General features: G+C 41.7%; 2 protein-coding genes across 9 annotated transcripts in view; both read left to right on the top strand.

The window, feature by feature from the left end:
• The first annotated feature begins 80,999 nt into the window (after positions 1 to 80,999).
• myom1b (myomesin 1b) lies at positions 81,000 to 246,031 on the top strand. Of its 6 annotated transcripts, none has more exons than XM_043688207.2 (40): positions 81,012 to 81,403; positions 82,229 to 82,414; positions 105,100 to 105,237; positions 112,101 to 112,296; positions 114,674 to 114,831; positions 118,424 to 118,516; positions 122,202 to 122,290; positions 122,395 to 122,454; positions 125,077 to 125,241; positions 130,987 to 131,148; positions 133,591 to 133,732; positions 136,324 to 136,523; positions 137,662 to 137,718; positions 138,630 to 138,754; positions 139,559 to 139,742; positions 140,523 to 140,697; positions 143,567 to 143,688; positions 148,603 to 148,641; positions 153,109 to 153,305; positions 154,629 to 154,755; positions 156,314 to 156,498; positions 157,083 to 157,197; positions 164,927 to 165,083; positions 166,702 to 166,808; positions 168,718 to 168,762; positions 168,892 to 169,028; positions 182,085 to 182,229; positions 184,656 to 184,715; positions 185,535 to 185,602; positions 192,960 to 193,073; positions 195,959 to 196,046; positions 207,138 to 207,176; positions 207,275 to 207,380; positions 207,656 to 207,819; positions 209,316 to 209,352; positions 211,790 to 211,812; positions 212,615 to 212,670; positions 213,084 to 213,299; positions 239,363 to 239,498; positions 241,834 to 246,031. In XM_043688207.2, the coding sequence occupies exons 2-40, from the start codon at positions 82,278 to 82,280 to the stop codon at positions 242,052 to 242,054; spliced, it is 4,785 nt and encodes a 1,594-aa protein (XP_043544142.2). In that variant the 5' UTR covers positions 81,012 to 81,403; positions 82,229 to 82,277; the 3' UTR covers positions 242,055 to 246,031. The 6 variants fall into 6 exon arrangements, with proteins under 6 accessions (XP_087842607.1, XP_043544142.2, XP_043544144.2 ...); XM_043688209.2 differs by having other exon boundaries at positions 81,015 to 81,403; positions 148,603 to 148,620; XM_043688211.2 differs by lacking the exon at positions 148,603 to 148,641 and having other exon boundaries at positions 81,018 to 81,403.
• A 25,276-nt stretch (positions 246,032 to 271,307) lies between these two features.
• Positions 271,308 to 288,358, top strand: part of lpin2 (lipin 2) — a 126,889-nt gene continuing 109,838 nt past the window's right edge. Inside the window, exon 1 of one of the 3 annotated variants that reach the window (XM_087986478.1) lies at positions 271,308 to 271,460. Coding sequence is in view for 2 of the 3 variants with exons in the window: in XM_087986480.1 (XP_087842606.1) it covers positions 287,359 to 287,445 (87 nt within the window). In the remaining variant the exon portion in view is untranslated. Of the gene's footprint in view, positions 271,461 to 286,998; positions 287,446 to 288,358 lie in introns of those variants that run through there. The other 2 variants (XM_087986480.1, XM_087986477.1) reach the window with 2 other exon arrangements.

Raw genomic sequence — 288,358 nt, 5'->3', positions numbered from 1 at the left:
TATGGGTTCGGCCAACATTATTAAACTGCTCAAAACAGAGCGGTGAAGAATGGTACAATCATTTCAAGTGGTGTGATTGAATGTCTCGGAAGTGTTGCGGCTCAGAAGGAGAGAAAAAACAGAAATTGCTGGAGAAGCTCAGCAGGGTCTGGCAGCATCTGTGGAGAGAAATCAGAGTTAATGTTCTGAGGGAAGATTACTTGACCCGAAACGTTAACTGATTTCACTCCGCAAATGCTGCCAGAGAGGAATATGGGCCAAGTGCTGGGAAATGGAACTACATTAGGTTGGGATATCTGGTTAGTATGGAGAAAGTGAGGACTGGAGATCAGAGTCCAGAGGGTAGTGCTGGAAAAGCACCGCAGGTCATGCAGCATCCAAGGAGCAGGAAAAATCGACATTTCGGGTAAGAGCCCTTCATTAGGAATGCATGGACAAGTTGCACCAAAGGGTCTGTTTCTGTGCTGTACATCTCTATGACTATGATCTGCTGAGGTTTTTCCAGCATTTTTTGTTTTTGACTTACAGCATTTGCAGGTCTTTTGGTTTTAATTTAGGAGACAATTTGGTTCTACCCATCTGTCCAAGCTCCCCACACAAGCATTGCAATTGAGTGCCAATTCTCTTACATCACCTGCCTCACATCCTCACGTAATAATCATCCAATGCCTCAAATGAACCTTCCTTCACTTCCACATAATGTATTCCAGACCCTGGCCATTCCTTTCCATACATCTGCCTTTTAAAATCTGTGCCCTTTCATTCTAGATCCTTTTATGAGTTTTCCTTATCTTTTAGTGTCATAAGGTTATACTGCACAGAAACAGACCCTTCAGTCCAACAGTGGGTCCAACACTACACATATTAAAATGTAGTGGGTGAAGCTAGAGCGGATTTGGCAACTAACTGACCTTAATTATTCAAGTGACAAATATCTCTGAGCCTTTCTCACATGCTGAGGATCAAAGAGTTGATGAAGGGAGTGGGTGGATGGGGTTTGTCACCTAAAAGAGAATTTGGAATTTTCTTTATTCCTCAAAGAGCCCTACGTTAGTAGAAGGACTTGACAGCATTTTTATGCAAAATGTTGTTCAGCAGATTTGATGGTGAATGATCATCTACTGGTGAGCTCATATCTGGAACTGTCAGCCTCTCATGAGGTGGAGATTGGTCAGAACTGCTATTACATTACTGGAAATCCAAAGGCCAAGGCTTTTGAAGAAGAGTCATACTGGGCTCAAAAATGTTAACTGTGTTCCTGTTGGTACAGATGCTGCCAAATGTGCTGAGTTTTTCCAGCAATCTGTTTGCTCACGCCTCAAGAAGGTTTAAATCCAGTCACAAAAACTGATGAAATTTAAAGTCAGTTAATAATTCTGGAATATAAAACTCTGTAAAGATGACCATAAAGCTATTATTGATTGTTGTAAAAAACCATTTGGTTCACCAAGTCCAATTAAGGGAGAAAATTTGTCAGTCTTACTCAGTCTGGTCAACACGTAACTCCAGATGTGCAGCTATGTGATTGATCCTAGCAACCCATTCAATTCAAGGGAAATTCAGGAGCAGGAACAAATTCTGGCCTTACCAGTGTTGCCCACATCCCAAAATATTGCTGCAGCAAGGGGAGAAAGTAATTACTATATGGCTTCATTAATGATGTTCAGTACAAACTTGCTCAAAGCAAATTTGGGATCACTAACTTGACTGAGTAATTTGACGAGTTTACAGAGAAGATTAATAAGAGTAGAGTGGTTGATGAGTACATAGACTTGTGCCCAAAACATTGATTCTCCTGCTCCTCAGATGCTGCCCAACTGGCTGTGCTTTTCCAGCACCAAACTCTCACTATCACCTTGGTCATACTGATTTCCTTGCACTCCTTCATGTTTTAAAGAGTGCTACAGCTAGTCATCTGCTTTCTGATCCTGCTGCTCCACTGCATTCTCATTGTTTTTTGATCTGGAAACTGTACAATAAACAATTTTAAAAACATTTCTTTATAATCCTATGCAACCTATTTGGTTCTAAGAATGCTTAAAGAGAGTTAATGTCAATTGTAATTTTATTGAATAATAAGAAAGACTGGTTCATGTGAATTGGTGACCTCAAACTGGAAGCAGTATGACAGGAAGGAAGTTAAGACTTTTAAAAAAACCATGCAGCTAGATATATGGAAGACAGAGATAAGAAGCTACTACTATGAACAAGATAGGAAAAGAGGGAAAAAGTGATCAGTACACAGATGCAGACTCAAAAAGAAAACAGACAAAATAGAAATTGGAGCACATTGAATTCTTGAGAAGAAGCAAATCTTTCTCAGGAAAAAGTCAGTCAAGCTGTTTGGCAGAAAAAAAGAGACATGATTTCTTGGAGGCTATCTGAAATGGTTTGAAACATGAAAAACAACTGTATGATAAATTCAAGAGATGCTAAAGAGCCGGCTATTTTCCTCAAAGCCAAACAATAAATTGAGGTAATATTGATTGGTCAAATGAAAAATCTTAGCATAAAAACCAAAGAAGATAGGCTTCATAGAAATATAGTCAAGATTAGAGTGGCGCTGGAAAAGCATAGCAGGTCAGGAAGCATCCGAGGAACAGGAAAATCGTCATTTTGGGCAGGAGCTTTTCATGATTTTCCTGCTCCTCGGATGCTGCCTGACCTGCTGTGCTTTTCCAGCACCACTAATCTTGACTCTGATCTCCAGCATCTGCACTCCTCACTTTTGCCTTCATAGAAACATACCTTGCTGATGATAATACCTTGGATGAGCAAAGAAAAGGACTATATAGTGCCACAAGTCTGTCAGACATGATGTAGGGACTTGGAGCTGCTTGAAGTATATCTTTGTTGTATCAGCTACTTAAAATGAAATTTACCTTTCTATTTAAAGTATCTCTTGCCTGTTAATTAGTTTGGTCTGAATCATGTTAAGTCACCTCTTAACCTTCTTCTTGCTAATGAAAACAGCCCCAAATCCCTCAGCCTTTCCTCAGAAGACCTTCCCTCCAAACCAGGAAACATGCTGGTAAATCTCCTCTGCACCCTTTCCAACGCTTCCGCATCCTTCCTATAATGCGGCAACCAGAACTGTACGCAATAATCCAAGTGTGGCCATACCAGAGTTTTGTACAGTTGCAACATGACCTCATCCCTCACTGCAAGAGGGAACTTCAATACAGCCAACTCTAGCTCTCTAGCTCCTAACTAAGTGGATAGATTTCTTATGTAAACTCTCACAGTGATTTCGTGTTATTTTACCATCTGTGGAGAGATATTACATTCCAGATGAATTTGATTCCACTGTCACCTGATGCTGACCTATACACATTTTTCAGAAGGAACACAAATTGGAACAGGAACCCAATATGATTTTGTCCCTATCCAGCACAGAGGCAAGGAGTCCAAATGCAGCACTATGTATGCCATCTAAAGTGAATTGAGCAAACTCAACATAGAATATGAATGGAATCTGAGACATTTTTGATTGCATAGTTGTACAGTCATCTCAAGTGCTCCAAGGTTCCAAGCTTGGTACTTTTTTACTTCACTTTTACAGGCTGTCATCCATATATAATGTAAATGACAGTCAACTGCACAACTATATCAACAAATTTAACTCCAGAAATGGCCTGCTTAGCTAATCTCAAGTTGTGATTAAATCAGAATGTTGTCACAACTTCTATAAGTCCTTTACTGTGAGAATGACACTATTAATAAGTGTCAAAGCAAAGTAATGTTCTAAACTAAGTAACTTAAACTGCAAATATCAGATCATGCTGATGGGAAATTCATTTCTATCTGCTGCCCTGCAATGTGGAATGCTTTTAGCGAATTGTTAAATATTATCATGGCTATTAGATTGCCTAACTATGTCTGAGTTTTAGAAGATTTGTTTGATTTAATTATATAAAATGTTAAAAGCTTTAAATTTTAATTTTGCTAAAAGTTGTAATTTGTTCTTATTTATCATTGCAATAATTTTTAATAATAGAAAATAAAAATAAAAATAAACCAGCAGTCCTCTGTCCATCCAATTTGTGTTGTTTTTGTTCGAACCCTCCACTGAATGCTGTGTAAGTAAACAAAGTGATCCTACAGAAATTGCCCCTTTTTAGAGTGGCACAACCAATTAAAACAAAAGTTGATTTAAAAAATTTCAAAGTAAACATTGTAGTTGAAATAATTTTATCTCCACCCATGTTGACCACACACTCCAATTCCGAAGGTGGTCAGTGACTGTGGAAGATCCCTGATGTACCAACAGACACACGGTGCTCCTTCAGAGCCATTCTGACATAAATGAAGCTGCAGACATCATGTGATGACCCACAAGGCCCCCACCCCATCCTGGAACTCTGAATGACCACCTTGGCCATACCCATGGCAGACTCGTGATGCACTACCTAGCTGTGTCCCCTTTGCTTCAAAGAGGTGGTCAATGACTAAGAGCATGGGACCTTCAAATATTGAGAAGCCTTCAAGTAGTGAAACAGGGCCACACCTTCACATTTCTTGTAGACATGTAAGACTGATTCATTCAAGGAAGAAAACAAAGTTGGTACTGCTCCTTGCAACACACCGCCTTCAATTTTCAAAAGAACAGGGGAAAAGTACAATGTACAATTCTCTTTGTTAGGGAAGGTTGCAGATGGTTACAGCATGCCAGAACTAATTTGTTATGACTTGCAACTACACAGAAACATTCTTGTCAGGGGTGTGACTTTGAAGAATGCACCAATAGTATGGCCAAAATAATTCTTCCATTAACATATTGCAAAGTTCTCATTGGAAGGCTCTGCCTAATGGCTCAATAAGTTTACTCAATGGCTTATTGTGCTGTTCAATTCTGCACTCAGTGCACTTAATCATAAATGGAAAAGTGTCTTCAAATCTTGCTTCTGATTGCTATCCTGCACCCTCTGCTGGAAGTTAGATGTGGACAGGATTCTGTTCAGCTGCTGTGGTCCCTGTCGCTGCCTCTCAATGTCAAGCCCATTTGTGCACAATGAGGTACCAGCAAACAGAAGGGCCATTGTTGAGTCAAATTCTTATGAAAACGTAAACTCATTGCATTTAGATATCATATTACAAGATTACAAGTGACCAGTTAAAATACAAACTTACTGGTTGTCTAGTAAAATGGTTGTTGATTCTGTTCTGCTCTGAACGTTACACGAACAAGTCAGATCCCAGCGTGAAATCTGGCTTGATAGATCATATTTTGTTTTTGTTTTAAATGATTGTCATTTACAGAAATATAAGCACTCAATTTTGCAGATTCAGTTTTAACAATAAAACGGAAGCTTATTATATAAAAGAAATAACAAAAAAAGACCTAAGTATCTAAATATACCACAGTTTGAAAGATTGCAAAACATATGGCAAAATAAAATTCAATTTATTCTCCAACATTATCATTTTACAGTTACTATTCAAAACCAAAAACAGGCTAATGCCTTTCAGTTTTTTTCTTTCTCCTGTCTTAAACTATCACAATATAAACCAAGTTCTGGCAACACTCCAGGAGGCACATATATGTTTAAAATCATGAAAAAGCACTGGCCTAATTTTTGAACTGCTTCACAAAAATAGATAAAAACATATATACCATTACTTTAAAATTCAAACTGCTAAAAAAATGTATTAATGCGTATAACTTACAAACTTCTGATCACATTTCTCTGAATTTAAAAGCATTTCAAAGAAAAAAATAAAAGTAACTGATATAATCATTCACTTTTACTTTGCGAATATTTAATTTTGAAGCACTGGAATAAACATGACACATTGTGGATGTTTTTATGAAGCTTTAGTTGTCTTTGCTTGCTGGATACATATATTCAGAGTTTTGGTACAGAGATGAGTAAGCCCCATAGGATATTTCCCATCCATTAATATTGATTTATGTTTTTAAAAAGTATAGTTTCGAAGTAGAACTGAGTATGCAAATTTTACCTCATCTCCAGGTCTTTGTGTACTTCCATATGCACATTTGAGAACAACTGACTCAGCTTGCTCTAGGTCAGCAAAGAACATGTCATCTGTAATCCACCTATATTGCAGCAATGAGAGTAATTGTCAATGGTTGCAAATTCACCACTGCTGTTAACTATTATACTTGTGGGTCAATTTCAGCAAGCACACTGATGTCATTTTGATATCTTTATCAAATCAACAACTGACATCAGTTAACCTATCTCATTCTTTCATTTGTTCACTGAACTGCCTGATCCAACTTTCCAATACAATTTTTAAAAAATTCATTCATGCAGTGTGAGCTTTACTGGCTAGGTTAACAGTTATATTCCAGAGGACAGTGAAGAGTCAATTTGTTGTGGGTCAGAAATCACATATTGGTCAGATCAGGTAATGGTTATTCTTAGGGCTAACACTTAATTCCAGATTTTTGTTGAATCAAAATTTCACCATCTGCCATGGTGGCATTTAAACCCATGTCCCTAGCACTTTAGCCCAAGGTTCTATATTAATAGTACAATGGCATTACCATTAGGTCTGGCAGCATCTATTGAAGGAGAAATAAAGTTAATGTTTTGAGTGCAATAGGACTTTTCTTCAGAGCATCTTTGGTGTTTTCCAAAGAAGAAACATATTGGACTTGAAATGGCAGTTAACTCTGTCTCTCTCTCTCCACAGATGCTACCAGACTTGCTGAGTTTCTCCAACACTTATTGTTTTTATTTCAGATCTTCACTTTTGCAGTATTTTGGTTTTATGACAGTGCCACTACATCAAAGTGCATTTCCCAGTTTTCAGGGAAAGGATTGCTGTTTGCCTAACCTGAAATCTAAACCAAAAGTAAATGAGCACAATTGTGTTACAGTGATTTGATAAACGAATGTCTTGGACAATAAATGCACGGCAAGGCTTTCAAGTCGCAGTTGGAATGAGTGTATTGCTAAAGTATGTGTATGCATGACCTGCAATGCAAAAACTGCAATGTATTGTGAGGTCTAGGCAGAAGCAACTGACTGGAGCTGACTGACAGGCACATTTGTGGCATGTAATCTTGGGCTACTCATCTGAGGTGGCAAACAGAGGCAGATCATCTGACACTCTATGCAGTAACACCTGTACTTACCATCTCTTAGTAAGGGGAATTAATATTATACTGCTCCTCTACATGTCTATGAACTTTGTTTTGTGCATCAGCATTGGATGTGATTTCTCTTGATCGTAGACTGCCGTTTCTATCCCTGCATTTGGCCCAGTAGAGGGCCTGACAAACATTTAAAGGCAATTTTCAGTTTTCTAACTGCGAAAAAAAAATTCCTTCCAATGACCATTGATGAGAAAATTAAAGTTTTAAGGCCAGTGAAGGATATTTCTGCTAATTATATTTATTATCATTATCTTCCATATTTCAGCATTAAATTCTGTTACATATTCACCTCCCCTGTTTCTCAGTAGGGCTCCTTCAATGATATCTGATCCTTATGTCTTCTGTCAACATGAACAGTACTTGTGGCAACTTGTTCAAGGTTATTAGTGAAGCTTTTGAACAGCAGGGGTCCCTGCTACGCAGATGATTGCTATTTAGAGAAATATGAAGCACTGTGAGGTGATACTATTTGTGTTGCGTGCATGTGAACTACCTTGTAACCAGGAAAATTCATGAATCAAGCTGTCAGTCCCCCTGCTGATGGACATAGTGCCACAAATAGCTGCATGCATTGTTCTTCCTGATTTAATTTTGGCAATGCCTAAGTATAAACAGAGGCTGTTCACCAGTTGCTATGAGGTATTACGTTACCACACTCAAGGTGAGATTTCTCAATTTATTCCAGTCGGGATACCCCAAACCATTAAGCTCCGAGGTGAGGAGGGATGAGCTGGCTCACCTTCTTCATTCGTGCAACCATCCAATTGCAAAAAAGTTAATTTAGGAAGGATCACCTCTGTTGTGAATATGTTTCTCCCAGATCAACTGAATTTCTGCTTTAAAAAGGTGCCAAACTAGCCAAATGTTCTTGAATTAACAAAGGCTGAGTTTAATAATTACTAAATGTCGGAAGAATTAGAAACACAACACCCATGCATATTAGAAATAAGAGGTGCATCCAAAAGATTAAAATTTTCAAAAATATACTGATCAATCTCTGAATTGTTCACAGATATTAGATATTTGAATGTTGTAGCTGTTACACTGGAAGTTTATGTTAGTGGGTGAACATCATTCATCAGCTCGAACTTAGTTTGTCAACAACCTTATTAGTCTGTTCTTCATTTCCTTTTCCAGGTCAATCAGAAGGCTCAGAATACCAATGCCAGATAGGCAGTTAGTGGGGAGAGTTTGAAACAGCCAAAGAATCATATTAAGATTTGGTCAAAATTAGTTAAATTAATAATAACTGCAAACAATTATTGCTGGCAGAACTATGTCAGATTAAATCCATTTTGATAAGGAGAGAAGGTCACACTGAAGAAAGATGGGGAATGTATTGCACTCTTTTAAAAAACTCTTCACTGGATGTGGACATCTCTGGCTGATTAGCATTTATTACCCATTCCTACTTGCTCATGAGAAGATGCTGTTGAATTGCTGCAGTCCATTTGGTGTAGCTAGACTCATGTGCTGTTCGGGAAGAAGTTCCAAGATTTTAAACTAGCAACACTGAAGGAACAGTGATATATTTCCAAGTTAGGATGGTGTGCGGCTTGGAGGGGAATTTTCAGGTGGTGACATTCCCACATTGCCCTTGTCCTTCTGCATTATAGTGGTTGTTGGTTTCAAGGTGCTGTCTCAGGAGCCTTGGAGAATACCTGCAGTGCATCTTGAAGATAATATACACTGCTGCTAAAGAATGTTAGTAATGGAGCGACTGAATGTTTGTAGTTTTAATTCCAACCAAGTAGGTTGCTTTGTCCTGGATGGTGTCAATCTTCTTGAGTATAGTTGAAGCTGCAGTCATCCAGGCAAGTGGGAAGTATTCCATCACACTCCTGACTTTTGCTTTGTAAATGGTAGCCAGGCTTTGGGGAGTCAGGAGGGACTAAGCCCTAATAATAGCAGATTAACTAGTGTTGTGTCTGATAATAGTCAGTGATAATATGCTCCGTAATTACCATATTCTGTCTTTGTAAAGCAACATCAACAATCAACAAATACTGTGTCATGTTATCAATCAGTAGAATACCAGATGAGTGTTCTCATCCCTCCATCATGGCAAGGTCATGCAGAGCCATACATTGCAGATATGTTGCTCATAATAACCTATCCATTGACTTAGAAATAAATCACAGGTATTGGGGCTGCAATTCCTCAAGATGGCAAAATGAAAACAAAATTAAGAGCAGGAAAGAAAGAGTATGTGAAGAGACTGGCAGCAAACATAAAAGGGAATCTAAAACTCTTCAGTAGGCATATTAGCAGTGAAAGCGTGGTGAAAGGAGGAGTGGGGTTGATTATTAATTAAATTAGAGATTTACACACGGGGCAGAGAACATAACTGAAGTACTTCATGAGTACTTTGTGTTTATCAGAAAAGGATGCTGAACTATAAGGTAATTAAGACACTGGATGGGCAAAAATTGAAAAAGGGGAGTGGAAGAAATAGTAGCTGTCCTTAACGTTATCAATTCGACAGGACAGAATAAGATGCATCCAAGGATACTAATGGAAGTAAGGGTGGAAATGTGGAGGCCCTGGCCATAATCTTCTGATGCTCACCGAGTGATGCCAGATGACTGAAGAATTGCAAATGTCATACATATCGTGATAGCCTTCAAGAAAACAGAGACAGATGGTGGATTTGTGGCTATGGTGGCAGGTGAAATTTAATGCCAAGAGTATGACTTTGGCTTAACTGAAGTATTGTGCCAAATTCTGGCTCTGAACTTTATGAAGGACATGAATGCATTAGCGATGGTACAGGAAAGATTCACAAAAATGGTTCCATAGATGAGGGCCTTCATCAAAGGACAGGAGAAACTGGGACTGTTAGACCATAAGACTATAAGACATAGGAGCAGAAATTAGGCCATTCAGCCCATTGAGTCTGCTCTGCCATTAAATCATGGCTGATAAGTTTCTCAACCCCATTCTCCTGCTTTCTCCCCATAACCCTTGATCCCCTTGACAAACATGAACCTATCTATCTCAGTCTTAAATATACTTAATGACCTGGCCTCTACAGTCTTCTGTGGCAGTGAATTCCATAGATTAACCACTCTCTGGCTGCAGAAGTTTCTCCTTATCGCCATTCTAAAAGGTGTTCCCTTTAATCTAAGGCTGTGCCTTCAGGTCCTGGTGTCTCCCACCAATGGAAACATCTTCCCAACATCCACTCTGTCCAGGCCATTCAGTATTCTGAAAGTTTCAATTAGATCCCAGTTCATCCTTCTGAACTCCATTGAATATAAACCCAGAGTCCTCAAATATTCTTCATATGTCAAGCCTTTCATTCCTGGGAATATTCTCATAGAGTCATAGAGTCATAGAGGTGTACAGCATGGAAACAGACCCTTCGGTCCAACCCGTCCATGCCGACCAGATTTGCCAACCCAATCTAGTCCCACCTGCCAGCACCCGGCCCATATCCCTCCAAACCCTTCCTATTCATACACCCATCCAAATGCCTCTTAAATGTTGCAATTGTACCAGCCTCCACCACATCCTCTGTCAGCTCATGAACCTCTCTGAACACGCTCCAGGGCCAGTACAACCTTCTTGAGATATGGAGCCTAAACATGCACACAATATTCCAAATGTGGCCTGACCAGAGCCTGATAGAACCTCAGAAGTACATCCCTGTTCTTATGTTCTAGTCCTCTTGAGATAAATGACAACATTGCATTTGCCTTCGTAACTACTGTAAGTTTATCTTGAGAGAATCTTGGACTCGGACTCCCAAGTCTCTTTGCACTTCAAACTTGTGAATTTTCTCCTCATTTAGCAAATACTCCATGCCTCTATTCATCCTACCAAAGTGCTTGACCTCAATCATTCCCACGTTATACTCCATCTCCCACCTCTTTGCCCACTCTCCTAACCTGTCCAAATACTTCTGCAGCCTCTCTGCCTCCTCAATGCCATCTGCCCCTCCACCTATCTTTGTATTGTCTGCAAACTTAGCCAGAATGCCCTCAGTTCTTTCATTAATATTGTTAATGTATAACATGAAAAATTGTAGTCCTAACACTGACCCTTGCAGAACACCAATTGTCATCAGCTGCAATCCTGAGAAGGCCCTTATTATTCCCAACCTCTGCTTTCTGCCAGACAGCCAAGCTTCTATTCATGCTAGTGCCTTACTCTTGACATCATATGCCCTTATCTTACGCATTGGCCTCCTGTGCAGCACCTTATCAAAGGCCTTCTTTAAGTCCAGGTAGGTGGCTCTCCTTGGTCTAAACTGCTTGTTACTTCCTCAAAAAAGTCTAATAGATTTGTCAGGCATGACCTCCCTTTGATGAAACCATGCTGACTTTACCCTATTTTACCATACACTTCACAGTATTCAGAAATATCATCCTACAGATTGGAGTCCAAGATCTTACCCACAATCGAGGTGAGGCTAAATGGTCTGTAATTTTCCATCTACTGCCTTACTCCCTTTTTAAATAGGGGTGTCACAATTTTACAGTCCTTTGGAACCCTGCCTGATTCTAGCAATTCCTAAAAGATCACCATTAACGCCTTCACTATCTCTTCAGCCATTTCCCATAGAACTCTGGGATATTGTTCATCTAGTTCAGGTGATTTATCCATCTTCAAGCCATTAAAGTTATCTAGCACCTTCTCCTTGGTGATGGCCACCAGAGTCAGCTCTACCCTCTCACTCTCTTGGATCTTTGGGATATTACCACTGTTCCACAGTGAAGGCTGATGCGAAGTAATTATTCAGTTCCTCAGCTATTTTCTTGTCCCCAATACTATCTCTCCAGCATCATTTCCCACATGTCCAATGTTCACTTTTGCCTCTCTTCTGCCCTTTATATATCTAAAGAAACTTTTACAGCCTTCCTTTATATTACTAAAGGAAATATGAGCTTGCCCTCATATTTAATCTTCTCCATCCATATTTCCTTTTTTGTTGCCCTCAGTTGGTCTTTGTAAGCTTCCCAATCCTTTGGTTTCCCATTGCCCTTAAACTAGTTATGTGCTTTCTCTTTTGCTTTTATGTTATCCCTGAATTCCCTAGTCAGCCACGGTTGCCTCATCCTCCCTGTACCATGCTTTTTTCTCCTCACTATGAATCTCTGCTGTGTCTCCTGAATTACTCCCAGAAACTCCTGCCATTGCTGTCCCACTGTCTTTCCTGCCAGGCTCCTCTCCTAGTCAACTCTACCCTACTCCTCCCTCATGCCTCTGTAGTTCCCTTTTTTCAGCTGTAATACTCTTACTTCTGATTCTATTTTCACTCTCTCAAACTGCAGAGTACATTCAATCATGTTTTGATCATTGCCTCCGAAAGGTTTCTCCACCTTAAGCTCTCTTATCAAACCTGCCTCATTGCACAACACTAAATCCAATATTACCTGTTCCCGAGTGGGCTCCACCCCAAGCTGCTCCAAAAAGCCATCACGTAGACATTCTGCAAATTCCTTTTCTTGTGATCCACTACCAATCTGAGCTTCCTAGTCCACCTGCATATTGAAACCCCTCATTATTACTGTAACTTGGCCTTCCCTAAACATCCTTTTTATCTTCTGGTGTATCTTATGCCCCAGCTCCTGACTACTGTTTGGAGGCCATATACATAACTCCAACTATGGTTTCTTCACCTCAATTCTACCCACACTGATTCAACACCATCCGATCCTATTTCAATTCTTACTACTGATTTAATTTCATTTCTTACTAATAAGGCAACCCCACGTCCTCTGCCCACCTGCCTTAGGATGTATAACCTCGAATATTCAGCTCCTAATCTTGATCTCCTTGCAGGCACCTCTCCATAATGTCCACCACGTCATACCTGCCAACTTAGATCTGTGCCACAAGCTCACTTACCTTATTCCTTGTACTGCGTGATTTGAGATATAACTCCTTCAGTCCTGTATTAACCGTCCCTCTTCTTATTGCCATTAGTTTGTCCAAAGTGCTTGAAGTTTGATTGCTAACCCTCTGTCCTATTTATGTCTGTGCTGGAGATTTTATTAACCTCTCCTGAGGTTTTTAATGACCTCTCCTCTTACCTCCTCTTTTAATTCGGGTTTTCTAATCTCTCCTATAACTGAACTCCCTACCCTGTTCTCCTTAGATAAGAGAATGTGATGGAGGCAGATCCAATCAAAGTTAAAAATCACAAAGCACCAGGTTATAGTGCAACAGGTCCAACACTCTGAAAGCTAGTGTGCTTCCAATTAAACCTGTTGGACTATAACCTGGTGTTGTGTGATTTTTAACTTTGTACACCCCAGTCCAACACCGGCATCTCCAAATCAAATCCAATCAAGTCTTTCAAAAGAGGATAATAGCTCGAGAAAGAAAATAGGGCTACAAGGAACGAGTGCCAATGTGGAACAAGTTGAGTTATTCTTGCAGAGAACTGGCATGGACTCAAGGAACTGAATGTCCTCCTGTGCTGTAACCAACCTATGCGAATTATATACTTTAAAAACGTACAAGTATAATGCTGAGGCTGAACAATGTTCTGTTAGGCCACAGTCTGTATAATAGGTAAAAACAATGACTGCAGATGCTGGAAACCAGATTCTGGATTAGTGGTTCTGGAAAAGCACAGCAGTTCAGGCAGCATCCGAGGAGCAGTAAACTTCGGATGCTGCCTGAACTGCTGTACTTTTCCAGCACCACTAATCCAGAACACAGTCTGTATAATGGGTGAGCTGCAGGATGAGGATCTGAGAGCTACCTAGACAGTCACTGGCACTAAGTAACCGGTTGCTGCAATGGGAAAGAGATCCTGTTCCAGATTCCTGCAACTGCCAATAACACCCTGCCATCAAAATGTAAGGCTCCCAAGGCTTTTGCGCTCACAGGGTGTACAGAGCTAACCCTCTGACTGCAGAGTCTGTCTGGATTTTTTCATCCTTCTTCCATTCCTGCTGTTGTTAATATGAGGTGAGGAGGGGAGAATTGTCACCCCTCTTTTCAATCACCTTGATTAGCTGTAATAAAGATTTTATGCTCTTATTAGCGTAAGACTATACGTCCCGCTAATAAAAATGGATTTACCTGATTTCTATTGTGTCAGTTGGGAGCCAATTACAAAGTTTTCTTGAATTCAGGAAAGAACTGTTTTATGATCTGCTAACCCCAAGAAAAATGATAATGACGTGGGGCTGAAACTGGCGAGAAATCAGCCAAGGGTCTCTGTTGACAAGTTTCATAGAGGGTGTTCCTGCAATGTCAAGTGCCCTTTGATGTTGTAATTGTACCAGTTTCCACAACTTCCTCTGGCAGTACATTCCATATATGCATCACCCTCTGTGTGAAAATTGCCCCTTAGATCATTTTAAACTTGTCCCCTCTCACCCTAAACCTATGCCCTCTAGATCTGGACTCTCCCACCCCAGGAAAAAGGCCCTGTCTATTTATCCTATCCATGCACCTCATGATTTTGCAGAGCTCTATAAGGCCACCACTCAGTCCCAACTCTCCAGAGAAAACAGCCCCAGCCTATTCAGCCTCTCCCTATAGCTCAAATCCTCCAATTCTGGCAACATCTTTGTAAATCTTTTCTGAACACTTTCAAGTTTTACAACATCCTTCCAATAGGAGGGTGATCAGAATTGCACTCAGTATTCCAAAACTGGCCTAATCAATGTCCTGTACAGCTGCAACATGACCTCCCAACTCTTATGCTCAACGCAGTGACCAATAAAGGAAAGCAAATGCCTTCTTCACTATCCTGTCAACCTGTGACCCCACTTTCAAGGAACTATGAACCTGCACTCCAAGGTCTCTTTGTTCAGCAAAACTCCCCAGTATCTTATAATTACGTGTATAAGTCCTGCTTTGACTTGCCTTTCCAAAATGCAGGCACCTCACATTTATCTAAATTAAACTCCATCTGCTACTCCTCGGCCCATTGGTCCATCTGATCAAAATCCCATTGTACCTGAGGTAACTTTCTTCACTGTCACTACACCTCCAATTTTGGTGTCATCTGCAAACTTACTAATGATTCCTCTGATGTTCACATCCAAATCATTTATATAAATGATGAAAAGCAGTGGACCCAGCACCGATCCTTATGGCACACCATTAGTCACATGCCTTCTGTGACTAAAAAAGCAACCCTCCGTCACCACCCTCTGTCTTCAACCTTTGATGTGAAAGGGCTGGTGTTTGATTGGTGTCAACAAAGTTAAAAATCACACAATGCCAGGTTATAGTCGAACAGGTTTATTTGGAAGCACTAGCTGTGGGACTGCTGCTCCTTCATCAGGAGGTTGTAGAGAATAAGATCATAAGACACAGAATTTATAGTAAAAGATTACAGTGTCATGCAACTGAAATTATATTTAAACAAACCTGGATTGTTGTAAAGTCTTTCATCTTTTAGAGTGTTTGGTTCATTAATATGTAAATCTCAGAACTTCTTATAAGTCACCTTCTCAAGATAACTTAAGGTTTTATATCAATAGGTGAAATCTCAGTTCAGACAATGCATTAGAAATATAAGGTTAGAGTCTGGCTGTATCCCAACGTTGAGTCAGAGTGGTTCTATTTCCAAGGTGGAATTTACAAAATATTACATAAAATGACTGCCTGCATTGCCAGCATTGTCTATCTCATACGCTGCAGGCAAGGATGCCTCAAGGCATGATACGAGACCAAGCAGACACTATGACAATGGATGAATTGACACCACGCAATAATCACCAGACCGGGGTGTTCTTTCCCAGTTAGGGAAAGCTTCAGGGAAATTTGGCCTCAGATCTTTAGGTGACCATCCTCTAAGATGGACTTTGGGACAGGCAACAATGCAAAGTGGCCAAGCAGAGGCTGATAGCCAAGTTCGGTACCCATGAGGATGGTCTCAACCAGGACCTTGGGTTCATATCACAATACAGATGACCCCACTACACACACAAACACACATACCCTTACACACTCTTACATTTTCACACACTCATGCAGATCCTCTCTCATACACATGCTCTCTTCATACACACACACACACATACACACCCCACACTCACACTCATGCACCCATCCTCTCAGAGGCTTATACTCTGTCACCCCGACACACACACTTCACTGAGCTTTCACACACACAAACACACAGTCTCTCATTTGCACTCACACTCACATATGCACACTCACTTTCTCTCTCTGTCATGCATGCACACACACATATAAGACTATAGAATGAATTTGTATTTGCAGATGCATTCTATTTTGCTTGAAAAAAATGCACGATCTGTAGGCAGTCAATGCAGGCAGTCAATCTATGTGATATTTTATAAATTCCACTTTGGAAATAGAATCAGTCTGACTCAAAATTGGGATAGAGCCTGACTCTAACCTTACAGCTTTAATGTATTGTCTGAGCTGAAATGTCACCATTCGCTATCAAACATTGTTATCACGAGAAGGTGACTTAAAAGAAGTTCTGGGATTTACATATTAATGAATCAAAACATTCTAAAAGATGAAAGACTTAACAACAATCCACGTTTGTTCAATATAACGTTTTAGTTGCATGACACTGTAATCTTTTACTATAAATTCTGTATCTTATGGTCATATTCTCCACAATCCCCTGATGAAGGAACAGCGCTCCGAAAGCTAGTGCTTCCAAATAAACCTGTTGGACTATAACCGGGTGTTATGTGATTTTTAACTTTGGGGTCAAGACTGGAGTGGTGCTGAAAAAGCACAGCAGGTCAGGCAGCATCTGAGGAGCAGGAAAATCGACATTTCGGGCAAAAGCCCTTCAATCAACTTCATGAGACATGATTTCCCAAACACAAAGCCATGCTGACAATCCCGAATCAGTCCTTGCCTTTCCAAAAATGTGTAAATCCTGTCACTCAGGATTCCCTTTGACAACTTGGCCACCAATGACGAGGGGCTCACTGATCTATAGTTCCCTGGCTTTTCCTCACGACCAGCTTTCTTAAACAGTGGCACCACGTTAGCCAACCTCCAGTCTTCCAGCACCTCATCTGTGACTATTGATGACACAAATATCTTAGCAAGGGGCCCAGCAATCACTTCCCTAGCTTCCCACAGAGTTCTAGGGTACACCTGATCAGGTCCTGGGGATTTATCCACTTTTATACATTTCAAGACATCCAGCACTTCCTCCTTTGTAATATGGATATTTTTTAAGATCTCACCATCTACTACCCCATATTTTATATATTAAATGTCCTTCTCCACAGAAAACACTGATTCAAAATGCTTGTTTAGTATCTCCCCCATCTCCTGTGGTTCTACAACAAACTTGTAAGGAGATCTCAGCTATTTGTAAGAATAATAGGGTGGTTATGGTAGGGGATTTTTACTTTCCAAACATAGACTGGGACTGCCATAGTGTTAAGGGTTTGGATGGACAGGAATTTGTTAAGTGTTTACAAGGCAATTTTCTGATTCAGTATGTGGATGTACCTACTAGAGAAGGTGCAAAACTTGATCTACTCTTGGGAAATAAGGCAGGACAAGTGACTGAGGTGTCAGTGGGGGAGCAGTTTGGGGCCAGCGATCTTAATTCCATTAGATTTAAAATAGTGATGGGAAAGGATAGACCAGATCTAAAAGTTGAAGTTCTAAATTGGAGAAAGGCCAATTTTGATGGTATTAGGCAAGAACTTTCAAAAGCTGACAGGGGGCAAATGTTCACAGGTAAAGGGATGGCTAGAAATTGGGAAGTCTTCAGGAATGAGATAACGAGAATCCAGAGAAAGTATATTTCTGTCAGGGTGAAAGGAAAGGCTGGTAGGTAGAGGGAATACTGGATGACGAAAGAAATTGAAGGTTTGGTTAAGAAAAAGAAGGAAGCATATGTAAGGTACAGACAGGATAGATTGAGTGAATCCTTAGAAGAATATAAAGGCAGCAGGAGTATACTTAAGAGGGAAATCAGGAGGGCAAAAAGAGGACATGAGATAGCTTTGGCAATAGAATTAAGGAGAATCCAAAGGGTTTTTACAAATACACTAAGGACAGAAGGGTAACTAGGCAGAGAAAAGCACCCCTCAAAGATCAGCAAGGCGGCCTTTGTATTCAAGCTGCAGAAAATGGGGGAGATACTATATGAGTATTTTGCATCAGTATTTACTGTGGAAAAGGATATGGATGATATGGACTGTAGGGAAATAGATGGTGACACCTTGCAAAATGTCCATATTACAGAGGAGGAAGTGCTGGAAGTCTTGAAATGCATAAAGGTGGATAAATCCCCAGGACCTGATCAGGTGTACCCTAGAACTCTGTGGGAAGCTAGAGAAGTGATTACTGGGCCTCTTGCTGAGATATTTGTATCATCGATAGTCACAGGTGAGGTGCTGGAAGACTGCAGGTTGGCTAACGTGGTGCCACTGTTTAAGAAAGGTGGTAAGGACAAGCGAGTGAACTATAGACTAGTGAGCCTGATGTCGGTGGTGGGCAATTTGTTGGAGGCAATCCTGAGGGACAGGATGTACATGTATTTGGAAAGGCAAGGACTGATTAGGGATAGTCAACATGGCTTTGTGCGTGGGAAATCATTTCTCACAAACTTGATTGAGTTCTTTGAAGAAGTAACAAAGAAGATTGATGAGGGCAGAGCGGTAAATGTGATCTACATGGACTTCAGTAAGGCATTCGACAAGGTTCCCCATGGGAGACTGGTTAGCAAGGTTAGATCTCACGGAATACAGGGAGAACTAGCCATTTGGATACAGAACTGGCTCAAAGGTAAAAGAAAGAGGGTGGTGGTGAAGGGTTGTTTTTCAGACTGGAGGCCTGTGACCAGTGGAGTGCTACAAGGATCGGTGCTGGGTCCACTACTTTTTGTCATTTATATAAATGATTTGGATGTGAGCATAAGAGGTACAGTTAGTAAGTTTGCAGATGACACCAAAATTGGAGGTGTCGTGGACAGCGAAGGAGGTTACCTCAGATTACAACGGGATCTTGATCAGATGGGCCAATAGGCTGAGAAGTGGCAGATGGAGTTTAATTCAGATAAATGTGAGGTGCTGCATTTTGGGAAAGCAAATCTTAGCAGGACTTATACACCTAATGGTAAGGTCTTAGGGAGTTTTGCTGAACAAAGAGACCTTGGAGTGCAGGTTCATAGCTCCTTGAAAGTGGAGTTGCAGGTGGATAGGATAGTGAAGAAGGCGTTTGGTATGCTTTCCTTTATTGGTCAGTGTATTGAGTACAGGACATCGGTTAGGCCACTGTTGGAATATTGTGTGCAATTCTGGTCTCCTTCCTATTGGAAAGATATTGTGAAATTAAAAGGGTTCAGACAAGATTTACAAGGATGCTGCCAGGGTTGGAGGATTTAAGCGATAGGGAGAGGCTGAATAGGCTGGGGCTGTTTTCCCTGGAGCATTGGAGGTTGAAAGGTGATCTTATAGACGTTTACAAAATCATGAGGGGCATGGATAGGATAAATTGACGAAGTCTTTTCACTGGGGTCGGGGTGTCCAGAACTGGAGGGCATAGGTTTAGGATGAGAGGGCAAAGATATAAAAGAGACCTAAGAGGCAACTTTTTCACACAGAGGGTAGTACGTTTATGGAATGAGCTGCCAGAGGAAGTGGTGGAGGCTGGTACAATTGCAACATTTAAAAGGCTTTTGGATGGCTATATGAATAAGAAGGGTTTGGAGGGATATGGGCCGGGTGCTGGCAGGTGTGACTAGATTGGGTTGGGATATCTGGTTGGCATAGACGGGTTGGACAGAAGTGTTTGTTTCCATGCTGTACATCTCTATGACTCTATGACATAGGCTGCCTTGCTGATCTCCTTAGTTAGGTAAAAACAATGACTGCAGATGCTGGAAACCAGATTCTGGATCAGTGGTGCTGGAAGAGCACAGCAATTCAGGCAGCATCCGAGGACAGGCAAAATCGACGTTTCGGGCAAAAGCCCTCCTGATGAAGGGCTTTTGCCCGAAACGTCGATTTTGCCTGTCCTCGGATGCTGCCTGAATTGCTGTGCTCTTCCAGCACCACTGATCCAGGATCTCCTTAGTTACCCTTCTGTCCTTAATGTATTTATAAATTTCCTTTGGATTCTCCTTAACTCTATTTGCCAAAGCTATCTCATGTCCTCTTTTCGCCCTCCTGATTTCTCTCCTAAGTATTCTCTTACTGCTTTTATACTCTTCTAAGGATTCACTCAATCTCTGCTGTCTGTACCTGACATATGCTTCCTTCTTTTTCTTAACTAACACCTCAATTTGTCTAGCCATCCAGCATTCCCTACAGCCACCAACATTTCCTTTCACACTAACAGGAATATACTTTCTCTGGACTCTTGCTATCTCATTTCTGAAGGCTTCCCATTTTCCAGCCATCCCTTTATCTGTGAACATCGGACCTCAATCAGCTTTTAAAGTTCTTGCCTAATACCGTCAAAATTAGCCTTCCTCCAATTTAAAACTTCAACTTTTAGATCCGGTCTATCCTTTTCCATCAATATTTTAAAACAAATAGAATTATGGTCACTGGCCCCAAAGTGCTCCCCCATTGACACCTCAGTCACCTTATTTCCCAAGAGTAGGTCAGGTTTTGCACCTTCTCTAGTAGGTACATTCACATAATGAATCAGAAATGTTTCTTGTACACACTTAACAAATTCCTGTCCATCCAAACCCTTAACACTATAGCAGTCTCAGTCTATGTTTGGAAATTTAAAATCCCCTACCATAACCATCCTATTATTCTTACAGATAACTGAAATCTCCTTAGAAATTTGTTTCTCAATTTCCCACTGACTATTGCAGGGTCTATAATACAGTCCTAATAAGGTGATCATCCCTTTCTAGTTTCTCAGTTCCACCCAAATAACTTCCCTGGATGTATTCCCAGGAATATCCTCCCTAAGTACAGCAGTAATTTTATCCTTTATCAAAAACGCCACACCCTCTCCTCTCTTGCCCCCCCTTTCCATCCTTCCAATAGCATTTATATCTTGGAACATTAAACTGCCAGTCCTGTCAATCCCTGAGCCACATCTCTGCAATTTCTATGATATCCCAGTCCCATGTTCCTAACCATGCCCTGAGTTCATCTGCCTTCCCTGTTAGGCTCATTGCATTGAAGTAAATGCAGTTTAATTTATCAGTCTTCTGCTTTGTTCTCTGCTTTGTTCCTGCCTGCCCTGAGCTGTACCAGTCTCAGCTTGATCTCTTTCCTCGCTATTTCGCTGGGTCCCCCCCCCAGCCCCCCAATCTTACTCGTTTAAATCCTCCCGAGCAGCTCGAGCAAATCTCCCTGCCAGTATATTAGTCACCTTCCAATTCAGGTGCAAACCATCTTTCTTGTTCACGTCACTTCTACTCCAGAAGAGGTTCCAATGATCCAAAAATGTGAATCCTTCTCCCATACACCAGCTCCTCAGCCATGCATTCATCTGCTCTATCCTTTTTCTTGGGATTTCTACTGCATCCCTATCTAAAGGACAGACAGGTGGGACTAGCTTAGCTTGAGGTTATGGTTGACATGGACTGAAGGGTCTGTTTCTGTGCTGTGTGACTCTATGATTCAGTAATGTGGTGAAAAAACCCTAGAAATTCAGTGGACCTTTCCTTTCATTATCTGCTTTTACTTTGAGAGTATACTTGTATGAAGCAAAAGATGTCCAACGTGATGCCCAGTGCCCTCAATGACTCAGACGTCAACAGCGACCTGGTGGGCATCGATGGTCTTGGAGATGTATCGTCAGGGAAGAAGTTCAATTGATCAGGGTAGGTGTTGATCTTTTGGGAAAGGTTGGGGGTGGGCTGGGAGATGTGGAGGGTGGGTTAGACTGGGTGAGTGTGGGAAGGGATGGGGTGGGTGTGTGCATCATCAGATTGCGAGGAGGGAGTGTGTGGTAGGAGACATTGGCTGGTTGGGAAAGGAACAATGGGGGCACATTTCACGATAAGAAGTCTCCAATTTGAAGTGAAGATGATTATGAATTTCTTTCTCCAAGGATCTTTTATATATATATATATATATATATATATACACATCCCTGGATGTATTCCCAGGAATATGCTCCCTAAGTACAACAGTAATTTTATCCTTTATCAAAAACGCCACACCCTCTCCTTTCTTGCCCCCCTTTCCATCCTTCCAATAGCATTTATATCCTGGAACATTAAACTGCCAATCCTGTCCATCCCTGAGCCACATCTCTGCAATTTCTATGATATCCCAGTCCTGGGATACTTACATAATTTATAATATATATATTCCTTACCTTTGAGTAAAGGAGTTGGGGAGCCATGTTGATGTTGTACAGAACATTGGTGAAGCCTCTTCTGGAATACTTTGTCCAGCTCTGGTGTCCCTGTTACAGGAATGATATTATTAAACTGGAGAGGGTTCAGAAGAGATTTACCAGAATGTTGCCTGGAATGGAGGATTTGAGTTATAAGGAGAGGCTGGATAGGTTGAGGCTTTTTTCCCTGGAGCATCAGGAGGTGACCTGATAGAGGTTTATAAAATCATGAGATATGGTGAATGTCAGGTGTCTTTTCCCGGGGATGAGGAATTTCAAGACTAGGGGGCATATTTTTAAGGTGAGAAGAGAGAGATTTCAACAGGACATGGGAGGGGGAGCAATTTTGTTACACAGAGATTAGCCTCTGTGTGGAATGAACTTCCAAGAGAAGTGATGGATGCAGGTACAGTTACAATGTTTTAAAGACATTTGGATAAGTTCATGAATAAGAAATGTTTGGAGGGATACAGGCCAAATGTGGGTAGGTGGGATTAGTTTAGTTTGGGAACATGGTCAGCATGAACTGGCTAGACCGAAGGATCTGTTCCTATGCTGTATGCCTCTGTGACTCTGTGACAATTTTAAATGTTGCTGGTGAATGGAAAACATTAGACATTTTACTCACTCGTTACTGTACTTCAAGCTTCCAGAGATCAGTTGTGCTACCAATCAGATGAGATACAGGGGAACTCCACCCACAATGTCTTCATAACCTTCCAAAATACCAATCGCAGGTCATCATCCTTTAATGCAACATTGTGACCTCAACTATTTGAATCTTTAATTCTTTCCAATGGAAAATAAATCTGGTAAATTTAAAGGTGGCATTTTGCCATGTGTGGGCACACAATTGAATTTGAGTTGGCGTCACTTCAAAATAATTGCATTACACCCTTAAAAGTCAATGACCTAGTAAAACCTGAAAAGATACATTAAAAAAACCATTGCTTCCTAGTAATTGGATTGAGAAGCTTTCTGCTATTTAGATTGCCAGCAGTGTTTTGAGTTTCCAGGCTCTTCTTTCTCTTGTCTTTTTGCCTTATGTAGTCTCAGTAAATTTCATCTTTTTATCATAAATGCTGTTAATGTTAGTCAAATTAAAGTAAATTAATGCAGTAATGAAACAAAAATCTGAGCAGTTGCTGAAAATCTGAAACAAAATGGAAATTGCTGGAGAAACTCAGCAGGTCTGGCAGCCTCTATGGAGAGATAAACAGAGTTAACATTTCGAGTCTGGTGTGGCTCTTCTTTCGATTGAAAGGGGTGGGAAAATGTGGATGAATTTAGAACATAGCAGCAGTGAAACCAAATGCAGAATGGGTGACTGGTTTACAGAGCACCTCTGTCCTATACGTAGTAATGACCAGACTTTCCAGTTGCTTGCCAATTCAATAAACCATTTTGTTCTCGTGCTAGCATTTCTTTCGTGTGCCTGCTGCAATATTCATAAACTCCCTTTAGGGCAGATAGAAGCTATTCAGCCCACCAAGTCTGCACTGACCCTCTGAAGAGCATCCTACACTATCTCCATAATCCCACATTTATCATGGCTAATCCACATAGCCTGCACATCCCTGGACACTATGAGCAATTTAACATGGCCTAACATGCACATAGAGTTATAGAATTATACAACATTGAAATAGACCCTTTGATCCAATTCGTCCTAAAATGATCTAGTCCCATTTGCTAGCATTTGGCCCATATCCCTCGAAACCTTTCCTATTTATGTACCCATCCTGAGAGTTGCCGTGCCCCAGGTGAGGGGTGAGATTAAGAAAGTGGGACCTTCTTGGCAATCTCTGAGCCAATTTGGAAATTACCACACTATTGGCATCAGTCTGCATTGCAAACCAGCCATCCAGTTAACTAAGCCAACTGAACTCCTATATACCCTATCTTGCTGTGACAGGAAGTCTTTTTTCCCATATTAGAGTTACTTAATTTGCACATTGTTTTAAACTTATGCCTTCTCATTATTTTTTCTTTAATGAGTGGGAACAGCTTCACCCTATCTAATCTCTGCAGGCCGTTCATGATTTTGAAACCCTCTCAATCTGTCAGCTTTATTCTCTTCAAGGAAAATCAGCTCTAACATCTTCAATCTATCCTCATAACTGATATTCCTCATTCGTGGAACCATTCTTACAAATCACTTCTACACACTGTTGCAATACCTTTACATCATTCTTATAAATGTGGTGCCACATCTGTAACAAAATTCCAACTGAGGTCCAATAAGTGTCTTGTATAAGTTCAATATCACCTCCCTGGGCCTGCACAGCATCCTCTTCTTTCATAAGTCAAATGCGTTCATTTAACACTTCAGCTATACCCTCTGCCTCCATGTATAAGTCGCCTTTTTGGTGTCTGATTGGTTCTACTCCTCCTTTCATCTCCCTTTTACCGTTTTAATGACTATATAACTTGGGAATTTCCTTTTGTTATCTTTGACATTTTCGAAAAGCAAATCAGGGTAGGACTTACACACTCAATGGTAAGGTCCTGGAGAGTGTTGCTGAACAAAGAGATTGTGGAGTGCAGGTTCATAATTCCTTGAAACTGGAGCTGCAGGTAGATTGGATAGTGAAGAAGGTGTTTGGTATGCTTACCTTTATTGGTCAGTGCAAGTAAGAGTTTGGAGGTCATGTTGAGGCTGTACAGGACAATGGTTGGGCCACTGATGGAATATTGCGTGCAATTCTGGTCTCCCTGCTATAGGAAGGATATTATGAAACTTGAAAGGGTTCAGAAAAGATTTATAAGGATATTGCCAGGGTTGGAGGGTTTGAGTCATAGGGAGAGGCTGATTAGACTGGGGCTGTTTTCCCTGGAGCATCGGAGACTGAGGGGTGACCTTATAGATGCTTAAAAAATCATGAGGGTCCTGGATAAAGTAAATAGACAAGGATTTTCCCCAGTGTAGGGGAGTCCAGAACGAGAATGCATAGGTTTATGGTGAGAGGGAAAGATTTAAAAGGGACCTAAGGGGCAACCTATTCATGCAGAGGATGGTGTGTGTATGGAATGAGCTGCCAGAGGAAATGGTGGAAGGCTAGTACAATTACAACATTTAAAAGGCACCTGGATGAATAGGAAAGGTTTAGAGGAAATTGGGTCAAATGGCACTAGATTATTTAGTATATCCAGTCAGCATGGACTGAAAGGTCTGTTTCTGTGCTTTATATCTCTATGACTGTGGGAGGAAACCAGAGCACCTGACAAAGAAATCCATACAGACACAAAGAAAACATGCAAATTCCACTCAGCCAGTCATCCAAGTCGAGAATTGATCCCAGGTCCTTGGTGCTGTGAGGCAAATGTGCTAACCATTGAGCCACTCTGTCAAATGGGCTGTGATTGTGCTAGGAGTAACATCTCATGATCCTCTTAGAAACTTTACAGCCAATATTCCAGAGATTCGGAGTCTGAGTGTATTACTTTTGCTCTTTATTTTTCTTACATTCTTACATTTTCTTACATTCTCTCTATTCTCCTCCTCAGCACTCCAACACAGTCTTGACTTATTTGTGTCTTGTTTACCTTGCTGTCAGCAAGGATGACCCATTCTCTCCCTATCTCAACTTAATCGACACCCATTCTCCATTCTTTTTCTCTTCCTCAACCACTCTCAACTTACCTGTCTTTTACCTCGGGGTCTCTAAACTATATCCACCCACTTCTGCCTGAGTTAAAAGTACAACTGAATTCATTTTCCCACCACATTCAGTTTTGAAGAAGGGTCCTATTGAATTTAAAATGTTAACTCTGTCTCTCTATAGATTCTGTCAGACTTGCTGCATTTCTTCAGCATTTTCTGTGGCAGTTAATGCTAAGTTTCATTTGGATGGAGGCTAATTTGGAAAAACATGAGTAACAGCAGCTGCTCCTATTCAAAAGGTGAGGGAGATGCTTCTAAGAGATAGTACTCAGATCACAGTGTGTACACACTCCAACAACACTTTCTCGGGTTTAAGAGAAAAGCAGTGCATTAGTAGTCTGTGCTTCGCATGCAGGCTATTGTGATAGGACTTGCTGGGTTTGGGTGGGTGTTGGACTTAAGATTTTCGAGTGATTGTTACAACCCTTGACTGATCCTTTTCAGTCTGCGACAAGACTACATTTCTTAGTCTGCAGTTCACAGCTTACATTACGCAGGTTGCTGACATTCTGTCAAGGCTGTTGAGTACATTACCTTTCTCATTGCTTCCAACGTGAAATGGTTCAGGGATTTGCAAATGTTCAGCTTCTCTTATGTCAAGTATGATAGACTGCACATATGTTCCTATCAATCCCCCAGAAGACCAGTCAGCAATATTCCTCACTAAGAAAGGTTGCCATTTCATTATTGTCTAGGCATTGTCTGATTACAGAAACAGGATACGTTTTAAATTTCTATCCAGATAACTGTTACAATTCTGTGCAAGTCCACCATCCAAACCCCAAAGTTTAGGCTTTTTAGGAAATTTGAAAATGACTGCTGGGCCAAAGGCTAAGCAATATTCCTTACACCCCGTTTACGTGACTTTGGTCCATATCCCTTCATAACTTTGCTCAATAAAAAAATTATCAACGCAGATTTAAAATTAACAACTGATCAGCATTCAAAGCCATTTGTGGAAGAGAGTTCCAAATGTCTACCACGTTTTGTGTAGAGAAACACCTCTCCTGAACGGTCTGGTCCTAATTCCCAGACTAAGCATATCACGTCTCAAGGATAGTGGTGAAGAATCAGGACTAGTGACTTCCTAAAAGATGACAGCATGGACAGCTCCCATTGTGGAATTGCCATTCCTATGGGTTAGGGGCTCACAATTTCCACTTACCTGTGGGTGAGAAATTGCAAAAGATGGGTGGGTTCTTGACATTTCTTAACCTGTCGATCCATCAAAATCTCCAAGTTTGACACCTCTCTCTACATGGTGCATGTCTGCTTCTCAGAGGGGTATCAACAATTTGAGTCTAGAATTAGCATGGCAACCATTTGTATTTCCAACAAAGCTACAAAGGTGAGTGACCCTGAGCTGCTTTAAGAGAGCCTCCCTGCAGAATTCCTGAAACTGACCACAGTGAGCAGGTGAGACTACCACGTCTCCCCCCCACAGTTAACCATTGCCTTGCCAGGCCTTCCAATATCTTATCCAAGTGCATGTCTGTTAAAAGCAGTTTGGTTTCATCTATACTTCTGTATGCTTGATGCTGCCAGCATGTTTCGAGCACACTAATTATCTCTTGTTTTTCTGGGCTCTGGGTGCGTGCACATACACTATTTGAAACTGCTCCCTTTTTATTAGATTGCCACTATTCTTGGGTTACAGCATTCCGAAGTCATCCTTCTCCCAAAGTAAAGCTCTTTCACTCTCTCCAGTACCGTAACACTATTTATTTACACATGCACAATTATATAGGTTACTAAATATACCTTTCTACTGCGGTGTCTAATTTCTGCTCCTTTATAGGTTTCTCCATGATCTGCAATTAATAATATCATTAATTACTTCATCCTTGTCTGCACACTTATTCAATTCCATTATAGTTTTCTTTGACTGGACCTTGCATTCAAGATATAGAAAAGAAACTGAATTGAAATGTTGAGTACTGATTGATGGAGATTGTTAATAGGTGGATTATTCAGGTGTACTAAAGCTATAATGATAGCCCTATTATCCTGTGATAGAATCTGCTGTTTGAAGATTGATCTCACTCAACTTGAAAACTCATGTCAGGCTGTTAAACTTAGTTCAATGTTTGGAGTTCTATAACTTGCAATGGTTTCTTCTGATTTTTCCTCCTTCATGAATGAAATAGATGTGTTTCTGATGAAAAGTGGGATAAAGGGCTATGAGGAGCAGAAGGAAAGTGAAGTTGAGACCAGAATAACATCAGCTATGATCATGTTAAATGATGGAGCAGGCTTGAAGAGCTGAATTGTCTACTCCCGCTCCTAATTCCTATGTTCCTATGTTCGGGGGAATTGGCCATGAACTCCATGGTCATGGAGTTACAGGGATAGGGTAGGGGTCTGGGTCTGGGTCTGGGTTTTTGGAGGGTCAATGTGGACTCAGTGGGTTGAATGGCATGCTTCCATGATTCTATGATTCTGTAAGGCAATTGTCTCCAAACTCAAGGGCCTCCTACCACTCCTGAAAAGGAAAATGGTCCATCCTTCACTTCACACGTGGGACAATGTCTAATGCATCCCCTTCCAAGTAGCCCATTCCATTAACTCCACAGGCTTTACACTTCCCAAGTTTCACACTCAAACCATCCAACTGTTCATACTCCTGCTTATTTTTCATACCCAGCCTCAAGCATATGAGGTGGCCATGTAGTTGTTTGCTGACACCCCCCACCCCACACCAACTTGGACCCAGGAGCTCCAGACCTTGGACAACCCCCTCTCCTGAATGACAATTTTCCGATCTATGTTTTGTGGTATCCCCTCCTTGTAAATGCTGCTGTCCCCTCTTCACAGTTGTACTCTGCCCTTGCCCAGAACCTACTGCCCCCAGTCGCAAAGACTAACCCATTAATGGTTCAGGCCCAGGGCGATTGCCTCCCTTGCCTCATCCACTGATCCTTCCCCCACAGGCCTCTTAATTTCTGTGGCAGGTCTGGCGGATGACCATAGGCCACCCCCAGATGTAAGATGACCGGACAATCCCAAGCAAGATGTGCCCAGACCACTGAGTGGTGCCTACACTTCTCCAATACTGCATGATCTCAAATTCTCATATTTGTTGCAGTGGAGCAAATGGACTGACTGTGGCTCACTCCCCAGTATGCAAAGGCACAGACCCCCAACTGGAAGCATAACGTGGACAATTCCTTCGATGAGTATGGGCGACTGCCCTCAACCTATTGTGCCAGGACCCCCTGACTGACTGGTGCCTCCATGGACTTCCACGTGGACTACTCCTTGAGGAGTAGTCCACATTGCCGCCTCCTTGCTGCACATGGAATGTGTTTGCCAGTAGATAGGCCAGGCCTGCATTCTCTGGAGTTTATAATCAGTGATGAACTTAATTAAAACATGTAATATCCTGGGGGATTTGAAAAGGTGAATGCACAAAGAAAGCTTCCTCTTAGAACATAGAACATTACAATGCAGAACAGGTCCTTCGGCCCTTGATGTTGCACCGACCTGAGGATCAACCTGAAGCCCATCTAACTTACACAATTCCTTTCTCATCCAATGACCATTTAAATGCTTGTAAAGTCGACGAGTCTACGAGTGTTGCAGGCAGTGTGTTCCACGCCCCTACTACTCTCTGAGGAAATAAACTACCGCTGACATCTGTCCTATATCCATCACCTTTCAATTTAATACCATGTCCCCTCGTGCTAGCCATCGCCATCTGAGGAAAAATGCTCTCACTGCCCAACCTATCTAACCCTCTGATTATCTTCTATGTCGCAATTAAGTCACCTCTCAACCTTCTTCTCTAACAAAAACAGCCCCAAGTCCCTCAGCCTTTCCTCGTAAGACCTTCCCTCCATATCAGGCAACATCCAAGTAATTCTCCTCTGAACCCTATCCAAAACTTTCAGATCCTTCCTATAATGCGGTGACCAGAACTGTACGCAACACTCCAAATGTGGCCACACCAGAGTTTTGTACAGCTACAGCATGATCTCATGGTTCCAAAACTCAATCTCTCTATCAATAAAAGCCAGCATACCATTTGCCTTCTTAACAACCCAATCAACCTGGGTGGCAACTGTCAAACATCTACGTACCTGGACACCGAGATCTCTGCTCAGCCACACTACCAAGGATCTTACCATTAGCTCAGTACTCTGTGTTCCTGTTACTCCTTCCATAGTGAATCACCTCACAATTTTCTGCATTAGACTCCGTTTGCCCCATCTCAGCCCAGCTCTGCAGCTTATCTACGTCTCTCCATAACTTATAACATCTTTCATCATGATCCACAACTCTACCGACCTTAGTGTCATCCTCACAGTTACAAACCCATCCTTCTATGCCCTCATCCAGATCATTTATCAAAATGACAAACAAAAGTGGACCCAAGTCAGATCCTTGCAGTACACCATACTAACTGAAGTCCAGGATGAATATTTCCCACCAACCACCAACCTGTCTTCTTTCAGCTAGCCAATTACTGATCCAAACCGCTAAATCACCCTCAATCCCATGCCTCCGTATTTTGTGCAATAGCCTATCATGTTGAACCTTATCAAATCCCTTACTGAAATCCATATACACCACATCAACCACTTTACACTCATTCACCTGTTTGGTCACCTTCTCAAAGAACTCAATAAAGTTTGTGAGGCAGATCTACCCTTCACAAAACCATCCCAAGTCAACTTATTCATCCCTACATGATTATAAATCCTACATCTTATAACCCTTTCCAACACTTTACCCACAATCGAAGTAAAGCTCACAGGTCTATAATTTCCAGGATTGTGTCTACTCTCCTTTTTGAACAAGGGAACAACATTTGCTATTCTCCAGTCTTCTGGCACTACTCCTGTAGAGAATAACAACATAAAGTTTAAAGCCAAAGGCTTGGCAATCTCCTCCCTGGCTTCCCAGAGAATCCTAGGGTAAATCCCATCCAGCACAGCCCAAGGGACTTAGCTATTGTGAACACCTCCTCCTTATGCACCTCAATCCCATCTAGTCTGATCGCCTGTATCTCAGAATTCTCCTCTACCACATTGTCTTTTTCTGGTGTGAATACTGATGAAAAGTATTCATTTAGCGCTTTCCCTACCTCATCTGACTCCACATACAACTTCCTACTACTATGCTTGATTGGCCCTAATCTTACTCTAGTCATTCTTTTATTCCTGATATAGCTATAGAAAGCCTTAAGGTTTCCTTGATCCTATTCGCCAATGACTTCTCATGTCCCCTCCTGGCTCTTCTTAGCTCTCTCTTTAGGTCTTTCCTCGCTAACTTGTAACTCACAAGCGCCCTAACTGAGCCATCACATGTCATCCTAACATAAGCCTTCTCCTTCCTCTTGACAAAGGATTCAACTTCCTTAGTAAACCATGGCTCCCCACACTCGACAACTTCTTCCCTGCCTGACCAGTACATACTTATCAAGGATCCGCAGTAGCTGGTCCTTGAATAAGCTCTACATTTCAATTGTGCCCATTCCCTACAGTTTCCCCAGAGAAGGTGGATGCACAAAGAAAGCTTCCTCTTGTGGGAAAATCTAGAGTCATAGAGATGTACAGCACGGAAACAGACCCTTCAATGCAACTCACCCATGCCAACCAGATATCCTAACCTAATCTAGTCTCATTTGCCAGCACTTGGCCCATATCCTGCTAAACCCTTCCTTTCATATACCCATCCAGATGCCTTTTAAATTTTGTAACTAGAGATCATAGTTTAAAAATAACGTGTTTCCATTTAAGACAAATATAAAGCAAAATAATTCTGTCAGAGGGTTGTGAGCCTTTGGAATTTTTTTTGTCAAAAGGCAGTGGACACAGAATCATTAAATATTTTTAAAACAGGGGTAGATTGATTCTTGATAACCAAGGGGATGAAAGATCATTGCGAGTGTGCAGGAATGTAGAGTTGAGATTAAAATCAGTTCAGCAATTATCTTATTGAATGGGAGCAGGCTGGAGTGGCCTACTCTGGTCCCTTTGTAAATTGCTGCAACATGATTCAGGTGTACGTTTGATGTAGCACACTGCTATGCAGCAAGATGTGTGCTAGCTACACTGGGGATAGTTTAGCAGCAAGGCGAGCTGCTTGTTTTGTGATTGCACTAATTGGCATAGCAAGCAAAGCAGAGCACGGATACTATAAGCACGCAAGTAAGCACAGTGAGGAAGTACTTAGAGGGCAAGTAAGAGGCCCTAAGTTCCAGCCTAGTCCAGCCAGCAAGCTGTGCCTGTCCCTGTGCAGAAAGAGTCCCCGCTGTAGCATTTCAATATTAGTTGCTGGCGTGTCCTGCTATGCAAATCTGTGCTGCCAGGGTGAACTACCAGTGCATGATGATTGTGATTGGTTGGCATATGCTGGGTGCCAAGGTTCAGGGTGTGTTTGTCTGATTACCATTCGTTGTAACCTGGGTTGCAGTTTCATTGCAGGCCCCATGGAGATCATTTGGAGCATGCAATGAACTAAATAGGTGAGGTACATGTTTGAGTTTCCTTGTCAGGTTTTCCCAACATTAGGCTTCTTTGACAAGTTTGGTAAAATAGGAGGCTTAATATTAATGAGTTGAATTAAAAAGGTGCTTAACCAGTGTCAATCCATCAATTGTCATCTTGCCAATTGCCTTGCGTGAATCTCACCATGCTGCATGTGAAAACCATAAAAGATGGAACACGATCATTTCAATGTCAGAACTTTTGTCCAATTTTGTTACATCTCTCGCTAAAGCTAAGATCCCTCAGATCCTGTAAGATTCCACTCAATTTTCACCTTTTGATAACCAATCACAGGTACAAATGTCAATTCAGTGAGACAGAAAATTATCTCCTTCCATGCTGCAGTGTTACAGATGTTTCTGAGAGATAGATTTGTTCAGACAATTTTATTACCTTTTTCTTCTTAAATGTAAGTAAAGATATTACCAAACTTAACAATGTGATTAACCAGAAATTAACTTGGACCTCTTGGCTGCCACACTCTCTGCACATAAAGACATTTGAGACAGAGGCTGCTATCTGCATCTCGTTCTGTGCAAAAGTACTCTCTATCAGCCAGAGCCTTCTTCCTGAGAAAATTACTTGTGAGAGAACAAGTGTTGTTTGAACTTGCTCAATGACAAGTAACCTGATCTTCTGGAACTGATGCGTTGCCATTGCCTACTTCTGTGGAAGAAAGGCTGAGAGACACATAGTTCCCAGTGACCATAGAGGCATCTGCTGCAGTTGTAGAGCTTCTGTCTAATCTAAAGAGGTGGAAGATTATTGGCATATCTGTGAACTTACCTGCATTTGAGGCAAAAGACCTAACTCGACGGGGACCCACTTTGTTTTAACTGCTGAGAGTTTGGAGCGTTGAGCTTCTTGACTGAGGTGAAGTTAGTCAGGAGGTGGCGTTTAATTGCTTTGTACTGAATGAGATAGAAATATATGCAAATAGGTTTCCTGATGGCAAGTATTTGAACTCTGAATCTAAGGAGCGAGGACTTAGTTGTGACAGTTTTACTGAGAATCTGATTTTTGGACACGCGTCTGGTTAAAATAATCATGCCCATAATTATTGTCAACACCTTCAGGACAGGAAAATGAAGGCATATTTGTCCATACTTTTCTACCATGAAAATAAATTCTCTGAAGCTTCGAGTGCTTGGCATATGGTCAAGGCTGGCGTGCTGAATGTGTACAGCATTTCTCTGGCTTGTTCAACACCAAGAGCTGGAACATAACTGGAACATAGCATCATGGAGCTACTGAGCTCCACGATGAAGGTCAACTAACATTAAGAGTAATGATCCACAAAGAGAGATATTTCATAAAATTTGCAATGTGTTAAAGAGTAACATTTTCTTGTATGTATAGGCATTTCAAAAGAACTGGAAATACTTTGTCAAAAAACCATTTTGTCCAGCTGTCATTGGGATCACTGGGTCATTTATGTGATGAGCAGCTCTTCCTGCTTTTATTATTTCATTTTTATTAACAGTATAATATTAAACAGGTCTTCACACAGAGCAAGTAAACCATGATCGCTGCACATTCTCACTTTATGCTGGACTCACAAAAGCAAAAGGAGCCAATAACAGTGTTTCCACTGCTCGAGATTGATATAGGCCAGAGTCTGAATCTGATGATTCAAGCCACCCTAGTTAATAGTCATAGAGATGTACAGCATGGAAACAAACCCTTCAGTCCAACTCATCCATGTCAACCAAATATCCTGAATTAATCTAGTCTAATTTGCCAGCATTGGCCCATATCCCTCTGAATCCTTCCTATTCATGTACCCAGCTAGATGCCTTTTAAATTGTATATCGTACCAGCCTCCACCACTTCCTCTGGCAGCTAATTCCATGCATGCACCACCCTCCATGTGAAAACATTGCCCCTCAGATTCCTTATAGATCTTTCTCTTCTCATTTTAAACCTATGGCCTCTAATTTTGGACTCCCCTCTCCTGGGTGAAAGGCCTTTGCTATTCACCCTATCCTGCCCTTCATGATTTTATAAACCCCGGCCTCTGGGGCTCCAGAGAAAATAGCCCTGGCCTATTGCTCTCTCTCTAGCTCAAACTCTCAAACCCTGGCATCATCCATGTAAATCTTGTCCGAATCCTTTCAAGCTGAACAACATCTTTTCTAAAGCAAGGGCAATGGAATTTCTTCCCCTGAAATATAAAGTTACTGATCTCAATTACAGATATAACTGTACGGAGAGTCTATGGTGTAGGATGCAGGGTCAGAAAATCAGCTTCTATTATTACTGAATTTAATGGGCTGAATTTTCTGGGCCCTTTGTCATGGGTTAGGAAAAAGCCAAGAAAAAACATCAGGAGGGAAGATCCATATTATCTGTCATCATGCCATGTTGTCATCAGTAGTGGACAGGAATAGTGTCCAAGACTGTTAAAATGAATATGCAATGCAGGGAATGCAACATTACCTTAAGAGGTTCATTTCTGCTTTAAATAGATCTCATTGCACCTGTTAAAACTTACATGCATGAAGTGGACAGGCAGTTGGAGTCCTGACATGATCAGGTTAACAGCTTGACAATCAGATTACAATGAGGCCTCAGTGTTAAAATTGTCTTTCCCTCGTTACATTATCGGGACAATCTGCTTGAGTACCATTCCCCCCACTCATTTAATGTTGCCCAAGTTGAAATTGGGCATTGTTGTAGTATTTAAAAGTAAATGATTCATCATCATCATCATTTCTATTGCAGAAGACAATGTTCAAAGCAGAAAGAATAGTTGGCAAACCTGCAGGAGAACAGAGACATCCCAGAATCATAGATAAAGCAGAGACAAATTGCCCCCTCTACATCGATTGAGAGTGACTAGCACAACATACAGAGTTTTGAACCTGATGACTTGAATTGGGCTCAGTTTGCTAGCTCCTATAGGGATGGTCTGGAAAAAAGAAAAGACTTTGGAAGATGAATCCAATACCCGTCCACTATTATAATCTTGGAAAGCTGAAGCTCTGGGAAGCCAATTGGGTCATATATGTGACCAATTAAGGACAAATTCCTATCTTTGAAAGCATTTCTGGATAGCTGGGGTCCAAGTGCTGATCCCTGCAGTACTTCACTAGTAATTGCCTACCTCTCAGAAAATGACCTGTTTATTCTTCCTTTTTATTCTTGTCTGCCAGTACCCCAATCCCATGTGCTTTAATTTTACATGCTAATCTCTTATGTAGAATCTTATCCAAAGTCTTCTTAAAGTAAACCACATCCAATGCTCCCGCTTAACAACTCCATTAGTTACAGCCTTTTAAAATTCCAGTAGATTTGTCAAGTGTTGAGTTCCCTTTTGTAAATTTATGCTGATTCCGTCTAATCCTATCATTGTTTGCCAAGTGCTCTACCATTAAATCTTCTTTTGGCATTGAGACTCGAGCATTTTCCCCACAAACGATGTCAGGCTAACCGGTTTATAATTGCCTGGTTTCTCCTAACTTAATTTTTTCAATAGTTTGGTTACATGGGTGGCATGGTGGCTCAGTGGTTAGCACTGTTGCCTCACAGCACGAAGGACCCATTTTCAATTCCTGCCTCGGGTGGCTGTCTGTGTGGAGTTTGCACATTCTCCCTGTGTCTGTGTGGGTTTCCTCCGGGTGCTCCGGTTTCCTCCCACAATCCAAAAATGTGCAGTTCAGGTGAGTTGGCCATGCTAAATTGCCCGTAGTGTTAGGTGCATTAGTCAGATGGAAATGGGTCTGGGTGGGTACTCTTCGGAGGGTCGGTGTGGATTTGTTGGGCCAAAGGGCCTGTTTCCACACTGTAGGGAATCTAATCTAATCTAATTGTAGGGAATCTACATTAGATATCCTCCAATTTAGTTACTGTTCCACAGACTACAGAATCTTGAAAAATGATCATCAATGCATCCATCATTTCTCAGGATGCTTCCTTAAGAACTCTGTGGGATGAAAAATTGAGGTGATCGTATTATTCAGTTGGCTGGATAGTTAGGTTGTGATGCAGAATGATGCCAACAGCATCACTTCAATTCCCATACCAATTGAAGACATCATGAAAAAATTCTCCTTCTCAACCTCTCCCCACCCCTGAGGTGTGATGACCTCAGGTTAAACCACTACCAGTCATCCATCTCTAAATGGGTGAGCAATCGTACGGTGTGATAAGACTGGTGACTTTTATCTTTAATGGGTCCTGCATACTTATAGGTCTTTAATCCCATCAATTTCCCCAACACCATTTCCCTACAAATACTAATTTCCTTCAATTGTTCCCTTTCACTAGACCTGCATTCCTCAACATTTTTGGATATTGGTGTCTTCCTTTGCAAAGACAGAACCAGAATATGCATTTAATTGTTCCACCATCTCTTTGTTCCCCATTATAACTCCCCTGTTTTTGACTGTAAGGGACGTCCATATGTCTTTACTAATCTTTTGTCTCTTCACATATCTATAGAAGCTTTTATACTCTCATACTCTATTTTCCCCTTCTTAATCAATCCTTTCTCATCCTTTATTGGCCAATTTATTCTGCTCTTTCCTTGGATCTTAGACTATTCCTTGTTTGCCATGGTGGAGCTACCTTTCCCATTTTAGGTTTTTACCAGAATGACCTGCTACCAGGTGGGAGAGACCACTCTGTGAAACCTGGTTGTTTCCAGTTGGGTTCTGGTAGAAGAGCAGCCCTCCATGGCCTATGTATGGGCCCTTAGCAACAACCGCCAAACTTCCAGGAACAGCACCACCAAAATGTCATGACCTTCTCCCCACCCAAATTGCAGAACCTAGCCACAGCTTCCCCAACTTTACCAACTCTCTGTGAGGACATCTGATTGTTGAGGTTCACTCTCCCATGGGTTGCAGCATCAGCAATGGATACCCTCAATGATGGTGATGCTGAGGTTGCTAAGCTTTTGTAGACAGTCTCCTGTCATGGTTGGAAACTCAGGTAGTGGCCTGATAATTATTTGCTGCTCGAAACCTATCTCCTCCTCCTCACCAATTTTTGGCACCAGCAGCAAAATGATTGGTGAAATTCAACTTAGATTTTTGCCCTAAACCTTTGAAGGAACATCTAGAGGCATGATTTTTGCACACAGTTAGTTCATGGAAATGTGATAATTGCAATAGAATTGTTAAAAACTAATAATGTGTTCTCAAAATGTCTTGCATGAGAATGACTCCATTATTAAAATATCTTGAAATTTAATTAAAAAATGAAATGACTGAATTCCAATAGAAATTATGGACTTGCTGGAGGAAAACAGTAATCAATGTAAGTTTTGTTCAGAGTGCATGGAGATCATGTGGCACCAACTCTATATCTAAACCAGTTTGAAATATCCCAGTGATTTATCTGAGTACCTGTCTCAAATCTATCTAATGAGTACTCTTGTTTAATGAATCGCTATCTTAAAATAGCTCAGAACATTTCAGCCGGGACACAGTATGCTTTGTAGCTCATTGGATAAAGTATGCAAAATGATTTTCAGGGCAGATTCTTCATGATAATTTTATATGTTGTTCTCCCTCACAATTTCCCCATCCACTTTCAAAAGGTGTCATTTTCTTGCCATCATACTGTTCACCCAATGCTGTGTTGCCTTTAATTACTTTCTCCAATGATCATTCTTTATTCTTTAATAGAAGAGGGAATGTTGATTGAAAATGTAATGATTGGAGATCACACCCAATGCTGACCCCACAATGCATGTATATCAATGTTTTCTTTTCCTGCTTGCCTTATGGGTTTTGAGGACAGTCAACTCCTTTGACTGAGGTCAGCTGAATAAGTATAGACCAGGGATCATACAGAGGATCTCCCTACCCTATGTACTCAGGTTCTCATTAGCTAATCTTGCTGGTCCATTATTGGCCCATAATGGAAAGCCTCCTCATTATTTTAGGCAAAACCTTAAAAAAAAATTCAGTTCCAAGCACAATGTATTGATTTTAGATTGGGAGAAAAAAACAATGTGTAGAACACTTTCAGACTTCTGAAATGATCAGAAGATCTTCATTTTAAATATCTCAGCATTGTTATAACGTAATATATAATGCTATTACTCGTGTGTGCTGCTGCTTTATAAAGCAGTGTCAACACTGTTATGGTGCATTCTAATCATGAACAAAGCTGCCTTTCTTTATTGGAAATTCTGTTCGTATATTCAAAACAAATTTCTTAGAATTCAAGTGATAATTTAATTTCTTCCTCCGAGGATGGCTGCAAAATTTTTTTGATTGAAATAACTAAATCCATCAATAACACGGTGGCTCAATGTTTAGAACTGTTTAGATTCCAACCTTGGGTGACTGCATGGGTTTCTTCTGGGTGTTCCAGTTTCCTCCCACAGTCCAAAGATGTGTAGGTTAGGTGGATTGGCAATGCTAAATTTCCCATAGTGTTCAGGGCAGTGCAGGCTAGGTAGATTAGCCAATACGAAATGCAAAGTTACAGGAATAGCATGGGTCTGGGTAGAATGCTATTTGGAGGGGCTGTGTGCACTCGATGGACTGAATGTCCTGCTTCCACATTATAGGGATTCTATTAATTTTCTTACCTCCTTTGTTCATGTAGTGACATGTGAATATAATTCTTTTGAAAATGATTCACAAATTCCTCACAACATGCCCTCCTACCTAGCTTTGCATCTTTGACAAATTAGGGTACGTTCAACTATCCTCCTCCTCCAAATCATTAAAATAGATAGTAAATAATTGAAGCCCTAGAACTGGTGTTGTGGCAATCCAATCATATGTCTTTCTAACTTGAAAAAGACTCATAATCTGACGCATATTATATGTCAACCAATCCTCAATCAATGTTAATGTATAACTGCCAATTCTGTGTATGTCTATCTTGTGCAATGTATATTATGCATTTATGCAATTGTTCATTTTTAAATGAAACATTATTGAATATCTTCAAAAATCCAAATGCTCTACATCTATTAGTTTCCCCTTATTAACTGTACTTGGTGCATCCCGAAAGAACTCTAGCAAATTTGTCATACATGTTTTCCCTTTCACCAATGTTTGATTGCGTTAAGCTTTTCTAAATACCCTGCTATTTCTTCCTTTAAAATGGACTTGAGCATTTTCCCAACACAGATGTCAGGTTAAGTCCTCTATATTTTCCTGTTGACTGTCTCCCTCTCTCCTTGAAAAGATGCATCACATTAATGCTTATCCAATCTGCTGGAACGTTCCAGGAATCTAGTGAGTTCTGAAATATTTCAACAGAGGTTTCTGCTATTTCTGTGGCTACTTCCATTTTCACTCTTGAATGCAAAGCAGCAGATCCTAATGTCTTGTCTTCCTTCAGTCCCATTCATTTGTCAAATACTTTGTACCTTGTGATAGGAATTGCTGCAGAATCTTTCTTCCTATTAGTACCTTGCTTAGCTGTTACCTTTGGGGCATTTAATGTGTTTTCCATGTGAAGATCAATGTATAATATTGGTTTCAATTATCCATCATTTTCATGTTCCTCATCATTAAATTTCCCAATTGCATCCTTTAAGGATCCCACACCTCCCTTATGTACTCATTTTCTTTTATAGGAGCTCTTGCTGATTGCTTATACATTCCTTTTATATTTAATTCTATCATCACGTTTCTCATTCTATATTAGATTTCTCGTCATCTGCTGCTGGTTCCTAAAAATTCCTAAGCTGTTAATTTTTGCCACCTCCCATTCCTTAGTGTTGATTGAATACTTACCTTGACCGCCTTTGTCTTTCTTGACATCATTCTCACAGTTTTCACAGATATGTTGTCATATACATTTCTGGGGCATTCAATACTCAATAGAATCCCACTTGAGAGACCATTTATCGTAGGTGAGCATAGGTAGATTGTCTACTCATGGAAGATAACCCAGATAAATACAGTTCCAATTTTGTTTGATCTCCCTACTTTATAAGGTTTACTATATGGGTCACTGTGCAATGATCAGGATTGCAGCATATCTCCGCCTCTTTATTTCAAAGCTGTTCTATATTCTATTCAGAGTTCCACTAAGCATTTGCCATTTATCTGACAAAGATAAGCTTTATCAGCAAATATTAGAAACCAATTTGTCTAACTTCTAATTATTTCTGTCTTATTCCAATACCAGCCAATCCACTTGACAATTCAGCCCATGCCAAATTGAGATTGCACACAGTTTTGTGCTGATTGAATAAAGTACCTGTTTTCGTTCCCAGTTTAAAAATTAACTAAATGCTGTATTCATAGAAATTGCACACATGTTAACATTGATAAACATACAACAAGTCAATATCTGTCATCCTTATTTGAAATTTGTCTTTAATACTACACTGGTCAAATTGACATGTTCAAAGATTTATCAATGAAGACAGTCGAGATTACAACCTACAAAATTAGCACAAAGTTGTGACAGTGTAGATCAAACTTTTCATATGGGGCCCACATAAACTGATCCCTCACTCAGATGACAGAAGAGCAATTTCAAAAGGTAAAGTTTGCCAGAAGAATGTACTGGGTGGAGGCTGGCAGTGTTAGGGGAAGGGTGATGGTGCAGGGGGACGTGTTAGAAAATAGAGACTACTCCAAAGCAATAAGTTGAATAAATGACTTAAATGTACAGTAAAGCAGTTGAGGTTATCTTGTTGAATGTTTTTAACACAAGGATAGATAGATTTTTGAACAGTGAAGTAATTAAGGGTTATGGTGAGTGGGTGGGTAGGTTGAAAGTTGAGTCCATGAAATGATCAGCCATGATCTTATTGAATGGTGGAGCAGACTTGATGGGCCACATGGCTACTCCTGCTCCTAGCTCTTATGTTCTTCTGAAAAAATAATAAAAATGACCATTCAAAAATCCCAAGCAGCAGAAAGATGAAGAAAATATTTTATCCCCTTCTCTCTTCTGGAGAGAGAAAAACGATTAGACCCAAGTTTTGATCACCAAGGAAAGAGGTAGAGACTGAGGCCAAGCAAAAGGGTTGCACTTTCCTCACACTGGATCCTTAATTCATGTCTGGTGGGGCATAATCTGAGCGGGCATTGTTGGAATTCACATGGAAAGTGGAGGTCAAAAGTGGGTTGCCTTTCAGCCTTGGTTTTCTATGTTTCGCAGTCTGCTTTGCGAAGGGGGGAAAGGGGAAGGGGGGGAGGGGGGAAGGGGGGGAGAAGGGGGGGGGGGAAGGGGGGGAAGGGGGGGGAAGGGGGGGGAGAAGAGGGGGAGAAGAGGGGGAGAAGAGGGGGAGAAGAGGGGGGAAGGGGGGGGGAAGGGGGGGGAAGGGGGGGAGGGGGGGGAGGGGGGGGAAGGGTGGAAGGGGGGGGAAGGGGGGGAAGGGGGGGGGGAAGGGGGGGAGGGGGGAAGGGGGGAAGGGGGGAAGGGGGGGAGGGGGGGGGAAGGGGGGGGGAAGGGGGGGGAAGGGGGGGGGGAAGGTGGGAGGGGGGGGAGAAGAGGGAAAGGGGGGAGGGGGGGAAGGGGGGGAGGGGGAGGGGGGGAAGGGGGGAGGGGGGGGAGGGGGAAGGGGGGGGGGGGGGAGGGGGAAGGGGGGGAGGGGGGGAGGGGGAAGGGGGGGAGGGGGGGAAGGGGGGGAGGGCGGAAGGGGGAAGGGGGGGAGGGCGGAAGGGGTGAAGGGGGAGAGGGGAAGGGGGAAGGGGGGAGAGGGGGGGGAGAGGGGAAGGGGGGGAGAGGGGAAGGGGGGGGAGAGGGAAGGGGGGGAGAGGGGAAAGTGGGGAGAGGGGGAGAGGGGGGAGAGGGGGGAGAGGGGGAGAGGGGGGGAGAGGGGGGAGAGGGGGAGAGGGGGGAGAGGGGGAGAGGGGGGAGAGGGGGAGAGGGGGAGAGGGGGGAGGGGGGGGAGGGGGAGAGGGGGAGAGGGGGGGATGGGGAGAGGGGGGGAGGGGAAGAGGGGGGGAGGGGAAGAGGGGGGGAGGGGAGAGGGGGGGAGGGGAAGAGGGGGGGAGGGGAAGAGGGGAAGAGGGGGGAGGGGAAGAGGGGGGGAGGGGAAGAGGGGGGGAGGGGGAGAGGGGGGGAGGGGGGGAGAATGGGAGGGGGGGGAGAGGGAGAGGGGGGGAGGGGAGAGGGGGGGAGGGGGAGAGGGGGGGAGGGGGAGGGGGGGGGAGAGGGGGGGGAGGGGGGAGAGGGGGGGGAGGGGGAGGGGCGGGGGAGGGGGGGAGAGGGGGGAGGGGGGAGAGGGGGAGAGGGAGAGGGGGGAGGGGGAGAGGGGGGGAGGGGGAGAGGGGGGGGAGGGGGAGAGGGGGGGAGGGGGAGAGGGGGGGAGGGGGAGAGGGGGGAGGGGAAGAGGGGGGGAGGGGAAGAGGGGGGAGGGGAAGAGGGGGAAGGGGAAGAGGGGGGGAGGGAAGAGGGGAAGAGGGGGGAGGGGAAGAGGGGGGAGGGGAAGAGGGGGGAGGGGAAGAGGGGGGGAGGGGGGGAGAGGGGGAGGGGGGGGGAGAGGGAGAGGGGGGGAGGGGGAGAGGGGGGGGAGGGGGAGAGGGGGGGAGGGGGAGAGGGGGGGAGGGGGAGGGGGGGGAGGGGGAGAGGGGGGGGAGGGGGAGAGGGGGGGGAGGGGGAGGGGGGGAGGGGGGAGAGGGGGGGAGGGGGGAGAGGGGGAGAGGGGGAGAGGGGGAGGGGGGGGAGGGGGGGAGGGGGGGGAGGGGGGGAGGGAGGGAGGGGAGGGGAGGGGGGGAGGGGGGGAGGAGAGTGGAGAGGGGAGAGTGGAGGGGGGGAGAGGGGAGGGGGGAGGGGGGAGAGGGGAGAGGGGAGAGGGGAGAGGGAGAAGGGGGGGGGTAGGGGGGTAGGGGGAAGGGGGGAAGGGGGGGTAGGGGGGAAGGGGGGTAGGGGGGAAGGGGGTGTAGGGGGTGTAGGGGGGAGGGGGGAGAGGGGGGAGGGGGGAGAGGGGGAGAGGGGAGGGGGGAGAGGGGAGGGGTGAGAGGGGAGGGGGGAGAGGGGAGGGGGGAGAGGGGAGGGGGGAGAGGGGAGGGGGGAGAGGGGAGGGGGAGAGGGGAGGGGGGAGGGGGGAGGGGAGGGGGGGAGGGGAGGGGGGGAGGGGAGGGGGGAGGGGGGGAGGGGAGGGGGGAGGGGGGAGGGGGGGGAGGGGGGAGGGGGGGAGGGGAGGGGGGAGGAGGGGAGGGGAGGGGGGAGGGGGGGAGGGGAGGAGGTGGGGAGGGGGGAGGGGGGAGGGGGGAGGGGGTTAGAGGGGAGGGGGAGGGGGGTGGGTGGGGAGGGGAGGAGGGGAGGAGAGGAAGGGAGGAGGGAGTGGAGGGGGAGAGGTGGAGGAGGGGAGGGGAGAGGGGGGGAGGGGAGTAGGGGAGGGGGAGGAGGGGAGGAGGGGAGGGGGGGAGGGGGGGAGGAGGGGAGGAGGGGAGGAGGGGAGGAGGGGGAGAGGGGGAGGGGGAGAGGGGGGAGGGGAGAGGGGAGAGGGGAGAGGGGAGATGGGAGAGGGGAGAGGGGAGAGGGGAGAGGGGAGAGGGGGGAGGGGGGGAGGGGAGGGGGGGAGGGGGGGAGGGGAGGGGGGAGGGAACGGGGGAGGGAAGGGGGGAGGGAACGGGGGGAGGGGAGGGGGGGAGGGGAGAGGGGGAGAGGGGGAGAGGGGGGGAGGGGAGGGGGGAGGGGATTGGGAGGGGGGGAGAGGGGGAGGGGGGGAGAGGGGAGGGGGGAGAGGGGAGAGGGGAGAAGGGAGGGGGGGGAGGGGGGAGGGGGGGAGCGGGGGGAGGGGGGAAGGGGGGAGGGGGGGGAGAGGGGGGAGAGGGGAGGGGGGAGAGGGGAGGGGAGAGGGGAGGGGGGAGGGGGAGAGGGGTGGGAGGAAGGGGGGAGGTGGGGAGGGGAGGGGGGGAGGGGATGGGGGAGGGGAGGAGGGGAGGAGGGGAGGAGGGGAGGGGAGGGGGGGAGGGGAGGGGGGAGGGGAGGGGGGAGGGGAGGGGGGAGGGGGGGAGGGGAGGGGGGAGGGGAGGGGGGGAGGGGAGGGGGGAGGGGAGGGGGAGAGGAGGGGGGAGAGGAGGGGGAGAGGTGGAGGAGGGGAGGGGAGAGGGGGGAGGGGAGGAGGGGAGGAGGGGAGGAGGGGAGGAGGGGAGGAGGGGGGGGGGGGAGGGGGGGGAGGGGAGAGGGGGGGAGGGGAGAGGGGGGGGAGGGGAGAGGGGGGAGGGGAGGGGGGGGGGAGGGGAGAGGGGAGAGGGGAGAGGGGAGAGGGAGGAGGGGGAGAGGGGAGAGGGGAGAGGGGAGAGGGGGAGAGGGGAGAGGGGAGAGGGGAGAGGGGAGAGGGGGAGAGGGGAGAGGGGAAAGGGGGGAGGGGAGAGGGGGGGAGGGGGGGAGGGGGGAGGGAAGGGTGGGGAGGGAAGGGGGGGAGGGGGGAGGTGGGGGGGAGGGGGGAGAGAGGGGGAGAGAGGGGGGGAGAGAGAGGGGGGAGAGAGAGGGGGGAGAGAGAGAGGGGGGAGAGAGAGGGGGTGGGGGGGGAAAGGGAGAAGGAGGGGGGAAGGCAGAAGGGGGGGAAAGGAGAAGGGGGTAACAGAAGCAGAAGGAAGTGAGAGCTTTTGAGTTTGGGGCCTACTTTTGCTGCTGACCTGGGGCCCACTCCCACTACTGGTCTCTGGGACCCCACCCAGACCGGCCTCAGCGATTGCTGCTTGGGGCCTGCCTCACTGCTGCTGCCTGGGACTTGCCTTGGGGGGGGCCTGGCACAAACCTGGGGGGGGCCTGGCACTAACCTGGGGGGGGCCTGGCACTAACCTGGGGGGGGCCTGGCACTAACCTGGGGGGGCCAACCACTGCCCCCACCTCCTGCAGCGACCGTGTCTTTGGACCCCAGAGAGGGAACTAGACCCCTGCCCCACCGTCACCTCACCCACTATCACTGATAAACCAGGGGCAGGCAGGAAGTGACATGGCTGACCCTCCCTACCCTGGCCATGCCCTCTGTCTTCCCCCAGCCAATTGTATTCTGGGAAAGGCTGGGGGGAGGGACCTTGGGCGCCATGACCACTAAAGCGGGCGGGGAGGGGAAGGCCCATAAATTCCCCCCTGCTTCTCTGGGGAAGAGGTGCTGGACCTTGATGGGGAGAGATATTCCAGCAGTGCGCTGCAGCGCTGTCCCTCTCCGGGGGACGAGCCAATGGTGCCTCTCGACTGTCCCACACTGCGGCCCGACCTACCCAAACCCCCAGGGGCTACAGCAGGGCCTCCTGCTGCCTCAACTCCTCCAGCCCCTGGGGAGGTCTTTAATAACCACACGGGCCGTGGTGCGGGTGACAACGGATGACCCTCTGCTGAGTCATTGAACGGCAGAGGGGAGGAAGGTGTTATCCTTGCTCCTCCCTCCCAGACTGTTTTTCCGGAGGCCCTGGCCCTGGGGGAGGACCTTTTCCCCGAGGAGCCTGGTGTCGGGAGAGGAGCGGGGCCCCGAGCCTCTGCCGCTCGACGACCCGAAGTCGGGGCATTCTGGGAGGGGGTGTGCTGAGGAAGGTACTGCCGGTGACCCTGGGGGTGGGGTCACCGGGGGTTTGAGGCCAGTTGGCAGCGCCAGACCAGCTCCCATCCTCTCGGTGGGGGAGGGGTCGGTGACCAAGGGCGACCTCCCGGAGGAGGGTTCGGGATTGGTGGCGGACACCGGGGCCGACGCAGACTCTGTCTGCAGTGACATTTTCAAGTCCCAGGTGCCCCCCACCCATTTGGGAGTTTGCCGAGGAAACTCGGAGTCGCCAGGATAGAGCCCAACTAGCGCTCGACCGCTGGAGCTCCTTTGAAAGAGTCTACTGGTCGGCCCACGCTGCCCGCCAGGCGCCTGGGCTCGATGTGAACGAGCGAAAATGAGTCAGGAACTTCCTGGGGACACTCCTGGTGAGGGCGAGGGACTTCTGTGCCCCTCCCTCGTCCTCCCAGTAAATGTATATATCAGTTTTTAACTGTATTGGTGGTGGTTGCACAACGCTTCTGACGTGGAGACAACTATAGCCAGCCTCAACATCAACGGCAGCAGGGAGTCACAGCGCAGATTCCAGATCCTCCCGGTCCTTTGGGACGGGAGGTACGCGGTGTGCTTCCTGCAAGAAACCCAAACTACCCCAGGAGACAAAGCCATCTGGCTCCTGGAGTGGCGAGGGGTGTCTACATGAGTCGCCTCACCCGCAGATCTGGCGGGGTGGCTATCCTGTTGGCCGGAGATCTTGGGGGTCAGGGAGCCCGTGCCAGGCCGTTTGCTTCACCTGACGGTTCGGCTGGGGGGCACGGTGCTTCACTTGGTGAACATCCACGCTCCCCTGGCCGGGCCGAGGCAAGCGAGCTTCTTTGGAGAAGTGTCCGCTCATCTCGCCTCCATCGACGAGAACCTCGGGGGTGATTTTAACTGCGTCCTCGAGGGCAGGGACCACGGTGGTGCCTGCACGGGTTGGGCGTCGGGGAGAAGGTTGGGGGACTTGGTCAAGTCCTTCGACCTGGTGGACGTCTGGCGGAATCTCCAACCCGACTCCATCGCCTTCACCTTCGTGAGGCCTGGGGTCAGAGCGTCCAGAATCAACTGCCTGTACATTTCGCGGGCGTACGCCTCCTGTTTTCCGAGGGCATCCACGCAGCAGATGTCGTGCACGGACCATCACCTGGTGTGGGCAGAACTCCTTCCGTTCGGCGCCAGGCTCGGCTCCGCGTGCTGGCACTTTAAAAACCTGCTGCTGGAGGATGAGCGGTTCTGGGACTCGTTTCATCATTTCTGGGCCGGCTGGAGAAGGAAGCAGGGAAGCTTCCCCTCCCTGAGGCTATGGTGGGACGTGGGCTATGCTCACGTCCGCATCTTCTGTCGGGAGTACGCGAGGGGGTCGACGAAGAGGCGGAAATCCAGGATCGGGGAGTTGGAGAGGGAGATGCTCGACCTGGAGTCACGCCTCGGTCAGCCCGACATGGACCCGACCCTGTGCGGGGCGTATGAAGAGAAGAAGGCCATGCTCCGGGACCTGCAGCTCGTCGGGGCTCGGGCGCGTACGTGAGGTCGCAGATCCAGCTCCTCCAGGATCTGGACCGCGGCTCCCCCTTCTTCTACTCGCTGGAAAAAAGGCGTGGCACCCATCAGCAGCTCCTTGTGCTGCTGGCCGACAACGGGTCCCTCATCTCTGATCCGGAGGGGATCAGGGCCCACGTCCGAAACTATTACATGGCTCTGTTATCTCTGGATTTGTCCAGCGAGGGTGCTCGCAGAGTTCTGTGTGAGGACCTGCCGCAGCTCGGCCCGGAGGACGCCTGAAGGCTCGATGCTCCCGTCACTTTAGAGGAGCTGACCGGCGCCCTCGACCGGCTCTTGAGGGGCAAAACCCCGGGGCTGGACGGGCTGACTGTGGAGTTCTTCAGGGTGTTCTGGGACGTCCTGGGGAGCGACTACGCACAGGTCCTGGGGAGTGTCTAAATGCCGAAGAGCTGCCCCTTTCCTGGCGCAGGATGGTCATCATCCTGCTGGCAAAGAAGGGGGACCTTCGTTCTTTGAAGAACTGGCGTCCGGTCTCCCTCCTCAGCACGGACTACAAAGTCTTCACCAGGGTGTTGTCTTCTCGCCTGGCCTCCGTGCCGGCCCACATGATTCACCCGGACCAGTCCTACACGGTCCCGGGCCAGAGGATACACGACAACGTCTACCTGGTCCGGGACCTGATCCACTTCTGTCGACGGGCTGGTCTGCTGAGCGCCTTCCTGTCTCTCGACCAGGAGAAGGCGTTCGACAGGGTCGATCATGAGTACCTGCTCGGGACTCTGCGGGCATTCGGGTTCGGGACGCAGTTCGTTGCACGGATCCGACTTTTGTACGCCGCCGCAGAGTGTCTGGTTAAAGTTAACGGGTCCCTGACTGCGCCCCTTCGCTTTGGGAGAGGAGTGCGTCAAGGCTGCTCCCTATCCGGCCAGCTGTATTCCCTGTGCGTGGAGCCTTTCCTGCGCCTCTTGTGGAGGAGGTTGTCGGGGCTGATTCTGCGCGGCGTGGGCACGGGGATGGTCCTCTCGGCCTACGCCGACGACATGCTCCTCGCTTTCACCGACCCGGCTGATGTGGGGAGGATGCGCGAGTGCCAGGCCGTGTACTTGGCAGCATCTTCCGCCAGGATCAATTGGGCCAAATGTTCCGGACTACTGGTCGGTCCGTGGCGGGTGGACTCTCTGCCGGAGGAGTTACAGGGGTTCAGCTGGAGTACCACCCATCTCCTCTACCTGGGGGTCTACCTTAGCCTGGCTGAGGAATCCTGGCCGGCCAACTGGCAGGAGCTGGAGGCCAAAGTCTCGGCTCACCTAGGCCGCTGGACAGGACTGCTCCGAGTGCTACCTTACAGGAGTCGAGTGCTAGTCATAAACCAGCTGGTGGCCGCCATGCTGTGGTACCAGCTGGTCACTTTGGTCCCTCCTCCTCCTGGCTTTGTCGCTGACATCCAGAGAACGTTGGTCGACTTCGTTTGGGACAAAAAGATGCACTGGGTCGCTGCGCAGGTTCGGAGTCTCCCGATTGAGGAGGGCGGTCAGTCGCTGGTGTGCATCCGCAACCAGGTCGCGACGTTCCACCTTCAGACCTTGCGGCGATACCTTTTACATCGAGCCTCCTCCCTAGGTGGTGCGCCCTGGTGCCATAATTTTTCTGCCAGGTGTGTAGCCTCAACTACGAGACGCAGCTCCTGTTCATGAACTGTGACAGTTTGAAGGTTGCCCTCAAGACGCTGCCTGTCTTTTACCAGGACCTGATCACTGTTTGGAACATGGTCGAATCGCGCCGCGCCTACCCTCTGGCAGGCGTAGTGGCTGTCGTCAGGGAGCCGTTGCTCAGGAATCCGCACCTCCGTACTCGTGGGTTCGAGTGGCTGTCGGAGGGGAGGGCCGCGGCGGCGAGGGTGACCAGGGTCGGGGACGTGCTGGGTGCCATTGGTCTGGGCTGGACGCTGCCGCAGGACATAGCGAGCAGTGCAGCGGTAGACGTCCGGTACGTGACCACCGCCATCCGATGCCTTAAAACGGCGGTGCTCGGACCCGACGTGCACCAGTTGGAGGACGCTCAGGTGTGCGGTGGGATCCCATCCGCGCTCACCCCAGCCCGGACAGAATTTCACATTGGCCCCAAAGTCCCGTACTTCCCGCGGGAGCCTGTGCCCCACAACCTGAGCCGCCTCCAGAATTTTAATTTTGTTCCCTTCCAGGGGGTAAAAAGGCGGGCCCTGTATAGACTGCTGCTGCAAACCATCCACCTCTTCTCCCTTATCCCCCCCGTCCAGACATGCCTTGGCGTGCCCATTTGCCACCGGGCGGTGAGGATCCCCAGTGGAAGGTTCTCTACGTGGGAGTCCTCCCCCTTTCTCTCGGGGATCTGGGGTGGAGGGTGCTGCACGCAGCAGTCCCCTGCAACCGCAGATTGCGGTGGTTCACGGACTCCCAGCCCAACTGCTTGTTCTGTGGCGCTGTGGAGTCCGTGGACCATGTATATATTGGGTGTGGGCATTTGCACTCCCTTTTTGATTTTCTTAAAAACCTCCTCCTCTGCTTTTGGTTGCACTTCAGTCCCACGCTCCTGATCTTTGGGCACCTGGTACGGAGGAGGGAGGGCAGGTCTGAAGATCTCCTCGTGGGTCTGCTCCTGGGCCTGGCCAAACTGGCCATCAACAGGTCCAGGCAGCGGGCCATGGAGGGGGTCGTTAGGGCCGACTCCCTGCCCCTCTTCCGGGGTTACGTTAGAGCCCGGGTGCCCTTGGAGAAGGAGCACGTGGTGTCCACCAACACCCTGGAGTTGTTCAGGGAGAGGTGGGCACTGCAGGGAGTGGAGTGCATTATTTCCCCCTCCAACTCTATTTTGATTTAGTCCCTACCCTCCCCTTCACTGTTTTGATCACACAGCATTGCCCTTTGATGTGAAGGGCAGTCCTTGTCACTGGCCACCCGGGTGTTTTCCTATCTTCCTGGTGGTGGAAATTGAATAAAGATTTGTGCACTTTGTGTCTTTCACTGCGTCTCACACCTGCACACACGCACCATGGGTGCTGGGGGGAAAAAAATAAGCACTACCGCAGTTAGGTGGTAGTGTGGGGGTTAATATAAAAAGAAAAAAAATAAACAGGGAAAGAAAAGAAAAAATATAAACTGGACTGTTGATCACACAGCATTGCCTTTTTTAAAAAAACAGATGGTTAAGGGCACTGCTTGACACTGGCCACTTGGGTGTTTCCTTTCTTCATGGTAGTGGAAATTTGAATGAAGATTCGTGCACCTTGTGTCTTTCACTGTGTCTCACACCTGCGTGCGCACACACACAAAAAAATATATATAACCAGGTGGTTACCAGGGCGGGCTGTCCCAGAAGTGGTCGAAAGGTGTGTCAGGGCGGACCGAGAACTGGAAGGGGCATGGGGTGGATCGAGAGCCGGAAGGTGCGTAGGGGCGGGCTGCCTTAGAGTGGCTGGAAGGTGGGAGGGATGGGGGCTTGCTGGGTCTGTATTGTCTGCACTCTTTTTATGTATCTGGATTAGTTTTTTATGTACAAATGTCATTGTCGCTGTCTTTTATATGTGAAACTGAGATTTGAGGTTTGTCCTCCTCTCTGTAAACTGGTTGAACGGTAGGGTTTGGGGTCTGGCTTTGCTGCTCCTCTCTCTTGTAAAATTGCTGTTGTATACAGCTGTAAATATTAACTGTTTTTTGTAAACTGTTTTGTAATTTGTTTAATTAAATATTATAACCAGGTGGTTCAGAACCTCCTCATGTCAGGGGACTGACTGAGTTAGCTCGCCACAGCCAATGTATTGTTCACATGTAAATAAAAAGGTGATTTGTTTCTGGCCTCTGTGCAGTTATTTCAGGAGCTTACTACCTGAAAGGATGGTAAAGGCAGGAACTCACAGATATTTACATCTGTTTGGATGTACCCTTGAAATGCCATAACATGCAATAGCTATAGGCTAAGTGCTGTAAAGACTCAATGATTCTAGCTAATTTACCAGCACTCAATCATGTAAATTCTGAATCCCATGATTTGCTTTTAATATATTCTTTTGCTCCCATTTTAATCTTTGTGTGTAAATAGAAATTAAAGTAAGTACAAATCAGATGCCTTTTTTTCTATTTTTGCTTTGAACAGGAGTTAGAGCCTCAGCTACAACAAACAATGTACACACTGATATTTGCTGTTATTTTCATTCTGATGTTATTCTTGTGCATTATATCAATCCAGACATAACAGTTCCTGAAAAATGTAATGTTTTCCATGTGAAACCACTTTCTTATCATAGTTGGCAGGCTGGCATTTTCAAGAGAAATAAAAATAGTATTTTATTACTTGTGATGTTCAGAGCTTGGCAAGCAGCAATCAAAGCTGAACCTCTCTGTCTGTTTATAAATAGAAATGACAGACTTAATATACAATGTAGCTGTGTGGTATTCCAGACTGTCCTGATGTACCACTTCGATCACCAAATTGTTCTCTGCTCCCATGAAAAACAACTTTTACCTCTCAAATTACCCTGGTTTGTCTTTATTCTGCAACTAAACTGTTTCAAAGAAACATTATCAAATAGGAGGTGCCAGCAAGTGACATCATTAGGACAGGAAATCAAAGAGTGCTAAGGAGTGTTCTAAAGGAAGTAAAACCTAGTCAGAACAGAAATGTTTAGCAAGAGAACGCCCTTTTCACCACCTGTAAGTAATACAGCAGTCCAAATGAGTAATTAGTTCATTGTTGATGACTGTTTATCTGCAATAACTCTCGGGATAACATTTAGAATTATGTAACAATTCAAATTAAATTTCTTCTCCGTAAAATGCTTTGATCCCCGAGAATAAAATTCCTGAGCATTTGGTTGGTAAATCCCTATTGAGTCATAAGAGTGGCGTAGGTCCAAAACATGACAATGTTTGTATTTTTATTGCCCTCTGGTACATTGATATATTGGGAAACAAGATTGGGAGCATTACCTCAGTTTGTCTTCCTGCTTCCCTTGTCTCCTTACACCAACCTGAATGAGAGAATTACAGGCACAAGGATAACTCTCTCAGGGTCTTCTGTGTTCCAATCAAGTCACCTCTTTATATTATAAATTTTATGTTATAAACTCCAGCAGATACAAGTCTGGGCTGTCCAACCTCCCATCATGAGACCATCCATCTTCCAGGTATGAACCCGATGCAACAAAATCAGAAATTGCTGATGAGGCTAAACAGGTTTGGCAACATCTGTGAGAAGAAAGCAGAGTTAATGTTTTGAGTGCAAGGACCCTTCATTTGAACTGTTAGATCTATAAAAATCTTGTATTTCTGATGAAGATGAAGTTGGGAGATGTGGTTGGAAGGACGGAGCTGAACAGATTGAAGATAGAGCCCAGAGAAAGAGAGATATCGATGGGTATAGGTGAGCAGGGAGATTTGATTTGTTTTCTGTCATGTGTATCTTGTTAGAAAATACAGTGAAATGTGTTGTACAGTGTCAACACTCTCCATCGTCATCTTAAAAGACAGAAAATTAAACCAAAACATAAAATATAAAGGCAGAAAAATTATGAAATCAAGAAAAAGTGTCTACCTTTACAATCCATCTTGCTAAGTGGACTTGATGGTCAAGCATGAGTCCCTTTGCCATGTCACCACCACTGGAGTGAAAGTTGCCACACTTTAGCTCCATCTTGCTTCCACCGACGCCCTCACCACTATGAATCCTCACTGGACCTCACAAATGCAGATGCCACCGATGCTGCCAGGTAACACACTGGCCCAAACTCGACTCCACTGCCACTTTGGGCCTACCTTGCCAACACAGCCACTGCTGATTCCACTAGGCCCAAACTCATCTCCGTCGCCACCTCCATGGATCTCCACTGGACACTGACTCTGTCGGTAACCCAAACCCACCTGTGCCACAGAAGCCGTGATTCAGTACTCAGACAGCCTCAACACTGCAGAAGCTGCTAGGAACCCAATCTTGCTTTTGACGCCATTACTATGAGTCCGCACTGCTGGGCCTACTCACTGCTGCCGTGACCCAGCTCTTTACCAAAAGGTGTGTAAAACAAAATAAAAGAGAAAAACAAATGAGAGAAAAGAAAAATAAGGAAAGAAACGTGGATGAGCCCCAGGCTCAGAAATCCTACTCCGCTACCATCTTATCAAATGGCATGCCAAGTCAGAAGTAAAGTCAAATCAATGATAATAAAAGCTAGGGGTAGGGTGAACTCTACTGAGAGTGATACCTTGTGATATGTAATGAAAGACCTGGGAATAGGTGGGAATGGGTGATTATATTAAAAGCATCCCATGTCATAACAGGACCAGGTGTATAAAAAAAATGGAAAGGTGGAATCAAGCTCTGAAGTATTATGTCTGTCAGAACAGATGTGATGGAGATGGAGAAACTGAGAGAATGGAATCGAGTCCAGGCCATTCAGTATTCAGTAAGTTTCAATTAGATTCCTCCTCATCCTTCTAAACTCCATCAAGTATAGACCCAGAGTCACCAAACGTTCCTCATATGTTAAGCTTTTCATTCCTGGGACCAGTCTCATGAACTTCTCCTGAGATAGGGGGCTCAAAACTGCCTATAATACTTCAAATGTGGCCTGACCAGAACCTTATAGAGCCTCACAAGTACATCCCTGGTTTTATGTTCAAGTCCTCTCAAAATAAATGCCATCATTGCATTTGCCTTCCTATGTGCTACTGACTCAACCTGCAAGTTTACCTTGAGAGAATCCTGGACTAGAACTCCAAAGTCTCTTTGCACTTCAGACTTCTGAATTTTCTCCCTATTTAGAAAATAGTCCATGCTTCAATACTTCTTTCCAACATGCATGACCTCACACTTTCCCACTTTGTACCCCATCTGCCATTTCTTTGCCCACTCTCAGTCCAAGTCCTTTTGTTGGGCAGAAACAATGGGTTTGCATTGGGTCCATGTTTGTGAATTTTAGGGAGAAAGTAAAAGCGGACTGTAGATGGTTGGGGGGGGGGGGAGGGTCTATGAGCTGTGAGGCTATCAGGGAGATCACCAGCTGAGATGCGGTTGGTGACAGTCGTGGTCTGATGCACACACAATGGCCTGATGATTGATGGTGGCGTCCGGGGGAGATAGGAGGAGATATCTGAGAGCTGGCACTCAGCCTCCACAATACAGAGGTCCAGACGCCAGACATCATCAACACCACCCTTGGTGGCAGGTATATGACAAAATCAGGGTTGGATCCGAGAGCGCGGAATGCAGTAAGTTCAGAGGGAGAAGGGTTGAATGATAATGGGAATGGGATAGAGAAATTGGGCAAACAATTTAATGGTGACAGTTCTCGATGAACACGTCAAGTGCAGGTAAAATGCCAGAGGGAGAGGTCCAGGTGGAGGAAGAGTGTCATAGCTGGGTGAAGGGATCTATGGAACCAGGAAAGGACTCCAGTCCAAAGATATGGGCACACTGGGGAAGACGGCAGGCGAAGAGTTCAACATCATGTTATGCTCGAAATTCATTACGGTGCGGGTGCAGAGGGATAAGACTCGGACCTTTGCTGAGTACAGAGCACTCAGCATCAGAGAGCGAAAGGTCAGTGGGAATAACCAATACATGACAAGAGGTGGGGTACAGAGAAAAGATGGAGTTAGAGGGGAGGGGATGGGAGAGTGTTTTGGAGGGGTGTTCGTATCTCGCAGCTTGCATTCCTAAATGCCTGAAAGAAAAAGAAATTTTTTTTGTTAGAATGTCGAATGAACCACAGGATGAAGTAGAACTAGGGAGGTGGGAGTGTGCAGAGCAACTCTGAGCCAGTGTGAGGCAGTGTTGATGGAGGGAGAGGTCAAGAGAGTGTAAATGGTGATGCATGGCACTGACTGTGAACCTCAGAAAGGGGCAAGAGCAGTTTTCTGAGGAATGTTGTACATCGCAGAGATACATGTGATCCTGGAAGAGCACAGCAGTTCAGGCAGCATCCGAGGAGCTTTGAAATCGACGTTTCGACAAAAGCCCTTCATCAGGAATAAAGGCAGAGAGCCTGAAGGGTGGAGAGATAAGCTAGAGGAGGGTGGGGGTGGGGAGAAAGTAGCATAGAGTACAGTAGGTGAGTGGGGGAGAGGATGAAAGTGATAGGTCAGGGAGGAGGGTGGAGTGGATAGGTGGAAAAGAAGATAGGCAGGTAGGACAAGTCATGGGGACAGTGCTGAGCTGGAAGTTTGGAACTAGGGTGAGGTGGGGGAAGGGGAAACGAGGAAACTGTTGAAGTCCACATTGATGCCTTGGGGTTGAAGTGTTCCGAGGCGGAAGATGAGGCGTTCTTCCTCCAGGCGTCGGGTGGTGAGGGAGCGGCGGTGAAGGAGGCCCAGGACCTCCATGTCCTTGGCAGAGTGGGAGGGGGAGTTGAAATGTTGGGCCACAGGGCGGTGGGGTTGATTGATGCGGGTGTCCCAGAGATGTTCCCTAAAGCGCTCTGCTAGGAGGCATCCAGTCTCCCCAATATAGAGGAGACCGCATCGGGAGCAAAGGATACAATAAATGACATTAGTGGATGAGCAGGTAAAACTTTGATGGATTAGGAAGGCTCCTTTAGGGCCTTGGATGGAGATGAAGGAGGAGGTGTGGGCGCAGGTTTTGCAATTCCTGCGGAGGCAGGGGAAGGTGCCAGGATGGGAGGGTGGGTTGTAGGGGGGCGTGGACCTGACCAGGTAGTCACGGAGGGAACGGTCTTTGCGGAAGGCGGAAAGGGGTGGGGAGGGAAATATATCCCTGGTGGTGGGCTCTTTTTGGAGGTGGCGGAAATGTCAGCGGATGATTTGGTTTATGCGAAGGTTGGTAGGGCCGTTTTGTCCTTGTTACGGTTGGAGGGGTGGGGTCTGAGGGCGGAGGTTAGGGATGTGGACGAGATGCGTTGGAGGGCATCTTTAACCACGTGGGAAGGGAAATTGTGGTCTCTAAAGAAGGAGGCCATCTGGTGTGTTCTGTGGTGGAACTGGTCCTCCTGGGAGCAGATACGGCGGAGGCGGAGGAATTGGGAATACGGGATGGCATTTTTGCAAGAGGTAGGGTGGGAAGAGGTGTTATCCAGATAGCTGTGGGAGTCGGTGGGTTTGTAAAAAATGTCAGTGTCAAGTCAGTCGTCATTAATGGAGATGGAGAGGTCCAGGAAGGGGAGGGAGGTGTCAGAGATGGTCCAGGTAAATTTAAGGTCAGGGTGGAATATGTTGGTGAAGTTGATGAATTGCTCAACCTCCTCGCAGGAGCACGAGGTGGCGCCAATGCAGTCATGAATGTAGCGGAGGAAGAGGTGGGGGAGTGGTGCTGGTGTAATTACGGAAGATCGACTGTTCTACATAGCCAACAAAGACACAGGCATAGCTGGGGCCCATACGTGTGCCCATGGCTACCCCTTTGGTCTGGAGGAAGTGGGAGGATTCGAAGGAGAAATTGTTAAGTGTGAGGGCCAGTTCGGCCAAACGAATGAGAGTGTCAGTGGAAGGGTACTGTTGGGGACGTTGGGAGAGGAAAAAACAGAGGGCTTGGAGGCCCTGGTCATGGTGGATGGAGGTGTAGAGGGATTAGATATCCATGGTGAAGATGAGGCATTGGGGGCTGGGGAAACGGAAGTCTTGGAGGAGGTGAAGGTCGTGGGTGGTGTCTCGAACGTATGTGGGGAGTTCCTGGACTAGGGGGGATAGGACAGTGTCGAGGTAGGTAGAAATGAGTTCAGTGGGGCAGGAGCATGCTGAGACATTGGGTCGGCCAGAGTGGTCAGGCTTGTGGATCTTGGGAAGGAGGTAGAACTGGGCAGTGCGGGGTTCCCGGACTATGAAGTTGGAAGCTGTGTGTGATGAGGTTCTGTATGGTCTGGGAGATGATGGTTTGGTGATGGGGGGTGGGGTCATGGTCGATGGGGTGGTAGGAAGAGGTGTCCTCGAGTTGGCGTTTGGCTTCACTGGTGTAGAGGTCAGTGTGTCTCTGCTTCAATCCCGACCTCACCATTAAGCCAGCGGATAAAGGGGGCGCAGTGGTACTCTGGCGCACTGACCTCTACACCGCTGAAGCCAAACGCCAACTCGATGACACCTCTTCCTACCCCCCACCTCGACCATGACCCCACCCCCCATCACCAAACCATGATCTCCCAGACCATACAGAACCTCATCACCTCAGGAGATCTCCCACCCACAGCTTCCAACCTCATAGTCCGGGAACCCCGCACTGCCTGGTTCTACATCCTTCCCAAGATCCACAAGCCTGACCACCCTGGCCAACCCATTGTCCCAGCATGCCCCTGCCCCACTGAACTCATCTCTACCTACCTCGACACTGTCCTATCCCCCCTAGTCCAGGAACTCCCCACATACATTCGAGACACCACCCACGACCTTCACCTCCTCCAAGACTTCCGTTTTCCTGGCCCCCAAAGCCTCATCTTCACCATGGATATCCAATCCCTCTATACCTCCATCCGCCATGACCAGGGCCTCCAAGCCCTCTGTTTTTTCCTCTCCCGACGTCCCCAACAGTACCCTTCCACTGACACTCTCATTCGTTTAGCCGAACTGGCCCTTAATAATTTCTCCTTCGAATCCTCCCACTTCCTCCACACCAAAGGGGTAGCCATGGGCACACGTATGGGCCCCAGCTATGCCTGTGTCTTTGTTGGCTATGTAGAACAGTCGATCTTCCGTAATTACACCAGCACCACTCCCTACCTCTTCCTCCGCTACATTCATGACTGCATTGGCGCCACCTCGTGCTCCTGCGAGGAGGTTGAGCAATTCATCAACTTCACCAACATATTCCACCCTGACCTTAAATTTACCTGGACCATCTCTGACACCTCCCTCCCCTTCCTGGACCTCTCCATCTCCATTAATGACGACTGACTTGACACTGACATTTTTTACAAACCCACCGACTCCCACAGCTACCTGGATAACACCTCTTCCCACCCTACCTCTTGCAAAAATGCCATCCCGTATTCTCAATTCCTCTGCCTCCGCCGTTTCTGCTCCCAGGAGGACCAGTTCCACCACAGAACACACCAGATGGCCTCCTTCTTTAGAGACCACAATTTCCCTTCCCACATGGTTAAAGAGGCCCTTCAACGCATCTCGTCCACATCCCGCACCTCCGCCCTCAGACCCCACCCCTCCAACTGTAACAAGGACAGAACGGCCCTGGTGCTCACCTTCTACCCTACCAACCTTCGCATAAACCAAATCATCCGCCGACATTTCCACCACCTCCAAAAAGAGCCCACCACCAGGGATATATTTCCCTCCCCACCCCTTTCCGCCTTCCGCAAAGACCGTTCCCTCCGTAACTACCTGGTCAGGTCCTCGCGCCCCTACAACCCACCCTCCCATCCTGGCACCTTCCCTTGTCACTGCAGGAATTGCAAAACCTGCGCCCACACCTCCTCCCTCATCTCCATCCAAGGCCCTAAAGGAGCCTTCCACATCCATCAAAGTTTTACCTGCACATCCACCAATATCATTTATTGTATCCGTTGCTCCCGATGCGGACTCCTCTACATTGGGGAGACTGGACGCCTCCTAGCAGAGCGCTTTAGGGAACATCTCTGGGACACCCGCATCAATCAACCCCACCGCCCTGTGGCCCAACATTTCAATTCCCCCTCCCACTCTGCTGAGGACATGGAGGTCCTGGGCCTCCTTCACCGCCGCTCCCTCGCCACCCGACGCCTGGAGGAAGAACGCCTCATCTTCCGCCTCGGAACACTTCAACCCCAGGGCATCACTGTGGACTTCAACAGTTTCCTCGTTTCCCCTTCCCCCACCTCACCCTAGTTCCAAACTTCCAGCTCAGCACTGTCCCCATATACTTGTCCTACCTGCCTATCTTCTTTTCCACCTATCCACTCCACCCTCCTCCCTGACCTATCACCTTCATCCCCTCCCCCACTCACCTACTGTACTCTATGCTACTTTCTCCCCACCCCCACCCTCCTCTAGCTTATCTCTCCACCTTTCAGGGTCTCTGCCTTTATTCCTGATGAAGGGCTTTTGCCCAAAACGTCGATTTCAAAGCTCCTCGGATGCTGCCTGAACTAATCCAGAATCTGGTTTCCAGCATCTGCAGTCATTGTTTTTACCCACATGTGATCCTGGATGGATTTGAAACACAAGGACTGAAATTTCAGTCAGAATCCATGTGGGGTAAGTCAGTCAAAGGCAGTCACTGAGGACTGAGATATGGCTGCGGAAACGAGCTTTGGCAAAGACTTGTCAAATACTGGGAGAGAAAATGAAAGTAATGATGGAGATCAAGAAGAAAGATTCGAATGGAAATCCTATCGGAGAGAGGAGCAGAATTTCTTCAAGGTGGAAATACCTGGGAGAGAGGTGGCAGTAAATTAAAGAGTAAAATAAAACAATGAACTGCAGATGCTAATGAAACTCTACAGGTTTAGATCAGATTAGATTAGATTAGATTACTTTACAGTGTGGAAACAGGCCCTTCGGCCCAACAAGTCCACACCGACTCGCCAAAGCGCAACCCACCCATACCCCTACATTTACCCCTTACCTAACACTACGGACAATTTAGCATGGCCAATTCATCTGACCTGCACATCTTTGGACTGTGGTCTGGCAGCATCTGTGGGAAGAAAGCAGCCTTTAATGTTTTGAGTCCTGTGGCTTATCAGAACAGTTAGCGACTTGGAAAAACAGGTATTTATATGAAAGAGGAGATGGGAGGGAAGGGGGAGAGGTGCAAGGTGGAGGAAGAGGTGAGCGCATAGGTGAAGATTGAGCCCAGAGAGAGATATATAAAAGGGGTTGGGTAAACAATGAGGTTATGCATAGCAGACCAGAACAGACGAAAAGCTGAACATGTGATAATAAGAGCTAAGATTAGGAGAGAATAGGTGAGCTACACTGAAAGCAATGCATATAATGTGATAATAGGCATCGGTGAAAATGGATGACTGTATCAAAACCATAGTCATAGTAGGACTGGCTGTGGGGTGTGCAGTGGACTAGATTAAATGAAGTACAGTTAAACCACTTCTTCACCTGGAACATATGTCCGGGGCCTTGTATGGTGAAGAGGGATTACTAAGATGAAGTTTCTCTGAGCTACTTCCAAAGCATTTACACCCTTCCTTCAATAAGGAGACCATACTGTACACAGTACTCCAGATGTAGTCTCGCCAAAGTCCTATACAACAATACCCTGAAGCATATCCTTCTTAGTCGAGACTGTGTTGCTGGAAAAGCCCAGCAGGTCAGGTAGCACCTGAAGAGCAGGAGAATCAAGATGAAGGGCTTATGCTCAAAATATCGACGATCCTGCTCCTCGGATGCTGCCTGACCTGCTGTGCTTTTCCAGCACCACACTCTCGACTCTGATTTCCAGCATCTGCAGTCCTCACTTTCTCCTAGCATATCCTTCTAATTTCTTTATTCAATTCCCCTTGCAGTAACATTCTATTAGCTCTCCTAGTTACTTGCTGTACTGCATTTTGGTGATTCATCCCCATGCATCTCAAAGCCCTGTAATCTCTCACTATTTAGACAATCTACTTATTTTAAATTCTTCCTGCAAAAATGGACAATTTCGCATCTCCCCACATAATTCTCCATTTGCCAGATCTTTGTCTATTTATGTAATTTATATTTCTTTATAGATTGTCAAAAACAGACCAATGACTACAGCAGATGACATGATGCTGGCCAGAAATAGAAGCAAACCACATATAAGTGTAAAAATAATGACAAAAATAGATTTTGAACGGGACGTAATGGTAAATATTGAATCTCAATAACTGTTCACGAGTTCTCCATAGTTTCTGTGGGAAACGTTTGTTTGCTTGGCAATGCTTCAAGCTGGAGAAAGACAGTGACACCAGCTGATATCTGCTCATCTACCTGGTTCCTTCATCAACATCATTGGAGAAATTCACGGGGCTGTTCAAGTTATAGCCTAATGGCACTGTCTGTTCTCGATTGTTATAGGACACTTAATACTACTAGAAGTGGAGTTATGCAAATAACCTTTTCTCCTAGTTCATTATTGTGAGCCTTGGATTTAATTTTAAACAAATTTTTAAAGTGTCTTCTTATAGTTATCACATCCTGAAGAATGTCTCAAACTACTTTGCTGTCAATTAGTTACTTTTGAAATGTTGGCCCCAAACAATAACGATACGCTATTCCTCCTCTATATTCTCAACATAATTCTGGACTCGATTTTAGGACCAGTAACAAAATAGATACTGAACAAATAAGTCAAAAAGAATTAATGTAAATCTCAGAGTGTTGCTAACATTTTAAAAAGGATGTACTCTATCTGAAGTTGGAAGTAAAAGTTACAGTGATCCATGTTATTTCAGTGGCTCAAGACATTGTGAACAGCATTAAATTGAATGCAGTGAGCACAAGGAAAGGCCTTGTGCAAAATTAGACATAGAAGCCAGATAACATGCCCATGACAAGAAGGGAATTATAGGATTAAAATACATTTCAAGAATATTTACCTACTATTGTAGATTATTGTACCATGTAGTAGAATGCAACCATTAGAAGGGAAAAATATAAAAGGGACCTAAGGGGCAACTTTTTCACACAGAGAGTGATGCGTCAATGGAATGAGCTGCCAGAGGAAATGGTGGAGACTGGTACAATTATAGCATTTAAAAGGCATCTGGATGGGTATATGAATAGGAAGGGCTTGGAGGGATTTGGGCTGGGTGCTGGCAGGTGGGACGAGATTGGGTTGGAATATCTGGTCGGCATGGACGAGTTGGACTGAAGGGTCTGTTTCCGTGCTGTACATCTCTACAACTCTATGACTCTATTAGTTCACTACTTTAATCACGATGATCTAAATGCATGTTGGGAATAAGGTTGTTTTGAGCATGACACATTTTTGGCTTGTTGTAAGGTGTCTGGAGATGAATAAACCCAAACATTTTAATCTGTTTGTAAGAATCTCAATGACCTTGGAGCTTATTTTAGGAAATGAAAGAGGAAGAGAGAGAGGGAGAGGGAGAGAAAGACAAGAGGAATAAAATCATGTATTTGCATTTTCTCTTGTCGTTTATTTATTATTGCCACCTCAATCCTTGATTTTGGATCATTTTCTTGTGCTGAAATAGTCACAGAATCTGACATTTAAAATGACTGTTAGACTCTGGAGCAATTATACAGTGCGTTTACTTTATAAAATATTCTGCTCCCTGATGGTTCACTCAATTTATTCTGTGCATCCAAGGGAAATCCAGTTTCAGTCCCTAGTTCCTGCTGAGTTAGGTAACCTTGGCAGAACATTTGTGAGCATGCTGCAAAACTCACAGCACCTTTTGTCAAGGATGGAAAAGTAAACAAACGTTTCCTCTCCTGATCACTAGTCAGCAGCTAATACTGAAGTGAAGGAAAGGTTGGCCTCACTATTTAATGTTGGATTAAATGCTGCATTATTCCCCTGGGACCGTCCCATCAGCTATTCAGAAAGCGGTTTTCCAAAAACATTGCCAAATGAAGGTAATCTCTACAAATCCTGCTTTGAAGGTAAGTGGTGCCCAAGATATGGAATGCATCGCCACAAATAACTTTTAAATACATTGTGATGTAAGTAAGCATCTATTGTTGGGAAAATGCTCATCAGGGAGCAATAAAAACCATTTTTTGAAGTATGTCTTTCCGAGACATTGAGTGTTAAAGCTGGCGCTCCAGTGGGCCATAGCTTGATATTTCTCTGGCATTTGGACAAGAAGCGGTGGAGGGTAGATGACTACTGTTGTGCTCTCACATCATAATACTTTAGCAGCAGAAGTAGGCCATTCAGCCCATTGAGTCTGTTCCTCCATTCAACAGGACTAGAGCTACCTGATTGCTCTCAACACCACTTCCCTGCCTTAAACTGATTGAATCCCTGCCCCTGCAATCTTCTCCCATTGAAGGTATAAACCTTGATGCAGTTGGTATAGCAGTGTTCCTTTGTGGATGTGATGATGGTTTTACATCTGAGAGTTTGTAAATGTTTGGGTTCTACAGGCACACTTCAGCTCCTTATGGCTCCACAGGAACTTTTCAGACTATTTTTAAAATAATCATTTGGTTTAAGGTGCCTTCCTTGCATTGGCTGGAAGATATTAGCTTTTGAAATCTTCATTGGCCTTACTTTGCCATTGCTGTTATCAGTGAGGCTCAGATCAATGAACTGCCAGTGGAGATTCAACAGACACCAATAACCAAATAATGGCAGGGAAGTGCGGCTAAATCTTAAATTAGCCTTGTGTCCTCTGGTTGGGGTATGTGATCTGTATATAATGTTTATTTGTGACAAGATATTGGATTAAAAAGAATACCCACCTTATTGCACTTTCGTGCTGAAATTTGGATGCTGTTTCTTACCCGAAAGTAGAACCTGGGGGAAATTAAGGCAAAAGCCATTGAATAAACACAGGGTTTCCATATTCGGAAATGGATGTGAACATGGATTGTAAAATTTGAACAAATTGCTTCAAGGAGTCAAAGTTGATTTTTAAAATCTTATATTATTTTTGAAGAGAGATGTGTGATTAGCAGTTAAAATAAATAAAACATAATTCTGTTAAGACATTGAAAATCAGAAATATATATGTCTTCTTTTAAGAACAGCATCTGAAGTTAAGAAGTTCTTTTCTTGCAATTTTAGAAGTACCAAACCAGTATTTACTGGACTGCAACATCTCTGCCAGTGCTTAAGACACAGCATCTTTGTAGTGCTCTGTGATCCAAGAAACCCATTAGCCATTCTCCTTGCCTGAATCACCAGCTCCTGTTCAATCTCTACCAGTACATACTCGCTGCTTCCTCTAGGCTGAAAGATGAGCTAGAAGTTGACTATATCAATAATGGGTCGACAGTGTGGTGCTGGAAAAGCACAGCAGGTCAGGCAGCATCCGAGGGGACAACTGTAAATCCAATCAGAGAAAATGAAAGATAAGTGGTGATGAAAGAAAATGCAAGAGAACTAAGAACTGGATACAGAATATGGCCAAATTATAATGAGAAAAGTATGAAACCAAATGGGAAGAGGGGTTCAGAACTAATTACTAGTGGAAGAGCAATGGAAAAGCACAAGTCAGAATTTTATAGTCACACTAGGAATGGAATAACAGGATATGGGACCATAAAACTGCAGCGTGGCATCATCACCATCCCCGACATCTACACACGTCCACTTTGCCCACATTGCAATTGGCATGTGGACTGCAGCAGTTCAAGAAGGCAGCTCACCACCACCTTCTCAAAGGCAGCTATTGACAAGCAATAAATGCTGGCCCAGCCTGCTACCCCCATGTCCCACTAGTGAATGAAAAGAAAATTGACCTGTAGCAGAGGAAATTTAGGCAGTTATTATAAACACTTGAAAAAGGAGCAGAAGTTGGTTAGCTCTTGAGTCAGCTCTGCCAATCACAGCTGATTGGTTTGTGTTTTGAATTCCACATTCCATTCTACCCCCTGCAATATTAGCCACCTAACAAGAATCTATCCAACTCTGTCTTAAAGCTATTTAATGACCCCACCTCCACCACCTTCTGAGAACTCCAAAGTCACACAACTCTGAGAGAAAATAAAATCTCCTCAGCTCTGTCCTGAAAAGGTGCCCCCCAGTTTTAAAACAGTGGTCCCTAATTGTAGGCTGATCTGCAAGAGGATGTATTCTTCCTACATCCACCTTGTCAAGATCATTCAGGGTCTTGTACATTTCAATCAAGTCACCCCTCAATCTTCTAGACTCCAGTGAAAGCAAGTCCAGTCTGTCCAACTTTTATCCTCATCAGTCAACCCACTAGCATCAATTAGGAAACCTCCTAAGACCACACCTCCGATTCATTTACATGTTTTCTTAAATAAGGAGACCAAAATTGCGCACAGTATTTGAGATGTGATCCTACCAATGTCCTGTATAACTGAAATATAACCTCCTTCAGATTCTTGAGTAGCCAATTAATGGTCCTGTTAGGATTTTATCCAGGATGCGAGAGACAGGCACTAAGTGTCCAGCCTGTCAGGTGAAACAAGGAAAAGTGGGAGGTCTACTTTTCAGGCACCATGTATCTATCATTACCATTCACTAACTCAAGGTATGCTCCATATCATGTTTCTCTCATGCCCTGTCCACCCCAATTACCCGCTCCTCACTTGTGTCTCCCACTCTAGCCCTGATGAAACCCTGCAGTTGTTTTCTTCTAAACTCCACACAACACATCTCCACTCTGGACTACCTGTAGTCTCATTAGTGGCCGCTGCTCTTAGTGCTGCTACTGAGACTAGAGAGATGCTAGCCTCTTGACTGACATAGACCAATCAACATCTTGGTAGCCATCAAATGGCTGCAGGGTGAGAAGGTCAAGTGGAAGAAAGAGTCTTGATGAAGAGTCCCAATCCGAAAGGTTGACTTTTCTGCTCCTCTGATGCTGCCTGAGCTGCAATACCTTGCCGGCTCCACTTTTTATTGACTCTGACTACCAGCATCTGCAGTCCTCACTATCTTCGCGTGGAAGGAAACTCCACTCCTAACCTTTACACCAATTGTGGGCTTATGAGGAAGGGGGGACGGTGTGTGGCAAGGTGGCTGTGGTAGGTTCCTGCTCCAATGCTACGCGCAGCAAAGTTAATTGAAAATAAGTTTAAATTACTTTGCATCACTGAGAAACTGCATAAGATATCAACTAGTCAATTCAAAAGAAATACATCATATATGTATATTGACTAATATTCAATATTTCCCAAAATATTTGTTCTGGAAGCCTATAATTTTAAAAATTTGAACAAATTTCAGCAGAAAGGCAGATTTTGGGTAAACTAATATACTAGATTTGTCTGATTGCCTCGAAATTAACTTTTTGTACTTGTTACCTAAGTAATCTTGCAATGCAGATTTTTTTGTTGAGTATTTTGAAGCATCAGTCAATGTCTTCTGAATTAGATGACCTGGAAAAAAGCGAAGAAATCTGTGTTTAAATGAATGAGTATACCACCTCTCATCCTGTTGGTGACAACTGCACTTTAAACAAGTTGTAGATACTAATCTGAACAGATATAATTCTGAATAATTAATGGAAAAATAAAGCAATCCTGTAGCAATCTGGATCTCAGAAATAATGTGTAGTCCTGAGCTATGGATTAGATTAGTTTAGAGATATAATTTTAAGTAGGTGCAGAGATGTTGATCATATTTCAGCAGTTTTCTCTCAGAGAATAGGGGTGCTGCCAAATCTCTCGTACTAAAGCAACACTAATTCTAAGATCAGATGGGAGAAGTTTCAAATGAACACTGGTGAGTACTTATGTATATGATCTCCCACTAGATATAAGCACTGTTTATTCATTACCCTAACCTACTGTTACTGAGAACTAATTTATTTTCCATCTTTCATCCCTTTCTTCACTATCTTTCCATCTCTCACAATTTTCTCTTTGAACTTCTTTGTGTAAGAATACGAATTAGCAGTGCTCTGAAAGCTCGTGCTTCCAAATCAACCTGTTGGACTATAACCTGGTGTTGTGTGATGTTTAAATCAGTTGTGCAGGTTGTGCTTTCAAGATTGTGACATCTATCAAGATTAAAAGAAAGAACAGAAATTAGGCTTTGTAACATTTTTGATTTCATGGGATGTGAGCATCACTGGGAGGTCAGCATTTATTGCCAATCCTGAATTGCTCTTGAGAGGGGCTGGCCATGGTACACACAACCTTCATGCTGTTAGGAAGGGATTTCCAGGAGTTTATGCAGCAACAGTGAAAAAATAATGGTTCCAAGTCAGGGATGGGTTTGTAGGTGGTGGTGCTGTCAGCTTATGAGTACACCTTTGAATTTACCACATTGGTGATAAGCTAACAGATAGCCATTACAGTACTTGTCTAATTTGAATTACATTAAAATTTTAACAATCTATCAAGTCCAATTCAGCAGCTTCTGAGATAACAATGACAGTACTTTCCAGGTGTTCCTCAGTTCTGGCACTCCACTACAGAGTGGGGAGTTGACATCTACCGGTTCCCCTTTGCCCCCCTCCTCTCATTACATCCTTAAAAAATCCTAATGAACTTATCAAACAGAATTTCACTTTCATGAAAGTATTATAAGGTTCTGGATTCAGAATGGAGACCTAAGACAGGCAGTCAAATATCTGTAAGGAAGGTATGCAATCTGTAAGTAGCTCATTGGTCCTGGAAGAACAAATAAGCTTTTAGTACAGTGTGTGTTCTGGACATCTGATGATGGTAGCATTCTGTTCTTGGGATGAGGTACTGGAAATTCTTCACTCAGTCTTCCTCCATCCTCACGGGTCCATTTTCTGTATCTTTCCATGTGGCTGACTGATGGAGTACAAAGAAAGGAATGAAACTGGATTGACCACTTGGCATTGACCTAGGCATAGGAAATGACAAGTCAAACACAGTCCTGTTGGCCCTACAACTCCTTCTTACCAACATCTGGGATCTTGTGCCAACATTGGGAATGCTGTCTCGCAGGCTTGTCAAGCAACAGACTGACATTCTCATGGAATCATAGCTTACCGACGGTGCCACAAGTGACACCACCACATTCGCTGAGTGTGTCATGTCTCAGCAATGGGACTGATCCACCAGAGGTGGCAGCACAGTGGTATATAGTTGGAAATCAGCTGAACTGGAAGTCCTCAAAATTGAATCCATATATTTTAAAGTGGCATGACATCAGGTCAAACATGGGCAAAAATCCTCCTGCTGATTACCACATTTTGAGGTCTCAGCCCTCTTCTATGTTGAATAGCACCTGGAAAAAGCATTGTGTGTCAAGAGCACAGAATGTAAATTTAATAGCGGACATCAATGTCTATCACTAAGATTGTTATGGCAAGACAACCACTGACGAAGCTCATCAAATCTGAAAGGACATCGCTGCTATTGGGTCGGTAGTAGGTGGTGAAGGAACCAACAAAAGGAAAAATGCATTTAAGTTCCCTCTCACCTGTCTAACTGCCTCAAATGCATCTGTCTTTGACAGTGTTGATAGGAGTGACCACTGCACTGCGCTTGTAAAGTCAAGGTCCCACTTTCACATTGAGGATGCCCTCCATTGTGTTGTGTGGCAATACCATCATGATAAATAGAACACACTTTATAAACAAATCTGGCAACTCAGAACTGGGCATCTAAGAGGTGCTGTGTGGCATCAGTGGCAGCAGAATTGTATTAACCACAATCTGTAATCTCATGACATATCCCCACTCCATCTTTATCATCAGGCTTGGGGATCAACCCTCGTTCAGTGGAGAGTGCAAGAGGGTATGCCAGGAGCTCCAGCATGAAAATGAGATGTGATAGACAATGTCCCACAACCAACAGGGGCGGCACGGTGGTTAGCACTGCTGCCTCACAGCGCTAGAGACCCGGGTTCAATTCCCGCCTCAGGCGACTGACTGTGTGGAGTTTGCATGTTCTCCCCGTGTCTGCGTGGGTTTCCTCCGGGTGCTCCGGTTTCCTCCCACAGTCCAAAGATGTGCAGGGTCAGGTGAATTGGCCATACTAAATTGCCCGTAGTATTAGGTAAGGGGTAAATGTAGGAGTATGGGTGGGTTTCGCTTCGGTGGGTTGGTGTGGACTTGTTGGGCCGAAGGGCTTGTTTCCACACTGTAATGTAATGTAATCTAATCTAATCTAAACAGATCTGATCTAAACTCTGCAGTCAATGGGAGGAGTTAGAACAGTCATGGGACTAGTAATCCATTGTTCTGGGTCAATGAGTTTGAACCTCACCATGATAGATAGTGAAATTTGAATTCAATAAAATTCTGAAATTAGAAGCTGATCTAATGGCCACCATGTATACACTGCCATAAAAAACACCCACTCGAGGTTGCTATCTGCTATCCTTACCTGGTCTGGCCTGCATTTGCCTCTAGGCTGTAGCAATGGGGTTGATTCTTAATAGCCTCTAGCTGTTTAGGAATGGAGAATAAATGCTGACCTAGTCAGAGATGTCCATATCCCACAAGGAAATTGAAAAACAAATTCCTGCCATTCATGATTAGTGGTGGACAATTAAAGTAGGAGTGCCACAAAAATCTTCAGCCTCAATGACAAATGAGCCAAACACATAACTTAAAAAAAGGTTTGAAGTATTTACATCCATAATCTAGCCAGATTGGCTGAGTGGATGATCCAACTTGCTATTCTCCTGAGATCCCCAGAATCCCAGAAACCAGTCTACAACCAGTTTGATTCACTCCCTACAATAATAAGTAACAACTGAAGACATTGGATATTGTGAAGACTATGGGCCCTGCCAACATTCCAGCAATGCTGCTCCTTTAACAAGATTATGTTGCCCTTGGTTTTTTGCAAAAGGGGTTGAAAAAAGGCAGACGTTCTGATTTGTCTGGGTTAGGCCACTTTTAATTATGACTAACTGTCATAATCAAAAGGCAACAATCCTAAGGCAACAATCAGGGAAAGGGGCTTTTAGAGGTTTTTTGGAAAGAACATTTGTACAATGAAAAGAGAATGGCCAGTTCTCCCTGTTCAGAGATTTTTCTCGTTTGGTTTAGCTTTAGCTGGAGACCCTGAGACACTGCTGGGAATAAGGAGATTCCATGTTTCAGCCAATGATCCCTGGCTAATTCTCTCTGCAATCTCTATCTCCTGTAAGAACCTGTATTTGAATTTGCCTTTTTGCCAAGGGGTGTGTTTATGGGGATGCTGCAGGAAATCGGAACAGCTCTTTGTTAAGTTGCGGGGGATATTGTGCCGGTCAGGTTTTCAAGTAGTTGTTATTCTAAAGTCTGTTTTCTTTTGCTTAGGTCTCATTCAGTAGTCTGTAAATAAATTCTGTTTTGTTTAAAACTGAGTGGTTTGACTAGCTGCATCACCCCTGGAATATCCACTAACATCTACTTAAAATAACTAGAAAATTTAGGGTCTGGATGAGCTTCTGGAAATGCTTTGAGGGGGTCTGGCCCGGTCCATAATGTACTGAAGACTTATGCTCCAGATCTAGTTGTGCCTCTGACCAAGATATTCCATTACAACTATAAAACTTGTATCTGCCAAACAATGTGCAAAATTGTCCAGGTATGTCCTGTACACACAAAAAAAAGACAAATTCAATCCAGCCAATTGCCGCTCTATCAGGCTGCGTTGGATCATCAGTAAAATAATGGAATGATTGTCAACAGTGCTTTCAAGTGGCATTTGCAAGGGAATAACCATCTCACTGATGCTAAATTTGGTATCTGCAACTTTCTTCTGACCATGTTAAACTTTCATTCAAACATAGACAAAAGGACTGAACGCCAGAGGTGGGTGAGAATGACTGTCATTGCCATCAAGGCAGCAGTCAACCAAGAATAGCATCAAGGAGCGCTGCAACACGTAGAATAATTGGGAATAAAGAAGCAAACCATCTGCTGGTTATAATTGACCTGGCACAAATGAAGATGATTATTATTGTTAGAGGTCAGTCATCTCAGTTCCAGGACATTTCTGCAGGACTTCCTCAGGATAGTGCCCTCGACCCAACCATCCTCAGCTGCTTCATCAATGATATTCCCTCTATAATAAGACCCAACCTGGGACTGTGCATTGATGATTGCACAATATTCAGCACCATTCATGACTCCTCAGATACTGAAGCAGCCCACATTCATATATAGCAAGACGTGGACAATATATAGACTTGGGCGGATAAGTGGTAAAGAATTTTTGAAATAACACAATTGCCATACCAAATGTGAGAGAATCTCTATCACTCTTTGATGGCATTAATATAACTAAATCTTGCACTATTAATATCCTGCGAGTTTCCATTGACCAAAAGCTGAACTGGGCGAGCCATGTAGCCATATGCCCTGCCATACCATGGCTGCAAGAGCAATACAGACGTTAGGAATTCTTTGGTTAGTAACTCACTTGCTGTCTCTCCAATTCTGTCCATATGGCACAAATCAGGAACATGATGGAATAGACTCCATTTGCCCTGATGCACTCTTAACAATATTCAAGAAGCTTGACACCATCCAGTGTATAGCAATCTGCCTGATTAACAACTCTTCCCCACCTTCAACATTCATTCCCTTCACCAGCAATGCATGCTGGCAGCAGTGTTTATCATCTCCAAAATATTGCAGTAATTCAACAAGGCTCCTTTGACAGCACCTTCAAACCCATTACCCAATTGGCTATAAGATCAAGGGAACATCAGCACCAGCAAGTTTACCCCCCCTCCCCCCTCCACCCCCCCCCCCCCCCCCCCCCCCCCCTCGCCCATTCTGCCTTGGAACTGCATTGCTGTTCCTTTATACTTGCTGCGGCAATATTCTGGAATTGACTTCAATAACATCATTGTAGATATTTCTTTACACCAAAGACTACAGCAGATCGCGAAAGCCACTCACCACCACCTTTTCCAGGGCAATTAGGAACAGGCAATAAATGTTGGCTAGAGACTCTCACATCCCATGAACAATTTTTTAAATTGTAGAAGATCTTACAATCTCTTTACTATTCTAGGCTACATTGATCTCATTCTATTTTTGTTTATTTTATAAACTTTTTCATTGATTTCTAAAACATTCCCAATTCTTGGATTTACAACTGTTCTTTGAAGTTTTTTAAACCTTTTCTTTTCACCTGATGCTGTCCTTAACTTACTTAGTAAGGTACGGATATCTATTTCTGGGCAGATTTTTTATTTTCAATGGAATGTATTTGGTTGAATAATTTGAATTATTGCTTTGAGTGTTCCCCCTGTTTATCTACGGCAATACCTTTAAGCCTACTTTCCAATAAATCAGATCCAGCTCTCTCTTCATAATTTATCTAATTTAAGTTTAAGACTATTGTTTGTAAGTGAAGATTTTCAAACTTAATGTAAGTTATGCAAAGATTTAAATTTTTCGGTAGATCTTTTACTTCAGCGTTAATAATTAATCCTGTCTCATTGCACAATTCTAGAGTGAAAATAGCTTTATCCCTAATTGATTCCACTACACATTTCTCCAGGTTTTTTGTCCCAAATACATTCTACCAGCTCCTTTCACAAATCACTTTCTAACCAATTTGAAGATTATGAAGATTAAAGCCCCCCCCACAACTATTTCACTGCCTTTGTCACCAACTCCAAAAAATTCAAAAAGGGGCAGTACGGTTAGCACAGCCTCACAGAGCCAGGGACCTGGGTTCAATTCCCGCCTCGGGCAGCTGTCTGTATGGAGTTTGCACATTCTCCCAGTGTCTGCGTGGGTTTCCTCCGGGTGCTCCGGTTTCCTCCACAGTCCAAAGATGTGCATGTTAGGTGAATTGGCCATGCTAAATTGCCCTTAGTGTTAGGTGCATTAGTCAGGGGTGAATGTAGGGGAATGGGTCTGGGTGGGTTGCTCTTCGGAGGGTCGCTGTGGACTTGTTGGGTCGAAGGGCCTGTTTCCACACTGTAGGGAATCTAATCTAATCTAATCTAATGCTCTGTCCAATGGTCTAACTGTTGGTTGGGGGTTTCTAAACTAAGAGGAGAAAGTGAGGTCTGCAGATGCTGGAGATCAGAACTGAAAATGTGTTGCTGGAAAAGCGCAGGTCAGGCAGCATCCAGGGAACAGGAGAATCGACGTTTCGGGTATAAGCCCTTCTTCAGGAATGAGGAAAGTTTGTCCAGCAGGCTAAGATAAAAGGTAGGGAGGAGGGACTTGGGGGAGGGGCGTCGGAAATGTGATAGGTGGAAAGAGGTCAAGGTGAGGGTGATAGGTCAGACTGGGGTGGGGGCGGAGAGGTCGGGAAGAAGATTGCAGGTTAGGAAGGCGGTGCTGAATTTGATGGATTAGACTGAGACAAGGTGGGGGGAGGGGAAATGAGGAAACTGGTGAAATCCGAGTTCATCCCTTGTGGTTGGAGGGTTCCTAGGCGGAAGATGAGGCGCTCTTCCTCCAATCGTCGTTTTGTTGTGGTCTGGCGATGGAGGAGTCCAAAGACCTGCATATCCTTGGTGGAGTGGGAGGGGGAATTGAAATGTTGAGCCACAGGGTGGTTGGGTTGGTTGGTCCGGGTGTCCCAGAGGTGTTCTCTGAAACGCTCCGCAAGTAGCCGGCCTGTCTCCCCAATATAGAGGAAGCCTCATCTTCCGCCTAGGAACCCTCCAACCACAAGGGATGAACTCGGATTTCACCAGTTTCCTCATTTCCCCTCCCCCCACCTTGTCTCAGTCTAATCCATCGAACACCTCCCTCCAAGGCCCCAAAGGAAACTTCCATATCCACCACAGATTCACCTGCACCTCCACACACATCATCTATTGCATCCTCTGCACCCGATGTGGCCTCCTCTATATTGGGGAGACAGGCCGGCTACTTGCGGAGCGTTTCAGAGAACACCTCTGGGACACCCGGATCAACCAACCCAACCACCCTGTGGCTCAACATTTCAATTCCCCCTCCCACTCCACCAAGGATATGCAGGTCTTTGGACTCCTCCATCGCCAGACCACAACAAAACGACGGTTGGAGGAAGAGCGCCTATCTTCCGCCTAGGAACCCTCCAACCACAAGGGATGAACTCGGATTTCACCAGTTTCCTCATTTCCCCTCCCCCCACCTTGTCTCAGTCTAATCCATCAAATTCAGCACCGCCTTCCTAACCTGCAATCTTCTTCCCGACCTCTCCGCCCCCACCCCAGTCTGACCTATCACCCTCACCTTGACCTCTTTCCACCTATCACATTTCCGACGCCCCTCCCCCAAGTCCCTCCTCCCTACCTTTTATCTTAGCCTGCTGGACAAACTTTCCTCATTCCTGAAGAAGGGCTTATGCCCGAAACGTCGATTCTCCTGTTCCCTGGATGCTGCCTGACCTGCTGCGCTTTTCCAGCAACACATTTTCGGCTTCTAAACTAATCCCACCAAATTCTTCCCTAATCTTCAGCTATTGTGATTCTATTTCCTGATTTTCTGAGACAGATCCTTTCTCATTGAATGTTCTTTTATCATCCAATGTTATTAGGGCTATCCCTCCTCCTTATCCATTCTGATTGTCCTCAAAAACATGTACCCTAGAATAATTATTTCCCAATCTGTTGCCTTTTAACCATATCTCTATAACACTGATTACATATTATTTATTTCTATCTCTGACACTCGTTCATCATTCTTATTGATCCATGTATTCAGATGAAGTAACTTCAGTTCTTCTTTACTTCTATTCCAAGCATTTACCTTACTGTCTGATGCCTATTACCTTTAAAGTCTCTGTCTCATTTGATACTAACTTTGCAGCTCACCTGTTTTATTGCACTCTAATTTCCATTATCCATTTCATTACCCTTCACGATTCCTGTCTTCATTTTAAATTTCCAAATCCCTCCTCAAGGGAATCCTTCCCTCTTCCAATGTACTAGTTTAAAACTCTCTCTACAGCAGTGAAAATTATAGAAGAAAGAATGGGATAAAAAATTACCCCACGGTGCATTTCTCTGGAGATTAGAGGAGTCAGAGGTGATGTAACTGAAACATAGAAGATACTGAGGGGACTGGACCAAAAGTTTGTCGAAATAATGTTTTCTCCTGTGGGACAATCTAGAACTAGGGGTCATAGTTTAGAAACAAGAGGATGCCCATTGAAGACAGAGATGAGGATTTTTTTTTCTCTCAGAGGGTCATGAGTCTTTAGAATTCTCTTTTTCAAAAGGCAGTTGATGTAGAATATTTTTAAGGCAGGGCTAGATCAATTCTTGATTACCAAGAGGATGAATGATTATCCTGGATATGCAGAAATGTAGAATTGAGGTTAAAATCAGATCAGTGGCCTACTCTTTTTCCTTTTACATATCTTCATATTCTTTTCCTGCATAGGATGCATACATATAAAAACACCCTCAATTACTATGATGTTCAAGAAAACCTTGCAAAACCCTGTAGGAAGTAAATGACTTGCTTGTGGTCCCATCTGGTCATGTGGTTGTGAAACAGAGCAGAATTTGGAACAATGTTTGTATAATCTAATTTCCTCTTAAATAGAGAACATTGTAACATTTCTGCCATATAGGTAAATACACAGCCAATGCTGGTAAAAAGAAATTGCATTGCCTTTTCCTTAGGATGTCCAAAAGTGGACAGTGTTGTGAAAAAACAAGATGAAGCATATTAACACACAACAATGCCTGTATGGTAGGATTTGCCTTTTTTTAAGTATGTAAGTTAGCTCGCTGAGCTTGAAGGTTTCTTTTCAGACATTTTGTCACCATACCAGATAACATCATCAGTGAGAATCTCTGGTGAAGTGCTGGTGGTATGTCCCGCCTCTCTATTTATAGGTCATAGAGTCATAGAGATGTACAGTATGGAAACAGACCCTTCGGTCCAACCCGTCCATGCCAACCAGATATCCCAACCCAATCTAGTCCCACCTGCCAGCACCCGGCCCATATCCCTCCAAACCCTTCCTATTCATATATCCATCCAAATGCCTCTTAAATGTTGCAATTGTACCAGCCTCCACCACATCCTCTGTCAGCTCATTCCATACACGTACCACCCTCTGCGTGAAAAAGTTGCCTCTTAGGTCTCTTTTATATCTTTCCCCTCTCACCCCAAACCTATGCCCTCCAGTTCTGGACTTCCCCACCCCAGGGAAAATACTTTGTCTATTTATCCTATCCATGCCCCTCATAATTTTGTAGTTTCTGAAGGTGGGTGATATCATTTCCAGTTTTTTTTTCAAGGGAAGGTGGATAGCATCTAAATCAATGTATTTATTGAAGGAGTTCTGGTTGGAGTGCCATGCCTCTAAGAATTTTCGTGCATGTCTTTGTTTTGCCTGTCCTAGGATGTGTGTGTTATCCAAATCAAACTGGTGTCCTTCTTTGTCTGTATGTATATTTGCCTTTTATATTTAAAATGTACAAGAAAGTTTCACATCATATTTTAAGAAATGATTGTGACAGGCTTAAAATGAAGACTTCTAATTTCTGAAGAGTTTTAAAGTGGACTTTCTGAAGTATTCAGGAGTCTAATCTATAATTAAGATATCGACCTCCCAACTGCCTCCTGCTAATAATACTTGAATGAATTCCTTGCATCCTCCAGTTGTCACTTCTCATTTCTATTTGCACCACTGCCATCCTTTGTGTCTGCAAATAAACATTCCAAAGTTAAAACATGCTCTCACTATGCAAAAATATTAAAAAGATTAATAGATGAATGGAGCTTACAAGTTCATACCATTGTACAGTCAACTGGCTGGGTATGAATTGCAGATGTTGATACCTGTAAACTATGCACACAAACATAGATATGATGAAATAACTCCAATTTTGCAAAAATGAAAGAAAAAAGATTTAGTGTGATTTATATTCGCCAATGAAAATACAAAACACAGCTTCCACATCACTTCAAACATTTTGATTCATCCAAACTATTTGAACATTAAAATCCCTGACACTTGTTACTTTGCAAAATAAAAACTAAAAGAACTGCAGATGCTATAAAACAGAAACAAAAATAGAAATTGTTGGAAAGCTCAGCAGGTCTGGCAGCATCTGTAAAGACATAACAGAGTTAATGTTTCAGGTCCGCTGACCTTTCCTCAGAACTAGTTCTGTAACAATTGCTGGAAAAGCTCAGCAGGTCTGGAGCATCCTTTTTTTTAGATTAGATTACTTACAGTGTGGAAACAGGCCCTTCGGCTCAACAAGTCCTCACTGACCCTTGAAGAGAAAACAGAGTTAATGTTTCAGACTTGCTGACCCTTCCTCAGAACTAGTTCTGTAACAATTGTTGGGAAAGCTCAGTACATCTGGCAGCATCTGTGAAGATAAATCAGAATTAATATTTCTGTGGATTTATCTTCACAGATGCTGGCATACCTACTGAGTTTTTCCAGCAATTGTCACAATGCCTTGGTTACAATTTGTCCAATGGCATAACTGAGGGCTCTTGTGGCACCGTGATGGTGTCATTATTACTAGGCCTGAAGTTCCAGGTTCAAGTCTCATCTGCCCAGAGACATGCCAAAACATCTCTGGTCAAGTTGATCAAAGTATCTACAATTACTATCAGGGATTAGTAAATAACTGTGACATTTGTTATTTCCAATCACTACTCATTCTTATGCTACTTGGTGATTTTCTGAACTAACATCTTTTCTCCTTATGTCATTCTTTGTTATCAAGGTTTTAACAATTCAAAGAATCCAATCAATGTAAAACTCCTTTTGTCATACTGATCATATGCCATTTGGAAAATATCATGTAAATATTTGACTACAAGCCAAATTAAATTGTCATTAAAGTACAGAATTTAAGTATTGTTGGCAAAAAAGACATACTTAATTGAAACTTTTTGGTTTGCACTCATCACGAAAATTCACAAGAATATCAGAAAAGTGAAAAACCAGGAAATCCTTTCCATTATGAAAGGACAATGGGATCTTGATCAGATGGGCCAATGGGCTGAGAAGTGGCACATGGAGCTTAATTTAGATATATCTGAGGTGCTTTTGGAAAGGCAAGTCAGAGAAAGACTTATACACTTAATGGTCAGGTCCTGGGGAGTGTTGCTAAATAAATAGACCTTGGAGTGCAGGTTCATAGTTCCTTGAAAATGGAGTCACAGGTTAGTGAAGAAGGTGTTTCCTTTATTGGTCAGAGTATTGAGTACAGGAACTGGGAGGTCATGTTGTGGCAATGTACAGAGCATTGGTTAGGCTACTTTTGTAATATTGCGTGCAATTCTGGTCTCCCTCTTACTGGAAGGATGTTGTGAAACATGAAATAGTTCAGAAAAGATTTACAAGGATGTTGCCAGGGTTGGAGCATTTGAGCTATAGGGAGAGGCTGAATAGGCTGGGGCTGTTTTCTCTGGAGCGTCGGAGGCTGTGGGGTGACCTTATAGAAGTTTATAAAATCATGAGGGGTATGGATAAGATAAATAGATAAGTTCTTTTCCCTGGGGTCGGGGAGTCCAGAACTAGAGGGCATAGTTTTAGAGTGAGAGGGGAAAGATTTAAAAGCGACCTAAGAGGCAACTTTTTCATGCAGAGGGTGGTGCGTGTATGGAATTAGTTGCCAGAGGAAGTGATGGAGGCTGGGACAATTACAACATTTAAACGGCATCTGGATGGGTATTTGAATAGGAAAGGTTTAGAGGGATATGGGCCAAGTGCTGGCAAATGGCACTAGATTAGGTTGGGATATCTGATCGTCATGGACAAGTTGGACCAAAGGCTCTGTTTCCATGCTGTACATCTCTATGAATCTATGACTCTATGAAAGTTTTCATTGGTTGGCAAATGAAATCTGTTTGTTCATAGCGTTGCTCTAGAGAATACAGAATTGAGGATGGCTGACATTTACTAGCCAGCTTTTGTTTAAATATTAATTCAGTTTGACCCTGATTGATTAGGACATTCTCCTGAGAAATGAGCTGAAGAAAGGCTGTCACCTGTTTGTTGAGTTGAAACAAGACACCATGTGTGCACATGTTCATTCTATTTGCATGAACAGGGCCCTGTGCATTAATATATGGAGTTTCCAGTACACACAAATGTACCAAATTAAGCCTGACTGATAATCCTAAATTGGTTGTCAGCATTATTCTTCACACACTCAAGGATTACTTAGCAATGAACACTGTATTGTAAGCATGGGCTAGATTGGTGCAGTCAGAACTTTACTTGTGATGAACAGCTGACAGTGTATTCTGTTTGATAATTTCACTAATGTTTGGACACATAGCCAATACATTTGGCATCGCACCAGCACTGAAATCCATATAGCAAGTTATTGATTTGTGTGATAGGTAGGACAGATTTTTGACTTTACAGCAGGATCTTGTGAACACCACCCATGTGGTTCCTTCTAGGCTAATGTAATTTAGATAGCGTACTTTTTAGGACTAACAATCTTAAAATGTTCTATGAATTTACATGATATAAAGTGAGAAGTGATTTGATCATTGTAGCTATTATTCTGCAGGATAACTTTAATCCTCCTTATTTCAACATCAAACGTGCATAGTGAAGAAATGGCTTTAGTTATACTTGTAAGATCGCTAATATTTCCAAACATATTGAGTGTTGAACTGTAGGAATGCCAACTTCTTTACTTGGCTTCGGAGACTGGGAAACTACCAGTCTTCATTATCTAGATTGGTTAGCCACTCTCAGAAATGTGTTAACATCATTTGGACATCTACAGTAAATGAGGACTTCAAACACTTATCAGAAATTTATTCCAGACATTGCCGTCTTTTGCAAAAAGCAGCTTCTAGCATCTTTATTTGTGTAACTTTGTCTTGAGTGCACTCTGCTTACCAATTGAAATGGTTCAAATCCTCATGGTTCAGCACCAATCCTTTTGTCATTTTATCAAACACAATCATATCTCCTCAAAGTCAGCACTTAGCAAAATAAAAACTCACAGCTATCTCAGTGAGAAGTAACAACTGATGGCCTTAATACTTGACATCTTTCTAAAACCTGCAGGCAGTGTGGCAACCAAATTGTATTGATTCAACAAGCCAATATTTGCAAATGTGAGAACAGATCTAAGTGGTGACAATGGGTTCTAGAATATGAATTAGGAAATGAAATTGAAGGAATGTTAGCAATCTAAAAGAAAGACGTGTCTAGTGGGCCTCTTGAGGTGGAGAATAATGGTGTGATTTAAGAGATGCAAATTAGTATAAAGGAGTAGTTTCAAATAGTATAAATGATTTTATTACAATATGGAAAAGGAAAATGATTAAGTATTCAGATAAGTCTCATGGAGGAATTGAACCCAATAGATATGGGTTGAGAAGTGATAATATCAAAATAGATTATAATAAAACAACAGATTTTCTGGAGAGTCTCAAAAATACATTGTGAAGAAGTATCACTGGCTAATTCCAATTTAATATGTTGCTGGCTCCTCACCCCCTGGGTTAAAAGCCTGGTATCCCCTCCCGGATAAGATTGTGGGTCTACCTACAGCACACAATGTTCAAGAAGGCAACTCACCACTATCTTCTCAAAGGCAATTAAGGATGGATAATATTTGTTGGTCTTGTCATGTATACATGTGTACTGGGAGTGAAAAAAATAATCTGCACAAGTGACTTGGAGCAGCCAATTATAGAAAGTATACTCGGAATGATCATTGGCTTAAATATCAAGATGGAACAAGTATTTGCATAATACATGTCGATATCGAGTCAAGAGGATGATAAGAAAAAGATAATAACAATATAAGCAAACTTGAAGGATAGTCAATGCTTAGACTAGTACCTCCCAATCTGCTAATTTTTTTTCAGAAATACACAGAATTTATTATTTTAAATGCGTTTAGTCAGGAAGCTGAAGGCAAATCAGGTTGAGCCGGAAAGGTTTTTGGTTTAGTAATCTATTAATCAAAGATTTCCAGTTTTGAAATGAACACAAAGTTACATCTGAAATTCACCATTTACTGCTTGCCTGTTATGTTTGTACCATTGTTCCCTCCACAGATGCTTTCTTAACAGTGGATATATTTACACTGCTCATTCGGGCAATGTATGGAGTGAGCCCTATACATTTCAAACCACACCTCCACATATGTACATTTAATCACTAAGGAGGCTCAGGTCCAATTATCAAAAGTCGATCCCTTGATGGGTACACAGGGTGCCGAATACGAGCGAAATGTATCAGATTTCAGAAGCAACGGGATAAAAGCGATCAGCGAATTGGAACTTTAACTCAAGTATTTGCCAATTCTCATTTCAGTGCATCCGAAAGTCTTTTACCTGCAGCTGAATTACTAACAGTTGGTGATTACTAACTTCGCTTGCTCCGAGTGCTATATTTATCAATCCTCCTGGCCATAAAAGGTCGGGACTCTGGCTTTGAAATTCCACTGACGGGAGACATTATTTTTGTACTGAACCCTGGAGCCGAGTTTGCAGCCTTCTTCCTCCCACTGCCTCCCTCGATTCAATATACGGAGCCTTATCGCCTGCATTTCACCAAAACCCCCCAAGAAACATTTGATATTTGGTAAGGGTTCGGTGTTCGTGCATCCGTTTAGCAATAGTGTGTGGTATTTCTGTGATTTAAATGTGAGTTTGATTTAGGAAAAGTGGGGTCCAGTCAACAGCTGACTTTCTGCAGTTCTAAATGTACTTTCAGCGCGGGGATATATATCAGAAACACTGTGGTAGAGACTGTTATTTGAGGTCTATAGTCTTTCAATAAGATAAATGAACATCTTTAGAAAAGGGAATGAACTCAAGAATTTTTTCACATGAAGAGAACCCAGTTGGCTGCAATTATGTCAGAATTTATTTTGAAATAGAAAATCAAATACAGGAGAATAAAATGTTTAGTGCAAAAAAAGTCAGAGCAGATAAGGCGTGTTATCTGTTAATAGTTATATTGTGATTATTGTAAGGGATTATCTGCACGATATCGGATCACTTAAAACCATTAATGGATAATTCAAATAGATGTCGTTTTATTTCATACAAAGGTTTGCATCTGTATTAAAACATTTCCAAACATGCCGCGGATTTTAAAACGTCCGTATTTCCTATAATTTATCCTTGTAATTAATGAATTATGCAAATGCAACCTTACACATTGTTGAAACATTAGCTGCGGCGTTTTTTTTTGTTTTGTTTCGGTCATTCGTGGATCAGACCAGAAAAGGTCAGGAAACAGACCGGGCTGACACACAGAGTGCCCGTCCCTATATTTTCGAATGGGCACACTCCTCTCTCTTTATAGCAGCCACCCGCGCTCATTATTGTTTGATCAAGTTAATGGAACAACCTTTTTTTTTGTTCTCTGTCCCTGAATGTTTCTTCATTTGTCTATGAATAGATTTGAAGATTTCGTACAGGCGATAAGTTTGGATTTTACGTGCCCAGCAATGTCCTCGTTGTCTTTACCTTTCTACCAGAAACACCACCGGCACTATGACCGCGATTATCGCAATACACAGCTATCGTCCACTATGCAAGAGTACCGCCAAGAGGAAAAGCGCAGTACTGCAACTCACTCCCACAGGTATCACTGTAGGGGTGCTATACTGCAATCCCAATGCAGTTTGTCCGCCCACGTTTCACAAAGGTTCTTCACAGCTGAAGGCAGCTCATAATGTATTTTAAAATGTGTCAATGTCTAGAGTTCGGGGGCTATTAAATGCATGATTGCCTGTTAGAATTTTATTACCAAACTACTTAAGTGTTTGTCCTGAGGTTTAAATTATATTACAAAGCTCAGAGAACTGTGGCGTTATGCGCAAAATGTTTATCAATGGTCTAAGGTGAAATTTTACAGTACATTCACTATACCTAGTAGGCAGTCCTTTAGAAAACAGTTAATTAATGCAATTATCAATTAATGAAAAATAAACTACCAGACTTGAAGTGTTGCTTAGACATACATATTGCTTCCATTCTTATGTTCAACAGCATTGGTCAGATTAGATTTTGAATTTTTGTGTTGTGATTTTTAAAAAATGTGCAGGAAATCTGAAGGAAAAATGGAAAATGTTTGAAATACTCAAGAATTTCTCAGGACTTGTAAAGCAAAGGGCAAACCAAACATTTGGGCAGATGATTCTCCATTCACTAAGATCTGGTTCTGAATAACTCCTTTTCAGATTCAGAGAACCTGTACTGTAGATCTTCATTTTTTTTTGTTTTGAATCTGTTTTGTGATTCTTTTTTCTTTGGGTTTGTAATCCTGCAGTGGATTATTATGTTTAAGTTGAGATCATGGTATGCAGCTCCGAAATGCATTCGAGATTTTGTCAGTCATGAGTGACTAATGTTGTCTGGTGAAAGTAACCCAGGAATACTCTAACTATGGTCAACCCTACCTTCTCACTAGCTGTAATCCCTTGTCTGCCTTGTTGACTGGATGAAAGGCTTTTGCCTGAAACGTCAATTCTCCTGCGCCTCGGATGTTGCCTGACCTGCTGTGCTTTTCCAGCACCACTTTAATCTTGACTCTAATCTCCAGCAATGCAGTCCTTACTTTTGCCCTGTTGATTGCCAGAGGGAGAAAGAAAAACACATGCAAACTGGCTCAAATCAGCAAAAACATCAAGATTAAACACTTGGACAAAGAACTTTTAGGTAGGTTGAGTCAGTAGTTAGGAAGGCAAATACAATGATGGCATGTATTTCGAGAGGACTTGAACATAAAAGCAAGAATGTACTTCTGAGGCTCTATAAGGCTCTGGAGAGGCCATATTTGGAGTATTGCGCACAGTTTTGGGTCCCATATCTCAGGAAGGATGTACTGGCCCTGGAGCGTGTTCAGAGGAGATTCATGCGAATGGTCCCAGGAATGAAAACCTTAACAAATGAGGAATGTTTGAGGACTCTGGGTCTTTACTCGATGGAGTTCAGAAGGATGAGGGGTGATATATTTGAAAGTTACAGAAAACTGAAAGGCCTGGACAGAGTGGATGTTAGGAAGATGTTTCCATTGGTAGGAGAGACCAGGACCTGAGGGCACAGCCTTAGAGTAGAGGGAAGACCTTTTAGAATGGAGATAAGAAGAAATGTTTTTAGCCAGCGAGTAGTGAATCTATGGAATTTGCTGCTCCAGAAAGCTGTGGAGGCCAGGTCATTGAGTATATTTGAGATGGAGATAGGTAGGTTCTTCATTATCAAGGGTACAGGAAGATAACGGGAGAATGGAGTTGAGAAACCTACCAGTGATGATTTGAATGGTGGAGCAGACTCGATGGCCTGAATGGCCTAATTTCTGCTCCTATGCCTTATGGCCTTATGATCTCTCTGATAGAACTGGTGATGCACAAACGGCATTTGGCAGAAAGTATGCACCAGACTTCCCCCAAGAGGGTCTGCAGTCGTGCCTGAAATAGATTAAAAACGCATGTACGTGAATGCAGGGATTGTTGTAAACAGCACTATGGGGCAGATATCCATGTGACAATATGATATTATGGTGACAATGGAGATCTGGCTCCAAAAAAAAACAAAGAACTGACTTTAAATAGCTCTGGATGCAAGGTATTCAGGAAACCTAGGAAATAAAAGAAAGAAAGAAGCCTGTCAATAGCGATTTAAGGAGAACCTCTTTTATTTGTTCATGGGACGTCAATGTCACAAGCCAGACCAGCATTCACTGCCCATTCCTAATTGCCCAGAGGACAGTTAAGAGTGAATTACATTACTGTGGGTCTGGAATCGCATGTAGGCTAGACCAAGTAAGGCTGATAGATTTCCATCCTTAAAAGACATCAGTGAACCAGATGGGTTTTAATGACAATTAATTGGAATTACAAGATTGTCATTAGGTCAGCTTCTTTAATTCCAGATTTTAATTGATTTCAGATGGTTTCAATCTGTCCTGGTGAAATTCGAACTTAAGACCCTCACAACATTAGCGTTGGGCTCAGGATTACTCGTCCACCAAATGTTACCACTACATGATTGCCTTGAGAGAGAGGATGTCCAAGAGGGATCAGGAACACAATTTACTTAGCTCGCACTCAGGAATAATAGAGATACCATAACACTACAGGATGCATTCTGTAGGCCACAAATTAATGGCAAAGATTTACATGAAAACACTTAGCAAGGAAATTTTAATGAGTTACAAAATGAGGAACTGGCAAGATGATGATGCATCAGTGATGTCACAGGACAAATAATCCAAAGTCTCAAAATAATGTCTTGGAGATATGGACTGAGGATATTGTTTCAAACCCCACCATAGCAGGTGGGAATTAAAATTTAACTTACAAATCTGGAAGATAAAGCTGGTTTCAGTAATGGTGACCATGACAACTAACATTGATTGTTGTAAAGACAATTATTTGGTGTTCTCATGCCCTTAGATAAAGGAAATTTACCATCCTTATTGAGTCTAGTCTACATGTAGACCCACATTAAGATTGACTCTTGACTGCAGTTTGAAAGGCTTAACAAGCTGCTCAGTTTAAGGGCAAGTGGAGATAGTCAATACACGCTGGCCTGTCTTGTATGTCACCATGCCATTAAAATGGAACTTTAATTTTCCAAATATAATGTTGACTTGGGATAGTATCAGTATGACTATAAGACTGTGAGAAACAGGAAAAGGAGTAGGCTATTTGACCCCTCGAGTCTGGCAGACCATGGCTGATCATTGCTGATCTAATACTCCTCACTTTATTGCCCTTTCCCTCTAATCCTTAAAGGGCAAAGAAGATAATGTATTTGAAAGTGTGTTCAGGAAAACTTTCTAGATTACTATGTTTCTAGCTCACCTGCAAGGGAGAAATTGCTGGATTTAGTTCTGGGGAATAAAATCATTGAAGTGAATCAGGAGGGAAACATTTTGGGGAAGGTGGTTGTTATATCAAAAGCTTTAGATATTAGATATGGAAAATGGCAAATGGTAGAATTCAGAGTACATCTAATTAATTGGGTGAGGGTCAGTTACATAAAAGGGGATGTAAACATTTTGCATGGCACATAAATACTGAAAGATATGTAAAAGAAGCAGTCAGATAGATTAGGAGTAAAAAGGAGATTTGTATATGGCTGAGCTACTAAATGAGTACCTTGCATTTGCCTTTGAAAAGGAAAAAGATGTTGTCAATATCATAGTCAAAGAAGCAGCAATTGAAATATGAATGGGCTAAAACTGGGTAAAGAGATATTCATAATGCCGGCTATACTTAAAGATAATAGGCTGAATCTTACTCGAAATCACCTAAGTATCAATTTTAGTCAGTTTCAGGGGTGGTTTATTTCTACAGGCCCTAGTGAGTTTTCATGTTCAATCTTGCCAAACTTTCCACATTACCAATGCACTATTCCCCAGTGACTTCTTGTTCATTAGTTTCTCCCATTTATCACAATTGGAAGTATTGGCCACAGCTAAGAACCTCTTGGGATTGCTGGCACCAGCAGTATCTTTAAGGCCTAACTGTACACCCATCTCACTGTTCAACATGTAGAAAATGCAAGTTATGCTTTTAATGGCAGGCAGCTCCTTGCTGCCCATCTCAATCGATTCTTCTAATTTTCTCACCAATGCCCAAGTCATTTAGGAGCTGGGAAGATTCTGCCTCAATTAGTCCCAGGACCAGACCATATGCACCTAAAGATGTTGAGGAAAGTAACAGTCAAAATTGTGAAAACACCACCTGGAGTTATTCCATCCTCCTTTAGGGTGGTGCAAAGGGCCTGGAGGATTGCAAATGTTGTCTTCTTGTTCAAAAATGCATGAAGATTAACTCAGGAACTAAAGGCCAGTTAGTTCAGCCTCAGTGGGGGAAAGGTTTTAAAGATAATAATCCAGGACAAAATTAACATTCACTTGAACAAATGTGAACTAATTAAGGAAAACCAATATGAATTTATTAAAGGAAAATTTTGATTAAGTAACATGGTTGAGGCTTATGATGGGAGGATTAATGAGAGTAATGCTGTTGTTGTGGTGAGCATAGACTTCCAAAGAATGATATGCTCTAACTTTTTTTTTCTGCTGACTTTAGAGCATATCTATCACATAATTACAGCAATTTGTCAACATGTTCAAGTCCTTCAAATGCTGAGTCTCTTGATATTATCATGGTGCATCTTCTGCAGAAAGGGGTAACTGACAACAACCTCTTCTGCATTTAACTATGTGGCAACTTCCTGTGATTACGTATATGTGGTTATATCCAGAAATCAGTAAGTTATTGCCTGTTTAATTAATTTTAGTCTTTCACATGATATGGACATTGCTGGCTAGGCCCACATTTCTTGCTAATCACCAATTGCCTTTAAGAAGATGGTGGTGAGCTGCCCCTTTGAACCTTTGCAGTCAGATAGTGCAGGTACACTCACAGTTCAGTTTGGAAGGGAGTTCCTAGATTTTAACCCCAGGATACTGAAGAAGTGTTATATAATTCCAAAAGGATGGTGTATGACTTGGCAGAGATCTTGTTTAGGTGGTAAACATCACAGGTTTTCAAGACAGAATGTCTTGATAAGTTGTTACATTGTAGCCTGTACATGGCACACGTTCTGCCACTGTTTTTCAGGAGTGGAAAAAATGAATATTTAAGATGATGGGGTACCAATCTAGTGGATTGTTTTGCCCTGCAAAAGTTGTCAAACTTTGAGTATTGTCGGAGTTGTATACATCCATCTGTTTGCCTCAGAATTCTCATCCTCTGACCTGCTCTTGTAGCCACTGTGTTTTCATATGGTGAGTCTAGTTCAGTTTCTAGTCAATGGTAACTGCAGACTATTAATTCTGAGGGATTGTAATATTGATTTATGCCATTGAGTATTGAAATGAGATTGTTGGAATCTCTGTCCTGTTGGAGATGGTTATTACCTGGCACTTTGTGGTGTGAATGTTGTTTACTACTTATCAACCTATGGCTGAATATTGTCTAGTTCTTGCTACATATCATCTTTAGTAACAGTGAGTGCTCTGTATCCTGATGTTGTTTCTACAGCAATGTCTCGGTCATTGCTTAAGTATGAATAATATCAATAATTCTTTTTGCTTTAAACAAAATTTCCTGAAAATTCCAATGTTTGTCTATGTCGACCACTTTGAATGGCCAGGCAAACAAAGTCATAACTGTACCAAATTCCAGTTAGTTTAGATAATAGAATTAATGATTCAATTATGTGCAGTGCAAGAATAATATTATGAACTCTTACTTCTGGAATAGATCTTGACTTTTGAAGAATGCAAATTAAGAATCCTTATAAACCCACTTCCATAATTTGCTGTTTATTAATTTTGCTCCTGATATTTGAAGTTCCATGTGGTAGCTCCAGGTTGTAAAATTACCTGTCAGATATAAAAACAGTGTTGTCAAAATCCGACTCTGTGATATGCAAATACCATTGCTTTGATAATAGATACACTTAATTTGTTACCAATGTTCTGCAACGCAACTTCCACCTTCTTGAATCTAGAGTTAACAATTTGAATGAAGAATTATGTAATGGTCACAATCAAGTTGTCTCCTATTAACATAAAGCATTTGCACAGCTCTTTCACAATAAAAATGAACTTGGGTTAGAAATTACATTGGAGCTGTGCCTATTAATTGTCACAGTATCACAGAAATCACATTTATATGTGTTGATGGACTTTGAGAATTTAAATGGCAGAGCATGAGCTGCTCTGAGGAAATTTCTGGCTTAGAACAGAGATGGAACAATTTTTTATAAATCTGTGCTGCCAGCAAGAAGGCTTGTCATCCAGGAGTACGTGTCAGGAACATGGGTACATACTGTCCAGAATGTTGGTTGGCTGAATTTCAAGATCATTCAAGTGAATACCTAATATGCTTTGCTAGTGAGCATGGATTCCTACTGCCATCGAGGCTCTAATCGCAATCTTTCAAACCTCCCTGGATATGGGAGTGATGCCAGATGATTGGAGGACTGTAAATGTTACACCTAGTTTTAACGTGGGAGAAAGAGTGAGAAAACAGGGAACTATCAAGCAGTCAGCATAACATCAACAGTGGAAAAGATCTCCGCTAATAATCCAAGACAATTGCTATTTGGAAGAACGTAGATTCATGAGTAACAGTAACCATGGGTTTCTCAAAGAAAATTGTGAATTATTAATTGATTTCATCAAGTTCTTTGAAATAACAGAGAAGGTTGATCAAGATTTTATAATTGATGATGTAGATATGAATTTTAAGGTGTTCCATGATGTATGAAATTATAGACTTGCCAGTGAAATGAAAGCTCATTAGATTAAAGCAATAATTGAAGCATGAATGCAAATTCTGTCAAAAGACAGAAACCAGAGAGTGATGCTGAAACAATTTTTTGACTTCATATATGTTGATATTCTCCAGGGGTTTGTTTCACTTTTTGATGCATGTCCGAGGTCATTGAGTTGTACAACACAGAAACAGACCCTTCGGACAAATACGTCTATGCTGACCAGATTTCCTAAATTAATCTAATCCATTTGCTAGCATTTGGCCTATATCTTTCTAAATCCTTCTAATTCATGTACCTATTCAGATACTTTTTTAATTGGTGTAATTGTACCAGCTTTGGAGATAGGGGACAGCAGATGCTGGAAAGGCACAGATGATAAAATATGGAGCTGTAAGAAATATAGCAGATCAAGCAGCATCAGAAGAGCAGGAGAGTCAACACTTCAGACAGGATCTTTCATCAGGATGAAAGGTTCTGCCTGAAACGTCGACTCTCCTGCTTTTTTGGCAATGCTTGATCTGCTGTGCTTTCTCCAGCTGCACATTTTATTGGCTCTACCAGCCTCTACCACTTCCTCCGTTTCTGCCCAGGACTTGGTATACAGGGAATGGTTTCAAAATTTGCAGAAGATGCAAAGCTTTAAAATGTAGTGAACAGGTGGATAAACGAGGATAGTAGCAGGTTTTAGGAAGACATGGGTCAACGAACAAATATTTGACAAGAAATTTAATGCAGAGAACTGTGAACTAATGTATCTTGGGGAAAAAATAAGGAGCAAAGTATAAACAAAATGATAAAAATATTACAGGTCATGGAGCTGTGCAACCACAAATATTTGACTATGGAAGATAAATTAATAATGTTGTCAAAAAGGTGGCATGGTGGCTCGGTGGTTAGCACTGCTGCTTCACAACGACCAGGACCTTGAGTTCGATTCTAGCCCCGGGCAACTGTCTGTGTGGAGTTTGAACATTCTCCGTTTCTGTATGGGTTTCCTCCCACAATCTACAAATGTGTAGGTTAGGTGAATTGGCCATGCTAAATTGCCCATAGAATTCAGGAATGTGGGGGTTAGGGGTAAATGTGGAGTAATAGGGTAGGGAAATGTGTCTGGGTGAGTTAGTCTTTGGATTTTAGAGTACTGAGTGTGGAAACAGGCCCTTTGGCCCAACAAGTCCACACCGACCCTCCGAAAAGCAACCCACCCAGACCCAGACCCATTCCCCTACATTTACCCCTTCACCTAACAATACAGGCGACTTAGCATGGCCAATTCACCTAACCTGTGCATTTTTGGACTGTGGGAGGAAACCAGAGCACCTGGAGGAAACCCACGCTCGGGGAGAATGTGCAAACTCCACACAGATAGTTGCCTGAGGTGGGAATTGAACCCGGGTCTCTGGCGCTGAGGCAGCAGTGCTAACCACTGTGCCGCCCAGGGTTGGTGTGGACTTGTTGGACCAAAGGGCCTGTTTCCCCACTGTAGGAATTCCATGATCCAGAGAGGTTATGGTAAATCTGGTTGGATCTCAGCTAGAATATTGTGTCAAATTGTGAGCAGCACATTTTAGAATGGATACCAAGGACAGAGACACAGGTCAGATGCGACCTACCAGAATGATACCAACCATCAGGGACTTCAATCATGTGGAGAGACTAGAGATACTGAGATGGTTCCCTTCCAGCAATGAAGGCTATAGAGAGACTTAATAAAAAGGTATTCAAAATTGTGAGGGGTTTTGATAGAGTAGCTAAAGTGAAACTGATTCCTCTGGCAGGGAGATCAGTAACCATAGGATAAGCATGTACAATGTGGCATGATGGCTCGGTGGTTAGCACTGCTACCTCAATGCCAGGGACCCGGCTTTGATTCCAGCCTCTGGTGATTGTGTGGAGTTTGCACAATCTCCCTGTGTCCGAGTGGATTTTTGCCGAGTGTTGCAATTTCGTCCCACAGTTCAAAGACACGCAATTTAGGTAGATTGACCAAGCTAAATTGTCTGCAGGCTAGATAGATTAGTCATAGAAATGCAGGATTACAGGGATAGAGTAGGGGGTTGGGGCTGCATCAGGGTGGGATGCTGTTAAGAATGCAGATTCAACAGGCCAAATGATCTCTTTCTGCACTGTAGGGATGCTATGTAAATTAATTGGCAAAGCAAATCCAGGGTGGAGATGAGGAACAACAGTTTTATTCAGTAAGTTGTGATGTGGAATGCATTGCCAAAAAGTTATGTAGGTAATTGAAACATTATGTAGTTGACAAATTTGATGTACGTTTAGAAAAGGAAATATTTGCAGGATTCGGTGAAAAGAGCAGGTGTTGAAGAGCAGGCTTCAGCTTCCTTCTGTGCTGGATAATTCTCTGATTGTTCTACTAAAGTTGATCATATTCTAATTTTGTTGTTGATACAGACTGCAGCTATTATACTTAAGAACATAAAAATACAACCGTCAATATTTGGATTTTTACATTTAATTTCCAGGAATTTTAGTCAACATTAGAAGCAACTTATTTTTATGTTTACAATTTAAAACTCAATTAAGAAGAATATGGAATAACACTCAAACATAATTGCATTATATAAAATATTTGTGTCAGTCACACCTCCTTTCATCAGGACTGAAATGGCAGGTTTGTGGTAATATCACTACTAATGCAGAATCTTGGGTTAATGTTCTGGGGTCATGGATTTGAATCCCACCATGGCAGATGGTGTAATTTGAGTTCAACAAAATGGTGACTATTCAACCAACTTTCCAAAAAGCATCCGATTTACTGATGACTTTTAGAGAATGAAATCTTCCATCCGTACCTGGTTTAATCTACATGTGACTGTACACCCACAGCAATGTGGTTGATTGTTATCTTCTCTCTGGGAAGTGAGAGAAAGGCAAAATATTGACTTAGTCCTCCAGGGTCACATCCCATGAATACATTAAAATAATATGTTATCATGTGTGCTTGCAAACATTTGCAGAAAATAAATTTCATTTGGTTTCCTGGGAAAATGCAGGAGAAAATCAATGAAGGTTATGCTAAAAATCATATCTTGGTGCACTTTGTCAACTGATTCATAATTAATTCCTGTTTGCATACATACATTTGAAACTTGCTGTGTTCCACTTCAAGTCCCATTAATGGACAGTGGTAGCACAACTATCTGGTGGTAATAGAACAAGGATAGCATACATAACTTTAAAATGGGAATTAGCCAAAGTCTAATATTTCAAAGATCTTACTGAAAGCTACATTTGATCTTGATTCAAGATAAGAAATGTTATGAAAAATTGATGTGTATCCTTGGGAGAGTTAGAATGTGCATTTAATGATCTCACATGACCAGTTCCAGTGCCTAAAGGATTATTTTATCACCAATCAAGATATCTGCTGACTAATCTCACTTTGAAGTCTTTGGCAATGACCCAACCGCCATTTGCTTTGGTGGTGTGCTGTCACTGGATCTAATACCACATCCAAAATATCAATGGGAAATGTGTTTTACTTTTGATTTATAATTGAAGAGATTCTGTATTGATGTACAATTAGAGGAACGGCAGCTTATTAATTCATTTAATGTATCTCTTTTTTTTAATTAAGAAATGAGGCAGAAATTTCATTGAAGCAAATTCTTATAGGCCATAACTGCTGTCATTAAAAATTAGGTGTATTTAGGGCTGTAAACTGGTTGGACATATGATGGGAGACCTCCCACTTTCAAATGCCTATCCTGAGACATTTGTTCCTGGTTTTCCAATGTACATAATAACAAATCTCCATATTTTGAAGCATTTTAAGTGTGTCCCAATTTTGACCTTTGAAAGTGTGATCACCCAACTGTTATTGACTTTCAAATGTGGACAGATCAGACTCTACGACAATAAATGGTAATTTAAATAAATGTTGTTATTTACTGAAAAAAAAACAAAATTCAAGGAGAGCTTTTCATACATATTATTTTATCAGCTGATCAACACAGCTCCAGCTATTATATCAAATGTTAACGTGCATTACTTCCTGTGATGATTTATAGAAAACTCTATTTGTTATATTAAACTGCATGTTCTACAATGCAATGTTACAGCAGTTAATAAAATTTGCATATTTGTAAATAATGTTTTGAAACAAGTATTTTTTTTTATTCTTCAATTTTCTTTCCTCCTTTCTTGAATTTGATGGCTTGTACTGGATCACAGGCCAGAAGGTGACCATTCCTTTTGTGATCCAAGGAGATCAGGTCCATCTCAAGAGGCACGGTGGGACAATGGTTAGCACTGCTGCCTCACAGCACCAGAGACCCGGGTTCAATTCCCACCTCAGGCAACTGACTGTGTGGAGTTTGCACATTCTCCCAGTGTCTGCGTGGGTATCCCCCCACAGTCCAAAGATGTGCAGGTCAGGTGAATTGGCCATGCTAAATTGCCCAGAGTGTTAGGTAAGGGGTAACTGTTGGGGTATGGGTGGATTGCGCTTCGGCAGGTCGGTGTGGACTTGTTGGGCCTAAGGGCCTGTTTCCACACTAAGTAATCTAATCGAATCAAGCAATCCAGATATTGTGTCAGCTAACATTTGGCTTCAAGCACAGGCCACAAAAGAAAGGTTAATGGGTGATTTAAAGGTTAGAGGAGTGATGGAGGAAAGAAAGCCCATTTTCACACAAACATTCGGAGAAATGTGGAACTCTCCACAAAAATCTCCTCCGATGGATTGTAGAGCAATTGGGGTTTTCAAGACTGAGGTGAAGATTTTACTGGTTAGGGATACCAACAGATAGTTAAACATTGGAAATTTGAAGAGGTGATTAAAGTAGGGAAGAGGAAATTATCTGTAAATGTTTTGTATGTATGGACTTGCAGAAGTCAAAGTTATTTATAAAAAGATTTGAAGCTAATGGAATTGAAGACAAATCACTGGTATTACAAAGTAATCTGTGCTTGAGCCTCAAACATGCTCCCTATTTAATGTAGGCAGGCAGGAGGCTGGAAGAACACAGCAAGCCAGGTAACATCAGGAAGTGGAGGTCAACATATTGGGCGTAATCCTTATTTATTTAAAACTCAAGAACAACTAATATCCAAGTTCTGATGATGCAAAGATATATTTGGCAGTTTGAAGCTATGTAAATGGAAGCATGAAATTATAGAGAAGAATCCTAAGGACAAGCCAGAGAACTATAGACCAGTGAGCCTGACGGTGGTGGGCAAGTTGTTGGAGGGAATCCTGAGGGACAGGATATACATGCATTTGGAAAGGCAAGGACTGATTAGGGATAGTCAACATGGCTTTGTGCAGGGGAAATCGTTTTTCACAAACTTGATTGAGTTTTTTTGAAGAGGTAACAAAGAATTGATGAGGGCAGAGCAGTAGATGTGATCTATATGGACTTCAGTAAGGCGTTCGACAAGGTTCTCCATGGGAGACTGATTAGCAAGGTTAGATCTCATGAATAGAGGGAGAACTAGCCATTTGGATACAGAACTGGCTCAAAAGGTAGAAGACAGGGTTGTTTTTCAGACTGGAGGCCTGTGACCAGTGGAGTGCTACAAGAATCGGTGTTGGTTCCTCTACATAAATTATTTGGATGTAAGCATAAGAAACACAGTTAGTAAGTTTGCAGCTGACGGAGGTGTAGTGGACAGCAAAGAAGATTACCTCAGATTACAACAGGATCTTGACCAGATGGGCCAATGGGCCGAGAAGTGGCAGATGGAGTTTAATTCAGCTAAATGCAAGGTGCTGCATTTTGGAAAAGCAAATCTTAGGACTTATACACTTAATGGTCAGGTCCCAGAGAATATTACTGAACAAAGACCTTGGAGTGCAGGTTCATAGTGGAGTCACAGGTAGATAGGATAGTGAAGAAGGCATTTGTTATGCTTTCTTTTATTGGTTACAGCATTGAGTACAGGAGTTGAGGTCATGTTGCGGCTGTACAGGACATTGGTTAAGCCACTATTGGAATATTGTGTGCAATTCTGGTCTCCTTCCTATTGGAGAGATGTTGTGAAACTTGAAAGAGTTCAGAAAAGATTAAGGATTTGAGCTATAACGAGAGGCTGAACAGGCTGGGGCTGTTTTCCCTGGAGTGTCGAAGGCTGAGGGGTGACCTTATAGAGGTATACAAAATTATGGATTGGATAAATAGGCAAAGTCTTTTCCCTGGGGTGGGGGAATCCAGAACTAGAGGGCATAGGTTTAGGGTGAGAGGGGAAAGATATAAAAGGGACCTAAGGGCAATTTTTTCAAGCAGAGGGTGGTACATGTATGGAATGAGCTGCCAGAGGAAGTGGTGGAGGCTGGTACAATTGCAACATTTAGATTAGATTACATTACAATGTGGAAACAGGCCCTTTGGCCCAACAAGTCCACACCGACCCACCGAAGCACAACCCCCCCATACATTTGTCCCTTACCTAACACTATGGGCAATTTAGCATGGCCAATTCACCTAACCTGCGCATTTTTGGACTGTGGGAGGAAACCGGAGCACCCGAAGGAAACCCACGCAGACACGGGCAGAACATGCAAACTCCACACAGTCAGTCGCCTGAGGTGGGAACTGAACCCAGGTCTCTGGCGCTGTGAGGCAGCAGTGCTAACCACTGTGCCACTGTGCCACCCACAAAAAAGGCATTTGGATGGGTATATGAATAGGAAGAGTTGAGAAATATGGGCCAGGTGCTGGCAGGTGGGACTAGATTGGGTTGGGATATCTGGTTGGCGTGTACGAGTTGGACTGAAGGGTCTGTTTCCATGTTGTACATCTGACTCTAATTAATAGATTGTGAATAAGAAAACAGTAACAACCAAATTTGCATGCAGGTAAAGAGAGTCCATTTATTTTGAAGCTAAGGAGGATAGATCAGAATAGCAAATGACAAAACAGCTACAGATGATGAAGGTTTGAAAAGACTTAGTTGTTCATGTATGTAGATCATAAAAGTGTAATGAGCAAAATACTGTGGATACTGTAACCATGTATTTATTAACCATGTATTTGTAACTTGAAGGGAAATTTGAATTTAGAGCAAATGACTGAAAAGGCACACAATGTTTCAAGTTTTGATACTTTTCCTGTAACACAAACTAAAGCAACTAAACACTGTTCAGTGAACAACTCATACTCTAAGTTGCAAAAGAAAACATTCATAATGAACAAAATACTTTGCCCCTTAAATAGATTCTGCTCAGCACCAAGCCACCAATTGTCAAAAAGTTCCAACCTTTCAACATTTAGGTGTACTTCACAGATGGATTCAATCCAGAAAAAGCCAAACTTGAAATGATCTTTGACATGGGTCTAAAACCTAATAAATCAAATAGGACTAAAGTAGAAGTTCTATTCACAAAGTCAGTGTAAAAAGACTGAGGCCAGAGTACCTCAGATGGAATTAAGCTGTCAATTCGAGTCTCTCAGAAGAGGATGAGCCATAAATACACTCAAAAAGGAGGCATTTATCTCAGTGAACAAGATAAATTTCATTAAACTAATTAACTTATATATAGGTTACATTATATTGATAGGTGGAAGTGGGTACTGCAGGTGCTGGAGGAGATTAGAGAAGAGATTAGAGTGGTGCTGGAAAACCACAGCAGGTCAGGCAGCATCCAAGGAGCAGGGAAAAAAAAAAAACGACGTTTTGGGCAAAAGCCCTTCATCAGGAATGAAGCTCCATCCAGAGGCTCCCAGCCTCATTCCTGATGAAGGGCTTTTGCCCAAAACGTCGATTTTCCTGCTTCTTGGTTGTTGCCTAACCTGCTGTGCTTTTTCAACACCACTAATTGACATTATATTGATGGTAACCCGAGTAGTAGGCAAGACTGTATCCAACCATAACTACTGAAGTGAAAACAATAAATGGTGGCGATCAGAGCAGCAGCATCCATGGGGAGAGAGCAAGCTAACATTGAGTCTAGATGACTCTTCATCAGACAAGATGTGAAGTATGAAAGGTGCAACATTTATGCTATAGCTGGGGGGGGGGGGGGGGCGGGCGGGGGAGGTATTAGAGTGCTGTGGGAGAAAAGATGTTGACAGTTTAGATTGAGTGATTGGAATGAGAGAATGGCAGAACAATGGTGTGTCTAACTGCCAAATTGGAAAGAACAGACAGTCCTACTGGGGTTGGGGGAAATGTAACAATTAAAGCCGAAGGAATGGGACTTGGTTCACAATTTGCAGGTGCTGATGCTGAACTCGCTATTAAGTTCAGAAGGTTGTTGTTAGGTGCAGAGTCTGAAGATGAGATGTTGTTCCTCCAGTTTGTGCTGTGACTTACTGGAGCACTGCAGCGTACCAAGGACAGACATGGGGCATGTGAGCAGGACCATCCAGAAGCTCCAACCAGTGCCATATTTTATCAGAGTATGAAGCTCAGCACACAGACGAACCCTTTCAAATCCATTCGCTTTTCCAACAGCACTCTTCAGGAATGAGTCCAAAAGTTATTCTTGGCTCTTTTCCCTTTGGAAAATGTCTAATCCCCAAACTCTCCCTCATATTCTGGGATCCATGGTGATGTCGCCCTATAGTCAAAGCTTGAAAAACCTTCCAGCTTTGTTTAAATCCTTAGGGTTTTGGTCTCTTTAATCCAAGCGTGAGTTTTTAACCTTTGACTCTGGCTCTCTCACCACATATTCCATTTGCACAGATAAAATGCAAGTTAGCTGTTGTCCATACTCCACCTTCTCCCCCAAATCCATGCTATCTTGGAATAAAATAGCATTTAAAAGAATGACCTTTCTAGTACCTCCCTGACACTTGGTAAACAGACTATCCACTGTCAGTGTTAGCTCAAGCCATTGTTTTCAGGTCTTAACTCCACCTTGCAACTTCTTCCCAGTAAAACAACCTAGAGCCCTCCTTTAAGCTTTCATAACCAAATCGTTCAAGCTGATTGTCAGCAAAATTTAGAGAAAGTCACACATTCTTCACTTTTATCCTAAGTTAAAGACACCATACCAAACAAAAGCTACTGTAAATACTCATAAGTCACCAACCTGAAACATTAACACTTTCTTTCACAGATGCTGCCAGACCTGCAAAACGTTTCCAGCATTTTCTGTTTCCTTATTAAAATATCATAAAGATGTACATAAAATAATCAAAAAGACTAATTTTGCATTTTCAAATGCATTTTATATCTATAGGAATTCCTCCTCATGCTTACATTTATGCTAGGGTAATACAAGGCCCTGGTTAGACCACACTTGGAGCTCTGTAGTTTGTACTGGGCACAAAACTGTTGGAATGGACTTGGAAGCAATTTATGGCCTACTTACCAAAGTTAGATTGTAAGAGTTAAACTATAAAGAAAAAAAAGTTGTATTTACTCCAATTTAGAGAGTTAATGGTTAGGATTAAGGATTGACTTAATGTTTTCAATATGTGAAGGGTAACTGAAAGGGTAAAAAGAAAAAACTATTTATTTTAATTGGAGATTCTGGGAACAGAGCCTAAAATTAAAGCAAGACATGAGAGCAGGGAGGGTCAAAAATCATACTATATGTAAAAAAGGTGGCAGACATTTGGAACCATCTTCCACACTAGGCCAATTGTTTTAAATCGGAGGCGGAGTTTCGATGTAAGAAAAAAACAACAAATAATATGGGACAAGGGTGACAAGAGATGGACAATAAATACTGGCCTAGCCAGCAATGCCCACAGCCCATAAGTGAATAAAAGCACAAACTGATAAATGGTATTAGGTCACAGATCAAACATGATCTCATTGAAATATTTGAAAGGCTAACTCTCCTACTCCTATTCCTGGGCCTATACATTCCTAAATGGAAGTTGAGGTGCACTCCAACTGAAATAGCTCCACAGAGGCCAGTATACATCACCAAGCCACCCTTTTTATCCATAGCATATCCTTGACACTGATCCAGCTCCCCCCAGAGCCAGGTTTCAGAGTGAAAAGGATGTCTGACATTCCTGTTCTTATCTGTCAACCAAGGCTCCTTGATTGGACCAGTTTAACAGCTCCAACCAGGGAACGCATTCTGAGGTCCACCTGGCTGAACCCATTACAATTACAAAATCCTTTCTCCTCAGAGTCGGAGGACATAGGCTGGTTTTTTTTGTAGCTGCACCTGGGATGTTTAAACACCAGCTCAGGTTCTTCCTTGTTACAAGCAGCATGTAACACAATAGCTCACCTCTTGCGCCTGGACTGTTTTGGAAGAGGTTTATTCTCTTTAGGTGGCAAAGGTGGCAAGATGGTGACATCCGCCATATCCTTGTCAGATTCAAAAATATCTTCAATGCTTGATGGAGAGGGAGAACACATGGGTTCTGGAACGCTCAAAATCTGTCGAGAAGCCAGATATGTTTTGTTCATGCACCACTTGCAAGTTTGCAACTTTCATATGGTCCACGTGCTTGTTCAGGACCACTTTGCACCCACCCAAACTTTATACATCACTGGGCCTGACCTCATGTTGAGAATGCCCTGCAAGGATAAGAAGCAGGGATCCTACAGCATGCTTCATCCCCTGAAGTATGCTGTCTCTCTTGCTTAGCGGAGTCTTATGTCTGGCATTGAGGTCCAGACGCCGTTTCATCCTGCCCCCACCCCGATCCAGGAAGATCAGATTTACCCTGGTGCACCTTTCTCCTCATTAGCCCTCTGCTGGAGCTATCCCTTTAGTTGCACGAAGTGTGGTCTTGTAATCAAATAAAAACTGGGACATTTTGGTATGCAATCAAACTGTAAGCTATTGTTTTAAGTCTACCTTCAAAGTTTGGACTGTTCTTTCTACCAGATCATTGGTTGATGGATGGCATGGAGTTGTCCTTCTATGTCAAATACCATTCAACTTTATGAAGTGCTCAAATTCCCTGCTGGTAAACGATAGGCCGTAAAGATATTGGTGGAACTTGTTGACTCCAAAAAGGATCAAATCTTCCTTCTCTATCTGGTATTTACACACCACATTAAGCAAAGTCCTGGATGTGTTCCTCTCTATTGGCTAATACTACCCTGATGCTGTATGGGGAGGCATCACATGTCAATGCCAGATCTCGCTTGGGATCTTAGTGTGCCAACTCCTTGGGGGATGATAGCAGTTCTTCACTTCTCTGAAAGCTATGGCTTGGCTATGGCAATTTCCAAGGCTGACCCTTTTTTTTTTAAAAATAGTGTCACCCAGTCATGTCGATGCTGTAGCCCAAGTCAGTCACTTGGGGTGCCTGGAACACACATTTTTCTCTTCTAAGGCATATGCCTGCCTGTGAGAAACATCTAAGGACTATGTCCAAGTTCTCCAAGTGCTTCTTATGAGCCTTCCCTGTTAGTGGCACATCATGTAGGTAAATGGCAACCTGGGGTAGACCTTGTAAAAGGTTCTCTCTCGTCCGCTGAAAAATTGTACAGGCTGACGATATCCTAATTGCCAGTCTCATATCTTGGTACTGACCCTTGTGTGTTAATCATAACATACTTCTAGGAATCCTCATTGAGCCACAATTGCAAATATGAATAGTTCATGTCCAGCTTCATATATGAATCCCAATGTATTTTCCAGCTGTGAAAAGCAGTTTACCAGTTATTTAAAATCCCCATAAGGGCGAACCAACTATATGGGCCTCTCAATCCGTATGACTGGTGCTGTCCATTCCACAAACTGGACAGATTTGATGATTCCTTCACTTTCCAGCCTTCTGGTTTCTGCCTCTATTTTTGTCCGTAAGGCAAATGGCACTAGACAGGTCTTGCAGACTTGTGGAATTGCTTCTGGTCAACATGTTAGGTGGCCTTGACTCCTTTGATAATTCTTAGATCTTTCTGAGAAACAGTCAGGTATTTAATTAGGATTTCACTCAGGCAGCCATTTTCTAATCAAGAATAGTTGAGCCAATCCAGGTGAATCTTTCTCGACCAATTTCAAGCCATTAAGCTTGGCCCAAGACGTTTACTACAATCAGTGGTAAATGAACCAGTTGCTTCTCATAAGAGACTGGAGCCAAAGTTGTACTCTTAATCAGTAAAATTTCCCTGGTATAGGTTCTCAGTCCCGCTGAGGTCTTGTGGAAACTTATGACTCTATAACATAAAAAGTATCGACCTTCATTAGAACCTCGTGGCCATTTAACCAGACATTTATTTTGATTGGTTCTAATTTGGATGTTGCTAAGTAATTTAACTGTTCTAAATCAGCTAGATGTGGGCTTTCCAGGATATGCACTCTCTTGGATACTAGCCTATGAGTTATCTTAGGAGGAGAAAGTGAGGACTGCAGATGCTGGAGATCAGCTGAAAATGTGTTGCTGGAAAAGCGCAGGTCAGGCAGCATCCAAGGAATAGGAGAATCGACGTTTCGGGCATAAGCCCTTCTTCCTAAAGGATGGCTTATGCCTGAAACGTCGATTCTCCTGTTCCTTGGATGCTGCCTGACCTGCTGCGCTTTTCCAGCAACACATTTTCAGCTAGGAGTTCTCTTATTCAATTTAGGTCTAGTGGGACTCTTTTGCCACCTCTAGTCCACATACGGGCAGCAACTACAAAGGCCTGCTGGTCTGGTTCCTCAAGAAACTTTTAACCAACTGGCCAAGGCTTTGTTTTACAGTGGGCCGGCATACAGTCCCTCTGCTCAGGATATGTTCTGAGCGAGGACATGCAATTGTCTTCACTCAAATAGTGTTGCCCAAGCTCCGGCAGACTGGTGAGGTTGTGCACATCCATTGGAATACCCTAAAATGCATATGCATCAATTTGTTGCATTTTCCAATGAGAAAGCTAGCTGTAGTGTCGGTTTGAAATCCAGTTGGGCTTTAGCTATAAGGTACTTTTGCATGATTACATTATTAATATCCCAAAGCAAATGATCTCACAACATTTCATTAAGGGTTAAACCAAAGCTACATGTCTCTACCAGTCATTTTAACTTAGTCAAAAATCCTAATATAGTTTCCCCTAATTCTCAAGTTATACAATAAAACAGATAGCATCTCAGAATTAGAGGAGGTTTAGAGACATCATGTTCTAAAAAAAATTTGATTATTTTTTGAAACATTTTAGTATCTAGTGACTCAGGGAAAGTTAGACACCTAATAATCAAAAAAGCTGCAGGTCCACAAGCTGTCAGGAGAATTATTCATTGCTTTTCACCTACCCCAATGTCATTTTTCCAGAAAAAATGATGCATGCTTCGACATACTTAGCTTAGTCTTCAATGGCAGGTTTGGAAGAGTAAGGCTTTCCAAATAACAGCGTGATACCAGAAATACTTACTCCAACTCAAAAACAACTGTTGAGCGCATTCCCTCAGGAGCACGCTTTTCTTGTGTTACCACAGAAATAACTCTATAGAGGGGTATCCCATCACCAAGTCAACCTTTATTTACACAGAGAGTCCTTGACAATGATCCAGCTCCCTCAGAGCCGGCTGTCAGAGTGAACAGGATGCCTAACACTCCTGTTCTTTTTTTTCAAAATACAGTTAACAATAAACAGAAAACAGTAGTTCACAAGAAAAACAACGCTATATAGGGCAGCAAAATGAAACCCCAAACCCCACCATTCAACCAGTTTTCAGGGAGATGAGGACAAACTTCAAATCCCACTTCCATTCAAAGATGACAGTAACAAACAGACAAAACAGTGCAATCAAATGAGAAACAGTGCATAGAGCACAGACCCAGTATAGCTTTAAAAGATACCTGACACCCGTCTGCACCACAAACTGATCAGACAGGCCTTGGCTAGCCCTCCTGCAAGCCAAACACTCCTGTTCTTATCTGGCAGCCAGGATTGCCTAATTAAACCAGATTAACAGCCTCAGTCAGGGAATTCATATTCTATGAGTACCACTTGGCTGAACTCATTACAAACATTACATTAACCATGGTGTAATTGGATGGTAATTTAGGCTTGAGGGCTGAATGGCCTACAAAAGTTTTTTTTTCTTGAAATAGCAATAATCATTGAGCAAAATGGGTGACTTCAGTCCAGGGACATTGGAGTCAACTATAACACCTTAACACAGATTTTGTTGAGATAAACTAATCTATCAGAAGGCAAGTTTTTAAACCCTAATCGGACCAGTTCCATATTAAGTACTTGGTTTCTTACCAGGGAGTTTATGGAAGCAGTCTACAATCCATTTTAATCACATTGGAACTGGAAGTGGGTCATGGATGACTTGAAATCAATAAAAAAAATCCCATTATTTGGCAGAATATGTTAGATAAATTCAGGAATTCAAAAGCTGTTAGCATTAGGATTACATTTCAGGTTATAGTACAACAATAGTAACAACAACAACTTGTATTTATATGGCAGTTTCCTGAAGAAGGGCTCATGCCCGAAACGTTGGTTCTCCTGCTCCTTGGATGCTGCCTGACCTGCTGCGCTTTTCCAGCAACACATTTTCAGCTCTGATCTCCAGCATCTGCAGTCCGCACTTTCTCCTATGGCAGTTTAATGTAAGGACCCATATATTCTGGTCTCTGGATGGTTGGAGACTGGACATATGCTGAAAGACTATGCAGTCTAAATATCATGGGCAGTTACCTGGTATTTGGAATACTGAAAATGTTCCTAACTCTGAGTTAGAGTCAGTGACTTTGGAGGGGTTTTTCCTTTTATGGAACGCGCGAGGCACTGGCAAGGGCAGCTTTTGTAGCCCATCCCAAATTGCCCTTGAATTGATTAGCTTGCTAGCCATTTCAGAGAAGGGTTAAAAATCAACTAGATGATTGTGGGTCTGGAGTTACATGTGAGCCACACTGGGTAGGGATGTCAGGTTTCCTTTGCTGAAGGACATTAATGAACCAGATGGGTTTATATGACAATCCATATGACAATTGTAGCTAAATGATACTCATGGACTGTGGTCATCATTACTGAGACTAGCTGTTAATTCCAGATTTGATTTATTGAAATTAATTTCCATCAGTTGCTATGGTAGGATTTGAAATCATATCCAGACTCAGGGCCTTTCAGATTCCAGTCCAGTGGCATTAACCCACACCATCAACTCCTTTTATTAACTCACTTAGTTTAGTAGTAACCCAGGAAACATAAGAGGGATTAAAACCTGCTCTGAAATCTGGGCAACAATAGAACTTTATTGGTTCCTGTAATTACTCACAGTAACCATCCAATCACTGCCCCAACTCCAGACACGCAACCCAACCTAAGTCTCCAAAAACACCACCCCAACCTGAGACAAACTCCCTTCCAAATACCTGAACTTGCCTGCCTCCTGCCACTCACCCATCTGTCACCCTACCTTTTCATTCACTGCTGCCCTACTCATGTGCTACCCAACCTCCTCATCTACCCTGTGAAGTAGGAGTTCTGACCCAGATCAGATTTTGGCCAATAAAGTGTCTCCAGAATCTTCACAGAGGTATCAGAGCAAAATGTGACACCAAATCACATCAGAAAACATTTGAGCTGATTTGTTCGGAATAGTAGGCCTTAATGAGCATCTTAATGGACAATAGATTAGATTAGATTACTTACAGTGTAGAAACAGGCCCTTCGGCCCAACAAGTCCACACTGCCCCCCCGAAGTGCAACGCACCCATACCCCTACGTTTATCCCTTACCTAACACTACACGCAATTTAGCATGGCCAGTTCACCTGACCTGCACATCTTTGGACTGTGGGAGGAAACCGGAGCACCCGGAGGAAACCCACGCACACACGTGGAGAACGTGCAAACTCCACACAGTTAGTCGCCTGAGGCAGGAATTGAACCCGGGTCTCTGGCACTGTGAGGCAGCAGTGCTAACCACCGTGCCGCCGTGCTGCCCACTAATTGAATAGAGAAATGGGAAAGTTTAAAGAGGAAATTCCAGAGCTTAGGGCTGAGGTATTTGAAGCCAATGGAAGATCAGTTAAAATTGGGGATACTTAAGAGCTTGGAATTTAAAAAGTGCAGATACCTCAAAGTGTTGTGGAGCTGGAGGAGATTACAGATATAGGGAGTTTGGGATGAGGCTGCCCTACATCTTTGCCGTACATGTACAACAATGAAGAATAAATTGTGCCTCATTTTGTTACTATTGCAGAGTCAGATCCAAGTTTTCAGATGAAATGTTAGAAACGTCTTCTGGAAGCCCTCAAATGAAAAGAGCGAAGCAGGACTACTACTCTAAGGGGAAAGAGAATGAAGCTGTTGATTATATAGTGCCTGTCTTCAGAGGATGGTATGACTGCACTCTAATAGTTACGCGGTTATACAGATAAGGGAATTAAAGATTCTACACATGACTTAGAGATTAGAAAAGAGTTTCAGGGAACATTCTTGCACCTGGAGCTGCGTGTCAAATGTCTAATTGAACGCATTCGAGGTGAAATATAAGGGCAAAGCTCCTATATGTTATTAGTATACTATGGCAACCATTATTGATTTTATAACTGTGAATGCTCTGTAATCAAGATTTGTAAATTTCGATTAGTTAAATATTGGAAATCAAGGTTGATCATTGGAAAGAAATTCATTCATTGAGCATCACTTTAACTGATTCACTGAGGTAATCCTTGTCCACTTTTTGTACCTGATATGAATTCAGATCACAGCATGGAGCACATAAGAAGCAACCATTGGCATCTACAAAATAGATGAAATGAGCTTCCATTATCTGCAAGGTATTTAATAAATTACATGGGTGGCACAGTGGCACAGTGGTTAGCGCTGTTGCCTCACAGCGCCAGAGACCTAGGTTCAATTCCAGCCTCAGGCAACGGTCTGTGTAGAGTTTGCACATTCTCCTCGTGTCTGCGTGGGTTTCCTCCGGGTGCTCCGGTTTCCTTCCACAGTCCAAAGACGTGCAGGTCAGGTGAATTGGCCATGGGAAATTGCCCATAGTGTGAAGAGGTAAATGAAGGGGAATGCATCTGGGTGGGTTGCTCTTCGGAGGGTCAGTGTGGACTTGTTGGGCCGAAGGGCCTGTTTCCACACTGTAAGTAATCTAATCTAATCTAATATAAAAACGATGATAAGGATTCATAGAAGTGGGTTAATATATTAGGGTGAATAGAGGATTGGTTGATGAACAGGAAGAAAAGAGTAGACTTAAGCAGTGAATTTTGAATTTGGCAGATACATCTAGTGGTGTATCACAAGGACCAGTACAGAGCCTCAGCTAATTATAATCCATATCAATGAATTAACAAAAACACCAAGAGTAATATACCTAACCTAGTTGCAAATGTAAAAATATGTAAGCAATGAGGAGGACATGAAGAGGCTATAAAGATATGTAGGATTGTTAAGTGATTGGCCAACAGGGTGACAAATGGAGTGTAATGTGAATAAATGTGAGGTTATTCACTTTGAGAATCTGAACAGAAAGGCAGATTTTTTAAAAAAATAAGGCATTAAATCTTTGATTGTTGATGGTGACAAATACTTTGATGTACTCAAATAAGGTGCATAAGATATTATCACATAGGTACAGCAAGTAATTAGGAAAGCATATGGCATTTTCACAGACATATGAACAGACAAATTAAAAGCAGGAGTAGGCCACTCAGCCCCTTTAATCTTTTCCACGACTCAATGAGATGACATGGTGGCTCAATAGTTAGCATAAAAACCTCACCGCGCCAAGAACCTGGGCTTGATTCCACCCTTATGTGGAGTTTATACATTCGCTCTGGTTTCCTCCCAGAGTCCAAAGATGTGCACATTAGGTAGATTAGCCAGGGTTACAGGGATGAGGGTCTGGGTGGGATGCTTATCCAAGGGTTGATGTGGACTCTGAGCCAAATTGACTTAGATTAGATTACTTACAGCGTGGAAACAGGCCCTTCGGCCCGACAAGTCCACACTGACCCTCCGAAGAGCAACCCACCCAGACCATTCCCCTACATTTACCCCTTCACCTAACATTACGGGCAATTTAGCATGGCCAATTCGACTAACCTGTGCATCTTTGGACTGTGGGAGGAAGCCGGAGCACCCGGAGGAAATCCACGCAGACACGGGGAGAATGTGTAAACTCCACACAGACAGTTGCCCAAGGTGGGAATTGAACCCAGGTCTCTGGCGCTGTGAGGCAGCAGTGCTAACCACTGTGCCACCGTGCCGCTCTTCATAGGGATTCTATGATTTCTGATAGCTGATATGATTATTCCATTTTCTTGCCTATCCTGATAGCCTTTTAGCCCCTTGTTTCTCAAGAATTCAGCTATCTCTGCCTCAAAAATGTTCAAGGACCCTTGCTTCTACTGCCTTTTGAGGAAGAGAGTTTCAAAGAATCTCAAAGCTCTTCGAAAAAAAATTCTCCTCATCTCTGTTTTAGATGGATGATCCTCCTATTGTTAAACAGTGATTATCTCTTTCTCGATTATCCCACATGTTGAAACATCCCTAAAAGATCTACCCTCTTGCGACCACTCACAATTGTACATTTATTAATCAAGCCACTTTTTACTTCAGCCTAGTTTATTCAACCTTTCCTCAGCTATGCTTATTCCAGTAAACCTTCCAATGAATTTATATCCTTCCTTAAAGAATGTGACCAAAACTATGCACAGTAATTCTTGCTTTGGTCTTTAATGGAAGGGATTTAAATGCGTGAATAAGAAAGTTTTGCTACAATTGCGCAGGGTTTTGATGAGACTAGACCAAGTGTACTGTGCAATTTTGATTTCCTTAATTAAGGAAGGATATGCTTATAATTATGGCAGTAGAATGGGGGTACATTGTATTGTTTCCTGGAATGAGAAAATTGTCCTGTGTAGAACGGGCTGAGGAAATTGTGTCTATAATCCCCAGAATTAATTGGAAGTTAAACACTTCTGAAGAAATTCTACAGGTATTGGTTATTAATGGTTCTGCTAGCTCAATTTTCTGAAATGGGAAGTGGTTTGAGGGGCCATATGATTCATTCCTCTTGCTATTTCTTATTGTCTTATGTAACATAATTTTTCTTTCATTCTGAATTCCCAATCCCATCATTCATACTCAGTGATCTTCAGTCCTACCAAAACACTCTCTGGATTTTATATGGCACTCAATCCTACTCAGCCATCACCACTTTCCTTGAGGACCTATATAAGCTTCTGATCCTTCAGTAGCTCCCGCTTAAAATGCTTCACCCCTCTGTAATCGTCTTTAGCTATACAGCTCCAATCCAAAGCCTTTCATTTCTATGATCCTATTTTCTTGTGAACTTGTTATTCTTTTTGTTGTGCTGAAAATGTGTTGCTGGAAAAGCGCAGCAGGTCAGGCAACATCCAAGAAACAGGAGAATCGACATTTCGGGCATAAGCCCTTCTTCAGGAATGAGGAAATTCTTTTTGTTGTACCTTGTGTTGAGCCATCGAGACCTCATCAAATCCAGTTTCTAAACATTTTTGACAATCCATTTTTCTCGTTGATGACAATTGTTAACATCCATCTTTTTAAAATCCAAACTTTTATTACCCCACCAAATTTCTTTCTGTCTACTTCTGCTTTAATGAAATGTTTTCATTCTTTTACTTGGTTAAAGATGGCATAGAAGTGCAAGTTGTTAACATTTTCCAATGGTGCTAAACAAAGCAATGGTATTAAATCTTGCCCATGTAGATTTCCAGAAAACGTTTAAGATGCCATCTCACAATAAGCAAGTTTGAAAATATCAAGAAAATGGTTTAAGTAGAAATGTAACAGCTCTGATAGAAAGCTATTGGTCACAAAATAGAGGATAAGGTCAAATCGGTGTTCTCAGGCTGGAGGAGGGGTGGACATAGCATTCCTCATGGTCCAGGAGCAGGCTCACTTTTGTTCCCGAAAAATACAGATAAATTAGACTTGGCCATGGTGAAATTTGCTACAAAAGCAGAAATTACTGCCAAAATTTCACAGGTCTGACAGCAGCTGTGGGGAGAAAGCAGAGTTAATGTTTCAAGTCCGGTAACTCTTCATTTTATTTTATTGTTTTGTTGAAATTTGTTAATAACCTAAATCTGGGAGTTGGCAAAGAGTTGCGCTTGTTGGAGATTGGTTCATTGAATAGATTGACGGGATACAAATCCTAGTTAATATGAATAAGCATGTGTTTATACATGCTGAAAAAAATAAAGAATTTGAGTGTGCATTCAATGGAAAGATGTTGAAGTGTGTGATGAACAGAAAGATCAAATTCTTCAAATGCATAATAATGTGTGAGGATGAGTAGATAAAACCAGACAAAGGTTCTGGATTAGTGGTGCTGGAAGAGCACAGCAGTTCAGGCAGCACCCAAGGAGCTTCAAAATCGATGTTTTGGGCAAAAGCCCTTCATCAGGAATAAAGGCAGAGAGCCTGAAGCGTGGAGAGATAAGCTAGAGGAGGGTGTGGGTGGGGAGAAAGTAGCATAGAGTACAATGGGTGAGTGGGGGAGGGGATGAAGGTGATAGGTCAGGGTGGAGTGGATAGGTGGAAAAGGAGATAGGCAGGTAGGACAAGTCCGGACAAGTCATGGGGACAGTGTTGAGCTGGAAGTTTGGAACTAGGGTGAGGTAGGGGAAGGGGAAATGAGGAAACTGTTGAAGTCCACATTGATGTCCTGGGGTTGAAGTGTTCCAAGGCGGAAGATGAGGCGTTCTTCCTCCAGGCGTCTGGTGGTGAGGAAGCGGCGGTGAAGGAGGCCCAGGACCTCCATGTCCTCAGCAGAGTGGGAGGGGGAGTTGAAATGTTGGGACACGGGGCGGTGTGGTTGATTGGTGCGGGTGTCCCGGAGATGTTCCCTAAAGCGCTCTGCTAGGAGGCGCCCAGTCTCCCCAATGTAGAGGAGACCGCATCGGGAGCAAAGGATACAATAAATGATATTGGTGGATGTGCAGGTAAAACTTTGATGGATGTGGAAGGCTCCTTTAGGGCCTTGAATGGAGGTGAGGGAGGAGGTGTGGGCGCAGGTTTTGCAATTCCTGCGGTGGCAGGGGAAGGTGCCAGGATGGGAGGGTGGGTTATAGGGGGGCATGGACCTGACCAGGTAGTCACAGAGGGAACGGTCTTTGCGGAAGGCAGAAAGGGGTGGGGAGGGAAATATATTCCTGATGATGGGGTCTGTTTGGAGGTGGCAGAAATGTTGGCGGATGATTTGGTTGATGCGAAGGTTGGTAGGGTGGTAGGTAAGCACCAGGGGCATTCTGTCCTTGTTACGGTTGGAGGGATGGGGTCTGAGGGCGGAGGTGCGGGATGTGGACGAGATGCTTTGGAGGGCATCTTTAACCACGTGGGAAGGGAAATTGCGGTCTCTAAAGAAGGAGGCCATCTGGTGTGTTCTGTGGTGGAACTGGTCCTCCTGAGAGCAGATACGGCGGAGGCGGAGGAATTGGGAATACGGGATGGCATTTTTGCAAGAGGTAGGGTGGGAAGAGGTGTAATCCAGGTAGCTGTGGGAGTCGGTGGGTTTGTAAAAAGTGTCAGTGTCAAGTCGGTCGTCATTAATGGAGATGGAGAGGTCCAGGAAGGGGAGGGAGGTGTCAGAGATGGTCCAGGTAAATTTAAGGTCAGGGTGGAATGTGTTGGAGAAGTTGATGAATTGCTCAACCTCCACGCGGGAGCACGAGGTGGTGCCAATGCAGTCATCAATGTTGCGGAGGAAGAGGTGGGGAGTGGTGCCGGTGTAATTACGGAAGATCAACTGCTCTATGTAGCCAACAAAGAGACAGGCATAGCTGGGGCCCATACGTGTGCCCATGGCTACCCCTTTGGTGTGGAGGAAGTGGGAGGATTCAAAGTAGAAATTATTAAGGGTGAGCACCAGTTCGGCCAAACGAATGAGAGTGTCGGTGGAAGGGTACTGTTGGGGATATCTGGAGGGGAAAAAATGGAGGGCTTGGAGGCCCTGGTCATGGCGGATGGAGGTATAGAGGGATTGGATATCAAAGGTGAAGATGAGGTGTTGGGGGCCGGGGAAATGGAAGTCTTGGAGGAGGTGGAGGGCATGGGTGGTGTCTCGAACGTATGTGGGGAGTTCCTGGACTAGGGGGGATAGGACAGTGTCGAGTTAGGTAGAGATGAGTTCAGTGGGGCAGGAGCATGCTGAGACAATGGGTCGGCCAGGGTGGTCAGGCTAACCAGACAAAACCTAATAGAACTTTGATTTAATAAATATGAGTAGCTAATACAAAAGTAAGTGAGTAAAGATGCATTTGTACAAAACATGGGCCAGTATAAGGCCAGTGTTAGACAGTGATGTTCAGCTTTGGTACCTTATTAGAAGATAAAGCCATTTAGAACTTACAACGTAAAGTCCAGTAGGATGATCTCGGATGTGGTACTGTTATAGAAGCTTGAGATCTGCTTCCACTGCATCAGAGAAAGACTACAGAAAATTTAACAAAGAGGAATACTTTCTCTGGTTAGTAATCCAATGAAGAGTCAAGTTATAATTTTTGAGAGTGAAGAGTGAAGGAGAGATGTATTTATATAAAGGGTTACTGGAGCATCAAATGCTTTGTCACATGGTTCAGACACAAAGTTCTGCCTTTGCTCGCATCAGTATTTGAACAGCAGAAGATCCAAGATTATGGGAGTGAGCAAACAACTGGACTCATTTTATATTGCTGGGGTATTGACATCATGTGCTGCAAAGTTTTATGGCTTTAATTTCATGGCTATAATAAATCAAAATAAAGTTTGTTGTAATAAAGAACCAAAAACAGAAGTTGCTGGAAAAGCTCAGTGGATCTGGCAGCATCTGTGAAGAGAAATCAGAGTTAATGTTTCGGGTCTGGTGACCCTTCCCCAGAACATCGAACCTGCTCTGATGAAGAGTCACTAGACCCGAAATATTAACTCTGATTTCTCTTCACACGTGCTTCCAGATCTGCTGAGCTTTTCCAGCAACTTCCATTTTTGTTTCTGGTTTACTGCATCCACAGCTCTTTCGGTTTTTATTTGTTGTAATTAAGCTCATCTGTACTTGCAGATGACCTCGCCCACTGTCAATGACATGATAAGAGCAGGAGAGTAAATAGTTATAATGTGAAAGGGAATACAGAATCAAAGGATTCAGGGTAGACAATGCCATAATAAACAGTAATTACGAATGAGGCTAATTTGACTTCCGCATTATTTGTTTTGGTTTAGCCATGAGCACTTCAGTGGAATTACCAGCTCAAAGGATGAAAGAACCAAGCAGTCAAAATCAAGTCATTTCGCTGGAGAATCTCATTCTGCTCTAAGTAATACTATTGAAGAACATCATATTGAGAAGTCCGCCATGCACAAGTCAAGAAAAGTTGCCATCCGGGAATCTGCTGAACGCATTTCACTGAATAAAGAGGTAAATAAACAACAGTTTCGATCTAGCCACTCTGTACCTGATACTGAACCAAAGCTCATGTCAGGGAAAGGAAAAAAACAGTTTATTTCAGTGAAAGGAATAAGAATATTTAATAGCAGAAACTGCATGAGGCAAAGTAAGCCTTTTGACAGGTCAGCCCTATATTGTCCCTATATGCCATAATCCCTTTACTTTGAAAGTGGCCATTTAATTGACTCTGAGACCCTTTAAAAGCAGTGGAGCAATGGTCTTCCCTATAATTATCTCTCTGTTCTAGAGCTGTTTGGGTAAAAGTTTTACCTTCATTTTCTTCTTGCTCCTACCTCCCAAATTTATCAATTTTATATTGCACTGATTTTCTCCCCTTTCTTCTCCACTTCCTTTCTTGAAGGTGCTACTGTTAAACATCTGTAAGTCCCTTTAATCCAGCAAGATCCATTACATTATAGAACTGTGTGCCAATACTTGTACCATCGAAATAATGAATGCTCTCCCACTTAGGCAATACCATCTTGGACTGCACCTTACTGTTCTGAAAGGGGAAGCCACGGCTGATTAGCCCAAAGAAGCTGATGATTGTATTTCATGTAATTCTTCGCTTTGATCACTGGATGATGAAAACAGAAACTATAAACCCAAATCTATTGCAAATTACACAGCTAATTTTATCCAATGGACTCAAGGCAAGCATTAAATTCCTCCAATCTCAGCATAGTGAGGTCCAAGAGATTTTAGTACCCAGAACCTTAAATGCATGCCCTTGGTCAGTTGCCTGCCCAAAACCAGCAGGAAATGACAGACAGCTGGTAGAAGGCTGCCACCTGGGATCGTGGAAATATTTGACATTAATGAGTTAGTGTCAATGATGCTGCCTGCATTATTTTATGATATTTATGTCTATGCAAGGAAGAATAACAAACATCCAATTCAGATGCTACAGTTAGAAACTGAGATGGTGTGAATTTATTCTTACACCTTCAAGTGTGTTAGTGACAAAAAAAAGTTTCACAGCTTTTGATTTTACACTTTTTAAATTGAGTTGCTTTTGAAAATTTAGTGGAGGCATAATTAACTTTCTGACTTTAATGGGCTCAGTCTATTGAATATATCCTAAATTTTAGTGCACTGAAATTTAGAACCAGTTATTCTGTATTATTTATCAGCATTCTTTTCCTGTTAGTTGACGTTGTTATAGCAACAATTTATATTTAAGCAGCACCGTTCGAATAAGAGAACGTCCACTGCTCCCCATTGTGTACATCAGATCAAAGCAGAAATAGGAGCTTAAATAAGAAAGCTAAAAGTTTGAATTCTAAGCAGGTAGATTTAAGAATGTATTTGAAGATGGAGAAGATATAACAAGTTGGAAGAGTATTGAGAGGGAAGTGGGGTGTTGCTTGAGCATTGTTTGAGGTATTAACATCATTCAAATTGGAGAACTGAACCAGATAGGAAGTGCAGAGGATGCAAGCTGTGACTTAGGACTCGGAAGGTCATAGAGGTAAGGTGAAGTGAAATCATGGAGTATACAGACTTCTCTAGTAAGCTGAGTAATGGAGAGAGATAAACAAAAATACAAATGGAAGAGCGAGAAGAATTTTATTGGAACACAGTATAGGTAGCAGGACTACTTATGGATTAACTTAAGGTAACTGGAGAAATTAGAAGTAGGATATTGAAAAATTGGATTTGAATTGACAAAAGAATGATTAAGGGCTGCAACAATATTGAAGATCAGATAGGAAGTAAGTTTTAGTCATGCAAAAAGATATCTTGTTTGGATATAGTGTTTGAATCTTAGCTCAGGGTAGCTCATGACACTAAAAATCTACAAAGTTCAGGTGATCTTGAATAGGAATCCAAAAAGGGAGAAGGAACAAGGACACTGCACCATGACTAATTTTCAAAACTGGTGCCTAGCAGCAACTAATAGATTGTGGACAGTACGAAGGAGCTAAGAGTGCGACATTAGGGACAGGAAATCCCAGCCTGTGAGATCTGTTAGCTAACCTTTTTTTTGTTTTTATGGGGTTTGGGTACATCAGCTGCTCTAACTTTTATTGCCTATCCCTAGTTGCCCTTAAGATGGTAGCTGAGGTTAATGCACCCAGTTTGACTGCACATCTGCTGAAAGGAGGGTTAGAAATCCTGACAATGACATATTGTTATGATACTTGCAGTCATGATTATACTAGTTTGTTATATATTTTTCCAGAAAGAACTTTTCTTAATTGAATTTACTATTATTTCCTTTCAGTATGCTAATTTGCCTTTTCTTTGTAAATCTATTAAACATCTACAATACTTAAGTAATTATGTTGCTAATGCTGAATGTTGGCACTGGATCAACCTCATATTCTTCTCCATTTTGCCTCAGATTTATGACACTCAAGATTTTCACAAAAGACTGAGAGAGGACAGCTTGCTTCGTTTGCCTGAGTTTATAATCAAGCCAAGGTCCCACACTGTCTGGGAGAAACAGAATGTGAAGTTACATTGCACCGTCTCAGGCTGGCCTGTTCCTCGAGTTACATGGTAAAGACCTCTATTATGCTCGCACAATATATCAACCCCTTTCCCAGCAGTCTTCACTTGTCTACCAAAGCAAGATAAAATGCTATTTATGAGAGTAAAACAGTGAACTCTACCTTTTCTTTCCAAATACATTCTTCAGGTAATGTCAACTTAAAAGAAGACCTTCAGGCGAAGCATTGTAAAATGCCACACAAATGCAAAGCAATGACCATCTCTAATAAAATATAATCTAACAATAGCCCTTTGACATTCAGTGTCGTTACCACCACTAAATTCCACACTACCAATGTCCTTGGAGTTATCATTAACCAGAATCTAAACCAGACACGCCATATCAATACGGTGACTACGAGAAGAGGTCAGAGTCTAGGAATACTGCAGCAAGTAACTCACCTCCTAAATCGTGAAGCCTGTCCACCATCGACGGTGTCATAAGTCAGGAGTGTGATGGAATACTCACTACTTGCCAGTATTACTGCAGCCCTAACAACATTCAGCATCTAGGAAAAAATAGCATTCTTGATTGGCACCACATCCACAATCGTTTAGTCACTCCACCATTGATATTCATTGGCAGCACTGTGTACTATCTATAGGATGCACTTCAGAAAATCACCAAATATCCTCAGACAGCAACTTCCAAACCACAATCAATTCTACCTCGAAGGGCAAGAGTGGCAGATACATGGGAACAACATCCCACCACCTTGCAACATAACCACTTGCAAATTCCTCTCCAAACGACTTAACATCCTGACTTGAATATATATGTAACATTGTGGATCACCAAATTTCATTTACATTCTGTATCCTTTGCAAGAGATTTTAATTCTTAAAGTCAAGCTTTGCAACTCCAAAACCACTTAATCATGGTTAAAGATCACACAACACCAGGTTATAGTCCAATAGGTTTAATTGGAAGCACTAGCTTTCGGAGCGCTGCTCCTTCATTAGGTGGTTGTCCGTTCCGAAAGCTAGTGCTTCCAATTAAACCTGTTGGACTATAACCTGGTATTGAGTGATTTTTACCTTTGTACACTGGCATCTCCAAATCATCACTTAATCATGGACTGCCTTAATGAATGCTCACATCGTAGTTGTTCAGTCTCTTCCTTGGTGATAGCGTTGCAGTGGTTTCTCAAGGCCACATTCCAGCACCTACTCATGTGCACAATTTCAGCTCTTTTGCAGACAGCTAGCTTCACAGGCTGACCCTCTTTGGGCTTCTCTGAGCTCCAAAATTGTACCAAGAAAATACTGCTTATGGCTTTCCTTCACCTGAACTCTCAGACTCACTGAACAATAGCTTTCAGAGACGTCTTCTACCCAACTACCTGGAATTTGTTAACAGCAACATTTGTGCTGTCTGAAATGTCTTTGCTTTAGTACTCCAGCAGCTTCAAACTATAGGTAACCTCACCCAGCTCCATACTCAACTAACTTCTCCCAGCATACATGCACCCAGAAAAATTGAAACCAGAGAAGCAAGATTCATTCAATTCCAAGATGACACAGCTGCCTCTGAGCAATCATTACCACTGCCTTTGTCGTTTGCTCTGTCACCCTCACAATCTGCTTCTCCTTCCCCTCTGACTGCAACATAAAAAAACACAAAATTTTCCAGTTCATTTTATTTCTGAAGAATGGTCATTCTAGAATCAAAACAGTAACTTTTCTCTTTCTCCAAAGGTACTGCTAGACCCATTCAGTTTCTCTAGCGCTTTCTGTTTTTGATCTGTTAGCCTCCTGACCATCCGTTTATCTTAAATGTTGTGGCAAACACTAAAACCCAACTTTTAAAAATTACCTCGCATTCCTAGCTGTTCACCTCTTCAAGCAACACAGCACCAACTGTTTAAAGTGTTCAAAGTTCAAAGTGTTTTAGTTGCATTTATCATATTTTCTATTGTTAAACTTAATTCCCAAAACTAAAAATTTATAGACTCAAACATGTGAACTGTGAATTAGACATGAGGAATACACATTTGCACTTGAGGACAGAATCATTTTATTTAACTCTTAAAATTTTTCCACCCAGGTTCAACTCTTCAACCCAGGTTCTTATCAAATGAGGGTAATAAATGATTTAATATGTCTACAGAACCAACTACCATCCTGCTCATGACTTGCCTCTCTTCTTTTAATGGAAGTTTTACATGATCTGTTTAACTTATGAAACAGAGGCAAAGTATTTGGATGCTCTTTAAAAAGGTCCTTTGCCATTAATTTAAAAATTGCATTTAGGTCCTTAATAGGTCAAAATTTCCATTAGCAAGGCACGTAAAAATCAAATTTTAATAAAATGTTTCAAGTTTAGTTAATTGATGCATGCTAACCTTTTCCTGTAACATCTCTTTAGAATCTCTACAGCCTGAAAGCAGGCCATTTTGCCCATCCAGTCAACACTGTTCCTCTGAACAGCATCCCACCCAGAACAGCTCCCTTACATTATCCCTATAACCCTGCATTTCACATGGCTAATCCACCTAGTTTGCACATCCCTGGACACTATGGGCAATTTGGGGGGCGGCACAGTGGCTCAGTGGTTAGCACTGCTTCCTCACAGGGTAACCCGGGTATGATTCCAGACTCTGATGACTGTGCAAACACCACACAGACAATTCTCCCTGTGTCTGCATGGGTTTCCTCCCACAATCCAAAGATGTGCAGGTTGGGTAAATTAACTGGGAAATTGCACATAGTGTTCAAGAATATGTAGGGTAGGTGCATTCTTCAGGGGTAAATGTCGAGTAATAGGGTAGGGGACTGGGTCTGGGTGGGTTACTCTTCGCAGGGTCAGTTTGAACTTGTTCAGCTGAAGGGACTCCATGAATTCAGCATGGCCAATCCACCTAACGTACACATCTTTGAACTGTGGAAAGAAACTGGACACCCAGAGGAAACCCACACTGACGGGGGAAGAATATGCAAATTTCACACAGGCAGTTGCCCAAGGCTGGAATTGAACCTAGGTCCCTGGTCCGTGATGCAGCAGTGCTAACCAGTGACCTACCATGCCACACACTTTGGCTTGGATTTACTGCAGCTCACCAATTTAGAAACCTTGGCCGCTGAGCCCACTTATTCATGGGGAAAGCCCAGTTTCATCCACCCCACCCTACCATTGCTGATTTGGGGGCAAAAGGGACTGATATGCTGTTTCTGAACTAGGTCTAAGACTTAGGCACCTGGAAACATGACAAATAATAGAGTGCATAACACCCCTTCTGGAAAAGGCTTGATTGTTTATATTTCCATTTGCTGTCCTAGTTATCCCTTACATCTTGTCAGATTAAATTATGTACCACTGCTGATTAAAATCTATTTTGATGTGACTTCAGCATATTGCAGATAGGACTTAGCAGAAAGTTAAGAGGAGACATTCTCAGTAAAACCATTCTGCTGAACAGGACTGAGAAAGTCTTGATTTGAATTATTTTGAGGAATTAGTGTTGGTGTACCTTTATAGTTTTGAATTCATTACAGATTACCTGCATATATGATGCTCATGACTGGAACAAATATCAGATGTTGCTCCTGCTTTACATTATGCTATTTACATTTGTAACACCCATTTTATTTCAATGCTTAGGTACAAGAACAATGTGAGCATCAATGTCCACACTGATCCTGGAAAATATATCATCGACAGTAAATACGGTGTTCATTCCTTGGAAATTAACAAGTGAGAAACTATTTTCTTTCTTCAATCTAAAGTCAATTGGTTTGAGTAGTCAGTTTCTGTTACAAGAAGAACTAGTATTGGTAGTTTCATTAGTGATTCACTAACACCTGCAAAGTGACTCAAACATTAATGATTGTGGAAACATAAGGAAAAACGAGTAGATTATTGTTTTGGTTTGTAGAGTCCTAATACTTGCACATGTGTTAAGAATTTCATGACATTGCACAATTTGTAACGGACTTTATTAACTGGGATTGATGGCTTGAGACAGTCATTCTTTTTTCCTCTCTCCTCTTCTCTTTCTCAATTGTAGATTCCAAAATTGGACTAGAGTCTGCTGTAGTACTTAACATTGATTGTCATGAGTTAAACTTGCCCCAACAATTGCCAATTGGCACCTCATCATTATCTTAGGAGAATCTCGCCAAGCCACTTGCGAAAAGCCAAAATAAAAGATGGAGAGAGATGATCTCTTTATTAACATGCACCATTTATTACCCAATTCTGCTACACATCTCACTATAACCCATGTCATTCAGACTCCTATAAGATTGTGCAATACATTTCCAAATAAAGTCAGGTTAAAAGTTATTGTCAGTTATAATATGGACCAAATAATTATAACTATGGCCTTGCAATTATTTTACACGGACAGTAATGTCAAAGGGAATGAATTTATGTGAAAATAATTTCCTAGTTATTTTAAATGAGAAACAAATGCCTATTATTAAAAGTTGCCTTGTTAACAACAGCAGAGAAAATAATTACAACCAGATCTATTGAGGTTTTTTGTCTTAATGTTTGTAATTACAATTTTGAGTCATTACATGTTTTCTTCTTGTGTTATATTAATTGTACATTGGTGGAAAATAAGTTTGGTAGAATTAATAATCATAATGTGAAACTTGCAATAAATGGACATTTAGATCATTAAGTGACAATCCAAAACAGTTTGACAAATTATTTTGACAATTCAGTTACTCATATTTAACAGCTTAATTTCGATATGGCAAATATAAAAGACAGAAATAGACGATAAACATTGGAATATAGAGATTATTTCTCATATGATGGAGTTAGAAAAATTTTTCTTAAGAACAGAAGAGAGTGTTACATTTGGCAAGAATAGAATTTGGATAAAATAATGCTTTATCATTGACTTTTAATAAGAATTTGCATGCATATAGTATGTTGCAGTATAACTCATTCAAAGCATAGGAAAGAACGGGTAAATTAAAGGCACAGAAGGATGCCCTACAGCCCATCATGTCCATGCCAAGCATAAAAATATAATTATGGCATTGTCCAATATTGTAATTTGTTCATTCATGCTGGAATTTTCCAAGCAGAACTTAATTGGAACTGCTAACTTTTTATTGTTTTACAGTCGATTGCTGCAGGAATCTATTATCACCAGTTTATAAATAGCTGAATGTTACCTTTGAAACTACAGAAGAGCCCTGTTTGGTTGATCATAGTGCTGCCACCTGATTTAGTCAATATACATTCAACCGTAAAGTTGCTACATTTGAATATGTTCACTGAGTTTCTGTTTTTGTTAAGTTCTATTTATACCGATCTTTTCCTAATTACGTCATTGTTGATACTGTTGATTGTTTTATTACTGCTCAATTAACCTGAATTTATACAGTCCCATATTACTTTGAAATGTAGATACTGTTATAAAGAAACATATTGGCCTAAAAGAAGATTACGTCAGAATACAACAGGATCTTGATCAGATGGACCAATGGGCTGAGGGGTGGCACATGGAGTTAATTTAGATAAATGTGAGCTGCTGCATTTTGGAAAGGCAAGTTAGAGCAGGACTTATACACTTAATAGGAAGATCCTGGGGAGTATTGCTGATCGAAGACACCTTGGAGTGCAGGTTCATAGTTCCTTGAAAGTAGAGTCGCAGGTAGATAAAATAGTGAAGAAGGTGTTTGGTATGGTTTCCTTTATTGGACAGAGCATTGAGCATAGATGTTGGGAGGTCATGTTGCGGCTGTACAGAACACTGGTTAGGTCACTTTTGGAATATTGTTTGCAATTCTGGTTTCCTTCTCTTCGAAGGATGTTGTGAAACTTGAAAGGGTTCAGAAAAGATTTACAAGAATGTTTCCAGGGATGGAGGATTTGAGCTATAGGGAGAGGCTGAACAGGCTGGGGCTGTTTTCCCTGGAGCGTCGGAGGCTGAGAGGTGACCTTATTGAGATTTATAAAATCATGAGGGGCATGGATAGGGTAAATAGACAAGGTCTTTTCCCTGGGGTGGGGCAGTCCAGAACTAGAGGACATAGGTTTAGGGTGAGAGGGGAAAGATTTAAAAGGGACCTAAGGGGCAACATTTTCAGACAGAGGGTGGGGCTTGTATGGACGAGCTGCTAGATGAAGTGGTGGAGGCTGGTACAATTACAACATTTAAGAGCCATCTGGATGGATGTATGATTTGGAAGGGTTTAGAGGGATATGGGGCAAGTGCTGGCAAATGGGACGAGATTAGTTTAGGTCAGCATAGACAAGTTGGACCGAAGGGTCTGTTTCCATGCTGTACATCTCTATGACTCTATAATCGCCAATCTGTAAGCAGAGAGGACTCTCAAACAGGAGTGTGATAAATAAGCAAATAATCTGGTTTAGAAATGTTGGTTGAAGAATAACTGGTTGATTCTGAAACCAGAGCAACTTTGTTCCTGCTCTATAGAGGGGGATATGATCCTTTACTTAGATGTGAAAGGATAAGAGGGAGCCATTTCATTGGAAAGGTAGCACCTCTGATATTACATCACACCTTCAGTACTTACTGAAATGTTAGCTTAGATTATGTGCTGACATCTTAGAGCTGGAAAGTTGAGAATGCTTCTGCAATCCAATGCTGACTCAAGAAAAATTGTACTACTGCAGTTACATTTCTTAATTTTATTGCCTCCTCTAATTTTGCTTTTTTTTCTCCTTGTCTTTTTTATGCGGCAGACTGTAATTCCACCTACAGCAATGGCTTTCTGGTTTCTATGTTAATACAAAGCCAGTTTCGACATTAAGCCCACAGAAATTTTGCAATTGGAAAATGCAGATTTTATCCAGCCATTTGGGTCATGGAGGAACACAGACTCTGTCTAGATGCTTTCAGAGAAAAACATAATGGAAACATTAGTGCAAGTCACAGAAATTCGCCTAAAGTATCGAGCAACAAGCACCCACGGGAATATACTCAGGGACTATTTGCAATTGGCAAATAATCAGATCATCAGACACATAATAAGTGGAAGCTGAACACAGGGTCCCATTCATAGAGTCTATTCAGTTCAATTATAATGCCCTTACACTTTGACAGCTAACTCAACAGAGCAAATGTTCAACTTTCAGAAACAAGCAGTCCATTTACTGGGCTAAGTGAACCATGGGAGAGCTTAATATATAGTTTTTTTTCCTAGAAATTAAATAAAATCAAAGCTTTAGAATTTACTTTCATTAGACATGGCAAACAGAATTGATTAGAAGCTAACCGGGGACCACCCCCTAAGCAAACATATCCCTTCATGGAGTTCGTATCTTCTGAAGAGGAGGAAAGGGAAGAAAATGAGAAAATTTAAACATTTTTAATGTAGAGATATCTTTGCGAAATTATGTATTTAGCATTGCTTTTCTTTCTATCTAATTCTGGCATCTGGTTTCATTTCAGTTGTGACTTTGATGACACTGCTCAGTATCGTGCTTCAGCCATGAATGCAAAGGGAGAACTTTCAACTTTTGCATCAGTAGTTGTGAAAAGTATGTTCACAAAATAAATTTTTCATGTGAATCTGTTCTGGTTGTTTGAAAAGTTTCGTGGTGGATTGCAGAGTCACATCCCAACTGTTTCCCATTTATTCCAGGATTCAAAGCAGAGCATGGTGATCTCTCATTCCACCCTGGAAGAATTGCACCTCCATCATGTAAGTATCATGGTCATTTTGGATGACCAGCTTTATTAAAGATTCCTACTCTTAGTTGAGAAAGACTTACACTTTGGTAATTGATTCCAAGGTGATTTCTTCTCTGCATTGACATGCACAAAATCTCTTCCATGACCTGTAGATTTTAAAACCTAAAACTTTGCATTGACTGATGTAGTTTTAAATGGTCTTCTGCTGTTTTCAAATTTTTTGATACTCTGCCTAGCTTTCTCAATTAAAACTAACACCGCAGTAAGTTTGAATATTCTGGTTGCTGATACTTACCAATTTCTAAAACAAAAACAGCAATTGTTGGAGAAACTCAGCAGGTCTGGCAGCATTTGTGATAAGAGAAACAGACATTTCATGTCCAGTGAACTTTCGTGAGAACTAAAAGCATAAAAAAATGGAGTATATATGCAGATGACAAGGGTTTGAGAGACAAATGGTTGAGCACATAGATGAGATGGAGCCCAGAGAGAGAGAGAGAGAGGGGGGGGGAATAAATTAGTCAGAGAAAGGAGATTGTTGATAGTAAGTCAGAGAAGAAAAAATGTTAGATAGTTGATAATAGTGTCTATGAATAGGGCACGTGCTCAAAGCAACACATGTCATGACAGGACCTAGGATGCAGAGCGAGGTAAAAGACCTGGAAGGAAGTGTTTAGGCTATAAAATGATTGAACTTGATATTGAGTTTTGAAAGCTGTTAGGTCCACAAGCAGAAAATGAAATGCTGTTCTTCCAGCTTGCACTGAGCCTCACTGGAACACTGCAGCAGGCCTGGATTGGAAGACTAAAGAGGGTACATTACGTAGCATACAATCAACATAATTAACTAAAGATCTTGAATAGAAAAATAGAAAGCATAACTGGCTGCAGAATGTGAAATCAGAAATTGATTTAATGAACTGCATGTAATTGAAACAAAAGCTCAGTCTAAAACAAATCTCTAAAGCGCATTAGATAATAACACAAGATTAATTTGAAAGGAAGCTGGTGGGAACTAATCAAAGATACGAAGGTAGAGTTTCCATGCATAAGGATTAAGGAAAATAATTAAGGATATGTACCTGAATTGAAAACAAGTTTTGATGGCAAAGAGCTGCCAGACAATCAGCCTTTTGAAGTGGCCGGTAGATAAATGTTTTGGATCTTGGTTTTATAGAATTGTAAAACTTGAAATTTGATGTGGAGGTGCCAGTGTTGGACCGGGGTGGACAAAGTTAAAAATCACATAACACTAGTTTATAGTCCAACAAGTTTATTTGAAAGTACAAGCTTGTATTTTCAAATAAACCTGTTGGACTACAAGCTGATGTTGTGTGATTTTAAACATGAAATAGACAAAGCAATCCAAGATAGAAAGTGATTGGGCTGAGATTTTACCTTTTTTAAGGTCAGCCTGGGAGTGGGTATGTCAGATGTCAATGAACTCACCACCCACTCAAAACTCACCAGATTGACAACTTATTAACAACTGACTGGTGAGTTTTGATGAGGTTCCTGGCCTTTCACAGGCTTTGACACTGCTATCCTATCTCACCAGAAGCTACTGGATAAAAAATTTTTAGGGCATACTCTTCTGGAGATCCAAAAGCAAATAGGTTTGTCTTTTTCTTTTGTTCCTCATTGAGGCAAAGGGGGAGGGATGTCACAGGAAAAAGGAGTCACAGAAATTGAAGGCAAGGGCAGGGATTTGCTTTCAAAGACCATTCTCTTCAACCCCATCTGTGCATGCGCTTGGCCCCAGATTGTGGCAGTAGGAAGCCCCTCCCCTGAACACAGCAGGCAAGTTTATTCAATTACCTCCTGAGCACCAATCCACACCCTTTCTTCTGTCACCCCCACCCTCTGTCCCAGCTACCCTGTAGCCCAGAAACTACCACTGCTGCCCTCCACCAAACCAGGTTGACCTGTCTCAGTGCTAGTCCTCCATCTGGGGCCCTGGTCAGTGCTGTCCTTCCAGCAACCATAGCCTTTGTCCATAGTGCTGCTGAGCTTTGATTGGCCGACAGCTCCAGGCAGGCAGGACTTCCATGGCCAAATTCTTCAGCAGTTTCTGGTATTTTATTTTGGAGATTCAGTACATTCAGGGCTGAAATTTCAATGATGAAAATATTATTATTGTAAGCATAGTTTAAATTATTATGCAGTCTAAAAGTGTTCTATTATATTTGCATTTACTTTTATTATATCTGTATTTACTGTACATTATTACTGTACATATTTATGTGGGTCTCTATTCTTTATCAAAATTCAGATTCTTATATGCGTGGATTTGTATTTAGCTAAATTAACTATAAGACAAAAATGTCAAATTTATAAATAATACCTCCATCCGAAATTCATCTGTGCACATTCTGTTAACGAGTACATAATTCCATATAAAGATGAAAAGATATCCCACATTGGACAGATCTGGCAAATACTGTACCCAGTTGTAAACCTTCTAAAGTTGATAACCATAGCTGGAGAGTACTAATCAGTAGTCCTTCGCCAAATATCCCAGTTCAAAATAATTAAGAGCTACTCTCAAGAATTACTTACAAGTGATAGTGTTAGAAACACAACAGTGAAAGAAAAATATTTAAAAAAACTAAAGACTTTTTTTTCCAAACAGATGACTACTTCCCTGGTGACCCTCATATGAAGTTTGAAGTGCACTTTGTTGATAAGTTTAATGTGTCATTTGGTAAGGAAGGTGACACATTGAGTTTGGGATGCACTGTCATCGTTCACCCTAACCTAAAGCGATTCCAGCCTGAGATCCAGTGGTGGCGCAATGGTAAGTGTTGGTTGTGCTTTGGAGAAACCAATATCAAGTTGCAGTTGGCAAGAAACTGAAGACCTAGAGGCTGATAAATATGGTTAATGAATGTCCCTCCTTCCTAAATGCAGTGAAAGTAATTATACATTGTTCCACATATAATGTTCTAATCTGGCCCCATCACCCATCCCAGTGTCACACATGTAGGCATTCTTTATTTGTGAGCTTAGATATGAGTAAAGTTAAGCTTTTAAACTGTGCAGGATCATGTCGCTAAATCTAACACTCTTTTTATCTGTGGATAAATTCTCTGGCAGTGCCAAAAGTGGATATTAGCAGACATTAGAAATAGCACCTCCAGCTGGTATGCCAGTTCTGAACCATTTTCCTGCAGCAGGATAGAGGGTGGTAGGTATAGTCCACCAAACTAATTAAGAGGTAGTTCAGCATCAACTGATGTTGGCAAATTGGGATTAAATAGTTCCTCAGATTCCTGTGAGTATTGCAGGTCAATTTAGCTACTTCAAGGTGGCCTCAGGTTGGCAAATTGAGGGCTGGCACATCAGCCTGGATTGTAGGCCCTCCCTGCTGCTCTGGGCCCACCAGCAAATGGAAGCCACTGTGGTAAAGTTTAGCTGCCAAATGGTAGCCTGGTGACAAAGGATTTTTGAAAAATTGAATTTTAAAAACGTCATAGAGAGAGTACTTTTGTTTTGAAGTGCTCTAACTTACCAATAAGGACTTTCTGCTATTGCTGTTTGGAGGGTGTCTGATTGGTCATTCAGCTTTGACAGCCTGCCTGCTGTCCTTAATTGGACAGTGTATCTACTTTTCAGACTGAACAGTGATAGACAGTGGTATTCCCTAGGAAACCACCCATTTTTGTTATATGTAAATAGCTTGGGTCTTGGAATGCAGAGTAGACTTTCAAAGTTTGCTGATGATACCAAACTTAGTGGAGTTGCAAACAGTGATGAAGATATGACCTGCCTGCAGCATGGCAGGCGAGTGGCAGAAATGGGATTTGTTGTGAAGAAGTGTATTTTAATAGGAGGGATAGGGAAAGGCAATGATCACCAATGGCACATTTGTGAAGAATGTGCAGGAACAGGAAGACTTAGATGTGTATGTGCATAAATCTTTGAGCTGTTGACTTTGAAGGTGGTAGGACATTTTGAGAAAGTAATGAGCAAAGTGCATAGGAAACTGGAATTCATAAGTAGATTATTAGATTAGATTCTTTACAGTGTGGAAACAACCTATTCAGCCCAACAAGTCCACACTGACCCTCCGAAGAGTAACCCACACAGACCCATTTCCCTCTGATTAATGCACCTAGCACTATGGGTAATTTAGCATGGCCAATTCACCTCAACTGCACATCTTTAGACTGTGGGAGGAAAGCGGAGCACCCGGAGGAAACCCACACAGACACGGAGAGAATGTGCAAACTCCACACAGTCAGTTGCCGGAGGCTGGAATCGAGCCTGCAACCCTGGTGCTATGAGGCATGCATTGCTAACCACTGAGCCATTGTGCTACCCCATTATGGGTGAAAAGCAAAGGTTATGCTGAATCTTTAGAAAGTGCTGGTTAGGACTCAAATGGAGTATTGTGTCGAGTGCTGACCACCCAATTTTAAGAGGGATGTGAGGGTCTTTAAGAGAGTGTAAAAGAGATTTATCAGAATGGTTCAGGAATTTGGGAGTTTAATTATAGAATTAGATTGGCGAAGCTGGTATTGTTCCCTTTTATGTAGCAAAGGAGATTGGAGCAAATTGATTAAAATGTTCAAGAATATTCTGTAATTCAAACTGGGAAAACTGTTCCCACTAGCTGATTCCACAAGGACTAGGGATTGCAGATTTAGGGTTTTGGGCAGGCCATACAGGGGGAATCTATGAAGAGAATGGTGAAGACCTGTAATTCATTGCCCATAAGGGTCATGCTTGTGAAAACAATAAGTGTTTCAAAAGAAAATTGGATAGTGACTCGAAGGAAATAAACTTGTAGGATTACTGTATAGAATGGAGGAATGGGACTGACTGGATTTCTGTGGTGTGATAGATAATCCAAATGTGTTGTATATGACCCTGTGAGATATTCAACAGTTCTAGCAGCAATTCAGAAAGAGAAACAGTTAACATTTCAGGGCCGTGACCTTTCTACAGAACTGGGAAAAGTTATTAATAGATTTTGATCAAACGATTGGAGCGCCCTTGTCATTTCATTCCTTTCACTTTCTCAGTTGTATAACAGTTGTTCTCAAAGAGTTAATATTCATACTACATTGGCTCAATCCATTTTATTGAGGTCACATACAGTCTATGGGTGGTATTTTTATTTCTGTATCTTTGGACCTCCAAGCACTTTTTAAAAAATGTAATCACTTGTGGGATACGTGGATATTGTTGGCTGGGCCAGCATTTATTGTCCTGCTCTATTTGTCTTTGAGAAGGTGGTGGTGAGCAATCTTCTTGAACTGCCGCAGTCCATATGCTGTAGGTTGACCCACAATGCTGTCTGGGAGTGAATTCCAGGATTTTGACCCAGTGATAGTGAAGGACTGTCGATATATTTCCAAGGAGAGAGTGAGGACTGCAGATGCTGGAGATCAGAGCTGAAAATGTGTTGCTGGAAAAGCGCAGCAGGTCAGGCAGCATCCAAGGAGCAGGAGAATCGACATTTCGGGCATAAGCCTTTCTTCAGGAATGAGGAAAGTGTGTCCAGCAGGCTAAGATAAAAGGTAGGGAGGAGGGACATGGGGGAGGGGTGTTGGAAATGCGATAGGTGGAAGGAGGTCAAGGTGAGGGTGATAGGCCGGAGTGGGGTGGGGACGGAGAGGTCAGGAAGAAGATTGTAGGTTAGGAAGGCAATGCTGAGTTTGAGGGATTTGACTGAGACAAGGTGTGGGGAGGGGAAATGAGGAAACTGGAGAAATCTGAGTTCATCCCTTGTGGTTGGAGGGTTCCTAGGCGGAAGATGAGGCGCTCTTCCTCCAACCGACGTGTTGCTATGGTCTGGCGATGGAGGAGTCCAAGGACTTGCATGTCCTTGGTGGAGTGGGAGGGGGAGTTGAAGTGTTGAGCCATGGGGTGGTTGGGTTGGTTGGTCCGGGTGCCCCAGAGGTGTTCTCTGAAACGTTCCGCAAGTAGGCGGCCTGTCTCCCCAATATAGAGGAGGCCACATTGGGTGCAGCGGATGCAATAGATGATGTGTGTGGAGGTGCAGGTGAATTTGTGGCGGATATGGAAGTATCCCTTGGGGCCTTGGAGGGAAGTAAGGGGGGAGGTGTGGGCGCAAGTTTTGCATTTCTTGCAGTTGCAGGGGAAGGTGCTGGGAGTGGAGGTTGGGTTGGTGGGGGGTGTGGACCTGACGAGGGAGTCACGGAGGGAGTGGTCTTTTCGGAATGCTGATAGGGGAGGGGAGGGAAATATATCCCTGGTGGTGGGGTCCGTTTGGAGGTGGTGGAAATGACGGCGGATGATGCGCTGTACATGGAGATTGGTCGGGTGGTAGGTGAGGACCAGTGGGGTTCTGTCCTGGTGGCGGTTGGAGCGGCAGGGCTCAAGGGCGGAGGAGCGGGAAGTGGAAGAGATGCGGTGGAGGGCATCGTCGACCACGTCTGGGGGGAAATTGCGGTCCTTGAAGAAGGAGGCCACCTGGGTTGTACAGATTTGGAACTGGTCCAAGTCAGGATGGTTAGTGGCTTGGAAGAGAACCTTCAGGTGATGGACGATGTTCCCATGTATCTGCTGCCTTTGTCCTTCCAGATGATAGTGGCTGGGTTGGAAGGTGTTATCTAAGGATATTAGGCAAATGTCTGCAGTGCATCTTGTAGATAGTACGCATTGCTGCTACTGAGCATCAGCGGTGGACAGAGTGGGTGTTTGTACATGTGGGGCCAGTCAAGTGGGCTGCTTTGTCCTGGACAGTGACAAGCTTCTTCAGTGTTGTTTAAGTGTCCACTGCTTGTAGGTTTTCACAAGTTACTCTGTTCTATCCTTTTAATGTCGGAAATAAAGAGCCTCACATTTTCTGATTTGGAGGTGCCGGTGTTGGATTGGGGTGGACAAAGTTAAAAATCACACAACACCAGGCTATAGTCCAACAGGTTTATTTGGAAGCACTAGCTTTCAGAGCGCTGCTCCTTCATCAGGTGGTTATGGAGTATAAGATCATAAGACAGAATTTATAGTAAAAGTTTACCGTGAGGCAAATGAAATTATATATTGAAAAAGACCTGCTTTTTTTTTTAAGTATCTCATCTTTTCGAATGACCATGTTGGTTTCAGTTCTTTCATATGTAAATCCTAGAACTTCTCTGAAAAGCTACATTTTCAAGTGAACTTCAACAATAGGTGCCATGTTGGCCTGGATAATGCATTGAAGGTCTGAGGTGCCATATTTGAGGCTGTCTGTGCCCCAATGTTCAGACTGATTCTAATCTAAAAAAGGGATTTACAGAATCTTACATGGATTCATGCAGTTTTTGAGCAAAATAAAATGTAATTCTGCAAGTATAAATTCACCTCACAAACTTGTGTGCATATGTGCGTGTGTATGTGTGTAGGGGTGGGGTGGTATGATTATCCGTGACAGAGTGTGTGTATGTTTGTGAGTGTGAGTGTAAAGGGGTGTAAGTCTGTGAGAGGGTACATGTGTGGGTGTGTATGTGTGAGCGTATGAGAAACACTTCAATGGTCCAGGCTGAGGCATGGTACATTGGCGAGACCGAGTAGAGGCTATGGCAATGGATGAATGGACACTGCACAACAGTCTAGAGACAGACACAAACACTTCAGCAGTCAGGGACATTCGACATCGGACCTTCAGGTGACCATTCTCCAAGGTGGACTTCAGGACAAGCAACAACGCAAAGTGGCCAAACATAGGCTAACAGCCACGTTTGGTACCCATGTGTATGGGGATGGCCTCAACCAGAACCTTGGGTTCTTGTCACACTACAGGTGACCCCACTGCATTTTACAGACACACAGACAGACACACACACACATACACAAACACGCACACATATAAGTTTGTGGGGTGAATTTGTACTTGCAGAATTACATTTTATTTTGCTCAAAAGCTGCATGAATCCATATACAGAGGAACCTCGATTATCCGGATGAGGTGTGTGGGCACTAATTGATTACTCAGTCAATGATTCAATGCCTTTCCTCTGGGGCTCAGTGTTTTCTATTAAGTCTGCTCCCTGTTCAGGAGACTCTGCAGCAGCACAGGGCGCGTGAGCCCACCCCCCAAAAAAAAACAGTACTGGGATTTACATACAAAAGAACTGAAACCAACATGGTCATTCAAAAAGATGAGAGACTCAACAAACAATCCAGGTCTTTTTCAATATATAATTTCAGTTACATCACACTATAAACTTTTGCTATAAATTCTGTGTCTTACGAACTTATACTCCACAACAACCTGATGAAGGAGCAGCGCTCCGAAAGCTAGTGCTCACACTTGCTGATATTGCTACAGTTTTGCACAATCCTTGAACCCTGAATGTCAAAGTTTGATCCAGGCTGCTTAAAATACCCTCAATTTTTTTGTGGCTTTAATTGTTCTTAATCGTGTGCAACTAAGTAATCATGCTTAGCAACAAAAAAATGACATTTTCAAAGAATGTCAAGTATGCATATAAATACAATAACTTTAAAACCTCCAGTGATTATATTCTCTTTGTCATAATCTCAATACCTTCTCCTTGCTTACATTTCTACTCTTCTCCATTTTCCTTACCAGGTATCCAGCTACAGCCATCCAAATGGGTTGAGATGCACTGGAGTGGTGAAACTGCTACACTGACTTTTACTCACCTAAATAAGGAGGATGAAGGATTGTACACTATACGTGTGCTGACAAAATCTGGCTATGAAGTTCATAGTGCATACGTGTTTGTCAGAGGTATGTGTGCAAATGAACACAACAGCCCATATGTCATTTGAGTAGCTGAACAGTATCGACAAGGGGGCTATGGGTATAATGCGGTTAGCGATAGTAATCACTAAATAATGAGAACCTGTTGTTTTTTCTCAAGCGACCTTGCTATTTACGTAGGGGCACTGAGAGTAATTCTTGCACCTTCGACACTATGAAAGTTGCAACCAACAAACCAAGATCAGAGTCGTGGCCCTAACTGATGTCCTTCCAGCAATGAACAGTTTTAAACTAAGAGTATGTTTAAACATTTTTAGGCTTCCCATATCTGATAAAAACATTCTTCCTGTAAGTGCTGCTGTCTTTGTGAGAGAACTACTTTGCTGTCAGATAAAATTGGTTATTAGCTCCTTGAAATATGACATGCCAGCTATGATTCTGCCTTGGGTTAGACAGAGTGCATTTTCTCCTCCATTTTAATTTACTTACCTGTTAAGTCCATTTCATTTGACACTGACTAAGGTTTTCTTGCTATGTTGCTGCTAAATCTCTCAGGAGTCAAAGAAATTATTGTTCGATGGGAAGTGACCAATTAATGTAGCCAATGCAATCGCTCAGTTCAACTTCTTACCCAGAATCCACAAACCTGACTGCCCTGGTTGACCTATTATCTCCGTCTGCTCCTGTCCCACTGAAGTCATCCTTCATATCTTGTCTCCATCCTGTCCCCCTTGGTCCAGGAATTCCCTACATATGTTCGGGACACCACCCATGCCCTCCACCTCCTCCATGATTTTCCAATCCCCGGCCCACAATGCCTCATCTTCATCACGGACATCCAGTTCCTAGACACATCCATTCCCCCATGGTGAAGGGCTCCAAGCCCTCTGTTTCTTCCTCTCCCACCGACCCAACCAGCCTCTCTCCACCGACGCACTCATTAGACTGGCAGAACAGGTCCTCATCCTCAACAACTTCTCCTTCAAATCCTCCCACTTCCTTCAAACCAAAGGGGTAGCCATGGGCCCCAGCTATTCCTACCTCCTCATAGGATAGATGGAACAATCCATCTTCCGTGGTTACACTGGCACCATCCCTCACCTTTTCCTCTGCTACATTAATAATTGTATTGGTGCTGCCTCGTGCTCTCATGAGGAGGTTAAAAAGTTCATCGATTCACCCACAATTTCCACCCTGACCTCAAGTTTACCTGGACCATTTCGGACTGCTCCACCCCTTTTCTGGACTTCTCCATCTCCATCTCTGACAACTGACTCAATACAGACATCTACTTCAAAGACACCGACTCCCACAACTATCTGGACCACACCGCCTCCCAACACCCCCCTCCTGTAAAAACGTGATGCCTTACTCTCAATTCTTTCACCTCCCCTGTATCTGTTCCCAGAAGGAGCAATTCCACTCCAAGATATCCCAATAAGTCCTCCCACATGATCAACAATGCCTTCCAGTGCATCTCCTCCACTTCCTGCAGCTCTGCCCACGACCCCCCCCCTCCAACCGCAACAAGGATAGAAACCACTGGTCCTCATATTCCACCCCAATAATCTCTGTATACAGCCATTTCCACCATCTACAATCAACCTAACCACCAAAATATATTTTCCACCCCACCCCTCTCTGCATTCCACAGAGACCATTCCCTCTGCGACTCCCTCAGTTGGTCTATGCCCCCCACCAACCCCGTCTCCACACCTAGCATCATCCCTTGCTACTGCACGAGGTGTAAAACCTGCACCCACACTTGCCCCCCCCCCCCCCCTCCCCCCCAACCTCCATCCAAGGCCCTAAAGGATCATTTCAAATCCAGTGGATATTTTCTTGCACATCCACCCACCTTATTTGCTGTGTCTGTTGCTTTCAATGTGGTCTCCTGTACATCGGGGAGACAGGACACCAACTCGCAGAGCATTTCAGGGAATATCTCTGGGACACATGCATCAAACAACCCCACCGCCCTTTGGCCAACCACTTCAACTCCCCCTTCCAGTCCGCCAAGACATGCAAGCCCTGGGCCTCCTCCAACGCCAAATCAATGCCACAGGCCAACTGGAGGAAGAACGTCTCATCTTCTGCTTTGGGACCCTACAACCACACAGCATCAACATTGACTTCACCAGTTTCTAAATCTCCCCTCCCCTCACTTCATCCCAGATCCATCCTTCCAACTTGGCACTAACTATCCTCTCCACCCTCCCCACCGACCTATCAGAATTACCCTCCCACCTCCATTCCCCTATTGCCTTCCCATCTACCTTCCTGTCCTGCCCTGCCCCACCCCCACTCCTCTGTCTATCTATTAGTCCCCTTTCTCCCTCCACATTCCCGATGAAGGACTTATGTCCGGAACATTGACTCTCCTGCTCCTTGGATGCTACCTGGCCTGCTGTGCTTTTCCAGCAGCACATTTTTTGACAATGTAATCAGAAAGCAGTGTCTCATTTACAGATGCTGATGCAGAGGTTGCAGGTGCCCCGGGAGCTCCTTTGGATGTCTATTGCTTAGATGCCAATAAAGATTATGTCATTGTAACCTGGAAACAACCAGCAGTTGATGGTGGAAGCTCCATCCTTGGTTACTTTGTTGACAGGTGAGTGGTCACTCACTGTTTCTCACTGCATTGATTTGAAGTTCTAATTGAATTACAGTAATTCTATCAAGGCAGAATATTTTACATTTTTTTTGTTAGTTTCTTTCTTCTTCCTTGAAAGTATTTGATTCCTATCAGAGTAAAGTTACCTGAATACTGAATATCAGCTTCCCTCCATTATCCTAATAAAAGGTTTTACCCTGAAATTTGAAGGTCAGTGGGCTCTGGAGAGGGCTGGTCACATCACTAGAGTGTCTAAAGTATAACAGCATGTTGTTGTATATAAAGTTATTTAATCCAATGATGAATGGAGAAATGTGGTAAATTTTTAACTTTATTCCTTCTCTAGTTGTTCTCTCATGCCATTGATCATAGCGAATCAGAGAATATAATATTTGTCGTGGTGTTTTGTTATTTCTTCCTCTGTCTCTTCTGTTGCTCTGTTTTAAGAGCATAGACTACAATGAATAAAAGCAGGAATTGGGCAGTTGATTCTTCAGCCTGTAGTCAATGCAGCCATGGCTGATCTGTCCCATCAATTCCACCTTTGTGCACTATCTCCATATCCTTTAATTCCCTCAGGATCAAAACATATATAGATTGCTAAGTTGAATTAATTCAATAATTGGATATTCACTGTCCAGTGGATTAGAAAACACTTTAAGCAAACAAACGTCTTTCCATCTCATTCTAACATATCATTCTGGGACTGTGCCTTCGAGGTTAGATTTCCAAGCCTTGGAAAACAACCTCTCAGCATTTACCTCATTAATCCTCTGAAGGATTTAATAGTTTTTATTGAGATCATCTTGTGAATTAGAAGAATGAGAGTAAAAGCTTAGTCTACTTAATCTCTTCTTAATGGTCAACCCTTTCTTCACATTAATCCATCTATTGAAGCTTTGTTGTTACATGCATTTAAGTCTTGTATATCCTTTCTTAGGTAAAGAGACCATAAAACTGTACACAGTAGTTCAGGTATTGTCTCACCAAGACTCTGCACAATTCTATCAAGACTTTAATTCTTATTCTTAAATTCCTTACAAATAAAGTCAAATGTGTCATTTGCTTTTCTAATTATGTGCTGAACTTGCTTGTTAACTTTCTATGATTCATGCACAAGGATATATAGGTTCCATTGAATATGAAAATTCCCAGTCTCTTGCTATTTAGAAGATATTCTGTTTTCACCGCAAAAGTGAAAAACACTTTTCCATCTCCATGTTCTTGCTCACTCATTTAACTTGTCTATATTTCTTTCCAGCCTTCTGACTCAAAATTTACCATCCCAACTAACTTTGTATCATCAGCAAACCTACATGTGTTGCACTCATCTGATACATGTGTGTGTGGGCTTTATGAATCTAAAGCAGCTATATAATAATGTCACAGGGTTGTTTTCGACATTGGAATAAATAACACTGATGGACTATGTTAGACATTTAGAAAGAAGCTAAATCAAAAATGGAAGATTTGTTAAAATATGGCTTTTAATAACATAACAACAAATTCTGAAATTTGTATTTCTTGGAATCCCATGTGTTGTTGTATATAATATTAATATGCAATAAATAAGGTTCAACAGAAGCCTAAGCTTGAAAACAGTTCTTGATCTTATCTTCTCCTTGACCACTGTGTACTATACACAAAGTCTTAGGTGTGGCCCTAAAATCACATGGCTAAAGATTGTGTCTTCATTTATGTTCTCTCTCTTAAATTCTTTGATTCTTTTCTGTCATCCTCTGCTGCTCTCTGTCTTAACTCACTGCCCTTTTTGTGTGGATCATGGAAGAAGACTTGGCCATATACCAGAGAAAAGAATCACTAATGGCCTTTTTCGGGATAGGAATTTTCTACACAATAAAATATGTAGAAGTTTCAGTTATTAAGAAAAAAGGCAATAAAAATGAACCAGAAAACATTCTAGCAATTTAGTGGAGTTGGTAGCTGGATGATTTCACCACTGGGTGAAATACTCTCATCATAAAATCCCCCGTTTAATGTTGGAAACACACATCATATCACCACTTGCTGGAGATACAGCAAGAGCATCCCAAATACCAACTTTAATGTATTGCAGCCTTGTGAATTATTCAATATTTCATTTCTGAGTTTTTTGATTGCAAAGTTGTAGTGAGTAAAAATGTTTCACTTGTGCAAGATTACATTGTAACTGAACTGATTAATAATACACCTTTTGCTCCATTCTTGTTATAATGTGTCATCGTGATTCTTCCAATCAGCGATGCGCCTGTGTCACGACAGTCCCACTTTCCAATTCTCACTAAATAAACTTTGCCCAACAGCAGACCCTTGCAGAATGCCCTTTATTTTCTAATGTTCCAAATGAAAATATACACTTGATAAAAGACCAAAGACTTGTGTAAAATGAAAAAACGAGATCTGCAAGCACTAAAAAAACCATAGTTAGGTGGAATTTAAGTGTACAAATTGTAATGCACAACACTAATTTATAATACTTTCGTAGAATAGTGATGGCGGTAATCTATAAAAATGTTTTGTAATTGTAAGAATGGTAACTAACTAACTCCACTTCTAATCAAGCAAACAATTCATCCCTTTTTCTACAGATGTGAAGTAGGAACCAATCATTGGGTTCAGTGCAATGATACCCCAGTGAAGTTTGCCAGGTTTCCTGTCACTGGGTTGATAGAAGGTCGTTCCTACATCTTCCGTGTGCGTGCTGTTAATAACGTTGGAATTAGTAGACCATCCCGTGTATCTGAGCCTGTTGCAGCCTTGGATCCTGCTGATAAAGCAAGGCTGAAGGGTATGCCTTTTTTTCTATTAATGCTTGCTGTTAGGGATGAAATCTTTAAAGAGTGACTCCTTTAACAACTCATGTTTGGCAAAGTTTTAATATTAAACGCAATGGATCAAAATATTAAATCCAACATTGGCTACTCAGAATTGATCTGTGTTACGTGCAAAGTGATAGAAAGAGCAAGTAAAGCACACCAAAAGTGAAGTAATCTTCTGTGATTTGGTAGTTAATATATTGGAGCAGCAAGATCTGGAGCCAACAGTGGCATATCGATTTGATCTCCACTGCAAACAAGATCCTGAATCAGATGAATTAGGCTGAGGGTAAATCTCCTATATTGATAGATGAAAAAGTAAGGAAGGATGCACCATGCAGTTTGGTGCCTGATCCACAGTAATGTTGGTAATATATCTGGTGGCTTGTCTAAACTCTCAAAACAATTGTATACAAGGTGCCTATCAGTGCTGTTTGATCTATCATTAAGTTGTACAAGCATAGTCAATGTACAGAAAAGGGTAAGGTGGTTTTGACTGGGGTTGAGTTTATTTTTGGTGGGAAAAGATGCAATGCATCAAGGTCCATTTCCTCCACACTGTGAAATTTCCCCAATGTAAGGAAAGTTTGACTGAGTTGGGGTAATTTCTAGTTTATGGAGAACAAATTGAATCCACTGACTTATCCTGCAACAGAATTTGGTATCCAATTTGAGGCAGTCATCACCTCCACTAACACCAATTAAGATAAATTAAAATAAACCCTAAATTATCTGTCTAATTATTTCCTTCTGAACAGTATTAATCCACTCTCCATATTTTTTTTGAATTCCTTCTTCTTTAACTTTCTACAATAATTTTCAGTGGATAATCAAAGCAAAACATTTCTGAAAGTCAATAAACACCACATCTATTGTATTTCTCTCAGCCACCATATCAGTCACCCACTGAAAAAATGCAGTATTTTCATTGAAAAATGCATCTAATAATTTCAGATTTTTGAAAAAATTCTGTTGACTAATCAGTGTTCATTTTTTGGGCTATGTCCTTCCTCCTATCTTTTCTAACTCAATAAATAAAAAAATTTAAAAATTGATCTCAAGGCTTATTGAAGACAATGTTTTATCTTTTTTGTATTATTTAATTATCAGGAATCCCATTAGCCCCCTGGACAGGACAGATTATTGTAACAGAAGAAGAACCAGCAGGTAAAGAATGCATCTTTTTGTAAGTGTATTAATCTGCTCTGATCAGACTCAACCTGTAACAATTTGGAATCAATCAAAATATTTTTTTTCTGCAATGTAGATAATCCACATTTTCCCCTCAGGCAGTTTCAGTAAATTTGAGAAGATGAGTGTTGACAGTTATACTTTAGGGAGATTTTAATTTTTGGCAGGTGACTGGCGGAATAAGCCAAGTTCCCAATCTTGTAAGAAAGAGACCAGAACAGTTGGAAGCCCTGGGTTTCTTCAACCAAACCAACAACTTATTGGTACAAAATGACCTCCTTGTTCAATCTCGCTGAGTTTAGCTGGAACATGTCAACCAAGGTCCAAGTCCCAGGGAAAGGTTTTGATTATATAAAAGTGGATGCCTACATTATTTTTGTTAGACCCAAACAAGTATTCCTGAAGCTGGCTGTATGAAGAAAGAGGAAAGGATGTTGTCAAAATTTGACACCCCACTTAGACAAACCTATATGCTTGCGCTTTATTAATAATCTAGTGAAAGTAGAAATTGTAAAGTCGACATTTTCAATTAAATTTTTGAAGCCTTTATACCGTACAACACTGCAGCAATTTCTTAGCCTTTTTCATCATACGTTCCTCTGGTCTTTACCCCTACACTGAAACTGGGCAGCATCTGTTTTTCATCTGGAAATACATTGAGCTCAGGAAGTTGACAAGCGACGAGAGTATAAGCAAATGATGGGTGTAGGACCAGCGTGGTAAAGTTCCACTGTATCTGCATGGGGCTATTTAGGCCTTGGATGTTTGCAGGAATTTTGAGCCTAAGAGTATCATAGCCTTTCTCAAATGATAATCGAGGAAATAAATCTTTGAGTATTTTTTCACCCCTGAAGTAAAGTGTTGCTGTCCTACGTATATGCCAACAGAGGGTGTGGTGCCTGGACAACCTACAGAACTAGCTGTGACTGAAGCCACGCGGAATTATGTGGTCCTCAGCTGGAAGCCTCCTGGTCAACGTGGCCACGAAGGAATCATGTATTATGTAGAAAAGGTAAACACCTCCAAATGCATGTGGAAATAAGTAAAGCCACTTCCAAAATGGTTTCAAACACATGCGTAAAATTGTGCTGTTAAATGTCAGCCTATGCCTGGTGCTTTTTAAAAGGGAATTAAGCCGTTAAGGAAAATTCCAGCCAAGCTTTACAGAATGCTGCGCTTAGATGTAACTATGCAGGTTTTCATTAATGTTCTTCTCTGTGTACTTGATGCATTAGATCATCACCTTTCCTAAAATAATTTTATAGCAGATTTTAACATGCAGGAAGCTAGTGTAATGTTCACACCAAGTCAATCTTTAATCCCTATTTTACATTAATAAAACTAATAATGGACAAGTATATAACCTTGCAGTTTGAATATCTTACTACAGCTTTTACTTTGCATCTAAGGGACATCTCTGAAATATTGACCATGACTTTTATAATTGTTTACACATAAATGACATGCTGTTAAGTATATCTAAATCACTTGTACATGAAGTTATCATTGTGACATATTCATTTTTGTCCTTCTATAAACAGAATAAGCCATCATTCCACTTCCTACCTACACAGCTAAAGCAGCCAACCCAACAACAGTATAAATATGATGATCAGTATCTCAGTAGTATATAAGTGAGCCTGATCCCAGCAGAATCACCAGTGTCAGTGCTAACAGGGAATGTTGAAACCTAAGTGAGCCATCAATTGATATAATTGAAAGCATTCTGCCTCCCAATTAGTAGCTATAAAACTATTGCCTTATTTACTCATGGTTTTTTATGCTCATTATCCCTTTATTTGCTTGTTTGGGTTAGTGTGTTGCAGGCACTGAGGACTGGCAAAGGGTTAACCCAGAGATCCCTGTGAAGTCTCCACGATTTGCATTGTTTGATCTGGCTGAGGGTAAATCATATCGTTTCCGTGTCCGCTCTGCTAATTCTGCTGGCATTAGTGAGCCTTCTGAGCCAACAGAATTTACTGAAGTAACGGACAAACTTGGTAAGTATGAATTATAAAGTGAACATAAATCCACTTGCCATGCCTGCTTTCTTATCTTACTTTATAATAATTGTTATCGGGATGTCACCATTCCTTGACTGGATTTATACAAAATACAGAAAAGGGTTGAATTAGCAGCTTGTATGGTATTAATTAACAGTTCCTATGATTGCGATTTTTGAGAAGATATCTAGCTCAGGTTATGATATGGATATAAGTTAGCTCACTGAGCTGGAAGGTTTGATTTTGGATGTTTTGTCACCATGACTAGGAAGAACTGGAAATGACATCACCCACCTTAAGAAACCAAGACCTATAAATATAGAGTCAGGACATACCATCAGTGCTTCACCGGAGACACTCTCTGATGATGTTACCTAGTCATGGTGATGAAACATCTGAAAACAAACCTTCAAGCTCAATGAGCTAACTTACATCCAGTTCCTATGATTTATCTTCTTGAATGTACAGCTTAAGTCTTGTTCACCCTTCTTTTACTGTTGCTGCTCAATATTATCAATGTGGTGTCTAATTGCTGAAGAAACAGATTACATTGAGTGAGACACAAGCAAGTTTACCTTTTCTCCACAAATTCTGAAGGGTGAAGCTTTAATTTTTTTTATCCTAGGGTATTCCTTTTAAAGTAAATGCAAAAAAAACCCTATAGTTCATAATTGTCAAACAATGGTCAATCACACAGGATATATACAGCCTCTGAGATCAGGCAAAATAGCCATGTTTATTTCAATACTTTCTAAATTTTTGTCTTTTGCCTTTCAGATGTTCCAAAAGCTCCAAGCCATGTTGTGCCTTCGAGGAACACAGATACTTCGATGGTTGTCACTTGGGAAGAGTCAAAAGATGCAAAGGAATTAGTTGGCTACTACATTGAAGCAAGCATCAGTGGATCTGGAAAATGGGAACCATGCAACAACAAACCAGTGAAAGGCAAAAGGTAGTGCTGAAGGCTATTAGAGAGTCTTGCATAAACGAAGCAGAGGAAAGCATAAGGCAGAATCAAAAGAAATGCATTAGAGAGAGAATGGGTGGGTATGAAGAGGGTGATCCAGAATTTGTCCATAGGCATTGAAATAGTCTTGAAATCCCAGAGATGCTGATGTCACTAACGTCTGCTTGGTACGTGTGTCTGTGAATTAAAAACAGAAAAATCATCAATTCATATTCCTTTATATTACGTATTCTTTCGCTACTGCTCTTCACAAATGAAGGAGATACCATGTCAGAAATGGAGAAAAGGCCTGGAATAGAAGTGAACTTCATTGTTAGTTCTGCGTAAGGCATCCTGTTTGCTTGATATTTTTCATCTTATTTCATTGAATGTCCTTCTGTTTTGCAAGGTCACGGAATCACAAGGCCTCAGGTGAACAGGTGGAATACATTCATCTAATCAAGAGAGAATGAAAACACGTTGGTAGGGCCAAGCAGTACGAGGCTGGTCTCTGGCTGTTTTGAAGCCTCCATTAATAACAGTGGAGCAGTATATATTCCATTAACATAAACCACATGATCAGTGGCTTCAGGGAAAGTAAACATAAAACTGTTTTCTTTTGGCAGGATTTCTGTTTTTCTTTTAATTGCTATCTTTTCAAGTAATACCTGTTGGAACAATTTGAACAGAAAGTAATCTATAAAACTTTTCCTTTCTTTGTAAACTTTCAAGAGAAAAAAGATGTGTTGGCATGTGTGGACCCTCAGTGTGGCTGCCCAGCCACTTGGTTGCACAGGCTTCCTCCTCAGAGGTGGAGGTGGAGCTGAGAGTCTGTGGGCACTGGCCACTTAGCCAAGGTTCCCTGGGTAGAGCTCGTGTCTGCATAAGAGATGGGAAGGAATTAGTTGTAGAAGTTGGATAAAATCTTGGCCAGGTTAAGAATGAGTTAGCACTGGTGGCAGTGAGAGAACAGCATGGCACAGAGTCAGTTACCCATTGTCTCTCCATCCACACTAGATGTCTTCTCCTGCCACATCTAATATTTTCTCATCATAGGGAGTAAGGAACCTGTTGTCTGTTATCCCCCAACCAATTTTGGCCTCCTTGGTCCAATTAAAGGCCAAATTTTCTCACAATATGATGAAGGAAGGGACTGAGCATAATGAAAATGAGTGCAAGAATGTTTAGTGGCGATGCATGAACAAATAAGTCAGTAAGGTATCCCCAGTGAGGTATGAGGATACCAGAAACCATGATTAGTTTGGAAGGATGAAGAATGTGAGAGTTAGTGATTAGGCATGATTTATCTTATCCAATATGCTATAGATGGTGAGATGCATATGCAGTGACCGAGTTAGTGAATGGTGGTCCTATGAATGTGATATAGAAGTGAGAGAAGGTGATAGCATATGTCTATCCAGAGCACAGACCAGCATTGACTTTCAGGTAGACTCAGGTAGTCTCAGCACTGACTTGTGCTGCAAATTCTGCCCAGGCCAGGCTGGCAAGATCTGGTGGCCTGACCTTCTTTGGCAATCTGCAGTCAGCTCTCCATCTACTAGCACCTCTATATCCTTGTCCTGCAGGTGGGAGCCAGCTTGCCTTTACTCTCAGACATTTTCAAAGTTCAGAGTCAAGTACATAGTTTGTGAAGTAGTTCCTGGCTTGCGGTATCTGAAGTAGTCTGCAGCTTGGCATTAAAAAATTGTGCGAAAGGTGTGTAAGCTGGAATGTCCCAGCAATGGTCGGCACTTCTGTCTCGCTTGCCATGTGATTTCACCGAAAAACTCACTTCATTACACTATAAGATATAGAAGCAGAAGTAGGCCATTTGGCCCATCGATCTGATCCACCATTCGATCATGACTGATATATTTCTCAACTCCATTTTCCCACCTTCTCCCCGTAAATCTTGATCCCCTCACTAATCTAGAACCTCTCTATCTCTGTCTTAATTACACTCAATGATTTGGCCTCCACAGCCATCTGTGGTAATGAGTTCCACAGATTTACTGCTCTCTGGCTGAAGAAATTCCTCCTCATCTCACTTCTAAAGGATTGTCTCTTCAGTCTGAGGTTGTGCCCTCATAACTCTCCTACTGCTGGAAACATCTGCTCTACATCACTCTGTCCAGGCCTCTCAGTAATCTGTACATTTTAATGGGATGATCCCTTATCCTTCGAGACTCCACTGAGTACAGACCCAGAGTCCTCAAAGCTCTTTGTATGACATATGACACTCAACAGCTCAGTTGTATTATTATGATGTCTAACATTGAAAATTCACCACAGGTTATGGCGGATTGTGCATTGTGAAGTTCACTCACCATTGTGCTTTAACTACAAATGGTAAAAGTCAGCCCCATGTGTCAGGAAGGAGAACTCGTGAAATTCTGCATTTGGATGGCATGGGATAGTCAATGCCAGTGACATGGTACACAGAACACACAGAAATAGGATCAGTGCACAAAATATGTTAAACCACAACTGGGAAAGATCCTAAATATGTAAGGGCATGACCAAATAATGAGGCATAGCAAGAGATGCTTACATTAGCATCAGTAAATGAGTCAATGTTACATAATCAGACTTTTAGGACTATGTTCCATCAGAGTGGGTAATCCCTATTAATAAACCAACGAGTGGTTCTGTTTCACCTTAATTGTGTAATATTGGTTCTCATTTTATTGTGGCACAAAAATGAAAAAAGATGGAGCATTGTTGTGTAATATGCTTTCCATTGAATGCAACACTTCCTATATACCTGATACTTGTGGCCAAAATAATAAGAACAAAAATGTTGACTGGAACACATACAAAGAAATATTGTGTAAATTCATTGATTGATGTTGTAAATGAAGTTTTTGTTTTCTAGATTTATTTGTCATGGATTACAAACTGGACAATTATACAAATTTCGAGTTAGGGCTGTCAATGCAGCCGGGCTTAGTCAATTTTCACATGAGTCTGAGGCTCTGGAAGTCAAAGCTGCTTTAGGTGGGTAATAAAATTTAAATTGTTGCTGTATGAAGATGTCATTTGTGAAAGTTCATTTATTTATTTTTGAAAGTATATTTACTTAATTTTGAATATGTATTTATGTATTTTTGAATTCCATTTAATCTGAAAATTAATCTATTTAGTTTCAAAAGTATATTTAGAGTCATAGAAATGTACAGCACGGAAACAGACCCTTTAGTCCAACCCGTCCATGCCGACCAGATATCCCAACTCAATCTAGTCCCACCTGCCAGCACCTGGCACATATCCATCCAAACCCTTCCTATTCATATACCTGTCCAAATGCCTTTTAAATGTTGCAATTGTACCAGCCTCTACCATTCCTTTGGCAGCTCATTCCATACATGTACCATCCTCTGCGTGAAAAAGTTGCCCCTTGGGTCTCTCTTATATCTTTCCCCTCTCACCCTAAACCTATGCCCTCTAGTTCTGGACTCCCCCATGCCAGGGAAAACACTTTGTCTATTTATCTTATCCATGCCCCTCATTATTTTATAAACCTCTATGGGGTCATCCCTCAGCTTCTGACCCTCTAAGGAAAACAGCCCAGCCTATTCAATATCTCCTGATAGCTCAAATCTTCCAATCCTAGCATGATCCTTATAAATCTTTTCTGAACCCTTTCAAGCTTCACAACATCCTTCCAATAGGAAGGAGACCAGAATTGCATGCAATATTCCAAAAGTGGCCTAACCAACGTCCTGTACAGCCACAACATGACCTCCCAACGCCTATACTAAATATCCTGACCAATTAAGGAAAGCATATCAAACACCACCTTCACTATCCTATCTACCTGTGACTCTACTTTCAAGGAGCTATGAATCTGCGCTCCAAGGTATCTTCGTTCAGCAATACTCCCTAGGACCTTACCATTAAGTGTATAAGTTCTGCTAAGATTTGCTTTCCCAAAATGCAGCACCTCACATTTATCTGAATTAAATTCCATCTGCCACTTCTCAGCCCTTTGGCCCATCTGATCAAGATCCTGTTGTAATCTGAGGTAACCTTCTTCGCTGTCCACTACACCTCCAATTTTGGTGTCATCAGCAAACTTACTAACTATACCTCTTATGCTCACATCCAAACCATTCATATAAATGATGAAAAGTAGTGAACCCAGCACCGATCCTTGTGGCACTCCACTAGTCACAGGCCTCCAGTCTGAAAAACAACCCTCCACCACCACCCTCTGTCTTCTACCTTTTGTTTAAGTATGAAAATACAATAATTTATTTTTAGAAATGTATTTACTGATTTTAGAGATTTCTCTTTAATTAATGAGTTACTGTTTCCACAGTACCATCTGTTTCACTTTACCATCCATGATGTCTTAACTCAATGTTCTGATCATGCACTGTGCTTATATCACATGGAAAAGTGTATTCTTTTCATTGAGACTATCCATTAGCCACTGTATGAAATCTCACATCAGCCTGCCTCAGTCATATGTTCCAAAGCTGACCTGATTCACGGATTTCCAGCCTTGCTCCAGCATTATGTAATGTATCTCATAAAACACCATCATGTGCATATCTTATTCATACATAAAATCACTTAGCTTCTTTTCTGTTCTGCATTTGCTACAATTTTTGCTTTTTGCATGTTAACAATACAAAAGCTCATTTAATGTCTGTTTCTATGACTGCTGATGCCTGCTTTTAACAGATCATCACCTGTCGGCAAACATTTTACAAGCTCCTTAAATATGTGAAATGGCCACCATGCAAAATCCTGCATTTATCAAAAACTAATCTGTGCACCACTTACTCATCATCATTTAGCATTTTTCCTTTGAGTTTAACTAAATCAAGTATTTTCAAAATCTAAATGAAATATATTTAATTACTAATGATGATAGAAGTCTTTGCACTCATTTCCAGTTTAAATCAACAATTGGTACTGAGCAACTTGTGAGACCTATGTTAGGCACCAAAACAAAAGGGTAATTGCTATGATCAGATAGCATTGAATTAGTGTATAAATGCAGCTATTTAAATGGCCTAAAAAATTACTGAAACAAATTATTTTCTTCATTGGTCAAATAGTTCTGTTGTATAGAATGCCATACCTATTGCCTGTACAGAGTATTGCTAATATATTTTTCATTTAAGCTATGTGGGGTCAGTTAGCTCAGTTGGTTAGTAACGTAAAATGATTCCAATAGTGTGGGTTTAATTCATGCTCCAGCTGAGGCTACCATGAAAGACTCTTCTTCTCAACCTCTTCCTTTGCCTGAAGTGTAGTTAAACTATCCCCAGCTGTTTCTCTGTAATGGGAGAGCAGCTCTCTGGTTTGGGAAGACAATGCTACTTTACATTTAATACATTTAAGTGTTGGAGTTGTTGTCGTGGAGTCTGGAGAAGGAGTAGTTAGGGATGAGTTTCAGGGCTCAGAGGCTAACAGGAAGGTTTTACTGGTGTTGCTCATGCAGCACTTAACACTTTTTAGCAGGAGGATCTGCACTGTAGTGTAATGGTTCTTCTGGTCCAACTCAAGAGCTTTAAGGCCCAAAGAAATTGCTGGTTGTCTCTTTATTTCTTCCTCAATGTACGTCTTTGGTACTCTATCCCTTTGTCTTGCTCATTCTCTTTTTTTTTCTGTTATTTTTTCATTTTTATCTATCACTGTTACTTTCCCTCTTTCTCTGTAAATGAAATTGATCTTATCCAGCAGTACAAAATGTCCTTGTAGCAAATCGCAGTTCATGAACTTGATCAAAAGGAAGTCAAACATCTTTGAAAATGGACTGCTAGTTCATTAACTGTTTTTTTTCTGCAGTGGCGTGATGTCTCAGAGGTTAGCACTGCTGCCTCATAGTGCCAGGACCTTGCATTCAATTCCAGCCCTTGGGGACTATCTGTGTGGAGTCTCCATGTTACCTGTGTGTCTGCATGGCTTTTGCTGGGTGCTCTGGTTTCTTCCCGTAGTCCAAAGAGGTTAGGTGGATTCACCGTGCTAAATTACCCATAGTGTCCAGGAATATGTAGGCTAGGTGGATTAGCCATGGTAATTGCAGGGCTATATTGATAGAGTGAGTGGTGGAGTGTTGGGAATTGGTGCTGGGTGGGATGTTCTTCAGAGGGTGGTGCAGACTTGAAAGGCTTCAATCTGTGCTGTTAGGGATTCCATGAACTGAGAAAGATCAGTTTCAGTCTGTCTGTCTGTTTTTAGCTCTTTTTGTGTATGGTTACATTAGTCTTCATGAATCAACAAATGTGCTTCTTGTTCCTTTCTCTTTTTGGATTATTTTCCATTTGTTACTTTCTTCCTGTGTCTCTAAAAAAAATAATCTTTTCTCTGTGTGTTTATCTCTCTGTAATTGTCTTCTTCATACCTGGTGCTTTCTTTTGTTATTCCAGTGATCTCATTGAACTGTATTCTTCTACTTTCACTGAGCACAGCAGATCCTTTTTTCTCTGATGATTCATAGAATCCCTGCAGTGTGGAAACAGCCCATTTTGGCCCAACAAGTTCACACTGACCCTGCAAAGAGTATCCCACCCAGATGCATTCCTCTACATCTCCCCTGACTAACACACCTAACCTACACATCCTGGAACACCATGGGCAATTTAGCATGGCCAAACTACCTAACTTGTACATCTTTGGATTGTGGGAGGAAACCAAAGCACCCAGAGAAACCCACGCAGACACGGGCGATCATGAAAAATCCACACAGACAGTCACCCAAGGCTGGAGTCAAACCTGGGTCCCTATTACTGTGAGGCAGCAGTGCTAGCCACTGTGACCACCCTGTCACAGTAGAATCTGGACTGGTGATCAACCAAGAGGTTGCAGTGCAGTTACTGTCAGGTTTTTTGTGAAGGGCAATGAGAAGGACTATAGAAAGTGTGGGATATTGGTCGGTGGGAAAGTAGTGAGGTATTATCAGGAGCATACCTTTGGCCTTATTATACCCATGTGAAGTACATTGTTTTCCTACATTAAAGTAAGCTGCTATTGCTGCTGCATGTATATTTTTCACATTTGCCAAAGATGTCAGAGAATGAATTACACAAGTGTAGGTGGATAGGTAGCATTTATTAACTGGAGTGGATGTATTTTTAATCCAGGTTGTTAGCTTTGCATGGGAAATAGGGGGAGGCACTAGGTAGTATATTTGAATTCTTTAGGGGATAGCTTGCAGCTTATCTTTTGTCAATTTGCAATTATGTGATGAAATTTATTTTTACAGGTTTGCAATAGGGTGAGTGGGAAGCTAAGTCAATGGATGCAGAGAGTTGTTTCGTTACAGTGCATTGAGCAGAATTTCTTTCTGAGAGAGAAAGCTTTTTTGTGCAATAGGTTTGGTGATGCATGAAAGTAAAAAGAAACTTTAAAAAGGGGAAAATTCAGTCATTTGTCCAATGAGGATAAAATAAATTGATGGGCATTCAAAGAATTAAGTTGAATGCTGTTCATGTTAGGTATAGGAATTATGAACTGGAGTTATGATGTTTAAATAATATGACATAAACCATTTTATTTTATGGAGAACAAGGTATATTATGCAGGTTCTCATAATTGTAAAGTAATAATTAAAAGCCTCTAAATGTCATCAGATGTATCGAATAAACAATACTCTGTTTAATAATTGCAAAAATTGCTTTTGTTTAAATTTCATACTCTTTTGCTTCTGAATGTATGATGCTATTGGTTGGTAGTCAGAGTCTTGTCTGCTATAGGAACAAGTACATTTTACTCATGGTTTTGAGCTTTGCTTGTTGCTATGTTAAACCTTCAGCAAAACATTCTTGTACCTCTTTCCTTGTTCTTTTGTATGGCGTGTTTGTCTTCATTTCTTCATCCTTGAAAAAATGAAGTATATCTTTTTGCACAAACCGATGTGTTCATGAATGCCTGATTAATTACTTTATTTAACTCTAGGAGGAGGAGTGCCTCATGGTGTGTTTCCTGAACAAAATGGTAACATTGGTGGACTAACAGACAGCAGTGCACGCTGGGATGGCAAGCATGAGGCATCTCAGCTCGCACATGACACTTTACTAAGTTGTGATGCTGTGCTTAACAGACGCCTGCTGCCCACTGGCTATGATAATTTTCCATGCATAGAACCAGATACACCAAAGGAGGTAAATGCAGAATGGACAAGCAAGTCTAATCTCAGAAGCCCAGAGGTACAGGACATGTACGAGGAGGGCCCAAAGAATAAAGATAAGCATGACAAGGGCCTAAAGATGCAAGACATGCATGAAAAGGGCCCAAAGGTTCAAGACATGTACAAGAAGGGTTCTAAGGTAGAAGACAAATATGAGAAGGGGCCTAGAGTACAAGATATGCACAAGAAGAAGGAAAAACTAGGTGAGAAATCAGGAAAACAATATTGAATTTAAACACAAAGAGGTGAAATCATATTCTGGGAAGAATTGATTGGGTCTTAATGAATGTGACTAATACATTTGTTTAATTGTTAGAGAGATTGATGAATGATAACAAGAAGCTTACAGTTTAACAGCTCTCATGTCAAAGGGAGTCCCCACACATTTTACAAACATGCTGAGTGGAAGCAAAATGTAGATATCTAAGAAATGTATATCAAGGAGGTTTGCAGACATATTAGTGAATTATTTGTAATGAGCATTTCAAGGAGCAAGGGTCTAATGGGGAGATGTTATACTCTGATGACCAACTGGTATGTGAATCACAATCTGGTTTAAGACCAGTCGGGACTAAGGGGAAAACAGGCAACTAGAGAAACTGTAAACAACATAAATAAAATCAGAATTTTCACAGTTCGGATTGGGAGAGTTACGTGGAGTTTGCAATAAAGCTTAGGAAGGAAAGGAGTGAAATCAGAAAGTCCTTACAGCTGTTTTGTTGGAAATGACATTTGCATTTATTGATCAGACACTCAGTCTCATAAGTTCACCATTGACCAGTTAAACCAGAAAGAGAGTTGGGCAGATTATTTTTTCACTAAGTGCTAAGAGGCAATTACTTCCAGGTATTTCCTGCTACAGCAAACTGTTCACATCCTCATCAATTAGCCATTATATTTCTATATGGCATTCCTTTCAGAATTCAATTAAAAGCAAAATAAAATACTATATTATCCTTTGGATGTGGGCAACACGAGGGTAAAGCAGCATTTATTGTCCATGTTGAGTGGCGTAGGAGAATAAAGTCAGTCTCAAAATGTGTAATAAATATGTTAACTGCAAGGAGGATTGTAGAAGGCTTAAGAAAAGTATAAATAGATTGATAGGTTGAATAAACAGATACTCTTCAGCAACTTAGTGGCTAAGTGTGTGGTATTACACTGAGATACTAAAAAAGGAATGGGAATACATACTTTAATACAAATACGATGTGAATGAACAGAATTTCTCACGTGTTAGTGCAAGTAGATAAAAATATTGGAAAAGGCAATTGTATTTGAGTTTTAAAGATCAGGGCTTGGCAGACAATAGTAAAATGACTTTTTCTTTACAAATATTAGCTGGTAATCAGAATTAAAATATTGCGTCCAATCTTGGGAATCTCATTATAGAAAGTGATAATTTATCACACTATTTTTGATTCATAAACAAATTGCTGCTTCTAATCCTTGAAACTAATTGTACTTAAAGAGGAAATGCTAATAATTAATTGTATCTCTTTAACCTAATGACATGGATAAGTATGATTCCTCTCTAGGTAAAGAGCCTGTGTAATTAGTACGGTTCAATAACGAAACTTAAGAATTTGTTTCGATGATGCATCTGAATCCTGATCAAGACTGAAGTTACAAACTGAAGGATAAAATATGCTTCAGTTCAGCTGCTCATCTTAGGGACAAATCCAAATTAGGTTTGCATTGTCCTCATGTCCCAATTCTAGTCTATCATCACCCCTGAGATCGCTATTAGCTTCGGATCTGATAATGCCTCATATTTAAATGCTTAACCTTGATTTCAAACCTCCCATGGTCCTGCTAATTTCTCATTGCATAACTTGCTCCAGCCATGTAATCTTCTAAGAACTCTGTATCCCTTTTTTTTCTAATCAACCTCTTCAGAGATGTTATGACACACCTCTCAGGTCTCCTGGTCCAGGGGTAGGGACACTACTATTACACCACCAGAGGGCATCTCAATGGGCACTTCTGTACATTGAAAGCATCGATTGTTCCACTACAGATGCCTATACTTTCAACAATGCAAGTTCTAAGCCCTGGAGTTCGTCCCTATACCTTCCACATTTTCAATTTGCTCTTCTCTTTAACAGTCTCTCTAAAATTTACTTTACTGAACAAGGTTTTGATCAACTCTCCGAATGACTCTTTATTTGGCTCAGTAGCAATTTTTGAAAAATCTGATGGTATCTCTGAGAAGTTAATTTGGATGTTTCATTACAGTAAAGGTGTTCCAAAACATTTGTCTTTAAAGAAGTGTTCAAGTAAGCAGCTGACATCAATTTTATGTGGGGTTTTTGGCTGAAAGCAGTTAATTAGCCAGGCAGTTGATGAACTGAATAACAGTATAATAGGCATACCTTGCAGCTAAGAATAATTGATCATTAGCTGTGTACATAAATTCAATTCCTTCAAATTTGTCACACTCAGTAACCTAATAGTTCTATTACTCCTACTGCCATAAGACTCAACTTAATTTTTTAAAATGATACAATGATAATGTTTTTATCTATTTTTATAATTGCTTCAGTTCTGCGAGTGAAGGTATGTGTTTTGTGATGTCGTGTTAATTTCACTTAAGTAATATGGTAACTTAACAATATATTTCACAGTTCTTGGTGGAAGATGAGAGGTATTGTGATGTTTTTTCACTTGTGTGAAACACCTTTGTAATTCATAAACACGCTTATAGATATTTGGTACAGCGAATAATTCTAATACACGATCACCAGTGTGATAGCATTGATCAACACGTGTTTTCAAAACTATAGATATTTCTTGAAGTATTTTTCTTCCAACTTGAAACATATCAATTTTTCTTATATGCTTATACTTTATACTTCACTTCCCAACTTCCAGGAAAGGCACTGACTCAGTAATTTTCTGGTGGGAGATGAGAGGAAACAACCCTGGTTATTTTACTGTGTGATATTTTGTTTTGTTCTGTGGAGATGCAAAAGACTTGACTCTGACACTCTGTGGAGTCTCTAAGCTGGAGAATTCACTGTATTTTGAGTCATGGGTGTGAACTATTATATGGTTATTAACTCTTATTTTCAATGAGTTTGTACCTTCCTTAAAAGACTGGACAGAACAATGGTATTAAAACCTCTTAGGTATTCTGTAGCTAACATAACTAATTGTAATTTCAAGACTTCCTCATTTAAAAAAATGTCAATCGAAGTTAAGTGAAGTTAGATTCAGTAAGTGATGTCTTACTGAGTTTGCAGTTATGAGTAAATACAAGAGAAATGAATGTTTCTAGCAGGAAGACAACAAGCTGGGATACCACTTTGTTTAACACCTAAATGAAAATGAAATGCCGCGGTTTCTCTCAATTTACATGGTTAGTTATCCTACACATTTAAACAATTTCATTCCAATAGGATGGTTAATTGGCAGTAACTTGGAATCTGAGTTTTTGAAAACTGATTCTGGTAGAGTATAGACTGTTTCTCATCACTACACATTTTTTTTCTTTCCTTTGTTTTCTGCTTTTTTGAACACACAAAAAAAGAGATCAATTTTAATGCTTGAACTCAACTTCTTCAGCACAGACTGAAGATTAAACAGGAGGCTTTCTTATCTACATAGCACAGTTACATCTTGTTTTTTTAACAAATTAAGTATTCCAGGCAGCTTGAGATGGTATGTTTAATTTTTGGGTAAACTCTACTATGTACCAATACATGGGTTACTCTTCATTCCTGTCTTATAGAACACTGAGAAATATTTGGGTTAAATTGCACAATATGGTATTAGTAATGATTATGTCAATACAAGTGTATGAACACTCAACAAAAGTGTTAACATATTCATTACTAATACTGTACAATTAAATTTTAATCTAGTGTGGAAATACTATTGCCCTTTGCAAGAACTGAATTATGATGATGTGAGGTTGAACAATCAAGAGAAAGCCACAGTCTAGTTATTAACTCAGTTTTAGTAAAAATGTCATGTTGAAAACAGATACAAGGCATTTGCTGAGCTTATGTTTTGCCGGCATTCCTTATTATGATTCAACTACAATGTAAAATTCCATAACAAATGTAATTTAAAGTCATAATCAATACAGGACATGAAAAATGCACCATACTGATCAAAGCCAAGCTTCCTTCAGTTATACTTGTAAAATGAACAAAAGACCTCATTGAAGACAGAGCACAAAAATGATTCAGGTGGTGAAATTTGAATTGAAACGATTGAACTGTCAAGTGGAATTGAATGTTAACCTAATGCACTGTGTCTACAAATAGCTGCTCCTCCACCACCTTATGGGATTACAGTTCTTGAAAGTGTTCGTGACTCCATGGTGTTGGGATGGAAACAGCCTAAATTCCAAGGTGGTGCTGATATTACCGGCTACTTTGTGGATTATCGTGAAATTATTGATGGTATTCCTGGAAAATGGAAAGAAGCCAATATCAAAGCTATCACTGAGCGGGCATACAGAGTAAGTGAAACAAGAACCTTTTCCCTTAACATGTTTTTAGAAGCTGCAAGGGTTCAATTCTTAATATTCTCCTCATGTGTTAATTTAATATAGGAATAAATATACATGTTATTCATTATATACACATTTACACAGCACTTCTATTAAAATAAGTTTTATTTTGTTCGACATTATTTCAGGTCTCCTTTCTTTCATTCCATTTGCAGCATTAATGTGAGGATGTTACCTACATCCTGGGACAACTTATATTAATTTCAATGGAAATAGATTGCTGTTGGACACTGGCACATAATTAGCAGGCTACACACATCTGAGGATTCAAGCATCATTCTCTCAGAAGATACTTGAAATCTAGCTGCAAAGAATTAAATTGATTAAACTTTTACCATAACAAGTTAACCAATGTGAACTAAAACTGAAAGCCTGGAAGTACCCAACAGGTCAGGATCGGTGAACAAACCGAGTCATTGAACGGACCTTAATAGCCCAGGATCAGGAGGGAGTTGTTCCCTTCCTGGCTCCCTCAGTTAAATAAGGCTGGAAGGGCAGAAATTAGCCAATAAACACCCCTAAGTGAACAATTGAGGGTCTCAGTCCAATGCCTGGTGACAGGAATTGAGGAGAGTTTGAATTGTGGGCCGGCCCCGAGGTTTACACTGAAAGGCCTGGTCCTGAGGAAAATCTTGGACATGTTGTGCTTCATGGAGATATAAGTGCCACCTCCTCAGTTGAGCTTACCAATTCATTGAAACTGTCCCCTGCACCCCTCACCCCCATCCCGAGCCTGCCTGACTGACGGATTGGTGGAGTTGCCATTGGCTCTACAGCGATGGAAGAGCCCACTGAACCAGCCATGAAATCAAGCTCAATGTTACAGAATGGTGCCCTATTGTTTTAATTGAGATATTTGAAAAGAGTCAGGAAAGAGTCAGGGCTGGAAAATAACACAGGGATCTGTGATTGCATTAAGGAAATGACTAATTAAATGTCAAAACAGATGCTGGTACTAGACGATAGGCAGTGATAGGGGGGCAGGCATTGCAAAAACAGATGGGCCCAGAGGAGGTTGCAGCAGAACAACAAAGATCAGAGAAAACAAGAAAAATCTGCCAAACAAAGCAGGTTGCTGTGGTCAGCTAGAATTTAAAACATTAACTCTTTGTCTTTCTACAGAGTTTACCTGGCCTGCTAAGTGTTTCCACTATTTTCTGTTCTCACTTTTCATTGCCAGCAATCACAGTATTTTATTATTGTCATAACAGTATATCAATGTGTCTATATTGTCTTCCTCTAATTCTTAATCTGGCTACTTCCTTCTTATAGATCCATGACCTGAAGGAAAATATGGTGTATCAGTTCCAAGTTCGTGCAATAAACATGGCAGGTGTTGGCCTTCCATCTCTACCGAGTGAGAAATTTACATGTGAAGAATGGACTATTGCTGTTCCAGGCAAGTCTACTTCCTCTCTGAAACAATAGACTTACAATGCACGAAGATTAAATTTATTAAAACAAGAATAAAAGACATTTATTTCATAGAAAAGGTTGTGATTGGGATGAGGGCACCATAAGAAGCAAGGAAGAGGTCCCTTGATTTCTGTGGAACCCAAAGGAACTGTTTTGATTCTTCTGGCCCCAGAGAAACTTGCAAAAACTCAAAAATTTAAACTTTTTGGGGAGACCTGCAGTTCAGGAAAATGGAATTGGCATGTGCCATACATAGTCGACCCATTTATGTTCATAAGTTGCAATAAGGCTTTGGATATGATTTTCATAATTGATCAGCCTTTTTTTTACATCTTTTAACTTTTATTATTAATGTATTTTTACGAATCCATCTGTTCAGAGATGTTATAACACACCCGTGAAGAAGGTGGGACTTAAACCAGGGTCTCTTGAAGTCAGGGGTAGGCATATTAACAGTGCACTACAAGAGGGCCCCAAAGGTGACAACTTCACGGTGATCTTCATAGGAATTCAACCTGCATTATTTGCACCTCTCTACTTTGCAAGCCAAACATCTAGCCAACTGAGCTAACCAGCCAGTGAACAGCCTCCATTTTGAGGCCTGCCTTGGAATTATTTCAGGTGTGCACATGGGGTCACAAGATCCTCACCAAATCTTCGACTGTCTAGTTGTACATTTCTCGGCAAGTAGTCAGTAATTCAACATCTCCTTCGTTTCGAGTGCACAGTACACAACAAAACAAATGCTGTTCACTATGTTGCATTATCCTACATTGTTTGCACATGCTAAGCCTCTTAATTATTAGGACTCCTGCTGAGCAAATGGCAGATGGAGCACACTGTTAACTACATGACTAATAGACTCTGTCAACAGCATATAAAATAACTAAGATGCATGAGATACTAAAGGGAATTGATAATGTAGATGTGGAGAGGATGTTTCCACTTGTGGGGCTATTTAGAACAAGAGGTCATAGTTTCAGGAGAAAGGGTTGCAGATTTATACCAGCGATAATTACTTCTCTCATTGGGTTGTGAATCTGTGTAATTCACTACCGCAGATTGCAGTGGATGCCAAAATATTGAGTAAATTTAAGGAGGAAATAGACTGATGTTTACTTAGTAATGAGTTGAAGGGATTTGGGGAACAGGCAAGAAAGCGTGGTTGACACCGCGATGAGATCACCTGTGATCATATCGCATGGTGGGGCAGGCATGAGGAGGTGAATTACCTACTCCTGCTCTCAGTTCATATGTTCTAAATGTCACCAACTTGGACAAGAATTCCAAGGGTCACAACTTCTAGAAGGACTTGTTTCCAATTGTTCTAGAAATAGGCATCAAAAATATATTAAGAATGTTCTCACACTTAAGAATTTCTTATTTGGATCAACTACAATTTTTAGTAACGTACAGGATAATAATATTTAAGAAGAAGACCAATCATTAATGCTGAAAACATTGACAATAAGAATGTAAACATTACCATGATGCCCAGGCTAATTTTTATGTGAATTAATGCATTTTGCAAACTAATACAGGACCACCTCATGACGTCGTGTACACTGAGGTCAGAAAGAACTCACTAGTACTGCTCTGGAAAGCTCCAATCTATTCTGGCCGCAGTGAGGTGACTGGGTACTATGCTGACATACGAGAGGCAGATGCAGATGATGAAAAGTGGAGAAGTGTCAACGAAAAGGAAATATCAAAGAGATACATCAAGGTAAACCAATCAGATTGGAATCCCTATTCTGTCAGATTAATTTGATGAACACAATTTTTCAGATCACGCTTTTTTGATGAAATGTCCAAACATTACTTTGTTCAACATTCTAAAATTGCAAAGTCAATGAACATAGTAATTACTAAAGGCAAGTCCTCATCTTAAATTAATATTTCAGTTATTTCAGTAAACTCCAATCTTGTACAATATATAACATTGATCTGAAAAGGTGCAAATTGGCCTCCCTGTCTGTGTGCCATCTGTCATGCTGGTAAAAAGCCACAAAATGTGTGTGTTGTGCCCATACCTGAACAAGTTTGGATATTTACAATACAAATAAAGGCCCCATATGTATTTGAGGACTTCAGTGGAAGACTATTGGACTTCTCCATTTCAATCTATGGTTTGTTTATTGAGTGCCAGAAGCTGAGGTGCAGAATTGAAAAGAAGATGGGTATTTTAGTCATGTGTAGGCAAGCAACTCAACATTATCGTTACCCTTGATGGAATGTTGATATAAAGGGACTAACAACTAAAGTTTAAATAATGTCAAAGTCTCACTATTACCTTAAACTTGTCCACAGGTACAAGGTCTGAAAGAAGGTGTGAAATATGTTTTCCGTGTGAGGGCTGTGAACAGGGCAGGAGTTGGAAAGCCATCTGATTTAACAGAGCCAGTCACCGCAGAAACACCTCCAGGTTTGTTTTGTTAGTTTGCACAAACAAGAGACAATTTTTAAAAAAGACCTTATTTAAAAGAGAAGGGGCTGGGGGAATCTTGTGGAAATATTAGGACTCTTAGATGCAAACCAGAAAAGTGAGCCTATCTTGCTCCATATCTGGAAGATCCACCATACCATGCGTGAAATGGGCAGTTGACAAGCCAAAAGTGGGCTTTTCCTTAGGCTCAAGGACATAGGGGCAGTAGTTCTGTCCATTAACAGCTGCTGGCCTATCAGAGACTGGCCGATGTATTGAATGGCAGTGCCACTGAGAAAACTATGGCTGGTGTTGGTACAAAACCCACAGGAGGCCTCTGTTCAACATTTGATTTCAAGGCCACAGTCATGTTTTGGCAAAGGGGTGGAAAGAATTGTGAGATTTGGGTCATCGGTGGGGGGGGAATGGGGAGGTAGGGGATTCAGTGGTTCAGGCAGGGGGTTGACCTTCAGTGGTCTCTAGGTTCCCAATTCCAGGTTTCTCAAACAATCATGTATCCTTGAACAGAAGCTTTTTATCATGCTTAGTGAGTGCACCACCTACAACTGACTGATTACCAGTAGTGGCAGGGGGAATTTCTTTAGAACATAAGAACTAGGAGCAGGAGTAGGCCATCCAGCTCACCATAACCGTTAATTTCTTTACTGTTCAAAACAGTTGGTAGTTTAGCTTTAAAAACATTTACTGAGGAAGCCTCAACTACCTCACTGGGCATGGAATTCCACAGATTCACAACCCTCTGGGTGAAAAGGTTCCTTCTCAATTCAGTCCTAAATCTGCTCCTTCTAATTTTGAGACTATGCTCTCTTGTCCTAGTTTCACCCACCACTGGAAGCATCCCCTCTACAGTCACCTGAGGTGAGAATCAAACCCTTGCGCTGTGAGGCAGCAGTGCAAACCACTGAGCCACCGTGCCACCATCTTGCCAATTCCCGTGGACATATCCCTGAAGGTTTCTCATTTTCTCAACTCCTTTGGCTATCATGCAGTTTATTGTGTATTCCTTGCTTTGTTTGTCGTCCTCAAGTACATAAATCTTATACCCTTCCAGGTTGAATTCCAATTACCATTTTTCTACCCATTTGACCAAAGTATTGATATTTTCATGCAGCTGACTGACATCTTCTTCAATTTCAATGACCCAGCCAATTTCCCAATCATGACTTTCAGATGTAAGACTAAATTATTAATATATACCACATCAGCAAGAGATGCAAAGCTGAACCTTGTGGAACACCACTGCAAGCCACTTTCCAAACCCAACAGTGTATTTTGCTGTTTTATTACCCTTTGCTTCCAGTTATTGAGCAATTTTGGAACCAGCTCATCATATTGACCTGTATTACATGGGTGTTAATATTTCTGACTAGTCTGCCATATGATCTTGTCAGGTACTTTCATCAAATCTATGTAGACAACATGTACTCCATGACGTTCCTCAATCTTCCTTGTTATTTCCTCAAAAAGTTCAATTAGTTTTAAGAGACATACATTCTTTAAACAAAATCATGCTGGCTACCCAGAATTTAGAATATCCTTTATTGTCACATGCATTCAATATAAAACACAATAAAAAGTGTGTACCGTCGCTCGTACATAGGCACCATTTACATTAACTTAGAATAAGATTTTTATAAAAGATAACTTAAAGAAAGTACAATGTTTCCTTCTCCGCTGCTACAGCATGGCACCAGTGTCCCACTCTGGGCTTTGCCAGCCCATGCCATGCTGCCGAGAGTGTCCCGCTCCATGGCTTTCCAAGAGACTGTTAATTCTATTTCTCAATAATGATTCCAGTAATTTGCCCACTTATTGCACACTTCTTGAAAAATGATACAATATTTACAAAACTCCAATCATAATACATCACCTGTATCTAGTGAGGATTGGAAAACTATCCTTGGCGGATCCATTATTTAACAGCCTAAGATAAAATTCTTTCGGCCCTGGTGATTTACCCACCTTGAAGGAGGTCAGTCCCTCCACTACATCTCTCCTCATTGTGATTGTTTTATCTAATATTTCACACTCTTGCTCTTTAACTAGAATGTCTGGATCACCCTCTCAACTTTGTGAAAACAGAAAGAAAATGCGTATTTAGAACCCTGCCCACATCATCTGCGTCCGCATATGCATTATCATGTACATCTCTGATAGGTTAAACCCTGTTCTTACCCATCCTTTTGGTCTTAACGTACTGATTGACCATATTTGGACTGTTCTTAGTTTTACTGGCCAGTACTTTTCAAAAATATTCTCTCTTTGCTTTCTTAATTTCCTCTTTCTCTCTACCCTGTACTTTCTATATTCCTCTCAGCTTCCTGAAGTTTTTTTTTGTCATAAACTCTACATTTGTACTTTTTTTTTTACCCTATATGCTTCTGATTTGGCAGTGCCAAACCTTTTTCTCTGTGGGGACATGTCTACATTGTGGATGTCTACATTGTACTCATAGAACCTCACTTTTGATGCTGTGCCCATCCACTTTGTTCCAGATCATCTCCCTTTGTGAAATTTGCTTTCATCCAATTTAGAATTTTTCCTCCTATTATTTTTGTTCCTTTCCAAATGATGCTAAATCTAACTATTATGAACACTATCTTCAAAATGGTCAACTATTGCTACTTCATTCACAAACACAACTTCATTTTCTAAGATTAAGTCTACAATGAAGTCTTCTTTTACTAGGCTTGTTAAAATTAAAGTCGTGGACTGTAGGGCTGCTATCTCATGTTAGAGAAGTGACTGGTAGTGGTTTAACCTGAGGAAGACCACACCTCAGATGAGGGGAAAGGTTAAGAAGGAGGAACATTCATGGAACCTCAGTCAGTGTAGGAATGCCTGCTAGCTAAAGCAAGTTATCTTAAATGCTGTTCAAGAATTTAGTGCTTTCTATGACTTTTACACTGTTTGTATCCTATTTGAATATTTGAGCATTTGGAGTCCCCAACAATTATGGCCCCTTTGTGTTCACATTCAAATGTTTGTCTATATATTTTGTTCCTCTAATTTTCTCCCTCTATAGTTCACACCTAGCAGTGTGGCTACCCCTATTTTTGTTTCTGAACTCAACCCATATTGGCTCACTTGATAGTTCATGAGTATATTGCCCCTCCTCATAGCTATGATTGTTACTTCAACCAACAATGCTATAACTCCACCTTTTTATACCATTCTCTAGCCTGCCTAAAATCTTTATATTTAGGGATATTAAGCTGGTATAGTTTTCCCTTTGAATCTGCAGGATGACCACCTGTCTAAATGTACTGTCCACATATTTTTCCGTCTGTTTGATGTATCTCATTAGTCTAAACTTCAATAGCCCAAACTCTTTATCTCTTATTAATAAGGTAAGCCATTCATCCGGAATGAGTTCAGTGAACCTTGTATGAACTGCCTCTAACACAATTGTAAACAGTACTCTAGATGTGACATTTCTAAAGCCTTGTACAACTGGAGTGAACCTTCATGACATTAATTTTGTTTCCCTTGCAATAACCATCAACATTCCATTTATCTTCCTAATCACTTGCTATACCTGCAAACTAATATTTTGTGATTCGTGTACCAGGACATCCAGATCCCACTGTTTAGCCAAGTTCTGCTATCCTTACACATTTTTACACTTCTAAATCATATACTACTTCTTTACTCTTCCTGACAAAGTGGCCAAGTTCACCTTTTACTATATCTGCCAATTTTTGTACCCACCATCTCAGTCTATCTATATTCTTTTCCAGACGCTCTATCCTCTCTTCACATCTTAGTTTCCCTGGCTATTTTTGGTATCATTGGCAAATTTAGCCAGCATACATTTTTGATTCAAGTCATTGTAGGTGACTTTTGGCACATTTAATGGCTCCTTTTGACGAGTTTGTTGATGTCCAATGAGACTTATAGTTAATGTGCTGATGGAATTTTAACGAAATTGTTCATATGATGAGTGCATTGCTGGCCCAGTCAGCATTTAATGCCCATTATGAATTGCCCAGAGGACAGTTAAGAGTCAACCACAATATTACGTTTCTGATGTCCCATGTAAGCCAGATCAGAAAAGGATGGTTGCTAAAGAACATTAGTAAATCAAATGGGTTTATTCCATTGTTGCCATCATGCTAGCTTTTTATTTCAGATTTTTATGAATTCAAACTTTGTCATCTGCTGTGACAGGATTTGAACCCATGAGCTCAGAACATTAGTCTAGAGTTTTGGATTGTTAGTCCACAGCACGACTATGCCACCTTCTCCTCTAATTCATGTCTGCTTTTAACAATTCCAAAAGCATGTTACCCATCCCAAATGTAACCCAGAACCATATCCAAAAAGTCACTTTACCTCTCCAAAATGAAATCCTGGCTATCCAAATGAATCCACAAGGTTAAGACCTGCTTCTACTCGGTCTAATCTGTACATATCATGTTTCACACTTGGGTCACCAGTATTGGATGTAACTGGAAGCAGTTGCTGATTTATGTGGCCAGCTCCTTCTCCCAAAAGCATGGGCAAAATGTACCCTGCCTCTATTGCTCCCCCTGCAAAAATGTTCAGTGGGGGGGATCTTCAATTTTTGGCTTGCTCCCCCATTTTCACAACATTGGAAAGGCTAACTGTGATTGCAAAATCCAAGCAACAGTTTCAGTTCAGATCGCAATCTACGATTAGATATTTAAAGCTATGTGTAAATTCCTCATTACATGTATATGATACAGACTGACAGGCACTATTAAAGCAAAGAAAATATCTAATGCAAATCTAAAGATTATATCACCCTGTCTGTGGTGAGTTCGCTGACTCCCAGCTGTGACAGCAATTAACCCAAATATTCCTGAGAGAAGAAATTTGACTAGGGTCCTCCACTGAATAGCGATCTAGTTACAATTATTTTGTGCAGTAGCCAGGCTTCGTTCAGATGCTCTGTGACGTTAAATAGCTTACTGAAGTTACCTAGTCTCTCATATGAAGAACATATACTTAGGTATCAGTGGGTGCCTGTGAGTCTTCTGGAATTGAATCAAGTGTGAATATAATGCCTTAACAAGGAGAAACCCTGGCTGATATTCGCCTGCTTTTTCCAAAGCCATCAACGCCAGTTATAGCATTCTCCACAGACTCTAACTCAAATCATCTCAGTCTACACAGTTTAAAGGCAGGATCGTCTCTGTTGGAGTGAGACACCACCTTTGGTATCAAATGCTTGCCCTGCACCTTGTCGAGAGCTCAGCTCAACATTGATTTTTGCAGGACAACCCAATTACAGGCAAAGAGTGGACTTGTCTCCCAATTAAAGATTGCTGGTAGGCTTTTGAAGCTGGGCCATTTGAAGGGACTGAAGGAGTTGCAGCCTGCCATTTAGGTAAGAGGAGGAGAGAGAAGGAACCAACCATCTTAAGGTGCCCTCTCAGCACTTCTAAAATATTTTAAAATAAAAAATAGCCAAAGCTGCCAGGCCATTACTATGGATGGGTCCCCTCCATAGGGAAGATTGCAGCCACAGCAAGGCTTAATTAGCAGAAGGAGATTTGGGGTGTGGTACAAGCATTTTGGAGCATGTGATGTTCGTGAAAGAAACAGCAAGATGCATTAAGAAATGTTCAGAAACAGAACTGCACAAGCTGTTAAAACATAGAAGCCTTTATTTGGCTTCCCTCTGCTATTATATGTGCATGTAGTAGCCTTAACTTGACAAAATGCACAATGCAATTTTTCAGTAGACTTGAGAGCACTCAGTCTATGGTTGGGAGCTCCAGGTATCTACTGTGCTGCTGATGCCAAGGTTGAAAGCTGTTTGAACCTGTTAGCCACATACCAATGGCCTTATCCAGTCATTCATTGCCATAACAAGCATGCAGGTAAGTCAATGATCCTGTCACCTCAGATATGGTGAAAAGAACTCAAATGGACCTCATAACTTCAGTTAATGAGCAGGATTTCCTGTATTTTACAGTTTTATTTGCAGATTTTAAATCTTTTCCATCTCTTCCAGCACACATAACCTGCAAGACTGTCTACAATAGGCAACTCCTCAAACTCAGATTTTGTGAACCATCTCCCTAAGCCCCTATCCACAGTAAAAAAATGTAACTTTGGTTTAAAGTTCCATGGTGTGTCCAGAAGAGTGTTAAACAAGCTTTTTTTTTTCTGTCAATCTCTTGAGAAAATCATCAGAAAAACAGTGAAATTCTATGTTTTCTCATTATGTTAAACCTCTATTATCTGTTAAGTTGAATAGAACTCTAATATATCATGGAAATTAGTGGATATTTTTGAACTCCAAGATTTTGGTCTTATATTTATAGTAGCATAATGTTTCACTGAAAAAGGACAACTATATATATATATATATATATATATATATTCTATAAATGAAATATCACACAAATAATAATATTTTAAAAATCCAGAAGCAAGTATTGTTTTATGCAAGACATTTGTCATGAACATCCTGATAGATTAGATAGATACTGTTGATAATTATAAAGTAGATTACAAATTTTCCATTGCATAAATCTGCCTGATCAACATTATATGATTTCTTTAACCTCTATGCATAATATTACAATATATATTGTTAGCTTCACTGGCATAATTTGTGCCATATACAAAACCTTTATCCAATATTAAGTCACAAAAACATCCCTGTACTCAAAGCATTAGCAGTCTGGGAGATCAGCAAAGAATTCCAACTCAAGCTAGGTCGGCAGTAGAAGCAGAATCTCAGTGAGTAGAAAGAATTCATTGGCGGGTGCATAGTGTATATTGGGAAGTCATATTGCAGTTGTACAGGATCTTGGTGAGATCACTTTTAGAATACTGCATTCAATTCTAGTCTCCCTGCTATAGAAAATGTGGTGTTCAGAAGGATTCAGAAAAGATTTTCAAGGATGTTGCTGGGATTTGAGCATTTAGGCTATAGCGAGAGGCTAAATAGGCTGGGGCTATTTTCCCTAGAGCATTGGAGACTGAAGGGTGACCTTGTAGAAGTTTAAAAAAATCATGAGGGGCATAGTTAGGGTAAATAGTCCATGTCTTCTTCCCAGGGTAGGGGAGTCCAAAACCAGAGGGCCTGAGTTTAAGGTGAGTTTGGAAAGATTTAAAAGGGACTTGAGGGGCAACTTTTTCACTCCGGGGATGGTGAGTGGATGGAACAAGCTACTAGAGGAAGTGATGGAGATGGGTCCAATTACAAAATTTAAAAGGCAACTGACGGGTACATGAATTGGAAGGGTTTAGAGAGATATGGGAATATGGCAATGGGACTAGATTGGTTTAGCTTATCTGGTTGGCATAGACAAATTGGATCAAAGGGCCTGTTTCTATATTGTATAACTCTATGACTCTATGTCATAACAATAAGACTGGACCCCAGGCAACAGTTGGGAAGAAAAAATACAGACTTCCATTTTCAAAATCCACCAGATCACTGTGTGTATCACTGAACTGTATTAGTCAAAAGTCAGAGAATCTCAAAATTGTATGCTCAATAAAGGCTTGTCTGTTGTCTCTACACCAGGGAGAAATGGACTCTCCTGCAAAGATGTGTGATTGCTAGAAGGGAAATTATGTGAGACTCTTCCCAAAAACACTGTTGACCTGGCAATTATTGAACAGGAAGTTCCAGTCTGCAAGCAATGGCATTATGAGATTGATCAGCACTATACCGATAAGGAAAATTAAAACTTTGCAAGCAATTCTTTCTGTCTTTTCTCAGGTACTAAAGAGATTGCTGTCAATGTGGATGATGATGGAGTTATTTCTTTGACCTTTGAATGCGCTGACATGGCTGAGGGTTCAAAGTTCATTTGGTCTAAAAATTATGAAGACCTCATCGACTCATCAAGAGTTACAATGGAGACAAAAGGCGGAAAGTAAGTACATTTTTCTGTTGTTAAATTGCAGTCGGGGCCCAAAATGCCCCTCTTTCAGAGGGATCCTGATCTCTTTTTGTTAACCAGGTATTTTGGAGTGTTAAATAAGTTGGTTAAATGAGAAGCAATTTATGTTGGCATAGAAAAGAATGTTATCAACCAAGGTAAATCTTTATAGTTTGCTGGTATAACCTCAATGATATGTGAAATATGAGATTCCTGAATAGGCAGCACTTTGCATTAGCATATTTAATGCTCATTTATTTGGTAATGGACAGAATTTAGTGCTCCCTCGTCCCCTGAACAGGTGAATTCAGAGGCAGGGAGTCTGTGTGATTGAGTAGTACAGTGGGTGGTGTGTGTGATCCTACTGCTCTTCTACCTGACTCCAATCAGGTCTGAGGTGAGAGGGCATCACAGTTCTTTTTCCCAGGAGCCAATTCAGCTGCCACTCAAGTATCTCTTAAGAGTCTTCTCCCACCCATTTAACAGGTGGTGGGCATGAAAATTGCCACCTGCCAGATCTGCAGAGGGTTCACTCATTCATAGGAACTTTACGCTCAGTTGAGAATCCTGGTATTCCAACCCTTCCTTTTTCCCTTATCATTGCTTCTGAATTGCCTCATGCCCCTCATCCCCTGCAATTCCCATTGCACCCATACTCAATCCTTACCCTAGTGCAGACCCAGTGTTATATGAGCTGTGGCCACCACTCCTGGTGGGGCTGCTGGTACTAAAGCACTTCTGCATATTTCTGAATATCTGATTGTTTAGCACCTCTTCAGAGAAGGATACAATTCAATACAGTATAGGAACAGGCCCTTCAGCCTACCATGCTTGCGCCAATTCCTATTTCTTATTTAGACCCACAATTTATTGACCATATGTGTTTTCTATCCCTCTGTTTGCCTCCCGGTCATGTGTCTATCAAGATATGCCTAAACATTGCTAACATGCCAGCTTCTACCAACTTCACTGGCAGTGTGTTCCCAGCATCCACCACACTCTGTGTGAAACATTTTTCCCGCAGTTCTCCCCTAAACTTTCCTCCTCTCATCTTGAACCTGCGTCCTATTGTAATTGACTTTTCCACTTGGGATGGCTGCCCTATGGAGTGGTATTGGACAAGAGGCCAGCCCCACCCCAACTGTGTATCTGATTGGAATATAGTTGTATTGTGTGTCCAGAAAAAATGACATATGGACTCGAACTGGTAGGCAAGAGACTCTTCACTCACATTAAGTCCCAGCCCAATGTGTTTGTGAATTAGCAGCACAGTTGTAGTAACTGGGTAATGAAAAGTTTGTTAATTCATCAACTGGCATAGGAAATATCCAACTGGTATAATTTGTATAATAAATTTCTGATGCCCTTGCCAACACACACACTATTGCTGGTTTGATATCAAATGTTAAATACTTCAATAAGTTGTGTTGCATCAGGTGAAGTGATTTAACCATTATGTTCACAACATTTTGTGAAAGCTCACATGTTAAATAAGGAGAAGGAAAACAAATTTAAAAAAGCAGAACTAATACAAACATTGACACAGAATATGCTGCTGAACAACATATTTGCGATGAACTCAAATATCATGAATTACTTCTTTCTCAAACAGGACAAAAATCATTTTCAATGACCCAGGGAAGGATGACTTGGGTATCTACTCCTGTGTTGTCACTGAAACAGATGGAGTTTCTTCCAGCTATGCCATAGATGAAGCAGGTATATTAAATTGTAAATTGTATTTACTATTTTATACAGAGAAGCTACAAACAGATTTTAAAAATTAATGATTGAAATTACATCTGCAGCAAACCACTCGACTGCATTTTTGACCCATTACTCACTCCCTGCAAAGGTCATTCAAAACATATGGAGGAATGTCAATACGTGCTGCTTGCAGAGGTTGGATTTCTGTTGTCAGTTTTCAAAAAGGAGAAAGAGCACATGTTCAGAAAAGGCAGAATCCTTTCTTAAATATGTGGATTGTTCTCAATGATATAATCAAGACCTGCATGCGATTCGCTGCATGGTTTGAGTGACAAAAGCACTTTACATGTTTCCTACCAAAGTGATAAGCCAGTAAAAAGACAGTAACATTTGGTATTAAATGTATTGGTTGTAACTGTGTGTCCATTTTGAAGTATATGAGGAGACTCAGACTGATCTGCGTAATTCACAAGTTTTACTGGTTTTTCCAACCAGGTGTGAATGGAAGTCAGGGTGAGAAGATAAATGTCTTTTTAAACATTTTCTTAGCATGTTAATCATGAGGTCAGGAGGACCAGGAGCAATCCTCCAGGATTCAGAAGGAAAGTTCGGACTTCCTTCCACTCCCTGCATTCCCCAATCTGAACTGTGAGGCCATCCTGTAATCTGCTCTTTGAGATTTACCTACAGGCTGGAAGAATACCTTTGCTCCTTGCCAACAGCCTCCTGTCACTCAACATTCCCCTGCTGCTTGCCAGCAAGTCCCTGCATTCCACCATTTCAATCAGTTAACTGTCTGCAGTGTTAGGATTAGGAAGAGACAGAATTAGCACCAATGCTACCAGCAAATATTTCCAATGTCTCTTTTTGCTAAAGTGATATTACAAAATAACAGGTTTCATACTTAAAAAAGTTATGATGTCAAAGTCAAAAACTTTTGAGCAGCATTAGCTGCTGTAGTCTTTCAATAAATCTTCAGCTGTGGACTGTACTCTACTGGTAAAGGTCTGGTAAATTAAATATAGCAGCAGCTACTTATAACATTGCAATCTGATCATTTGCTATTTTAAATAATTTGAAGGATTAGTTTGGTTCCCTTCCAGATTTGAATTGCAAAGCAAAATTTACAACGTATCATTTTATAGAAGGTGATAACAATGTAATTAGGGACACATTGATATTTAATCATGTTAAGATGGTGCAATTTAGAGCACGGCTTCAAATAATGTGCTTGCAAAATAAATTTAAAAAAGAGAACTAAAGGAGTTTAAGTATGCAGATGACAATTTTAAATATGAAATAATCAGGATACACAGCCACCAATATAGGTCAATGACTACAATAACCTACACAATTTCATGAGAAACAAGATGCAAATGGCAGATCGCTCTTTCTATGGTGAAAGTTTATGGATGGAGGAGGTTAAAAGGTTGATCAGAAAAGTAAGAGAGTAGATGAATCGAGAAGGTTCTAGACATCAAGTTTTTGGTGGCAGGCAGGACAAAGACAGTCACTACTAAAAGTTTAATGATGACGTTACCATAGTCCCAGAGAACCACAAGGCTGCTCTGTCATTAGAGAGAATTGACTGCTGGTGGTTTTACCTGAGTGTCACCATGTCTTAGGTGAGGGACAAGGTTGAGAAAGCAGGACCTTCGCATTAACCTCAGCCAGTGTCCATACATCAGCAGCACCCTGATTGCAAACCAGCCATTCAACCAACAGGGGCACCCCACCTCAGTGTTCTTATTGTTTACAAATTCAAGTCGCTGTTATTTGTTTCATTGAATCAATTCCCGTAGGTTGCAATCTGATTTCATGGTTTAGATTTTATGTTTTTGAAAAGTTGAAAAATCATCAAAAGGTTTTTGTCAAAAGTAGACAAACTTGTTTAACTCTGTTTTTTCCCTTCTCTTTGCAGAGCTGCTGCGTCTGCTTGAACTTAGTCATGAACATAAATTCCCGGGTAAGCATTCTAAACCTTGTCATCCCTGAGTTATGCTTGTTGCTGTCCTTTGATTTACTGTTTTAACCCCACTGAAAGTAACATCAGGTTTGACAGAGTGACACATGATCATGTTACTTGTGTTGACAGTTGTGCCTCTGAAGTCAGAGCTAGCAGTTGAGCTGCTGGAGAAAGGACAAGTGCGCTTCTGGTTGGAGGCTGAACATCTCTCTCCAAATGGACAATGTAAATTTGTATTTAATGACAAGGAGATTAAAAATGATGAGGTAGGTTTCTTCTTAATCACTCAGAAATTACTTACCAAGACCATGTTTAAAAGAGTGATCATGCTGATGATAAACGACTACGGGCAAACTCGACCGAGGAGGAAGTGCCCTGGAAGTTCCCAATTTTTAGGCCAGTGTTTGGTGGTGAAAATGGGAGTTGAGAGGTTGCCAGAGCCAGAAAAGGTGAAAAGCTGGCCGTAGCACTCTGGTACTCCATTGAAGTCATGAAAGAAAGAATAAAACATAAATGATCCTTCCTGCTCACACTTATGCATTCTCTTTTAGGGGAGGTGATGGCCGAGTGGTATTATTACTTGACTATTAATCCAGAGGCCTAGGTAATTTTCTGGGGACACATGTTTGAATCCTGCAATGGAAGGTGGTGGAAATTGAATCAAATTTTTTAAAAAGTCTGGGATTAAGAGTCTCATGATGACCATGAATACATTGTTAATTGTTAGAAAAACCCATCTGGTTCGCTAATGTTCTTTAAGTAGGAAAATTGCCACCTTGACCTGGTCTGGCCTATATGTTACTGCAGGCCGACAGCAATGTCATTGACTCTTAGCTGTCTTCTGGGACAATTAGGGATGGGCAATAAATGATGGCCTGGCCAATTTTGCCCACATGCCATGAACAAATAAAACACAGCTCCATAATTGCCATCTCCATGCCACCCTACTCAACTCCATGGACCCTCATATTCTCAATGCCTCCCTCTATTCATTCTCATGTCTATTGAAAAGCCCTGTGCTAATTTAGTTACAACTCATGCCAACTTAAGCCACCCCCACCCATCAACCCTTTTCCTTACACTCTCACAGTATTCACCACTGACAAAACTCAGTTATTATATGTCTATTTATGACTTCACTAGTTAAGAAAAAACACCCATATGGATTAGAAAAGCTGCCCTATATCTAACGTATTTTAATCCCAAATAAAAACAAATATTTGTATTTACTTTCCAACTTTAGAGACTTTATAAGCACTTGGAGCTGTCAATCAATTGGTCAACTGACAGGCAACCCATTATGATAATTAAATATTATAAATTAGTCATGCAGCACTAATTCTGTAATGTTAACCATTATGTCTATGCTACAAAATAGAGTGAAATAGTAAGCTCTAATATTCTAAAATTCTGCATTTGATAAATATTTAAAAGGCAGAAGATTTAAATGCTGCAGAACTGAAGATGCACCATTTGACAGTACTTTTGAAACCTCCAATGAACCTAACATTTCCAATGAGTTTGTAGACTTCTTACACACACTGATGTATATTTTTAACAATCCTAAAGGGTACCTGACCTTTCCCAAAGATCATCTGACCTCTCCCACTGGTCTCCTGGGACCTTATCCAAATGGTTACTCTTCAAAGAACTCTGAAGCTTTAAATACTCTCCCATCAGGTCTAAAGAGCACAGGTTGTGTTTCAGCCTTTCCACCAGTGAAAATCAGGCCTGACTGAAGCAGTCGCAATTTAATTTGTGCAGTTGCCTCCATGAATCATGGATATGCAAAGTACAAACTACCATGTAACCGCACTGGCAAAAATGGTAAGGTTCACGACTTCCAGATTCAGGCCTGCAGTGTCATTTGCACTAATATCGAGAGCCTCCTTGTCTTTGTAAAAGATATTCTAATTGTCTAGCAGACGTTCAGATTTCATAGCCATAAAATTGGCTTTTACTTCTAAGCTGGCCATTCAGTCACCTCTGCTATTTTCTTTAACAATGTGCATGTTATCACATAAATGGAAACTCTTTCATGATATGAATGAATCAAAATGTTTTAAGAATGCAGATCAAAAATTAAATTGTACATTTTATTTCCCATTCACGCCCTTCCTCTTTTGAAATGGAGAAAAGGGAGTATTGCTGATGGGTATCCCCTACTACTTCATCTATCTAGATATTTTGCATTAATGTTCCAATTCCAGTGATTCTTCATCAGTCAGCAGGTACAAAATGTTAACTCTGCTTTTTTTCTACAGATGTTGTCAGACCTGGTGAATTTCACCAACAGTTTCTGTTTTTGGTTCGGATCTCCAGCATCCACAGTTCTTTGTTTTATTTGAGTTATTTTGTGTGTTTCAGCTGACACAGTGAGAATGACAGGTTATTTTGTAGTGGATATAATTGTTCAACTTCATCCTCTTCCCATCGAACATCTATACTTGCAACTTTGTTTATGTTTACGACAGAACTGGGCTTTTACCTTAGCTCCTCACCATCAGAAAATACATAGAAATTTCAACCATGAGACTGGATAATTTTCATGTCTGATTTTTCCTAACTTCCTGATCTGGCATATTTAAATGAATTGCACTGTCCCTGGCAATGTCAACCTGATAGCTCAATACAAGCCTTTATTCAAATCCCGTACTCTCTGGTCTACATAATTATAAAAATGGTGAAAGTTCATCTTTAAAAGGAATTCATTTTTTTCCATTTTATAGGACATTTGAGAGTCTTCAGTTAATAAGCATCTTATTACCTAGTAGTTTAGCGAGACCACGCATTCACCTTATTAGTGATCTAGATATGGACCTTTACCATATTGACATAGGGACTTTCTTCAAGGAATGTCACAATGAATAGAGATTCAGAGGTGCAGTGGACAATGAAGAAGGTTACCTCAGATTACAATAGGATCTTGATCGGATGGGCCAATGGGTGAGAAGTGGAAGCTGGAGTTCTATTCAAATAAATGTTAGATGCTGCATTTGGAAAAGCAAAACAGAGCAGGACTTATACGCTTAATGGTAAGATTCTAGGGAGTGTTGCTGAACAAAGAGACCTAGAAATGCAGGTTCATAGCTCCTTGAAAGTAGAGTTGCAGGTAGATAGGATAATGAAGAAGGTGTTTGGTATGCTTTCCTTAATTGGTCAGAGTATTGAGTATAGGAGTTGGGAGGTCATGTTGCGGCTGTACAGGATGTTGGTTGGGCCAGTTTTGGAATATTGCATTCAATTGTGGTCTCCTTTCTATTGGAAGGATGTTGTGGAACTTTAAAGGGTTCAGAAAAGATTTACAAGGATGCTTCCAGGGTTGGACCATTTGAGCTATAGGGAGAGGGTGAAAAGGATGGGGCTGTTTTCCCTGGAGTGTCAGAGGCTGAGAGGTGACCTTACAGAGATTTATTAAATCACGAGGGGCATGGATAGGATAAACAGACAAGGTCTTCTCCCTGAGGTGGGGGAATCCAGATCTAGAGGACATAGGTTTAGGGTGAGAGGGGAAAGATATAAGAGGGATTTAAGGGGCAACATTTTCACAAAGAGGGTGGTGTGTATGGAATGAACTGCCAGAGGAAGTGGTGGAAACTGGCACAATCACAACATTTAAAAGACATTGGAATGGGTATATGAATAGTAAGGGTTTAGAGGGATATGGGCCAAGTGCTGGCAAATGGGACTAGATTAGTTTAGGCTATCTGGTTGGCATGGAGGAGTTGGACTGAAGGGCCTGTTTCCATACAGTACATGACTCTATGACTCTATAGCTCAGTTTAAAGGCTGAATCTTATCTTTTCTTGGCTCAGTCTGAGTTGCTTTGTGTTTTTTGAAGGTTTTCTTGTTGCGTACCTTCCCAAATACACCTCATTAATCACATATACAGTACCTACGGCATTGCTCACATCTGATTTCCACAACATCTTACCTCGCATCATTCCCGGAACAACTCGCCATGCAGTGGATACCCTGGAATACGTCAGCATCTCTTGTGCCCACACCACCTTTAAAAGCCCGTTGAGCAACTGGACAAGAGCTGTTAGTCTGGAGCTGCCAAGCATGGTTGCTGACATTTGCCCCAGATGTGGCAGATGAGAGAAATCACCTTCCGACTTTGTGGCTAGATTCCCAGCGATCCTGCTAAACAGGGTGCAACACAAACAGAACTTCCTCTTCCCCCAGGCCCAGCAGCAGATGCCCCAACATCCGACTTAGCCAGCCTGGTCTGAGGTTGCCACTTGGGTTAAAACAGTCTCAGAGTCTGGAGGACTGCCCAGCACGGTAAGGAGAAGGTCAGTGTTCTTCTCCATTCTGCTAGTGTAAGTGCCTGTCCTCTGCCAGATACCTCACATTTGTTCAGTGCAAAGATGGTTCTTAGAATTTAGTACATGTGACTACCAATATCAGTGAATATTATATGCAAGTGGTTTGTGACCATGAAAATGCCAGGTTTCCATTTTGAAAGTTGCTTGGAGCAAATGGCAACATGAAATGCCAGGTGCTCTCTCTGATTTCCTTAGCAAGTTTTCCCGATGTCTAGCTTGTTTGGAGAATTTGGTAAGATGAGAAGCTGATTATTACTGAGGCAAGTTGTGACACCAACAAGGCACTTAGCAAATGTCAATCCCATTCAATTAGCATCATGTGGCTGCCTAGTGAGAATCTCGCTGCGCCAATTATGAAAAGCATAATAGATAAACAGGCTCCTGATGGTGAGATAGGCCTCATTGTACTTGTCACCTAATTCTGCCAGACATTGCACCATAGCCCACGTTGCTCAGATCTCTATTAGATTCCATCCTTTGTGTCTCCTGAAATTTTCACCAGTCTTCTGGGGACATTGTGGCAGCTGTTTGGTAGGATGTCAAGAAAGTTCCCAGAATTCATCTTGCAGCTGTAAGAAAAGGATGATGGGTGCACACATGGTGGATTGTGATTGGCTGGCAGGAAAAGCACAGGTAGTAGACATACCCAAAATATCAGTTATTACTAGCCCATTGCTCCAACCAGTAAATACCAACCAAATTTCTTTCCAGCAACAGCTGCAAGCTGAGAAATGATTGCCAGCCCTGTTATTCAAACCAGAAGACTCTGTTACAAGTCCACTTATTTTTGGAAAGTTACCTTGTAGCCTTGCTACTCAGAACTATTATAGAAGAAGAGAGTAATTAAATAATTCTGATATGAATTAATACTAAGGCTTTTTGAAAATGGATTAATGTTTTTAATTGTGATTTATCACATAAGATAATCAAGTTAGAATTCAGTGAAATTCATTTTAGTTGGGACTAATGGTTTAAAGTCAGGCTGATTTAAGTTCATGCTATTTTGAAGATGATAGGCAGGTGGAGAATGCCAATAGTGAACTTTTGGCATCTGCTGTGGTGTATCCTGGTCAGCAACACAAAGCTAGCCCTTTCAAAGAGACACCTCAGCCTGAACAATTGTGCAATCAACTGCACAGCCCCCAATTGGATTATGAATTTGTAAAACTTCCTTCTACTCCCTAGCAACCCCGTATGCCAGGAATGTAAACGGGTCCCTTGCATTCATTGTTCTTGATTTAAAATGAAGTATGCTGAATAATGTATCTCAGTCAGTTGATTGCCCTTCCAAGACATTGACCATGGATAGAGATATGTGCTGGAAAATTGGATTGAATAGTACCATTAATCCTGATACTCCAGGAGCTAGTTTGAAAGAATGGAAAGTGGTTTGTTCCCGATAGCCTGCAGCGTGGTCCATGTTGATCCCCATGTTGTTAAAGATGAGAGCAGGAATGTCTTGTGCATGTATTAGTGGCATGCAGCGGAACCAGATGGTGATGTCAGTCATATGGAAGTTGGAACTTGGCAATTTAGTTAATTCTTCTGTTAGCCACGCAAACCTGAACCCGAAGAACAGACCCTCCTGACCCCAAAGACCCACCAGTGAATGCTAGAGAGATCCCAATTCAACATTAAGTGAGGTGATTTTATCTATTTTCTGCTACAGAATTAGTGGAAAAAATGTCTTATTGGAGAAGATGGCAGAAGCTTTCTTTTAAAATCAAATAGGAGCAGTGATAGACCTTTGGAAGGTGCTGTGTAATTTGGAAAGGCCACTGAGCACATTAAAGAAGAAAGGACAGTCCAGAAAAAGAATAGGCCCTTTGACCCACCAAGCCTGAGCTGACACATAATGCCTTTCTAAAGTAAAAACCTTTTGTCTGTAAGGGGTCTGTATCCCTCTATTCCCTGCCAATTCATGTATCTGTCAGGGTGCCTCCAAACATTGCTATTGTATCTGCTTCTACCACCTCCTCTGGTAGTGCATTCCAGGGACTTACCACCCTCTGTGTAAAATTTGCTTCTCACATCTCCTTTACACTTATCCGCTTTTAGTTTAAACCTATGACCCCTAGTAATTGACATTTCAGTCTTGGGAGAATGACTCCAACTACATACGATCTACACCTCTCATAATGTTGGTAGCTTCTATTAGGTTGCCCTTCATTCTTTGACATGCAAATGAAAACAAACCAGGTTTGTCCAATCTCTTCTCATAGCCAATACTCTCCACACCAGGCAACATCCTGGTAACCTGTTTCTAAACCTTCCACATGGCCTTCACATTCTTCTGGTAGGTGTGTGACAACTAGAACTGCGCACAATTTACAAATGTGGCCTTACTGAAGTTCTATGCAGTCACAACATGATTTGCCAATTTTTATACTCTATACCCTGATTGATGTACGTAAACATGTCCTATGCGTTCTTAACTGCCAACATCACTGCCTTGTCCTCATCAAACATCCTTGTCACTTCCTCTCAAAACTCAATCAAGTTTGTGAGACATGACCTCCCACGTTCAAAATTATGCTGCCTATCAGTAATAACTCGATATTTTTTCCAAACGTGAGTAAATCTATCGCTAAGAATCTTCTCCAATAATTTCTCTACCACTAAAGTAGGTTCACTGGCCAATAATTTCCTGGATTATCCCTGTTGCCCTTCTTAAGCAAAGGAACGTTGCTGGCTATTATTTTTAGACCTGTCATTGGGACTATAGTTACATTTCCCTTCACTCTGTATCATCATGGTGTATGGAGCAAAGACGTGAAGAGATTTCCAAAAAAAGTAGGAGATGAGCTTCCTGTAGGAGGCCTTGCCCACCGAGGTATTCAAGTCTCACTTCGCTTACCTCCACCTGAGCCAGGCACAGCTGCAGAACTGTGCCACCTCCTTGACCCTGACCTGCACGGGTATGGTCAGGTCTGTCTTTGTGACCATTAATATCACAATTACTACACTACCTGTTCCTTTGAGGCTGGAATCAGTGTCATTGGCAACAAATCATAGTTTGCTGTGCATCAGCGCATCTGAGATGGCAGCATGCAAGAGAAGGGACTTTCAAGACACCTCTCTAAGCAGAACAAAAACAGAGGAGTGGGCACGTGGCATTGTCAGGATATTGGGCTTTCCCGTGGTGGAAGGATCGACGAATATACGTGGCCTTCCTGGAGCCTCCACTCAAAGATGGGATGAAATGCAGTTTAAAGAGGTTCCACTCACTCGGCATGTGGTTGCAGTGGGACTACGTCCAAAATACCATGCAAGTGAATGTTCCTGCCCCTCAGCAATCCTAATACTTTCATCCTGCTCCTGAAGACAGTTAATGCCGTTTTCAGACCAAGCCTAGAGGTTGGCTACTGGGCAACAAGTGTGTCACCTACCACCCAACCATGTGTGAACAGTGTTTCTGCAATGAGAACCACGCTGATTCCAAGAATGTCAAGTAGTAGACCATCAGTAATTACAATTAATTACTCAGCTAGAGCTTCCAGTATTCTCCAGAGTGTGTCTTCTGATCATAGTGGCCTGCTGCATCCTGCACAACCTGGACATTATGTCAAAGAAAGAACAAAGAATAAAGAAAATTTACAGCCCAGGAACATCCCCTTCGGCCCTCCAAGCCTGAGCCGATCCAAATCCATTATCTGAACCTATCACCCAATTCCTAAGCATCTGTATCCCTCTGCTCCCCACCTACTCGTGCATCTGTCCAGATGCACCTTAAATAAATCTACCGTGCCTGACTCTACTACCTCTGCTGGCAACGCGTTCCAGGCACCTACCACCCTCTGTGTAAAGTACTCACCTCTCACCTTGAATGTATGACCTCTCGTTATTGAATCCCTCATCCTGGGAAAGAGCTTATCTCTATCTACCCTGTCTATACCCTTCATGATTTTGTAGACGTCAATCGGGTCCCCCCTCAATCTCCTTTTTTCTAATGAAAACGATCCTAACCTCCTCAACATCTCTTCATAGCTAACACCTACCATATCAGGCAACATCGTCGTAAACCTTCTCTGCATCCTTTCCAAAGCGTCCACATCCTTTTGGTAATGGGACGACCATAACTGTACACAGTATTCTAAAAGTGGCCGAACCAACGTCTTGTACAATTTTAACATGACCTGCTAGCTGTTATACTCAGTACCCCATCAGATGAAGGCAATCATACCATAGACCTCCTTGACCACTCTATCCATCTGTGCGACCACTCTATCCATCTGTGCAACCAACTTCTGGGTACAATGGATCTGAACTCCCAGATCTCTCTGCTCATCAATGTTTCCCAAGTCTCTTTTGTTTACTGTATGATCCTCTAGAATTAGACTTCCCAAAATGCATCACCTCATATTTGCCTCGATTGAACACCATCAGCCACTTCTCCACCTAACTCTCCAGTCTATCTATATTCTCCTGTATTCTTTGACAGTCCCCTATGCTTTCTGCAACTCCACCAGTCTTCGTATCATCTGCAAACTTATGGATCAGACCAAAAATGCCCTCTTCCAGATCATTCATTTATATCATAAACAACAGTGGCCCCAGCACTGATCTCTGTGGAACACCACTGGTCACCTTTCTCCATTTCAAGAAACTCCCTTCAACTACTACTCTGTCTCCTGTTGCTTAACCAGTTCCTTATCCACCTAGCTAGGACATCCTGCACACCATGTGACTTCACTTTCTCCATAAGTTAACCATGGAGAACCTTATAAAACACCTTACTTAAGTCCATGTATATGACATCAACAGCCCTTCCTTCATCTATCAACTTGGTCACTTCCTCAAAGAACTCTATTAAGTTTGTAAGGCACAATCTCCCCCGCACAAAACCACATTGCCTATCACTGATAAGCCCATTCTATTCCAAATATAAATGGATTTTATCCCTCAGTACCTTCTCCAACAACTTTCCCACCACTGACGTCAGGCTCACTGGTCTGTAGTTACCTGGAATATCCCTACTGCCCTTCTTGTACAGGGGGGACAACATGAGCAACCCTCCAGTCCTCTGGCACCTCACCTGTGTTTAAGGATGCTACAAAGATATCTGTCAGGGCCCCAGCTATTTCCTCTCTCGCTTCCCTCAGCAACCTGGGATAGATCCCATCTGGTCCTGGGGACTTGTCCACCTTAATATCCTTTCACCTACCCAACACATCTTTCCTCCTTATGTCAGCACAGCCCTTGCCACCAGTCACATCAGGAGGAAGAGGAAGGGAGGAGGCAGTCAACACATCAGCACCACCAGAGTGGCTGTCCATAAGTGTTTCACCAGACTTCACTGGCTCTGAAGAAATCCCTTGCATAACACATGCTAAGCTTTCCATCTCTCTGTTATGGACCATACCAGATCCTCTTGGCCCCTTCAAACAACACCACCATAAAAAAAAGAATTAAACCAATTATATCAAACAAGACTTCTAACTGTTCTGTTCTGGGCTCTGAAGAAGCTGGCATCCCATCACTAAGTCATCTTTATTTATACATGGGAGAGTCCTTGATACTGATCCAGCTTCCTCAGAAGCAGCTCTCAGAGTGAACAGGACTTCTAACACTCTTATCAGCCAGGCCTCCCTGATTGGACCAGATTAACAGGCCCAATCTGAAAACTCCCATTCTGTGAGGTCCACCTGGCTGACCCTGTTACAATCACTACAGTCTCCAGTTGAATAAAAGAAGGTACAAAGTCATTATTTATTGTAATCACAGTGAGGTTTATTCAATCACTGTGCACTCTGCAAAAGCACAAGACAAGTCAGCACAAGCCCACAATCCTGCTAGAGATCACATGACTCCCCTCTTAAAGGGACACTATCCCACCATTACATCCACCAGGTTTAATATGTAACACCAACAAAACGAAGGAACTGAATTGTTCATTCTTGTGCATTCCTTAAGTGTCTGTCGAGTGGATAACTTTGCGAATGTTCCTATGCTATACTACCCTTAACTGGGAAGAATTGAGATTCTGGCTTTGTTTCTGCACCACCTTGGCATGGATAGCAATGTTCTGGGCTAGTTGACTGAAGCAACTGCACAGAGACTGGTGGGTGGAGTGGCAGTCGTGGGAGCACAAATGCTGCCATCCAGAGGATAGGCAGCAAGTTCACACTCCACAGTGCTACTGCCACTATTTTGAGTTCTTAAATGTTGGGAAGATAGGTTGCTGGCAGTTTTGAGACCCTTACAAGTCCCTTTTGAGTACTAGTATTGGCCACCATGGTAGCAGTAATGTGAACATGCACAGACCAAGCTGGGGCCATACACAAATAACCACTGATCTCATGACCGCAGCCTGAATTTCTGTTGCAGCACTGACTGAGGCATTGGGATGAATGTCAGGCCCTCCCTCATACAGGTTTGGTAGCAGGAGTATCTAATCAGTGGGGACTCTCTCTGCCTTCCTAACTCTTCAGCAGTTAATACTCACTCATGGGCCTCACCCCACGGCTACTAGTATTTATCCAGTGCAAGGTGTGAGATTTGCAAAGTGGGAAGCCTGAAAAGTAAAAGAAAACACTCTTTGGATTATTTAAGGCTTTCAGATTAATGCATCATTCAGAAACGTATTCTGACCAAAGCACACTGCAATGGGAAACATCAGAGTTACCCGAACCTTTTTGTTGACTGTCTTTCCCTGACAACCCTAAACCTATGTTCCCTTTCTCATCATCACTCATTTGTGGCCTGGGACCCTCAGTGATCCTAGATCTTGGCTGGGTATGTTACATGCAGCAGCAACCACCAAATATTGGTTGGCTGTTGTCAGTGGGCAGGAACTCTACTCCCTGTGACACTTTATCCTGAGGACTTTCATTGGCCCTTCAGCAAGACCCTTCCTTTCCCCATATAAAATAACATCTACTGGTGCTTTCTTCCTGTTTAGCAATGGAAATTGAAATACCAACATTCAGATGCTGTTTCACCGCTGGATAAATGCAAGTGCCTATTTAATTGGTTACCCGTTTGATGCTGGAAAGAATGGACTCAAAGCAGTGTGCAAAATCCTGTGCCAAGTTAGAACTGGATTTTTCCAATGCTCCTTAGTAGAGACAGCAGTTTCCCTGGTACATTTGGGAGTGTACCCAGCACCATCACAATACTCATCCTGTCAGTCATTCCCATCAAAATCCTCATCTGAATTCCCTGCAACAGAAGTCATCTGCAACCTTGACCTCCAGTGAGTTGGTACAACTTGCATTTGTTTCCGCTAGCATTGCTGCAGCTCATATCCAGCCTCTATACTATGCCAGTATTTAAGACAATGACTGCAAGTATCAGCTCAAATGACGATGCTTCTTCCTTGCTCTTCTTCTGGACCCTCTTCCTCAAGTGCCAGTGGCTGGTCAGACAACAGTCCTTGGGTATTTAACCACACGAATGACCAGGGGATGTTTGGGATGGTTGATGTGAGGCAGAGAGAAACCAGCAAGTATGTGGTTACTCCATCTTCAGTTGTATTGCACACCAGATTGCAGGATGAGAGTGATTTGGAATTTCACAGACTGACAGAATTGTTACAGTGCAAAAGGAAGCCATTTGGCCCATTATTCTGCATTGGTTCAATTTCCTAATGCTAATCTCCTCCCTTTACCCCATTTCATACGTTCCATAAGGCAGAGAAATACCATTGTAATGGACGAGTTCAGCAACCCAATTTGCTACAGCCTCAGCGACAGCTGCACCAATCACGTTGAGCACTCTTTCCTCTGAGAGAGACTTGAATCCTTACCTGACCTTGGCTGGTTGTTTTTAACTGCCTACTCTTGCAGAGCCACCTTGTCCTATAAGAGAAAGATTATTACTGACTGAGATTCAATATGTTTGGGTGCAGTGACTATTATAGCTGGAAAGCTGAAACTGTGATGTGGGTGAGAGGCTTGGAGTGTTAGCGAGGGTGAGCTGGAGCCTTTGAATGATTGATGGTGATTGTTGATAGGCCAATGATGGGGTGGTGCATCAAAACGTATGTGAGGTTAAGTGGTGCAGTTATGAGCACAACTGACCTTGACCATGTGAATAAAGTCATTCTTCTGCCATTTTGTCCAGACGTCCCAAACCAGAATCCCCATTCTCTGTATGGAAAATTTGTCTGTATTGTCCATACATTGTTTGTGTGGAGGGCCCTCATTTCTTTTTGTTTCCTGCATTATGGCTGTCAGTGCTAACTTGGAGAATGTAGAAACCCATGCCATTCAACAGGTTTCTTTCACCGTTTCCAGTCGATGGAATGGCTGGTGCAGCCAGAATACATCTCTCCCTTCAGAAGAGCAGGCCAGTTTTAATTGATAAGATGTCAGTCAGTTCACAAAACCTTGTTACCAGCTTAGTTTATAGTCATTCAGTAGCACTTTTAGTGCTAGACTGCATGGAAATAAATAAGCTAGTGCAACACTTGCATGATACTGCTTTACTTTCATCAGATCTAGATTAACCACGCATTGCAATCCCCTACACTCATTCATAGTCTGTATCATATATCTTAAATCTATTATTTACACCACAAAATCTTGCAAATGGTAAGCAGAATTATTTTTGCTTTTTCTGCTGGAGATAAGTGGAGAAATTTTGAAAAGAAAACACAGCCACCTCAAAACACTGACACCAAAGTAGTTCCAAAGCTGAGCACCTAAAGTGATGAAGTACAGATTGATTCCAGTAATTCTCAGATATTGCATTTTGAATCCTCAAGTGTTGAACTGGAGAAGTTTAAAAAAAACACAGTAAATGAAGTTTCTGTAAGCACTGGTCCTCCATTTTGAAGTAGTCCAGCCGAGCAGTTAATCTCATTTACCAGTATTACTTGTTTATCTTTGTGGGTAGGGAGGCAGCCAACAGAGAGACAAAACCAGCCTCGCTCTATTTGTTTCCAGAACAGCCTGGCAGAAATCCAAGTCTTTAGTTACAAAATATTTCATGAGAGAAAACGCTTAAACAAAGCTGCATTTTATTCTCTTTCAAATTCCCCTTTTTCAGAAATATAAAATAAAGGTGGATCATAAAACTGGTTTAGTGGAAATGATAATGGACAAATTGGAGGATATAAATGAAGGCACTTATACTGTACAGCTCCAAGATGGTAAAGCAAGCAATCAATCTAGTCTCGTTTTAATTGGAGATGGTGAGTATTTTTACTGCTTTTGCCTTAATAAAAACAAATGTCAAACACAAACAGTAAAATCAGAACATCATGCATTCATCGCGAAAAGAAATGCTAAATTTTAAGTGCAGCTATTAATAGTGGCTGTGTATATTCACCCCCAAAGCCTATTTTTAAAATACAATTTTCCTTGCAATGCCCACTTTCTGATTTATTGGTCAAACTCAGATGATTCCAGTATGTCATTTATCTGCAATGTTTTTATGGTATGCAGTCTGAAGACTAGTCCTTCATTCTCAGCAAATACTTAGTTCAAATTTCCTTGCCATGATTGCATTGATTCATGGCATGATAATGGGAGTGTAATTTCAATTTGAAAAAGGAAGCAGAACAATGCAGCTAATGCCTCTATCAATGCCTTCATTTTCCCAGAATTTCAATGTTGCCATTCAGCTCCTGACCTCATTACACCCTTGGTCCAAAACTGGACAAAAGAGCTGAACTCAAGAGGAGATCTGACAGTGACTGCACTTGACATCAAGACAGCATTTGAGTATGACGTCAAGTAAGGCACTGACTGAAGTCAGTGAGAATAAGGGAGGCAAACTCTGCACTGCTTGGAGTCAAATCTGGCACAAAGAAAAATGAATGTTGGAGATTAACCCTCACGTTCCCAGAAAATAACTGTAGGCATTCCTTAGGTGAATGTCCTGGATCTAACCATTTTAGCTGCTTCATCAATGACCTCCCATCCATCATAAGGTCAGAAATAGGGATTTTCACTTATCATTGAACAATGTTCAGTACCCTTCACGATTCCTCCTCAGTTGGTGAAGCAGATTGTGTCTGTATGCATTAAGGCTAAGACAACATCCAGTCTTGGGCTGTTAAGTGGCAAATATCATTTACACCACACAAGTGCCAGGTAATGATGATTTCCAACAATACCATGGCCACAAGATATTCAAATAGATTCAGCACTGAGAGAAGCACCTCCTGACTCCACAAAACCTCCCCATCATCTTCAAGACACAAGTCAGGAGTATGATTGAATATATTCCACTCATCTGGATGAGACCAGCTCCTACCATACTCAAGAAACTTGACAATGTCCAAGATAAATGCCCCCTTCAACACCAGTACACAATGGCAGCAGCATGTATTATCTACAAGATGCATGGCAGCAACTCGGCAAAGCATCTTCATCAGCTCCTTTCAAACCTACTACCTTTACCATCTAGAAAGAAAGGGGTATCAGATACAAACACCAGCAAGTTTTCTCCAAGTCACTCACCATCCTGACTTGGAGTAAACATTTATGCACCAAAATCCTGGAGCTCCCTCCATAACATCACCATGGACTGCAGTAGTTCAAGAAGAGAGCGCAGCACTACCTTCTCAAGAGCAACTTGGGATGGGCAGGAAGTACCAGTCAAGGCAGTGGTGCCCATGTTCTGTGAAAGACATTTTAAAAACTGCTCCTCATTGTGCCTCTCCACACTTCCCCATGTAAAAGAATCCAATCTAATATTTTATCCAAGTAAACTTTCCTCACTGGTGTCTAATTTTCTTCTTTCTTCTGTATCCTTAAATGGGATCCACTTATGCACCTGTGGAAGTACCTCAGTCAATTTAACATTCTCGGGCTTATGCCTGAAATGTCGACTCTCCTGCTCCTCGGATGCTGCCTGAGCCTGCTGTACTTCTCCAGTGCCACACTTTTCGACTCTGATCGCCACCATGTGCAGTCCTCACTTTTTCCTAGCCTCAAATTTGTGCCAGCTACCAACTGTGACTAAGAAATGTTGTCTTTTCTCTATCTCCACTCACAGACTATTCCATTGTGAGACTGCTTCTCATGTCGGTAGGGCTGTGAGCAGCACTGGCAACAGTGCAACAGAACAATGTTCTGACCATTTGTCAATGGATTTTAGTGGACTATAAATAACAGCAGGTCTGATTCAACTTTGGCATGACCCCTATGAACCATTTTAAGTTGAGCAATGCTCCAATTGATATTGTGGAAATGAAGGAACAACTATTAAAAATTCTGAACAATTTTATTATTTTCTTTCCATTGGTTTCCACATCAATAGTTTGCAAGTGGGAGGTAATCAATGCAATAATACCATGTTAAGAAAGTCTACAAAGAGCTTTGAACTTGTTTTGTGAGGTTATTTTGATGCTCGTATCCAAAAATGATTAAACATTTGAACAAATCCATTATAGTAACTTCCATAAAAGCTTTAAGTGACACAAATATTAAAGGAAAGATAATTTATTTATAATAACAGAACTACTAGAAAACTGGAAATGTACTCCTGCATAGTTATTAGTGTTCACATCGTTCAATTTTGGCAGTACAAAATTTGATTTCTTTGTACTGACTTGCCTTGGACACAATGGTCAACTGTTCTGCTGTCAAAGTGCTTACCTTTGTTTTCCAGTGTTTAAGAATCTGCAAAAGGAAGCAGAATTCCAGAGAGGGGAGTGGCTCAGGAAACAAGGTAATGGTACACTCTGATTAATGTATCACTTGGCATTTATTATTTTCTTGCACTAATTAAGAAGACAAGGCAAAATCGTCACAATGTTAACCCTGTTATTTTGGTGCAAACTAAATGAGCAGATTATTAAATATGTCACTGAGGCTGGTCTATTTATTGCCTGCAGCCTTTAGTTTTAACCTACTTTACTGAGCAGGCAGAAATGACAGCTGCCATTTTCTGTTATCAACCTAGCAGTGCAAAGGAGTATGGGTTACAAGAAGCACCAAAAGGTATGAGGCCTGCAGTCCACAGAAAGAAAAGTCAAAACTCTCCTTCCTCACAGCACCCACCCTCCCTGATCATACAACCCCCAGAATTCATCCTAGCAGAGTGCCAAGTTACATTCCTTCAGTATCTGGCAGCATCCTCCTGCTCTCAACATTCTTGTGCTGATAGTTGACCAGATATAAATTCATGTGAGAACCTAAATGAACCGACAGAGGTGAAGCTCAGCTCAGCATAGTTTCCTGTTTTTCTTGGCCTCTACTTTCACGCCCAACAACCTGAGTTAAAATTCAGACTTTTAGCTCTGCCCTTCACATCTGGTAAAATATGGCTTTCTGTGAAAATAATTGATCTAACATCATTGTTTTTTATGCATTACATCATATATGAGCAAAAAATAATATTAATGCAATCATTAAAGGGTTTTCTCTTTAATTCATTTTTATAAATGAATTCCATATTTATAAAAATTGTGTGCTAAAATTTGAATTGTGTATATTTTTCCTGTTTTCAGCATATCCATTTGTATTCTTATATTTTCTATGCAAACAGGTCCTCATTTTGTTGAGTATCTCAAATGGGAAGTTAATAATGACTGCAGTGTACTTCTGAAATGCAAGGTAAAAGAAACAATTCTTGCAAGAAATTTTGTGGCAATAGAATATTGTTCTAAAAATAACTTCTGTTTAAGTTTTGGAAGGAACCTGGATATCCTGAGCTGATTGGGTTGTGGTCTGAAAAGAAATTTGCTCTTAAATTTCTATTGAAGAGTGTTCAAAACTGTAGTGATTGTAACAAGGTCAACTAAGAGGACATCTAAGAATATGAGTTCCCTGATTGGGGCTGTTAATCTGGTCTAATCAGGGAACCCTGGCTGACAGACAAGGACAAGAGTGTCAGATATCCTGTTCACTCTGAGAGATGGCTCTGTGGGAGCTCAATCGGTGTCAAGGACTCTCCAAGTGTAAATAGTGGGTGACTTGGTGACAGAATGCTGGCCTCTGTGGAGTTATTTCAAAAACGTTGGACACTCTAGATAAGGATTTTCCCTATTTATTGGGACTGAAAATTGTGTGGGAGTTCATCTTTGCAGGAACCCTACCAATTTCTGTGCCAAATACATTTCCTGCCACAAGTGATGGCAGATGTGTCCAACCAAATATGGTTTGGCACATTTAAATTATGCAGCCATAAGGTCATATTATCATATTTTCTCTTTGGAAGCTGGTATTACTTATATAGTATGCAGTGTGAATAACCCAAAAATGATAATAAATGCAATATAAGGTGATAAAGTACTAATTCCACAATGTTCCCCCATCTATCCCCCATATTATTGCCACAAAAATTGCCCCGTTGAGATTTGTCCGCCCCTTTTTTAAATTCTGCATTGATCTTCCAACAAGTTTCTCTTTTTCTAAATACATGTAATTTTATTCTTATTTAAAGACTTTAAAAATTCCTGTACCATAGTTAAGCTAACTGTCCTGTAGTTAACCAGAGTGATGCTATATTCCATCTAAAAAATGGTGCCATTACGGCAATTCTTCAGTTCCCTGAAGATCTTTTAGATCATAAACAATTTCCTCTATTGTCAACTTCAAAACCATAAATATACTCTGCCAAACTCTGGTGCTAAACTTAGCTATTATTTTTCTCTATAATACTGATGATCTAATTAGGGTTTGGGGAGTTAACACTGTCAGGGTGCTGAGCTATGGTTGGAGTGGAAGGGTGCGCACTACTGGGAGAGAAAGTGAACGTTGCTGGACAAAAGATATATTGTGAACCTCACTGGGGGTGCTGAACCGGGGCCAGGGATGGGGTAAACATTACTGGGAAGGAGGTGAGCATTGACAGTGGAAGGGGAGCGTTGTTGAAAGGGGTGTGAACATTGTGGGGAGTGAGGTGGTGAACATTGTCAGAGCATTGTCTGATGGATGGAGCAAAGTTGACAGGGGAGTGAACATGGTGGGGAGAGGGTTACACATTGTCATGGTGCTGGAGGCTTTAACACAGCAGTTAATCTCCTTACAGTTATTATCCTCAGCAGGCTTTATACCAGCTAGTAAAAGGCACTAATTGAGTCAGTCAAAAGACCAGGGTAAATACAATTTATACAATCCAAATCTCAGTAGTTCTGGCCATCCCATTCCATTGTCAAGAGGAATCATGCAGCAATTCTTGCAGGGGAGATTAGCATCAGAGCTTCCTCAAACCTGGAGGCTTATCAGTGACTTAAGTGGAGCCATTCACTACACCCCACTATGGATGATTTAATCCATTATTTTCACACATGTTCCTTTTTAAGTTACTGTAAGTTCCTATGCTGCAGCAGCAATATTTTCCCACATCAGCACTCACCCATCCTCCCAAAGTAAATTTCAAAATGAAAGGTTAAACTCTGGGAGTGCACCTAACAAAAATGAGTGAGGTACAATCCCAGGGATAGGGTCAGTGTTTGGTTAAGCAACTTGACTCAAAGCTTGCAATTGCATGTTAATGTCAGTGATAGTGCCAAAACAAAAATGTATGCTTCAAAGCATGGGGTAACATGGAGTGCATAACACTGAAAGAGTTTAAAAGGCTTCAAGCAGCTTTGGTATTTTTAATACTGTTTGTTTGCATTCATAGTTATCATTAGATCAAATTTCTCATGGCTAAGGGAAATATCTGTTAATCCCCACAGCTCCCTGGAGTACATGAAATTTAAACCTGTTGATTAATCTGCCACAAAGGCTTTCAATGTGTGATTTGTATGGCGCAGCATTGGATTCCACTGAGTGAGTGTGCAAGGTTTTGATGCATCATGTACACTAGGACACCTGAGATTTAATTTTAGTCAATCATGGGGATACATTATATCTTGGGCATTCAGCTGTGAGGGCAAACCAGTCTCTTCCTTGGATTCATCTACCTGAACTTTGAACTCCTCAGCATAATCATGATGATGGGCAATAATGTACATGCATCCTCCAGCTGTTTGAAATCATTCTCACTGGTTTGCAGCTAATTGATTTTAAAAAATTAGGAATGGGCATTTCAACCTTCAAGCCTATTCCACCATTCAGTATCATTATGAATGATCTGCAACCATTTGTCCCATATCCTTTTATACCTTGATCATCAAAAATCTATCAATCTTAGATTAACAATTAACAAATAACAGGTTGCAGTTTCATTTGCTTCCACTCTGATTCCATGATTCTGACATGTTAAGTCTACACCATGTCTTGCACGTGCCGCTATGTGCTTTAAGGGCACAAATTAGTTATTTAATGGTTTTTCTTGAGGCTTTAATTTTGCTCAGTGCATTCTCGACCATGTCTCTAGATGTGTTCAGTGCCTTACTGAGTGAATGTTCTCCATTTGGTGATCACAAGTCAGAGTATCCCAAGGGACAGCAGAAATATTTGATTGCTTCATAGATGCTTTGAGAAGATCTCCAAAGTCTTTCTACTGCTCTCCTAGGAGTGTCCTGCCAACACCAAGTTCCAAATGCATAATTGTTGCTGATGCCAGATACACAAGTGATAAGTCTCACATAGCAGAGCTAGTTTAGAATAATTAGTGCCTCAGTGCTAGGCATGTTGAATTAGGAAAACACAACATTCTTGAACCTGGTTTTAGAGGATCTTGTTACAGGTACCAATGGTGGTTCTTTTCCAGTACTCTGAGGAACTTGCGGTCGACTGTCAAAATCTCCAAATCAGAAGGCCCCTTGCTGAGATATTTGTATCATCGATAGTCAAAAATGAGATGCTGAAAGACTGGAGGTTAGCTAACATGGTGGCACTATTTAAGAACGGTGGTAAGGAAAAGCCAGGGAACTATAGACTGGTGAACCTGACATTGATGGTGGGCAAGTTGTTGGAGGGAATCCTGAGAGATAGGATTTACATGTATTTGGAAAGGCAAGGACTGTTTAGAAATAATCATATTGCTTTGTGCATGGGAAGTCATGACTCACTAATTGAGCTTTTTGAAGAAGTAACAAAGAGGATTTATGATGCAGAGGAGTGGACATGATCTATATGGACTTCAGTAAGGCATTTGATAAGGTTCCTCATGGTAGACTGGTTAGCAAGGTTAGATCACATGGAATTTAGAGAGAACTAGTTATTTGGATCCAAAATTGGTAGAAGACAGATGATGGTGTTGGAGGGTTGGATTTTCTGACTGGAGGCCTGTGACCAGTGGTGTGCCACAAGGATCAGTGCTGAGTCCACTGCCGTTCATCATTTATATAAATGATTTGGATATGAACATAGGAAGTATAGTTAGTAAGTTTGACATAAGACATAAAAATTGGAATGTAGTGGACAGTGAAGAAGAACTGAGCGGCACGGTGGCACAGTGGTTAGCACTGCTGCCTCACAGCGCCAGAGACCCGGGTTCAATTCCCGCCTCAGGCGACCGACTCTGTGGAGTTTGCACATTCTCCCCGTGTCTGCGTGGGTTTCCTCCGGGTGCTCCGGTTTCCTCCCACAGTCCAAAGATGTGCAGGTCAGGTGAATTGGCCATGTTAAATTGCCCATAGTGTTAGGTAAGGGGTAAATGTGGGGGTATGGGTGGGTTGCGCTTTGGCGGGGTGGTGTGGACTTGTTGGGCCGAAGGGCCTGTTTCTACACTGTAAGTAATCTAATCTAATCTAATTACCTCAGAGTACAACGGGATGTTGATCAGATGAGCCAACGGGCCGAGGATTGGCAGATGGAGTTTTATTTAGATAAATGTGAGGTGCTGCATTTTGGAAAGGCAAATCAGGGCAGGACTTATACACTTACTGGTAAGGTCCTGGAGACTGTTGCTGAACAAAGACACTTGGAGTGCAGGTTCAAGTATCCTTGAAAGTAGAGTCACAGACAGATATGATGGTGAAGAAGGTGTTTGGTATGCTTTCCTTTATTGGTCAGAGCATTGAATACAGGAGTTAAGAAGTCATGTTGTAGCTGCACAGGACATTGGTTGAGGCCACTTTTGGAATATTGCGGGCAATTCTTGTCTCCCTCCTATTGGAAGGATGTTGTGAAACTTGAAAGGGTTATGGAAGTTACTCTGGCAATTATGTAGTTAACTTAGTGTTGTAATGCTTGCCCGGGATCATATTACAGGGCTCTCGTAACAGATAGTGGTAGTGTACTGTGATAGTTTAAGTGTAATGTAGGGAACCAATGTGGTAGATGATGATTAGTTTAGAAAGACAAAGCAAGCCAGTATGATTGGTTATGCTAATGTTATCCAATAAACACGGGAACAACAACTGCATATACTGCAGTGAGACAAAGGATAGGGGGCAGATGGGGAAGACATTTTTCTGGCTGTCGCAGCTTTGATTTTGCAGATTAAAGTTTAATTTCATAAAGGATTTTCTTCATCTCCTGGTAATTTATTTTACAGAATCTTGAGTGATTCTTCCACAACAGGTTCAGAAAAGATTTACAAGGATGTTGCCAGGGTTGGAGGATTTGAGCTATTGGGAGAGGCTGAATAGGATAGGGCTGTTTTCCCTGGAGCGACAGAGGCTGAGGGGTGACCTTATAGAGATTTATAAAATCATGAGGGGCATGGATAGGATAAATAGACAAGATCTTTCCCAGGGGTGGAGGAGTCCAGAACTAGAGGGCATAGGTTTAAGGTGGGAAAGATATAAAACAGACCAAAGGGGCAGCTTTTTCACATAGAGGATGGTGCATGATTGGAATAAGCAGCCAGAGGAAGTGATGGACGCTGGTACAATTACAACATTTAAAAGAGATCGGGATGGATATATGAATAGGAAGGGTTTCGAGGGTCATGGGCCAAGTGTTGGCAAATGGGACTAGATTAGTTTAGGATATCCAGTTGGCATGGGCGAGTTGGACTGATGAGTCTATTTCTGTGCTGTACTTCTCTATGACTCTCTGATTCTGAGAGTGTGGGCTTCACTCTTGCTTGGTAAACTATTGACTCAGTCTGAGGTTTGAGATCCTGGTCCCCAAATATTTATTTCTTTAATCATCTAAAGACTTCATTGGCACATTAGAGGAAATGTTGGATTTCATTGTCAGCGAATACTATCATTTTACTCTGGTAGAAAGAGACAATAACAGGGCCAGATCTTGGGTGGAATTTTCTGTTTTAAAGACTAAATATGGGACTGGTGTAAAGGTGTTCCACTTGGGAGTATGTCTGGTTTTCCCACATGATTACATTCTCAGCTCATTACATATGCTACACATGTAAAACACTAAAGTTTCTGAGCTGCAAGTTCAGAAGCCCGCTGACTTTCTGCGTTCCAATATCCTGGAGTCATATTTTAAAGGCATCCACACTGAATTGCTCTGTCAGAAATCTAAGAGCATTAATCAACCCTGGTCATCAATCCCACACACCCATAGGGCTTTCGAAGACCATGTAAAAATAAGTACTTTAGCAGTGCCTCCCTAGCGATTCTCCTGAAGACGTTCCAGGACAGAAAGGGGATTTGTTTCCCTGTGGATGGTATTAAAATCCCAGTTGATGTTAATGCAGGATGTGTCAGATCCCAGATTGAAACTTGACTTGAAATTTTATTGAACCATGGAGCTCAGCTACAGAATACCTTCAGAACAAGTATTCTTCCAGCTCAAAGAAAAAATAGGTATTCAACAAGAAAGGCATGGGCCTATTTTTCCAAGGACTGGCAATCATAGTCAGTTTGTGTCACAGCTTTTTTTATGTTAAGAAAACTCTGTATTCCAGACATGAGATTCTCATCAGGGCTCCTTAATAAATGCAGAGCATACCTTAAATCTGATAGGTCCCTTATAGTACAGGCTAGTCACAGGAAGTCAGACCACATACCCCTTTCTACAGCACTAGATGCTTTATTCTGTGGTTTAAATGTCCAGCATCACAGATAAACTCCTTAACAGCTCCCGTGATAGGCCAAATTCATAAGATAGAAGTGTGAGATTTGGGTGCCTAGAGGGTATGGTGATGGGGTGCCCGATGAGTATGGTGCCAGGTAAGTAGGATTCCAGGTAAGTAGGGTGACAAGTGGGAAGCGGGCCAGGAAAGTGCCGAAGGGACAACCAAGGTGGTTGGGAGATATCAGTTCTGGAGAAAAAGCGTGCTATTGGGTCCTGTGTGGTAGGGGATTTGTCTGGTCCCATAGTGTGAGGCAAGATCTTGTCAGATTTCTGGAGGGAGTGATGGGGATGGGGTAAGTATTGTTGGCACCAACATTGGTAGATGGTGTCAGGTCCAGTAGCCAATGCGTTATGTGGTAGAGGAAACAGGAGTTAGGTCTGGAGTTGGTGGAGTGGGTTTCAGGGCCCAGGGAGAGAGGGGGATATCAGTCTGATGGCATCAATAGGATCAAGTCCAGGGCAGAAGGTACAGGTTTCAGGTCCTGGGAAAGAGGGTTCTGGCAGTTCTGGGGCCAATGTACTTTTTTTTTCCTCCCCAACTCCAGGAACTGCATTGAAAAGGCACCTGTACAGAACTTTTCTCTCTTTGACCCAACAGTATCACTCAACCTCTGCACATCATGTGTACCCACCCCCGGAGATGTCAGAGACCAGGCAAAAAAAGCAATGTCATCTGGCTTCTGAAAATGAGTGAATCCTCTGTCAGGTTAAGGACACGTGAATTTACAGCTTACGAAAATTAGGCCTGTAGATGTATTAGGGAGTCTGAAAAAGGAAACTGTAATGGAAATTCACCAAAACAAATCATGTAATGTCAGCCTTTCAGGGATTTACACAGTTTACAAGCGAACTTATGTTTAGAGAACTGGAACACAGTATGAAATTAGAGACTTACTAATACTAATACAAACATAAATCAATATGGGTCAGTATCGAGGATTAATCATGAGAAAATGGTTTGGTTCCAAATTTGGTAAGAGAACGCTAACAAACAGAGAAGCCAAATGCAACGTTTTTTGAAAAATTTAGAATAAGGGATGAATCAAACCAACCCCGAATGTAATTTTTCTTTCTTTCTACTTAGGTGGCTAACATTAAAAAAGAGACCTCAATCATCTGGTACAAGGATGATAGAGAGATAATGTTTGATGAGAAACATGACTTCAAGGATGGAGTGTGTACTTTGCTGGTTCAACAGGTACAGAGATAATGTTTATTTAATCACTGAGGCTTTGTCTGTTTGTAGCAGAAATTGAAGCTGAACGCTTCAGTCAAAACAAAAAAAAACTCTCCTTTAGTTTAACCAAATTTGGAAGAGAAAACTCTATCAATAAGAGATGAAAACTCACGTGTGGTGTGCAACATAGCAATAAAGATGGCTAGAAAACCTCAGCATCATGTAAAAATTGGACCAGACGTGGAATATTGGGCCTCCATGCAGAAGAGCAGCTGTGATCTAAAACCCACCTCACAAGGTTATGATGCCAAAGGGACAGAAGTGGACCTGTTGGGATTTCTTAAAACTCTTTAATTTATAGTAGCTTCTGGCTTATCTGTGTTCTTATCAATGGATAGCTAGAAGTTGTACCTAAGGAAGTGTCCAGGCTTGGGAGACCCCTGAAAGCATTTAATAATCCCTCCACCATATTAGCAATAACTATTTAAGATGCTTTGATGTGCTTCTTATTCTTCACCTCTCTCACACCTTGAATAGTGACACCTGGGAGTGAACTGCTAACTGGCCATGAATACTGATAAAGCTCCCAAAAGCATGGAGATGATAGCCTCGTGGTATTATCGCGAGACTGCTGATTCCAGAGACCCAGGTCATGTTCTGAGGATTCAGGTTCAAACCCTGCTAGGGCAGATGGTGAAATTTGAATTCAACAATAATCTGGAATTAAGACTCTAACAATAACTGTGAATCCATTGTTGATTTTCTTTTAGGAAAAACCCACCTGGTTCACTCATGTCTTTCAGGGAGGAAACCCAACTTTCCTGGTCTGGCCTACATGTGGCTCCAGACCACATAGCAATGTGGTTGACTCTTAACTGCCCTCTGGGCAATTAGGGATGGGCAATAAATTCTGGTCTAGTCAGCGATGAGCTCATCCCATGAATGAATAAAAAAAATGGTTTGGTTTCTTCCCCCAGATTTCAGCCATTTATAATACTTCACTCAGAGCTGCTCATATTGCAAGTGATGGAAAGATTTCTACCCTGAAGCTATAGGGTTACCACACCCTGGTGGACTTGAAGTGCGAGGACATAGAGTTAAAATTGAAATGGAAATGTGCACAATCGATTCCAAACCAAATCTGACTATCTTCAAACTTAGTTTGCAGACAGCACAAACAGTGGCCCCACTCTCTAAATATTGCAATCAAATTATCCCACATGTATTTTAACTTATTGAGGAAGCAAAGATATGATGTACTATGCAATACAACTGGTACATTTTTGCCATGATTGATATGCCACCACAGTTTCCATGTCATTACATTAGTGGCGTTAACTGCATCATTAATAAGCATGCCACTTGTGGGTTAAGTCTTTCTCACCGTGCGGAAGGAAAAGATTAGCAGGTGTTCAAGAATTTTTTTACCTCCTTGTAACCGATTATGAATAATAGTAACAGTGAAATCAGATTCACAATGAGCCATAGTCCATAAAGGATATGGGCCAATGACCCCAAGATAGGTAAGCACATCAATTGTCAAGAGGACCAAGAGTATCTGTAAAGAGATAACGATAAGTAAACTGAGTGGGCAAAAAGTTTGCAAATGGAACTTCATGAAAACATGAACTGGTCCACTTAGGAAAATAGAAAAGCAGTACTGTATACCAATGAAATGGAAAGGGATGGCAAATCTTAGTTGATGCCCTGGGAACTGACAAAAAAGTTGGAATACAGGCGAAGCAAATCATTAGGAAGGCAAATGGAACATTGCAAGGCAAAATGGAATGTAAAAGTAGGGAAGTTTTACTGCAGCTGTACAGTGCCTTGTTAAAACTGTGTATTGAGTACTGTGTACAATTTTGACCCCTTTACTGAAAGAAAATATAATTCTGTTTGAAGCAGTTTAGACAAGGTTTATATGGCTCATTCCTGGGATGAAGGGTTTATCTCATGAAGAAAGATGAACGGGTTAGACCTGTATCCATTGGGAGTTTCAAAGAATCAGAGGTGATTTTCAAAACTATAAGATCCTGAGGTGCCTTGATAGGTTGGAAGTCAGGAAGATGTTTTCTCTTGCTTGGGAGACTCAAACTTGGTGACATAGATTGAAGGTGGAGATTATTTTCTATGTTAGAGGTTATTAAGTATGTGGAATTCTCTTCCTTTGTAAGTCGTGGAGACTGGATATTTGTATGTATTCAAGGCAATGTTAGATAGACAAGCAAGTCAAGGATTTTTGGAGTGAGGATAGACAGGAAAGTAAAGCTGAGACATCAACAAAATCAACCATGATCTCATTGGATGGTGATTCATGCTCAAAGAGCTGAATAGCCTAGTCCCAAGTTTCTACAGGTTTCTGCCTCTATAAGCGAGAGATGATTGGTTATATAGTTTGAGGAACACCAATCAACATTAAGCATGGGACAAGGTCAGAAAGCAAGTTTCCATAAACACCAGCAAATCCATGCTATTGGCATTATTCTGCATCACACTGTAGCCATTTAATCAACTGATCAGTGTTTAGGCTGCAGCTGGATGTGGTGTGGAGAAAACAGAAAGTGGTAATTATCAGAGGGAGTCTGAGACTCTTACATGGCAGACAAATCAAAATATGTGTGCTAAAATATCAGCATAGTAATTTGTTGCACAACAAAATGTCACTGGGCATATTTTGCAACAAACGCGGTTCTATGGGAATGTTTCATATAAACTTTCTCAGAAAAGTCATTGCAATGAAAAGGGCACAGAGAGATCCAGTATGAGCAGTATACTTGTTCATGTGGGAACATAGAAGGTCAGCAAACATATCTATAATTGCAAATGCTTCTGAGAGTTGAATGTAATTATGATTTGCGCAAACGGACACTATTGTTCTAATATTCTAACTTAAAATATACCAACAGTTTTCAAAGAAGGACGCTGGTGTTTATGAAATTGTGCTGAAGGATGACAGGGGAAGAGATTCAAGTACGCTCCGACTGCTTGAAAAAGGTAAGTTTGGCAGAGACTATTAATGTATCTGAATATTGGACAAATTTCTTCAACAAACCTTTGAAAGGTCCATTAAAACACAGCCTAAAGTAAAAAGACAAATGGATCAAATTTATTGATATTAGTATCAGTACAATTGAGTAGATTGGAGGCCAGCATTTAACCCTTTTCAATCACTGTGAGTAATTTAGATTGTGGATAAAATAGTACAATCATGTGCAACATTATAACCATGTGCTCATTTTTCAGTGGTGGCTGGGGGACATGCCATAGACAGGGAGTTGTTATTTGTAGGTATTTTCTGGACAACCTGTTCAGAGTTGTTAGCAGAGGTAGTATTTGAACCCAGGCCTCCTTATTCAGAGGCAATGATATTACCAATGTGCCACAAGAGCTCCTTCAGTTAGATTATGTTTTTTCTTTATTCAGAATTGCTATCACGCACAACTGAGCGACTTTCTCATGATCAAAATCACCAAGACTTTTTTTTGTTCTTTTAACTACCACCAGTAATCACCCATGTGGCCAATTAAATATTTGCATACAAAGCCTGTTAAGGGTAGTGCAAACCATCAAAAGTGAAGAAGAAGTAGGGAGAAAGGGAAGGGGTCTAATCAAAATGATGTTGGAAGGGGAGATAAAGCATTATATCCCCTATGGTGTCCACCTCCCTCTAATTCAACAGGCATTGAGAGCATTGATGGACACTGCGTGCTTCCTCTCCAAGGACACCCAGGCACAAACATAACTGAGGAAAAGGGGCAGATAGTTAGCAGAGATGACCCTGTGCACAGCCCACTGCCTGGACCTGTTTATAGCCAATCAGGCTAGGCTCATGAAGCAGACCCATGGGGAGGTCTTCCAATCTGCCCACAGCCCTCCTGACCAAGTGCCCAAAGATCAGGAGCATTCAGCTGAAGTGCAACCAAAACCACAAAAATGATTTTTCAAATAACTATATATGTGTGTGTGCCATCGCTCATGACAAATATTTGCAAGGTCCAGTGACTCCACAGCACGACAAAAAGATATTTTCTAATGAACCTATTCAGGGATGTTATTATACACCTCTGGAGCAGGAGGGACTTGAATCTGAGCTTCCTGGTCTAGGGATAGGGACACTACCACTGTATCACAAGAGTTCCATTTTATTATTTTTATTTTAGTTGTATTTAATAGTGTGCTGGTAATGGGCATTAACTGGGGATTCACATGAGCTCCTATAAATGGGAACAGATTGAAACTGTGATGGTTGTTGTTCTACTACTGCACAGGTTTCAGAAAGAAGCAATACCTTTAAAACAGCCAGAAAACATCATGACATGATACTTGAATAGAAACAGTCTCCATCTTATTCTCTCTCCATTCAGTCAGCCTATTAGTTGGATGTTTTCAGTCACTTGTAAGCCAATCTGCTGGTCAGTCAGTTAGCCAGTCAACTACATAAATAGTGGCACAGTGGCTCAGTGGTTAGCACAGCTGCCTCACAGTGCCAGTGATCTGGACTTAATTCTCCCCCCATGCGACAGTCTGTTTGAAGTTTGTACTTTCTTCCCATATCTATGTGGGTTCTTCCCACAGTCCAAAGGTGTGTGGCTAAGGTGGATTGGCCATGGTAAATGAATGATAGAGTAGGGGGTGAGTCTGGTTGGGATGTTCTTTGGAGGGCCAATGTGTACTTGATGGGCTGAATGGCCTGCTTCTACATTGTAGGGATTCAATGTATAATGTAGACAATACATGTAAGTTTGAGAGGTCCTACTAGTGTACATAGTTTGTTGTTAGTCAACTTCCAAGTATTTTAGAAGAATAAAAATAACCAACACCTTATGATAACATAAGAGAAAACCACAATTAGATCAATGGTGCGTATATGTAAATAAAGGTATCAAAGTGTGTCAAAGTTGATTTCAGTTCCAACCTGGACTAACTGGCTTTCTGCAGTATGGAATGGTAGCAGGGGTTGGGTGCTAATGATAAACTTTGTAAAATAAGCTCTCTTTTCTCTCAGAAAATTAGTAACCTTCAGGGAAAATGTCAGAAAAGCAGTTTGAAATTATTGGGATAAGATTGCTGTTTAACATTCTCTGTGTTTGAATCATATGACCCGTGACTGAATAAACTGGTTATGTTGACATGGATTGTGATACTCTCAAAGAGAAAGCAAGGTACAAGTCTTTCCACAAGCAGTATAATCAGAAGTAAAGCATTTTGTGAAATGGATGTTTGCCAGTTGGATAGTGATGGAAATCTGGGCCTTCTATTTGGAAGAAATTTACAAAATATTTGTTAAAGGGGGCCTGGCATAATTCGATAATTTTTTTTTAAAAATTGGTCATTCTACAAAAGAGTAGTCATGGATTTTAACAGATTATATAACAAATTGACAAAATTCTATTTGGAGATTGTTGCTAATGTTTAATTGATTAGATTTTGCTGAGATGTTTTATTTGGACAGTAAACATGTTCTAGCTGGTATTAAGAGAAGAGAAGAATGTTTGATCAAATGTTGACTGCCTTAAAACAAAATCCTGGGGAAACAGACATTTCCTCCATGAAATAAATGAGGCATTCCACTTTGACACAAAGAAGAGAACTGTGAATTTCAAAACTGTCCAGATTACAGACACAGGCATCAACATACCGGGATGATTAAAAACAAGCAGTCAGCTGATTTGCAGATTGTTCATTCAAGACTTTAATGAATCCCCTTAACAAAATCATCAGGTTCCTGATATAATATTAGACAAGGAATGAGGTTGGGTATCAAGAATTAAAGGTATCAATTGGGTCAATGAGCTGAAGAGTGTCAGACGGAGTTTAATTTGGATGTATGCAAGGTATTGCATTTTGGTAAAACAAACAAAGGCAAGACTTATACAATTAAAAGTTGGGCTTTGGGTAGTGCTGTAGAACAGAGAGACCTAGGAGTTCAAATACATAATTCTTTGAAATTTGCATCACATATAGATTGGGTGGTTAAGAAAGCATTTATCATGCTTGCCTGCATTGCTCAGTATAAGAGCTGGGTCATTATGTTGAGATTGTACTTTGGTGAGGCTTCTTCAGGAGTCCTGTGTCCAGTTCTGGTCTCCCTGTTATAGGGTATTGCTCTTGACTATTTACTAAACTGTTGCCAGGAATGGAGGGTTTGAGTTATAAGGAAAGGCTGAATAAGCTGGGACCTTTTTCACTGGAGTATAGGAAGTTCAGAGGTGACCTTATAGAAGTTTATAAAATCATGAGGGGCATAGATAAGGTGAATGGCAGGTGTCTTTTCTCCAGGGTGGGGGATTTCAAGACAAAATTTTAAGTAGAAAGGAAAAAGATTTTAAAAAGACATGAGGGGCACAGAGAATGGTTCATGCGTGGAATGAACTTCCAGAGGAAGTTGTAGATATGGACAAAGTTAGAATGTTTATAAGGTATTTAGATAAGTTAATGAATAAGAAATGTTTGGAGAATATGTGCCAAGCGGATGAACTAGGTTCCTTTGGGATTATAGGTAAAAACAATGACTGCAGATGCTGGAAACCAGATTTTGGATTGGTGGTGCTGGAAGAGCACAGCAATTCAGGCAGCATCCGAGGAGCAGCAATATCGACGTTTCGGGCAAAAGCCCTTCATTATTCCTGATGAAGGGCTTTTGCCCGAAACGTCAATTTTGCTGCACCTCGGATGCTGCCTGAACTGCTGTGCTCTTCCAGCACCACTAATCTTTTGGGATTATGGTTGACATAATCTGGTTGGACTGAAGAGTCTACTAATAGGAGAAAATAATGAAATCTGCAAATATTATCAAAGGATTTCACTATGTCTTATCATAAGCTTTTCATCGGCATGTGAATTTCACAAGTTAGTTGGCATGGGTCTAAAGGTATGGAATAATGGCAAAAATATCTTGATGCTATGTTTTATCAACCTGGTGCGCAGATCTATTTCTTCTATAATAATGCAAGTTCAGAACAAAATAATTGACAAGTGCAAAAGAGCAGAGAAAGTACAGCAGCACACCTTATGATTGAAGATGAAGGGGAATTTGTCAATGACAGATTCAGAGACTTGTGGAAATAGAAGCATCATTGACATGAATACTGCAGCTGGACATCCTGTCAGCAAAGGAATTTTGTGGTGATCAATGGAATGCTACATAAAACTATACCAATCAATGAGACTGCAAGTTAATAATTCCTCATGCATGGGTAATTCATTGAAGAAGTCCATTCCACATGGTTGAACAATGTAGTCCCTGTCAATATAAGGAAAATCCTAAATTATCTTCTGTTCTGTTCAATAGTCCCCTGCTCTGGAAGGTACTATAATGATGTCCATTTCTTTTTCTGTACATTTAAATGCTTAACATTCAGGGAAATGAGCATTCATCAAGATTGAGATTTTGCAGAAAATTTGAGAACAGTGAGGCACTTTATACAACGGAGACAGAATTTAATTCCAAAGATTTTATGCATTGCAATAGTACTTTGCTCAATTGGTTGGATAGCTGATTTGTAATACATGGTGATGCCAACAGCATGGGTTCAATTTGTGTACCGACTGAGGTTACCAAGAAGGATGGACGTTCTCAACCTTTCATTTTGCCTGAAGCATAGTGACCATCAGATTAAATGACCACCAGTCATTAGAGCAATCCTATAGTCTGGTAAAACCATGGTTGCTTTACCTTTTTACTACAACAGGGAGAATATTATGGAAAGGATAGGCCCTGGTAAGATAATCAACCATGGTGGAAATACAATATTTCTCAAATATGGCAATTAAACTGTTAAGGTTCGGTTGTCATAATTAATAAGAATTAATAACAAAATCTCATACTCTGAGCAACTGATAGAAGTAATTGTATATTTTATGCTACAAGTATTCATTTTGTTTGATAATGAGTGATCTGAGGAACAGAATATAATAGACCAAGAGTTAGATAGTGGCAATGTCAGGGTTAAGCCACATAACAGAGCTGTCATATTCACAGAGCAATCGCCCAGAGCTGATAATTCGGTGACATACATTTCAGGGGAGTTTAACTATTCAAGTGGCATAACAATTTTGGAAAGTGATTTAAAGTCTGGAAGTAATACTTGTGTCAGAAATTGATCAGGAACTGAAGAAAGAGTTTCCAGTAATACAAGAGAGTGATCATGGTTCATGATCCTGTGGATACACAAGTGGAATTAGAGGCTGAAGTTTTATTAGTTAGACAATGAAATGAAGGATACAAAACAGTCTCACAAAAGAACCACAAGCTGAAGTTTTCATGCTCAAGAGATTTTGATAACTATCAATAAACTTGAGGATCAACTATTAAAAGAAGCATAAAAGGAGAGTTAGACAGTTAGGCAGAGCTTGTTGTTTGTTTTGAGGTATCAGAAAAAGGTTAACCTTTCACAAATGTGGATTTGTACTGAAAAACATTCTTGTTTATGGAGCTTACAATGTAAAAGCTAGATTAATTGCTAGTTGTTTGGAGTGTTACTGGGCAACACAGATTAGATTACTTACAGTGTGGAAACAGGCCCTTCGGCCCAACAAGTCCACACCGCCCCGCCGAAGCGCAACCCACCCATACCCCTACATTTACCCCTTACCTAACACTACGGGCAATTTAGCATGGCCAATTCACCTGACCTGCACATCTTTGGACTGTGGGAGGAAACCGGAGCACCCGGAGGAAACCCACGCAGACACGGAGAGAACGTGCAAACTCCACACAGTCAGTCGCTGAGGCGGGAATTGAACCTGGGTCTCTGGCGCTGTGAGGCAGCAGTGCTAACCACTGTGCCACCGTGCCGCCCACAACTATTACAAGAAACATTAAAAATATTTTTGAGTATCTGTGACCACATTCACTGGAGAGGAGACCAATCAACATAAAAGCCACATTTCTGCAGCGCAATACGTTTCAGAAAGAATTGTACCTGAAACTGCCTGAAGGGGCAGTCGGTGCAGAAGGAAAACTATGGAATCTAAATAAACATGACTGTCGCCTAGGTCACAACCTTGTTTTTGTTTTGGTGAAATGTGATTTCCTGTAAGTTGGTTTCATTATATTAAATCCAGATAGTTCAATGTATTATTGGTACCATAGAGGAAAATGAAAACTTTCAATAATCTTGGTATTAATAATTCACTGTCAGGTTGTATTGCAGAATTTGGGAAATGTGTTATTAAGGTTGATGTAGAATTTACATTTGGGAGTCAGGCTTTTATATATATTAGATATTAAGCAAATTAAGTATGGAATAACTTTATGGCAATAATCCTAGTTGGAGCATGTAATTCATATTCAAGGTAATTGTACAAAATTATCACTCAGACTGGACCAGATGCTAGCTGTAATCATTTGGATTTAAGAACTGCAATAAAATAAACTAAAATAAGAATGTCTTTATTTTCTTTTTGTGCTTCCCATCTGAAGGCAGGCCTGACTCAGAGTGCTATGATCTCCACTGCTGGTAGGGTGAGGAGACAGGTCCTGAATCCATCCCAACCGGCATGTGGATCAAAACTCGTGCTGTTTGGATCAATCAAGCCACATCAGCCATTCAGCCAACTAAGCCAAAAAACCCATCCCTGAAGTCCTGGTTGCTGTAGCAATATATAGTTTTATGTGCAGCTTGTTGCCATGGAGTTATAGATTCTGATGTCAGAGATTCCAATTATTTTCCACCAGTTGGCCAACAAGGAATCTCTCCTGCTCTTCCTGCCTGCCATTGGTGTAGGTTAGAGGATTTTGCAGATTGATACTCAATAGCTGCATTAAGAATACATCTTCCTTACCAATCATGTCTTGAAATAGGACTAGAATCTGGAGCTTCTGGCGCAGACACAGAAACCCAACACAACAGGTGCTGAAATAACTCCAAAGAGGCTGGCAACACGTCACCAAGTCACCTTTTATTTATATGTGCATAGTGGTCTGGCTTCTCTCTGTAAGAGCTAACTCTCTGGGTGAACAGAACCTCTGACATTCTTATTTATGTCTGTCAGCCAGGGCTCCCTGATTGGACAAAATTAACAGACTCCAATCAGGGAACTCATATTCTATGAGGCCCATCCAGGTGAGTTCGTTACAATCACTACAACTGCACCACAAAATTTCTACAGAATATTAATGGGGCAATTAAAACATTAAGAAAATAAATCCAGATAAAGGTATTCTTAAGGTTGCATTCTTAAGTAATCCACAGAATACGAGAGTGGACTTTTTTGGCAATGCTCACTTGCGGGTCCCCTGATGTATATTCCACTGCAACAGGTTTATAATATTACTGATGGGTGAGGATGGAAAATACGAAACTTTAGCATGGGAAGCAAATTAAAAAAAGGTTGTTAGCTGCATTCTGGCTGTTAAAACTGGGTTCTTGTGGAGGCAGTGGAGATGCATTTCAAATGTATTGAATATTTAAAGAGACTTTATGTAAAATGGACATACTGAAGTTTATATACCACTGATTGAAATGTAGACCGCCATTTCTTGTGGGATAATGTAGACTCTAGAAAACGTCTGGCTGGAAAAGGTTATGAATTGACATTGCTGGTTGAAATCAAATGCTACAGAGAAAAGAATTCCTAAAATTAAATTCAATCCATATCAACTGATGGTGTTGTGTTGTGAAAGAAATGCATATATGAAAAAATTGTTACAAGACCAAGAAGAGTGTCTAGCAATGTAATGCATAGTACAGAATATAGAGATCATTGATTTAATTAGTTTTAAATAGTGGCTGTGTATATAAACTTTATTTCAAGAGAGAAAGGAATCTGTCACTCGTATCCCAATTGATTTTAATTGAGTGTGGGTAGTGGGCATTAAATGGGGTTTCACTTATATTCCTATGCCGTGCATTTTTGTAAATGAGTGTTTTTAAATGTGTGCAAAGATTGGCCCTCTTTGTATCCTTCACCACATTGCTTTGTAGGTCTAAGGTAAAGTGGCTATTGTCTTATGGACTGTTAGAGAGAGACAACTGGTAATGGTTTAACCCGAGGGTCACCACGCCTTGAAAGAGAGGAGAAATTGAGAAGGACAGTCATTCACATAACTTCAGCCAGTGCAAGAAGTGAACCCATACAACTGGCATCACAATCTCAGTTGGCTAGGTGGCTGGTTTATAATGCAAAGTGATGCCAACAGCATGGGTTGAACTCCCACACCAGCTGAGGTCACATCGAAAGATTCCCCCCTCACCTGAGGCATGCTGACCCTCAGACTAAGCCATCCTTTTTTTAAATAGAGCAGTCTTCTGGTCTGGTAAGACTATGGCAATTTTACCTCTTCCAGAGACCAAGGGGCTGAGAAAAAGGGGCAAATGGCCTGATGTTTACAGAAATGTGCAATTGAAAGATAGTCATTAAAACAAATACAAATTTTAGATTAGATTCCCTACAGTATGGAAACAAGCCTTTTGGCCCAACAAGTCCACACCAACTCTCTGAAAAGCAACGCACCCAGACTCATTCCCCTACATTTACCTCTGTACCTAACACTATGGGCAATTTAGCATGGAGGAGAAAGTGAGGTCTGCAGATGCTGGAGATCAAAGTTGAAACTTTATTGCTGGAACAGCACAGCAGGTCAGGCAGCATCCAGGGAACAGGAGATTCGACGTTTCGGGCACAGGCCCTTCAGGAATGAGCAGAGAGTGTTCAGCAGGAGAAGATAAAAGGTAGGGAGGAGGGACTTGGAGGAGGGGCGTTGGAAATGTGATAGGTGGAAAGAGGTCAAGGTGAGGGTGATAGGTCGGAGTAGGATGGAGGCGGAGAGGTCAAGAAGAAGACTGCAGGTCAGGAAGGCGGTGCCGGGCTGGAGGGATCCGGCTGAGACAAGGTGGGGGGAGGGGGGATGAAGAAACTGGTGAAGTCCAAGTTCATCCCCTGCGGTTGGAGGGTTCCCAGTCGGAAGATAAGACGCTCCTCCTCCGACCGTCGGGTTGTTGTGGTTTGGCGGTGGATGAGTCCAATGACCTGCATATCCTCGGTGGAGTGGGAGGGGGAGTTGAAATGCTGTGCTACAGGGTGGTTGGGTTGGTTCGTCCGGGTGGCCCAGAGGTGCTCTCTGAATCGCTCCGCAAGTAGGCAGCCTGTTTCCCCAATATAGAGGAGGCCACACCGGCTGCAGCGGATGCAGTAGATGATGTGGGTGGAGGTGCAGGTGAATCTGTGGCGGATATGGAAGTTTCCTTTGGGGCCTTGGAGAGAAGTGAGGGGGGAGGTGTGGGCGCAAGTGTTGCACCTCCTGCGGTTGCAAGGGAAGGTGCCGGGAGTGGAGGTTGGGTCGGTGGGGGGTGTGGATCTGACAAGGGAGTCGCGGAGGGAGTGGTCTCTACGGAAAGCTGATAGGGGAGGGGAGGGAAATATATCCTTGGTGCTGGGGTCTGTTTGGAGGTGGCGGAAGTGACGGCGGATGATGCGCTGTACATGGAGATTGGTGGGGTGGTAGGTGAGGACCAGTGGGGTTCTGTCCTGGTGGCGGTTGGAGGGGCGGGGCTCAAGGGCGGAGGAGCGGGAAGTGGAGGAGATGCGGTGGAGGGCACCGTCGACCACGTCGGGGGGGGAAATTGCGGTCCTTGAAGAAGGAGGCCATCTGTGTTGTACGTATTTTGAACTGGTCCTCCTGGGAGCAGATGCGGCGGAGACGAAGGAATTGGGAGAATGGGATGGCGTTTTTACAGGGGGCAGGATGGGAGGAGGTGTAGTCCAGGTAGCTGTGGGAGTCGGTTGGTTTGTAGTAGATGTCCGTGTTGATTCGGTCACCTGAGATAGAAACAGAAAGGTCTAGGAAGGGGAGGGAGGAGTCCGAGACTGTCCAGGTGAATTTGAGGTCGGGGTGGAAGGTGTTAGTGTAGTGGATGAACTGTTCAACCTCCTCGTGGGAGCACGAGGTAGCGCCGATACAGTCATCAATGTAGCGAAGAAAAAGATGGGGGGTGGGGCCAGTGTAGTTGCGGAAGATGGATTGTTCCACATACCCTACGAAGAGGCAGGCATAGCTGCGGCCCATGCGGGTGCCCATGGCTACTCCTTTTGTTTGGAGAAAGTGGGAGGATTGGAAAGAAAAGTTTTTCAGGGTGAGGACCAGTTCGGTCAGTCGAAGGAGGGTGTCGGTGGAAGGGTACTGGGTGGTACGGCGGGAAAGGAAGAAGCTGAGTGCTTTGAGTCCTTCGTGATGGGGGATGGAGGTGTACAGGGACTGGATGTCCATGGTGAAGATGAGGCGTTGGGGACCGGGGAAGCGGAAATCCTGGAGGAGGTGGAGGGCGTGGGTGGTGTCACGAACGTAGGTGGGGAGTTCTTGGACTAATGGGGACAGGACCGTGTTGAGGTATGCCGAGATGAGTTCGGTTGGGCAGGAGCAGGCTGAGACGATGGGTCGTCCGGGGCAGTCAGGTTTGTGGATTTTGGGCAGGAGGTAGAAACGGGCGGTGCGGGGTTGTGGGACTATGAGGTTGGAGGCGGTGGATGGGAGGTCCCCTGAGGTGATGAGGTTATGGATGGTCTGGGAGATGATGGTTTGGTGGTGGGGGGTGGGGTCATGGTCAAGGGGACGGTAGGAGGAGGTATCTGCGAGCTGGCGTTTGGCCTCAGCGGTGTAAAGGTCAGTGCGCCAAACTACTACTGCGCCTCCCTAGCATGGCCAATTCACCTAACCTGCACATCTTTGGACTGTAGGAGGAAAGCGGAGCACCCGGAGGAAACCCACACAGACACAGGGAGAAACTCAACACAGACAGTCACCCGAGGTGGGAATCAAACCCAGGTTCCTGGCACTTTGAGGCAGTAGTGCAAACCACTGAGCCACCATGCCTCCCAAATTTCTTACCAGCAGCCTAATACTTTTGAACTGGTGGCATTTATGAATGCTGCTTCACACTGGAAATGCCCTGATGAGCTAATTAACATTTAGACATTGAATGGTATGCAGAGAAGTGGTAGAGAGGAGAGAATTATTATCAAGAAGCAAAATGTGAAGCAGGAAAATCATGAAATTAAGGGTAACTGTAACTTTAACTGTAAGACACAATGTCATTGTAGCCACAAAATCAGCTTTATCAAGCTTGTTTAACCTTAATGTTTCAGCTTTCGGTGATGTGATAAGTGAAGTTTGCCGTGCAGCTGGTGAGTATTCTGAACAGAAAGCCTTGCACTATATCTTCAACACTTTCTAGTGATTACTAATTGGGTATTGGAACTGAATGGTTCTGCTAACATTACAGCTCAGACTGCAACAGATCTGAAGGTACAGAGTACAGAGCATGGTATCAGAATCTACTCTTTTGTTACTTACTACCTGGACGATTTGAAGATCATCTGGTATCACAAGTAAGAGAGAACTTTCTTCTATATATTTGGCACTAGAAAATTGGGAGTAAAGTAAACTGGAGGTGCTGACTTCCATGTCCAACTCACTCCCTGGAAATGAAACTCATAAAACCTAGCCCTTTATTGTAACAGTACTTAGTTTTACAGAGAAAGGATATAGAGGTAGGAAGCTTTGTGCTTGTTATTGGAACTCATTTTATTAGATGTGAGACAGTTGGAAATGAATCACATCCTAAAGTTTAGATAGTTTTAAAATGCCTGTTGTCTTTCTCCAGAGACACAAAGCTTGCATCCACAGACAGGGTAAAGAGTGGTGTTACAGGAGAGCAGCTCTGGCTGCAGATTAATGAACCCACTGAAAAGGATAAAGGCCAATACACTCTTGAACTCTTTGATGGAAAAGCCGGACACAAAAAATCAGTTGAACTATCAGGGACAGGTAAGAAAAACAGATCAACTTCCAGCATAGTTATTTTAATATTGTAATAAAGTGTTCCTATTGGTCCATCGTGAGATTATGCCAACGCAGCAGTTTAAGGGGAGGACTTTGGGCAGCAGGTCTTGAATAAATGTCGACTCGTCTGTAATTGTAGAATATTCCTCATATATCAGATTCAGGAATCTTTGCACATTAATGGCAGGTGTCTGTACCATGTATCACCTTAATATCTGAACGATGATGTGATGGTAGTTGAGATGAATAACTGGGAGTAAGGTGCTTACTGCCACACCCAACATAGCTTTTTTGACTTGAGTTCTGTTGTTAAAAGGAATGTTTCCTCTTCCTGATGTTTGCAAAGTTTTGAAGGAAAATGTTTTGTAATCAATCTCAATGTATTTCTGGTGGACATTTCACATTTGGAGATTATGAACATGAAGCATGTAATTATCAAATAGATACAGGACAAGTCTTTATAGTTGGGATTGAGGTCTGCTCAGGAAGCTTCTAATTGCCATGCAAATTAAGTAAGAACATTCAATATTAACATTAATAACTGCGGAGCTTTGAACACTACTTGTTTCATATTTATGTCATCTGGGTTATCATTTAGCAATCCCACCCACAGAATGTGTTAAAACTAACATTGTGCATTCAGAAAAAAAATTAAATGTTGTTTAAAATGTGTGGAAATGGCATTTTTAAACATTTTATTAAGGGAGGTTTAGTTGTTTATGACTAGCACAGTAAACCACCATAATTAATGCCAAGTGTAAACCTCTGTTAAGATATAACTATTTGTTGCTTCTCACACACTACATACTGTGCCATATGTTTCAAATTCCTTTGTTTGTGAGGCTTATCAGCATATCCAGCAAGATGAGGAGCATCAGAACTAAGAGGAGGCAATTCGGTTATTTGAGCCTGCCTCCCCCCACCCCATTTTGTTGATTATATTACTCACAGATTTTTCTGTGACATCTGGCTTTCTGCTGCTTAAAATACATAAATATCTTGTTTTAATGTCTTTGCTCTATAATCAGCTGTATAAAGATATAGCTTTCAATGAGAATAGTGTTTTTTTTTCAGGGAAGTGCTTAAATTGAAGTACCTCTGTCTAATTATTTCAGCTTTCCCCTGATCTTTTGGTCATGTAGGCATGACGTTGATATGATAATTTCATGATGAATTAGTGCAGCGTTATGGAACATCACTAAACTATTTTCTTTCAGTTATTAAATCAGAGGTAGGATCTGTGAAGACAAATGAAATTTGACAGTAGCAGCATTAATAAAGTAAACATATTAGGGTAGACCTATGATTTGGTGCCAGAGTGTTACATTGACATTGCAGATTGACAAGCACATTTTCATCAATAGAAATGAAAATCATACAAAGTTTTGTATCCACCAGGAATTGCAATGGCTTTTGTTACAACATAGTTAGTGAACTAGTTTGCTACATATTTATCCAACTAACGTCTCTCTTCTTTAAAGTTTTTGATGAAGCCTTTGCAGAATTCCAGAGGCTGAAGTAAGTATACTGGTTTTACTAAAAATTGTTTATGTGCAATGTTTACACATTTAAAAAATCTTTCTCCAATCCATCCTAAAGATATTGATTACTTGCTGGATTATGACTCTATGTATGCTGGCTGCCTTCAGCACTTCATTTTCTAATGTGTGAGTTTAGGCCCTATCAGATTTACATATAAATAGACACTTCGTAGAGTTTAAGCCAATATCTAACGCAACTTAAAAATGTTGAATAGGTTATAGTGTTCTTTTTCTTAACACATTGAAAATATATTAAAAGATCTTAACGAGATTTTCCATTAAGTTTACCTGTATTACCTATTTTTCCTGTATTTATGATTTGGAGATGCCGGTGTTGGTCTGGGGTGTACAAAGTTAAAAATCACACAACACCATGTTATAGTCCAACAGGTTTAATTGGAAGCACACTAGCTTTCCTGTAGGTGGTGATATAATGCCAGTTTTTAGTGTCATTTTGTTGATGTTAGGAACACCTCAGTGAAGCAGTCTATCATTTTGGCCTATGGCAATTTTTGTATCTTCTGCACTTCAGAACACATTTTCATTTAACTGTTTTAGAAGTTATTAAACCATTCCATCAATTCATCTATGTTTGTAGTATAGCAATGACCACTCAGACCTACATAGCTAATGTTCCAACTTTTCACAAGTATTCACGGAAACAATGGGAAAACTTGTGTTCCAGCATCTGATAGCCAGAGGACACCACCACCCATCCAGCCTTAATAAGCACATAAAACTCTTTCACGTCCTGAAAATGTTGGAAACGAACACACCCAGGATGTAATGTCTGGTCACAACAAGCAGATACCCTGCTGGACAGGGTAACCAAGCAAGAGTAAACTTGCATTTATATAGCACCTTCCACATCCTCAGGACAGCCAGAAGTATTTTATAGGCAAAAATTTCTTAAGTGTAATCATTGGAAGTGTAATTATAAGGAAATCCAACAGCCAATATATGCTACTCTGATGAACAGCAAAGAGGTAAATGATGTGGCAACTTGCTTCATGTATTGCTTGAGAAGTATATATTGGTCAAGACCTCAGGAGCCTTTCCTGCACTTTTAAAATATTTTGAGAGACTGCAGCATGTCGGAGAAGTTGCACTACTCTCTCAGTTATGGTTCAGCTTTTCACTTGTGTTCTTTGACACAGAAGCAAAAGTGATTCAACGAAGTAGCGCTTCTAACTGTAGGAATCAGAACCCCCATCTTGCAGCGCATCATTTCCACTGGGCCCACAGGCAGTGCTGAACAGCAGGTTATATAAATTCTCCATTACTTTATTCCAGCCGGATTGATTTGCAGCTGTGTATTTGAAGGAGGCAACAGTACGTCTTAGAAGTGCTGCATACCAATTTTCCACATACAAATTAAAAATGTGGGGGGAAAGCATGTTCCCTGACTTTTTTTAAAAATGATTGACAATGGATGTGCAGTGGGGCATTGGAAGGGTAGAGATGTGAAGGCATTTAGAACAACTATGCACAATTCTAAATTTGCAACTCACATTATTCACTTTCCATAAGTTATTTGGTTCTGAGCCCATCAGGTGACCATGTGCATGTTTTTTCAATAATTGATGTGAAATGGTTGTTTGAATCAACACAACTTTGCACTTCCTAATCTTAGCACTTATAATGATGCCCATGCTTAAATGAGCTAGTACAACATGTACCAGAGATTGAGCATTCAACCATCCCGGTCTGTTTCAATAATCTATTCACATGAGCATGCAAAACATCAGACAGGAAAAGGATTATTGGTTTATCTAACTTGTTGCATATAGTTGTGATGCCATGTCTATGACTTTAAAATACTCCATAGCCTACAGGCACAATATAGTCTATGAGGTCAGGTGAAAATAAACATCAAAACCCAAGGCTAATTATGGGAAAGAAAAAAATGAAATGTTTGGATTTTTTTTAGATGATTCAAATATTTCCAAGAGGTTAAAATGACCATGTGAATATACCATTTTGAACCTACCTCTTGTACAATGTGATCAGTGTCATTGGAGAGGCAGTGAACACTTTTTTAGTGGTTTAACATGGATCTTGCACTACAGTAAATAAGTAATAACCATAAGTCAGTTAAACAATTATAGTCACCTCATGGAAATATAATTTGTTACTATATTTGTCTAATTTTTTAAAATATGTCTCAGAAGTTTCTGCATTCATCAGACACAGAGAAGAGACATTGCGCCAATAATAGCTTTTCATGTGTCTCTTAATGGAGTTCTATTTTTAGTAGAAAAGTCAAGCAGAGATTTATGTTTATGGAGTCACAATTATGATGTTATCAAAATATATTTATAATTATCAGTGTGTATGTATATAATTATTTCAATGCAGATTAACACATTTGCCTTAATTTATTTTTCACTTTTTTTCTCATCTTTAATAAACAGACAGGCAGCAATTGCTGAAAAAAGTGAGTATCATGTCGTCAGATATTTTATAAAGAAATCATGAATATTTTAATATATTTAAATTATAGTATTAATTAGTGAACTGATTAGATAAATGATATAGATGCACTTAAAATTTCCATCTTTTATGAAGGTATAAGTTTGATTATTTTCTATAAGGTGCAACAATTTCTGGATGAAGGTTTGCTCACTGAGCTGGAAGCTTCATTTCTAGATGTTTCATCACCCTACTAGGTAACATCTTCAGTGGGCGTCCAGGTTAGGCACATTTCATGATTCTTCGCCTGGAGGCCCACTGAAGATGTTACCTAGTAGGGTGATGAAATGTCTGGAAATGAACCTTCCCGCTCAGCGAGCAAACCTACATCCAGAACCTCAACCTGAGCTACAAATCTTCTCAAACCTCACTACGATGCAACAATTTTGCTGAACCATAAATAGGAACAGAAGGCCATCTAGCTCTTGAGTTTATTCTACTATTCAGCAAGATCACTTCAATGATATATCTGTAGCTTTGCAATTTCTTTCTGAGATACCCCTTTGGAAATATAAGGATGGATTGTGATTGACTTACCACCCAACATTTCATTGTTCAACATTGGAAAAGCATCTGATGCCCACATGTTCTCTCTAAAATGACACAGTGGAGAATGGGAATGAAGCTTGCATTTTCTACTGTTTGTTACTGTCCATGCTGAGTTTCTATAGTATTCCTCTTTGTAAGTAATTATGTAATTTTAATATTAACACTTTAAGATGTACTTTTGTGTCAGATCTAAGAGAATTTATTTTTCTCTCTGATAGATCGTGCTCGTGTTATCGGAGGTTTGCCTGATGTTGTTACAATTCAAGAAGGAAAGGTAACTAAAAACTGTAGCTTACTGAAACTATAAATGCTGTAAATATAACATCCACCATGTTTTTCTTTCATTTTAAGGAAGGTAAATGCTGCCAGATTGTTAGCTGGCGATTATGATGTTGTCCTACACCCTTTTCACAATTAAAAAAAACTCATCTAATAATTTGGTGGCAAAATTTTTAAAGGTTTTATTGTTATTACTGATCATAGAAATTATGTAATCTGTTTTGAGTTTGAGTGATCAACTGAAAACCTTTACAGCTAATTCCAAAAATCTAATTTCTGTTTAAGTGGGTGAAATCACATGCTGGAACAAATAAGATATTTTGGAGTCTGAAGTAACTTAATTTTGTTCTCTAATGGCTGTTTTTGGAATTGTTGAGGAAAAATATTGTTTTCTTATTTCTTTTTTAGTCACTTAATCTTACTTGTAATGTCTGGGGAGAACCTGTGCCTACAGTTTCCTGGCTGAAGAATGATAGAGAACTGCTAGGTGACGCTCATCTAATACTGAAGTTTGACTCAGGAAAATTTGCTTCCTTCACTATCACCGATGTCAGAACCACAGACTCTGGCAAATACAGCATCCTCGTAAAAAACAAATACGGCACTGAAACAGGCGACTTTACTGTAAGTGTTTTCATCCCTGAGGACGAAGAAGTACAAGTTGAACAGGAAAAAGCAGCAAAGAAAAAGTGAAGTGATTGTATTGAGAAAGATAGGAGTGAGCAAACAAGTTCAGGCTAACATATATTATCAGTGGTGTGTAAGATTTGATGTGGAGGTTAGTTTATTGTTATATGAAGAGTAAAGGTGAGACTGGAGGAATGAATTTCAAGCAGCAGTTTTAAAACTTTCATTGTCTGTACTAAACTAGTCACTGAGTGCATCTGAAGCATTGAGTTAGTGAAGTAGACTTCCTATAGATAAGTTGTTAGCCCTCTGTTTCCTTTTGTGTCTCTAATTTCAATGTGAACACCAAATATGTTGATGCTGTAATCAATAAAATCCCATAGCAATACATGAATAAATGGTGCACATATCTTTCACACTTACCTCCACCTGTTCCACCGTGTCTTCTTTCAAGGAGTGTTTTCACATTTGTTCACCACTTCTTTCTAATTCATTAACTCCTATGTTGTATTTTAAGTTACAGTGTCCCTTGCCCAACTCAATTACATCTGTTAAAATGAGTATTTCTGCACTGCCAGGCACATATTGAAGTGTAATTCCTGATCAAATCATGCAACAGGTTCTGTCTGACTTGTCTTCACACACTTCCCATTTGATGAGTTGAAGTCTACTCTGCCATGTTTGATGGGTTCTCTGTGATTAGATTTCTAAATTCTTTGGTATGTTGCCATACAAGCTCCAGACTACTGAATTTGCTTCTGGCGACGGCCTACTGTATGACTCAATAACTTAAAAAAAAGGAACTTGGGCCATCTACAAAATATGCATAACTCATAGAAGAAGTGATAGAGATTCAAACATGTTAAATGATTCCATATTTCAGTGATAGACTAGTACAAATGTCAAAAAGGGACACTGTAATTTTAGTTTATTCAACATTGGAGCAGTAATATGCACAAATTCATATGATTTAACTCTTGTTTGCCACTAGTAATTCTTTGTGTGTATCAATTTAAGCAATGCAATCTATCCTCCAGTGGTTTCCTGTAGTAAATGTGGTTTAATCTACGTGGATGGGCTTTCTCTGAGTCATACTGAATTGAGGGTTTTCCTTTGGTAAAGTGACAGCTCTGCTTTAAAATTTCAGAAAAGATAGTTGTTATACTAACTCACTTCTTGATTATTAAACCCATTACTGACTGCACTCCCATTACTACAGCAAGTATTTATTCCTGCTAGACTGAAAACTGGGTGCTCCTTGATATGCTTCACTCATATTTTATTGATTGTGAAATATATTGTTCGCATTTTCACATATGTGCACTAATATTTCTTTCTTATTCAGAGGAGTTTTCAAATCATATAATTTTGAATGTGCACTAAATAATTTTTGACACGATTTAGAAAACTTCTTTTTTAAAAAAAGACAGTTCTTACCTAGACATGCATTAGTCGCACCCTACTACAATCATTAGTAAAACTCCAACGTAATATTTTATAAAACATGCAAGCTCCTTGAGAAACTGTCAATGCCTGATGCCATGTTGATGATATCAGAAATGACTTTCCTTGTTTTTTTTTACTGCATTTAATGAAAATGGTGTGTAATGAAATATGATTGCATTTGGTCAATTGGCCTAAGAACAGGGGATACTTTCAAGAGTACAATGTTTACAATGTTTATCTATAATAGCGATGTAGCATAAATAGCCCAACAATTGCTGAGAGTAGCCATTTCACAATGTTAGGGCAGACTTTAATGCCCCCCATCCTCAACTCTTTCCACTCAGCAGCAGCCTGGGAATTGTTGGAAGTGTATAAAATGAGAAAGGCAGGCCTATTGTCTTTCTAACTTGCTTCTGATAACGCTTGGATCAGGAAAGGTCAAGGACAGCCAATTTATGAGCACGTAAGAGTCTTAGCTCTCTGGTTCTTGCACACTATAAGTATCAAGGTCCGTTGTATGCCATGTACTAAGGTCACCAGCCATATCATGGCTGCCTCCCTGCAGGGTCAGAGGATATTTCTCCCAATCTGGTATCCTGTGACCTATGCCAAGCCCCTTCACCACAAACTGACAGTCAAGGTCTACCCTACCCTGCCTATACCTGGACCACCACAATGTCCTCCCTACCTCCAATCACTGGATTCTCCATACTGGTGTATCACCCCCTTTCATTTATCTTCTAGGGATTCCAATATGGCAGCAGCAATTGCTAGCATCTTTCCAGCTGGTGAATGAGCACTCTGCAGTGGCCATAAAATTCTACGCTATTTGTAAATTTGTCACAAAGTTGAGATATACGATGGGCATGATTTGCCCTTAGCCTCATAAAATCAAGATGTCACCATTAATCTGTTCATGAATAAAGGGTGGCACAGTGACTCAGTGGTTAGTACTACTGTACTATAATGCCAGGGACCAAGGTTCAATTCCAACCCTGTTTGTGTGGAGTTTACATGGTCTCCCCATGTATGTGTGAGTTTGCTTTTGGTGCTCTGGTTTCTTCCCACAGTCCAAAAATCTGCAAGTTAGGTGGATTAGCCATGGATGGGGGAACAGACCTAGGTGGGATGCTCTTTGGAGGGTTAGTGCAGACTCGACAGCTGAATGGCCTCTATCTGCATTGCCAAGATTCTGAGTATTAAAAAGTTGGTGGGAAGGGAGCAACAGAATAATCTCAGTGGTAACATTTAAGTTTGTCAGAATTTCACATTCAAGCATCCTGGTCAAGTGACTTATGGTGCTAATGAGCTACCCAAATTCAGAGAACAATTAAAACCTTGGAGGCTCATTACTGAAGCTTGTAAGTTCTTCCTAAAGATTGTTACAAGTTAATGTTTTTACATTTAATTATTGTTTTAAGTCCTTTTCTTTTCTCTTAATTCAATCTTCCTTTGCGTCTCTTTCTTTATCTAACTGGGCTCCAATTTACCTTTGTTCCTTCTCCATTATTCATTCCGTTTCTTTCTATTCTTATATTTAATCCAACAACGAGGTAGACCTTTAACTCTGATACAAGATTTCAGATATCCTGCTATTAATTTCCATTCGTTTGGGGCTCAAAAACAATTCGATCTGAAGTGCAAGGTTGAAAATGCAGTTCGCTGCTCCAGTAGTGTCTGCGTTAACATTTGCTGATACTTCTTCCAGAGTCCAATCTTAATTTCATCAGGGATTTTGCATTTTGGAATTAAAGAATTGCACAGACCATGCTAAAGGTCACCATGGCTTGGGCTAAGTTATCTTGTGTATTTATGCGCTTCTCATCTCGACATCTATGCAATTGACATATGTGAGTGACTCACCAAATGAACTAGTTATGGTCTTGCCCCGTGGACCTTTGCAGGGTCATGGGCTCTAGGGTTATATTTGAAGATCAGCTGGACACTACTTCGCTTGCTGCAAGATAGGAGTTTCCATTCACTCCTAACACAGTGACCATGCCACAGAAGGAGCAGAAGCATATTAATGATGTCTCGTTACTTGTGTTGCTGGATGGAATAAGGGAAAGAAGGGAGGTCCTCTTCTCAGGAGATGGCATCAGGATGCCCTTTAAACCCACTGAGCTTGGAACCAGGGTCAGTGCCGATGGCCCTCATCAATGCACCTGGCTGCAGTGCTGCAAGAGAATGAATTATTTGCTGCACTCCTCAAGGGTAAGTGGCACCATCTTCTCCTTGCTAGCTGTCACTCACAGGCACAGTCCACTTCCGCCACTGCACAGGCATCTCAAAGCCTCATCTTTGCATGCATGATATGCACTGAAAAGCTCCCATCCACCTAATGCTCTGAAAGTGCCAGCCTTTCCTGGCCACTATGTTTTTAAGACAGCTCACTGCCTGGCATTATCATGCACTCTTACAAAGGAATCCCATTGCCATCACACTTAATTCTTCTCTTTATTGCATTGTAGGACACGCTCACCCACAAGACTTTAGAGAGAGCTAAGACTGGCAGAGAGGTGGTGGTCATAAAGATTCTCGCTCCCTTTGAGGTGTGGTCATAGACCTGACCTTGGAATCATTCCTGTGGTGACACAGACAGAAATCCAGTAAGTAATACTGTGTTACAGTGTGCTCTTTTCGGATGTGAACAAAGCTCAGTGTTCTGCATAAGCTTTTGTGTATGTTCACAACTCATTCTTTTACTTCTGTTCTACAGCCAGTAGCAGCACACAGGATCCAGTACAGAGAACGAGGCCAGAACCTGAACCCATCAGCACCAGCAGTGCCTCTGAGGATAATGCATGTGAATGTTCAGAGATTGCACAAGCAAAGCATTTACCTGCACCATCCACCTAAGTTCACCACGAAGTTAGCTTAGACTTCGGGAACACAATCTAGTGAATGCATCACTGGCATATGCCTGCATTTGGTGGTGGAAGAAATGCCTGAGCTCTCTGAAACTCAGAGAACAACCACAAATCTACTGAGCTCCATGTGAAAAATGGCCTCAACCACAAATGAAGTGGTCAATCCATTGAGAGAGAGAGAGGTGGGCAACATCAGGCAGTTGTGCCAGAGCCCCTAAGCAGAATCATAGAGGTCGACAACACTGAAAAGATCCCTTCAACATATCCAGTCTGTGTCAAATAGAAGCACTCAATTAGACTGAAGCTGTCATTCGCATCATCAATACTGTGGTGGCTGTAGTATGTAAGCACTTGGTTACCTCCACAAAAGGGTAGCAGCTGCCTTGGAGACCCAGGTCTAGCAGTCCTACATTGTCTGCTTAGCACCAGTTTGGCTTGATGGTTGCTGAATATGTACTTGGACTCACACTGCATCACTTCAGCCATAGGTTCTCAGCATCTAAGAGAAGGTGATGGGGCATCTCAGCCATATTCCAGGTGTCCCTTCTGCTCAAGGTGACAGCATAGTACCAAGCAGGCAATATTAAGAGGAGGAATGACAGAATGTCCCCTCAGAAGTTGCTTCTCAGATCAGCCCAGAGGTGGTCTGGCCCATCACTTCCCCACCACAAGCAACCCTATCGTCTTTAGCAGCTGTGACAGAGAATGGGTGCTGCTGTTCTGGTGTATGACACTCTCTGTAGCTCGGACTCTCTTGGTTCAGAGTTCCCAAAGGATGGCTGCAAAAGTCTTCAAAGTCACCAGAGAGTACCAGTCAGCAGACCTCTACCTCAACTGCAGTTGTTGGGCTTACATTGAGACATAGAGGGGGAATAAAAATTGTCCAAAGATACATCACTAGCATACATGTTCAATTAGTATGCATAAACTGAATGTTTGTAAACATATATTCACTTGCACTGTTTTAGTGTCTAATGTAGTTAGTAAACGAATTGGAACTGAGAAGGTTCTCTGAAGTGAAAAGTTTGGAGCCTTCCAAGGCTATGTTATTCTTCAGTCTCTTAACTTTGGTATCACTCAGAATCAGCAAAGTGGGTGACTAGAGATTGCCTTATCTAATGGAACCACACAACCAATAGATTCAGATTGGTATATCCATTTCCTACGTTACTGTCAGAGATCTCGTGTTAATGATAAGTTTTAGGGGAAGAGCCAGGCCTGGGATATCTAACTGCTACAGCCCTCATGCATATCTTATGACAGTAGTTAGGGGATATGTCATTTGTCTCTAAGCTGCAAGAGGGGAAGTTTTGTCACATGTTGGTGTTCTCAAAGCCATGTTAGCAAAGCTAGGTGTGAATAGTCATAACACATATCAACCTTCTGTAATTTGGCAGCCAGAGAGAACAAATCAACACTTGATTGAACTGTGTGCTAGCAAGGTTCTGCTATGTCATGCTAGGGTTTTAAAAGAGATTGTTAATGAGGTGATGGATGCATTGGTGTTATTTTTCCAAAATTCTCTTGATTCAGGAAAGGGTTCCATCAGAGTGGAAAAATGCAAATATAACCCCTCCAATCAACAAGAGAGAGAGGCATAAAACAGGAAACCATAGGCCAATTGGCTTGATGCCCGTTCTGAGAGATATGCTAAACTCAATAACCAAAATGATCATATCTTTGGAACCCTTTGCATCGAAAACCAATGGAGATAAAATCGTGAAATATTTTTAAGGCAGAAATAAATAGATTCTTGTCAGGCAGAGAAATCAAACCTTATTTTGGGGATGGATGGGATTGTGGACTTCAAAACACAAACAGATCAGCCATGATCTTATTCAATGGTAGAGCAGGCTTGATGAGCCAAATGGCCTACTCCTGCTCCTATTTCATATGTTTGCAGATTATTTGTATTCTGCAATTGTGCAACCATATTGTACAGACCATTGTATGAAACTAGTTTTATAAATATTCATGTTACTACATTTATTAAGTCACTTTTGTTACAATAATTTGTTCAGCAGCCAGAACCTATTGGTTGGACCCAGAAAATGTAAGAACTACTGCAATTATATAAAAACAATAAAGTAAATTATATAAAATTTCTGTAGGTGGTAGAGGTTTGAAATAATAACAGAAGTGCAGCAGGTCTACCAGCATCTGTGGAGAGAGAAAAACAGAGTGAATCCTTTAAGTTTAATATGATTCTTCTTTGGAACTGGAAAAGTAATGGGTTTTACGTCTTGGAAAATGAGGCAAGGAGGACAGATGGCAAAGGAGCCAGGAGCAAAAGGGAGCTGATGGCAGTAAAGAGATATAGGTGAAGAGTAGATGTTAATCGTAGATGTTAATAATAGAGAATAGATAAACTCTATTGAAAGCCAACCTTACAGTGAGTACATCGTTGGAGAAGTTATCAAAATGGAGTCCATGATTTGAAGTTATTCAACACAATGTTGAGTCCTGGAGGCTGTAAAGTGCCACAAGTGAAAATGAGTTGCTGTACCTTTAGCTTGGATTGGGTTTTGCTGGAAACCTGCAACAGACCTATGATAGAAACTTTAGCACAAGATCAAGATGTTGCATTGAAATAGCAAACAACTGAAAGGTTAGAATTATTCTTGCAGACCAAATGGAAGTATTCTGGAAAGTGGTTACCCAGTCTCTGTTTGGTGTTGCAATGTGAAGGAGTACATTGTGAGCAGTAAACACAGTAGACTAAATTGACAGAAGTACAAGTAACTGCTGCTTCACCTGGAAGTTATGTTAGGACAGTGATGAGGAAGGAGGTAAAGAGGTAAGTGTTATACATTTCACATGGAAAAGTACCATGAGGCATGAAACATTTTTGGGAGTGACAGAGAAATAGGTCAGACTATCACTGAAGGAATAGCCCTACAGAATGCTGGCAGGGGAAGGGAAAATGAGTTGGAGATGGCATTCTCCTGGAAGTGTCAGGAAATGGCAGAGGGCAATCTTTTAGCTGCAGAAGTAGCTGGAATGGGAAGTGAGGACGAATGAAACCCTATTGTTCTGAGAGGGAAGGGGTGAGGGCAGAAGTGCAAGATTGGACAGAGCTTCAGGCCTAATCAAATGTAGTAGTAAGGGGGAGTCCTTGGTTGAGGTTAAAGAAAGACATGTCAGAAGCAACCCTTTGGAAGGTGGTATTATCAGAATGGAGGTAACAGAGACCAAGGAAATGGGAGAGTGGAATAGAATCCTTAATATGTGAGGAAGTGTAATCAAGGTACTGTAGGAGTCATTGGATTTGTAGTGGGTATCAGTGGACGGATGTGGAAACACTGAAGACAAGAAAAAGAACAGAAGAGTCAGAGATAAACCAGGTAAAGTTGAGAGAAGGATAGAAATTGGAAGGAAAACAGATTAACTTTTCTAATTGCAAATGAGAACAAGAATGCACTCATTGATGTTAGAGTGCCTGAGTAGGACTGAACAAGGAATGTTCCGTATACTCCATGAAGAGACAGCCATAATTAGGACCTATGCAGGTACCTATAGTTACACCTTAACTTGGAGAAAATGAGACAAGTTAAAGCAGATATGTGAGAAATGAGTTATGTGAAAATTATAACTGCTCATATTCTTTGTTAGCTATCCCTCGATTGGTAGCCAACTCCCTTCAGTCATTATGGTCAATGTTTTAAAGAGAATTTCATTGTCTTTTTGAATGGCTTCCTCTGGAAGAGTGGTCATTTGTGAGTTGACAGAGCCAGATCTGGCACAGGCAATGATTCTAAACTGTGAAAATATTCTGGTCAGTCCATGAAGATTGCTTTCGCAGGAGTTTTGCCTGATCGTGAGTGGGGTTGCCATCAGGGAGGTCACTTGCATTTGATCACTGATCCTCCCATTGAATCTAGTAGATGCAGCAGAGGAATTGCTGATGGAGGTTTTCTAGTGTCCTTATATCTCACTGATACACAGTTCAGTTCTTGTTGTTGTGATAACATTACAAGGTAGCTTTCAATGTTTGCTGCAGAGGTATAAAACTGATAGGATCAGATAGGTCCTTATGAAATAAGCTGTTTAATTTACCTTTTTAAAATCAGTATGTAGAATTTTAATTTCTCTTGACCGTACAGGAGGTAAAAACCAAAATAAAAAGAGAAAATGCTGGGGAAACTCTATAGGTCTAGCAGCATCTGTCGAGACAGAAAGAGAGTTAATATTTCAAGTCCAATGTGACTTTTCTTTGGAAAATAAATATTTAAGATATAAGTTGCACTGTCAGGCTATTTTTTTGTTTGATTAAGGCACCTGCCTTAATCAGATAAGATCTGCACAAACATTTACAAATCACTGAGCTAGAATCACTGTGTAACTTTTAATTGTCAACTGAGCCAAGCTCCTGCCCCTTTGCTGAATTATTCATAAACCACATTGGCTGTGTTTGAGGTCTATGGAGCTTTTGTAGGATGAAAAATGATTAGATTCCCTACAGTGTGGAAACAGGCTCTTCAGCCCAAACAGTCCACACTGACCCTCCAGAAAGTAACCCACCCAGACCCATTTCCCTCTGACTAATGCACCGAACACTATGGGCAATTTAGCATAGCCAATTCACCTGACCTGTGGGAGGAGACTGGAACACCCAGAGGAAACCCACGCAGACACAGGGAGAATGTGCAAACTCCACACAGTCACCTGAAGCTGGAATCAAACCTGGGACTCTGGTGCAGTGAGGCAGCATTGCTAACCACTGAGCCACCGTGCCACTCCATGATGATCTGCTTTTTTTTTAGCTGTGGAGAGCTTTAAAATGCTCAGCAGTCCAATTTATTTAAAATAGATCTCAAAGAACACTAAATCTTCAGACATATTAAGCATTGTCAGAAAGACAAGCTACCATCTTTATTTTCCAATAGATTCTTCCAGTGCAATAGTAGACCACTCAGTAGAGCATGCATTCTGTGGCAAAGAAGTGTAAGGAAAAAGATTGTGACTATATATGAGTCCACCAGGGTGCTCACAGATAAGGACTTCTGAGATCTTGAGGCTTGATCAAGACGTTGATGCGTTATACTCAATTTGTGTATTTTGGAATCTCATTTCAAACACTGCTACAGAAGATGGACAAGGGGTTTTTTTCCACTGTAACAATTCCATTAGGTGGCACCATGTTAGCAGATGAGTCGACAGGAGTAGTAAATTCTCCAGTGTATTCATAATTCACCTTCTGACTCCACAAAACCTGTCCACAGTCTATAAAGCAGAAGTCAGGAGTGTGTTGGAATATTCCCTACGTGCCTGTATGAGTGCAGCTCCAGCTACGCTCAGGAAGCATGACACCATCCAGAACAAAACAACCCACAAAATAATGGTAATTTGAGATGCTGTATCATCAATCTAAGAGCAATAAATTGCTCTGCAAAATTATGAGAGTTATCAGGGTTAAATATTTAAGATCTTAAGCCTGTGTCAGTATTTACCTGAAGGCAAATCAAACACAAATTTGGTAGGTCAAGGCAACATAAAAATTGTTCAATTGCTTCACTCTAAATATTTTTAACCAACCTGTTCAAGCCCCTAGAGCACATGAGACTTGAATTCAGATCCTCTGGCCCAGAGGTAGGGAATTTCACACATTTAAAGTGTGTAGTTGCAATTCGGCTTCAATAGGAAGGTGGAATGGTCACTCAGAAGTTAGCACTGCTGCCTCACAGCGCCAGGGACCCAGGTTTTATTCCAGCTTTGGATGACTGTGTGGAGTTTGCAAATTCTCTCTCAGTCTGCGTGGGTTTCCTTTAGGTGTTCTGACTTCCTCCCATATTCCAAAGATGTGCAGGTTAGGTGGATTGGCTGTGCTAAATTGACTGTCCATGGATGTGCAGGCTAGGTTAGTCACAGGAAGTGCAGGGTTATAGGGTAGAATAATAGGATGTTCTGTAGAGAGTCAGTGTGAACTAAATGGGCCAAATGGCCTGCTTCCATTTGGTAGTTATTTATAAGTACTTGTCCTCAAGAAATAATAAAAAATAACTAGTCTGTCATGATTCTTATATTATTAATAAACAGAATGATTTATAACTGTCCTCCACATTAGACTTTTTGTTACAGCCTTTATTGAGTCTTATCATTTTCCACCTTTCCAGTTTCTAAAATACTAACTGATCATGGCTGGAATTCCATAGAGGTAACAGATACCCAAACACTGAGGCCAAAAGCAGGTGGCGATTCCACTTTGATCTGTAGTCAGGCCTGAATTCTGTCAGTGGCAGCTAGTAAGGTAGTTCAGCCACAAGAGCCTCTGGCCTAATAGGAGGGCCAGCAGCCTGACAGAGCCATTGTTAGAATGGTTGATTCTGCCACAACTGTAGGCTGAGGATCCATTAGTGGCTGTGCACCCTCACAGGCACATAAGAGAGACCGGGGATGCCAGGAGCAGACAGGTGTTATGGTTACTGAGTACGGGTTCTATGGTTACCAATAGAGCAACCATTGCTGGGCCAAAGATTGCCAAAAATGAGGCCATCCCAGGAGTCCATTGGGAGGCTTCCAGGGCCTATTTAGTAGCTTTTTCATATCAGAGTCTACTGTTACGATCAGACCCCAGGCAAAGACCTATAGTTCATTATGTTTCCAGAAGGGATATCCCCCAACTAGTTCTGCTCAGCGAGAGTTGAACTGGCTCCCCTTCTTAATTTGATTACTATCTCATTTGATGACAACAAGGATCCCCCTCCTGTCTTGGATACCTTTTCCCAGATGTTTTTATGGTTTAAAGGTACCAAACCAACCAGACTTCCTTGAGTTAAGAAAAGGGCATGTTTCTTAGCAACAACATGTGAGAAAAGATAATAAAGCATGACTCACACACAGATTTAAAATGCAAATTGAGTAAAAAGATTACAGTTAAAAAGAGACACAAGTCAGTTTCTTGATTCTGCAAAGACTATGTTACAGCATTTGAGTTGTATGATACTGAGAATGATGAAGTTGGCAGTGGAGCAGTTGATTTTGAAGTTCTTGGCTCTACAAATTAATTGACATGTTTTTGTCATGGTTTCTTTTCAGTAGTGACTTTGGTGGCTTCCAGCACTCTGAGCAAGAGAGAGTCTTTCTTTATCTACAAGATATGCTTGTTTAATGGCTGTCCTCAAACTGTGACCTTTACTAGCATATCAGCCGACTAATACCCACAGACTAAGGGTTTGCATTGGGTTTTAATACCCTTTTATTGCATATCCCTGAAATGATAAAACATTCGTGCAGTTTGGGACACAATCCAGAGGAGATGACTTTCTGCTAAAAAGGGTAGTTATGCCCGCAAAATCTCTGTAGCCATAGGAATTCACTATCCAATTCATTTTGAATTATATCACTCCTTTTTAAGGGTTGCTGTTTGAAGCTCCCTTTGCATGTTCAGGTATCATATTCCATGCTGTCTTTCAGGTCTACTCCAGTCACTGAATTTACATCTGTAGTCATCTTTTGGTTGTATGACCACTTTTACCAAACACGTGTTGTCATTGAAAGATTAAAATGGTTGTAAGTAACAAGCGTTATAATCCATTGGCATCAGACTACCACAGAGACATCTGCTGCTGTATTTCAATCCTCAGAATATTATGAACAAAAAGGATGTGATTAATACCACGTTTCAAATGAAGAAGGAAGTATTGGCCAATATTTGATAGATTTCCAAAAGAAATGACCATATCTGATAAATACAGGTTCTCCATAAATAACTAACTTTGTGTCGTGGTTGATCAAGTAAGTACTGATTGCTGAGAAATAGGCATTTCTCTAGATCTACAAAACAATTTGTATTTGTACAGTAATAGGTGTTACAAAGATACAACTTAAGTAATATAAGCAATACAAAGACAGAACACCAGCTCTGTGACACTTCTACCTTCCACTGAACCACAATTCTACCACTGAAGCATGACATTGTTTCCAAGACTGTTTCTGACTTTAACTCCTCTTGAGAAGTTTCTCTACCATGTGGTCTTTAAATAGCATAGACTCCAACTCCAAACAATCTGCTTCCATCTCCTTACCAAGATCCACAAAGCAGATTGCTATTATAGCCATTATTTCAACATGTTCCTGCCCCACTGAACTGACATCATCCTTCACAACTCTGACTTGCTTCTCAGTTACTCCCAATAGCCACTCCTCTTCCTGCATTTTCCATGCAGGTATAGGAGGTGCAATACCTGATCTTTATCTCTTCACATAGCCAAATTCAAATTCCCAAACACTCATTCTAGGTGAAAATCAACTTGCACCTGATTTTTTTCAATTTAGTAGGTTTGCTGTATTCTTTGCAACTGCTTTTTTTCCTCTACCTTGAGGATACAAAATGAAGACAGGATTATTGTTTTGTAGAACACTTCCATTCAATTTGCAAATATGACTCCAAGCTTCAAGCTGCACATCATTTTAATTTACTATCTTGTTCATAATTTGACCTTTCTGTCTTTGGTCTCGAATTAATAATGACAAGCAGGCTTCACAGAAAAGATGCCCTGGGGTGGCCAATAGCCCCAACAGAAAGGTGTTGCTGTCGCTGGAGTGACCTCACAATGACCTCACAATGGAGGTGCCTTCTGGCCAACATAAAATGTGTAAATTGTGCTGTGACCAGAATTGCCTGACGGGGAGGCCCTCCACAGGTAGCCCTATGACCACACAGCCTATACAATGGATCATTCCTAATAAAAGGCTTATGGTCGATATGTCGATTCTCCTGCTCCTTGGATCCTGCATTCCTGATGAAGGGCTTATGCCCAAGACATTGATTCTCATGCTCCTCGGATGCTGCCTCTCCGGCTGTGCTTTTTCCAGCACCAGACTCTTTGACTTTGACCTCCAGCATCTGAAGTCCTTACTTTCTCCTAATGGACCATTTAGTATTACTTTGTCGGATGTTTCTCTGGCATCCCTCCAGTGATGGAGCTGCTACCCATCTCCTACAGCTCCAGATACATTAGGGTGGTCCAGCTACCATTGGGAAAGTCTAGTCACACTTTAATGGCCTAATTTACTATTGGCAGGCATTTCGCTCTCATTCCATGCTCCCAGTCAGGTTCTCTGAAAATAGGCGAGAGGTAGGAACATACCAACAAACCAACATGCTGATCAATAGTGAGAAGCTGCTGCCATACCCATCTTAAAAACCTTTTCACTAGATAAAAATTCTGCCTGGTGTGACTTTATCTTTCAACCAAATCTTTTGAATATTTCTCGTATTTTCTGTTTTATTTCAAATGTTCAACATTTGCATTATTTTGCTTTTATGCAAGCAAATGCTGTGATATGAGATGAGATCAAAAATGTTATCTAACTGAATGCCATCTTGACCTGCTGCTGACTTGTTGTGGTTTATTTGTTGCATTTAAGTTACAGATTTGAGATTGTATTAGACTAAGGCCAAGGTTACGGATAAGACGAGAAAGAAATGCTGGCTACAATTTTTCTTAGGATCATAATACATAAGGTGTTTCCGAGGATCAGTGGAAAGCTATTTGATATTATCAAAGGAGTAATGCATGACAAGATGTCTGCCTTGGGAAAATGCTTGGAACCATTAAATTGGACTAAAATTAACAGGATCCCAAGTAAATGAAACTCAGCATCATTGGAGACGGAAAACTGCCTTCAATGGAAAGGGAAGGCATTAGTGTAGTGGTAATGTCACTAGACTGGTAATTCATAAACTACAGGTTAATGTTCTAGGGACATTTATTCAAATTCCACCATGGCAGATATTAACATTTGAATTCAATGACGAACTGGAATTAAAAATCTAGACCACATAACCACTGCTGAATGTCTTTAAAGATTGACTAATGCTCTTTCAGGAAGGAAATCAGCTGTCCTCACCTGGTCTAGCCTACATATGAGTCCAGATCCAAAGCAACATGGCATTTAGGGATGGGCAATAAATGCTGGCCCAGTGACATGCCCATCCTATGATAGAGGGGAAGAGATTGCAACTTGGATGGTTGGGAATGGGGAAAGGCTACAACTGAAAGCTTGAGGAAGTGCCAGTTGGGGCACACAGGAAACCACATTAAAGCAAATCCTCTGACGCTGTGATTACAGATTCCATTTACTTACCAACATTAATGTAAATTATTGTTAACCTGGACAACTTTATTGCATTATTTGCTGGCTGTGAGAAAGATGTCAACCTAAAAGAAAATATAATTCAGAATTAAGTACTGCAGTGAAAAATGTAATGAATGCAAATTAGCATTATTTGGAAAAAACTGACCCCAAAAAGAGAAAGGCATGCTTGAAAATGGGATACCTGAGATTCCTTGACATCAGAGGGTTAAGGTAAAAAGGATTAAACACCTGAAGTCATTAACTCAAAGAAAACCAGAATACAATAAATAAAAATAGAAGTTCTACTCTGACCTTGATGAAGTTCTCATAGACATCACAAAGGAGAAAAAAGTATTTGTCTGAGGGAGCCTAATGCCTGGGTAGTTGTGACTCCGATGTTTGCATCAGAACTTTGGAAAAACAGAATAGGAAAAGTAAATAAAAATGTTATCCTGCTGACCAATTTGTGCTCAGAACAACTCTTTTCTGACAGGAGACAAATACAAAACCCCACGGAGGCATCCCAAATCACAGCATTGGCATCACCTGGCTTATATCATTATTCAAGTCTAGGTGATCACTTAATGCGTGAGAAGACTGGTGCCTGCTTGATAGATCATAGATTTGTTCAATCAGTGATGGAGATCAGAGATTTGAATGTCCAAAACCTGTCATCACAATCCTGAATGTCATCACAATTCTTAAGACTGGATTGTCTTAAGTGGGAGATCTGAAACAAATGCCTTCAGCATCTAGACAGTATCAAGTAAAGTTGTATGAAAGCACAAGTACTATTTACAATCCATCTGATTGTGGCTATTTACCTCATCATAGGTCAATTGCTCTGTAGTGTGTTATAACAGAGTTTTGCAAATATCTTTATCCTCAGTTGCATCGATGCTAAAATTGAACTGAACTGCACAGATAAAAGCAAACATATATTGATATGCAGATGAGTGCAGTATCATTGCCATATTTGTATCTCTTCAGTTCTCAAAAGACTCAGCCTATCCTTGAATGTTACCAAAATTGAATTCACATGTTGCCCCAGACCTGGTTCGTCATATATTCCACCTCACAGGTTGAAGGAAAATATATTGTGTACTTCCCATACCTTGACAGTCACCTCTGTCAAAAGGTCACCATTGATGAGGAGATTCAATACTAGGTCAGCTCAACTTTCTACAAAGTACAGCAGTGACCATTTGACAACAAAGACATCTACAAGTCAACAGACGTCTTAGTGTACAGAGCAGTTGTTGACACTGCATGCCTGTACTGCAGTGTACCTGGACTTAGTCATACACTAAGGAAATTTAACTAGAACTGCACACTCTGGATTGAATTGATGATTGTTGAACAAATGCTAGAGTCCTCCTTGAAGCTAAACCTACAAACATTGACTACAATGGACTCAACACTGTCTGTATGGCTTAAAAACATCTCTTCACTATCTTCTTTTTGCTTAACTCACAAATGATCATTGTTCCAGAGGAGGACAAAGGTAATGCTACAAAACCACTAATCAGCTCTCATAGAGATACAGCAGCATTGACATTGATGACTGGGAAGAACTTGCTAAAATTGTTCAATTTGATGACAACTTATTCATTAAATTGCTTCATGCTTTGACTCTAAAAGCCTTAATGATGAGGTCAAGCACAGGCAAAGAAGGAAAGCCAAAAGCCAATTTTGTACTCCTGATCTTATGCGACATGGGACATCTTACCCTCATGTACCTAAAATTCTCTGATTTGAGAGTCATCCTGTTCAGTCACATGAAAACCCATGGCAAAAACCCATGATCCTGAGGAGACATCATGAAGTCAAGGGATAGTTGATGAGAATGAACAGAACGTGGTGATGTGAAGTCAGCAATTCAAACGAAATTGGAACACAATAAAGAAACAATAGATATAGCTGTTTCTAATCAAACCTTAACTTGCTGGCAAAACAATATCACTAAATGTTTTAGACTGATCCATGGGATTGAGGTAAGAAAATGCACTCCCAAGAGTGTAATAAGAAGCCAAGACAATAGTGTTTTATTATTACATCCTCAAATCCAAGATGGAGATGGATTAGAAAACTTCAGCCAGGGGCCGTCTGCTCCATCCAACTCTTTTTTTTTCTCCTTTTTTCTCTTTTGTGCTTTTCTTTCTTCTTCTCTCTTTCCTTTTTCCACTCAGCCTTGGATTCCCAGCCTCATCATGGGCTTAGACTCTCAGCCTTGAATTCCCGGCCACAGTGCGGACCTGATGAGACAACTTCTTGGACTGGCAAGGTGATGTCCCTGCCTGGCATGACAGCCTTCCAGCCTGGCAAGGCGGTCTCTCGGCCCAGCGTAGTCGTCTTTCACCCCAGCGTTGCAGTCCCTCAGCCGTGTATGGTATCTTCTCGACCTGGCATAGCAGTTTTCCAGCCTCTCATCTTGGTCTCTCAGCAGGGGGTGGTGGTCTTTTAATGGCCCGTGGTGGTCTTTTGGCCCATCATGGGGTCAGCATGGACATCCAGCCTCAAGGTGATTTTAAAGTCATCTCCCAGCCCCAAGAGCCTTGATGTGAAGCCCAGCACAGTCTGGATTCAAGGCCAGGTGTACTGGAGGCTAGATGTCAGTGGGTTGGAAGGAACATTGTTCTGAACATTTTATTTCTCTATTTTCTAATTTATTTCTATAATCTGCAATGCTGAACTTGTTATTTCTTTTATTTTTCTAAATTTTTCCCTCATAACTTGAACTGAAAAATCTGTAAACTTTTCACTGGACCCATTTGAGAAGTCAATAAAGCTAATTCAATTCAATTCTGCCCGAGAGATATTTCTGTCCTTGGGTTTTAAAGAAATACTTCATGAAATTCACTGCAGCTTGCCTTATTATGCATGTAGCTCTTCTGTCATACTATCTTGCACTCACTTGGAGCAGAAATGCTGTCCACTCCAGAGTCTTCAGAGAATTTGTACTGTCAGCATCATATTTAAAACCATGCTATGCACCAAGTCAAAGGTTGCAAGCTAGGTACTGTCATTCATCGTGCCTGTAATAGAAAAGAAATGAAAAGAAAAGCTTCATTGGTTCATTAGTGGAATGCCAACACTTCATTGGACAGCACTACTGATCGAGCTGATTGGGTCCTGAAGGACATAGCAGCTAGACTAAGTCCGTGGCAGGTGGTGATGGAACCAAAAAGAGGTACCACTGCACAGTCCTTATGGAGACCAAGCCACACCTTGAATAACCTCCAACGTGGTGTGTGGCACTATCACCGTTCTAAATGGGATAGACTTTGAACAGATCTAGTAATTCAAGAATGAGCATCCATGAAGTGCTGTGGGCCATCAACAGCAGCAGAATTGTATTCCAGTGCAATCTGCAACCCCACGGCCCAGCATATCCCTCACTCAATCATTACCATCAAGCCAGGGAATCAATCCTGGTTCAATGCAGAGTACAGGAGGGCATGCCAGGAGCAGCACCAGGCATAGCAGAAATGAGATATCAACCTGGTGAAGTTACCAAATAGGACTACTTGAACATGAAAAGCAAAAGCAGCAAGTATTAGTCAGAGTAACCAATCCCACAATTAATGTATCAGCTCTATCTAAGCTCTGCAGTCCTGTCACATCCAGTCATGAATAGTGATGGACAGTGAAACAACTGGAGGAGGAGGCTCCACAAATATCCCCGTTCTCAATGATGCAAGAGCCAGCACAACAGTCCAAAGGATAAGGCTGCAGCATTCACAGCAAACTTTAGTCAGAGGTGCTAAGTGGAACGTTACTTGCCTCCTTCAGTGGTCCCCAGCATCATAGACGCTAGTCTTCATTTCATGTCATATCAAGAAAGATTGGAGGCATTGGATACTGCAAAGGCTTTGGGTTCTGACAACATTCCAGTAGTGGTACGGAAGACTTTGGCTCCAGAACTTGTCACTCCCTGTAGCCAAGCTGTTCCAGTACAGCTACAACACTGACATCTACCCAACAAGTTGGAAAATTGCCCAGTTATATCCTGTGCACAAAAAGCAGGACAAATCCAACCCAGCCAATTACTGCCCCATCAGTCTACTCTGGATCATCAGGAAAGTGATGGAAAGTGTCTTTAACAGTGCTATCAAACAGCACCTGCTCAACAATAATCTGCTCAGTGATGCTCAGTTTGTTTCTGCCAGGGCCACTCAGCTTCTGACCTCATTACAGCTTTTGTTCAAACATGCACAAAAGAGCTGAATTCTGTAGATGAGGTGAGCGTGACAGCCCTTGGCATCAACTGAGTATAGCATCAATAATCTATAACAAAACAGGAATCAATGGGTATCAGGGGGCAAACTCTCTGATGGTTGGAGTCATCCTGACACATAGGAAGTTGGTTGTGAATGTTGGAGGTCAGTCATCTCAGCTCCAGGACATCTCTGGAGAAGTTCCTCAGTATAGTTTCCTCAGCCAAACTATGTTTAGCTGTTTCTTCAATGATATTCCCTTCATCATGTCAGAATTGGGGATGTTCACCAGTGTTTGCATGATGTTCAGCACCATTTACTACTCCTCAGATACTGAAGCAGTCCATGTTAAATGCAACAAGATCTGGACAATATCGAGGCTTGGATTGACAAGTGACAAGTAACATTAGCACCACAAAAAGGCCAGGAAAGACCATGACCAAAAAGAGACAATCTAAACACCATCCCTTGACATTCAATGGTGTTGCCATTACTGAATCCCTCACTGTCATCATTCTGGGAATTACCATTGGCCAGGAACTCAACTTGACTTGCCACATAAACACAGTGGCTACAAGAACAGGTCAGAGGTTGTGAATGCTGCAGCAGATAACTCACCTCCTCAATCCCCAAATCTGTCCAACATCTAAAAGGCACAAGTCAGGAGTGTGATGGAATACTCACCACTTGTCTGGATGGATGCACTTCTGATAAAACTCAAGAAGCTTAACAGCCATCCTAGACAAAGTAACCTGCTTGATTTGCACCACATCAGTAAACATCCACTCACTCTACTCCCACCACTTAGTAGAAAGAGTGTGTATTAACTTCAAGATGCATTGCAGAAATCAACCAAAGATCCTTACACACTACCTTCTAAAACCATTACCACTTCAATCTACAAAGACAAGGGCAGCAGATTGATGGGAATATAACCACCTGCATGTTTCCCTCCAAGCCACTCACAATCTTGAGTTGGAAATATATCATCAATCCTTCACTGTTGCTGGGTCAAAATCCTGGAATTCCCTCCCTAACAGCATTAGGGGTTGATCTGCAGCACATGGACTTCAGTGTTTCAAGAAGACAGCTCGACACCACCTTGTCCAGACAACTAGGGGCAAGCCCAGTGAATGATGCCCATGAAGAGTGAATGAATGAAGAAACAAAATTATAATCAAATTCTATTTGTCACTGATCAGCCCACCTGACCAGCCCAGCTTTATCCTCCTGTAATCTAAGGTTATCCTCCTCTGTTAATCACTTGCTGTTTGTACTGTTTTGCACATCAGTTGTCCTGTTTTGTAGCTCCATCAGGTCAACGCCCCATTTTCAGGTATGCCAGGTGCTACTCATGGCATGCACTTCTACATTCTTCATTTAAATAGAGTTGATTTCCTGGCTCGATGCCAATGGTGTTGTGGGGAAATGCTGGGCCATGAGGTTTCAGATTGTGTTTGAGTAGAGTTCTACTGCTGCTGATGACCCAAAGTTCTCGTGAATGCCCAGTCTTGAATTGAACTAGATCTAATTGCAATCTATCTCATCTAACACAGTGGTAGTGACACACTAAATGACAAAATATATCCTTAATGTGAAGACAGGACTTTATCTTTTTGTAACATTTGCAGATTTGTGCTAAATTTGGACTGTGGATGGTCACTCTTACCAAGATTGTCATGGACAGGTGAGTCTGCAGGAGATGGATTCATGAGGATTAGGTCATGTAGATTATTCCTTATTATTCACTCCCTCACTACTACCCAAACTAGTCGAGCAAATATGTCCTTGAGAACACAATTAGCTCAGACAGTAGTGAGGTTATCAAGGCATTCTTGGTGAGGAACATTGTGAACATTGAAGTGCCCCACTCAAAATTCCTTAATCATTAGGGGAATCAATGATTGTGGGTACAGGGCAGGAAAATGGACAAGAGGAATGTCAGCTCAGCCATGATCCTGCTGAATGGTGGAGCAGGTTCAAGGAGCCAAGCAGCCTGCTCCTGTTCCTATGTCTTATGGTCTTATCATATTTTCTGCACCTTTTCCAGCCTTAGTACTTCAGTGGTGTTCAACACAGGGGAATTCTGATTTATCAGCTAATGGGGGCTGATGTGGTAATCAGCAGGAGGTTCCCTTGTCCATAGTTGGCCTCAAGCCATGAGACTTCAAAGGGCACAGAGTCACTGTTGAGGACTCACAGGTTACCTCCTAGGGCAACTCCCCACATTGTATACCACTGTGCTGTCACCTCTAGGTAGCACAGGACATTACCAGAGACAACGATGGTGTTATTTAGAACATTGTCCACAAAGTCCATGAGTATGACTGTCAGTCAGGCTGTTGCTTGACTAGTCTATAAGATGGGAGAAGGTGAGGACTGCAGTTGCTAGAGATCAGGCTCGAAGAGTGTGGTGCTGGAAAAGAACAGCAGATCAGGCAGCACCTGAGGAGCAGGAGAGTCAGCGTTTCGGGCAAGAGCATTTCATCAGGAATGTCTATAAGAAAGCTCTCCCAATTTTGGCACAAGGATACATATGTTAATAAGGATCACTTTACAGGCTTAACAGTGCTGAGTTTGCTGTTAACAATTCTGGTACCTAGGTCATTGGCTGGTGGTCTGTTGGTTTGATTTCTTTAAGACCTTGATACTAATGAATGGATTGCTAGGCAATTTCAGCAGCCAGTTAAATACCAACCATATTGCAGTGGGGAGATATCCATCTCTAAAAGACATTAGTTAAACCTGATCAACTTTTATGAGAAAGTGAGGACTGCAGAGTCTGAGTCAAAACGCGTGGCACTGGAAAAGCATAGCAGCATCCGAACAGCAGGACAGTCAACTGTTCGGGCATAAGCCCTTCATCAGGAATGTGGAGGGGGCAAGGGGGCTGACAGATAAATAGAGGGTTGGGGGTGGGGCTGGGGGTAAGTTAACTTGGGAGGCGATAGGTGGATGCAGATTGGGAAATAGTTGTGATAGGTCAGTAGGGAGGGTGGAGTGGTCAGGACAGGTCAGGACAGGTCAGGTCTGGTCAAGGAATCGTTACCTATTTCATGATCATTGTTTGAGTTTTAATTTCAGATTTTTAACATTAAAATTCCATTGTCTGAGATACCAATAGAGGTCACCAAGGCATTACTTAGGTTTCTGGTGCAGTGACAAACTGCTTCGCCATTAACTACCCTTAAAAAAATTTGCAAGATACCTGGGATGCTGCATACCAGTTTTATTCTGTGCCAGTCTCCCATGGATCTCTGTGCTCCAAACAGACTCAGTGGATGGTTCATTAGAAATCCTCCAAAACTATGGCTGATGGCACCCATGAGCAACCCAGTTACTGATGCCCAAGGAAGAACAAAAGCTATATGAGTGCAAGACTTATCATTGAGAAGGTTATCAGAATGCTGAAGTTTTAATTCAGGTCTGGACAGATCTGGGAAGCTCTTGAGTATTCATTAAATAATATTTCCAGAATCATAGCATTCTGCTGTGCCTTACATAACACTACCTGACAGCTAGGCAGGAGCTCATGATTACGTGCAGATTGCAGATTTCAGAGATAAGGAGGAGGAGGAGGATGAGATGCTGAGGGCATCCACAGCTCTCACCTGCCAGAAGTGCCTGGAAAGAATTGAATCAGGCACATTTCATTTAATCAGAGCCAGTGCAGTTACCAACACTATATAGCTGAACCTATGCCGCGCCCACCTACCCTCATGAGCCCTGAGAAAAAAAAAAGATTAACATTCCTCTCATACATACGGCTCTTTAACTCTTGCCATACAATTCCTCACAAGGCAGAAGGGCACTCAGTGGGCAGCAGGCAAAAATGGGTAAGATAGGAGATTCGAACTTAGACACTAATTTTATGACTGGAAAATATTAAACAGAAATTGTGAAATATTTTCATGCTGCTAAAAAGTAAAATGAATACCCTTACTTAACTACAAATCCTTTGCCTTCTAGTATTGGCTGTTGCTCTGTTAGTAGCATCTTGCCTCTGAACCACAAAGTCCAGGCCCAAGTCTAACTCCCAAGTATTGAGCACAAAAATCAAGGTTCATTCTCCAGCACAATACTGAAGGACTGCTGTACTCATTGAGGTACTGTATTTGAAATGGGATGGTAACCAGGGCTTAATCTCCTGCAAAATGGCCTTATTTTGAAGAATAGCAGTGATGTTGCATTATCATATGCAGATCTATATTTATCTCTCAATCATCATACAGAAACAGATTTAGCTAAATTTTATGGTCTCTGGATCATTTGAGATGGGACTTCTGCAGAGTCCTGACACACAGACATGTGTGCAAAATGCACAGAGGATTTAAATTTCCAACAGGCTGATTCTCTGCAAATACCCTAAAAATGTTAGATAGTTTCAAAGCTGGATGACTCTACAACCAACCCTTCTAATCAACCCCAACCACCCTGTCCATCCTCCCAATCTACACAGTGAACCCTAACCAGATCTGACTATCTCTCCACATCCCTTCTCCCCAGTCCTTCCCCAGCCAGCCTCTTATACTCAGCTCACATAGAAATAGATACGATAGTGGCTGCATGGTGACAATTGCTATGGCCCTCAATATTCAGGGGTGCATACTGTATTGGCACTCTATCCAGATATCAAGCACAGCACTTAGCTGTTGATTTCCTTGGCTATCACACCTTTTTTTCTCTCTCTCTGCAGTCAGTTTCATCTTCCCATCTGTGGGTTTGGCCAGGGTCACATCTGAATAGTATGTTGATACCCCTTCCAACCAGTTGCACACTCTGTCTTGACACTTTGACAATACTTTCATTCTTAGCCTCACAGGGAGCTTTAGGTAGCAGAACTGAAACAGATTATTGAATGCCTCATTATGTCTTCCTGCTGGGAAATCCGGAGGTAAGATTCAATGTTGTGGTCGAGTTGCGATATTACAGACAGACTCACTGTTGAAAATGATGGGTTCCTGATGGTGTGTTGCTACCCACATCACACCTTCCCCACCCCACACCCCTACTTCCAAAATGCTGCAAGTGAGCCAGAAAGTCAGGCCATTATGTGCAAACCCTTTAACTGAGGTTTTCACCAGAGCAAATGATTAGAGGATGCAATTCTGACAATAGGAATCACCAGCATATTTTTGCATAAACACTGTGTATCCCCTTCATAAAACACTGGTATGACAATAGTATTATTTGTTCCTTGCTTTTTTAAAATTTGTCTTGAGTTCATTGCTATCCCCGACCTCATGCTCTAGTGAAGATGCCTAAAATGTTTGTGGATTGATTTTTCAATATTTAATTTACTTTTTATTTACTAATGTAAAAGATAAGTCTGTGTTCCTGTTCAGGTGGTGGGTAGTAGTTGCCATAATTGTCAGCACATTGCCTCTGATTGTTCATTCCTGGAAATAACTGCATCTTTGTTTGTCATTTCCCAGGATATATCCTTGGGAAACTTACTCCCTGTTGGGAGTACTGGATCTTGAAACCACTGTTTTGGTAAAGAATTTTGCATTGAATAGGCAGGATAGCATCAAATTTATTTATAGCAGAAGTTGTCAGTGAGCTGACATGACAAATGAACAAATCCCAGCATGAGCCTTAATGTACTAGGGGCGCACATCAGGGTTATGTCCCCAGAATAATATCACATTAGAAATAATCTGTCACTTCTTAGCCCTAAAATGTTTCCAAACTTTCAACATTTATGATAAGATCTCCCACAACATCACATTAGCTGCTGATGCAATAAGATTTTGATTATAAAATTCCTATCCTTTCACAATGGCAAATTGGCAACCTATTTTATTTACTGTCCACGTTTTTCAATTGACTGCATTAAGCAGAACCATCACTGCTCTCAGAGTATAGAAAGAATATTATATGAATGTATTGTATGTCATCCACCTGTTTGTGTCATATTAATTCATTTGTACAACAATTTACACTTTACAGTACCTTTAAAGTAATGTAACAAGCCAAGACACTTGCAATAGTCTGCATTGTACTTATATTGTTGCCCAGAATATTATTAATTTATTATGATACTTATAGTGTTAGGTGTAGCATTTATCAATCACCATTTATTGGAAGACATGACACTCAGATCATAGCAAGTTGAAGTGTTACTTATCAAAAACAAAATGTGCCAACCATGAACCTGTTTATTTATAAACACAAGCTTGTGGAATCGACAGTGTAGCATCTCCATTGTATAGTTCTTATAATGGCTCATTACAAAAATAATATAAATATTCAAATTACAAATAAGATTTATTCATTCATTTAGTGAAAAAAAACTTTTTTTTTAAGTTTCTACATGATTAATATAAATGGTAATCCAGGGTAGAATTTAATCCAAATGATAGGAGTCTACTCTGTCAGCTAAAGAGCAATTAGGGACAATAAATGCTGGTCCAAACAACGATGCCTATACTCTATGACAGAATAAAAGAAAGTTTTCTTAGCATTTCTCAAATTCTTTGCATTCCTGTCCGAACTCATCGTGTCCAATATGCAATTATACAATACAATGTACCTCCTTTGGGGAAGACATACTATCATTGGCAGCAAGGTTCCTGGGGGTGGAACTTCCATGTCCTAAGAGCTGTCAGCCACTTAGAAGCCCACATCTCCTTAATGCAATCAATACCACCAGGAATAAGGGCAATGGTGGCTGCAATTATTGCAACCAGCAGGCTACAACAGAGTGAGTACAAGATGTGAGTGATTAGCTCGGAGTGGGATGGGGATGAGATGTGATAACATCAACAAGCTTCATAGACAATCACTAATTAATCTTCCTGTGGAGCTTAATGAGTATGAATTTCCTTGGTAAAAGGTAATGGCCTGCCTAGCTAGAATTCATCACCTTTACAAAGCAGAACCAGCAATGGGGCTGAAGAACTGTCTTTCATGGGCTGGGGCTAACCTAGAGCCACTAGCAATGGCTCTATTTTGATGTTTGACAATAAATGATGTTCCTTTCCAGTCAGGCTTCCTGAGATATTATAGGGGTCTTCTTTCAATGTACTGAGTGCCTGACATTGAGGGACCCCTCCACACCCGCCCCACCAGGAACCTCAGAAGAAACACAAGTGGTGACTAATCTGCCGAGTGCTTACTGAATACTCCAGCTTTAATTGGTCAGTTAAAAACTTCAATTAGCATCAGAGTGGGAAGGCCATCTATGTGCCTTCCTGCAACAGACATAATTAGTGCAGAGGTGGGAATGAGATGAGAGACACAGGAGTACACACCACCCTCCAATTATAGGCCTTTCCCTGCTTCTAAATATGTCTCAGCAGGGGGCATTGAATTCTGCTTTCATTGGGTAATACCAGTTAGGAGATATAGAATCATTATTACACTTTTGGTTCTTCTCCAGATATCTTTGTCTATATGTGAGCAACATGCTTTCTCATAACCAGTTAATGATTTTTCTGACTAGCTGATGATTTCCAAATCCTGTGGAGAACTTTGTGTGGCTATGTATGTTGCTGATGCTGCTGGCAATGTTCAGGAAACTTTGACCAAAGACACATCAAAAACAACTGGAAGGAAAACTGTCATTCATACAGGTGGAGGTGAGTATTAATTTCTTTATTAGATAAAGCTTCTAAGTTTTCTCTGCAATGGCACTTCCAGCAACTTTATTTGTAGAATTATTAACACACACAGCTAAATAATATTGGCACTCAAAATGCTGGAACTCCTTTCCTGACAGCACTGTAGGCGTATCTACATTACCAGAATGCTATGGTTCAAAAAGGTGGCTAACTGCCACCTCCTCAAAGGTATTTAAGGATGGACAACAAATGCTGGCCCAAACAGCGATGCTCACATCCCACGACAGAATAAAAGGAAGTTGTTTTCTTAGTTGATCCCATATTCTTTATATTCTTGTCCTAATTCATAGTGTCCAATATTTATTTATACAATACAATAACATAATCCAGGAGATGTACCAAAATGTCAGAATCATAATCATAGAGGTTACAGCACAGAATAAGGCACTTTGGTCCATTGAATCTGCTCCAGTCAAAACAAGCACTTAACTATTCTAATTCCATTTTCCAGCACTTGTTGTATAGCCTTGTATGCCTTGTCCTGTTAACCTGTGAAATAGATAATATAAATGTCTACACAGACCAAGTGTTTTTCTCCAGCCTTTTGATAAGTATTAATGATGAACATTGTGGTTAGATAAGGTTTACGACAAGTTATAAAAAGATGTTTTGCAGAAAGTATGACTTGAAAAAGTAGCAGTTCCAGAAATGCATTTTGTAATGCTTCATGTAAAATACAACAAAAACTGCCACACATAATTCCAGACAGCAGCTAAAATATTCACTCTATATTTCGTTTTGAATTCTAGATCTTAACTGTCAGCTCATTCTTAGATATATGTTGTTTCAACATTTGTTAGACCTGATTGTTTACAATCAATGTCTTTTCTCTCATTGGGCTTATATTGATTCCGGGAAGCAAAGTTATCAAACTACCCTGGCAACTACCCTGCTAATCTCAAATGTATCACCAGCTCAACCAGATCAGATATGAATGATAACTGAAGGTTATTTCTGTGGACTAAGACACATTAGTTCAGACTTATCGCTTGAATCTTAATCTGTACATCCAGTACATTTGCCTAGTGAATTTAACACCTTTAAAGCCTGCTCAGTTATTGCATTTTAGAGTATATAATGCAGAAGTGTCCTTTAGCAACATATATAGAGATTCCAAAATGTGGCAGAGGTCTGTGAGCTTTTGTAAGTGGTGCAGGAAACTACAGTGTACTCAGGTTTTATTAAAGTTGTCTTATGACTCAGTTGTTCAATTGTTTAATATAGATTAGAGTGGTGCTGGAAAAGCACAGCATGTCAGGCAGCATCCGAGAAGCAGGAAAATTGACATTTTGGGCAAAAGCCTTTCATCAGGAATGAAGGCAGGGAGCCTACTTTTGTCCAATTGTTTAAGATAGATAATTTAGAAATTCTAATCAAGGTGTTAACCATACAATTATTCTTTTATAGATTTACACTGGTGTTTACATTCATTTAACCAATTTAGGCATCGTCAGCTATAAGCTAATTCCACTGCAGAGTTCTTAAATCAGAAAATCTAATTAGCTATGAAACATAATTTAAATAACTTTTACTTTATTTATAAATCCATTTAAAATGATTATTAAAAAAAACTTTTGCTTTCAATCTGCTATCTCATTTTTATTCCATTGCAGCATTCTCTTGTAAATTGTTATTTCATTCCCACTATCATCTAATTGATGGTTATTGAATATTAAATAAAACATAAAACAATCATGGAACAAATTACTGCAGATGCTGAAACTGTACTGAAAACAAAATAATTCAGAAAATCACAACGGGTCAGGCAGCATTCATGGAGAGAGAGCAAGCTAACATTTCGAGTTTAGATGACTCTTCAATAGAGCAATTGTTTTCATAATACAATCACTAACCACTAACATTAATACTGGATTTAGGTGAGAAGCCATTTTGAACAAATTTACCTCATTTAAATTCTCTATCCATATCCTCTTGCTTTACGTTGTTTCAAACAATTTCTTCTGACATACTGTACCAGAAAACTTCATAAATATTTTAACCTTGATATTTGTGGAGAGATGGTAAAGTTACAGGGAGGCAGTTTTGTGGATGGGAGACTTGGAAGAATGGATTGAACTAAGGTGCTACCAAATTTGATGTCACTTTTTTGAAATCTATTTCCCAGCCCCAACTAGTAATATGGTATAACTAAGAGATTAGCTGGCTATTGAATGGCTTGTGTTCAGCTCTCAGTTGCAGCTTGCAGTCAATTCTGGATTGTTTTTCACTGTTTTACTTCCTGACCATTTTTGGCTTAATTACTGACTATACTGTTGATCTGTATCATACACAGATTTGAAGAAGCCAATTGTTGAAGAACTTATTGCAACTGAAGAAACTCCTGATCAAACATTGATTCCTGAATCACCTGAGGATATAGTTACAAATGCAACTACAAATAAGGAAACAGTTCATGCAGTCAATATCTCTGAGAAAAATGAGCTGCCGTTACAATCTTGTACAGAGGTGCAAGAAATATCAGATTCAGACACATTTCAAAATCCCAATGATTGAACAAATAAAGAGATACTGTTTTAAAGCATACACAGTACCATGGGAATATACGTTTAAAAATGAAGAAAGCTAAATCAATCAAAAAGTTTATCACTGCTTCATAGTGGACACAAACTCAGTGTATCAGTGTGAAATATTAGTTACAATAGGGTGTATCTACACAAGTGAAGAAGGCACCGAGTAGACCTTCCCTATGCTGTGCTAACTCATCATTATTAAAATTCTGCAGCTTTTCCTTAGACCTGTTTCATTAGTGCTTTATAATTGCAGAATTGCTTTTTTGTGAAGTGAGCTTTCACCTCACTGAAGAGAGTTTGGGCCAATCCACATCCTGCTCTGGAAATTCTGATCACATTTTGACAACTATGACATATTCCCTCACAGCAACTGAGACAATCCACACATCTAAAAAATACAAGACTCTAACCAAATAACACTTTTTTAAAAAGTTTATTTATCCAATCTCTCAATTATTATGAAACCTTTAAAAAAATTCTTGTATCCAGATCTGCATGTTCCCAAAAACTAATCACTTCTTCCTTGGGCCATTTTGCATTTGTGCACTATACCAAATTAAATCACACTATGACCAGTGGTAGTTATAGTTTACAGACAAACAAAGTAATAACATTATTTCTGCCTACAGTCAGTGGCAGAGATAATGTATCTCATGTATTGGATAATGCTACAAGCTATTTTAAAGGGGTCTCACCAGTCATAAACCATTCGGATGGTGATGTGATTGCAGATTATTTCAGGAATCTGTGTGTTATCCCTTAAAAGGTGTATGAAATTTGGACTAGTGGTTTTAGGTCAGATACAATGAGGCTGAACAAAGAATCTATGCTGTGGAGTTATAACACTATAGTCATTCTTCATTATCCAGCAAAGGTCACACTTTGTGTTCTTTGACCACTCATCACCAATTCCCATAAATTGAATTTATACTTAAAGACTGACTGCACCTTGCATTTGAACTGTAATAACTTAGGCACAATGTATGAAAGTACACCTTGTAAAGCTCCAATATAGCAGGGAGCAAGCTTGTGAATATTTTCAGCTACCTATAATTACATATAAGAGGTATTTTGCAGGTATGGGTCATAGCATACTGACTTGGCTGGAAGGAGCCAATATCACATGCAGGTTGAACTCAGAGAAACCAAATCTAAGGATTCCTTGCAACAAATAAACCAGTAGCTTACCTGAATATGGGTTCAGAAAGAACAGTAGGTCTCTTCTCGATTCTGTATTAATAACAAGGTCATTGACTGCCCTCTCCCATATCACTGGTATTCTTGATTCATGATCTCAATTTTTCCTCTGCTCTGGTCTAATATCTTTTATTGCCAGCCCCACATTGTGACAGCAACTCCTACAATCCCTGCCCGAAACCCAAACCTAGACCACCAACTTCACAATTTCTCATCCATGATTGTTGAACTTAAATCCCAACCAAACTTCTGTGCTCATGCGTTTGAGTGATGCAGATTTGAATTTTTAGTCATTTGCCACTAGAGTAGTCATTCTTCTTCAAAATATGAAATGCTGTTGTGCCCTGCTCTTTGCCAAGTTCCTGACATTGCCACATAAACCTCAGATAATTTTCCACTGAAACTGTCATCCATGTTGTTATTATCTTAAGGCTGGACTATTCCAATGGTCTTTAATGAGGTTTTGATTTCCAAACTTCATAAAAACAATCATATCCAAAAATTCTAAAACACAGAGATAACACCTCTTCTTAACTACTTCTCCTCTCCTGCCCAATACTAAGTTGGTGTTTTTCACAGATTTCATCATCATTAAGATGGGGATATTCAATTGCCTCTGCAAGATTCATCCTTTCCTCTTACCCAAAATTAAGTTCCACTAAATTCTTCCTCTGGCCCAACTCTGAACTTGTATCTTCTCCCAAAATTAACTGCTTGTGTCCTTTCTAAGTGCATTTTGGGTATATGATTCATTACCTGCTCCCTTGATCCTAATTCCACTAAAGTGCTAACTAAATTCCCTCCTAGCTCTGCTACCTGAAATTGTAAAAGCTCCTTTTTCTCAAGCACAGCCTTTTACCCTTCCAAATCTGCTATCGTCATGTCCTCCGAAAGAAAACCCCTCATGTCCCAATTTATCATATCCCAATTAGTCTTTAATGATCTCTTCAACTCTGTGCTGCATGTTCAGGTATGTACTGCTACACTATGAACATTTTCTCATCAAAGTAATAAATTACATCCTCTTTGAACTAAGATTAAGCTTCCGAAGTCAAATCTTTTCCATTGCAAAGATCAGTTACTTACACTTCCCTAATATTGTCTATCTCTGCCTGCACCTCAACCTATCGGCCACTGAGACCCCATTCATGCTTTTATTATCTTTATATACTCTCAGCTGTTTCACCCTCAATAAACATTATCTCATCTAATACTCGACTGTAGACATCCCAGTCCTGACAGCCAATTGTCTCTGTGTTCATTGGCTCCCAAATCAACTAGGATCTCAAATTTAAAATTCTCATCGGGGTTCAAATCTCTCTATGGAATTGCACTCTCCATCTTTGCAACCCCTTCTAGCTCTAAACCCACTGGGACTTACTTGTTTCCTCAACTCTGGTGACTTATGCATCTGTCACTTCCTTTCACTCATCATTGTAAGTTTTACCTTCAGCTATCTCGGCCTGAAGATCTGAAATTCCGTCCTTAAATATTTCCATTTCGCTCTCCCCCTTAAAATGTATCTGTTTGATCAAGTTTACATAGAAACATGGAAAATGTCTACACATTGGTAATAATACATTTTCTGCTTAATGCTTTGGAATGTCTTGGAATATTTTCCTACATTTAACACATGATGTTAATGCAAATTCTTAATATTATTGATTTTGGCACTTCCAAACACAGCAGACCCTCTATAAAATTCAGTGTATGTAAAACTCTGTTGCCCGTGTCCCAGTTTGCAACAAGGCACTGCCATGCATTATCTCTATACTTGCAAATGTATTTTCCTGGTCTGAAAATATCATACAAGATTTTCAACCTTGTGTTCAAATTACTTCATACCGCTTTCATCAAGCATTGGTCATCTGCATGGCTACACTTTATGTTGTTCAGTGTCAGCATTTGTCTGATAATGATCCTGTCAAGCATCTTGGGATATCCTCTAATGCTAAACTTATTATACAAGTGCAAGCTCTTATTCGCATTGATGATAAAAACACATGCTTTTGCTTTGTTAACATCTGCAGACAATCTGTTTTACACATATGTTAAAAGCAGAGACACATGTTGAGGTAGAGTTTCTGCTAAATTATGTCCAATATTGTAGTAATTTTCAAAAGGGTTTATCTTTCAGTTTTCAATACATTTAAATTATGACAATTGGACAGCACTTTTTTTTAAAGTTTGCCTTTCTAAAATATTTGGTGATTTATTTGAGTGCTGACATTTAACAGTTGGACAAATGAAACACAAATGCATTTATAACAATAATAAGCATTTTAATCAGTGTTAGGTTTGCCAGTTATGAGCAAACCTTTTTTTGACTAACCTAAATAAATGAATATGACTTCTAAAATAACAACACAGAGCCATTGTTAGTTATTTTGTTGCGCATATTCAAGTTTTTCATAAATTTAAACATAGCTATATTCAAAACTTTCAAAATGTGTTTTTATGTGTCTTTACACCTAAAATAGCTAATTTTTAAGAGTGTCCTCAAAGGTTTAAAATTAGCTTCGAGTTCAATGCTTTTTCAATGAACATAAAACATCATGAATAATCAATTTATGTTAAACATGCTTTGTGTTTAAAATTCTGCTCCTTTGTTCAGCATTCTTGTGATTTACACTGAGAAAATTAATGTAATTGAGTGGAAACTCTTGGTCCTTATATTTGATGCCCATTATAAGATTTTTTTTTGCAACTCTTGTTGATACACTTATATTGTGTGAAATCTTATTAAAAATTTTCAGTGGCATATTTACAGACTCCAATTATTTGACCTTCACATATTTCACCTAAAGACTAGTCAGCTAAAAATACAATTTTAAAAAAGTACTAATTTGATACGATAGATACAATACTCCAAAAGCTGAACAAAGTAAATTAATTAGGAATTGTCAGCAATGACATCCTTTCAGTATGTCTTTTTTGTCCATTATTATTTGGTCTGTAATTTCCTGCTTTTTTAATGTAATCTTCACGTCTGTTTTAATATAGGCTCTTCTATTCTTCATACAAGCTCATGCCAGATTTCTAGGTTTCTTTTATACAATATTTATAAACATGATGATAGGTCTATTTTGCATTAGTTCCAACCTTCAAGCAAAGTTCTATCACCTGCCTACGATGTCACAGTTACACGATAGCATACCTAATCTACATATTTGTTAAACCCTACCTCTACATTTCCTCCAAGGGCATTCTAGGTTTCCAACATTATTAACTGCAATTATTTCCTTAACATTGTTGCCTGAATTATTTAATTAAACATATTCCCTTTAAATGGAATGCATTTCCCACTCCTTTATCTCTACCAAAGTCTGTTGATCATAGATTCATGTACTGTGAGGGCCTCACAGTTCTCTTAGATCCCATGACTGAGAATGATGTTGGAGTGTGAAGACCTACAGGTTCCCACTAATGTACTCTTAGCAGATTCAGATAATAGATTCAGATTAGTAACATCATCCTAAAATTTATGATACTGAAAGGACTGTTTGACAGTGGACTTTGACATCAGTATAAAGATCAATGGGTTCTCATTGAGAAAGTATCATTTCTTCCTGATTGTATGTAGAATCATAGAGTCATAGTGCTGTACAGAATGGAAACAGACCATTCGGTCCAACACATCCATGCCAACCAAATATCCTAAATTAATCTAGTCCCATTTGCCAGTATTTGGCCCATATCACTCCAAACCCTTCCTATTTATGTACCCATCCAGATGCCTTTTAAATGTTGTAATTGTACCAGCCTCCACCACTTCTTCTGGCAGCTCATTCCACACACACACACACCTTCAGGTCCCTGTTAAATCTTTCCCCTCTCACCTTAAACCAACATCCTCTAGTTTTGGACTCCCCCCAACTTGGGGAAAAGATCTTGGCTACTCACCTTATCCATCCTCTTCATAAGGTCACCCTTCAGCCTCCAATGCTCCAGGAAAAATAGTCACAACCTATTCAGCCTCTCCCTTTGTCTCAAACCCTCCAATGCTGGCAACATCCTTGTAAATCTTTTTTGAACCCTTTCAGGTTTCACAACATCCTTCCTATATGAGGGAGACCAGAATTGAATGTAAAAGTGGCCTAACAAATGTCCTAAGCATCATACTGAATGTTATAATCTGTTTAGTCATTTCTGTCAGGGCAGTTTTGATGGTTATTGTTCCAATAAGGTAGTTCCTTACAAAACAAATCATTCAATATTGCTGGATTCCCCTTCACCTATGTGGTTACTATTTGATTTACTTTTAAGAGGTGACCTATCACTGTAAAATTACTAGAAGTGATCACATTTGCCATAACATTGGATGGCCCTTGGTGGATAATCTTGTTGCTTGTATTGCTTTTATTACCATAAGACCGCAGTTCAAAATGAAAAAAATATGAACAAAATGAAAAGAAATGAGAATTCAGGAGAGGTTATCAAAATCTCCAGCACACAAAATAGGATAGAGTGTTTGGAAAAGGTTAGGAATCAAACTTTAAACATACTGGATAAATAAATGACAATGAGAAGAGGAAAGGTCAATACAGGAGTAAAGGTGTTGTATCTGATGCGCGAGTATACAAAATAAGCTAAATGAGCTTGTGACACAGATTGAAATTGGCAGGTATGATGTGGTAAGCATCATGGATATGTGGCTGCAAGGGGATCAGGACTGGAGCTAAATATCCGAGGATATACATCCTATAGAAAAAACAAGCAGGTGGGCAGGGGGTGGGGTTGCCTTGTTAGTAAGAAATGAAATTAAATCAATTGCAATAAATGAAGTAGAGTCAGATGATATAGAATCTGTCTGGGTAGAGTTGAGGGACCATAAAGGTGAAAAAAAAACATAATGGGAGATATCTACAGGCCTCTAAACAATAGTCAAGAGTTGGAGCACAAGATATATCAAGAGGTAGAAGAGGCACAAAAAGAAAGACAAAGTTACAGTGATCATGGGGGATTTCAATATGCAGGTAGACTGGGAAAATCAAGTTGGTAGTGAATCACAGGAAAAGGAATTTGTGGAAAGTCTACGTGATGGCTTTTTGGAGCAGCTTGTGGTGGAGTCCACTCGGGAACAGGCAATACTGGATTTAATGTTGTGCAATGAGGCAGACTTGATAAGAGAGCACAAGGTGAAGGAATCCTTAGGAGGTAGTGACCGTAATATGGTAGAATTTATTCTGCAATTTGAGAGGGAGAAGGTGGAATCAGCTGTAACGGTATGATAGTTGAGTAAAGTCAATCACAGAAGCATGAGGGAGGAGCTGACCAGAATTGAGTGGGAGAGGAGCCTAGCAGGAAAGACAATGGAACAGCAATGGCAGGAGTTTCTGGGAGTAATTCAGGAGATACAGCAAAAATTAATCCCTAGGAAAAAGAAGCATAATAAAAGGAAGATGAGGCAACCATGGCTGACAAGCAAAATCAGGAACAGCAAAAAAGAAAAAGAAAAAGCATATAATGTGGTGAAGGGCAGTGGGAAGCCAAAGGATTGGGAAGCCTGCAAAGACCATCAAAGGACAATGAAGAAAGAAATAAGGAGGGAAAGCTAGCTAGTAATATTAGAAAAGATTGCTAGAGTTTCTTTAGTTATATAAGGGGCAAAAGAGAGGCAAAAGTGGACAGTGGGCCATTGGAAAAATGGTAATGGTGAACAAAGAAATGGCTGAGGAACTGAATAAATACTTGGCATCAGTCTTCACGGTGAAAAAGATGAGTAACATCCTAAAAATTCAAGAGAGTCTGGGGTGGGGATGAACATGGTGGCCAACACCAAGGAGAAGGTGCTAGAAAAACTGAAAGGTCTGGATAAATCACCAGAACGAGATGGGCTATACGCCAGAGTTCTTAAGGAGATAGCTGAAGAGATAATGGAGGCGTTAGTAGTGATCTTTCAGGCATCACAGGAGTCAGGGAGGGTCCCAGAGGACCTCAAAATCACTAATGCAACCCCCTGTTTAAGAAGGAGCAAGGCAAAAGATGGGAAATTATAGGGCTGACCTCAGTCATTGATAAGATTTTGGAGTCCATTGTGAAGGATGAGATTTCTGAATACTTGGAAGTGCATAGTTCATCAAGGGGAGGACATGCCTGACAAATCTATTAGAATTTTTGAAGAGGTAATGAGCAGGTTAGACCAAGAGGAGCCAATGGATGTTATCTATCTGGACGTCCAGAAGGCCTTTGACAAGGTGTCGCACAGGAAGCTGCTGTGTAAGATAAGGGCCCATGGTAATAGAAGCAAGGTGCTAGCATGGATAGAAAATTAGCTGTCTGGCAGAAAGCAAAGAGTGGAGTTGAAAGGGTCCTTCTTAGGATGGAAGCTATTGACTAGTGATGTTCCACAAGAGTCAGTTTTGGCACCACAACTTCTCACTTTATATATTATTGATCTGGATGAAGGAACTGAGGGCATTCTGGCTAAGTCTGCAGATGATACAAAGATTGCTGGAGGGCTAGATGATATTCAGGAGGTGGGAAGGCTGCAGAAAGACTTAGACAGGTTAGGAGAGTGGGCAAAGAAGTGGCAGATGAAACACAATATGGGAAAGTGTGAGGTCATGCACTTTGGTAGGAAGAATAGAGGCATGGACTATTTTCTAAATGGGAAGAAAGTTCAGAAATCTCAAGTGCAAAGGGACCTGGAAGTCTTAGTCCAGGTTTCTCTTCAGTAAACTTGCAGGTTGAGTCAGTAGTTAGGAAGGCAAATGCAATGTTGTCATTCACCTTGAGAGGACTAGAATAGAAAAGGAGGGATGTACTTCTGAGGCATTATAAGGGTCTGGTCAGACTACTTTTAGATGACTGTGAATAATTTTGAGTCCCATACCTCAGGAAGGATGTATTGGCCCTGGAGCAGGTCCAGAGGAGGTTCATAAGATTGATCGCAGGAATTTTCAGGCTTAACATATGAGGAATGTTTGAGGACTCTGGAACCATGTTTGATTAAGTTTAGAAGAATGAGGGAGATCTAATTAAAACTTACAGAGTACTGAATGGCCGAGACAAAGTGGATGTCGGGAAGATGTTTCCATTGGCAGGAGAAATGAGAACCCAAGGGTACTGCTTTAAGGTAAAGGGAACACCCTCTAGAACAGAGATAAGGAAAACCTTCTTTAGCCAGAGAGTGGTGAATCTGTGGAATTCATTGCCAAAGAAGGCTGTGGAGGGCATGTCATTGAGTATTTTTAATACAGGGGTGCACAGGTGTCCGGCCAGGGACATGGACAGGAGGGCAGGCGGTGTGGTGTTGGACAGGGTTTGGGGGGATGGATGGGGGTGGGCTTGGACAGGGTTGGGGAGGTGGATGGGGGCGGGTGTGGGGGTGGATGTGGGGTGGTGTTGGACGGGGTAGGGGGCATGGGAGTGGGAGTGGATAGGATGTGGATGAGGGTGGTGGTGGGGATGGATAGGGCAGGGGCTCGCGCACTATGTGTTGCTGCCTAGTCTCCTGAATGGTGAGTGGACTTAGCAATTGCTCGCTATGTCAATCCCATTGAACTGATGGGGTGGGGTGAGGCGAGAGGCTTCAGCTATGCTGCAGGCCCCTTACACACACGTGTGTGTCTGCTCAGAAACAAATCCCGAGACAGAGGGAGCAAGGCAGGAAAGTGAGAAAAAAGGAAACTTCAGAAAACTCCAAGTCCCAGAGGAGAGGCATTGAATCAATAAACTGAATATTCAATTGTCCGAAAGAAACAGTGCCCGCCCATCTCGTTTGGATAATTGAAGTTCCTCTGCATATGTGATAAAACAGCAGAGCTCGATATATTGAACTGGACTATTTTCAACCCTATCCTCTCACGGCGTGTTGGCTCAACAGTCAGCACTGCTGCCTCACAGCACCAGGGTCTGAGTATCGATTCCAGCCTTGGGTCTGTGTGGAGTTCACGTGTTCTCCCCATGTCTGTGTGGGTTTGCTCTGGTTTCCTCCCACAGTCCAAAGATGTGCAGGTCAGGTGAGTTGGCCGTGCTGAATTGCCCATAGTGTTAGGTGCGTTAGTCAGAGAGAAATGGGTCTGGGTGGGTTAATCTTCAGAGGGTCGGTGTGGACTTGTTGGGCCGAAGGGCCTGTTTCCACACTATAGGTAATCTAATCTAATTTATATATACTGAAGTCACAGCGATATCATAGTATGGCTCATGTTTCCATAATTATTTTAAAATCAAAACATAGAGCAGCCACTGTTAGCTAGATGATTTCCCATGTGATGTACTTTGTCTTATTTCAGTATGAAATCCAAATTTAAAACTTCTTTCTTCCTAGCTGGATGTGCTTTATCATGAAAGTTCCCTTACATGTCAGAAATTCTTCATATTTTCAACATTTATTGTTACTTTTTCCTAATAATCAAACCATTAACTCATTTTTCTCTCTCTCCACAGATGCTGCCAAACCTGCTGAGATTCTCCAAGATTCTCTCTCAGTGTTTGTTTCAGATTTCCGGCATCCACAGTATTTTGCTTTTATCTATTATGTTCTCACCTCTTTACCTGCTCTATCATAGAGTCATACAGCATGAAAACGGATCCTTTGTCCAATCGTCCATGCTGAACAGAATTTCAAACTAAACCAGTCCCACCTGCCTGCTCCTGCCCCATATCCTTCAAACATTTCTATTTTCATGTACTTATCTAAGTGTCTTTTAAATGTTGTAACTGTGCCCATATCCATCAATTCCTCAGGAAGTTCATTCCACACACGGACCACCCTGTATGCAAAAGAATTTCCCCTCATGTTTTTTTTAAATCTCTCTTCTCTCACCTTAAAAATATGCCCCCTAGTTTTGAAATTCCCCATCCTAGGGAAAAGACACCTAGCATTAACACTATCTATACTACTCATGACTTTATAAACTTCGATAAGGGCACCTGTAAACCTCCTTTGCTGCAGTGAAAAAAATCCCAGTCTATCCGGCCTTTCTTTATAACTCAAACCTTCCATAACCAGCAACATCCTGGTAAATCTCTTCTGAATCCTCTCTTGCTTAATAATGTCCTTCCTATAACTGGGTAACCAGAACTGGACATGGTACTCTGGAAGAAGCCTCACTAATGTCCTATTCAACCTTAACAAGACTTCCCAACTCCAACACTGAAAGCAATGAGCAATGAAGGCTAAATACTATTTTAACCACCCTGTCCAACTATGACTCACAATTCAAAGAATTATGTACCTGAACCCCTAGGTGCCTCTATTCTCCAAACACTACCCAAGGCCCTACCATTAATTGTATAAGTCCTCTCCTGTTTGTTGTACCAAAATGCAATATTTCGCACTTATACAGATTTAACTCCCTCTGCCATTTTCAATCCATTGATCTTTTGATCAAGATCCCTTTGTAATCTTAGAAAACCTTCTTCACTGTCTGATATGCCACTAAATTTTGTGTCGTCCTCAAACATACTAACCATACCTTCTATATTCTCATCTAAATCATTTATATAAATGACAAACAAAAGTGAACTCAGAACAAATCCCTGCGGACCACCGCTGGTGACAGGCCTCCAGTCCAAAAATAAACCCTCCATCAAATTCACCAAAATTCCACCAAAGATCAACAGACAGCACCTTCTAAACCAATGACAACTTCCACCTCATAGGACAAGGGCAGCAGATATATGGGAACACTACGACCTTTGAGTTCCCCTTCAATCCACTGACCATCCTGACTTGGAAACATATTGCCGTTCTTTCACTGTCACTGGGTCAAAATCCTGGAATTCCCTCCCTAATGGCATTGTGAGTCAACCCACAGCAGGTGGACTGCAGCGGTTCAAGAAGGGAGCTCAACACCACCTTCTCAAGGGCAACCAGAGATGGGCAATAAATGCTGGCCAGCAAGCAATGCCCACAAATGAATAAAAAAAATACACTCTGTCTCCTGCCATTCAGTCAATTATACATCCAATTGGCAAGCTCACCCTGAGTCCTATGAGACCTAACTTTACTAATTTATATATCATATAGAACCTTGTCAAAGGCTTTACTAAATTCCAAGTAAACAACTGTTCTGCATATCATTCCATAATAAATGGCAACATGAATGTTAAGACCCCAATCCTGGTTTTAATTGAGCCGTATAGCATGGTGGCTCAGTGGTTAGTACTGCTATCTTATGGTGTTTGGGACATGAGTTCGATTCCAGCCTTGAGTGACTATCTGTGTGGAGTTTGCAATTCTTGCCATGTCTGTGTATGTTTCCTCCGAGTGCTCCAGTTTCCTCCCACAGTTTAAAGATATGCAAGTTCCATGGATTGGCCATGCTGAAATGTCTGGGGATGTAAAGGGTAGATGGATTAGCCGTGGGAAATGAAAGGTTACAGGGATAGGGTAGGGAAGTCGATTTAGGTGGGACGCTCTTTAAGAGTCAATGTAACTTGATGGGCCGAATGGCCTCCTTCCACACTGTAGGTATTTTAAGATTCTATATGTCTGTTAATTCAACTACATCATAATAAAGGCAATAATTTGTACCCAGAGCATAACTTTGAGGAAATGCTTACACTCTTGGGCAAAATTCAGTCACTCTGGCACAAGCTTAGCAAACTAGTGTAACTTCTATCATTCATGCACAGCCAGAACACAAGGTATCTGAAAATGTCCACCTAGAATGGGATTCTATACAATGGGTCCCTGCTGGTAATCAGTCCATAACCTTAAAAATCATAATTCTGACTAGCCAAACACTTGACTCTGAGTTTTTAAAAATCTCACAACTAAGAAACACATTTCTACGATCTAATCTGTGACATTTTAATGACTCATGAAAGACTGAAATAGTAAAACAAAAGCAATCAGAAATTCTTTTGATCTAAATTACAATGGTAAATAATGTTACAATCTACCCCAATGTGAGGTTCCCCAATTTCTGATGTTTCCAGACAGGATATTCCAAATCGGTATGCTCCCAGGTAGAACAGATAGACAAGTTCCACTTCTTGATTGATCCGGTTCCTCAGATGGTCGCAACAAGGTTACTTAAAAAGGATCCCTTACCTTTACCCGTTTTCTAACGCAGAGCAGTGTAAGAATTGGCTTTTAATCTTGTTCCTGTATGTTATTGAAAGGAGAATACACAAACATATTTTTCACCCAGACCCCTCTGATTTCTTTCATCATGGTAACAGTCTAAGATGACTCTTAAGAAATTATTTTCCAATTCACTGTGAATTTATCTCTCTCATTTCCTTCTTTTTGAAGCTTCCTTGACCTCTGACTGGTGTGATGTTCCAAGATATTCTTGAGGCTGAAGATAGCCTTACACAGGCTTTGAAGACATGCACTGAATTGCATTGCTCGGAATTTATATTCACAGTCTCTTTTTTTGGCTATAGGAGCAAATTACTGCAGATGCAGGGATCTGTACCGAAAACAAAAATTGTTGAAATCACAGTGGGTCAGGCAGCATTCATGGACAGAGAGCATGCTAATGTTTTAAGTCTAGGTGACTCTTCATTTTTTTTGATTGTTCATCCTCCTTTTAAAAACACATTTTGAAATTAGGAATTAATTTGGGGTTGGTATCCATTGCCATGACACTACCACCAAGTACATCTCAGTAGTGGAACTGAGCAATACAATAAAAGAAATTAATAATTTGTAAAGGAAGTGAATGTTTATGGAAATGGTAGGCGGATCAGGATTCAGTTGAGTAGTAAGGAGGATAGTCCATTCAGGAGAGGTAAACATGTTCTTGAGAGGTATGGTCAGATCAGATTGGAGTCAAAATGGCAGGAGAAGAGTCAAACATGTCATGGGCATTATCCAGTGAGTAATCAAGAAGGTCTGTTGTATTGGTTACTCAGAGTTGGACATGATTTTTAGCTATATAAAAAATCCTGGGCAACTATCAAGGCAATTGCTTAGAAACCCCAAAGTTTTAAACTCTAATTTAGAGTTCGATACTTGGAGGCTTCTGGACTTAATGTGATGACCAATTAGTAGATTCTGGACAATTTCAGTGCAGTCACTGCTTCTGGACATTCTGATTTGCATCTTTGAGGTGCATCTAGTATCTGATCATCTGAAGCCAGAAGATCTGGGTCAATATTTGCAGTGATAGTTTAACAATAAGCTGTACAGTAAATTAGATTTTAAGGTAGAATCGCAACTTCTTGTGCATTCAGCAGTTGGGTGAATAATATTTTTGCTACCCTCGGCACTTATACCCTCTGTTGTAATCCATCTCCCATGGAGTTTAGTTTTTCTTTAAATTCTTCTAGTTAATTTACCAAATTGTTGACACTGTCTGTTATCACTGTATGCCAGAATGTTGAGACAGATAAAGCTGAAAGCAACAGCCGTGCGCACTACGTCCTTGAATACTCGATTGTGTGCTTCACTTTCCAGCTCTGCCAGCTGCCCGTACATTTCTGTTAGCATTCACCATTTTAATATTTAATCACTTTAATTTCAAGCACTGTATAAAATGTACACCTTGTAATTGATTTATACTACTCAAACAATAGTAGTATTATGATGGACCAGAGTATAGGAGCACTGCACGTATATTAACGAATGTAGTTTGCAGTACACACAAATATGCAACACTGTGAGCGTGATTTACAATCTTAAATTGATGGTCAACATAATTTCTCACATACTCAGGATTATTCAGTTAATGCTGTCCAATTGCAGAATTGCATCTAACATCGAGCATTGTCTTGCAAGTTTTGGCAAGTGCAGGCTGTTTGGATATGTCAAGTATGTTGCTTGTTTTGATCCCGAATGTGCAAGGAAATATGTTGTCAACCAAGTTAGGATCGTCAGTTGAGCTTGCAGTGTGGAACGCCTGTGCTTTCTGTCTGCATGATTTAAAATTCAACAAAGTTTGGCTATTAATTTATAATTCATCGTGCAAACCCTCTACCCATCGGAGTTTGCTTGCTGACCAATCAGCACTCTCCTCATGCAATGTAAAAATTATTTTTTCTCTAGAATTTGTATTCTTGCAAAATATTGTGATGATTGCAAGATGAAAAGCTACAATAAAGAAGAACAAGTAACTCAAAGGATGATTCTGCTTACAATGATGGATTTCATTGAATTAGAAATGTGTTTAATGTCTAAATTTACAGCAGAGAGGGTAAAAGGATATTTTCACCAGAGTTAGGTTGAAGTGGCCAAAAGATATATAGATTTTAATATTACAGTGACATGATAGATACAGCTGTGAATGTGTATATCAGTTTGTCAGAGGTATAATCTGTGGATTATGAAACTGTTAAAAGAGCAATACTCAATGCTTATGAGCTTGTCCTTGAAGATTATCAAACACAATTTATGACTATAAGAATGGAACCTAATCATACATTTGTGAAATTCACAAGAGAAAAAGAAAAACTGTGACACCAGTAATTGTGTGCTGAAGTTAGGAAAAAATGAGAATGTGAAGAAAATCAAGATTGTGGAAGTTTTCCAAAATACAACTCCAGTAATGCTAATACATATTTTAGATGAGCATCAAGATGCAGCAGTTCTGGCAGACATCTATGATATCTTACACAGATGGTTACATGCAGTGAAATAATTAAATGGGAGCCAACAAGGAAACTGGAGGAATGGAGAATCTATCAATAGAATATATATTAGTCTTAAGAGTCAGAAGAAAGCCCAGAACTTATTAGCCATGATGTGGAGGTGCCAGTGTTGGACTGCAGTGGACAAGTTAAAAATCACACAACAGCAGGTTATAGTCCAGTGGGTTTATTTGAAAGTACGAGCTTTCGGAGCACTGCTCCTTCATCAGGTAGCAGCAATACTTCCAAATAAACCCATTGAACTATAACCTGGTGTTGTGTGATTTTAACTAGAACATAATAGTTAGCCTAAAAAATGTTTCCGTTATCATAAAAATGAATGAACTAAGGCTAATGGCTGGATGGTAAGTGGGAAACCTACTGCAGTGGTAAGAAAGACTAAGGAATCATCAGAAAATGAGATATGTGGTAAGGAAAAGGGATTAAAACTGCAACAGTGAGAAAGTGGAGTGTGTTCCCTCGGAAGGCAGAGTTGGTTGAGGATAGTCAAGCAAATTCTGACTTGATTGTTAACAAAATTAGAGTTGATAAAATGTGAAGCTGGAAAATGCACAGCATCAGAGCAGCAGGGGATTCATTGTTTCAGATCAGAACCTAAGTGCTGAATAGATTATTTCAAAGGAAGAAGAAGACAAATCAATAATGATATTGAGATGTAATGGAGTACATCAGTCACTGATGTTGGTTGATGATACAATTTGTTTTTCAGAGAGGCTGATATTAAAGTAATATTAATTCGAAGTATACACGGAGTTTACAAACTGGTCCTATTATAGAGATAAATAAAACAAAGAGCTGCTGATGCTGGAGTTTTGAAACAAAAAAACCAGAAATTTCTAGAAAAACTCAACAGATCTGGCAGAGAAAACAGAGAAGTGAAAAAAGAGTTCACATTTTGAGTCTGGTGACTCTTCATCAAAACTTCCAGTGAAGGCAGTTAAATGTATACCCTGTGGTTAGTGTCTGATGCAATGGTTCCCACACTAACTGGAAGATCTGGACCAATATAGGTTCTGAAACTTCAGTAGCTTTTAGGAATTTTATGGAGCCCTGTTAGTCCTTATTTAGTGGCACAGCCAAAGTGAGAAATTACAACAAGATGTGAACTCTGATGAAAGTTCATGCTGAAATATTAATTTTGCTTCTCCTTTCACTGAACTTGCCTAACTGCTCAATATTTTCTGTTCTTATTAATCATGAGCTGGGTAATCAGTTCAGTTGAGAGGTAATTGGGAGGTGTTGGGGTTGAGGGTAGTAAGGTTGTTAACCCCCACAGAATGCCAAAACATCTAGAAGATTCAACGTCAAGAGGAACATAAGAAATAGTGGAGTACACTATTTAGCCACCTCATGACTACCTTCTAATTCATAAGATCATGGCTGACTTGACCCAGAACCCAATTCCTCTTTTTTTTTACCAGATCCACTGACTTCTCAACTCCAAGACATTTTGAAAATCTGTCTACTGCCTCTTTAAATACTTTCAGTGATCTACCCTCCACAACTTTCTGGGATGGAGATTTTTCAGGCATTCACTACCTTCGGAGAAGAAATTCCTTTGCTTCTCAGTTTTAAATAGGTGTAACCTTATTCAGCAATTATGTTCATTAGTTTGAGATCCCCCCCCGACTAATGGAAAGATTTCTCAGTGCCTACATTGTCAAGTCCCCTCAGAATCTTATATATTTCGAGAAGCTCATCCTCATTCTTCTAAACTCAAACAAATAAATGCCAAACCTGTGCAGCCATGCTTGATAAGTCAACCCTTCAAGCCAGGAAAGAGCCTCCTCCATTTCTTTTCAACTGCTCCCAAAGCCAATATATTCTTTCTTAATCACAGGGACCAGATCTGTATACAGTTCTCCTGGTGCAACATCACTAACATTTTCAACTGTGTAGGAATACTTCCCCATTAGAAAACATCAATGTCCTAGCAACAAAGATAATTCTATTTTTTGTTCTGCAAGGATCAGTTTTGGGACCATTGCTGTTTGTCATTTTTATAAATGACCTGGAGGAGGGGCTAGAAGGTTGGGTGAGCAAGTTTGCGGATGATACGAACGTCGGTGGAGTTGTTAACAGTGATGAAGGATGTGTCAGGTTACAGCGCGATATAGATAAGTTGCAGAGCTGGGCAGAAAGGTGGCAAATGGAGTTCAATGTAGCTAAGTGTGAGGTGATTCACTTTAGTAAGAGTAACAAAAAGATGGGGTACTGGGCTAATGGTCGGATACTTGGTAGTGTGGATGAACAGAGGGATCTTGGTGTCCATGTACATAGATCTCTGAAAGTTGCCACCCAGGTAAATAGTGCGATGAAGAAGGCACATGGCGTACTGGCTTTTATTGGTAGAGGAATTGAGTTCCGGAGTCCTGAGGTCATGTTGCAGTTGTATAAGACTCTGGTGCGGCCGCATCTGGAGTATTGTGTGCAGTTTTGGTCGCCATACTATAGGATGTGGAGGCACTGGAACGGGTGCAGAGGAGGTTTACCAGGATGTTGCCTGGTATGGTAGGAAGATCGTATGAGGAAAGGCTGAGGCACTTGGGGCTGTTTTCATTGGAGAAAAGAAAGTTTAGGGGTGACTTGATAGAGGTGTACAAGATGATTAGGGGTTTAGATAGGGTTAACCATGAGAACCTTTTTCCACGTATGGAGTCAGATATTACGAGGGGGCATAGCTTTAAATTAAGGGGTGGTAGGTATAGGACAGATGTTAGAGGTAGATTCTTTACTCAGCGAGTCGTGAGTTCATGGAATGCCCTGCCAGTAGCAGTGGTGGACTCTCCCTCTTTATGGACATTTAAACGGGCATTGGATAGGCATATGGAGGATATTGGGCTAGTGTAGGTTAGGTGGGCTTGGATCGGCGCAACATCGAGGGCCAAAGGGCTTGTCCTGCGCTGTATTTTTCTATGTTCTATGTGTGTATTGCTGGATTTAACATTTATTTCCTATCTCTAAATGCCCTTAAAAACATGGTAGTGACCTGCTATCTTGAACCATTGTCGTCCACGTTCTGTCTGTTGACCTTTAATGCCCTTTAATAGGGAGGGAATTTCAGGAATTTGATCCATCACAATGAAGACATATACTGTATTTCCAAGTTATGATGGTGAGTGACTTGGAGATGAACTTGCAGGTGATGGTATCCCAATGTATGTGCTGCATTTGTCATTCCAGATAGGAGTTTGGAATATGCTGTTGAAGGAGCTGTGGTGAAATGCTGCAGTGCATTTTAAGGTGGTCACACTGCTGCCATAAGAGAGTGGATGTTTGCGGATGTGATGACAAGCAAGCAGACTGCTTTGTTCAGTGTGGTGTCAAGCTTCTTCAGTGTTGTTGGAGCTGCACTCATCCAGGCAATTGAAGACTGTGCCATCACCCTTCTGACTTGAGCTTTGTTGAGGCTGTGGACAGTAGGCAAGTTACTCACTATTGGATTCCTCACCTCTGATCTGCTCTTGTAGACACTGTCTTGCAATTTATGGTTAATGGTTATCCCCAGGATGTTAATAGCAGGGGATTCAGTGGTAGTAATGTCATTGAATATCATGGCGTGATGGTTAGTTTCTCTCTTGTTAGATATTATTACTGCCTGATATTTGTGTGGCTTGCATGTTACTTGCCACTTATTCATCCAAAGTTGGATATTTTCCAGCTGTAGCTGCATTTGGACATGGACTGCTTCAGTATCCAAGGAATCACAACTAGTGAAGGTTTTGCAATCATCAATGTGCAAGCGGGCATCAGAGCCGCCCTGCTTTTGCCACGGGACTATGCCTACATCAGGAAACTATAAGAATTCATTTTGTGTTTTAAACAGCAGTCGCAGCTTTAAACCCCCAGAACTCAGTAGCTGCCGGTCCGCCCACGTGACGGGGAGTTAGGAGACAGAGGACAGATCAAATCCACACTAGACCAACACTACCCATGACTCATAGACCAAAACTCCGGAATTAATTAATATGGAAACCCATCTCCTAATCACATCAAGAGACTGACTGAAACATACCCATACCCATCGATACGGAACCACCCTGACACAAAGGACAGGCATCCACCAGACAGGAGCGGACAGACCAATACACACCAACACCCCAAGGGAACAAAGGGGGGTGCTAGCCCCTGCCCTCACAGAGAGAGACAAGCAGATAATACCCAGACCCGTTTTACATAAACCAATTAGCACCCCATTGTGCGTGCCCTGCAACTCTCCTGGGACGGCAGGAAACATACTATTTGCACCTACTCCAGTGATGATGGGGAACGATCATCCCATTCATCCTCAGATTCCACACATCCTGACAACTAAAAGTATATAATATGTAGCAGCATGCGGGAACGGGAGAGCAGCCGAGATTCGGACCTCGGTTGGTCTCCGCCGGCGTTACTGTAGCAATAAACGTTACCGATTGTTGAACCGCACTCTGGACTCGGATTGATATCATTTCATCTGCGCTAACAATTGGGGGCTTCGTCCTGGTTAACGACGGCTGCTGGATCCCTGCGACGGCACTGGGTGAGTATCTTTACTCTTACTTCTCGCGTAAAAGTCTCCCAGTGCCCCGCAAGGGACTTCACTGCCGGCCGTTATCTGAACCTGTGAACAGAGTGAGTCCGGCAGTCGTGTAACGGTAGAGTACTCTTTAAAAGTGTGTGTGTGTGAGTGATCCTTCGCGGGTGGGCGATTGGGGTCGCAGAACACTAGTAAAAGTGTGCGTGATTATTATTATTGTCGTTTATTGTCAATGTGCTACTGTGACTGACGGACTATCCTTGGACCGACGACTTTAGGTACGAGACTCCGACAGATTGACCCCCCCCCCCCGTTTAAAAACCGACCAAACAAGCCTTCCTGGTTGACCTCTGCAGTGGGGGTTAGGGGACCCATTGTACGTTGAGCCCGGTTTTAGCGCCTTCCTTGCGTACACGGTAGAGGCTGGGAGGTCTACGCGCGCTACAAGAAGGGAAGTCCTCCAAACCAGCCCGAGACGCGGGGCCTTTGGGCCAACCGGCGGTTATACGCTCTGCCCATTGACCTCGCGGGTCCCGAGGTATTGGCCTCTGTAGGATCAGGCGCAGTTAGGTCTGACTTCACGCCCCCCCCTTGCACTCGGGCCCCTGGTTCACGCCCAGTGTTTGTGGGGGTACACACGGCCGCTGAACGTCAGGCGGTGAGAGAGAGACTCACGGAAACCCGGGGCTGCGCCCTCAGGAATCGACACGCGCCCCGTCTGTAACTATCCCCCCCCTGCCCAGGTTGACCCGCGGGGCTAGGGTTCGACTTACAGGGAGTGGGCTTGACTGGGAGATTAATAAGCCAGTGCCAGCAACATCCCTTAGCACGCCTGCTAGCTTTACTTTAAATTAGCTTCTGTTAAGTTACACCCGCTGCGCCCCTACCATGGGTGGGAGCGCGGCCGAAGACCTAGATTGGGGGCCAGACGGTTCCCTTACCCCTTTTATAGCCGACAAGAATAAGAAACTTATTAACTTCATTTCAATCCTGATGAGTGCAAGCCAAAAAGCTTCAACCTCATGTCTCTTTTTAGACATGTTTTAAGTTCAGTACTACCAAACAATTATTTTTACAAGATGGTTACATTTTGGGGCTGTCAGTAAATTAGGGTAACATAAAGGCAGATTTGAATTTCACTGACAGCAAACTGGATTGTTAAGATTAAAGGTGTCCCTTAGTTGTTTTCGTGGGAAGGTATTCACACTTGTAGACAATGGTAGATTGTGTTAAAAGTGAATAGACTGTTAGTCTCCAAGTCTCAGGTATTGAGAATGCCAGACTATAATTTTTTTTGCTTTAAATTAGTTACTTGAGTCCAATAGTTGGAAACTAAAGGTTAACTAATGAACATTTCTATCTGGCTGGATATAAGAAGACTCATATGATTCATGCTGCCATGGAGATTGACCTTGACAGAGGAGGGGTCTACAAAAAGCCATTTGTAGGACTGGGTTATTGGCTTTCCAAAAGATATCCCAGAAGTTCACAAGTTAATCTGCCAGAATCGAAGAGGAAGCCAAGTAGCAAAGTTAAAAAGAACAAATTTCTATGTTTACCTTGCGGGAATGCAGATGGAACCTCATGCTCAAATTGGAAAGGCCAAATTCTTATGGATTTAAAATGAGGCTGCAAGATTTGCTTAACTTGAGCTGGGGAGATAATGTCCAGGAAGCTGCTGGAAAGGAAGACTTTTGGCAAAAATATGACAGAACAATTAGAATTTGAGCATGAATTCCACATTGATTAGACCCAAATATTCCATACAATGAAGGTGATGAAGGATGATTTAATTGGATTGTTTAAGATAACTAAAAGAGTTGAAAGGGCAGACAGAGAGAAACGATTTCCTCTGGCAGGAAAATCAAGAGCAAGACTGTGTAAAATTAAAGCCAGACAACAAAAGGATAATGTCAGGAATCATTTCTTCACACAAAGAGTAGAAGAAACCCTAACCTTTCACTTTGTAAAAAGCCTTGGACTCTGCAGGTCAATTCAAAATGTTTAGACTCAGACCAGGGCACGCACTTCACCGGACGCGCAATGAAACTGGCCTGCCGCCTCCTAGGCATCAGACAGCGCTTCCACGTCCCGTTCCATCCCCAGAGCTCCGGGATGGTCGAGCGCATGAACCGGACCCTCAAAGCGGGGATCGCGAGGGCGATCGTCGAAACAGGGCAGGGTTGGGTGGACGTTCTACCCTGCATACTGAGGCGCTTAAGGGCCACCCCAGGCCGCTCCACTGGCCTCACTCCCTTCGAGCTCATGACAGGGAGGGCCATGCGACTACCAGAGAACGTCATGGTCGGGGGGGAAGACATGGCCCCCCTGAGGGACAGGGTGATGCGCTATATCAGGCAGCTGGACACGCAGCTGCGGGCCCTTAGACAAACCGCGCACGACCAGCAGGACATTAGGGACCAGGCAAAACTGCAACCGCATCTGCCCGCCCAACCCCTTCCCGGCGTTGGGGACAAAGTCCTGGTCAGGGCCGCCCCCGACCGGCCCGGCTTCGCCCCCCGGTGGCTGGGTCCGCACAAAATCATCCTCACCAGCGACACGTGCGCCTGTGTCGACATGAAGGGAAAGGGCAGGTGGAAACACTGGTCCCAGCTTAAACCCTACCCTTAAGCCCCGACCGGACAGACTCTCCCCCCCCCCCACCTTTTGACTTGACTCTAACCGCCCCTCTTTCTCCTTACAGTGCAACGGGTGGACCGGTTCCAGGGAGATCCCTGCTCCTACACACACTAACCCTACACCCTTGGTAAGAGTGCCCCTCGCTCTCTCCCTCTCTTCCCACAGATCATGCTTCACCGGTGCACCGCTCTCCTCCCTGCTCTCCTCTTCGCCCTACGACTAGTGCCTTCCTTCCCCAAAATATATGACAACTTCTACCGCCACGGTGTTGCCTTCAACGCGTCTGACGCCATCTGTATTCCTGCAAGGGACAAGCCCGGTGTGATCGACGCGTTCTACAATGCCTGGCTGGAAGTTCTCCCGGGCATACAAACACTCTGTTTATTCTGCACGTCGGAGCGCGACCCGCGGCCGACCTGCCTCCGGCGTGCTGAGGCGATGGACTTGGGGGGTTGCATGTTTGGGACAATGTGTGCCATGCCAGAGGACCTCTCCTCTGCCCCGGCCTTTGATGCCTTTTACTGTACGGGATCTGTCTGTTTGCGGATATTACGAGCCTACTAATGCCGTGGTAATCTCTTTGTATTTGTGCTTTCCACCCACCCCGACCACACCGCCCCCGACCATGGCTCCCGAGATATTACCATGCCCCTCTCTGGGACTGGTATTGTGGGATGAGGGAGAGACCCTTTATGACAACGTCCGACACGAGGTCGTGCCTGTGCTGGTCAATATATCGGGCATCCGGGTACCGGACTATTGCACAGTACAGGTACACAACCTATACGCCATGATGGGGAAGGAGATTGTAGAGAGGGCCATAGACGCCATGGGGGCAACCCACTACCGAAATGGTATACATAACACGCACACACAACGACACAGACGGGACATAGTCAACGATGCTCTCACAGGACTCAACACGGGGACATCCGTAGTAAACTCCCTAGACGAAAAGGTCGAGCAACTAAAAGGGCTAATGAGGGACCTGCTACAGAGGTCTCTCACAAATCAGGCAGACCAGGCATGCCTGGGGGAAGAGGGAGCATACACCCAGCTCGACGGCATTGCAGTCCTGGAGACACACGCCCACACCATTAACTGCCTTATAGACCGGGAAAGGGAAAACACGGCCCATATCCACGAGGGACATGCGTATGGCCTGTGGATGGTAGCCCAGATCCGGCATAATCTTGACCAGGTCCAAAGGGAGGAGGTGCCCGACTGGATCGACAGTACCAAACTGGCCTCACTTGCGGGGCGCTCCGGGCCGCTCGACAGCCGGACTCTGAAGGGTATGACCAGAGTATACCCAGTGATGTCCGACTTTGAGGTCAGTGAGGCGACAGGAGTCGGGATTGTCCTCCTGATCCCCGTGGTCACCCCAGAGTCGGTGCCATTTCCCGTTTCACATTGAGAACTGGAGTCATACGGGAAAACGCTTCCCTCAAATATCGATTAGCTCACCACACAGCCATATCTAGAAACGGCGCTGTGTACAGGGTGCCGCTTACAGTCCAAAAGCAGCGGGGGGCAATTACCATCTGCCCTCACCCCTTACGAAGGAGTGAAACAGCGGACTGCGGGTTCAACCGGACACAGGGTTGCACCCTTGAAATCGAACCCATGGGCCCCCACTTCACAAGGGCGGGGTATGGTGGGGGGGGGGGAAACGATATTGTGTCTCCACTCTTGAAACCTCATTTTGGTATAATGGACTACAGTCCCTGATTCCCCAGCACGAGTTCTGCTTCACCCCCAGGCGCCCAGTCACGGTTGGGCAAGCTCACATCTCAGAGGTCCAACGACGGAACCCCGAGTCCATACAAACTACTGATAAATTCAGGGACACCCTCAGGGAATATCAGGAGCCTGAACAAGCCCCCATCCCACATTTGGCTGAGGTCTTACGGGAGCTTAGGACCCGGGTAGGACACTCAGTGAAATTGTATCACCAGTTGCAGTCGCATGTAAAGGACCTAGAGAAGGGCACAGACACAGCTCTGCAGTCCCAGGGGTGGGGCACAGAGGGTGTGGGATTCGGGCCTGAACGTAAACATCCATCCCTGTATCCGAATCATCTCGCACACCATTGTAGGCATACAATTACTGCTGGCTCTGGCCTGGCTCCTGCTGGCGTGTCATTCATGCCGCCAGCACAAGAAACGAAAGGCCAGGAAGACCATGCACCACGCCATCGACTCCTGGCGGGCGATCAGGCACCGTGAGCCCACAGGACTCGAGTTAATGTGACCTTCTCCCGGGACTATCCAAAGGCCCCATGACTGCAGCATGACGGCCGGCGGAATGTACCGGGCGAGGAGCCGACTTTTAAAATATCGGCATCGGGGGTGTGGACATGTCCAACCCCTTGCCGAAAGGGGGGACTGCAAGCGGGCATCAGAGCCGCCCTGCTTTTGCCACGGGACTATGACTACATCAGGAAACTATAAGAATTCATTTTGTGTTTTAAACAGCAGTTGCAGCTTTAAACCCCCAGAACTCAGCAGCTGCCGGTCCGCCCACATGACCGGGAGATAGGAGACAGAGGACAGGTCAAATCCACACTAGACCAACACTCCCATGACTCATAGACCAAAACTCCGGAATTAATTAATATGGAAACCCATCTCCTAATCACATCAAGAGACTGACTGAAACACACCCATACCCATCGATACGGAACCACTCTGACACAAAGGACAGGCATCCACCAGACAGGAGCGGACAGACCAATACACACCAACACCCCAAGGGAACAAAGGGGGGTGCTAGCCCCTGTCCTCACAGAGAGAGACAAGCAGATAATACCCGGACCCGTTTTACATAAACCAATTAGCACCCCATTGTGCGTGCCCTGCAACTCTCCTGGGACGGCAGGAAACATACTATTTGCACCTACTCCAGTGATAATGCGAAACTATCATCCCATTCATCCTCAAATTCCACACATCCTGACAACTAAAAGTATATAATATGTAGCAGCACGCGGAAACGGGAGAGCAGCCGATATTCGGACCTCGGTTGGTCTCCGCCGGCGTTACTGTAGCAATAAACGTTACTGATTGTTGAACCGCACTCTGGGCTCGGACTGATATCATTTAATCCGCGCTAACAAATGAATACCCTCATTCAGATGTTTTGATGGAAGATGGCTTTGGAGACTACCCTGAGAAACTTCTGCAGAGTTATCCTAGCGCAGAGATGAATGACCTCCAACTATCACAGCCATCTTCCTTTGTGCCATGTCTGACTCCAACAAAGAGAGAGATTTTCCCTTGATTCCCATTGACTTTAGTTTTACTGCAGCTCCTTGATGCCATACCTAGTTAAATGTGGCTTTGGTGTATATATTTTGACCAAAGTATACTCTTGCTGTTTGATTTTTTAAATAATTTCTTGCCAATTTATTTTCATAATCAATTTTCTCTCCTTTTTAACTTTTTGGTCATCTGCTGCTGGTTCCTAAAAAAATCTCAATTCTCTGGCCTACACCTGCTTTTGCTACTTTGTATGCCATAACTTTTGATTTAATATTCTCATTGAGTACCTTTGTTAACTCATTCTTCCCATCGAGTGCTTCTTTTTGGCTGGAATAAATTTTTGATGAGTATTATAAAACATTTGCTTAAATATCTACTGCTCATCTACCAGCCTTCTCATTAGTCTACTTTCCCCACCGGCTTGAGCCAACTTGTTCTTTGTTCCAAATGTAATTGCCTTTATTTAAATGAGGTCACCAGTTGGAGATCAGAGTTGCTCTCCCTCAAACTGAATTTTAAATTTCACCATAATGTGATTGCTAATGTCTCAGTGATTCTTAATTGAGATCTTTTCTTACTGCTGCCTCACAATGGCAGGGATCCGGGTTTGATTCCAGCCTTGGGTAACTCTGTGGAGTTTGCATATTCTTCCTGTATCTCTGTGGGTTTCCTCCCACAATCCAAAGATGTGCAGGTTAGGAGAATTGGCCATAGTAAATGGCCAATAGTGTTCAGGGATGTATAGGTTAGGTGCATTAGTTTGGGGTAAATGTAGAGTACTAGCATAGGGGCATTGGCCTAGGTGGGTTACTGTTCGGAGGGTCGGTGTGCACTTGGCCAAATGGCCTGTTTCCACACTGTAGGGATTCTATATCATTACACATTGCTTGATCTAAAATATCCTGCTTCCAGGTAGGTTGTGAAAGATACTCTTAAGAAACAATTTTGATGGATTTTACAAATTTGTCTTCTACCCCCATCAGTCCAGTTAATGTGCAGTTTAAAATCACCTATGGCAATTGTAGTGTTTTTTTTACATGTCTCTACAATGTCACTATGCTTCGTCCTACAGTGAGGCAACTATAGATTACTCTCACCCATGAATTCTTTCCTTTGCTGTTCCTTGTTTCCATTCAAAGTGATTCCACATCCAAATCTGTTGCACCTTTGTCACTACTCACTACCATACTGAATTTTCTTTGTTAACAATTCTACCTTTTCCCTTTTTTATCTGGAACATTGAATAACCTTGAACTCCCAATCCTAATCACCTTGTTACTATGCCTCTATAACAGCTATCACGACATATTTATTTATTTCTGTTTGTGTCCACGACTCATCTACGCTGTTAGAAATACTGCATGCATTCAGTGCCCTAAGCTTTGACTTTTATGGTTATTACTTATTCCAGTTCAAATTTCCAATGCACTCCTTTCTTAGCCTTTCTGCCCCTTTTTCCACCGTCCTAAATCAGTTTAGAGCTAAGAGCAGCAAGGAGGGGACATGAAAGGTCCTTAGTTGGTAGGATTAGGGAAAACCCTAAGGCTTTCTATAGGTATGTCAGGAATAAAAGAATGACTAGGGTAGGAATAGGTCCAGTCAAGGATAGTAGTGGGAAGTTGCGTGTGGAGGCTGAAGAGATTGGGGAGACACTGAATGAATACTTTTCGTCAGTATTCAATCAGGAACAGGACATTGTTGTCAATGTGAGTACTGAGTCACAATTAAGTAGAATGGATGGTTTTGAGGTATGTAGAGAAGAGGTGTTGGAAATTCTGGAAAGGGTGAAAATAGATAAGTCCCCTGGGCCTGATGGCATTTATCCTAGGATTCTCTGGGAAGCAAGGGAGGAGATTGCAGAGCCATTGGCCTTGATTTTTATGTCCTCGTTGTCTACAGGAGTAGTGCCAGAAGATTGGAGGCTAGCAAATGTGGTTCCCTTGTTCAAGAAGGGGAGTAGGGATAACCCCAGTAACTATAGGCCGGTGAGTCTCACTTCTGTTGTGGGCAAAATCTTAGAGAGAATTGTAAGGGATAGGATTTATGAACATCTGGATAGGAATAATGTGATCAAGGATAGTCAGCATGGTTTTGTGAAGGGCAGGTCGTGTCTCACAAACCTTATTGAATTCTTTGAGAAGGTGACTAAGGAGGTGGACGAGGGGAAAGCAGTAGATGTGGTGTATATGGATTTTAGTAAGGCGTTTGATAAGGTTCCCCATGGTAGACTACTGCAAAAAATACAGAGGTATGACATTGAGGGTGAGTTGGAGGTTTGGATTAGGAGTTGGCTGGCTGGAAGAAGACAGAGTGTACTAGTTGATGGAAAAGGTTCATCTTGGAGTGCTGTCACTAGCGGTGTTCCGCAAGGATCTGTTTTGGGACCATTGCTGTTTGTCATTTTTATAAATGACCTGGAGGAGGGGTTAGAAGGTTGGGTGAGCAAGTTTGCGGATGATACGAAAGTCGGAGGAGTTGTAGACAGTGAGGAAGGATGTGGCAGGTTACAGCGGGATATAGATAAGCTGCAGAACTGGGCAGAAAGGTGGCAAATGGAGTTCAATGTAGCTAAGTGTGAGGTGATTCACTTTGGTAAGAGTAATAAAAAGATGGGGTACTGGGCTAACGGTCGGATACTTGGTAGTGTGGATGAGCAGAGGGATCTTGGTGTCCATGTACACAAATCTTTGAAAGTTGCCACCCAGGTAAATAGTGCAGTGAAGAAGGCATATGGCGTACTGGCTTTTATTGGTAGAGGAATTGAGTTCCGGAGTACTGAGGTCATGTTGCAGTTGTATAAGACTCTAGTGCGGCCACATCTGGAGTATTGTGTGCAGTTTTGGTCGCCATACTATAGGAAGGATGTGGAGGCACTGGAACGGGTGCAGAGGAGGTTTACCAGGATGTTGCCTGGTATGGTAGAAAGATCGTATGAGGAAAGGCTGAGGCACTTGGGGTTGTTTTCATTGGAGAAAAGAAGGTTTAGGGGTGACTTGATAGAGGTGTATAAGATGATTAGGGGTTTAGATAGGGTCGACAGTGAGAATCTTTTTCCACGTATGGAGTCAGCTATTACAAGGGGGCATAGCTTTAAATTAAGGGGGGGTAGGTATAGGACAGATGTTAGGGGTAGGTTCTTTACTCAGCGAGTCGTGAGTTCATGGAATGCCCTGCCAGTAGCAGTGGTGGACTCTCCCTCATTATGGGCATTTAAGCGGGCATTGGATAGGCATATGGAGGATAGTGGGCTAGTGTAGGTTAGGTGGGCTTGGATCGGCGCAACATCGAGGGCCGAAGGGCCTGTAGTGCGCTGTATTCTTCTATGTTCTATATCTAGAACTCATTGCAAAACAGTGTGATGAACACAGGAACCCGAATGACTTTTAAGAACTATTTAGATGAAAGCTTTCGATCTGATATTTCAAGTTAAGGCCAAGTGCTGAAAATGAGATTAGGACAGATTGATGGGCCAAGAGGCCTATTCCCATGCAGTTAAAAAAACTCGACTATTCGAAGTATCCTCCTGTAGCTGGGAGTAGGGGGGTGGGTCTTGTCCAGAGGGAATAAAAACTAAAAGTACTGGATAAATTCAGCAGCTCTAGCAGAGAGAAAAACAAAGTTGAAGTTTCGAGTTCAACATGAGTGAGGAGTTCCGCAGACGAGTCATATTAGAATCGAAACGTTAGCTCTGTTTCTCTCTCCAGCAGCTTCTATTTTTCTTCAGATTTTTCGGGTTGTTTTTCAGAAGGTGCCAGAAATTGCTAGAAAAGCTCAGCAGGTTGGGGGGGGGGAAATTAGAGTTAACGTTTCGGGTGGAGTGACCCTTCCCCAGAACTACACGCGCAGTTTTTTCGGGACTTAAAATAAAATTATTTCAGAAGATCCCGAGGGAGGGAGAAGGAGTTTAAATTTCCCGGGCAATTCCCAACTGGCGACAGCTCGCGGCCACAATTCCAGCGCGGGGACTGAGACGATCAACGGCCGATCGGCCACGCTCATGATCTCACGCGTGCGTGGACCGCTCGGGCTCGCGCGTCTGGAGGGAGGGAGGAGAGCGGGGTCACGTGCGCCGATAGAGTCGGCAAGCGAACAGGAGTCGCCGGCATCCGGCCAGAGATGGCTATCTTCACTTTCACTGCGGAGGAGTGAAGACTTCGGGCTGTGAGCGAGGAGAACGGGTAGCTGCGGGAGGCAGGGTTCAGCCACTCACCTCTCGGAGAAGGTTAGAGACAGACCCTCCTCCCCTCCTTTCCTCTCGAGCGCCAGCCGGGCTAACGGTCCTTCCCCCTCCCCTTCGCATCCGTTCACCACTTTCGATTTGTCTTTTTAAAAAAAAATATTTGCGCGATTGGTCGTTCACCTGGACTTGGTTTTCAATTCACTTCAGTGATTATATTTAGTGAGATGAAGGTTTCATTTTAAAAATACGTGTTCTGACAGTAGGTTATCTCTGTCTCGGGGTGCCAGCACAGCTGATCCCGAATCAGTCTCAAGGAGGAACAGGGGCTCCCGCTGCCTCCGGCTGGAACCCAGGGTACACCTACTGCTGGGCACTCCAATAGCTGCCAGTTAGTAGTTTTGTGTTATTAAGGTGGCATCGTCTCAATTTGTTATTCAGAAAATCCAATTTGTTTTATTTAAGTTTGTTCTACTGGTAAACGCGTTTTTTTGGTAAAATAAACATTTTCATTGGTGTGTTTGGATGATCGCAGGTGTATAATTAAGCATTATTTAAATGACACTAGATTTACGAATGCCATAGATCTTGCGGTCGTAGGTTTACCTTGATTTCAGATTTAGCTGATCGCTTCAGTGTCAATAATTGAATATTTTAGGGTTGTGATTCTCACAAACAAGCAGAATCCTTGCTGTGTCACGAGTAAATCATTTATAGCACTCTTTCATTTTGTAATACTTCAATATGGCATAAAACCTTGCTGTCTAAAAAGGGACCTTTTGTTCCTACTGTAAGTGATTTCAGTTGGAGCTACAGCGGCCCATGAGGGTTGATCTTGTGCGTGTGTATCTTGACACATTGGGATGAAAGCAGCAGGATTCCTAGTATTGATTGTTATTCAGCAGTCCCAGGTGTAAGGACTTGATTGCAGAGCTAGGTAGGGCAGTTTCAGCAAAAGCTCTCAATTAGAAAGACTTGCAGTACTCCAGCTGCCACGTTAGGAAATACCATTAGTTTGAGGTAACAGAGGCTTGCAGTGGCAATGTGGTGCATTGATGCCTGGGCTTCTGGCCAAATACTCGTGTTCTTAATTCAGTGACAAAATTGAGGTCAAGTCCCACCCATTTTGGAGATTCATCTTAATATATCTGAACAGGTTGATTGAAAATAATTACCTGTGGATAAACAAAGATAATCAGAGGAGCAAAATGTGTAGACAAGAACTACTTCCATTGCTGAACAAAGCAATCTCGGAGTGCAGCTTCATAGTTCCCTGAAAGTGGAGTCATTGAGTCATAAAGATGTACAGCACAGAAACAGAGCCTTCGGTCCAACTTGTCCATGCTGACCAGATATCCTAATCTAATCTAATCTAGTCCCATTTGCCAGCATTTGGCCCATATCCCTCTAAACCCATCCTATTGATATACCCATCTAGCTGTCTTTTAAATGCTGCAATTGTGCTAGCTGCCACCTTTTCCACTGGTAGCTCATTCAATACACACACCACATTGTGTGGAAAAAGATGCCCCGTGGGTCCCTTTTAAATCTTTCCCCTCTTGCCCTAAACTTATGCCCTCTAGTTCTGGACTCCAGGGAAAAAAAAAGTCTATTTATCCTTTCCATGCCCCTCATGATTTTATAAACCTCTACAAGGTCACCCCCCAGCCTCTGACGCTCCCAGGAAAAGAGCCCCAGACTATTCAGCGTCTCCTTTTATAGTTCAACTCCTCCAACCATGGCAACATCCTTGTAACTCCTTTCAAGTTTCACAACATCCTTCCAATGTGAGAGTCCAGAATTGCACGCAATATTCCAAATGAGATTTAACCAATGTCCTGTACAGCCACAATGTGACCTCCCAGCTCCTGTACTCAATACTTTGACCAATAAAGGAAAGCATACACAATGTTGTCTTCACTATCCTATCCACCTGCAACTCCATTTTCAAGGAGCTATGAAGCTGCACTCCAAGATCTTTGTTCAGCAACACTCCCTAGGACCTTACCATTAAGTGTTTGCGTCCTGCTCTGATTTGCTTTTCCAAAATGGAGCACCTTGCATTTATCTGAATTAAACTCCATCTGCAGTCCTCAGCCCATTGGTCCATCTGATCAAGATCCCATTGTACTCTGATAACCTTCTTCGCTGTCCACTACCCCTCCAATTTTGGTGTTATCTGCAAACTTACTAACTATACCTCTTATGCTCACATCCAAATCATTTTTATAAACGACGAAAATTAGTGGTCACAGGCCTCCAGTCTGATAAGCAACCCTCCACCACCTCCCCTCTGTTTTCTACCTTTGAGCCAATTCTGTATCCAAATGACTAGTTCTCCCTGTATTCCATGAGATGTAACCTTGCTAACCAGTCTCCCATGGGAAACCTTGTCGTACTCCTTACTAAAGTCCATCACTCTGCCCTCATCAATCCTCTGTTAGTTCTTCAGAAACTCAATCAAATTCGTGAGACATGATTTCCCTTGCACAGAGCCATGCTGACTATGCCTAATCAGTCGTAGCCTTTCCAAATACATGTAAATTCTGACTCTCAGGATTCCCTCCAACAACGTGCCCACCACTGATGTAAGGCTTACCAGTCTGTAGTTTCCTGACTTTCCCTTCGTACCTTTCTTAAATAGCGGTACCATACTAGCCAACCTCGAGTCTTCTGGCACCTTATCTATGACTATCGATGATGGAAATCACTCAGCAAAGTGTCCAGCAATCACTCACCTGCTTCCCATGGTGTTCTATGGTACATCTGATCAGGTCCTAGGGATTTATCTGCTTTTATGTCTGTAAAGACATCCAGTACCACCACCTCTGCAATGTGGACATTTTTCAAGATGTCACCATCTATTTCCCCACATTCTATATCTTCCATGCACTTCTCCGCAGTAAACATTGATGCAAAATAATCGCTTAGTATTCAACACCCTCCTCCCCCCACCCCTTCTCCTGCAACTCCACATGTCAGCTGCCTATTCTCTCCCTAGTTACCCTTTTGTCCTTAATGTATTTATAAAACCCTTTGGATTCTCCTTAATTCTGTCCCTTTTTTGCGGTCCTAATTTCCCTCTTAAATATACTCCTACTGCCTTTAAACTCTTCTAAGGATTCATTTGTTCTGTCTGTCGACATTTGACATATGCATAGGATATTGGAGAAAGTGTTTGGTATGCTTTCTTTCATTGGTCAGAGCATTGAATGTAGGGGTTGGGAGACCGTGTTGTGGCCATACAGGACATTCATTATTCCATTTCTGGAATATTGTGGTCTCCTTGGTATAGGAAGGATGTTGTGAAACTTGAAAGGGTTCAGGAAAGATTTGCAAGGATGTTGCTAGGGTTGCAATGTTTGAGCTATAGGGGGAAGCTTAAGAGGCTTGGACCTTTTTTTCTGGAGCGTTGGAGGCTGAGGGGTGACCTTATAGACATTTATATAAGCATGAGGGGCATGGATAGGGTAAATAGACTAATTTCCTTGGGTGGGGGAGTCCAGAACGAGAGGGCATAGGTTTAGGGTGAGAGGGGAAACATTTAAAAGGGACCTATAGAGCAACTTTTCACACAGAAGGTGGTGCATGTAAGGAATGAGCTGCCAAAGGAAGAGGTGAAGGCTAGTACAATTACAATATTTAGAAGACATCTAGATGGTACATGAATAGGAAGGGTTCAGAGGGAAATGGGCCAAGTGCTGATAGATGGGACTAGATTAATTTAGGATATTTGGTCAGTATAGATGAGTTGGACCCAAGGGTCTCTTTTTGTGCTGTACATCTCTATATGTCTAGGAGAAAGTGACGAATGGAGATCAGAGTCTAGAGTAGGTTGCTGAAAAAGCACAGCGGGTCAGGCAGCATCCGAGGAGCAGGAGAATCAATGTTTCAGGCATCAGGATCTCTACACGTCACTGTGACTCTATACTGTATTAGTCAAAATTATTGTTGGGAGTTTGTAAGCAAAGATAAACAAGCTAGACTTTTGTTTTCTTTGTGAGGGTCTCCCAACACATGCACAATATTGTTTGAATTGTCTTCTGGTCCATTTTATGACTTTGCTTTAGTAACACCTAAACTTCTGATTGTAGTTGTGATAGCACTTCAATTGTGATTTTGGAGAAGATTTGTAGCTCAGGTAGTGGATCAGGTTGTATGTTTCTCGCTGAGCGGGTAGCTTTGTTCTCAGATGTTTTGTCACCATGCTAAGTAACATCATCATTGAGCTTCTGATGAAGCGCTGGTATTCTGTCCCCTTGCTATTTATCTGGCTTGATCTGTTGTGGTGATACCACTTCGAGTTCTTTTTCTGAGAGGTTGGTAAATGGGGTTTAAATTGATATATTTGTTAATGGAGTTCCAGTTTGAAGGCCAGGCCTCTAGGAATTCCCATGCGTGTCTTTGTTTGGTCTGTTCCAGAATGGATGTATTTTCTCAGTCGAACTGGTATCCCCCTCATCATCTGTGTTTACGGATACTAGTGATAGTTGGTCATGTCTTTGGCGGCTAGTTAGTACTCATGTATCTTGGTGGCTAGTTTCCTGCCAGTCTGTCCAATGTAATGTTTGTTGCAGTCCTTGCAGGGTATTTTGTATATGACGTTCGTTCTGCTGGCTGTTGGTACGGGGTCCTTTAAATTCATCAGGAGCTGTTTCAGTGTGGTTTTGTCGGATTTGTCGTTTTGTTTAGGTCTGTTGTGCAGGCATTGGTGGACTGTGCTTATTGGATACCCGTTGTTCCTGAATACGTTGTACAGGTGTTTTGTGAATTCTATTTGAAATGGTGAGGCTGGGAAAGTATTTCTTGCCATTTTGGAACCTGAAATGACAGTAGTTTAGCAATTTGTCTGATTTTTTCCTGGTTATTTTGTGTAATTTTTTTGTTTGCTTATTACATAGCTAGGAAGTCTACCTTTTTATATTATCCACCACACAATAGCTCTTTCGGTTAAATGTCATGGCATAAGAGCCCTCCTAAATCAAAATCTTAAATTTCCAGAGTTCTGTTTTACTAAGTTTTTATGCAACAAAAATATCTGGTTGATTTGTATGTCTTCAATGCTTGCCTCATAGAAGCAGAGTTTTTATTTTGCCTTAGGTTTGTTTTGAGCTTGTTGGATTTGCACTTTAATTGACCATGAAGTGTAATTTGCCATTTGAAAGTTAGAACTCATAATTAATAAAGTTTCCCTTAAGGACAATCATCTTTAATGATTGTCCAATAACTCCTCTCTGTGACTGTAAACTTGGGACTCATTCCTGCATGCAATAAATTCTGTTTGTAGAATCAAAAATTTCCAAGTTCTGTTTGAAGTTCTTTATTTTTCTTTCTCTTCCTTTCAGTCCTTCCTCTACTCCGCTCTCTCCCACTTTCTCCCCCTGCCTGAATTCAGCATGTTGTTATTGGCCTAGACTTCAAGTAATACTACAAATTAGATTTGAGCTGAAGAGTGCAAGAAAAATTCTCGTAGGGTACATTACAAAGTGTGTTTCTTGAGCAAGGTAGGATCCACACAATTGGCTTCGCACAATTCTTAAGCTTTTGGTGTTCTGGTTAATGCATTTTTTTCTTATTTTCTAGTTAATCTGTTCAGAGATGTTATTACACACTATCGTCATCAGCTGGGATTGTGCACTTTACTTAAGTCCTGTTCTTTAAAATGATTTGAATGCATTGCTTAGAACGTAAGAGATCTGAGTTTGCGTTAGTCATTAAACTTTTAGTGCTTGTTCTTCTTTCCCCACCCTTCCTCTTTCCATGATAATGTACATTTAGGAACTCTTCCATGTTATTAACATCAATATTCAGTTGAAAATAGCACCAATCTCAATGGGTATAAGCTTGAAGCATTTTTAATAAATTGTAAGGGAATTTCTTGCATTATACTTCCCTTTTGAATCTGTAGTATATTTAGGTTAGGTATAACGTTTAAGTTGCTGAAGTGAATGCAGACTATGACTAATATGTACTGTGATTATTCGAATGTTAACATTCCAATATTGCTGGATCATTGGATTTACTTCCCTGGAATAAGGCATTGCATATATATTTTAGGCAAAAGCTATAGTGCAGTGCAAGTAGAATACATGTGATAGCTTCATGGATGAGTGACAATCGCTTTGTTCCAGGAGTAGTGGGAATTGAGACATTTCTTGTTGCTTGATTGTGATATTGAAAAATAGCTTTCTTGGGAATTCAAAATATTATTCATCTACCTTCATTGAGATAGTCTGCGTTTAAACAGAAATGTAATTGTTCATTCCTGTTCTGTTGCAGTGCTGTACAGGAATTCACTGTGACTGCCTTTTTAAACCTACTTGGTGTGCTGCAAACACAAAAGGTTTCAGCTTTTGAAAACTAGATAGTAGGCATGCTAGTGAGGCTGTGAAGAGAGATTGTATCGTCTTCAACATTTGTTACAATACAAAGAGGAATAGGTAGGATAAGTAAGCAGTAAGAATTTGATAGATGGAGTATAATGGGAAAGTGAGATTGTTCATTTTAAGTATGAAGAAAGGAAAACAGAATATTATTTAAATAGATGAAGGTTGCTGCAGTGGTGTGATTTGGGTGTCATTGTACATAAATTGCACACATGCCAGTATATGTAGTAAGTAGTTAAGGGAAAGGGAGTATTGGTCGTGATTGTAAGTGGGATGGAATATAAAATTGGGCAGGTGTGGATTTAGTTAGCATTGATGAGGCCACCTGGAATACCGTGCACTTTAGGCTCCTTAAGCCAGGGTGTACTCCTTTGTAAACAGTTCGAAGAAAGTTCAGCAAGTTGCTTCCTGGAATGAAAACGTTGTGTCATGGAAGTTCAAAATATATTACTTTGAAATTAAGGAGAAAGTAATATTAATTTTAGTTTTTCAGTTATGTTAGCTCTGATCATACTTCAGGTCACCTACTCATTTTGAGCATTGAGTTCATTTGCAAGAAGTCATGTGATTTTAGTTAAATGACCAAGCAGCCACCTGGGGAGGTAATTGAGAGGGTATTTATTGACTTGAGACCACCACCAGAGAGAAAAGGAGCCAAAGATTCATGCTGGAAAGAGTCCCATGTTGGCACAATCAAAGCAAGGCCTGTGGAGAAATCCTGAGACGCTTTAATCTCTGTGCAGAAGCAGAAGGATGTAGGGGTGTCAGAGGAACATATCTGACAGGACATGAGTTTATGGAAACTTAATGTCCGAATATTCTGACTCGGAGTGTGAGCTTTTTTTTTGTCCACACGTGCTGCCAGACTGGAGTTCGTCCAGCACATTTTTTTTTTAAAACAGTTTAGGGAACTTATATTAAATAATTTTGTGGAGTTAGCAGCTTGTATTAAGGGTCTCTGGAGAGACATTGATTGAAGAAAACTTCTTGTGTAGGTGCAGAAGTTAATTGAAATGGAACTGATTATAAGCATGCTAGCTGAACAAGAAGCTTTCATGTGGAGGTAGAAGTGACTCTCTATGGTTTGAGTCTGTGGAAGGGTATTGCTGAGATAAAAGAATGAATCTGACTTATGTTTGTAAAGTAATAGTTTTTTTTTCAGTGTTGTAATCTTTGAATATGCTCAGGGACTGATCTCTTTTGTAAACCATAAGAAATAATCTGTCAAGCCTGGTTTTGCTCTTGTGTATGATATTGCTATCAACTGGGGTCGTAACATTTGCCTTAGAATTGTTGCGACTTTAGAAGAATAAGACGTGATCTAAGGGTATTTGCCTTGCGTGAGGGCAGTGGAAGCTGGGTCTTTGAAGATATTCAGAGCTGATGAGTCAGATTTTTGAGGGAGTTTAGGATTATAAGGTTCGGGCTAAAAACGTCTGTTATAGTTGCAATCAGATCAGCTTTGGAATGACCTTATTGAATTGTGCGGCAGGTTTGATTGACAGGTTTAAATTGTCATTAAATTTGTTTGGAGAATTTTATGCTAGCAAAATTGGCATGGCCAATAGTACTCGTGATAAATTGAAATTACTGAAAGTTTCCTGTGTAATCACTTAAATTGAATTTATTCAAAATTTGCATTTTAATTCTTTTGTCAAAGCCTAGTATTGATGCCCCTAAATTATGGCTGAGTAATTTGGGAGTAAGAATAATATTAGGAAGTCTGACACTCCAGACTGCCTGTTTTGTCAGAGAGTTTTCCAAACTTAAATGGTAAAGAATCATGTTCATCATAGTTAGCACTGTCTCTCTGGTGTAGATTAGAGGAGGAAAAGAATCTTGTCGATTTGTAACTTAATGGGATCACCAACATTGTTTGTATTGTCTGATATTTAATCCTTTTTATGTAGGGATCACTGGAGAGCAATGAAGAACTGACATCGTCCTTCATTTGCCAAGTGTATCTTTGGGATTAAAAAGAGAGCAAGTTTCGATAGTCAAATCTGTAGATTTCTGTTCTGCACTGCTTGGATGGATAAACTGAAGTTTTGGAAGTCCAAATGTATTTAGCTCAAATTTACTATATTTGCTGATGTTCATTTGGAGCAGTGCTGAACAAGATATGTTCAGTGAAGACAAGAAGTATATTTGTCTTTGCTTATTTAGTCTGCCAAAACTTGTACGCTGGTGTATAATGTAGATGTTAGGAAGGTTACCAGAATTTGACAAGTCAAGAAGATACTATGTATTGTTTGTTTCAGTCATAAATTGTAATGACTACATTATCATATTTTGAGTTAATATGTAGTTATTGTTAAGTCCTGGTTGTGAAGCTCTTCTGGAGACCCTGAGTTTGTGAAAGCTTCTATATTCAAACATGTTATTTTATAGTGTACTGTAAAAGCAGAATGTAATGTCATAATTTGCTATCTGACTGGTTTAATGCAGACATTTAATTAGAGGTTTCAGTTTATTTTAAATGGGAAGTATTGTACATTTTTGTTTAAAATACACATTCTGGCCATAGTAAGTTTTGTACTTTTTGATTCTTGAGTATACAGGCATATAGTGAATTTCCTGATTGGATGTTAAAATAATTGTTTAAGGCAAGGTGTACTATCCTTTGCATTTGGAAGTACATAATTTTATCATACTCAAAAATGATGCCAACTGTGCATGATGTCAACTATTGTACCTCAACAATATGTAGCCAAGTTCCCAAACATCACAATACTGAATAATAAGCCTTTTTTTTTTGCTGCATCTAAAGATCTACATCAGGTTGCATATCTGCACACAACGTCAGTTTATTCTAGTAAAATATCACTTTTTATAGTTAATGATTTGTATCCCTGGTGACAATTGATTATTGTTTTCACTTTGTATTAAGTCAGGCAATGGCAATTTAAAGCTTTGCAGTTTAAATTGCTGCTGATAAACATACCATAAACAATGAGTAACTTTTCTCGGTAAGTACCATGGCCAGTAGCATTCAGATTTTGTCAATTATGCACTGTACAACTGGTTACCAATTTTAATTTAACTCAGACTTATTATCAATGGTCAGTTACCTGGCACGGTTGCCAAAATATTACAGTAAAGTACAATTAAAGGAATCAAAATGGGAAACCAAGTCCACCATAATAAGTTTTATTCTGTTTTTAAATGACTTTTGCATAATTTTACTAATTGCTAATACTTTTTTGGAGGTTATAGAATATTTAAATTTGGGCAGCAGGCACAACTGAACTCTATTGTATTATCCAATTTTCGGTATGCTTTCATTTTCTGAAAGACCATCATTGGTGAAGGACAGCAAGCAGTTTTGAGAGTCACAGCTAAGATTAAGTGCAAGTAATTCTGTCTCATAATTCTCATTCTGCTTGATTTATGATTTCACACCTTTCTATAGATATAGACTGTAGGGAAATAGATGGTGACACTTTGCAGAATGTCCATATAACAGAGGAGGAAGTGCTGAATGTCTTGAAACGCAGAAGAGTGGATAAATCCCCAGGACCTGATCAGGTGTGCCCTAGAACTCTGTGGGAAGCTAGAGACGTGATTGCTGGGCCTCCTGCTGAGATATTTGTATCATTGATCGTCACAGGTGAGGTGCTGGAAGACTGGAGGTTGGCTAACGCGGTGCCACTGTTTAAGAAGGGTGGTAAGGACAAGGCAGGGAACTATAGACCGGTGGGCAAGTTGTTGGAGGGAATCGTGAGGGACAGGATGTATGTTTATTTGGAAAGGAAAGGACTGATTAGGGGTAGTCAACATGGCTTTGTGCATGGGAAATCATGTCTCTCAAACTTGATTGAGCTTTTTGAAGAAGTAACAAAGAAGATTGATGAGGGCAGAGCGGTAGATATGATCTATATGGACAAGGTTCCCCATGGGAGACTGATTAGCAAGGTTAGATCTCATGGAATACGGGGAGAACTAGCCATTTGGATACAGAACTGGCTCAAAGGTAGAAGAAAGAGGGTGGTGGTGGGGGGTTGTTTTTCAGACTGGAGGCCTGTGACCAGTGGAGTGCCACAATGACCGGTGCTGGGTCCTCTACTTTTTGTCATTTTTTAAATGATTTGGATGCGAGCATAAGAGGTACAGTTAGTAAGTTTGATGATGACATTGAAATTGGAGGTGCAGTGGACAGCGAAGAGGGTTACCTCAGATTACAACAGGATCTTGGCCAGATGGGCCAATGGGCTGAGAAGTGGCGGATGGAGTTTAATTCAGATAAAGGTGAGATGCTACATTTTGGGAAAGCAAATCTCAGCAGGGCTTATACACGTGATGGTAAGGCCCTAGGGAGTGTTGTTGAGCAGAGACCTTGGAGTGCAGGTTCATAGCTCCTTGAAAGTGGAGTCGCAGGTCGATAGGATAGTGAAGAAGGTGTTTGGTATGCTTTCGTTTATTGGTCTGAGTATTGAGGTACAGGAGTTGGGAGGTCATGGTGCAGCTGTACAGGACATTGGTTAGGCCACTGGTGCAATATTACATGCAGTTCTGGTCTCCTTCCTATCAGAAAGAAATTGTGAAACTTGAAAGGGTTCAGAAAAGATTTACAAGAATGTTGCCAGGGTTGGAGGATTTGAGCTATAGGAAGTGGCTGAACAGGATGGGGCATTTTTCCCTGGAGCGTCAGAGGCTGAGGGGTGATCTTATAGAGGTTTACAAAATTATGAGCAGTATGGATAGGATAAATAGACCAAGTCTTTTTCCTGGGGTCGGGGAGTCCAGAACTAGAGGGCATAGGTTTAAGGTGAGAGGGGAAAGATATAGAAGCGATCTACGGGGCAGCGTTTTCATGCAAAGGGTGGTATGTGTATGGAATGAGCTGTCAGAGGATGTGGTGGAGGCCGGTACAATTGCAACATTTAAAAGGCATTTGGATGGGTGTATGAATTGGAAGGGTTTGGAGGGATATGGGCCATTTGCTGGCAGGTGGGACTAAATTGGGTTGGGATATCTGGTCGGCATGGACGGGTTGAACCGAAGGGTCTGTTTCCATGCTGTACATCTCTATGACTCTGACTCTATAGGGATCCCAGTGTTCTAATTTATTTTCCAATATAAGTTCTTAAATGCTCTTATATTTTAAAATTGTCATGTGTGAGTTAGTTAACATATTGTAACACTACATTGACTGCAGTAGTTTAAGAAGGCAGCTCATGGCCTCCTTCTTAATGGTAGCTAGGATCAGGCAATTAATGCTGGCCCAGTCAGTGATGCCCACATCGCCATAATAATGAGGAGAGTAGTTGGGATGCCATGTTGCGGCTGTACAGGATGTTGGTTGGGATAGCGTGTTCAATTCTGGTCTCACTCTGCTATGAGAAAGATGTTGTTAAACTTGAAAGGGTGCAGAAAAGATGTACAAGGATGTTGCCAGGGTTTGAATGTATGAGCTATAGCGAGAGGCTGGATAGGCTGGGGCCATTTTCCTTGGAGCATCGGAGGCTGAGGAGCAACTTCATACAGGTTTATAGACTCATAAGGTGAACAGATAAGATCTTTTTCCCTGGATAGGTGAGTACAAAACGAGAAGGCATTGGTTTAAGAAGAAAGAGGAAGCATTTAAAAGGGACCTGAGGGACAACTTTTTCAAGCAGAGGTGGTGGTGTGTGTAAAGAATGAACTGCTAGAGGACGTTATGGAGGTTAGCGTGATTAAAACGTTAAAAAGCTTCTTGATGGGTACATGATTAGGAAGGATTAAAAGGACAAATCCTGGCAAAAGGGACTAGATTTATTTATGACTTGAATGCTCGGGATCAGAAATAAAATTAAAGTGCTGGAAAAAACTCAGCTGGTCTGACAGCACATGTGGAGAGAGAAACCGGTTTAACATTTTGAGCCCAAAGTGACTTTCTTTGGAACTCTCAAGTTCTGTTTGCTGTCTCTGAAGTCCAGCAGTTTCTGTTTTGTCAATGTTCATTAGTTTTTGTCTTATAATGGCCCAGGTATTCTGATGGCCAAGAAGTCAAGGAGCTGTACATTGGGACTATGGGGGATTCCTGATACAACAGGGAGACTTGCCTGGGAAATGTAATTTTCTGGTGCAGAATTCCTTTGTATCTGGAATCCTCTGAAAGAGTCCATAAAAGACCTGAGAATTTGGAGGGCTCCAACTCGCTTATGAAGCTCAACACTTAAAAGGAAGACAGTTTAGAAATCTGTTCTAAAATGCTGGGCTGCTATTATACTGAATCCTTCAATCACCACTAACCACCACCACCACCACCAGCAATTACTGCTACTGGCCCTGCATCCACCCCTACCTCCACCTCTAAGCCCCTCTTGCCAAATTGCAGCCATGACCCAGCTGGAGTCTGGTCATGTGTTCACAAATGTGCGTAATGAATGTTACATATATTACAAATGAATTATCATTTTAACAGAATTAGACCTTTGTGCTGTTTCTAACATTCATAAAATTGTCATTATTTGACACTCCTGCAGCTTTCTGAAATTAACAGTTGCAATTCTTCACTGAAAGTAAATAAGAACAGAAAGGTTGTTGTACAATCAGAGTCTGTGCATGCATCTGGATTTTATTTTCTGACATGTGTTGCTCATTAAGTCGCAGTGTGTAGCTTCAATTACTAGATTCTGCTTTTTGTCTTTTGTTTTCTTCTATTTTTTTTCCCTTTTTCCACTATCTGTTTCTCTTACTTTGTGGATCCTTGTATTCCCCTTTCAGACAGTAGGTAACATAAGCAAAAAGGGTGCAATGACGTAACAGTGGTCACATTTTTGGTGATGGTTGAACTGTAAGCCGACAGGCATTGATTTTGTTTTGAGATCCAGGTTGATGTGAACTAATGGATTGTAGCTCAGGAAAATGTAATTCTGGCAAAGACCACATTTTCCCATAACACTGTTGCAAAAATTTTAGGAGATAGACTGCAATCTGAAGGATTTATAAAGAGTTTTTAGTTAGTTCTTTGATACATGTGTTGAATTTATAATTTTTGGAAGAAACAGGAAAAAATGTTGGTGAATATTCAGCTAAGTGGAGCAAAATAAATTCCTAGTTTTCCTAAATAATAAAGTAGTGGCTTATATCTCCCTAGTCATAGGAACATAGAATGAACCTGCTGTGGACAATAAAAGAATAGAGAAAGGTTAAGCAAGTTCTTGAAGTTACCAGTAAAAAGTAATGAAAATGTTAATTTTCTTAAGGAATTCTGTAGCTCTTAGGTTACCTGTGCACCAGTTGAAATGAAGTTGAGGTATGATGGAGGTTAGACCTTATAGCAGCTCCATCTACAATTGCTTTGCTTTCCCCTTTTTTTAAAAAAAGTAGTCTGTATATAAGCAGTGGTTTTTGGTTTATTGTATTTCCCTTGGCCATTTTTAGCCTGTGCTTCCACAATTGACTTCAGAATGACAGCTGTAAGTAATTTATAAAGCCGGTGACTCACAACTTTAACTGCTTCAAATAAGCTTGACATGTTGTTGACCGGACACATTTATTATATATTTTGTGACATCCATTTGGGTCAACTTAATCAATGACTTGAATAGTCAATGTTTTGCGGGAAATCTTGCCATCTAATTTCTTCTGCATAACAAGTGGATATATGTATTGAAGATGTGCTAAACTTTTTTTCAAATGATTCTATGGACTTTGACTTTCAAAGTTTGGGAGAAGATTTGCAGCTCGGGTGCTCCTTGTTGTGGTTCTGTTTGCCGAGCTGGGAATTTGTGTTGCAGACGTTTCGTCCCCTGTCTCGGTGACATCCTCAGTGCTTGGGAGCCTCCTGTGAAGCGCTTCTGTGATGTTTCCATCCACTCATCCACCGATTCAATCAATAAGCACATCGACTTGGACCCAATATACCAGCCTCTGCAGCGGACAGGTGGAACTGACAACCGGAAGCGGCAGGTACAAATCACTATAAATGCCGGAGGAAACATCACAGAAGCGCTTCACAGGAGGCTCCCAAGCACTGAGGATGTCACCTAGACAGGGGACGAAATGTCTGCAACACAAATTTCCAACTCGGTGAAGAGAGCCACAACAACTTTTATGTAAAACAATGACTACGACCAGTGGATGTGATGTTGAGGTTCACAGTATATTATTCCTAAGCAGCCAGTAAATTAGTAAGTGCCTCAACTTTAGCAGTTAGTCTTGCTGTTTTAAAAATAAACGTTTGATTCACTTGTTGAATGAGGTGTAACTAATTTTTAAGTGTATTAAATTACTTCTAAATGGCCTCACTGACCCTGAAGTTTTATACTTGTAAGTATTGAATTTTTTCTTGTGATAAATGACTTTAAAGACCTGATTTTAAAAAAAAAGGTTTTGGCTTGTGTCTAACTCATTTTAATGGGATATTTTTGTTATGTTATCTGAAAATGTGAAAGTGTAGCAATTTAGTTGTTTTGCTTCTTGGACTGCAGTCTGAGAACACACTTGTGTGTGGCCATTTACCTGCACAGTGACATCACTATTGGGTGCCTCGATGTTCCTTTGACTTTGTGTCAAATTTAAACTGCCATTGAAAAAGGAAATCTACACCCCAGAGCTGGCTAAATCTTTGTGGGCATATGTCTGAAGTCATTGGTACATGCTGTCACGTCACCACTGACTATAAAATCCAACCCATCAACTGCACAGATGTAGCAATCCCTCAGTAAAATGTCCATTTTAGAATAGCTGCAGAGTTTCAGCTTTCATTTCTGACCATGCGAGCACTCCACTAAATTCAGAAGTAATTCATTCAGTTCAGACTATCTAATCCAAACATTCAGTCGTAATCTTTTCAACAGTGTCAAGGTGATCATGCAACTTGGAGTACAGAATTATGAATTATTCACTTCGTTTTAAGAATGTCTGTGCTAATGCTTTAGACACTTGGTCTGAAACTTCTGTTTATCTTTTCCTTTATTGATTTTTGTCTTTCTAATCTCATTGCAAACATTGTTCCAATCAAAGAAAACAAATTCTTACAGTACACAACAAAGTAGAGTTTCCTAACAGTACGGAAACAGATCATTCAGTCTGGTTCTGAGAGGAACTCAGCTACACTTTCATTCCCTCTGCCCTTTACTGTGGTGTTGGATGATTTCAAAAGTGTGTTTACATGAGGAAGAAAGCAAACACATTCGAAGTAAACAAGTTCAAAACTCATCAGTAACATCAACAATGGATTTGTTCTTTTGATTTGTGAAAGACATGTGACTTGATCTAATTATTAACAAGTCCTGTGAATTTCCGACATCATCCTATGTTTTTGCTAATGGAGAGATGTTTGTTATCAGTTGAAACTTTGAGCAGCCTTTGACCATATAGCTTGTATCTTTCTGATGAGAGGTTGGGGCAGATTTTCAGTTGCTATTGGTTGGTGAATATTTTACTTTTGTTTTGCTTTTCAAGCTGCCAATTAAACAAATGTTTATTAGTAGGTGTACGTTGTAATCGTGTGTTTGCTACACTTGGATTCCTGGAATTCATTCGATCATCCGATGAGCACAAACTATTGAAAAACTTGTACGATAAACAAGGATTTTTGAAGTTTAAAAGGGAACTACTTTTTAAAAATGTATTTGTATAAAGAGGAATTTGATTGTTCTGGAGAAAGTAGCAGTGAAAGTGAAGATAACATCTTTGGAAGATCCTGGCTCTGGGTGAGTTTGTGAAGCTAATAACTAGAACAAACACACTTCAGTTAGGTTAGGATGTGGAGAAGGATCTGTGAACTTGTTTAACTTTCAAAATCTCTGGAGGTTTTATTGGCATACAGTGTCATTCTGCACACCAGTGTATTAATAAACACTGAGAATTTTATAACTTTGTTTTAAAATGTTGTTACATCATTGTGTAACTTTTATAGCACCAGTAAAAGGTTATTCAGCCCCTCAGGCAAGTTCGACCTTTAAATCAGATCACAGCTGATCAGGAGTTCCACTCCAATTTCTTGCATTTGTTCCATATCCCTTGATGCTCTTTTGCATCAGAAGTCTGAATCTGAGTATTATCAATTTTATTTGACCTAGCATGCACAATCCTTGTGGGGCAAGAGTTTTACATTTTGCTACTATTGGTATAAAAAAAGTGCTGCTTGATATTATTTCTGAATGGCTTCATTCTAATTTTAGGATTGTGTTCATTTGCTTTGCATTCTGTCATTGGATGAACTACTTTTTTCTGTATCGTCCTAAATTCCTTTTTATTATTTTAAACACTGCAAATAGCTCACCCCTCAAATTGCGATATTCAGAAGAATTTGCACTAAACGTGTGCAACCCAGTCTCAATATTCAGCCCTTTAATCCCTGATCTAATTCTGCTCTGCCAATCATATCTGATTTATCTCAACTCTGCATTCCTACCTTCTCCCCATATCCCTTGAATTGAGACCAAAAATCTAACTGTCTTGCCTCTGAAAATCATCAATCCTCTTGGGAATTTCAAAGATACTCAAAACTGAGTGGAAAAAAATTCTCATCATATTAGCCCTGCGTAATAATCCCTTTTGACCTGATGATCTGCCCCATGTCTAGATTTCTAGATGTTTGACTCAAACTGTGCTTTTTAAATA

The sequence above is a fragment of the Chiloscyllium plagiosum genome, unplaced genomic scaffold (assembly GCF_037043375.1).
Source record: "Chiloscyllium plagiosum isolate Xiang-an unplaced genomic scaffold, Cpla_swu_hap1 HiC_scaffold_4, whole genome shotgun sequence".
Lineage (NCBI taxonomy): Eukaryota > Metazoa > Chordata > Chondrichthyes > Orectolobiformes > Hemiscylliidae > Chiloscyllium > Chiloscyllium plagiosum.
Note: the sequence above shows the minus strand (reverse complement) of the source record. Positions and strands in the feature narration are given on the sequence as shown.

Bases quoted from the DNA above. Each gene is read 5' to 3' on its own strand.
- myom1b (XM_087986481.1), top strand. From the start codon at position 82,278: ATGTCCTCGTTGTCTTTACCTTTCTACCAGAAACACCACCGGCACTAT. The intron at 196,047-207,137 runs GTAAGTTTGGCA...TTAATGTTTCAG, and splicing joins GCTCCGACTGCTTGAAAAAG to CTTTCGGTGATGTGATAAGT. The intron at 212,671-213,083 runs GTAACTAAAAAC...TTTCTTTTTTAG, and splicing joins TTACAATTCAAGAAGGAAAG to TCACTTAATCTTACTTGTAA.